Source organism: Atractosteus spatula, chromosome 17 (genome assembly GCF_055471065.1).
Source record: "Atractosteus spatula isolate fAtrSpa1 chromosome 17, fAtrSpa1.hap1, whole genome shotgun sequence".
Lineage (NCBI taxonomy): Eukaryota > Metazoa > Chordata > Actinopteri > Semionotiformes > Lepisosteidae > Atractosteus > Atractosteus spatula.
The window spans coordinates 14,076,687-14,365,044 of NC_142722.1; the positions used below are offsets into that span (position 1 = coordinate 14,076,687).

General features: G+C 41.2%; 8 protein-coding genes across 18 annotated transcripts; 6 read left to right on the forward strand and 2 right to left on the reverse strand.

The window, feature by feature from the left end:
- Positions 1–7,208: 7,208 nt before the first annotated feature.
- Positions 7,209–37,240, reverse strand: mtmr3 (myotubularin related protein 3). Of its 5 annotated transcripts, none has more exons than XM_088936178.1 (21): positions 37,057–37,240; positions 29,672–29,748; positions 29,215–29,285; positions 27,908–27,997; positions 27,358–27,474; positions 23,763–23,845; positions 22,999–23,165; positions 22,431–22,527; positions 21,745–21,858; positions 21,086–21,288; positions 20,746–20,877; positions 20,096–20,207; positions 19,554–19,749; positions 19,010–19,195; positions 18,218–18,388; positions 17,827–17,972; positions 15,087–16,509; positions 14,502–14,612; positions 13,729–13,817; positions 11,936–11,962; positions 7,209–9,253 (listed from the first exon to the last, which is right to left on the reverse strand). In XM_088936178.1, the coding sequence occupies exons 3-21, from the start codon at positions 29,215–29,217 to the stop codon at positions 9,082–9,084; spliced, it is 3,639 nt and encodes a 1,212-aa protein (XP_088792304.1). In that variant the 5' UTR covers positions 29,218–29,285; positions 29,672–29,748; positions 37,057–37,240; the 3' UTR covers positions 7,209–9,081. The 5 variants fall into 5 exon arrangements, with proteins under 5 accessions (XP_088792304.1, XP_088792303.1, XP_088792305.1 ...); XM_088936177.1 differs by lacking the exon at positions 37,057–37,240 and adding an exon at positions 36,632–36,936; XM_088936179.1 differs by lacking the exons at positions 11,936–11,962; positions 37,057–37,240 and adding an exon at positions 36,632–36,936.
- A 752-nt stretch (positions 37,241–37,992) lies between these two features.
- On the forward strand, positions 37,993–50,668 carry ascc2 (activating signal cointegrator 1 complex subunit 2). Of its 3 annotated transcripts, XR_016094342.1 has the most exons (20): positions 37,993–38,132; positions 38,684–38,782; positions 39,534–39,692; positions 40,614–40,784; positions 42,270–42,399; positions 42,882–42,949; positions 43,117–43,230; positions 43,679–43,791; positions 44,046–44,120; positions 44,513–44,620; positions 45,289–45,357; positions 45,972–46,046; positions 46,548–46,746; positions 47,049–47,245; positions 47,713–47,832; positions 48,298–48,522; positions 48,821–48,920; positions 49,196–49,290; positions 50,013–50,242; positions 50,358–50,483. XR_016094342.1 is itself a non-coding variant. In XM_088935533.1 (19 exons), exons 2-19 carry the CDS (start codon positions 38,693–38,695, stop codon positions 50,182–50,184), a joined length of 2,280 nt encoding a protein of 759 aa, XP_088791659.1. In that variant the 5' UTR covers positions 37,993–38,132; positions 38,684–38,692; the 3' UTR covers positions 50,185–50,668. The 3 variants fall into 3 exon arrangements, 2 of the variants coding, with proteins under 2 accessions (XP_088791659.1, XP_088791660.1); XM_088935533.1 differs by having other exon boundaries at positions 50,013–50,668; XM_088935534.1 differs by having other exon boundaries at positions 38,013–38,099; positions 50,013–50,668.
- On the reverse strand, positions 50,422–60,729 carry rnf215 (ring finger protein 215). Of its 4 annotated transcripts, none has more exons than XM_088935536.1 (11): positions 60,267–60,726; positions 59,186–59,323; positions 58,089–58,160; positions 57,416–57,501; positions 57,242–57,296; positions 56,506–56,610; positions 56,040–56,156; positions 54,817–54,960; positions 54,425–54,527; positions 53,936–54,026; positions 50,478–50,559 (listed from the first exon to the last, which is right to left on the reverse strand). In XM_088935536.1, exons 1-11 carry the CDS (start codon positions 60,531–60,533, stop codon positions 50,478–50,480), a joined length of 1,260 nt encoding a protein of 419 aa, XP_088791662.1. In that variant the 5' UTR covers positions 60,534–60,726. The 4 variants fall into 4 exon arrangements, with proteins under 4 accessions (XP_088791664.1, XP_088791662.1, XP_088791663.1 ...); XM_088935537.1 differs by lacking the exon at positions 50,478–50,559 and adding an exon at positions 51,323–52,853; XM_088935538.1 differs by lacking the exon at positions 53,936–54,026 and having other exon boundaries at positions 50,422–50,559.
- Positions 60,730–63,387: 2,658 nt separating this feature from the next.
- Positions 63,388–94,884, forward strand: LOC148819196 (SEC14-like protein 2). Its single transcript, XM_088935314.1, has 12 exons — positions 63,388–63,546; positions 65,911–65,986; positions 73,461–73,504; positions 77,477–77,539; positions 78,279–78,467; positions 79,279–79,374; positions 80,790–80,850; positions 81,615–81,698; positions 82,268–82,374; positions 90,036–90,175; positions 91,201–91,370; positions 91,987–94,884. The coding sequence occupies exons 1-12, from the start codon at positions 63,493–63,495 to the stop codon at positions 92,136–92,138; spliced, it is 1,236 nt and encodes a 411-aa protein (XP_088791440.1). The 5' UTR covers positions 63,388–63,492; the 3' UTR covers positions 92,139–94,884.
- Positions 94,885–98,684: 3,800 nt separating this feature from the next.
- On the forward strand, positions 98,685–106,476 carry mtfp1 (mitochondrial fission process 1). Its single transcript, XM_088935315.1, has 4 exons — positions 98,685–99,217; positions 102,119–102,246; positions 103,170–103,402; positions 104,091–106,476. The coding sequence occupies exons 1-4, from the start codon at positions 99,148–99,150 to the stop codon at positions 104,158–104,160; spliced, it is 501 nt and encodes a 166-aa protein (XP_088791441.1). The 5' UTR covers positions 98,685–99,147; the 3' UTR covers positions 104,161–106,476.
- Positions 106,477–108,157: 1,681 nt separating this feature from the next.
- On the forward strand, positions 108,158–110,390 carry LOC148819198 (zona pellucida sperm-binding protein 3-like). The gene is made up of 10 exons (XM_088935462.1): positions 108,158–108,230; positions 108,326–108,501; positions 108,599–108,702; positions 108,774–108,865; positions 108,952–109,132; positions 109,306–109,411; positions 109,625–109,713; positions 109,800–109,891; positions 110,011–110,121; positions 110,356–110,390. The coding sequence occupies exons 1-10, from the start codon at positions 108,158–108,160 to the stop codon at positions 110,388–110,390; spliced, it is 1,059 nt and encodes a 352-aa protein (XP_088791588.1).
- A 2,385-nt stretch (positions 110,391–112,775) lies between these two features.
- On the forward strand, positions 112,776–115,838 carry LOC148819199 (zona pellucida sperm-binding protein 3-like). Its single transcript, XM_088935463.1, has 10 exons — positions 112,776–112,791; positions 113,661–113,836; positions 113,913–114,019; positions 114,379–114,470; positions 114,548–114,728; positions 114,903–115,008; positions 115,094–115,185; positions 115,264–115,349; positions 115,424–115,531; positions 115,627–115,838. The coding sequence occupies exons 1-10, from the start codon at positions 112,776–112,778 to the stop codon at positions 115,836–115,838; spliced, it is 1,176 nt and encodes a 391-aa protein (XP_088791589.1).
- Positions 115,839–132,898: 17,060 nt separating this feature from the next.
- LOC148819200 (mediator of RNA polymerase II transcription subunit 13-like) lies at positions 132,899–222,370 on the forward strand. Of its 2 annotated transcripts, none has more exons than XM_088935316.1 (31): positions 132,899–134,196; positions 150,229–150,466; positions 180,541–180,625; positions 184,563–184,646; positions 192,748–192,893; positions 193,557–193,751; positions 194,525–194,689; positions 196,948–197,104; positions 197,751–197,855; positions 198,268–198,921; positions 199,289–199,514; positions 199,906–199,990; positions 200,109–200,233; positions 200,477–200,576; positions 201,627–201,847; positions 202,955–203,160; positions 204,108–205,042; positions 205,577–205,756; positions 206,318–206,541; positions 206,863–207,058; positions 207,473–207,743; positions 208,903–209,134; positions 209,771–209,959; positions 210,930–211,153; positions 211,628–211,770; positions 212,906–213,064; positions 213,860–214,024; positions 215,323–215,486; positions 216,133–216,294; positions 216,994–217,106; positions 217,846–222,370. In XM_088935316.1, exons 1-31 carry the CDS (start codon positions 134,125–134,127, stop codon positions 217,976–217,978), a joined length of 6,354 nt encoding a protein of 2,117 aa, XP_088791442.1. In that variant the 5' UTR covers positions 132,899–134,124; the 3' UTR covers positions 217,979–222,370. The 2 variants fall into 2 exon arrangements, with proteins under 2 accessions (XP_088791442.1, XP_088791443.1); XM_088935317.1 differs by having other exon boundaries at positions 201,630–201,847.
- The last annotated feature ends 65,988 nt before the right edge of the window (positions 222,371–288,358 follow it).

Here is a 288,358-nt window from a genome sequence, read left to right on the forward strand (position 1 = left end):
AGGGAGTATTAGCCAGCACAAGTAACCTTATTCCTCCTAAGTACTCGAAGTACCAGTCAGTGTCACATCGAAGAGCATGTCAGCTAACAGCAGGGTAACTGCAGAGCGCAAAAACAGTGCCCTGAAAGAGGCACAGGTCACATTTCTGCAATTGCAACTATGCATCATAAAAAAAATAAAGCATGTTCCTTGTTTTCTTTGACAGTTTGGGTCTGGTAAATTCCCTACTTTATTTTTTAGACAGTATAAATATAAGTGTACAATGATTTGTATCCCTTTTTTTCCTCATCTGGTGCGTCACACTTGCGGAAGCACAACTAGATGTGCTGGGGAGGTCACTGTCTGGTCCTGTCATTAATAAAGTCACAAGCTAAACTAAACAAGCCCTGCTTTGTATCACAGTAATGACATGGTCATTTAAGTCATATACTGTATCTAGCTAGCAAATGTGTGCTGAGATCAAACCCTGGCTGTGCTGAACTCAATCAAGTGCACCCAGTGTGTCTTTGGACTGGTGCAGGAAAACAGAGCAGCTGAAGAAGCACAGGACATGCAAACTCCACTCAGAATATTTACCATGCCGGACCCAAACCCAGGGCTCAGGAGCTGCAAGGCTGCCATGACACCATGCCCTTTGCCTTTCTTCTGAAAATACTTCTAAATTGGGATTTATCCCGGGTCTGAATAAACCAAGGTTAAATGGAACCTTAATGGTGTAATCAAATGGCTCAGCATTAAATAATTCTCAGCTGCCTTCCCACTTGCACTGTTTGATTCTTATTACTGCTGGAAAAACAAAACCCTGTATTAATGCAGCACTTTTCATTTCGGTAGAATCCCAAAGCATTTCTAAGACGCCATTACTGCTCCAAAAGAACACAGCAACAGGCTTCAACCTCTTCTGGTACAAAAATTCATATCAAGTAAACTCTTCATTAAGGACCCTCAATTTAAACTTAACAGCAAACTGAAATCTGTAATTGGTACACATCAGGATAGAACAAAGTCCTACAAATTGCAAAGACAGGTCAACACATTCACAATACAAGTGACGATTTCATAACCCACTAGACACGGACTGAGAAGATTTCTTTTATCAATGCAGCCTCTAGAGCAGGTGCTCTGGATCACCAGGAGCTCTGACAAGATTCACAAATGCAATGCTGGCGATGAGCGATACCCAGCCCTTCAGTGTTAGGTTCATTAAGGCCGATTGTGTAAAGGCTGTGGAAAGAAACTGCCCAGCACATTTGTTGAAGTCAATAGCTTGGCCTCTTTCAGGAAAACTTACCTGCAAAACAGGCTAAATGGGCCAAATGGATTATTAAGATTCTGTGCTTCAGTTTCCAGTAATTCTTCCAAATCAAAACATCTTACAGGCAACTAAGATTATGTTTCTGTTTTGCAGTCATACCGACCCTAATCTTACATGATGAGAGGAATCCATCCTAAAGACACATGTAAAACTGCTTTCAGCAACATTGATATTTGAACAGCCCATACTGGATCCATGTGATCCAAGAAATCAATAGCAATGCAACAGCACTTTTTTCAGTCACTCCAGCTTCGGCAGACATCGTATTTAAACTAATTTTTACGAGCAGATGTAAACAAGATCAGTTTTTCTACAGACATCTCGTTATTTGGATTTGTCTTTTAAGAGGTAAAGATCACACCATGAAAATGTTCCCATTAATAAAGGAATTTAACCAACAAAGTACATCCAATGTCTAGACTCGCTGTACACAGTACACACACACTGGAAGCCGTGTGGTTAGGTGATCATGGAACTGACAAGGCAGATGCAATTTTGCAGCTTTTCAAATCTTTGAGAATTTTTAAAAACGTTCCATTATTGGTTTCATTTTTAAAATCCCTCCTTATTGGACTATGATCAATTTAAGGCCTCAGATGTTTAGAGTTTTAAACTATAATTTGGTTAAACTACATGAAAAGTAAAACTGAAAGCAGTCTTAAAATGCACTGCTCTATAAGCCTGACCATGGTATTATAAATAATACTACTAATAATGAAACTGATGAGAAGTGAATTATCTCTATTCTCACTGATATACGTGAAGTTCTTACTGTACATACACTGGAAATAACCACTGTTAAAGATTATAGCCAGGACAGTGGCTTTAATGATCAAAATTAAATCCATTACATGGTACAAAAAAACAGAACACAAAAACTTAAGGAGACAATACAGAGTTAGCAAATGCAACATACAGATGCTAAACTTTATTCCAACTGTTTTGATCTCTACAACATTTTCTTTAAAATAAATTCAACAAAACAAAATATTTATACTGAGCAAGGAGCACTTCCTTGTGTTACAGGAAAACAGCTATGTACAGCTACAAGTTCCTCTTATACAAAGAAAGAGACGTGAGAACGTGAGAAAAAGGGAAAAAAAGCACAATTATGATCCCAGTCCAGTAACCCGTATCTTAACAGCCTGGCAACAGTCTCTCTTCACAGACACTTCCAGGTCACAGTCGTGATTTGATTTTTTGGAAACACACCAGGACTGCCGCTTGGGAAAACTGGAGCAGCTCTACATGTCAATCATCAAATAAAACACAGGAAGAGATGGAGCCAGACTCGAGAGCCACATGCTGCACAAAAAAAAGAAAACTCCCAAGGCTCTCTCCCAGCATGTAATTGCCCCCTGCTCACACATCTTGTGCAACCCCCACCGAAAAGCAGCTTTTCTTGTGACAAACAGCACCTCCTCAGGCAATCAGCTTTTGAAGTCCCTCCTTTTCTAACAGGCAACTACTTCTTGCCAACACCTGTTTTGCACCAATATTTGTTTCCTTCCCATTTCTCAGAATGACCTGGGTGTTTGCGCTGAATTGATAATGCCCATTCACCCAAGAACACAGCTGCTTCCATGTTTCTGCTCCTCTGTGCCTGTTCAGTTTTTACCAACATGAAGTGCTTCTTAAAAGGTAAGGGGCACAGTCTACTTTTTTAGCAGACGTCTGCTTCTTGATCGCTATGCATAGGTATGTTACACACTAACAGGTGCATCCAACCTCCTTCCCACCACCTATAACAGCACCATGAAACTCATTCAACTGATGAAACTTCAGACATCTCCAGCCCTGGTCCTAATAATCTTCAGACACTGACTGAACGCCCTGTGATCTATAGGATAGAGAAGAGGATATTGTATTGGAGCACATACAGTGCAATCCAAAATTATTCATAACCATGTTGAAAGGAATAAAAAGCATCTATAACAAAGATTTACTGAGTAATGCCCTGCTGAACAGTCATTCGGTAGTCTTAAAAGCATTGCACGGAACAGAGAGACAGTTGTCAAACATAATTTAATTTTAGTATCCAGAACGCTCACATTCGTTCACACTCTTGTAGTTAGCATTTCATAAATCCTGCTCTGGCAGGGAATGCACAGATAAGACACTACCTGTAGGGTGGCAGGAGATTCTGGTAATGCTGAAGGGAGGTTTTGATCATTCCTCTAGGGAGAGCTGTACTCCAGCCACTTTGGTCTCCTTTCGTGACCTGCCTTCTGGAATTTAATTGTACAGCCGATACAAAACAACTCCAAAGCATAACAGACCCCTGTCCTATTTCACAATGGGCACACATGGTTTCTCAACATGAGCTTCAGTTTATTTTTACGCTAAACAGGGATGAGCATTTCCAAAAAGCCAAGCTTTTCTTTCATCTGATCATAAGGCATGGTTCCAATTGGTGGTGTAGTTTGCCAAGCTACTCCCTTTTGGGTTTTGCACTCAGAAGGGGTTCTCTCCTTCTATTCAGTTCAGTCCATGGACGTTCATGCAAGCAACACAAAACGAAGTTTGACTCTTTGTAGCCTCACAATGATACTTTGAATTAGAGACCTCCACCTCTAGTCTTTGGATTTATAGTTGTTGGGGGGCATGTGTCTGATCGCACCTTCTTCCTGTAAAGGTTACTTCACTATGAGCCTGTGCAGAATGTGCAGAACAGTGGCTAAGTGGTCAAACCAGATTTTGGTGTATTTTCTAGCCATTTGCCAGCACTCTTCAGGAACCTCTCTGGTTTTTACCATTGAGATGCATGGTACTACTGAGAGCCTTTCATGTGCAACCTTCTGTAATACCACAGGAAAAACCTCACTAAGCTTTCATTGCATTTTCAAAGAGCAGAATGTTATTATAATTTTTTTTCTGATGGATTTTACTTAAAGGAATACCTAGAAGTGTGAATAAAAACGAACATTTTTATCATTTTTAAGCAAAACATTCACCCAGTCTATAACTCATTCCATGTTCTTGCTCAGGGCAGAAAAGCATGTGTGGTGCTTCCAGATGTTTGATTATGCTCAACGTCTCACTTGTGGAATTTTATTTCTGAGCAGGAATTACGGACAATTTTTGTTTAGCTGTGAAGACAGTGCAAAAATTTTAAACCACATGTGTCTTCACAGGGGTATATAGCACTGAGTAAAACCGCATACTTATGTAAGGAGAAAGGCTAGCACTGATATTATCCATCTATTTTGTTTGGCAAGTGTGGATGAAATACAGCATCAATAAAAAGCAGCTACTAAAAAAAAAAGGTGAGAGATCATCCATAGTCCATTAGCTGGATATAAACCTGCTACACTAAAACAAGACTGCAAAGGTTATTGGTCCACTCATCAAATTTTCATCCTTGCTTGGACTTGATGGAGTAGATTTCCAATTAGTGCGAAGTGCAAAAGACTTCCTTCAGGCACCAGCAGATTCTACAATAATGATCAGCACTAGCGGCAAATTCAAATACTGCCATTATGACAACTCTGCTTGCGTGAAACAGAAGAAATAAAAAGGCCCGTACAGTATTTCACAGGTTTTACATCCTCACACTCCTCCCAAACCCATTTAAAAACCTACATGAAACATGACTACACTTCTAGGTCTTAACGGCCCCTGCTGGGCAGTGATGTGAAAAATCAGAACGATTGTACTTGCACAGTTCTGAGAAGGCTGGCAGAGTGGAGAGCCTCACCTCCACAGCACAGAAACAGAAAAGAAAACAAATGTTAATTACCCCTTTTGGAAACATAAGGTCGATTCAATCAGTGGAGGTCAGGTCCCAAGCGCTCATTTTTTTTCGGGGTAGAAAATGACAAAATACACAATACCCTTTAAAAGCTTAACGCAAAGGCATGCTGTATTCTCGATATATTCCACAATTCATCTTTAACAGTATCTCTCATTCATCCCTTTTCTCAGTGCTCTGAAAAAAGTCAGACTGAGCAGGCGTTCTTCCAACACGCAAAGGATTTCAGTTTATTAGGCGTCTGGGCCAGTAGTCACTAGGTCAGTCATTACTGCTATGCACATTTAACAGGTTTTGTAGAAGGCAGTATTCAGACAGTCGATCTGCAGAGGAGTCCAATAAAAGGAGCAGTTGAAAAGGATCTCTATCAATCGGGCACCACAGAAGATGAAATAGTGAGAAGTGCCTAAATGGAATAAAAAACCTAAGCAACTTACCAACCTGTCTGAAAACACTAACCCCTGTAAATGTCAGGTATAGATAAGGCTTTTCACATGCTTTCAGTGTCCAGCTACCTATACCTATTTAAACAGCATTTAGCAATCACCGGCCCATATTCATAAGACTTTACAGCTGTGCTAAATGAACTTCCCGATTTCTAGGTTGTCACTAGAAAAAAAACCCAGAAGTGATAGCTTTTAAGGTGTTGTATTTAGGAGATGCTAAAACATGTGAATGGTTTTAAACTTTTGTTTTGTTAAACCAAGTCTATTTTTTATTTAAAAAATGGGCTGTAAAAGCAAAATACATTGTAAATGAATACATCCAACTAAGTTTTCTCTGGATCCCTATATACTTATTCTTTGTCCTCTGGGTTTTGGATGATTAATATGAACTAATGATTTTAAAAAATATGCTCATTACACTTTCCTGATGCCGAAAAGAATATTTGGTTCTTTTATTTACTACCACAGAAAAATAAACAACTACAAAAAGGCCATTCTTTGCCAAACTGGTATGCCATAGGATTCAGCAGGATGTGTATTCAGCAGGATTCTGGGATTAGTGAGCAGTGCTACCTGTAAATTCTGATAGTAAATAGCTGTGATGTAAACTGAAAAGTAGGTCACCTTGTTTCATAAAACGGATAAAGTTAGAATTTTAACTAAGAAACTGAATTGGCTTGTAAGTTTAAAAGCACGTCACGTGAATATTCACAACCAAAAACCTTGGTACACAATACCAAGATAAAAGGAAGATACAGCCAAGCATCCCACCCACTGCAGATGTCCTCTGATCATTTGAAAAAAATCCAAGCTGCTTAACTCAAGTGCCAATGTAGAAAGCAGGTCTAAACCCCTTCAGGTGAAATGGAATTAAGCCCTTAAAAACAAAAACCCACATCAATTTTTGCAAGTAATTCAAATTCCTGCCTGCAGCCCCAAGTAAACTCACAACACTGAATACTGATTGCATGCCCTGATAACTACTATATTATCTAGGCAATTGCCAAGATGTTTTCACAAGGTGGAGAGACCTTTACTTTAATAGCATTTCATCCAAAGTACCAAACAAATCTGTTGCTTTACGGTTTGAGGAATAAGCCACTCAATAGTTCAAAGGCTTATGGCTATAAAAATGGTCTTGGAGTATGACCTTGAATATTACAGGAAAAACCATTTAAGCTTTCCAAATCCTGCATTATGCTATCCATTGTCCTTAGAATTTGAGATCATGTGCATTGATTCTCTAGATCACAATGAAACTTTAAACGAGATGTTTTGTGGATTACCTAAATTTAACTTAGCATTCAAAACTCAAAGGAAAGCACACTGTTATAGATAAATGAACTGTGAGCATTTTATGATATTCCTCTTAGGTCATTGATATTCAGCGCACAGAATATTTATTCAATCAGCTTCAAAGATCACTCCTGCATCTCTCCGCAGAAGTTTCTTGACTAGTCTGCCACAATCCAACTGACAAAATCGGAAAATAAAAATAAATACAAGCTTTCAAAAGCATAAAGGAATGAAGACGTTCATACAGCACTGCCGTATTGCTACAGGATACCCTTCTTTTCAAAGCTTTTTGCCTATGACTTGACGAAACTGAACGTAGTCCCAGATCAGTAGCCCCTACCCTGCAAAACTTAGTCTCCATTGGCAGAGAAATAAAAAAAATTGTGACAAATCAAAAATCACTATTGAAAAGTACATTTATTATTCAAATTAAATATATTATCTATTTTGTACAAAACACACAAGTTCTACCAACTCTCCAAAATGGCCCTTAAGCAGGAGAAGGTACTACTAAGGTGAACTGAAATAAGGTGCTTGTTTAAGTGATCTGTCTGGGGAAGGGTGGGGATTAATGCAGATTACAAATATCCAACACTGCCTACCGCTGCAGGTTCTTCCAGTCTGTGACAACCCAGTGACTACCAGGAGAGGTAGGAGCAAGAATGCTGAAAAATCCAACATAACCTTAAAAACCTCAAACATGCAGAATCCAATGTGAATTACATCTCTTCTTTGACACATACTGTACACAATGTTAGCCCACCCTGTTCGGCTGACAGCTGTTCCTGAAATACTGTGTAATACTCCCACCAAGACCCAGTATGCCTGAATTCAAATTCTGCTGCCTTAATTAATGCAAAAGTGCCACATTGTTTCATCTGTTATTCCTGAAACAGCATATTGAAGTATCCTTCAGGGCACAATAATCTGACATTAAATGAAAATATTCAATGTACTATGCAAACTGAAATCTGTGATGTACAGAGGCCACACTAGTGTGAAAATGTGCAAGTACTACCCTTTTAGGAAATGTAGGTTAACATCAGTTTTGTCTGAAAATGGGTAGACTATAATATTTGATGCATTTATTGGCCCTACCTACTATTATTAATGTAATAAGGCTGTTTTCCCCTGCCAAGAAAATACAGGACTTTCCGTTTGTTAGAGAGTGGTCAAGACCCACTCTGAACTCGAGTACAGCAGCAAATGCAAATCTAAGGCATTACTTGATAAGGAACTGCTCTCAGATTTACTGACCTCTACTCGGATGCCCACAATCAAAACTAGCCAATTCAATCGGATCCACAATCTTCCGTAACAGTCGGATGCCTCTTGTTGCAAGGTGGAAAAGTCTGGAACATGCTGGCTTGTGTTGTTGCAGTCCGGAAGAACCCAAGCGGTAAGGTTTCTGTTCTTTTCTGTTGTTACATTCCCTGAGCTAATAGGACAGCAGATCTAACAGGCCTGGTTCAATATATATACACTTCTGAAGACAAATCTGCTGCAGCATCAATGTAGCATCATTTTCACAAAAACCAATCAAGAAGATTGCATGAGGGGCATAGGCAACTACTTTTTTTTTTATTTCTTAAGCACAACAGGTCCTTTCATACACTATTACCTTGAGTTTACTTCCCCCAATGACTTTCTTTCAATGCCCTCCAAGAGCTCAGCCAATCCAGCAGTTTTAACCCAAGTCAAACCACCCCAGACCAACAAAGCTCTTTCTGAAGCTGAAAGCAAAACGTTAATGGGAAAGCACCACGCACTCCAAGACTTTCTAAAAAAAAAATGCACTGGGAGATAAAAGGTGCTTAGAAGCTTGCCTGAAAGGATTGTAAAAAAAAAGCCTCGTTCACTCTGATTGAGCAGTCTATTACCTCATGAAAGGAGCTCCCACCTTGCCCACTTCAGCAGTGAAAAGGGTTGCCTTGTCTTGACTGCCATCACTTAAGATCAGCAAAGGAGGAACCTGCCCCTGTAACACTTCCAGCAGTTCTGTGCACGTTCACGTACACAAAATCCAAAGTGCTTAACCCCTTTCCACACACCGTCTTTTTTTACCTCACTTTACAAGAATGTGGCTATATGCATCAAATTTTCATACACAAGTATGAAAATTTTATATATATACACACACACTCCACAGATATTAAAAATCCTAGATTATCGCCGACTCCATAGTCCCATTGTAAAGTGTGTCTCAACACAGAACATTAGCCACTTCTGTCCATTCTTTCCTCCCAGCTGCGGCCGCCACCTTGTGCAAGTCTCTAGTTGGAGCTGGCAGTGATGGGCTTCTCCAGCTCCATGTCCAGGGGAGTGCTGCCGAGCTGCAGGCCGCTGTAGCAGGTCTTGCACACGCGACTGGGCTCAAACAACTGCTGACTGGGGACCGGGATCTTCTGATCACAGCAGGTGGAGCAAAACACATTGCCACAGTTCCTACACAGGCAAAAAAAAGAAAAGAAAGAAAAGCAGCCGTTTAAAGATTTGCGCTGGCTTACTTTACAATATTTTCTAGTTCAGATAATGTAATACAAGACATCCTGCTGGGCAGTCTCCGTTCAATTGAGCTGAATTTGCCACTGTTGGAGAATAAAGCTTGAACATTTACTTATGCACTTGGTTTAGACTTTAAATAGTTCCCCAGTCTATCTTGATTGATTGATTAAAAAGTATGCATGGCTGCAGAAGATAAAATCCCCAATCGTTTGGGGCATGGGCTAAATTAAAACAGTGCACGCACCCATCTACAATGAACAAGAGATTGCTCTCATCTTCAACAGTCTACAAGATGATTAGATGAACAACTCGGTTTTTGCTTATGTTGACCACATGGAGTTCAGGACACTTTCAACACAAACTATATCCCACAGCAAGGATAGCTGGAATTTTAGCCAGCTGTGGCCATATATCATGATAGAAGAGACACAAATTGTTGTGCTACAACTGTTCTAAACCCGAGTGAAGAAGAAAGGGCGCAAGACCGTCCAATGCATACAATATACATTTATCTACTTGTACTGTATTGTAGGTTAAAACTGACAGTTTGCTGTAGCAATTAATCTACAGATCAAGTGTCCAGAATCCCACAGGGTCTCAAGTAATGTTTTCTGTACCGCCTGCTCAGGGGTGATTAAATGTACTTACATCGTTAAAATTAACAATTAACTGCTTTGATTTTAAAGAAATCATTTTAATCCCATGCCTACACAGGGAAGCAGAAGAACAAAAATCAATAACTCTTTAAATGCCAAGTTCTAGAGCCAAATAAGTGCATTGAGGTGATCCTTTTTAAATTTTCCACAAATTATTTCTGCATGTTTCTTGCATAAAAGCTGTGAAGGATATGAACACAATACAACAGGTGATAAAAAATTGAGGATAGAATATTATCAAAATCATTTGTTGTCACAGCTTATCAACCATTACAGAACTATTTGCTGTGCATACGTGGAGAGCACAGGTGGATGGGTGTTGCCCCCTCTCCAGCCCAATCTTAACAAGAGGAGTGTACTTTCTCAACATTAAGAGCATCATGAGCCTGCTGTATCCAGTACTTCCCAAAAGGGCTAACCTTGTTACAGCACTGCTACTGTACGGGATAGTTTTCCTAAAGCATGCAGAACAGCAAAACATTCAAGACAAAATGGAAAGTCATGCACATGCATAAAAAGGCAAACCTTTGCTTTCACTGGAAGAGAAATCCAACCCGCAACTACTTAGAATTAATTTAATGTGATCAAAATCAACCATAAACCGGTACAATTGTGGTCAACTCTTTCAATTCCAAAAACCCTGCAATGTGCAATATACATATTTCTTCTTGCCCAGTTCTTCACGTAAAAGAGGATCAGTTATGTATGGTAACCCCCAGATCCCCCAGCACAAGGGCTAGTTAAAGGATATTATTCATGGCACAAAAACATGGAACAGAGAATGTTTTATTGAATATAGCCACAACCCAGTTATCATTTGCATGAAAACACTATCTGAATGTTAAATAATTCATATGAAAAGAAAAAATAAGCCAACTTATTGTATGCAGTTTTTAGTCTAGAAACACAAAATGGGATTTCCCCCCATGTAATAATTCACTGCTAGATTTAAAACAATTGGTCTAATTTTGGTTCTGTAGCTTGAGGTGTGCAAAGTCTGCAGTTAAGACAACATGAAGCACTGGTACGTAAAAGGTACACAGTACAGGAGCAGAACTCACACCATTGTTCAGTAATGGAAAAATGAGCGAGAATGACGAGGATAACAGTTCTGTCTAACAGAATGCAGTTAAAAGCTCGAATGCCTTCATCAAGTTGAAATACCGCAAAATAGAAAATAGGCCCAATAAAGAGGGCATTTGGGTTATCCTGTTTGACTGGGTGCCAGTGGTTTATTGATCTGATGATCTCATTTAGCTATTTCTGGGTAGCTCATTCTGGATACTTATGTGCGTTATTTCCTGGGTTACATTTACAAAAGGTGTTCCAAGTCACAATTCTGGAGGATGTCAACATACAAAATGCACCCGTCTCAATAACTAAAACCAAATCCCTCATAATAAATTTGCTGGCACACTATGAAAATGTCAGTTCTTTTCTCACCTGCATTGGTCCAGAGTAGTGAGAGTTTCATTTGGATGCTCCCTGACTGACAGCACAGGCGAAAATGGATATTTATGAAAATATTTTGTTTTCCCCCCAAAGAGTCGTCATCTGACCTCTACTCTTTTTCATTGACAGATTTTTCTAGAAGCCATCACGTCAGATGTAACTCGTTCTGCAGTAATGGTCTGAACAGCAGTGGTTTATGACATTTAAACACCCCATAAACAGACGTGCAGTCAAGGCAGCTAATTTAAACCGGCATATTTTTTTCTAAGTTTTGAACATAGAAACAATGCACACATCAGTGCAGATTTCCTTACGACTCATTCCTATAGATCCTTCCTTTAAAAAAAAGCTTGGGATAGACTAGTGTGAGTGATAAACAATTGACATGTTTCAACATAAGAGGTTAATTGAACACAGGGAGACCAAAAAAGTTAGAAAGAAAATAAAATAAAATAAATGCATGAACATAAATGATATGAAAAGAGACAGAGAGGACTGTTGAACAGTTTCTCACCAGGCTTCATCAACAGGCTCCCTGTCCCTGCAAAGTAGAGGGGAGACAGTGGAGAAAGGAACACAAGTCAGAGAGAAGGGCCTGGGCTGCGAAAACACTGGCCTTACAAGAGCACCCACTGCAGGGCAGGTGGGCAACCTGCAGTACGCTTCTTCCACCCTATCCCTATCTGGCACAGACAAGCTGGGATCCCATGTCTCCATCCTTCACAGCTCAATTAAGACCAGCAATAACTCCAATGACAAACTGAGAAATGCGGAAAAGACAGGCTATTATGAAAGTGTGCCAGTTTATTTTACTGGGATTAACTTATCTTTCATTGCTACACTGTTCAATTTCAGATGAACATTCTCTGTTTAGTCTCAAACCCATTCCCATCAAGCATGGGACAAGCACATGCCTCACAGAGATGGATAAACACCAAACAGCCATCTCCGTAGTGTACAGCTACAAGTTAATCTTAATTATCTGCAGGAAATGTCTACATTTTCACTATAAAACAGAACCGTTTACATTATACCATCTCTGATCATTAAAATGTGGACATAAGATAATTAACTAGAAGGCATTCTGCTTCAATGCTTAAACCACCTTGCTTAGTTTACCTCTTTCCCTATGAGCAACCAAACAATTTCTTACAAGGGACATGTTCATTCAGCATTTTACCCAACCCAGGCCCAGCAAAACCAAACAACCAGGCAGCAAGAGAAACAAAGGATGTGGTAAACCAGAACAGAAAACAAGTGACCATACAAAAACCTCTTGGTGCATATTTTTACTTTTAAAAGGATGGAAAACAAATTCAACAACTTGTGGCGAAAATAAAAAAAAATGAAAGTTAATGTTTATTACAATATGAAAGAGCACAGAAGAACCTTATGTATCCTCTTCAACATAACCATTAATTAGCACTGTGCATTTTTTTAATTTAGAACTGAAGGACAAAATCTCTTTATTATATTAATAAAATGACAGGTTTTGCAAGATTACAACTCTAACCTTTATTTCCCCCCCCATACTAGCGTGCCAATTTCACAGCTTTATTTAATTAAAATTCAAGTGCACAGATCTGGTGCCTCCTGCTAACAGGAAGATCAAAAGAGTTAAAAAAAAAGTTTCCCCTTGGAAATATCATAATTTCACCAATATTTTCATTTCTACTATGGACACCCTGCTGAACTATTTCCTTTTATTTTGGAAGATAACACAAGAGTTCACTTCCAAAAACACCAATTTTAAACTGGAGGTTTTTAATTTACTACAGAAAAAAGTCCAACTGGGCTCCCCCTATTCACCACCAAAAAATGTGAAGCACATCAGGAGATCTTATATAGAACAGGAAGGGAAGATTAGCATGATCTTGCAATTCTCAGATTCAGCTATAGTCTGACTTCACCAGATCCACTGAAGACTATTCTGACTTCCTCCCAGCACTTAATAAGACCCATAGTCCCATAGATATTCCACTTCCCTTAAGTACTTCAATTTATGAACTTAGGAAAGGAACAGCCAATTAATTAAACATATCTAGGCTATTACTGACAAAACAGATCAGCAACAAGACAGCCACAGGGTTTTCATCACATTGTATTCTCAGTAACCAAATAGGTTGCAGACGCTTTTCCCCAAGTTGTTAATTACCCAGAAAACCTGCTGGACTGCGATAAGAAAAGTTCAACGTGATGAGGTCATTTAGCCCATCGCCGCTCTAAGCGTCTGGTTTCAACACGCCACAGTTACGAGAAGCTGGAAACCAAGCCTGGGAGTGTAGACGAGACCGCAAGGCTTCTCACCGGCAGTGATGTTTCCTGGTAGCCAGCCAGAACCTGCTCTCACAGCCGTAGCACTGGGCAGCCAGGTGGTCAGGGTACCACCGCGTTACCTGCAAAGGCAAACATCTACTCTAACGACACTTGTCGCCCACTAATCACTATCACTGCTTTCTCATCTTGCATTGAAACCTTTTACTTTTTCCTCCTTCAAAGTGTTTCCCGAAAACAACCCCGCCCCCCACAACAAGACTGCTTAATGACTGGGTGAAGTGTAGAAGAACAGTGTAAGACAGACCTTAGATTTCTGACTCATGCTGAATTTAAGGAAATGTCTACAGTACAAGCTCATTAAAGATTAGAGGCACCTCACAGCGACTTCCTGCTGTTTGCCACCAAGGTGCTACATAGTGGCTAATGACGCAAATTTCTTAACTTTCTTTGAGCTTTTGATTTCAACTGGGGAAGTTAGAAAGATTTAACACACCTCATCGTGAACTTGTCTCGATATACATTAAAACAGATTGCCGTCTTTTGAAAGATGCTTCCTAGTGACCGTAATCAAAATTTAGGGGAGGCCAATACTTCTGTCTGCATTGGGAGTTACAGACAAATATTGTCATCTAGAACATTCTAGATGAGACAGCGTATTCTGCCTGGAATATTTTAAGCAACTCACTAGGATAAGCCATTAAATGGTTACCATAACTGTTAATGACAAACGAATGTAAAAGGGAAACAAGACGTTTGCAACTACGTATCCATGTTCTGAAGGTTTTGTGGCAAAGATTACTCACCTCTGTGTCCTGTTTGTCCACTTGCTCCCAGCTGGCCTCCGAGAACAGCTCAGTGCTGCAGCGAGACAGGCAGTTCGGATCAAGGTTACACTCCGAGTCCGGGATCGAGGTCTGGAACACAGACAGAGTTTCACAAAAAGAACTGCAAGCTGAAAATCACACATCAAGAGCTTAACATGCATAGCGCTACAACTAGATCACATTGATTTCTTTGCACTTTTCCCCCAAGCAAATTAATTTCTAAAAATCCAGCGAAAAGTTCTGATTTAGTCATTCATTCGAAAAGGCTTGGATGTTTACCTTAAACTTTCAGACTAACCATCACTGTTTCCACTTCAGCTTAATTAATAGAAAGCAAGGAAACCTGCCAAGAGCATTGAAATTCTCAATGTTGCTTTTGTTTCTGGAAACCATTTTCTCTGTGCGACAATATAGGCTGAGTAAATAAAGTAATTGGACTGGTATTTATCCACAGGAGGGGACTCTTCATATAGGTACTTTAAGAGCTGCAGAACATCAAATCTAAATCTCTTCCCCCCTATTTGAGACCAACTCTAGAATCCAAACCCACCAAGTGCATCTTACCACTTCATCCCCCATCTCCCCATTTATCCTGAGGGAGTTATTGAGGTGTTGGCTCTCTAGCCGGCTCCACAGTTCCTGGACCTGTTTCTTTAGTGTCTCCACCTCCATCTGGTGTCCAGCTTCGATCTGCCGCAGTCGCTGCTGTATGATGTCATTGTAGAGCGTCAGCCCGTCGTCGTCAAGGTGACTACGGGCCGGCTGCTCCGGGCTGGGCGGCGGGCGGCCCAAGAGTGCATGCAGACACCTGTGCTGGGAGCCTGTGCTGCAGCTGCCACGCGGGTGTAGGTTTAAGGAGCTGCAGCTTGCCGCAGACACCTGCCTGCTTAAGGGAGCCCTTTCCCCATTGTGCCTTGGCTGCTGTGGTCCGCAAGGATCCCCATCAGAGACATCGCCATTGCAGATGGCTCCTTCTCTGCTGACCTCAGGAGGAATAGGGTGCAAGGCACTGAGAGAAGGCCGCTTGCTGACATTTGAAGTCTTTGGGGTGCCTCGCTCAGCTTCAGCCTCCCACCCAGCCTCTCCTTTGGGACAAGGTACTAGGCACTCAACTTCATTAGGCAGCTTAGAAAGCGAGCAGGCAGACGACAGCCCTGAAACGTCCTGCCGTGCCACCTCTTCTGTCAGAGTCTCTGTGGAGCTCTCCATTAGTGAAGTTCTGTCATCTGGCCGATCCAGGGAGAGGGACAGAGGTGAGCTCGGCTGGGGAGAGGTGCCACGACTCTCTTTAACACCCTGGTCACCCAAGCAAGTTTGATTGTATCCATTGGCCATAGTCCTAAACACAACACTACTTACATCGGGCAGTTTGTGAACATCAGAGGCAGGAAGCTCCTGTAATTCCTGGGAGAGATGGACAGTCGTGTACTCCACCTTTTCCTCTAGTGATTCAATGCCCTCTTTGCTGTCCGAGACCGGGACAGCTGGCAGGGGTTCTACATTTGTAGGCAGTGTTGCAGAGTCCCCTGGAGCACTGCTACTCAGTTCTCTCTGGGGATCTTCTATTCCAGTTTCTTCTTTTGTTGCTTCCTGAAGGATGTTCTCCATCTGCCCCTCAGCCACCCCAACAGCCACTGAAAGCTCAGCTTCCTCTTTGTTCTCATCCACCAGTTGCTGCACCCACTTGGCTTCACGGTCTTTAAGATCCGCCCCCAACACACTCCCCCCCACTGACTCCTCCCCTTCCTCCGCCTCTCCATCAGGACTGCCTCCTTGGTGACCCAGCTCTTGCAGGTTATTAACTCTGGCCTCTTGGTCCTGGACAGTGGCACCATCAGGCCCCACCCCAATGTTGATCTCCAGGGATCGCCTGTGGTCCTGCCACTTATCATTTAAGCTGGGGTCACTTGAGCGCCGGTTGGGGGCTGGGCAGCCTCCAGCTTCACAGGCGCTTGGCAGATTGTCGAAGGATCTAGTCTTCGGAAGTCTTGCATGGAAAAAGTACACAGAAAACAAACTTGAAAATAAGCTTGAAAAAATAACTGGATTCTTCATAAGGTTGCTATGAAGTCAGATATTTAAAGCATTTAATTTTTTATTCTATCCATTCTACAGTATGTAGATTCATATTACTCAGAATTTAAATCTCTAAAGTATCACGAAATATTGGAATTAATAGTATGAGTTACTCTGCTAGTAGCTGTAAACTACTTAATTCCGTTAACCTGGGACATGAACATACATTTCCCATACCACCAGTTCTGTTTCATAGGCAATGTTTCACCACACATTCTCTAAAGCAGTGAAAAGAGATGCTGCATAGTTCATAACATAGTTCATAGTTCATAGTTCTATATTCATAAAGAGCACTTCAGAATAAAGAAAGCGCAATGCTATGAACTGGAGGCTCTTACTGGATTACATGCTTATATTTTTCATTTTTGGCAAAACACTGGGGACAGATTAATTTATATTCTTGAATTAGGATTCTGATGATATACATCAGAACAATGTCAACTACAAAAAGAACTGGGTGGAGAAGTGTACATTTACACCCTTTGGAGCCTGTGAGAGTCTTTTAAATTCAGAGATCTTTATTCACCTGTGGGATCCGGAAAATGATTAGTTTTATAGGTATGTGCATTGCATTCATTTTCAATACTAATTCCTTATTTAGGAGGGCACACACCTTCAGCAATCATAAGTAGAAGCAGAACATTAAATAACACCAACAGTAAAAGGTATGCAAGATCTTGTTTTTAAAATGTTAAGGTTGGATTTCATTTAAGCTGCATTTATACCATTTTCCGTACATAAAGACGAACATTCATACCTTGCAGAGCTGGCTGCAATGGCACAGATTATGCTATTAAAAAAAATCTAAATCTTACAGCTCCCCATTATATAATTCAAGACTTGACTAGGTTCTAGTAATTGGCATTTCCACTTGAAATAGTTACAGAAATGACAGCATACTGAATAAACAAAAAATGTTTTGATCTTACAATACTTGTCAAATGCTGCACATGTTCTGCTGCATTGCAAGTTCCAGTGTGATGAATACTAATTTTAAGCAGCACAAACACAATTCTATCAATTAGGTTTTTTCAAAGTAGAAATCTCAAAAACAAAACCAATAAATTGGACCTGAGTGAATGCACTTAACTGAACGAATAAACACTTAGGGCTTGAAAGCACAGTAACAGTTGATATGCATGCATTCAATCACAGCACTTAACCCCCCCGCTCCCACAATCTGGGTTCATCTTACTTCACAGTGGTGGAGTCAGGGCTGGAGGCTCACCTGCCCAGTGGCTGATCCTCTGGATTGCTTCCAGGGGCAGGGTAAGGTGCACAGGACTCATCAGAGGGTGTGGTGGGGGAAGAGTTTGGGAGGTAAACTGCACTCCATAGCATCAAGTTGCGAACATGACACACTGGGTGTAGCACCTAGGGGAGGGCGGCAGCAAGACATATTAGGCTCCAGTGCTATTCAGCGGTAAAACCGCCAAGAACTTTTAATCACAAAAAAAGTCACTAAACGGGTGCAATGACAGCAGGGTAGTTGTTAAGTATATTTACACTCCCATTTGATCCCGTTTGAAATGGCGTTTGGCATCGACTGCCATGATGTCGTTTACATGCCAATCCACGTTAAAACATGTATACAGGGAAAACCCAGAGAGCGGCCGCACCGTTTCGGAGTGGGACGAGTAGAGCATGTTGCGGAACGCGCGGTTGGCAGGGCGCAGCAGGGACCACACAGAGCAGGTCCTCTCATGGATGTGGCGGTCCTCCCTTTCCTTGACACTGTTACACAGAAAAGTCCCAAACAGGCACGAGTAGGTGTGCTGCACCAGCTTCACCTGCACACGAAGCAGGGCACAGTCAGTCCGAGACATACACCAACCTCAGCTCAATTCAATACTCAACAAAGCCGACTGGAATTTGTTCCAGTGCAACACAGATAACAAAAAACCAAGCAAAAACAAAAATATAATCCACTTACAGAAATATAAACAGTACATGTTATTTAATCAATGCAACATTCAAGATCTACAAACTGAGGTGCATAATGGCCTCTAGATAGGAGCTATTGTGGAACCAGACAGCATCACATTACGTTCAATGGTTTGAAACCTCCTCCTCGAAGGGAAAGGTTTAAAGAGCTGGCTGGATGGTAGGTATCTGTGGATTCTTTCTTTGCTTTCCAGATCTCTAATCATTCAGAAAAAGTTCCAGTCCATTTAAAAAAAAAAAAGTCAATTTGCCAATCAACTCCAGTTTCAATCAAATTCAACAAGGTTTTCCCCCTCATAATTCACATTTATAAACTATCGGTGTACCACCACTAGGGGGAGACAATCATTCAGTAAACACCAAATAAGACATTGTGAATTTCTCCTGGCTGCAAGTGGTAAATAAAAGCTTTAAACTTGGTCTTAATTGTCTACACGTTATATCCCCTCTGGTTAGAAGGAGCGTACCAGAAAAGCTTCATTGAACTCAAAGGAGCAAGGAAACTGCCTCTGCAGCTGATGCACACAGTCCAACCACTGGAGGAACACAGGACAGCGCTCGTTCAAGTCGTCCGAGTTCTCTCCATGGCCACAGCGGTCTGCAAACTTGTGGCCAAAATCCAGCCACTCCATCTCCACCAGAACTTGGAAACCCTACAGAAACAAAAGGAAGTTCCCCCCCAGAAAAGTTAGGCTTGTCCAAAGCCAACAAGAGCAGCACTGACCCTACATAGAAATTAGCCTCCACTTGTACATCTCATCATTATACCCATCTGCTTAAAAATTACATTTGAGAGACTTGTATGTGAAATTTACAACATTATTAACTATAACTTTCACTTCATAACCTATTCAAAATCCCTTTCACAAGATCTGACTCCTACCTCTCCACAGAAGGTAGAGCTGGTGCTTAGTCTGTAACTAAAGCAGATCCTGACATGAAGCCTTCTCTGACCATCCAGTCCTTGGCATGTTGCCACTGCATGACAATCCTGCCTTGATGAAGTCCTACCTCTATGGTCCTGTAGTAGGGGTCCAGCAGCAGCTTGGAGAGAGCCACAATCTGTGGGGTGCGGTCCCAGCCATCGGAACAGTGCACCAAGACAGGCCGGTGGTCCCTGTCCAGAGCATTCACAACAAGCAAGGCCGACTTGAGCAGCACTGACAGGTGCTGCAGCCACTTTGTGCCCTCCAGGGCAGACAGCCAGCTGCGATGAGAGAAGATGCCTTTAGACAACACCGTCCTATTGGTTTAGGACACTAATAAGGAAATAACTTATTTGAGGATAGTTAGATGAAATCTGATTTCTTCTATTTGTAAAACCTGTCATTTTAATTTTGGTAAATATTGATAATACACAAAAAATTCTAATAGCATTCAGAATTTACAGAATACGCCAGCTGTGCTAGTTTATAATTACACAGCAGACGCTCTCATTAGCGTAAACAGGGAAATTAACGGTCGGCTCATTTGGATCAAATTAAACCCACGTATAATTGTCAAAAGCTGTGCTCCCACCATCCAGGTAATGCAAGATAAGGGTCTGTACTCACTTTGCTGGATCAGGCATCTGTGTGCAGAGCAAGCGCAGCGACTGGAAACTCTTGCGGATGGAATGAATGTTTGCCATGCCCATGAACACCACTTCACAGTTTGGGTAATACTCTACAAGTTAAAGTTGATAAATGAGCCATTCCCAGACAAATATTGTTCCTAACAGTTTTGTCAAGGTTTCATCCTTGATTAGAATAACAGCTGTCAAGCAACAAACTAGGCCGGAAAATGAAGGTGCACCAATAGGTTTGGTAGTTACAAAATGTCAGTTGACTGACATTTATACTTTTTTTTCTCATCAGACACTTAGGTTTCTTATTTATTAATGGGTTCATGTTGTGTTAAATGTATAGTGTTATGTCATTTACCTCCAATCAAATTTCTCATCTGGGACATTAAAAGAAGAATTAGATTAATTAAAAAAGGAATTAAATGAAGATTCAAGATCCTATATATATATATGACTGCAGTAAAATAAACCTTCACTATATCAAGGTAACTCAAGACTCAGAACTGTATTAAGGACAACAACAAGATTGTAAATACCAACAAAAATCAAACAAAAAATAGAATCTCTCGGTCTTTATGAAGCTGTACACTCCAGCAGTGGGTGGTCCCCAAAACCTGGGAGGCTGTTTCAAACCCTCACCTGGGCACTCGCAGCCACCTCCTTTGGCTCTGTTGGCCACTGCAGCAGCATACGACCTGGCATCCAAGATCAGAAGCTTCTGGGGTTGAATGGCCAGGGACTCCACCTCTGAACTGCTGGTCATAGATGCGTCTGAAAGCAGGACATTGTTTAAAGGTGGCTTCATTTCTTAATTATGCAGAGAGAATCTAAGAGAGGATGTTTGTAACACATCGAAAAAAACATTCTTTACATCTTTTATATTTTCTTCTTCTTTCAGGTAATTTTATCTGTGACAGGTGATAAATGGCAAAAAAAAAAACAACACAAGGTTGGTTGTTTTATTATTCTAGATTCTCACCAAAATCTCCATCCGAGAGGTCTGCTCCGTTGCTGTAGTCCCGGGAACAGGAGCCATTGGCTAAATGCTTCCTGGAGTTGCAGTCGACCGCGCAGGCCTTGGCGATGGACTGGACCAGGTGCTCGTCGTCAGCGTTGCGCCACCCCCACCAGCTCACCTCTGGCTGCCCACACCTGGCAATCACCGCCCCCGTGCTCTGGTGCCTGGAAATGGCAAGGCAGCTTTCAGTGGATTCCTGCACCCCTACCTGAACAACACAAACCACTTCAGTATCGGACACAGGTATCATATAACAGGGCTTCCCGTTTATAATACTGCCGCTTCATTTCAAGGAGGACTTGGAAAAATCAAAACCCTCAGTTGGTTTAACAAACTAGAGGGCAGATTTAAATCATTCTTGGCAGTGCTAACTGACCAAAAAACTGGCAGTACCTAAATCTCAAAACAAATATTTGGTCCTCAAGTTTTACCAGCCCAAAATTGACAAACTCACATTCAGTGGGCAGACATTAAATCCGTAGAACAGTAATTCCTTTTCACCTTGGTGTTTAAGCCTAGGCATCAGGTCAGCAACACTCCAAAGTGAGTGGGGGTAATTTTTCCACAGTACATGAAACTGCAGCACACAAAGGTTTAGCATTTATCTTTCCACCACTGACCTATACACAACTACTGGGAACCTCTTCCAGGACCTGAATCCAGCCACATTTTCCAGCTCCTTGTCAGTGATCCAGGCTGGCACTAGCAATTGCTGGGGGTAGCTGGCACACAGCCTGCCAGCGCAAAAGATAGGCAGAACAGAGGAAAAGAAAGAGGCAGTTACGTAACAGCTAGAACCAAGGGCATTGTAAAGGGCAGTGCCATCTGAATAATGAAAGAAGCTGCTGTGTTCAGAAAAAAAAATGCTCTTATCAGTTTATAATGGATGCTGCTCTTTCCGTGGAAGTCCCAAGATTACTAGACCTGGACCAGACAAAACATCACGAGTCCAGTACAAACCATCTTTTATATTATGCAAATATAAAGGACATAAACATCTGGAAAGTGAGAACTACACACTACAGGCCACTCCATCTAAATCATGCACTGTTCCTGAAACATCCTATCAAATTTAAAGTGTCATGCTGTGTCTGTTAGCAACTGGAAGCAAATTTCTATGCACTATAAAAGTAACAAAATACACAATACAACATATCAGGGAAATGGCTATTCTTATTCTGGCTCAGTTCAAATCAATCTAACAGCCAGAAAGTCGACGGTTTATCAATCCTGAGTGTTGAACTACCCCTGAAGAGAAAGCACAGGTGCGGGCCATAAACAAAGCAGCTGTTATGGTAAACATTACCTATATTTGTTGTTAAGATCGGTTATTCTCCAGGCATTCTGCATATCAAAACCCATTCGCTCTGCTTCATTTTTGAATCTGGAGGTCACATGTTCGCCTGGAGGGGGGGACAGTCAAAGACCAGTGAGAGGAATAACAAAACGAGGACAGAGGGGAAAAACAAAGGTTCAACAAGGCCAGTTAATACAGGAAGTACAGCAGCTCACATGCATGACCTCTGCTTTACATCCCCTTTTCCGACACATTTACGGTCCTGATATCGGGGGCACAAGAAGTGTTTACTGACCACTGGGGTGTGTTTGGGTGCCAGGCATAGGTTAATAAAATGGGTCTTCACTGGATTATTCTAGATTCTAGATAACTGGATTCCGAAGCACGTACTTAAAACTGGAAAAAATGCTCTTGGCAGCGTTTGTTGGTAAATATAGCTAATGCTCATAATTCAGTAGATGGATACAATCTGAAAGGTAGTTCCCCCCCCTCCATTAAAAAACGGAAAATGTCTATACTTAAAATCACGTGAAAACAGCTGCAATTTCTTACTCTAAAACTCTAGAAGTTGAGCTACCTGGTCTGCAAAGCTCGCCGTGCTGTTCCTTCTCCCCAGCGTACACGTCCACACACCAGGCATGGAAGGCGAAGGAGAAGAGCTCCTCCAGGCGGGAAGGGGGCCGGATGGCCAAGGTCAGCCTCTTCAGCCACTCCTGGCACTGCTCGAAAGTGGAGAACTGACATCTGCGGGCAAAGGGGTGTTAAACGCATTACTGCTTTATCAGTGCAGAAGTACAGGCTGCTGTCATTATATCTGGCATCCACCTGCCTAAATGGTCAGGACAGAAGTGGTTTGTACCGAGTGCTAGGACACTACATGAAAGCGGGTTTAAGGAGTCATTACAGCAACCCAAAAAGGCCAATTTACCCCCATTTCACTTCATAATCGAGAGGTATGTTCCTTTCAGGATCCTTCATCTCTTTCAAATGTAAAGGCTGTGCTCGACATGACGGACGATCACATTAAAATTGCTCCTCGGGATATTCAATCACCATTTCACACGCAGCAGCGTAACACAGCGAAACAGCTGCTGCTCAGTTTAAACTCGAGGTTTCAAGGTTCTCAAGCAGCGCAACCATGAGGTGGCTAGAATGGGGATCCCCCAAGTGCCACCCAGTCCCGCACACCAGCAACCCTTGGGACTTGCAAAGGTACCTAGGAGACCCTGCTACACTAGCAAGACAGAAGTGTGTGTGTAAAATAGCAAGCAGGTTGACAGGCGGCAGCAAGTTCCCCTTGTAGTGGCCACCTGGCTTCATTACCTCATTGTGACAACTTACCGGATAACCTTACAGTCTTTGCATGTCACATGGAGCTGAAACATATCCCGACACTCCACACTCTCTATCAGCTGCAAGGGGACCTGCAAAAAGGACAGAAAAACAATTACAGCAAAGGAGGAATACCTTACAGGCACGCGCCTCAGGAATCGTGATAGGAACTCCTTTAGTAACACCAAGCCAATATATAATTCCAAACTGCAAGCACAATGCAAATGGCAAGGAACATTCTTTCAAGTTGACAGATCATGATGCAACAATCAAAAAATGCTGAGATTTTTATAGATCTGTGCTCCCCTCACCTTAGCGTCCATGGCTTACATGAAAATAGCATGCTTCAATGTCCAATACAGTGTACATTCCAACTTAGTATACACGCAATTTAAAAAAAAACAAGGCATATAGGTTCTAAACATACTTTTACCTTCACAGTTTAACCAATTCTGCAATTGCTAGATTTAGAAACACCCTTTTTCCAAGGTCTAATATCCATCCATGCATTACAATAACTTAATAAATTCCATGTCTTATTCGTTCCAGAGGTTTCTGTTTAAATTTAAACTAAAAAAAATTACCTTGTCACCTGCAAAGACTTATGAATGGTACTGTATATACACTATTTCCAGGAGGATATGAGATGACTTTTAGCAGAAGTTAATTAGTAAAGCACTATGCAGAACACAGACAGGCCTTTAAAGGAGTCAAGCAATTAAAGGCAATTACAATAAAAGATGCATTTCCTAAGAACGATCTTGGTGTACTAGCACGTTTTCAGTCACCTGGAAGTGGTTTCAGTCTCTTTGGTTTGTACTGACCACCATTAGCAAGACTAAGTTAATTCTAGGCTAACTTCTGAGGCACGGTAAAGACGATAAAAGCAGGAGGACGGCAGTTAACTTTCATAAAGCTGCAAACTTTATAAACTGCTTTTGAATTACTCAACATACAGAGGAGATCAGAGGGAAAAACATAAAACGGAACTAGCAGGCACATGAAAATCACCCCTTCTTTTGAAGTCCGCACAACAGATTAGAAGCACTAGGAACGAGGAAGATGAGGCAGATCTATTGGCTCTTGAAAAGCCAACTTGTAGTAAATACAATATTCACAAGTGAAGGAGAACATTGAAGTTACTGCAATTAACATGGCTCTCCTATTACTGGATGGGAAAGTAAACCCCAGCCACTGTGTCAGCATGAGCTACCACCATGTTTACCAGTCGACAACAGCCAAAGGAAGTGTACAATCCCCACTGCCTTTCTCAAAACGTAAACCTGTCCAGGTGTAGGAAGAGCAGTAAAAGACCCATATTATGTTCTTCCACTGCTCAAGAGGATCAGGTTTCATGCTCATTACACCAGTTTGTAATGAGTATGAAACATGAACCAATCAGCACTGGCCTTGGTTACATAAATATCAGCTTTGTGAAGCTCCAACCGTTCATCATTTGTTCAGACTGGGTCACAGAGTTGTAGATTCAGTTTTGTGGTCATTTCTGTGGCCTTCGTTTTGTTTTTACCAACTAACCTGTTAAGTGTTTGTCTATCCCGTCAGTGAGCCATCACTGATGCCATCACGGTTGTACATTGTTCCCCTTGGCACATTTTAATTTTGCCGTTTCGATAACCGACAACCCTCCAATTCATGGTCCAACTATTTTACCCCCTTCAAATTCTGTTAGATCTCTCATGTTGCTTTAGAAACTCATATTTTAAAGTACTGATTTTAAGACTTTTTATGGCAGGAACATATTGATAATTAGTATGGAAATTAATACAAAATGTGTAGAATCCTTTTGGAGATGTGGTAACTTAAGAAAAATGAATCTCTTCATGGCACTTTCATTATTTTGTCCACCCCCTGTACCTTCCCATAGATTGATAACATCTTGTTAATTAGATGAGAAGGTTATGCTTTTACATATCTGCACATCCAAATGCTCAAAAGACAACTGTAGAAGATGGATCTGTTGAGATCTTTAATTAATACAGGTCGTAGAAGCAAAAGGTTCCGTTTCCATTTATGCCTGGTTCGGCTCTGGCTGATCCATAAGGCAAGGCAGCAGTATTTGGAAGAAGCCTTTTTTTAGTGAAAAGACTGATGCAAGGTGATAGCATGGAAAGTTTGTGTAGCTTTATCTTTACAGATAATGCAAATAGCCAAACAAAAGGTATTATGCTTAGACACAAAGTGTTCAGGTGTAAACATTTAACATTGATCCAATCAGGTATAGTTCCACTTAACATGACATACTAGTATGACAAACTGCTTGGGATTGTTTTGGACTCTGTTCGCTTGCAATAGGCAAATGCATAGGCCATTAGCTTTCCAAATCGTCTTATTCAGATGTGGCATGATGTAACATGGCACAAACTCTCACTTCATTCTTGTGCAATTCAGAGAGTTACCACACTGTGTGCTTCTATAACAGGCCATGCTGTTAAGGTACTTACTGACACCTCACACGAACAACACTAATATTTAAAACAAAAACAAAAAGTTTGAACATGCTACACATCATGGACACCTCATCCTGCAGAGTCTTATTTATCCTCTAACTTTGTCCACTTAATTACATTGTCCTCGGTTTCTTCACACGTACCCTCAATCTTTATTCCCATATTTTTGAATGGATGAATCAAAGGAATCTCCCTGTCTAACAGAAGTAACAGAAGTCTAGGATGCTGGATTTAGTTTTAGATACCCAGCAAAACAGAGTACATGTCAGACTGTACAAAGAATACTGCAATATTTCTCCATCGCCTGACTGAGGTTCCCAATCCAATACCACTGACAAGCGACCTAAAAGCAGATCTGATGCAAATACCTACTGAATGGAATGTCTTGTTTCCATTTCCCAATAGATTGTGTTGATCAATCAGCTTTCCCTCTGGCGTGTAGCCTTAACTGCCCTGTGCTTTTCCATCTGTAGACTGTACTCGCAGCAACCAAAGAATTATACAGGACAAAGGGCATCCAGGGACCAACTTATTCTCATTAAAATATGCAACAGGTGCATCATGATAAAGCATTCAGAATCGTTTTACAATGCACTTTCACAATTAAATGCTCTGAATCATGACTGTTGCATTCAAATTCAAACTTGAGTATAACTGATGTAGAGAGATCTCACTTCATAGGAATGGCAGTATAAAATGGTCGCAAAGATTGCTCTCAGCTGCAGGTGGAAACAGATACTGTTATGTGTTTATATAAATATAACTGTTCAGACATAGGATACTCACAAACAAATCTAATATCCTATGCAAAGCAGGTCTTGCTGTGGTGCTGCTCTCTAACAGAAAGCAAGTGAAGAAAATTCATAGGCGAACCGGACATCATAGCATAGAAGGCTCAGCATGCATTTAGAATGAAAACTGGCTTGAGTTACTCATGGTGAGAGCTGGGCAGCTGAGAAAACTCTGCAGCTATGGCAACCAAGTGTAGGAGTGAAAGCCAGGGAACTCAACCTAAAGGCAAGTGCATCTTAAACCAGTGCAATAGTGTCTGTATACGTTTATCACTCATGTTTCTATAAAAGAAGCTACTGAATAATACACTACACACGGGGGGGGGGGGTGGAAAGCAGACTTACATTGACAACAGACTCTTTAAACTTGATGTGAAGCCTGTAGCTGGACATTGCAATGATGGCATCTTCAGCTCGCCCAACATATTCCGTGAATTCTCCATGGAGTTCAGGAAAAGGGACCTGTGACAAACAGAAAATCAACAGGTATACTCTGCAGGTATTAGGTGTGTACCTATCTGTTAGCAAATTGGTCTTTGAACTGTTCAATTTGAATAACCGTGCTTACATGAGCTTGATAAAAATAATTAGATTCCCATTCTGGTTTTTCTAGACATTGCAACTGCCTTGCCTTCTCTTCCAAAGGCACTTGGAATTTGTAAAAGGTCACAACAAAAACTATTCTTATGGCCAGATGCATTTATACTAAGCTGTAGAAACCATACTACACGGAAGCTTATTCTGCCTTTCAGAAGATCATCATCTGTAAAAATGGTGTTGGAATTGGGACCCAAGTAGCGTTCTTTAAACTTGACGAGAAACCAGATTGAAAAATCAGTCTCCCCCGAGACAAATCCAAAAGACCAGGCAAACCCAAACGACAGAAGGAGCTCACCTGCAGATTATCCTCTTCCAGAACTGGATGCTTTCTGGGGAAGATCTGGTTGGCCTGGATACACTCCAAGCTCTGCTGTCCCTCTTCATCCTGACATAAAGCAGGAAAACAAAATTAAAAAAGCCGGCAGTTTGGATATCTATTCCACACTTGACACCTCAGGTTTTTTTTAAGTTACTTGTTTAGATGACAAATTCCAGAAAGGGAGAAGTCTACAACTCTGGTTAAAGGGATGTGCCCTTCTCTATATCAAAATGCACAAAAAATGTAATGATTCAATATTTTCAACATTATAACAGTAATTCAAGTTGTTAAAACAGGAAAAGGTATTGCAATCTATTCCCTTTAGATTTCTACAGTCCAAGCCTCTGTAAAAAAAATATTTATCATTTACAAATGGTTACAGTAAAACATTATAATCCTGCAATGATCCAAAGTTTCAAAGTGAGCTCTGTACCTACTAAAAACAGCACTGAGAAAGGAAACTGTAAGTCTAATAGTAACTGTTGGCAAAGATAAACTAAATCAAATCAAACTGAATCAAATCCAGAAATTAAAATTTTGACATTAAACACAAAAAGACCAATTTAATCCTAACAGCAAAGATGAGTCAAAAAATGCCAGGCATGCATAGTTCACAGATGACCCTCAAAATCATTACAAAGAGAGATTAAGAGCTGGCAACAGCTACAGAACATTATGACAATACAGCAAATTCTGCGTGCTGCTGGATCAACAAGATCACAGTGACAAACACCGACATTCTGAATAACCATGCCTGAGAGTACATTATCTGTAGAGGGCCAGAGAGGGGTATATTAATTCTACAAAATGAACCAAATTTGGAGGAGAATTTGACATAAAATCTGTGCTTTCAAGAATACATAACCACAAAATGCAGCTCTCCCCCTTTCCTCTGAAAAAAAATAAAGGAAGCTCAAACTGAAAAGTTTTATATCACATTCCATATTGCAGTCTGGAATTGTTGCTTTGAATGGCATTTCCCTAGTATTGCCCACTGTGCAATGGAACTGTTGCAAATCTGTGGGATGCATTAACCACTTTTCATCTGAGAGACATGGACATACTCCAAATATACATAAATACATCATTTCAAATAGTTCATAGACTGTATACCGGCTACAAAAAAATAGTTCCATTTCATGTTTTGCTATTATAGAATTTTATTTTTCAGAACACAAAGCCAGAGAACCTCCAATATGTTCACAAAAAAAAGGTATTCCAACACTACAAAGATCACGAACCACCAATTCTCTCAAAAGCAGAGAAAAAGAAGATGGTCTCACCATCGCCTGAACAGCAGAGGGCTGGAAACTTCTAGGAACAACTGCCTTCTCAGAGTAATCCAAATCTCAGTCTAAGGAGAAATAGTTGTTAGCTTCATCCTATTTATGGAGACAAGATGGTTCTGGATAATGAAATATAGGTTATACCTCGTTATAGCTGGAGCTTTAATTGTCACAACCTAGTCCACACAGTCAGCTCTAAAAGATGCTGTAACTTCCAACACAAAAACAGACAAGTACAGGCTTTCAGCTTAACTGGTTTTCTGATAAGTACTGTACAGCAGATTTGTTCAAACTTATAAAGAAAATGTTCGGAAAAATACAAAATATTCATAAGCCCCTACAAATTTAAAAAAAAATGTAAAACTGCTCACTAAACTATTCTATACACCACAGACATTTAAATGTACAAAACTCTGGAATTAGGACTGTGTACACATTTATATTCCTTACTTACCAAGGAAAAATAATATGGGAGCTAGTCTTCTGAAGATTCTCTTTTAAAAGCCTTACTGGGAGCGATGACATCGAATTCTGTATTAAAAAACAAAGATATTAAAAACAAGATTCAAGTCACAGGCAAAGACATGATTCTTTCAGTCATTTGTATTAAAATGTAAGGTACTGTAATTTAGTGCCAACAGCACTGCATGTTCCAGTTGAAGATGTAGTGGCAACCCAGCTTTTAATATGCGCATACTGTAGCTGAAACAAACAGATCAAGAAGGGAAAAGCAGATATTGTTCGGAAAAAAAGTCATTTTTTTAAATAACTAGACAAGGAAAAGCTGTTTCTTAAAAAAAACTTCATTTTAAAATAGATGGAAATCAAGTTAAGTATTTAGACTTGCTGGAAACAAAGTTGCCCTAATGTATTTGTCACACAAAAGCATGATAAAACAGGCAAAAACTCTTCAAGTCTTGATTACGATTTTAATTTATTGAAAACTAAACATAAAAGGCATCCTATCCCGTTAATGCATTCAGGAGTTCAAGACCGAATGACTTTCAGAAAAGGTAAACGTGAAGGAAACATTTCACCCAACAACTTGTACAAAACTAAAAATAACCAGGACAGTTAGATACCCAAGATGATCTCAGCATCAGCTGTGATGTTTGACCAGAAGCCAGTTTGTAGAGGCTTTCAGCATTTCCCGCGACTCAGACCACACCATCACATGACTAAGAAGAGAGGATGGGGCTGCCTGTGCCATCAGTTGAGTCTGATGCAAACGACTTCCTCTGTGTCCTGTGCACAACTGTCGTTCCACTGAATTTCACGATTGCTATCTGTAGGACTATGTTGATCAATCCTTCCGCCAAAACAAAAATGGAACACTACTAGACAGTCCAGAGAAACACATCATACCACAGACTAGCGGACGTCAAATGCTAATTTTAAAGTTTTTATTCTATTTATGTAAATGCCACAGTCACTGAAGTTTCTTAAATGCAATAACCTGCATTACACTCTTATTCTTGCATTACATAAGGCCTGGAGTACTATAAATGAATATCACTTGCCTTTGTAATCACCTTACCCCAACAAATGACTAACACTGCATGTATGCTAAAGCATCTTTCCTACAAAACAAAACATAAAGCAAGCTGCAGAAAAACTCAGACAAGTCCAAGTAAAAATGGTCTACTCACTGAACCTCTACAGCATTTCAAAACAAGAATACATTCAAGTGTCAACACAGTGATCCAACCCACTGCTAGTTACTGATTAAAGATATCTTCTAAAGGCAGAAGTGCTCATCACGAGAAACCTAATGACCTGCTGTCTCAGTCTAGTTTATCGGTGCTCCAGACCTCAGAAGGACACACCCATAAGAGTCTCATGACTACCTGCATGATAACCAGAAAACCCTCCTTCTCCCTACTATTTACAATCACTACACATCCCTCTGGCAATATGCACTCGTGTTTGCCTCAAATCTTACAAGCAACGTCTTGATGAATGACAGCAAAACAGTGTTGCTTAAGCATAAAGTCCAGATCACTTGTTTCAAAATGGACCAAGCAACCTGCTAATCTTAATACGTTAGAATAATTGCGTTTTATTTCGTGAAGTGTATAAAAATGTCCAATGTACTGGACAGTATGAGATTTCTTGTGTAGAGACAATGCAGAATGCAAAAACTCAGTTGAAAATATTTTTAAAAGTTATACTTCCGTTTCGACAGTCAACATTACTCACTTTGTATTTACGCAATATTGGATCTGTAGCATATATTCAAAAAGCCACAAAGCAATGCTAGCTGAACGGACAGGGCTTCATTTTGCATAAATGCCCCATAAAGCACTATGAGAAATGCATGCAATGTACCATATTCACTCACCAATTTATGCACAGCTGAAAAATAAGATGAAAGTTAAAATTCAGATTCTTTCTAAAGACAATAATGAATAAACTAACATTTTTTACAGTAGTATACACAGGAAAGCATTCATTTATGCTTAAGACCTTGAATGAATATCATATGAATGAAATCAAACTCTGTAGCACAACCTTGCTATAATGACTGCCCGATCAGGACACAGATGAGTCCCTAAAGCTTTGCAGTAAAGGGGCGAGGGTGCAGTATGTGAAAATCTGAAAGACCATACAACTGTTAGCGACAGGTGGGGACAGTCAGCATTTGAATATACAGTCAAGACATGGCATTGTTTGGCTTGGAGACAAGGATTGGAATGGATCACTTTTCATACAGTACTATGAAGAACTTCCAAGGTCTGTAACCCCCCCATAAGCTCACCATCTCTCCTTAACCACTACAATAAAATCACCAGGACTATAATCAATAATATGTATTTATTGAATACATCAAGTATATGAATGGGTGATAAGAAAAACTGCAGACGCCACTCACACAAAGGAGTGCCCTATACTCGGGGAAAGAACAGATCTATGAATCAGTGTGAAACAGAAATGTAGTAATGTTTTCAACAAATTTAAAGTTAGCCACTGCCTACAATCCATTTGTCTATTAATGAAACATACTAATCTATCATTAAACCTGGAATGTTATCATTTTCCACACCTGAAAAATAATGGGGCCCAGCCCAAGGAATAATTTATGATTAATTTAAAACAGGCTGTAATAAATGCTGTTACAATCCATTAAGCAGCTGTAGCAAGGGGCTCAGGACGTCTAAGGTAATATGGAGATAACATTTTTTAACCTAATTTGTTTGACAATACTAAATTAATTACTTTAATGGTTTTTCCTTAATGTTGCTTTAACTCAGACACCACCTACAAACATAGCATTTTTTCCATGCACCACAACTGTACATGTGGGAAGTGTCCCTATTCACACAGAAACAAACATGTTTTTCAGTAACGTCACAACCACCGTAAGAACACATCAGAAACATTTCTTAACAGTGGCCTGTAGCGCAGAATAAGATGAGCAGCAGGGTGAATTTTGAAGAAAGTATATGCAACGTAAGATAAGGCTTACGTTTGAATTCAGATCTAGGATCTTGCTTTCCTTCGTGGAACCTGGGTGAAAGCACAGAATATAACAGAGAACTGCTGCCCTGAATTATGGTGGCAAAGGAACGCTGATGCGTTAACAAGACCTGATATTTTCAGGTTAAGCAAGACATTCAAACCTGTTTTCTAGCTGCACATGCTCTCTGATACAGGCAGAACGCAAATGAACTAATAGTGTAAACTAGGCAAGTTTTTTTATGGAAGTCAGCTAAAAAAAAAAGTCAAGTTTACGCTTTTATTTTTACTTTACGCTGTCCACTCAGATCTTTGCAATAACACAAAATCCTGAACTACCTCAGCAATGAGCATTTTACCATGTAAAGTTTTCAGTTGGGATGGCGAAAGGTCTGTAGATACTGCATTAAGTTTTACAAAAGACTAAAAAAAACCACTCGCATCATATGACTCTCACTTCTCAATACAAGAGATCTAAAATCGCTGTCAATGAGCAACAGCTGACTATTCTGCTTACACACATTAATCCACCAGACAAATCACTTAACCCATCTAAACACGAAAGAAAAGTACCCTTTCACTGTTCGGTAGCCAGATGACTTTCTGTATTGAAAGCTAATTCTGAATGCATTTTATTACATGCTCAACTATGTTCTACTCGTAATCATTACATAACTGTGCATTACAGAGTTAGTCCTTAAAGTGTCCTCCTATATTGCAATTACGACAATATAGTAATATAGTAATTAACTATAACTAATTAACTATGTATTAATATAGTAATTGTCCGACTGTCAACGTTTTCTTACGCTCAGCATTGAGCCAACATGTCCTAGCAAACTCACTGCAATGTGCAAGAGCTTCCAAGCCAGAAGATTCCTCTTTTGTCTTAAAAGTATTTTCTAGTTCAAAATTCACACTGCTGCATTATGTTAGCATTTCTCCCACTTGTAAACTTTCTCAGATGATTGCATCTAGAAAAAGTAAAAAAGCAAAACAGAAAAAGTCCAAGGAGAAGTTATATTGTAAAACAAACTAGCAGCATTTCTAAGTTTAAATAGAAGGGCCATAGTTTGATAATAGTATAGAATCTACTGATGTTTGTACCAGAAAATACAAACTTAACAGATCAAGTATATGTGAACATCAAGACTTCCAGATTTGTTTGTTTTTTCTTACAAACATCATTGCTTTTCCAAACAACTTAACTTTTTTTTTACAGTGTTTAAAAATCAAGCCCAGTTAGAACTATACCAACAGAAAATCACCCTGCTTTCAGACTGATCCACATAAAATATTTTCACATTTTTCTTATATTAACTGCTGCATATCCTGATGCATGTGTTAACTGATTCATTCTACATGTTCTGCATAGATATTTATTTGTGCATCTCACTACTGGTTAACAAACTTAAGGCCTTTTATGAAGCAGGAAGAGTTCATGAGTAGCACTATAAGAATGTACAGTCTCTCACCGCAAAGGCCCTACAGCATGGAATCTGCAGGATCAAATCTAGATGATGCAATTCACTTCGACTGGACCTTTCAGTCCACTGGGGTTGACTCTTATAAGTTCAACAACTGTGCAATAAGTCTTTGGCCACAGGTCTTAGCTGATAAAGATCAGCTCTGTAAGCACCTTGCTGTCTCTCTTGCTTTTCTTAATATGCTGCATATGAGATTAACGACTTTTATTAGCTCATGAAATATAGCAATAAAAAAACGGATCAGTAGAACAAGATTTAGCCAAAGCTAAATTGTTTAAATATGAAGGAGTCTGTAACATGGCATCATACCCACATTATCAGTCTATGTGCCCTTTGGGGATTCAATAGACTGCATGAGAAAATAATATCAGTATCACTGTTGTCTCTACTTTAAGAACGTGAAATTGAATGAATTTTATCTAAAAGTGAAACTATGGTTGCATAACGCTAACACATATAGGAGTGTCTTGAATTATGTAAACTACGAAACAGCATAATGGTAAAGTGCTTTTATAGACCTTGCCATCTGGCATTTAAAAGGAAGAAAACTGCCAATTCTAAGAGGAAAAAAGGCACAGACACCATAATAAGCAGCCAATGGTGGATAGTGACAAATTCAGAGTCCTTCCCATCACATTCAGTTATTTTTTTCTACAACAATTAGCAAACCTGATAATGGAAGCAAGACCAAACACTGTGTTTTATAAAACACAGAAGGGATATGTCAGAAATTAAAGTTTAAAATCAAAATTAAAAGGAAATGAATACATTTTATTTAAAAGGAAAGCAGAGAGTGTAGTTACTCATCTTTAAAAAGGGCTCTTTCACTTGCATGGGCAGCAAACATGGGGGAAAAAGCCCCTTTTACACAGCTGTTGGAACAACTCCACTTGTTGCTCTGTGGTTTAACTAAACATGCATCTTTAAATACTAGTCTGAACCCGATTACCCATTTCAAAACAGATAAATGAATTACGCTACTTTAAAAAACTTTTTCCCCCCAAAAAATAAATGGCAATGTACCTCTCTTTGGAAAAACATACATAAAAAAGCACTGAACTATTCGCCTTGATTCTGGCACAGTTATGAGCACTCCTGTGAGAAGTATGACGTTTAAAACAGTGCCCTTCTTTGTTCCAATCCCCTGGTCATTTCAGCAATTCATTACTTTTTTTTCCCCAAAAAAAGGTTTTTCACGCTGTCTGAAATTAACTAGACATTGAATTAAGCAGGAGCCTTGGCTTTTTACTGAATAATGCTTTAACTGGGTTCATTCACTCAACCCAAAATTAAGAAGAAACCAAAAACTGACCTTATTCCAAAAGAAACAGTAAAGAGGCAATATCACACTCATAATAAAGACACGTAAAGCCAACTGGTGTGACAAGTCTGCACATCCCCATCACATCTGAATCAGGCTTAACTTCACTGCCAACAGTACAATGTTGGAAGGCTACATCATATGGAAGGATATCTGGTGCCCAGGTAATTTCAGCACCATGCATCACCCTCTTAACCCTCCCACAGTAGTGCATTTAGATTTACTGCATATAAATAACTTATTTTGCTTGACCTTTTTCTTAGGAAATGTAGTTATAACCTGCTAAACAAGTGTTATTTCAGACTTTTAGGGAAGATAACTCAAGGAGATCAGATCCAAACAAAAGCTCTCTACCTAACCAGCAGGTAGGAAATAAAGCACAGCACCATATTGATCAGAGCATCCCCAGAGTCACAAAACAAACCACTCATCTCATTTGGAGTATGGCACACTCTCCTCGGAATGAAAACACGAAGAAACAACTCTGTCTGGGATGAAGTACTCTTCAGGCAGAGCCGTCTCAGGTTGTGCGTGGTATTTACTACACGTGCACGACCTTGTTGGCAAAAGCCACATTCACAACCCAGTGAGGTTAGAAGACCCTGCACATCTGCAGTAGGGACCCCGGTGTGCTCTGATCCACAGAAAACACACACAGTAAGGAATTCAAACTGACCAGAACTTGCCGTCACCTGCGTAATTGAGTCTTAACGGAAGAATTATAAAGAAGTAAATGCTTTCGCCTTCATTTTAAGCACCACCACCAATATCCAGTTATTGCTCCGATTAAATCAAACTCTAGCAAGCATAAAGCTGAAGACTTAGCTTGCGTGTCACGACAGCAGCATAAAGCCGGTCTGTGCATGAGCCCTCAAATATTTCCTATCCCGACAAATCGCGCGGAGACAGGGCCACACTCTGGACGGTACCGACTGGAAAGTGAGCGAACACGTTGACAGCAGCATTTCATTCGCGAATACGGGAACTGTCCAGACCAACCCGCCCGGGCTGTCCTCATTATTCACCGCACCGAGCTGGGGAACTCGCGAACTCGACGCCCGTATTGCATCTTGCTTCAACTCCCAGAGTGTAGACCCCTTCTGCCGATCTCCTCGGCAGGATCCTGTCCACACATGCCCGACCTGCCTACCTGCACAACCTCCCGACTGTGCATTATCGTACGTGCATCCCCGTTGGGTTAAAACTGCGATGGTTATTAATATTTTATCGCCTTTCGCCATGCCCCGGTGCTGTCCTCTCGCCGCGTTGTCACTGTGTTTCCAGCGGGCGAGCGGCACGCCTGTCACCGGCCGATCTCCACGCTCGCCTCGCTCTTTGTTTGATCGAGACTACGCGCAACCCCACGGGCCACTCCACACGCGTTGTTTTGATGAGAGATTCCCCTTGCGCGCTTACTGCTTTTCCTGTCCGCTCTCTCTCTCTCTCTCTTTCCCCGGCTGGCTGGCTGGCTGGTTTTGTTGTTGTTATGAGATGGAGGGCGGACCCCCAGGCTGCAGGCGGAGGCCGCGGCCAAAACATACCGAGGCACGGGGGGGGACACCCCAGCACACTCACCTGAGGGGGAGCCCGGGAACAGAGCGGGCAGGGAGGAATCCTTCGACCTTCCGTTCACTCTTATTTTTTTGCAAATAAATATTAAATAATGCAATAAATAAGCCGTCGGCTCCGGCGCAGTTTCACACCGTCCCGGAGTACAGGCCAGCCACCATCGCCTCGTATCTACCCTGGCCTCTTGTACGTGACGTGAGAGCGTCAAAGACCCTATGACGTAACTGCGTAATGATCGGGGGCGAGCACGCAACAGACTCGCGAACTACTTGTGCTTTGTTTACAATTTTTTTGGATTACACCTGGCACAGAAAAGACATCGTGAAATGATGTTTATTAATTAATTATATGTTTGTTTACTGCCATTATTCTTACCTTAAGAAGTATTGCACTGCTAACAAAACTCACACTCCAGTAAAAAGATATTTTTAGCAAGTGTCTAAATGCAATGTGCCAGCCAATTCGAGTATTTTACACAAAACGCATTTCACATTGACATTACGATTCGGAGCCATCTACCTCAGGCCATTCATTTTGTTAACGTTGCTTTTAAAAAGTGACAACAACAGTACTACCTCATTTCTTTGAAAGTGGTGATTTACCATAGCTCACAGGTAATAGACGTTTATAGTAAGTTTCAGCATCGTTCAATACCTGTAATTATATCCAAACGGATTTTGAGAGCATTGAAAACGTCTCAAGACTGTTTTGCTTTAAAGAATCTCACTGATGACCAAAAATAATACCTCTTGTGTAAGCCTTAGGAACATTTTATTGGAGCAACAAATGCATCCACAGAATCGACAGAAGGAAAAATCAACTCTTTAGATACACGATTAAAGAAGATTTCATATTTTAGTAGTCTAGTTGTGATAAGGCACATTGCCCTCCACCAATATGTCTGCCTGCGCCTCTGACCCTGTAGCGCTGAACAGCTTCCGCAAGCGACGCAGGAAGTGAAACTATTATTACACATCAGACCTGACGGCTGCACTGCTTTGCTCTCTACTACATGGAAACGGGATCGGAAGTTTCACGTCAAGTTTAAGGCAAAGGCAACAAGAATTAATTAATCTAAATATGTAAGGTTTTCCGCCTAGTACTTCACCGAAACATTTCGCGCACCTGTGTTGTAAGGCCTGTCGCTTTGAAGGCATCCTATCGGGACTAAGCCAATGGATAAAATCTCGTTTCATTGACTTTATACACTCGTTGATTCATACCAAATGTCACTCCGTGATATAAGCTGAAGACTTGGCGACATTACAATGTTGAGTAAATAAATCTTACATGTAGAGAGACACCGTTTTGCGCGAGTAACTTACCTGGGTAGCAGGTAACGTGGAATAGACTCGCCGGCGAGTGCTTTGTGCTGCCTACTGGAATAGGAGCCTTTTGAGACGGGGTAAAGGGCTACCATCTACTCAATTAAATAAACCAATTTCCTCATTTGAAAGCAAGCAGATGGAACGGAATGACTGACACGTTGCAGTGATAAATGTCTAGTTCATCCCACTGTTCAGGGATTTTAAATTCTCTCCATCGTCGTTTGTGTTGACAAGAAGCGCAAGTACGGGACTTTTTTTTTTGTTAAAAAGGTTGATCTTCTGCCGCCTGTTGTTCCTATGATTAGACCGAGGCTATGGCGACCGCACAGCGAGTGCCGCTGGACGAGCAGCAGGTGACGGAGCCCGATGGTCAGACGGGCAGGGAACGCGTTTTGCCAGCTCTGGTGAGTCTGCCCAAACCTTTCAACACTGCAAATCTTTCTACACTCATACCCGCTGAGCGTATGTCTGAGCTACTTTCGCACACACGCACATAAATCGATCCTTTTGTTATTGTAATATAATGTAATCTTTGGCATTACTAGTGCATGCACTCCTGCTAAAGAGGGTTTAGTACCGAGCTAAACACATGATCTGATTTGTTACAATAGGTCTTAGATACGGAGACCATAATTAAAGCACAACATTCAGAATTACAGAGCTTCTTACAGCACAGCAAGTCTTTAGATTTTACTTTGTAAGTCATGGTGACCAATACAGTGGGGGAAAAAGTGATATAGAAAGTTTCCACTGTATAATCTGCTTAGTACATAATGCTTAATGATTTACAAGAAGCTGAACATTTTTGGGCCTGGTCCAAAATAGAGGAATCAGCAGTGATTTAGAGAGGAAAAAGGGAGGAATCTTAGCCAAGTCCTACTGCTGCTTTACTCATATATTTACTTGGTTGGCAGTTTTGTAGCTGTTTCCATTTGCACCTGTTTATGCAGCTGGGCGTTTTACTGGAGTAGTCCAGGTGAAGCACCTTTGCTGAGCTGTACAGTCTCACCTTTGATTCGAACCCACAACTGTCCAGACCCCTCGCCCTCACACTGCCCGACGTTTCCCATGCTTGAAGAGCCTGAGGTAGGAATCTCGGAAGGGCAGGTGCACCAGGCTGTTGTCATCGAGCTAGCGTCTGGGTCTGACCCGCAGCACCCTGCCAGGATGGAGGACCGGTGTTTCGTGCTCTATCAACCCCCGCCAGTCACCGGCTCTGCAGCGGAGGTGGAGGCATTCCTGGAGCAGGCCCAGTTTATCACAGAGGACCTGGACTGGCTGCTGGCTCTGCCCCATGACAGGTTCTGGTGCCAGGTATGAGCCCCGCGCCAGCGTGAGGAGGAGGAGGAGGAGGAGGAGGAGGAGGAGGAGGAGGGGGGGGGGGGGATCGGCGCTTTCTGAATGGAGTCAAGGCTCGGTTACGCTGGCGGTTTCCAGCTGTGTTCTCACTCTCAGTGCAGTGTTTCTCGTGAATCCAGGACAGCAGTCTTTAAGGATTGTAAGGCTGCTCTTCAAATGTCCAAGTGTTGTTGTTATGTGAATGAAAAAAAAATCCAACTGAGACATTAAAATCTCAATCCCAGTGGTCACTGGCCCATTAGATGCTGAGATGTGTCTTTTTTAAATCATGTTAGACTCGGCTGTATGGTGATAGTTTTGAATGAAAGGCTCTTCGGTTAACAGGCAAACCTCATTTGATGAAGGTTTTTATATTCTTTTTGATCTTTGGAAGTATCCATCCCCCTGCCCAATCTCCCACACCAAGTCCTGGCTATGGAAATCCACAACTGGGGCAGGTGCTCAGTTAATAACATGGTCATGTCTTGTGCCACCTGGTCATTGTCTCAGTAACCTGTGGAAGTGGTTTAGGGGATGTGAGCTTTAACCAGGCATTGTCAATGGGATTTTGTTCCAGCCTCTGTTCTAAAAAACATTTTGTAACTAGGTGATTTACGACTGTTTATTAGTTGGACTAATATTTTCTTCCTTCTTCCTAAATGTGTAGAAACGTGCATCTATAAGTAATTCTCTGACATCAAACCCTTGGTGTCACAGGTAACTTTCCGAATTGGAGTTCTGTATGATAATTTAGAAGTTAGGGTCGATTGTGGTGACCGTTAGTGCACTGGGAGGCTGGAGTGCATTTGTAGTGTCCCGGACTGTGTCGCAGTATTCTGGGAAACCCAGCTGGGTGGATGGTGGTGATCACAGCACAGTCCGGCTCTGGTCCTGCAGGTTGTGTTCGATGAATCTCTGCAAAAGTGCCTGGACTCCTACCTGCGGCTGGCCCCGAGGGGCTTGGACTGCACCCTGCCGGCCTCCCCGGCTGTCATGGACATGCAGAAGCACCTCCACCGCAGTGTCTTCATGACCTTCCTCAGGATGGCCACGCACAAGGAGTCGAAGGTAAGGCACGGACCTGCCTGGCCTGAGGGTTCCTTGACTCTAGCAGCTTTTCTGTGTCTCTAAGTAATAGCCTATTTCATACCATGTAAGAAAGGGTTAAATTGTTCCACTCAAGCAATTGAGTTCAGTTGGGTGAGTAAGGACCTGCAGTACAAGGAATTCAAACCGGATGAGCCCACACCGCGTACACACCTCGTGTAGGGACCCCAGATTTTTCATTTTACTTTTTTTATGATATATCTTACAGTGTACTTCTGATGTGCTATTGAATGAAAAACGTGTGGTCTCATTCTTCACATTTTTCTTGGGAGATTAGCATCTTTGTTTGTAATCCAGGAGATCCAAGATTCCAATAAGATTAATTCTAGTCCATAAGGGAAGTATTTGCTCTGTGCTTTTCATTGACTAAAGAGCATTTGTGGAATTCTTGTAGTTCTTTATCTTAGGGTAAAGTATGTGCTGTATATCTCCAGATTGACGCCATAACACCTGCAAGGTATGTTAATCTCTTCAGATCAGGCAAAATGTGAGTCTGTGCACCAGTGTGTTACTTTTCCAACCATTCTACAGTTACATGTACATTTATTTGTACTTTAAAGTGTCACTTGCTCCATGCCTTGGCATAGCAAGTTAAAATACTTCCTTGTTCCTCTTCTATTTTACCAAGTAAGACAGCTGAGAACAAATGGTTATTTGCACAGACAATCTAGAGATGTATTTGTACAGCAGGACATATACTGGTGCGATCTGAGTTTAACATTTTGCTGTAGAGTCCAACATCCAAATCACTACCTCATTCTACACTGCTGGCCCAGCCCTGTGATAAATTATATTTTTATAACTACAGTAGCTTATCTATTGTAAATGCTGTTGTTTATTTGTATCATGTTTGAGGCTGCTTTGTTTTTCCCACACATGGCCTAAATATTCACATGCTTCTTTATGGTGTTTCCTTGTTTGTTTATGTAGCCCATATTTTAGATTGAAACGGATGAACGGGACAGTGAAAAGGGTTCTTGGAATTTGTGTTTGTGTTTTCTGTTTCGTTTCCCAGAAAGGAACACATCCAGTATACTCTAGTATTATTGGCATCCACAGAAACATTTGTGAGTGAAATGCCCTCTTTCCACTAAGGCATCCTGAACAAAATACCCTCGGTATTGTTTTCTTCAATTAACTCTTGTAGTATTGATAGTGCCTAAAGAAGGTGAGTGTTTAAGGGTGCCATTTCACCCCTAGTGAGTGCTAGGAGAAGGTGAGAAGTCTTGAAAAAGAAGACTGCATGCTCTTAGATGGGAGTCTCCCTGGTGTCTAGGAGCTCATTACGGTCACAAACACAAATAACAGTTAAAAAGCAGCATTGCTGTTTGTTTTAGGCCAGATGGAACTCGGGGCAGGCTGAGAATGGTTGACTGTGGGGGGGGGAACCTTGTGAGATTTTTCTTTTACTCTTCATTCCCTAACATTATATTTTTTTCTGCTCAGGAGAATTTCATCACACCAGCTGTGTTTGGAGAGATCATTTACAACAACTTCCTGTTCGACATCCCGAAGATCTTGGATTTGTGTGTCTTGTATGGAAAAGGCAACGGACACCTTATACAGAAAATGATTGGTGAGTGACGATGAGGGGATTGCTGGGAAGGATCGGATGAGGAGCTTGACGTGGGAATATCGCACGTCTGGAATTTCTGCTAAAGGTTTATCTAACCATTACTGTAGCAGATGCAGTTAATATTAATGGTAATTGCCATGTAATGAATCAGCACCAATTTCACAGGTGATTTTTCAGTTCCTTGACCTTTTGTTCCTGCTATTGTGTTATACTGTAAGTAGAAACTTCATTGCAGTAGTTTTTGCACTCTTAATTCTAGCATGTTTTATCCAAAGCATCCAGTTTGATGCCTTCAGAACTTTCCAGATGCTCTACTAGAACAAGCAAGAGGTTGTTTTTTAAAATGGCAATAAAACCTTAGATAAATGAGTTCTGTGAAATGTTCCATAGGTATTACAAGTATCGTTTTCAGTCCAGTTCTTTTTATTTTTAGCCCAATGCGATGCAGCTCACATTCTCAGAGTAATCATTTTGTCCTACAGAAAACATCTTCAATCAGCAGCCCAGTTACTACAGTGACCTGGATGAGACGGTGCCTACAGTACTGCAGGTACACCGCTGGCTTTTCCATTCCGCTGCTATAACTGCAGGATTGTGGAGTTGCCAGCCTTAGCCTTTAATCTATTAACCAAACGCCCAAGCGGGCTGTCGGTATGGGGAGTGTGAAGTTTGCGGTGCAAAGATGTCTCTCACCTGATCCGCTCTGTGTTGCCTTAGGTCCTGAACACCATTTTGGAGAGATGTGGACTGCGGATGGAGGAGGCTGCCTCCAGTGAGCCACTCAAGCTGGGCAGCACGACAGCTCCTACCGCCATGGAGATGAGCACGAAGGTGGCGTAACACTCGGATGGAGAAACTTGCTACTTCGTACTACAGTCTAATACTGTACTCTACAGTAGTGACTTACTGAGAACATACATACTAATACTACTGCGATAATAGCAGAGTAATACTAATATAACTGCTTACTCACAGCAGAACATAAAGTTACATACACACACCTTACAAAGTTCAAGTATCATACTTGTTTTATTCTGCACTAAGAAAAGCTGTTGAAGCCAATCTGTGTACAAGTGTTTTCCAGAATGAGCTGATGTCTTAAAAAATGCCTGCTGCCTCATTGTATTTTGTTTTGAAAAGTTCAGGTTGTTTTTTTCAGGAGAGAAGGCTGTGATCAGGTTTAGTTCTGCTCACTGCGGTTCCCTCTTCATCTGTGGTGAGAGTCCACGCAAAGCTTCTCAACATGGTGAGAGTCAGGTGTTTCTTCTGCTTTGTTCAGGACCTGGAGGACCTCGTGCTGTACCTGTGTGACACCTGCACCACTCTCTACGCCTTGTTCGACATCTTCCCACCAGCCTGCTCTGCCTTCCAGAGACACGGCTTCCTCGGCAGGTGAGGGACTCCGGGTGAGAGCAGGAGTTTTCTCCAGATCTCCAAAAGCCAACTGGCGAACTTCTAAAACAGCATTGTGGCACAGCACGGTATTTCAATTCAAACGAATACCCTGGCAACAAAACCTCCACATCAACATTGATATGAGGAATAAGAATTAAACATTCTTTTCAAATATTAAACCTGTGTATAAAATTGTATTTGTGTCTGTTTACGAGGAATAAACCTCAAAATGTCCCCTCTTTCATTTCCAGACTGGCTTCATTTTATGAGCTTGCTGTTCCTGACATAGAGAAAGCAGTAAAAAAGAGGAACTTTGACGATAAGAGGTATGTTTTCTGCCGCACACATTGCGGGACGTGGAACAAAAAAGGATGCATAGGGTGGTTAGTTTATATAGCTTCAGAATATGGTCCAGAAACGGACTAAAGAAACTGTGAGGAAACCCTTGGGTTTTTTTGCTCCATGCCCATTTCACTCATTTTTCCATCCTCACTCCTAGCACCTCGTGTGTATGTGTTCTACCTAGAGAACCAGCTGCCTGAGGCCTTGTAGAGCCAGTTAGGACTATGGGAGCAAATAGGTTTACAGATTTACAGGTATGGAAATCAAGGAGAATTTGAGCACCACAGTGTGTGACCAGGGGAGGCAGTGGGAACATCTCATGACGGCAGGATTTCGGAAAGCCTCACCTTACCTGACGCAATTACTTACTGCTCAGCTTGCAGGAGGACCTGTGGAGGAGGGTGTCGCACTCCCGCAAGAAAATAATTGAAATTGCACACCTGCTCATCCAGCACACCTGTCTGCAGCCCATCTTAGAGAACAGGTGAGAGCCAGTGCTTGTCACCTGAGATCAGTGTCAATCGCAGCCTTGCAGTGCAGACTCTGTCCACTGACTATAGAACTATTTGTTTTATACACCTTATTTTCCAAAGCAGGCAAAAGACTTATCAGAGAGTAAGGACTCTACATACTGTATGTATGTTGTGTAAATTGTGGAAACCTAATTCAGTGTTTGCAATATCAATTAGAAAATTCTCTAGACGCTATAGTAACGTGAAGGATAGGATTCTGGCCTTTCTAATTTCCAAGTCTTATACCACATTCTGAACATCAGGCAATCAGTGACAAATGGCAGGTTTGACTGAATAGGTGTTTGTGTGTGATTTGAGGTAAGCTCATGGTGAACTGATTTGATGTTCCTGTTATTGTCCTCCTCTTCCACTGGCCACTAAATACGATCTAGTGGACAAAGTGAAAACACAGAGCAAAATGTGAGAAATATAAAAGGATTTAGATATTCTAAATAAAACTGAGCAACTACAGATTTTTAACCATCAATAAAAAAACATTTTTAAATGATCTGGGATATTTTTTTAAAGTGTTGCACTGAACTGACGTGCACATTCATATCATAAACACTAATGGTTTTATGAAAGCGAGTATTATTAGGTTTCTCCAAAATGTAAAGACATTTTGTTTGTCCTTCTGCAGTTCTGAGAACATCCACCTGTTTGTAGAAGATTTCCTGCAGATTTTTACTTCCCTCCTCCAGGAAAAGAGGTAACAGTGACAGTCATTTCTGGAAACACTACAGGAAGCCCATGAACACTTAGTTCATCAGCAGCAGTACATACTTCCTCCAAAGCATACAGTGCTGTCAGGTACATTGGATAATTGTTAGGTGAAAGCTACAGCATAATGCAAGCCAAGAAATTCTGCAACATTTATCTTCTTTATCAGTGAGCATTGATAAAAATAAAAGGAATGAATATCTAAAAGACCAACAAAACCCATTTGTTTATAACAATGCTATCCTTGCCTCTTAGTTTTATTTTATTATAGGACAGGATAGGGGGAGGAAGGCCCTACAAACTTGATGAGATAAAATTCTCCTTATTTTGAAATATTTATTCAATAAATGTTGCATTGTTTCTCATTAATGTGAAATAGGTACAGTGCATAAATGGATCTATACAGTACCTCAGATTTCCCTTGTAATAAAGTTGTTGAGCTTGTTGCCACATTTAGAATTTTAGTTTCTCTTTTCCTGAAGCATGCAGTGAGGAACAGTCATGATTTTAGTGTATGTTTTCTCTTAGTGGTGCAATGGAACAGGATTAATGCAAACACATTCTTCGGCCCTCTGTTACTGAACCCCTCTTTTCTGTGGTTAGTTTCCTGGCAGATTATGACGAGCAGTTCCCTGTTGCAGACGACGTCAGCCTGTTACAGCAGGCATTCCCACTTCTGTATCCTTTGCTGTGCTGCCCAGTTTTGCTCCAGGTTTTCCCATCCTTCTTTTTGTTGTTGGGTTTCTGTGCTCCATTTCAAGGACTCACTGGAGATTAAATTGAGTTGACCAAGACCTCCCTGCTTTAAATGCTAGATTCTGGCACTGATATTGACGCAGAGCTTTTCTGGGGGGTGGGTGTGTGATGGGTCTTATGGTATTCAAGGGACTGGTCTCTTTGAAGAGTGACCATCATCGTAAAGGAAACCCTTCTTCAGGCAAAGTGTAGTGAATATCGGGGACAGGCTTCCCAGTCAGGGGGGTGAGGCCCAGACTTGGGGCTCTTTTACAGAAACCATTAGATGGACTTTTAAATCTTACTTGACTACCAGTTGAGCAAGATGGGCTGAACAGCCTCCTCTGCTTTGCCACCTTTCTCATGTTCTTAACTGGATGGAAGACAAGGTCTTGGCAGGTGGCTCTTGTCTGGTGTTCTCCTTGACAGGGACTCCTTCTCCAGAGATGAGACCAGGACCTCCTATATTCTGCAGGGAATCGAGTGTGCCTGGGAGAGTGTGGGCAGGAAGAAGCACAGGCTGCCCCCATCTCGGGCCACCCCTGAGCCGAACGAGGGAGATGGGGCTCGTGGGGAGAGGGGGCTGGCTGAGGGATTGGCTGGTGGGGCAGAGGCCCAGCTTGACAAGCCCCGAGTCGATAAGGTAGTCTGCAGTTTGTTGATTTGCATGCATATTTTATTAATTTGTTTCAGTTTTGCAGTTTCACAGTTAATCCTTTTTGCAGTCATTCCACCTACCTAACTACTGTAGGTCTAAGCACACCTGTTACCCCAGCCATTCTGCTCATGTTCCACTTGGCGTATAAAATCCCTCCACGTTTCTAACTGTGCTGATTTCTAAAGTGTATCTTTGGCAGAGGTGTAGATGAGTTAGGTTATGCTGGAAGCCACTGACTGCTTATTCCAAAGCTGTGGTGAGGCCCCACTGATGACGGTGTGTTTCAGGGTGCGGCATGCACAGTAAGCACAGGGGAGCTGGAGTCCCTGCTGACCCACGTAAAAGACCTCTTCCCTGACCTGGGCGAGGGATTCATCCTGGCTTGTCTGCAAGAGTACGGCAACAACTCGGAAATCGTCATCAATAACATCCTAGAGGATAACCTTACTCCTGCGCTGGCCAAGCTAGACCATAACTTGCCCAGGTACAGAAGCTGAAGCTTATGCACTGAGAATACCATACTGGACAGGACAAGAGCAGTACACGTCTTTGAAATATTAATAATATGAGTGCGTGTGGCTATAACTCTGTCTGTTTTAGGTAAAGGATCTGACATGTGCACTGCACACCAGGAATATGTATCCGTTTCCGAGAAGTGGTGGAGAAAATCACCACCAGCCTGTACACTGCAGATATGAAGACTGGTGTGATACTTGATACATTACAGTACATATCCATTTTAGAACTATGGGGAAAAAAATCAAGTTTCGTATTTAAGAGAACTAGGAGCATGACAGCCATTAGCAGTCAGCTGAATCTGTTTTCCAAATGTGCGCATAATGTTCTCTTTGAATCTGCTCTACTGACACCTCCTCTCACATGGTGCCTAGTGAGACCTCTGTGTTTCGGTGGTTGCGATGACGTGGTTTATTCTGCTCTCTCGTTCCTCAGGCCAGTGAAGGAGGAAAAGCCCGCTATCCTAAGCTGCAGATCTAATGTCTTTGATGACGACGAGTTTGACGTGTTCAACCGGGATCAAGTGGACACATCCCGAATCTGGAGGGGACGAAGGTGAGGGGGTCTTGAGGTTGCTGCACTAAGCCGTGGCCATGAGAAATATCTGCTCTGTTATACTTAATGGTTAGCAATATTGCCATGTTGGGGCCCTGGGTTCAATTCTAGACCTGGGGTGCTATCTCCAATTTAAGATGACAGTTAAATTTTCTAAAACCTAATTAAAGGCCCGTTGATTACTCTTCATCATGGAAGAGTTCTGTTGAGAGGATTTGCTCTTTGCTTCTTTTTAGCGAAACCCACAATCCAAAAGCAAGATAAAGGGGAAGACTCAAGAGATGGATCTCAGGAGTTTCCTTTCAAAGTCTTCCCTTCTGGTACATACAGGACTAGCAATAAAGCATATAAATTTTAGTAGATCCACAGCACGGAAGAAAACCTGATCTGCTTTTCTTCTTGTAAAAGTGTGGTCGGTAGTGCTAAGGCCAGATTGCGAGATGAACCAAATGGTCTTGCCCACAGAAAAGGGGAGAGTGCCCGTGCCCTGCTGAATGACAAGAAGCACATTGCAGATCAGAGGGCGCGTTACCAGGCCTACCAGATAGTGGTGGATGAGGTGCCCGTGGTCAAGGACGAGGGCACCACTTTCTACGGGGATGACTATGACGATGAGTATGATGACACCTACGATGACAACCAGGTGGGAGCCAACGACCGTGATGAAGACAGCGAGCTGCTGACCCGCAGGTGAGTCCCTGTGGTTGGTTAATTCATATCATCCTGCTCCCACACATCTCTGAAGGACTTTCTCTTCTGGTTGCAGTTTTGTTGGACTGTCAGAGATCTGTATTGCATATAGTAATGTATTTTTCCATGGAATATTTCACTCTTGGGTGACGCTGGGTCTGTATGTGTGGGCTAGAAGATGTGGAGCAAGCCCGTTCGTCTGTAATTCCACCTCTAACAACTGCCGATGGACCCCTTTATTTCGACACTGCTAGACACTGTGCCGGTGACCGTCATGCTGCCTCGTCTTCTTTCACAGGCCTTTCACCACCCCCATGGTCCTGCGCAGCGGAAGACGGGAGGGTGATGGGGAGAACGAGGAGGACGAGGACGAAGAGGAGGCGGAGGATGAAGAAAAGGTACGGCCGCAGTTTGAAATGGGATTCAGAGTTGTGAACGAAGAGTGCGAACAAGTCCTTTCCGAAACTCAGAGCTTCAGGGAGTGGCTGCATACTAGACAGGCAACATGTAATATTTCTGAGTGTCTTCATTGTGTTTTATTTGAATATTAGTTGTTGTTACTCAGAATTTGTCTTTACCTGCAGTTTATGACGATTTATGACATATGATGGGGTTTTTGTTTCTTTTACAACAGTACGCTTCACAAGTGTTAATCCTCTCCCCCCCATCACAGAACGATGCTGTGAAAAGGGACCAGTTCGTTCAGGATCCCGCTGTGTTGCGAGAACGAGCAGAAGCCCGGAGGGCGGCGATGTGGAGCAGGAGAGGGTGAGGAGCAAGAGCTTTAATTGCAACCCCCACCCCCCCACCCCGCAAGTCACCCTAGCCTGTGGGCTGCATCTGCACTGGATGAGTCTAGCGCACAAGACGTAGTGTATCCAGTGTACACAGTTTTCCCTAAGCTTTGACCACTAAGTGGCAAAGAGTAGTCCATGCATGTTTTATCTTCAGTTGCAATCATGCTACCAAATGCATAATTGATCTCTTTATTTAGTCATGCGTGCAGGTTCAATCTACCGCTGCAGGTCTTGCAATGGCCTGCAGGGATCATTCTTTGGGTCAAGGGAACCCTTTTAGGTCATTTAATACATAGGTCATGGAAAATAAAGTTTCCTGCTTTTCACATACAGTTACTGTAAAATGACATCAAGAGGGACATGTGATTTCAGTCTTGCAATGATAAGGATACCAGATGTCCTGAAGCCCTTTGATGTACTATCAGTATGAAGTCGTGTTCAATACAGATATATATGATGCTTTAATGTACTGTGATGCGCAATGTGAATTAATGGATTTGGAAGTGGATTTATTCAGATGTCGACAAGCCATCTCCATCAGCTGTGGATCCATATGAATTTGTCTGAAAGGCTGGGGATTGAAAATAACTCCTCAATGACATTTTATTCCCTATCCTATTTTCCAAAATAGTTATTAATGTGTGAGTAGGGGGAGAAACGGATACCAACAGTGTGGTTCTCCTCTTTATTCAGGTTTAAACCAGAGCCATCAGGAAATGTGGCTGGGGGACCCAGAGGCCAGGGCCAAAGCAAAGAAACCGTCCTGGAGAGACGCAAGAAGGAGGCCAACAAGAGCGCCCGCGCCAACCACAACCGCAGAGTCATGGCCGACCGCAAGAGGAGCAAAGCCATGATCCCGTTCTGATGCCCGCCGGCATCTCTTGATGGCGAAATGGTGAAAGACGCCAACCAGGATGATCAGCGTGAGGCACTAGCAAGGGTTCCCCCTTGTGCGCTATGGCTTTGCTCTTAATTCTATGGATTGAAAGATTTGAAACCATTTTTTTTATAGGGATATCCTTTTTGATCCCCATCCAGTTTGGAACTGCCAGTTGTATGCGGCGACTTGACCACATGGGGAAAGCTTGAGACAGACGCCCACCTGCAGAGAGTTTCGTGATCTGACAGGTTGAATGAGCCACGCATCTCTTGCTGGTGTCACTGTGGCCCTGCCGGGAGTCTCAGTTCGCCGGAATGTGGCCAGTTCATCCCATCTCGGCCCCCTGCAGCCAATCCTGTGCTGCAATAATAATAGTTTCCCATATATAATATTGCATTGATATAATACAACAGATGTCGTTTCCTCCTGAGTGGCACATAGATTAAAGACGGATTACTTCAAAACAAAAGAATTCTCTTGTTGTTACACTACCATTATGTTGAAAGTGAATGCTTTTTCTTGATTTTTAAACAATCACAAAATGAACCGCATTGCAAAGGCCACACCACATTTTACAATTTACAGTTGTTAAATTTCTGTGCCACCTGTTGCAGTTTTCATATTGACATGATACAATGCCTTTGGTTTTCAGGCCACCTAAGAGAAAGTGCCTGAATTTCACACTGAATTTTCGTGTAAGTATAGACATGTAGAGTCCTGGAAAATGGTCTCAGGTGGTATATCTGCTCAGAAACCTTTATAGATAAGAGGAAACTAAATACGATTATACAGGATGTACTGTAGGTCTCTCAGAAGCTACACAACCAGTGTGCCTATTTTGTGATATAACCTTTACACAGATTGTCCATTCCTGTAGTAGGTGGCATTTCATTTTTATACAAATCACACAAGCACAAAAATCTTCAGTATATAAGGCACATTATAACCCACCCTTTCCTTTTTCCTTATTTATTTCCAATATTATGTATGGAAAAGCGTCTTTTGCCCTGGCTGCAGACCACTCTTGTTGTTTAATCATGCTACACCTGAACCACTGACATGACATGGAACACCAAAGTGTTGGTAATGCAAAGTGAAGAAACACATTTTGCCAAATGCCAAATGATTTTAACAAATCCATTTATTAAAGAGTGGAGTGATGTAAACATTTTGTAACATGTGAAGAATGAACTCAAGTACACACTGAACAAGAGTCCTGGGAGTCCCACCTGAGAAGGTATTCCTATTGCTTTGGGAAGACAGACAGCACCCACCACAGGCTTCGCAGGTACACAGACAAGACTGACAGACAAAGGAACGCCGTAGTGCAGAAGGCTTCTCCTTTAACACACTCCTCTTTCCCATTTTTAATAGCAGCAATAGCAACGCTTTGAACTACTGTTCACTAGCATGTTTAGAAGATTGACAATAATCTAGCAAAGCATTAGCTTCTAACTATTTGAAACTTCACTTCTGTAAATGCTGTATGACTAGGCTTTTTTAGTGCTACTTGGCTTTTGCTTGCAAGGGTATTTATCTAGAGTATTACTAAAAAAGTGCAATTAATTTGGCTTTTGCTTGGGGTACATGCTGACATGCAGTAATTTTATAGAACACACAGTACCAAATACACTCACGCAGTCTGTACTGGGGAGTTCTTCTACTGGTACCGTAAGGCCCTTGATGCAGACATTGTCACTGTGGTGTGTGAGGGGCGAGCAAATTGTTTCAAGTTGCAAAGGAAATCAGACTGTTCAAAGTTTGAGTTTGGTATCTATGCTTGCCTCTAGTGAGGGGTGAACCATGTGGGGATAATTAAGTTTATAAATAAGACCAGTTAATCTAGCCAAGCAGGTTAAGGTGATCAGCTATGCTCCTGTACCAAATACCAGCCAAGATGGAATAGTCTGCTCTTTATGGCAGAATGCACAGCAACTTCTGAGGTTTCCAGCCAAGTGGAAATTGGTGCATTATCTGCCTTTAGCAATTTCAGTTATGCAAAGAGGTACTGGAAGAACTACATGCCTTAATTAACTACATGTTAATTTCTGCAAGAATTGTCAAGTTCTCCTGCATTGCAAAAAAAAAAACACTTGCACAAGATTTTGAAAAGTCTTTGTACTCTTTAGCCCAGTGTGGTCTTTCTCCAAAAAAGAACACAAATTATTTCTGCCAACTGTAGCACAACACAAGATCGAGCAAGGACTGCACTGTGGGTTTTACCCATAGGTTTGACCACACCAGGAAAAGAGGAAGTCTGTGCCAGTGTCCACCTGCTGTGTCAGGCTGGCTGCACGGCCATGATGGATTCTGAAGCTGTTAGTTTCATACACACTCTACATGTGGCCGAGACCTAAACTGTCTCAACAACTGAAGCATTTCTGATCGAATATACTACAAACTACTGCACAAAGAGTTGGCAGAAAACATCCCCAGGGCACATTTGTCTTCATAAGACAGGGCTTCTTTTACTCCTACAAGTTCAACAAAGGGACAGTTTGTCTCCATATTGAAACCTTTCCGCAGTGCGGAGGGTGAAAGGACATCTGTATTGCTGGACAGGCAGTGCAACTGGAGAGTGAAAAGCTGCTTGATCCCAATTTGATTCCCATCAAAGTCCAGGGTCTTTCACTAGTTGTCTTTGTAGACATTGCCTGCAAGCATTAACATTAAGTTGTAGCATCAATGACAATCTGACAGCCCCTACTGTTAACAAAGCATCCACTTAACATAGCAAAGCAAACGTAAAGGCAGAAATGGATTATGCTGCATATTCCTTTAATCATAATTCAAGATTAATTGGGCTAACTGGCAAAGTGTATGGTTGTATATGCAAAGCTAAACCCAAAACCTTTGTAGTATTAAAGCATTAAGTTGTTTCTTTTGGATTGTGTTGACCAGGAACAATTAAAATGATTGGTGGGTGACAGAATGTGATCATTCTAACTTCAGTGCATTAACACACCCAATTAGAAATTACATTAATTAAAAGGCTTAGCATATGATTAGGACAAATATCCTTAATGTAATCTAATTAATCAAAGTTCTTAATTGTACTTGTTCTTCTATTTCTGTATACTGATAACTTCATTAAGCATTCCCAGACCATACAATCAAAAATAATCTGAGCATCAAAAGAAGCGTATCACTCTGTTTTCACATGTATGTTTTTAGGAAAATAAAATACACAGATCTTGGCTATTGATGAAACATGTCTGGCATCATTGGGAGTAACTGGTCCTTCATGATTGGAGGAGGTACACCTGCGTGATATTTACTACTGCATAATTACTTGAAAACCTGAATCATGAGAGAGCTGATTTAAAGTGTCGAGCCTGGCAAAACTGAAGACAGAAACCAACATGCCCCTCTTATCAAGAGAACGCCTTTGTGCCATTCATATATCCAAGGCTGGATCTCAGGCGGACTCGCCAGCAGGGCAGTCAAGGCCTCTTCAGCAATGCAATTTTTGTGTGTGGATTGTCCTGATAGTGTGTGTGCCTCAGACATACAGACTGATACCCTATTTGTTGCATACAACAGATCAACTATTGGGGAGCTGCAAGTGTGTAGATACTACAACTTGACGGCAGCCTGACAGTACAGTACTTGCATAATTCAAGTCCTGGGACAACACCTGATGTCCTTCTTGTCGGTTACTCCTGACATAGCAATATTCCAGCGGGATAAAGCATGTTTTCTTGCTACATTAGAATGACATTTTTGAATGACCTACTCGCCTGACTTGAGCCCCACTGAAAATTGGTGGGATGGCACGTGGCATCTAGGGCTCTGAGTCCACTGAACAGGCACATGCTTGCCAGGTTCTAAGACAGGAAAGGTACAAAATCTCACATGGCAAACTGGTGCAAACCATCTGTCACAACTAGACTATGGGTTTCACAGCAAAACCCCTGCTGATCAACGCTGTTGGTAACATCTAGCTCGATGAATTCATCAGCCTCAGGTCTGTTCAATACATTGTCAGTGCACCTCCTACAGGAAGACTGTCATAATACTAAGTTTCATGAATAGATTTGTGAATCTTTTCCAGTTACCTTTGAAACTGCTGAAGTCTACCAGCTTCATACAATGTGTATTGGACCTCTTCAGGGAATTATAGTGCCTTTTTATGCACGGACATGCAGTGTAAAAGAGTATAACTAATGACACAGTTATTCTAAGGCAGCTGTGCAAAGGGATCGCAGAACTGCATTTAGCTCACCTAGTATACTGCGCTTGCAGAGAGGGCAGGTCTGCTGAAGGAGCAGCCAGGGGTCCACGCAGTCCCGGTGGAACTCGTGAAGACAGGGCAGCACTCTCAGGCACTGCCGACACGAGCAGAGACACCGACCTCAGCACCGAGCTCCCACAGCGCCAACAGTTGTGAGAGCTGAGTGCAAAAGTTAAATTGATGCTTCTGAGCCCGAGCCACATCTCTCCCACCTCTCAATACGTGTTTTGTTTCTCAGCCTCATGACCTACACCATCACAAGCTTTTGTGGTGCTCAGTTCAAACAAAACCGTATGTTCTCCCTTTACAAGTCCCAAAAATGCTAACGTAGGGTTCCAGGTGATTCTGAAAAGTTTTGATTGGGCTCCTAGGGAGGAGCTTACCTGGTTCTTGCAGAACTGCTCCAGACACACTGCGCAGTTGTCTGTCTCCCCTACTTGACCTTTCTCACACCGCGCCTTGGGCAGGTGATACTTTCTCGTTTTAAGGGTGGCCAGCCGCTTCATAATGTCCTGCTTGGGGAGTAGCTGGAGAAGACCACAGGAAGGAGAATATATTGAGCTGTGGAGGCTTGTGACTTGCCAACAGTGATTCCTCTTCTGATGGACATAAAGTCCAATTCATCATTCTGACAGACCTGTTTCTATGTTAGCCATCTGAATACTGATTTCTTCCTTAATGGATTATTGTGCAACAATGTAAAGAAAGAGAGCTTTTAAACAATATTTTTATTGTATGTGCCAGTGTCCACACCATTGTACCGTCACCATTTAGACATCTGGGACACAAAGGAGTTTGCCATATAGGTGTGGTTTAGGTATCAAAACCTTACTCAGAGCCTTCTTCAATACATTCTGCTTTTAGAACTGCTTTCAGCTTTTTACATCCCCTTAGTTAGGATGAGAAGAAAGCAGGCTTGTTGTTGTTAAATTCACCATTGATCAGAATCCGCTGTGAAATGGTTTTGAAGCCAGTGCAGCACATTTACCAATCAAATCTACTCATGAGAGACGCGCCTCTTCTCCCATGAACGCTGAACTTCCTGCAAGGGGCTGCGCTGCCTGTGACATGATAAGAGACGAGTGGTTCGAAGGTGGGTGGGTTGGAGAAGTCCACATACACATCCTAATTCTCTCCTGTGAGAGGTGGTGGGGTTTGAAGCTGAGCGCCAAGATGTGATAAACATATGACTGGCTGTTGAGACTCAGGCGGCAAAACAAAAGATAAACTGCAATTCTATATTTTAAAAAATATTCTGAAATGTTCCTTGTCATTGTTTCTTCTTTCTACATCCACAATGCTAAAATGGTTTGTACTACAAGTCACAGAGCTATGCTATCCAGATTAACTATTAACTTAAAACAAAGTGACTAAGAATTCAGTGAAATTCATTCAAATTACCGTAGACCTTCTGAAAAATTAGTGCAAAACCCAAGGTTCAGAGTGTCTGAAAGAGTATATATAAGCAAGGCTGAGCAAGAAAATCATTCTACTACAACCTTATTAACTGTAGACATATCACCTAGAAACCTTAGGATTGAGGGTCCCAACTGTGTGATTTTTACTGAATTCTTATTCTTAGACAAAAAGAAGAAAACCAGATTACCTCCATATCATCATCACCCTGGTTGTGCCTGTACTGCCAGCGAGCTTGAACTATGACTCCAGTGCACAGGATCAGAGCCACCAGGACCACTGTATTCCACAGTTGCTGGAGGTATTTCTATGAGGACACAGTGAATTTTAACCACTTTAAAAGTACTGCTTGTAAAGAAGTTCAGCAAACACCTTTCTCCCAACATGTAAAACAGGAGGATGTTCCACAAAAGCGTATTGTTGAACATTGCCTTCTGTTGGATGTTACCCAGATGTTACCCGTGGGTCATTTGACTTTAAATTGACTTTAAATTAGACTTGCAGTACACTAATCGGACTCAAATCAACAGGTTACGTGTGCTAAGTTCATACATTAGTATATAGAAAAAAATTACTTGAGTCTTTCGGATCTTCAGGGTTCTGACCGGTTCTTAGTCCTTGTCTGTGTCTCTGTACTGTATGTCCAGACCGCTTACCTGCACCTGCGAGTTGGTTTCTCCAGTGCAAATCACTCCCTGCCACTCCCCGTACAGCCCACCCCTGGACCGGCCACAGCTGGACCACAGAGTCAGCGTGGCCCCCTGCAACAAAGTCCAGTGGGCCTCTTAACATCTCTGGAAAGCCAGCCCACCACGAAGACAAGATCAGTGTATTGGCCACATACAATTTCTTATATTAGGAATTTGTCTTTTCGCACACCCCAGCTTGCTCTCCATGAGACACACAGACAGAGAGAGAAGCTTGGACTCAGAGCGCAGGGTCAGCCATTTATACAGCACCCCCGTGAGCAGGTTTGGTGAAGGGCCTTGCTCAGGGACCCAACACAGTAGGATTCCTACGGACCGGAAACCTTCCAGCCACAGGCGCAGATCCTTAGCCACAGAGCCACTGCACCGCCCCCAAAAACAGTTTCTGCACTTTGTGGACTTGAACCCAGACTGCATCACCGACTGCACTGGGGGTCTGGATTTGAACCCAGGCATTAAATCAGATGTAACCAATATCTTAACTTTTTCCATACTGTTTTATTAGAAAGAGGCATGTTTTTTTTAATTAATCCCCAGCAGGGCTGAAATTAAAATGAAAGCAAGTGCTCTGTTATATATTATCTGAACCATCTGCATCATGCATGCTATCTCCCAAAAACCCCACATCATTATACCAACTTCAAAATATGTAATGCAACAAAATACCTGAAAATAGAACTCTTACCAGATTGTCCTGCAAGATTGTCTTATACGTGATTTTCGCTGTTGCTCGCAGACCCCTGCAAAGGAAGATCCTATTTAACCATGAAGATTCCTTCAAATATCCTTCAAACATACAGAAATACAGCATCCCCACAGAAGAGAGACTGGCTTATTCAGTGGACAGAGATATCTTTACCTGAGAAGAGCCCCAATAAGCTTGGTGACGTTTTCTGACGTCTGAATCACAATGACTGGCTTGGAAAGCACCTGAGAAAGGTCCATCTACAGAAAATGGACACATTACACACATAAGAAAAGATCTGAGGCCATTACAGCCCGAGACTCCTTCATTCCTTTTCCAGCATGCTAAAACGCTTGGGAAAATGTAAGGTCACTCCCTGAAATTTAGCCTGCAAAAAATAATATTGCAGATATTGTTCAAAGGACTTAATATCAAGTATTAAGGCATCTCTGCGAATACCTAGGACTGCGAGCAATTGAGCGCAATCAGATCTGGGACTACTAGTTCAACCAGAACACCTAACATTACTTCTGCTTCTGTTTGCATTGGCTCAATAAGTGCCATTCCAGTCTGGTTGAGTACCAGAACCACCTCTGCAGGCCAGAGTGAAGTCTTGAGGGTGGCTGACCACACTCTTAAGACAGAGTCCTTTCTATGTTAGAGCTTCAGAGCTATGATCTAAAACAAGACGTTCTGCAAAACTGACACTGGATATGAAAAACAGAAGGCTGCAGAATGACCTATATGTTTTCAGATTTGAACTTGTTCCACGGGGTCTATCCGTTTTCACCTTCAAACGTCAGACACTCACAGACGTCCTGACAGAGCCTCAGGGATAGCCGCGTACCTCGCTGAAGGTGTTCTGATTCAGCACCAGAATGAGAAGGGCAGAAGCTCCCAACACGAGGGCTCGTTTCATCTAGAAACAGACATCACAAGCTGTGGACATCAGGACAAACTGCACGGCGTTCTCACAGAGCTGTCCGGCCTACAGCCTCTAGCCATATCATCATGAAGACTGTGCACTGTGGAGCAATGCCTTTGGGTAAACATTCCTTTGGACAAAGTGCGCACCACAGAGTATTAACATCACCACTTCTCACCAAGGGGTGCAAATCATGGTCACTCTGAGTTAAAAACACAAATGTCTGTCTGCGCAGGAGGTAAGGTTGTTGCAAAATAAGTTAAAGAAGTATAAGCGCCCTTAAATTATATTCTTTGCCAGACGGCCTGTAAGGTGCCAGCCCACCTCCAAGACGAAAAAAATGAAAAGGGTGAAGAAAACATAAGGGTGAAGGATTATTTATTTTTTATTCCTTGGCTCAGCACTTCACAAATGTCAACTGGGAAGAAAATATGAAAACTACAAAAACTGAATGAAAAGTTTCAATCCTGTGCCATTCATGTACAGACTGAAATGAAATAGCAGACCAGGGCCCAAAAGCTTCTCTGGGGGGGAAAAATGCAAGGAGGTGGAAATTGGATTCCATTTGCATATCATTTACAGCTATTGCTGGTTTTGCTTGCTTCAGGCTCCTGTATAACAGACGGGTGCTGGGAATTTTAAGCTTTCAGCTTTAATTTGATTGAACTTGCATAAACAAAATATTATCAAATAGTTCGAGTAGGGAGCTGCGTCAGCATGCGTAGGCTGCAAGGGAACAAGCAAAGGTTTATTCCATGCCGAAAAGAGCAGAAAAGAAACACATTTTCGGCTGTGGAGCCATCTTCAGGCGAACCTTTACTTGTTCCTTTTAAATCAGCACAATGTCCACAATAGCGCTCACTTGTAGCAGCAGTAAATGGGTCAGACGGCAGTTCAAAGGCTGTCACCTTGTTGTGAAGCCAATGTTGCCTTACTGTCAAACAACCTAACGTGGCCCATTTGTGAATATTCACCTATAACCACCCTCGCCCCAGTATACACCCACAACTGCGCCTCACCTTGTTGACAACTGCTGCCGCAAACGATTCCTGGTTTCTATTCTGTGCTTCCTGTTTGTCCGCCCTGACAGGCACCACTCCTATCCAGGGCTGCTCGTCCTCGGACTCCCCCTGCGGACCAGACTCCTCCTCCTGAACCTGGAACACAGACAAACGCACTCGGACGTGAACTGCTCAACGTAAAGCAGATTTACCTGTAGCTTCATGCTCGCTGGCCTTTTGTGTCGGAGCATTTCCTTTGTTGCGATGGGCCTATCTGAAGCTTGGCGGGTTGTAAACTTGGTGATGTACTGATGCGATGTGTGCATTCTGTCTGTTAAACTATCCCTGCTGCAGAACCACCCAAGCATCTTAACTTTCTAGAAACAGGAAGCACCTGTATCAGCTGTATACAAGTGATATTAGATTATGGTCGAAGTATGTAGAATACTTCCTTTTTCAAAGTGTGTAATGTTTTTGCTTTAGATGTACTATGTCGGATTCTTGTGTTCTGACCGTAACCTTAACGGAGCAGGAGGTAATCAGCATTACCGTAATTATCTACACTGTGTGGTGTTCGCAAATATCTGTTTTGACAGTGGACACCCAACCGACCACCGTGCGAAAGCAAGCAGCAGGGTCATACGTCTTCAGACTCTTTACAGTTCTGTACTGCCCCCTGTGGGCAAATGGTAAAGTGAACATAAAACCCAGTAATGCAATGAATTTTACACTCTTTTGCATTTCTCTCTCAGAAAAGAAAGACAAAATATAATCTTTTCTAAACAACGCGTTAAGACGCATTCCGCATTCCAGTCAACAACAAAATAAAGAAGAAAAAATAAAAAATGCACCTTTAATAATAAGAATAATAATTCTTCAGCCTAATCTCCAGTTACAAGAAATTCGAATATTAAAACCATTGTTTTATTAAAAAGCATTGATTTAAACACATTGTTTAGCACATTTTAACTATAATTATATCCCAGTTTCTGAAACAGACACCATAAGACTATTTTACAAGTCAATTTATTGTTGCAGATTCACACATTAAAACCAGATAGCACGCAACTCATAAAAAAAAATACACCAGACATCTTACTAGTCGTAGACTGCCTTCTGCTATTTCGTAGCTGCGTTCCTGACTCTTTTTTCCGCGATCTGCGGCATCGTCGCTGTCCTGCGCTGCTTCCAGTAGAGCTCCGTGCAGTAAGCTGGACCCGGGCCGGTCGAGGAGGAAAACCTCCACCAGGGCCACCCGCTCAGCCGACACCGCCAGGCAGGTCCACAGAGACGGGGCTAACAGCACCGAGATGACAGGCATCCAGCACCAGCAGCAGCTCTCCGCTGTCATCGCTACGCGATACATGGAGGATAAAAAGTAACCGGTTAACAATGATGAAAATCAACCGGTTTTCATCGCTACTGTCCCCCTGCCTGTCGGCTCCAACTGTAAACAAAAACGTCACCTTCCTGCTCACGCTGAGCAGCGGGGCGGACGGGCAGGAAAGAGCCAGCGAAAGCAAAACAAACCGCTGGTGGGTACCAAGCTCGCCATCTGCTGCAAGAACACAGAATTTATTTCATTTTAAAACAATCGACTCGTATTGCCCCAACGAGCAGTATGTTTAAAGACGATACAGCATTTCCCCTTTTCGAAATGTAGCATGAGAAAAAAAAAAACTACTTCCGATCAGTTTAAGAGAGCTTTTGCCCACACGTGAAATATAAATGCCATTGAACAGCAGAATAAAACTGCTGTTGTGTCCGTTCTCAGTAGATAATTGCTTATACACTGGTCATAAATACACTGGCCTTCAAGTGTTTTTGTTTTATGCCCAAACAAAACGAATGGGAAAAAAAATAGTCTCGCAAATGTAACGGCCCTTCTTGTTTTACGAATGTGTAACAGGTTTATATTTTATAGCAACTTAATTATCACACTTTCATTTTTTTTACACGGGAATGCCTTGGCTGATCATACAGAAGGTGTGGCTGTTCTGCTGGAAGTCCATCTTGCAATCAACGTCACACCATTACCCACTTGCTTCTGTCATATCAAACTTGCGCGTTATTATCTTGCCCTTTTCTACAGAAATCAAACAATCCCTCCATTTTCAGACCACTTCTTGCAGTTCGTGGCCCTGGGGCAGCGGGAATCTATCCTGGCAAGGGTATACCCAGGACCTCAAGAACCTCAAGGATTGAACCCAAGGACCCAGTTCTGTGACGTTTTGTGTGAACCAAAAATTTTTGTTATCAGCATAGAAAGATAGGGTGATGCAGAACCCACAAAGAATCTGACTAACTGGTAGCACCATTAAACCTAGAAAGAAAAGGACCAAGAATAGAACCTGTAGGACTCCAAATGTGGCCAAGAAGAAACAACCTTACCAAGAATAACCAAAGGCAAAACGCAGGTTTAGTGATACTAACAAACCTCTCGAAAATATATAGAACGATGGTGTGATCAACAGCATCAAAGGCAGCACTTAAGTCCACCAATCAGAAGTCACCAGTAAGTCATTAGGAACCCTATCAAGAGCTGTTCCTGTGCTGTGCTTCTGTCTGGACCCAGATTGAGATGGCTAAGGGATCTCACATGCAGAAAGAGCAGGAAGAAGAATCTAAATCTTGATTCCTTGGTCAAAAACGGTACATCAGCTATTGACCAATAATTCCTGAGCAAGTTCTGCTTTTTCAACAGAGGGATAGTAACTGTGAATTTAAGGCCGAAGAGAACTATTTCCAAACTTTATGATGCGGTGATGATGTACAACATGACAAAAGGACAGAGAAACGCTAAAACTGAACAGAGATGGGTAGAGTAAACAGGATCTAAGGTACTTCTGGTGGGTTTCATTTTAGTGATTGTTTCAGGCAGCTGCTGAAAGGCAGAGACTACAAAAAGCTGCACTTAAAGTCACTTAAAGTGCGAGTACATAACTATTCTCAGAAGATACATTATGATTTCTGGTTATCAATGTTAGATTAAGAAAACTTCAGAAAATTCATAGCATTGCTAAATTGCTAGAATATACACTATTCAAGATTGGTGTTCTAAAGATTTAAGAGCTGACGCATTCTTCAATTCTAGATTTACTCTTCTCTTCTTTTAGTACAGTATACAGTATATTAGGCAAGTACCTGTAATATGAAAAATATCCATTTTATCTCTTGATATTAGTTCTAGAAGATAATCTAAAGAGCTAGCTGGATAGTAATTTCCTATGTCATTTCATTTCAAAGTCTTGTGCATGGGCATAAGAAATATTGTATTGCAGTCTTCAGGAGAAGAATGTTATTTCATCTATAACAAATGGAAATAACTTGAGGATAACAACAACAGCACCAACAGCTAGCCAGCCAGCAGTCATGTCACCCTGCAGCTTTCAACTGGCTACCCACTGAAGCTGAGCAGCGTTGAGCCTTGTCAGTACCTGGATGGGAGACTTCCTGAGAAGCTATGGTTGCTGGAAGGGGTCTTTTATGGGGTTAAATCTATAGAGCCAATCTCCCAGAACAATTCTAGCGAATTCTGTGGAATTCCATTTTATCACGGTTTTTGATAAGGGTCTTTTCGCGGTCTCATCTGCGCTAAGCTTCCACACCTAAATTAGCATGCGTTATTTTGAAAGTCATTCGTGAAAGTCTTGAGCTTGTGTTTTGTTGGATGATGAAACATTGATCCCTTTGACATTATTAATCTTGAATAATTACAATATCTTATTTGTCATAAACGCCTGCCTCCACGACGATCCTAAAGTATAAAATCCAAGTGATGTCCCGACATTTTCCAGATATGCGAATATCGATCGTTTTCACTAGCTGCAGAACTTTCAAGAAATGTAAAAGAAACGAAGGCGATTTTTACTTAAATCAAGGCTCATCCTGAAAAGTTCTTACGTTAGAGAAGATTTTAAACCCTATATAATGTTTCCATATTATTTTCGGCGATGCAATACAGTGCATTTTGAATGCCCTGCCTCTTCCAGAAGGCGTTCCTTAGCTACTGTGTTATTTAAACTTCTTGCAAAGTTTGTTTCTGCAAGAAATTGTATTAAACCCCCTGTCTTCCATATTCTTACCCTCAATACAATGCACGCATCGTACTGTTTTTTAGGAATTCTTGCGCTTTAAGAAGGCGTTTCTTAGCGACGGCGTTGTTTGGCTGAAATTGGAAAGCAGCGCCCCCAAGCTCCCAGCGTTAAAAAGTCACCATCCCTCGACAGCCGCAGCATTACTGCGAGTAGGAAGAAGCGCTGGTGCTTCGGTGCGAGCAGCGGGGCAGAGAGGTTATTTATAGGTAAGGTTTGCCAATCAGCACAATGAGTGGAAGGGTCGGCGACCTCAGCTCGAAGCAAGCCGAAGCCTTAGCGCAGGTAAGACAATTCGCCGAAACGAAATGTTTTCTTTCCTCTTTGAAGGAGACCGCTATTTGGTTTGGAGAGGTTCCTCAGCAGATGTCGTGGTTCTTGCGCATGTTTTTAATGTTCAAGCACTGCGGAGGCTAGCTTGCATGTGTCTTCCCAGTTTATACCCGCAGGAACCACAAATATGTCAGGAGCAGTACCCTGGTCCCCCCATTTAAGGGACGTGTCCGAAGTGCGCTCTCGGTTGTATAACAAGTCCCGTGTGTTCGTGCAGGCGAAAAAGATGTTGCTGTTTATGTTGTAGGAACTATGGGTGATTTTGAGTACAATAAAAATATACCATGTAAAAAACGGGGTGGGAGGGTATTTTGAAAGAGACCAGCGTATATTGTAGCTCTTATGTTATAAAATGTCCTTACAGTCTTTTAATATGACGCAGTCTGTAATTAATGGAAAAAATAGCAAACGACATTTCAACGTGACAAATCATTTTCATTCCGCTCCAAAAAATAGAAGTTCAGTCGTTTTGTTGGCCCACCGCGGTGGGTATTTAGTATAGCTCCTCGATCTTGGTTACATATCTGAAACATGATATAACATAACCATCCTTATTTCTGCAAGAAATACACGTGAATGATATTTTAAGAAATATCTCAATTATAACTAAGTGCCCTGTGATGATAAGCATCTTTTGCAAAGCTAAATAAGGCTACGTACAAAAACGACTCGATGTGTGATTAAAGATTTTCCAGTGCAATGTGAGTTTGTTATGCAGGACAAGTTTCTGAGAATCACTGTTTTCCAACCAGCATGTTAAAGAAACCCTCATGAAATTCATTATGTATTACAGCAACAGATATGAGTCATGGTGAGGCTTCTGTTGAACTCGGGGATAAGGATTACTGTCCCCGAGGTCAAAATGGAAAAAAAAACCCTCTGTATACAGTATATACGATGTATGTCCCATTACGAAATAACTACGTACTTATTCAAAAGTGCTGAACGTGATTTATGATCACAACCTTACCTAGTATGGTCAGACCAATAAAAAGATGGTGTATTTTATTATTCAGCTTTTTTTTCTTTGGTGAAAATGTGCATTGCACCAGACTGTAGCAAACGGACCACCTGTTTGTAAGATCGCTACAGAATAATTCAGCTTCGACAACCGATTTATTGTTGTTGAATTGTGCAATTTACATATCGTTCCCCCTGTATCACAACATTTCCTTTTGATACAGTGGAAATGACGCCTGTATTTGTTGAGCCAACGAGAAGATATTTTCAATCGTATTTTCAGGTAGTGAATCTACAGCCGAACCTGCAATTTATGTAAAGCCCCTCGGAATAAGTTCTTGTCTGCATCCTATTATTTTTGTGCCACAGTAGTTATTAACATGCATTTAGCATTTGAATTACTGTATTCATGGGAGCACAAAGTAAAAAGGGAGTATATCAATTAACATACTATAAATTAATGCATTTTTGTGCAAAAATTAAATGTTATCTAATAGTATATCAACAAAGAATGTCATGGGTTGCCTAGCAACCCGTCAGCAAGTGTCATAGTGCCTTAAGGCCTGCTTCTAGCTGCTAGGAAACCTGTGATTCCTTATTGTTTTGTTTCCTGTCCTCAGCAAAGGTGTCCGAGCAGCTCCACACCTTTTGAGACTATTTAATGCTAATGTGCATCTTCCTGTTCTTGAGGAGATGTTAACACCTGCAGCTGCAGCCAGATTGCTGCCAAAAATCTGGATGATCATCTGTAATGCAGAAGATGCACTCTGAGGAATTTCACATGACTTTCAGATAGTCCAGGTTTTTCTCAACTACTTTGGCTGGCAAGCATATCAGTTTCAGAAACAACACTGCGTATTGCAGTTTGTCTATAGGAATATTCTTCTTTAGGACTTGTCATGTGAAATTGCCTTCCCAGGAGTTAACAGTCTTCACAATATATTTAAAATGCTGAAATAGCATCACTGTGTTTTTAGGACCAGAAGTGGTGCAGTACTTTCTGATGCATTGTCTGACCACAAATAACATTGTAGTCTTTAAATATAATACATTATTAGGTACCATTTTAATTTCAACATACTCATTTTTTAACATACTCATTTGCACAGCATCATTTGCATTATGAATTTGTTCCTGTTTCCAAAAATTAACACCTTTATTTTTTCTGTTCTCTGTAAGCTTATTATAACATGTTGCATGTGATTCTTCGAGTCATATGCTAAATAACTCTTTCATGTGCACAGTATTCTGATCTGAGAGAAAAGGCACATGTTTTTTTAATTCTGTAGTCATGGTCATATTTAAAAGTGAATTTATTTCATTTGTGTTTTTTTTTGTTTTCTCTTCCATTGTCAGTTTCGAGAGAACATTCAGGACATTCTGCCCAAACTTCCTGCTCAGCATGACCACTTCCTACTGCGCTGGCTTAGAGGTAAGCTGGTTGATTCCTTGGCCAAAAAAATCGTTTGCTTGTTTCATGTAGATCCATTGGATTTCAGTCTTTGGGCAGACTAGATCTGTTTGGGTCCGTGGTTGTAGTAGATCACTGTCTAAATTTATCAAGGATCGTCTTAGATGTCTGGAAATTACTTTCACGGCAAAAATCGCTACTGGCTTTTAACAAAGGTCAACTGTTGTAGAAATAACGTGTATTTATAACCAGTGTCTGTGTCACTGATACACATAACAGATACTGAAAGTGTATTGTTTCTGCCTTTAGGGAACCCCACACTATAAGGAACCTTTGATTGATTTGATTGCAGTGTGGATTCTTTATATATGAAGAAGCTGGTCAGTGGTGGCATGGTGGTTGAGGAGATTACCTGTGGTCTGTTTGTGGGTTGAAGTATATATCTTTCACATCCTTTGGGCAGAGCTCTTTGATGGAACACCTTGTCTGTTGGTCACCATGTACAGAAAGCAGAGGTCTTTGGGCCATCAGAACTCTAGCAGTTATAGCCAAGTGAATGGCTGTGTGCCTTTGGCAACACTAGGTGACCGTGTTTGTCAAAGCTGCTAATCATTCAGAGCTGGTGAGAAGCACTCATTGCTATGGGAACTGGAGTCCCTCATTGTCTGTGTGCATTTTGGGTCATTGTTGTTTGTGAGCTGATCACATTGCTTGCTCTGTGGTTAATGCTTATATCTAGTTACTTCACTTCCAGTCATGTGGCTGCTGTGCACCAAAACTTTAGTCAGTCGGAGGGCACTGCATAATGTGCTCACCTGCCCCCTATGCCGAGCTGAAAGCTGATGTATTCTCTCAGTTCCTCCTAATTTTTGTTGCATATAAATAGTCAGCAGCAGCCCAATGGCACAACAACATATAGAAATGTAACAGTTAAGATTCATTATGCATCTAGGTTGCCATACAAAAGAGAGGATAAATGCATGCAGAGTAATGATGGTATGTCCAAATTATAACAGATCTGAAGTACGTATTAGGGCCTCATACTTATAAATGTCTAAAATTTGTGATGCTACGGCAGGTGAATTAAACATAAACACGATTTTCAGGGCATGCCAGCAAAGGCATTTAAAAAAATACTCCTTACATCTGCTGCATTTCTTAGCTCCATAACCTTCATTTCTAGCAGTTTTATTTTGTTCAGTGTGATTTCAAAAGACTAAAATGATTAGTGCTAATAACTGAAATTGTGAACAAAAAACACGATTGAAGTGAAAATAAAACAGTTGACCTACTGTATACAGTATACCGTATACTTTATACAGATAGAAAATAGTACACTTTTCAAAAATGATGGCACTGAAGAGTGCTCTGAACTGCTCCTTTCTTCCCATGGCTATTTTTATGACTGAGTGGCCACAGTCGGTCAGCTGGCCTACAGTGATAGGCTTGGCTTCAGAGGAATGGTGCTGTGGTCAGAAAGTGGAGTTCAGTTCGCTCTTGGGTTCTGAATCAGTGCTGCAGAGGAAGTGGACAGCTGAAGTGTGTCTAGTGGAGCTCTGGGATGTCATTCGTTTGCCAAATCACTGGTGAGAGCGCCTGAGTGCCTCCAGAACAGAGACCGCCTTCACTGGTGTTGGAGGAATGGAGGAGGGACGCAGGAGAGAGATGTTTTGAAAGGAACTGACTTGTTTATAAAACTTCACATTTCCAGTGTAAGGATATGCACATGCACCGATATTGTATATCGCCGACACAGCTGGTTTTGGAAGATGATCTGCCAGAGTTTTAGCCTATGTTATATCTGGCCTATTACAATTCTGCAACAAAAAAGGATCCTATTTATCTCTTGTCTCTTTTCACCTTTGCCCTCTCTTAACTGTGGGATTTTTTAGTACTGATAACACAGAGTGCTTCATGTGGGTAAAAGTTAAAAATTAGAGTTCAGTCTCGGACCAGTATAAAGTGGGTATCTGGGTAATTTGTTTTCTGTAAGAGGTCAGGAATAACATTTCAAACTGAAGGATAGCAGTTTATTTAACCCAGTCAGTATTCTGTTGGGAGAAATGTTTCTTTTTAAATTTTGTAATCTATTGATTCAATCATGTGTTGAATTCTTTTAATTAGTAACTTCATATCTGATGCACAGAGATGTTGCAGTTTGTTTCGTGGGTTCCCCAAAAAGGAAAACCAGAGAACGATATGAGAGTAAGACCTCAGATTGTTCATTTACTGTTCCCTTCGTTTTTAAAATGTTATCCGTATCTTGGATGAAGGGAGGAGTTGTGGAGGGGCTCCAGAGCTGTGGCAGGATCATGCAAGATCAACAGATCTCCGAAGTGATTTCAGAACTGCCTCCCGAACTCTGACCTTCCAAAGTCGGTGAATCATGGCCTGGTTGCCTTCATGTTCATCTGGTTTCACCCAAAGGATCGTTCACTTGATGCTTCAGTCCTGCCTTTGCCATTTAAGAATCTTAAGGAATATACAAATGAGAGAAGGCAATGTGACCCATCACGCTCATATGGTAGCTAGCTTTTTAATAATCCAAGAATGTCAAATATCCCACAGAATTAGACGTAATCACATGGCTAGAGAGCTGGTTTGGGATTGGGGTTCCCATAATCCTGTGTATAAAGAAATGTCTCCTGTTTCCTGTTTTGATTGCTCTACACCTAATTTCAAGTGTTGTCCCTGGTATCTTGTAGTTGGTACTGTACAGTATGTGAGCTACTTCAATGTACCACATCTCATTTCAGCTGTATTTTACCTCACTGTATAACTTTGTCCTCCAAAACCCTGAGGCTGGATATGGTTCTGTAAATTGACCCCTGTCAGCACTTTACCCTCCAGAGTTTCTAAACAGCAAAGTAATTATTCATGCTTACCAGATGAAGGGCCCTCTGTCATGAGCTGAAGTTGTGTGTGTGTGTGGTGGAGGAGAGGTACTGTATGATGCAGTCTGTAATCTTATTAAATATGCACCACAACATAATTAACTGCAGACTGCAGGTTCCACTATAAAATGAAGCTTTTGATATAGGTGCAGCAGCAAAGATGTGCTTCTCCTCTGTAAAACATTGTTGTTTTGTTGGTGGTTAAGTGTCGGATTTGCTGCTTTGTATAAATGCTATTGTACCACTCTGCCACACATTTAGCTGGGGTAACTTCTTGATATAAAATCTGATGTATAGATTAACCTGTAGCCTAAACATTTAACCCAAATGACATGAATGATAGTGTTTCTCAATGTCCCAAAAAAGAGTAAGTAACAGAAGTTACTTTCTTATTCTGAAATGTTTCTCTGACATTCAGAAGGAAAGTAAACTGTGGAAACTCAAGACAACTCTCAGGGGAAGGAGTTGCTTTTACAACTTTAATGCGCAGTCATAGATCATTCCATTTAGGAACTGAAAGTTGCCACAGCCATTACTACAGCTAAACCTGGCAGCAACCATAAAATATGGATTATATATTTCTACCATTTTTTGTTTTTGTTGCCCTGCAAGCAGAAATAAGACCTACAGATAAATGATTACGTTTAAATCAGGCCAGGGGAATTATGTGGTCACAACTAATGGATTACCTTGTGTTGTGCATGGACCAGTGGCAGCATTCCCATGAAAACAGTGAATATTTGTTATTCAAATCTTTTCTTCCATGCCTATGGTATATTCCACCCTTCATGGCCATTGGGCTCTTAAGGCGTGAAAGCTGAGACACCTAAAACATTTAAACAGGCAAAACCTTGTGTAATGGAATAAAATGCAGTGGACTTTGGAAAAGGTCAGCTGATCCCTTGCTAGTATGGCCTTTGTTAGAATAGGGGCTTTGTTCTCTTGAAATGTCTTCCAAAAACAAAGAATATCCATTTAGGCAGTAACCTGTGAAGATTCTGTTTTTGTTTCAGTTGGATGAATATTTATGGGTGACACGGTGGCACGGTGTTTAGCATTGCTGCCTTGCAGTTCTGGGGCCCTGGGTTCTGTTTCAGAATGTTTTAGAGTGCTGTCTGTGTGGAGTTTGTATGTTCTTTGTGCTGCAGACTTGCTTCTGTTCCTTGCTGGGATAGGCTCCAGCTCCCCCAGGACCCTGAATTGGGGAAAAAGCGATTAGAAAATGAATCGCCGATGTGTTAAATACCTGGGGAAAACTAGAGCTTGCATTTTTGTCAGTATTCTATTTCATTGTACCTTAGATCCAAAAGCAGTTTATTGCTGTGTTTCAGAGAGCTCCTTTATAAATTCAGTAGTGCCCTGGCAGGCAGTTCTGCTAGCAGCCTTTGTAATATTACAGCGATAACTTCAGAGGTGTGTGCCTGTCTCATTTCTTGTGGAAATTCAGAATCTTCTTTAATGTGGGACCATGGAAAAATATCAAAATACCTTTGGCAGTTTGATATTCAGAGATGGCATAATTTAAGTAAAAGACATAGAGAGAAACACAGAGCACCAGGGCTTGGTACAATCAGCATGTTGGCTAATAATAACGTCCTTAAATGATCGTTTATCAGTTTTCAAATCATCTGAGGTTCCAAGAGGTCAGCAGTAGCTTTTGGGGTTTTTCCTTTTCTCTTCTGGCTGTCGGGTCTGCTGACTTGCTCTTTGTCCCTCTGGTCATGAAAACACAGGTTATTGCCCCCCCAGCCTGTGAGATAAGATTAACCAAAGTAAATCTTGGATCAAAAGGCAACTCACTTCACCATAGCCATTGGAACATCACCTTTTATCCACATTGCGTACGATCACGTCGCGTACAATCAATTCTGTAGCCTGCAGAGTTGGAAAGGTTGAAGATATTCACTAAAAAGTTATAAAGTAAATTAATTATGTTTGTTTACTGAAATGCAGGATTACAGAATTGTTTAGCAATATGGATTTCTAATGGTCATTCAGCTAGGTGCTGCCACATGCACTGGATAATATGTTTCACAGCAAGCTAAGGTTGCAGATTTTTCATAAATGCCCAATAGTGCCCCTGTAAGCTTCTCATGCTGCAGAAATCTTGGTGGGCACTTATGTTTTTTTTCTCTGGTAGATAAAAGGGAAATTGTTCTTTGTACAGCTATTGTGTGGTACTCACTGGAAGTATTATAAAAGACAGCAATAAAAAAGGAACAGCTACGAAAGTCCACAACAAGCCTGTTATCCAAGATCTGTTTAGAATTCTGTTGTGGTGTGTTGTGCTGTTTGTTGATATGGCAGGAAGCTGTGGGAGGCAACAGGAGCAGTCGTTCCTCCAAAACGTCTCCAATAGTCCCAGCAGAAAACACTTGTTTCTTGAAATGACACTAGCCACCCTAGATATAACCCACAAAATTCTACCCCAAGATATCAAACCTGTGCAAAAAGCAATAATCTGACAAGATCTTGTGGGCTGCGCCTACTCAGAGTTCAGAGTCTCTGTCAGTGGTAAGCTTAAGATTTTTCTATTTGTCAGTCACATTGTGCAGTGCATATTAGAATAACATGAAAGGTATGACTGAATAGCAGTAAAGCATCGCTTATATCCAGCGACTGCGGAGGTTAATAATCAAGCCACCCCGTCTTTGGAATGGCAACAGTCTTTTTGTAGGAAATATTTCCCGTTGGGGAATGGGGGTTGATCATACTAATGATAGATTTCTAAAATGGCACCATTAAAAGGGCCATACTTTCCATCTTGCTTTTATGATTACTGTTAGGTCTGTTTGTAAGTGTGAGCGCCATGCATCTGAAACAAATTAATTCAGTGTAACAGATGCTGTTTATTGTTAGACTATACTTCGTTGTCAAAGATGCCTCTGCTCATTCATCCTACCAAAAGTGTTATAATGGAAATATACTACTACTCATTCTAATACTTTCAGAGTGTCTGTTTTGTGTCTGTAACAAAATCATTTGAAAAACTGATTGATTTTAGATTTTAGGTGTGAACACAGACAGACTTGGTGTCTCCCAGCAAATCAGCAGTGAGCTTTGTGGGGTAGATGGTACTACCTGGAAATGCAAGAATGCACATATTCTTGCAAACGGTCAAACAAGTTCTTCGGTCAAATGAAAGAAATGGTGTCTTATTCTGTTGGCCTCCTACATTGATACTTTTGGGAAACGGGAAGACGAGCACATCTGCCCGTGCTAAGGAAATACAGAAGAATGTGTCTGCAGCAAAGTCACATCTACAACAGTCTGTCTGCCTCATGGATGGGCACCTCTGTGGTGCAGAAGCTGAATGGAATCTTCAGCTTTCTCCAGGCGTTGCACTTGCAGTCTGGTGACTACCAGTGTAAGCTAATAATCCCCTTGAGAGTATAAGGTGCTTAGTTTCAGGATGATTCTAGGTCAAGTCTGACTGTGGGGGAGTAGGGGTGGAGGTAGGCTAACCATCACCATCCTTGTTCTCTTGTTCTCTAGCTTTTACCTAAGTTTATATAGCAAGAGGACCCTGACATAAACATTGTGCTGCTGCCCCTCCGCTGGTCATTAAAACATGAAGCTTCGCTGATCAAGAGTAGAACCCTGTAAGCATTACACAGCAGCCATTCAAGGCTGGCTCTCTCACAGCATGCTGGAAAGTGTAGTCTGAGCCCATTCTTCTTCACCTGGGTTTGTTAGCAATGTTTTATTTTGCTATTTTTGTTTGCAAGGGGGTGTTTTCTACCTCCTGTGTAACTGTTTTCATCTAGCTTTGATCTTCAGATCAATACAGATTCATGGAGACTTGTTAAGGTTTAGGTGATAAGTAACAAAGCAACACAGTGCAGAATCTCCTTGTTTGCAGAGGTATTGAATTTATCAGTATGAAGCCTATAGAACTAGATAAAAACACACTTGATCCACCTACCTAAGTTTTATTATTGACAATGCACCAGATCCAAAAATGAACGCCAAATTATATGGGCTCAGCTTCTTCTGAGATGGTTATACCTTTAATTTTTTTGTTGTTGTTCAAAGCCTTCAGTTTGCTCAACAGAGGCCATCTGTTAGTTACTGTGACTTTAAAAATCCCTGTGTTGCTTTGTAGTTTTGTAGCTTTATCTGCTGTTATCTTTAAGTCAATTTGAATTTCTATTGATATCTATCAGTTTTATATATGTCGATTACTTTAAATAACCACTTATCTAATTCAGTGTCAGTGTCACGGTGGCCCAGAGCCTCCCAGGAAGCACTGGACACAGGGCAGGAGACATCCTGGGCAGGAGACATCCTGGACAGGACGCCAGTCCATCACAGGGTCCATACGGACACAAACACAGAAGCGCACCAATTTTCCCAGAGGCCAGTTAACCTACTAGTATGTCTTTGGACTTTGGGAGGAAACCAGAGCACCTGGAAAAAATGCATGCAAACTAGGGGAGAACATGCACACTCCTCACAGACAGCACCCCAGGTCTGGAATTGAACCCAGAGCACCAACACTGTGAGGCAACAATTCTAACCACTGCAGCAGAAGGCTGTGCAGTGTGTTAATTCCAATATATTTATTTTTAATGATTTCCATTTATTTCTTCTACTTACAGCCAGAAACTTCAATGTGCAGAAAGCAGAAGCAATGCTCAGAAAGGTAAGGCATGTTTTTGTTTTACATCTTTGGGTTTCTTGAAAAGCGCTCACAAACAGTAGTGTCCAGTGCAGAGCTGAGGTTTCTTCAAAGTGGAGCGCTAGGCAAGTCCACATTGGAAAAATGTAACATCTTGTGTAATGAATATGTGATATGGGATATGTGAATGCAGCCATTAAAGCCACCAGTTGATACCTACATACCTATATTATTACACACAAATGAATGGCCTTATCTATACAGAACTGTGTATGAAATGAGAATGTGATAAAAAGTAATATAGTATAATAAAAGCATAAACCTAAACATTTGTGACATTTACATACAGTACATACGTTTCAAAAACTGATCTTTCTTCTGTCTTATCTGAATGGTGATTGTGAGGAGTATCAACGTGATGCACTTGGATGCCGGGGACCATCTGACATTTTCCCACCAATGTCGTAATCTTACGAGTTTTCTTCTCTGTGCTGCCTCTCGCAGGCGCACCTTGACGCGACACCGCTTTGCGAGGATATTACCCAAAAGCACAAAAACGGTCAAACAAGGCAGTGCTGTCTCCAGGGCGTAGTGCATACATACAGCACTGCCTTGTTTGACCGTTTTTGTGCTTTTGGGTAATATCCTCGCAAAGCGGTGTCGCGTGTGGGGTGTTGGGGTATTGGAGAGATTTCTCCAAGACAGGAAGCGTGCATTAACATGGACTTTGGTAGATTACATATAGTCATATGTTTTATGTTCCTACAGATTGGTTCCCATTGATTTTTGTCATGTTTAAACTGTATAATACTATTTATATAATATTGTTGTTATTACCTATTGCTTTTATTACACAAAATATTATTTTATTGTGAAGAATTTCCAGTTCACCAGTGAAATTGTGGAAAGGCCTGTATCTCTGATTTTATCAAACCCCATTTGTAAGATGCCAAATGCAAAGGAAAAAAAATTGCAAATATGCCTTATTGGGACATCTAAAAAATAATGGACTCCTAAATCCTATAAACCCGGTTGGGTCTGCAACAGATTTCCTTCAAATCCCTTGTACCATGAGATTTCCAGATCTATAAAACTTGAAACTCTGAAGCCACACAACAGGGCTTTATTATTTTCTGGTGGGCATAAACGTGACATCAAAGAGCTTGAATCTAAATGTCAGACTAATTAAAAGTTCCAATCCCCTAGCTTTTTATGCAGAAACCTTGTGTAGTGTCAAATTAAGCTTCAGCTTTATAAGAACCAGCTTTGTAAATCTCCCTTAATCTGAATTAAATCGATTCATTTGTGATCAGCATACCTTAACAAACCTTCTCTGATGACGTTTGGCTTGATATAGGCATGTGTGCCCCTAATGTTGGGATCATTAGCAGATACAATAATTTATTAGTCGAACAGGAGTAGCTAGACTGCTAAAAAGGTACTGTTTAAATCTTAACAAGTCGTTGGATAAAAATCATATTAATATAATATTACAAAAAGCATGTTGCATTATGGAGTCGCAAATATTGTTTGAACCATTTCTTGTGATTAATGCAGAGTCATTGGTACATGCATTAGAAAACATATTTCAGTAACACTGGACATTTCTGGAAACTTTCAGAAGAAGTTTAGCTCTTGCATGGTGCACTAGTGTCGAAAACTTCTTCTTTTTATACCCTGAAGTAACCCATAATCTTCCCAGTGCTGTGTGAGCAGATAATAATTCCTGTGATTCTTAAGCCTAATGATCTCCTTTGTCCCATACATAGCTTCATAGATGCTGCAGGAGAGGCAGGATTTCTCTTCACCAGTGTAATAAAAGCAAAACCTTATCTGCTGTGCCTACAGTGTCCTGTGTCATAATGCTGAGGTTTTCATAAAGGTCGCCAGAATAACAATTTGGCTTGGTGGCTAAGCGTGACTTCCCTGAAACCAGGCTCCAGCACACCGAGAACATGATTTGGACCCTGTGGTTATGAAACAGTAATGATATCCAACAAGTTTTGAGAATTGAGCTTTACATTTACTGTACATTTAGTAATGGTGTGATCCAGGCATTTTCTATAAAAGTGACACTATACAAGTCTACTATATATACCCCAAAACATCAGAGAGTAGCACATTGCAATAGAACAATAGTTTGTTTGGTATACACTCCAAAACACAAATACACATACAAAAAATTCAACAAAAAAGCCATTCTCTGCCTGAACTCCACAGTGCCTTTAAAAAAATAATCTCTTTATAAAAAAGTCAGTCTCTATCCGAAGCTCCTCCAAACAAAAAAACTTGCTCCAAGAGTTTGTCCCTCGATCTCTTCCTTCTCCCTCTGATGCAGCACATTTCAGAGTCCCTGCTTTCCTCCTGGACAGCAGAGGTTGAAGGCCAACCTGGAAGATTTCCTTGTTTTAAATGTCACCCGGCCAATTGTTGTCCTCCAATAGGTCAGGTGACTGAGGGCAGCAGGTCCCTTCCCCATTGCTCCCTGGGAAACATGGACTGGACAGGAGCCTCATCTGGCCTCCACCTGCTATCCTCTCACAGTTGTCAGAACGGACGCCATTTTGTCCTATGGTGTCACGTTTCCACCATTTGGTGAAAGAAATTGGTCTTCATTTGGCAGCTGATCACAAAATGTGTGAATTGGAACAGACCGTCTTCTCTTTGATTTTTCACCCATCGTCTGCAGCTTTGTGCAAAGTGTCTTTTTAAAGCAGTGAGTCAGAGGCATGCATTGATTCTCTGAAATTACCATGCTGTGTGACAGCTGCTGCTGCTGCTGCTTGCATGCCTTTCAGGTATCAATCTCTGTCTAGGAGATTCGTGCAGTGCCATCACATTCCTTGAAGTCGTGGTAGATATCACTGCTTTCTGGTCTTCAAAACCTGCACAAGCTTCAAAATTGGGATAATTTCACACAGGAATCAAGCAAAATCTTAGTTCTCCAGTTTCTCCAGTTCTTTGCCATTGGCACATCTTTTTTATGAAACACCTTTTTGATCGGAACAGTGCTTCTAACGAACTCTGTTTCTGACTGAGAGCCACTTTTCCCCCATATATGTCATCATAGTCACCAGCGGAACTTGGATTTACTTTTTCTCACATGGATTTGATGTTTTTCTCATAATTGCTCTCTTTGTCAATTCTTTACCAGCCTCAACTGATTCCATATCGTGTTGTTATTTTGGAGTACACCTGGGTATCCCAAGAAAAACCTTTAGAGACTTACAGGTTCAATTTGGAGTAGAGAACAGGTGAACATAAAAAGATAGCATAACAAGAAATACAGAAAGTTCTGTTTTCCAAAAAAATTGTTGTTTGTGAAAGGTTTCCTAAAATTTCATATTGTATTTGTACAGCCATTATATCACCTACCAGGATGATCAAAAAGTAAAATTAATAGTAAATGAACCTGGTAGACATTTCTGTCATCACAAAGCACAGGGACGTTGGTGCTGTTATACTGTCTGTTATTGTCACAAAGTTGTGTGTAAACTTGTCCAATTTTTGCATTTGTGCTGATCTTAAACAGTCAACTAACTCCCAGATTAATGAACTTGATGATGTTATAAATTACAAAATAATTATGTTTATGCACAAGACATTAACCATAAATAACCATAAACAGGCATTTAGCTATTTGGTTTTGTAAATAGGATGGATGGATATAACCTGTTCAAGTACTTTTTTGTACATTATTCCCAATTTTACTTTAACCCACCTTACTTACCTGGATGTATCCCTTATTGATCTTCCACACTGGTCAAGTAAAGGGAGGTGTGATTCACATGACTGCTTTTGAAAGCTTTGCACAGATTCATAAAACCAAGACTGAGGAACTGAAATCAAGACCCACCCAGAAACGCCTTGATCTTCAAAATCCCTTTCAAAAAAGCCACTGTATAGATCTTCCATTGACACTAAATGCAATGGACGAAATGAACATCCTGTAGTGGTTAAAGTTCACTCAGTTCGACTGTTTCTCCTTTTTTTCAGCATGTAGAATTCCGGAAACACATGAAAGCAGACACTATAACTACAGATTGGCAGCCTCCAGAGGTAAACACTGTAACTAACGCTGACGGTTCTGCAGGAGCCTGAATTTATGGCCACTTGAGACAGGAAGGCCTGAGCTGCCCGTGTTGGTGGTACTTGTTTTTCAGTGTGTAAGAAGATATAAACTACTTTAGGACAGCAACTAAGCTGCAATGAAAAGAAAAAGTGAGCCCTTTTGACCGAAAGCCACTATAAAACCAGATTATGGTTTATTTACATCACAGAAGCCCTAAGGGTGAATATGCTAACAAAGAGCTTCTTTGAGGATTATGGTGTTCACTTTTCAAAAACCACATAATAAACCACATAAAGATGTTTTTTGCACATATGTATAGTAGAGGCCTATTTTCACTTTAAAGTGTGAAAATTTAGCTATACCACACTGATGAGCAGCTGTCCATGGCTGCTAGCTTTGACATATACAAGCAGAAGTGGGAGTCTATTGAGATGAGTTTGATTTACTGTATCGTGAAATTATCAGAACTAATTAATTTTCATTCTTCTCTAGTATTATGAATCAACTTCTTGTCAGCTCCTTTGAAGTTCACATGAGAATTCTCCATATTTTTAGTAATTTAATTAATTTTATAAGTTGTTTTGCTAATGTCGTGTCGTATTACTCTGTACCTTTGATGAGGAACATAATAAACTGATTGTAGCACATTTGATTTTGAGCATCCCCTAGTTTCCTTTCAGTGAAGCTGTGCCAGGTCACTACCTGCCTTGTGTTTCTGCTGTCCAGGTCATCGAGCGATATCTCTCAGGAGGGATGTGCGGTTACGACAGTGAGGGCAGCCCCATCTGGTACGATGTGATTGGCCCTGTGGACCCGAAGGGTCTCCTGCTTTCTGCCTCTAAACAGGACTTTCTCAAATCCAAGGTGCGGGATTGCGAGTTACTGCAGAAGGAGTGCCAGCTGCAGACGGAGAAGGTACTATTCTGAACACCTCTGGCGCTCTACTCCTGAATGTGCACATGTACTGTAATTAATACACGGAGATGTGTTGTCCAAGCAGAGATGTTGTTTTCATTCATTTCGTACCCACATGCTTTGCAGTTGGGTTGACAGAGGACACCAGAAATGAACAATATTGGCAGACTTTATCCGTGAGAAAAAAATAAGGAAAAAACACACTGCAAAATAGCAATAATTCTGGGTCTTCCTTAATTTTCATGTGGATGCAATGAAAAATCTGCAGTTTTAAAGACAAGTATAGTAAATTTCTGTATCACAGCCAGCCAGCCAGCTAATGACATGGCATTGTATAACTGGGTGTATTCAGTCCGTTTTGCAGTTTTCTAAGTGTAGTCTTCCAAAGTGCAAACCACAGAACCAGATTTAAACAGTAATTTCCACAGGATGTTGCAGTCTTCTGACAGGGCAGATGTGAGGTATCTTCCTTGTCTTGAATTGTTAAGATTGTTTTAACATATATTCAATTATTTATTTACTGTAAATTACCAATGAGAATGCAGCAGTTTGTGAGACATTGTGTGAGAGCATAGCAGTCTTATTATTTGTGCCCAGGGGCATGTTGCATAGGATTTAAATGTTTACTCCCAATCTTTAATATAGAAATTCTTTGTCATATATTGAACGTATTTAATTTAACTGAGCTGGGAAACTGATAACAGCTGAGCCATTTACTGAGAGAGTTATGATGCCCTGTGCCCCTTCTTAAAGGCTGCCGGCCCCCACAGTCCCACCAAATAGCAGAACCATTTGCCTCTGTGTGTTTCAGATGGGTAAGAATGTGGAGTCCATCACCATGATCTATGACTGTGAAGGACTGGGCCTGAAACACCTGTGGAAGCCAGCCATTGAGGCATATGGAGAGGTACTGACACTGCTCTGAGCGCTGCTCAGACCAGACCAGATCAGATCAGTTTATTAGCCATATACAATTTCTTGCATTAGGAATTTGTCTTTTCGCATACCCCAGCTTGCTCTCCAAGAGACACACAGACAGGGAGAGAAGCTGGGGGTCAGAGCGCAGGGTCAGCCATTGTACAGCACCCCTGGAGCAGCTGGGGTTAAGGGCCTTGCTGAGGAGCCCAACGAAGTAGGATTCCTCTGCCGGCCGCGGGATTTGAACCGGCAACCTTCCAGCCACAGGCGCAGATCCTTAGCCACAGAGCCACCACTCATCACTTACTGTACAAATCCTGACTGACAGTGTCCTGCCATGGGTGCAGAAATGTATGTGAAGTAACATAACCAGATTGGGTTGTAAGGGAGATGAGGTTCCAGAGTCTCTCTTCACATGGGGAGGCGATGAGGTGGGGTGTCCCGTCCTCAGTGGGACCAGCCAAGAGCAGAGCTCCAAACAACAGCACCACCAGAACCATTCTTTAGTAACCCTAGCAAGAGCAGGGTTCCCGTATGCATCTGTTTGAATCCTATACAGTTAATTAAGGGGGGGAAACATGTCAGTTCTGGACAATGAATTTGCCTTGGTATACAACATTTAAACACGGTATTGAGCAATGGAGAGTAAATGAAGTACCTGCTGTTGGAATCCCGTACACCTTTTTCAGTCTTGTTCCAGAGTGAGCTGGGGTTCTGAAGCTCTTGTTCAGTCGCTGTCATGGATTTTAATGATTCATTAGTGATATATGTGACAACAGAACAGAATGGTAAAAACTCAAGCACCACAGGGTAGGGAGAAAAGGTTCTGGTGGTGGCAATTAAAACAAACCGTGTTAAAGAAATATGCACAAAAACACATGGCTGAGAAGTGCTGAGAAGTGCTAGTTATGCCACCCAGAAGTCCTGTGTTTTTTGTTCTAACTTGAGAACTCAGGCAATTATTTGAATTATTTTCCTAATAAGACTTAATGTAGGCTATTCTTTAGCTGTTCATGTTTACTCAAATGACTCATTTTGTTAAAGGTGCAGTGACCTTAGAGACTGGTTAGAAGTATTAAAGTTATTCGGGTAAGTAAGGAATTAGATCAACAGTGTAACTGAGAACTTGGCCTGGCATTTTCTCATTTCTATCCTATACATTTGGGAATTGAGTTTGAGATTGAGAGTTTTTATACAGAGTATCCAGTTAAATGTGGTCTCTGCACAGTCTTTCTCTTTGAAAGAACATTATCCCTACTCGGAAACCACCCCATGAAAAATACTTCTGTTGTGAGTGAAAAGCCTCTTGTCACTCTCTCCTGAGCTGCTTGTTTCTCAGACTGGTCTCACTCGAGCTGTGCTGGCTGTGCTCCTGGCATTATTCTCTTCTCTCTGCCTTTGCAGGTCCTCACCATGTTTGAGGATAATTACCCAGAGGGGCTTAAGAGGCTGTTTGTAATTAAAGGTGGGTATTTCCTGGCAGTCAGCGACAAGGGGCCTTTTAAAATCTCCCTGTGCTGGAATATTCACTCAGAAACTTAACAGCCCCACGAAAACCATGACGATGAATGAGGTATATAACACTCCTCCAGTTCAAACTAGTGAAGCAAAATAAAAATGCTCAGGGTACAATACATATTTGACATCATTAAAAAAGTACTGGACGTTTCAAAATAATTAGATAATCAAAGTAAGTAACAGAGAGAACAGGTAATCCTATTGGTTGAAAAAAATTACATATTCATTCTCGCATCTGTTTCCATGTTCCATGACCACTTGAATATTTGTTCTAGTAAAAATTCTAGGTTGCAGTTTTCAAGTATTTAGAAATGTGTCTGAAGAGCTATAACAAAGCAGAAACATCAGCAGAGTGTACACTCTCACCTGGGATCTGGCCTGCATTGTCACTGAACTTAATTTAGCTCTTCAGATGGACACATTTACATTTCTTTGTATCTATTAATATCTTTTTTCCTGTTAGGTAGCATGTCATTTGACTATGGAGGACTGGATTTGACTGAATTGGTGTTTCTGTTGCTTGATGTGAATAAGCCTTGAATAATTGTTGTTTAGAATTGTTGTCGAGTGCGACTGGAAGAGACAGTCCTCAGAGCACCTGTCCTGCATGATGAAGCACAGTTTGCCAACTGAAAGTTAACGTGAAATAACGTTTAACCTGAAAGTTAAGCACTGTTAGAAACCCCAGTGAATGTCTTACCCTTTCTGCAGCCCCCAAACTCTTCCCTGTGGCCTACAATCTCATCAAGCACTTCCTGAGTGAGGACACTCGCCGCAAGATTGTGGTATTGGGAGGTGAGATCAGTGCTTCACTCGAAATGGGTTGACTGCTGTCTTGCTGTTGATGTTGGAATATGTGTATGATCACTTATTCATTCAGTTCATGTAGTGTTTATTGGCAATGAGAGCTATGAACAACTGCTCTTTATTGCTTTTGTCTTTGAAGTAACCACATGTATCTGTAGAGAGCACAGCTATATTGCTGTGATCAAAAACTCATCTTCTGAAGTCTTTACAGTAGCACTAACTGGAACAATGGAAGGTTAATGGATCATTTTGCCCCAGCATTGTATTATCAGAAAAGATGCTTATCTTTTCCTATCTGTGATAGAAAAATCCACAAAGTGTGGTAAAACAGGCCATTTTGTTTATTGTCAGCTGTGTGGTCTCTTGCTAGATCATAACCATTAAGAGATGTTTTCTTTAGCTCTTCAGCACAAATCGGTGAATGTCATACTGCATACATGGCTATGCAAAGGTTTAACACTTTTCCTCATTGAAGAAGACAGAAGATGAAACGTTCCGGCCCCACAAGGCCTTTTTATCCTGGGCTTCCTGCTAACTGTCCCTTTGTCTGCGGACAGCTAACTGGCAGGAGGTCCTGCGGAAACACATTGACCCAGACCAGCTGCCCGCCTGCTACGGAGGCAACCTCACAGACCCCGACGGTGACCCCCGCTGCAAAACCATGGTGAATACCTGGGGTCTCAAGGGCTGGGGAGGGGGGGCAGTCAGGTAAGCAGTGTTGCTTTTAGGGCTCAGATTTTACCATGTGCCCAGAATGTTATTCTGGGTATTTGGAGGGGAAACATGTCAGTTCTGGACAATGAATTTGCCTTGGTATACAACATTTAAACACGGTATTGAGCAATGGAGAGTAAATGAAGTACCTGCTGTTGGAATCCCGTACACCTTTTTCAGTCTTGTTCCAGAGTGAGCTGGGGTTCTGAAGCTCTTGTTCAGTCGCTGAGAAACAAGCTGTAATAGTTGGCGAGTGAGAGCATTATCTTAATTGGCACGATTTAGAGAGTAAGTACAGTAAATCTTTTCCAAAATGCCTCAGCTTACATGTTTCCACTTGAACAGATGTGAGAAAAAATTCTTTTTCTCTCAACTTTTGTTTTCGCTCTCCTTTAATGACGCCTCGCCCCGCTGACGCAAAGGCGTCTCAAGGTTGGTGGTTTCTGGGCTCATTGTGCGCAATTAGTAAGGGGTATAAGTAATGGAAGTGCATATGATAAACAAATGATAAACAAAATGCAGATTTTCTTCAGTAGTTTTCTCAATGTGCGGTCACACTCTGCATTAACTAAGGAAAACTTGTGTCTTTGAGATCACCTGTTTAGTATCAGTGCTGGTCCTGGTCTAGGGCCGACTTCAGACACCATATCTGCTCGGACTGCTGCTGGAACTGGGCTGATAACGGTGAACAGAATTCTGGCAGGACCAGGTCTGCTTTTATCAAATTACCTGGGCTGTTTCCGGGTCCTCAGGAGTGGAGTTCAGGAACTCCAGAAAGAGGATATTCATGTTGCCCTGAAATGCTGCACTGCTTTCCAAACACTGCAGCCTGAAGGCAACGCATGGGCAAAGCTTCAAAGCAGCCCCCTGTTCTTGCGTAGCTTTCAGAGAAAATGTTGCAAGTCACTGCCGTAGCGAGCTGTGAGGGGACAGGACCGTTATGATGTAACAGAACATGCAAGAGTGAAGCATACGTTTTTATGCATGTTTGAACCTTTTTGGGCTTAGGAGTATGTTTTGAAAGCAGGTGTTTTCCCAGATGCTGCTGTCCTTCCCACAAACCAGAATTTGTTTCCTTGTTTGGAAACTGAAGTTCCTAATTTGGCTGCTGTGAACCATTGCTCCTAGTATCTTCGTTGCTTTGCCAGACCATAGCGCCCCCTAGAAGCTACTGTCTGCGACAGTGGTTACCTTTCATGCCAGACTAGAGTGTCATTTTGATACCAAGGGAAATGAAGAAGAAGAATACAATAAAAAAGACCCAGATCTCTAAAATTATATTTCAAAGAAAATTTTAATTGACTTTTTTTTCTGTACCGTTTGATATCACAATGCTAGAGAAGAGCAGTCCAGAGGGAAATCTGTTCTGTTTACCTTATCATTTCATCCTTAGCTGCACATTTTATTATTCAGACGTTATAAATACCAGAATGTACTGTATTATCCCAGAGACTGGTTTGAGAGCTGAAAGCATAGTCTGAGCTTTTTTATTCAGCATTCTCAAAAGACTGCCTTTTGAGATAACAGAAATGATTTCAAGAGCATGCCTGAAGATTAGCACTAAGTCCTTCAAATGCATTTATTTTAGTGGTGTTAATAGCGTAAAGATTCTACTCTTCTTGAACTTGGGTACTGAAAATGTTACTGAAATGAAGACAGCTTTGGAAAAGATGAGCTTGCATACAGCATAAATTGATATATAACCAATAAGTCATTTCATCTACAGTATAGCAATTTGGTTCTCAGCAGTTTGCCATTGAAGAGTTGAGAATGTTTCACAGGGTGTATGACAAACTCTTAAAATGGAAAGAATTAGGATGACAATAGTCATTAGAGATGTCAGTAAACTGTCAGCCACTCATCTCCTTGAATTTTTGCTATAAATGCTCCTTATTTGCCACCTTATGCTTTTGCTATCTTTAGTACATTCCTAGTATCCCTAGAATTGTTTATCCTCCAATCTCACACGCTCTCCTTTCCTTGCGCTTGGAATGCATCGATGATGGAGCAAGTAGATCACTTGCCCAAAAACTGCAGCTGAACATGTATTAAATATAGCTTGCCCAGAGAGGCCAAACGCAACTAAAAAGGATATATACTATACATAAAAATGTTAAAATTCTTTTTTTTTTAGTTAGATGAACATAGAGCTCGACACTCGCAAAGCTGTGTACTTCACCATAAAAATAGAGATTGTTTTGTTGTGCAAGTTACATTTTACACATTTTGTTTTACAAAAAGATGTGTAATAGTCAAAGAGATACATGGAATAAAGTTGCTTGCATCTAGAAGAAGTTAGGAAATTTCAGATAATTTTTAATCATACCTTTCTCTAACAAAGAAACACTGCTGTTTTGCCTTAAACATAGGCTGACAATTCTTTATTACAAAGTGCTGCTCTTAAAATGACTTTCTTTCATAGGTCTCCACGTCAGTTGCAATCTAGATCTGTAATAGGATGTGTAATAGTGCCTGCAGCCTTATAATCGGTTAGGTTTTTATTTTCTAAAAGTTTCAAGCAGAAAGAGACAAATGACACCGTTGAGTACAAAGCTTTGTTTGCCTGTCGGACTGTGACTACCCCTGGGCCTGTTGCAAGTGACAAAAACGTGATATTTCTGCCCCGTAGATACATAGGTAAAAGTGTGCTGTGCAGAGGAGGAGTGTTCTTGGTCATCCACTGAGACAAAGGGAACCTTTCTGGACCTTTCCTTCGGGACCCTGACGGGCTGAAATTAAGTTTCCACGCTCTTGTACTTTTCACCTCTTAGAATGTGTTTTGCCTTCCGCCTGTAGAATACACGCCTGCTAGACCTTGATCCACTCATCTTTTGGGCTTCCTCCAGCTTTCTGTACTTTACTTTACTTTACTTTACTTTAGGAATGGCTATTATAAAAAATAGATGTTTAATAATGTCTTTAATGTTTGGTGATTTTCATTTGCTTGTGGTTGACTCGTATTAAGAAGGTTTCTCCAAGAGTTGTATGCCTGAGTAGGATCCACTGTTAAAAGTGTGCCCCTGAGTTCAGGCCAAGCTCCACCATCCAGGCGTGGCAGGTTCAAGCTTGGAGCATGTCACGGGCCAGCTGTGTCAAGGAGTTGTCAAAGTGCTGGTATCTGATGGCCTAGGTGCTGCCAAGGGAGGAGTTTCTTGGGGCCCTCTGCAGTTTGCTGGTAGCTTGAAAGTTCACAGTGATGTGGATGAAAGATGCACCTCTCTGCCAGCTGGGATAGCACCTTCTGCACAGGGCTGCACAGCCTGTGACATGTTAAAAGGGGAGGGGCTCAGAGGTGGGTGTGGTGTATGAAAGGGGAGTGGCCCAAGGGTGGGCGGGTCGATGATGCCTACTCTTCCTCATCCCCGCACCCCCACTTTATGTGATTACAGGGTCTGTAAGCAGTAGCAAAACATCTTTGATCCCAGATATAAAAGCATATTTTTTACTATTATTTAACACTTTAGAAGTGTGACTAACAAACAAAACAAGCTATGTGCTGCAAAGGAACAAGTAATAGGTTTATTAAAGAGAAGAAAGAAAACACAACATTTCGGCCATGGAGCCTTCTTGAGGTGTGAGCAGCTATGTGCTGACTCCTTTAGTGATCAAAGCCTTTCCAAAACATAATCGCTCTCCTGCCTGATTGAGAAGGCTTCTGAAAGTTTTTTTTTCTTTTTCTGTGATGTGCACATTGTTGGACTTAAGTGCCATCTGTATTAGGAATGGAAACCCTGGCTTAGACTATTTCCTGAAATTAAGTGGGCTCCATTAACAGGGATAAGGAAGTTGTAATATCTAAACGCTGGAAAAAAAGAATAAAGATTTCAAGGATCAAAAGGATTTGGACTTCAAAGCCTACAGTAGAACAATCCTTAACCTCCTCTTCTCTCCCTGTTGCTCAGTGTATTCTAGTGTTCTGCTGTGAGCTTGCTTGCTGGTGTAGTGCTTTGTTCTAGAAATTTCACCTGCTCAAGTGGGATGGAGAAGGCTTTGTGTTTCTTTTCCTTTGTTGAACTTAAACTTGGAATTTGGGTACCTGACCTTCTTACTTCAGTTGTGTGAGTTACAATTGTATCTTTTTGCTCCCTGAATTATTTAATACTGACAAATAATTTCAGAATTGTTTTAAACATGACGCATGTATATAATGTGTCAAGAGATGCTTAAATACTTTTCCAGCAGTGTATAAAAAATTGTACCAAGAAAGTCGGATAAAAGGGAAAGCTGAAAAATACATCTGTTGTTTCTCATGTTTTTATTTGTGGATTTGTAAAACAAACTACCCTGAGTTTCAGTGCACAGAGCTTTGTGATGAGTTGCTCATAAAATATTCTGATCTTTTATGGTGGTTTATCCCAGTATACAGTACACCAATGTGTGGACCTTCTCTCATGTCTCAGCACCTGCTGTAGGTTTCCCAGATCTCGATGAGTAGTTAATATTTTATGTTTTTATATTTTGTGCCGACATGTCCTTTGAGCCATCTTTAGTAAATTAAACTAGTAAATACAGACAACGAGGTGAAGAGTAGGTGGAATTTGGTTTGCAGTAGCACAGCTGCTCATTTTTTTCATCATTGTATTGTTTCCTGTAAGCTGGTAACTTATTCGGGGTATTTAATGGAAAGAACATATTACAATTACATAAGGTAGTTTTAAATTAAATTAATTATAAATATTGTGAATTTTTTAATGTGTTAATTTAAAATTTCATTAAAAAGTATTGCAAACTAAGTATTAATAATAATAAAACAAACCGCAAGCTTTTAATATGTCATATTATTTTCTATCTGATTCTATGTTCCATGTTCTCAAAATTCTGTCACAATGTGTCTGAGTATTAGATTAGACTTTAAATATAGTATTAGGTAAATTATGTATAAAAAAATAATTTGTGCAGAAGGCTTTTACTCTGACAGTTCCAGAAAGGTGTGTGTGCTTACGAATTTAGGCTGTCTGCACACTTCAGCTTCTCTCCTTGAGGAGACAAATGAAAGAGTACCTTGTGCCTGTCTGCATGCCCAGTATGATTTATTATTCTGGTGGGGTGCTAAATTGCCTAAGGCTTTTCAGCACAGTGTGTGGAATTTGCAAGAGCTAAGATAAGATCACTAAAATTTAAATATTAATGATGAAAAATAAACGTCATGAGGCAGTATTCCGCACTGCTACCATTTTTGTTTTCTGGGAATTTGTGAGACACTTTGCTTCAGATCTTGACAGTATTTTAAGGCTTTATGAGATAGTCTCCCCCATCCTCTCTCACATACATACTGTAAGGCTGAAAGAAGTTTCTTAGACAGCTGTCACTGCTTACCAGCCTTAACATTTTCACTAGTATAAGGGGGAAGTACCCTCTTTCTTTCCTGACTGGTCTACCTGATCTAGGTTTCTCCATAGCAAAGCACAAGCACTCCCTTATGTTCACCAAATTCCTTGTGCAAGTCTGTATTCCACACACAAAAAGCTCATTTCTTCCACACTCCCAGTTTCCAAAGTCAAATATCCTGTCTGTGGCCCCATTGTTATTGCATCCTCCTGTCGAGATCCACTACCAGACATAAAAAAATCCTCCGCTGTTGTCAATGAACTTGTCAGTTTTCTTGAATAACTCCTAGATGGGATCTGGCGTGACACTGTGTGTACAGAGCAGCTCTGGTCTCTTAATTCCTGTTCACACATTGACCAGCCCAGCTGATTCAGATCTCAAACACAGGGTGGTGATTCACGAGGTATGCTGTTCATTGATGGATGGGTGGATGAGTGCTCATTGGCACAGAAGTCAAAACAAATGGGGTAATAATATTTTTAGGATCCAACAAGGGAAACAGAGTCAGCTGTGTTTTAAGAGAGAGTCTGGAAACGCTGTTTGCCAACCCAATTTTTTAAGCCACACTAGCGGAGTTGAAACCGTTTATGTGATAAGATTTTTAAATACACGGATTGTGAGGAAAGAGCTGAATTTCTTTTCTGAATAAAGGCAGTCGGAGAGTCAAATTGCTTCAAAGCTCAGCGGGTGTTCGGGTTGCCATGGCAGAAAGGTGATATCACACAGCCTGCGCCAGACTCATTTAACCTTTAAGTGACGAGCAGAGTGTGTGGGCCATAGAGAAAACACGTTTCACTGTTTCTAAATCTATTATAATGAATTGATGAACCATATACGTGACTACAAAATTCTATATAGTTTGTTATTTTTCTGTTACTTATCAATCTGTCACATTGTTTCAGTACCAGATACAATTTTTCAATTTGTTACATTCAAAAAGAGGCAACTAACGATATATGGGAAAAGTTGAAAATTTAGCATCTATACATTTCTTTTTCTTCATGACGGTGTGTCACTGCTCTGTTCCAGATGCACAAAACCATTCTAGAATAGTTTGCATATTGTCTAAAGAAGCAGAAACTGATGCTCAAGTACTTTTCAGATAAGACTGATAAGGTTCTGATTTCTTGGTTATCAAGATCTTGGGGCACTGTTCTTAGCAATTGGGATGTTGCTCTACTGGCCTGGCTCATATTCCACTCTGGGCTTTTACAGTCAGACCTGTCTAAATTTCCCCTTAATTGGGCTGGTGATGGAGTTTCTCACTTGTAGCAGAGGCTGCTGGTGCAGAATGGCAGCTGTGAGTCGCCCAAGCGGGTGCGATATGTCAGTGAATACAATGGGTTTCCTCCTATATGTGAAGACCTTTGGGATCCTTCAGGGGGTAAAAAGCATTATATAAATGCAAGCAATGAATTTATAATGAAAAGAACAGACAGTTTTAGATTGTCCATAAGTATTACATATATTCTCTATTATAGAAAAATGCCTAGTGTCTGACTAGTTCAAAATGTGCAACACAGACTTTCAGAAGTCACATTGCCACATGGGTGCCTGAAAAAGGATTGAATCTCAACTAGGAGACCCTGGAGCTCAATCTACTTGCAGTGCCTCCCAGGGACATAATGGGAAGGACACAGAAGTACCAGTATCTCAACAAATCCAGCAATACATGGTTTGCTTTGAGGGTTAAGATCCATCCATTCAATTCTTCTTCACTCCTCTCTTAGCTCTTCTTATAGTGGCAGAGGTAAGGTAAGACTCTAGTAAAATACAGAACATGCACATCTCACCTGGCTCTGCAGCCTTGGAGGAATGGAAAGTACTGTAAGTAGATCTGCCTGTGGGCCAAGCTGAATGTGATTTTCTTTCTGTCCATTATAGTATTTGACCCCTGTGTGACACGGAGCTCCATACGATTCGAAATTAAAACGTTTTTTTTTTTTGTTCCTTGATAAATTAGAACTGGAAAAAAAGAACAGGGTGTTTTAAAGGCTATAATAAGACTTAATAGAGGTTTTATTACATTTGTTAAATGGAACAGGAATCTTTTTCATCAGTGCTCAAAACATTTGGTTTATATTGCAAGCTTCCACATGATCGGTCACTCTAAAATGACCACTAGCTAAAGCTGGAAAGACCTGCCAGGTGGAAACCAGACCCCCACAGCCCGTTGTCGAATGTAAGTCGTGCTTGATTATTCCTTGTTTTCCGTTCCTTCTTTCCTTTCCTAGCTCCGCAACGCTGTGCCCAGGGCCTTTACTGTGCGTGTGTGTGTTTCAGATCAAGTACGGTGGGGACGTGCCCAGGTCTTACTATGTCCGGGACTCGGTGAAGCAGCAGTACGACCAGACCATCTCCGTCAGCCGCGGCTCCTCGCACCAGATGGAGTGCGAAATTCTTTTCCCAGGCTGCGTGCTGCGGTGAGTGGCCTGTGGGTCGTGGTTCTTCGCGCTCATTAGTAAACTGAGATCTTTAAGTACCATGAACACATGAGAAATGAGAAATACTGTTGGCTGGATTCCATTTATCTTTGTTTCACAAATAAATGCTGAGATTCTAACCCTGGGCCTAGATCCACCCTTATCCCAACCCCAGCCTAAATGCCATGTTAACTCAAACTTTGACCCAAGTCCAAAGTGTACCTGAAAAAGCACAAATATTACATAACAGTGCCCAAAACTGAAAAACGCCAGAAACAAAGATCCCCCAGTTCATAAGCAAGAGCCTGAATTAATCTTACTTATCTAATTATACTGCCTGAAACACAATACTTGTTACAGTACTTATGCTCAAGAGTTTTTTAGTACACTGCAGTCTGCTTATAAGAATTACTGAGAAATCAGCACATATAGTGATCAAAAACGGGAGGATAAAATTATTCGTACATTTTAAGTATAGGAATTACTTTGCTTACAGTAACCAAACGATCACATTTAAGAATTTACCACTTCCTCACTATGCTATTTAAGTGCAATGATACATATCAAACCAATAAAGTTGTTTTGTATCTCTGCAAATATCTTGTGTTCTTAGGCTCACGGTGTCAGAAGTATAATCCTTGTTTAGAAAAAAGTGGTGCAGATACAGTAGTCAGTAGAAAGACTCTTTTTGTAAACGGCAAATGACGAATTTGTTCCAGAGCCTGCATTGGCCATGCTTCTCGAAGACTGGAAAATATCCAGATGAAATAAGACAGACCAGTCAAGGTCCCACCAGTTAGGGCAGTGGTTTCCCTCTCCGATCCTGCTGGAACAGAGGAGCACTGTGTGTTCTGGGTTTTGCCCAGTTCTTAATCGCAGCTTAATCGATTACACACATGCCTGAAACTTAAAACTGAAAATTTGCTTTCAGCTCTTCAAAGGTCAGATGAAATTGTTGTTCAATTGTTGAACTGTTGAAATTATCCGTGTTTCACTCATCCACCCCCCTCTTTTTCCCCGGGAAGGTGGCAGTTTTCCAGCGAAGGGGCCGACATCGGTTTTGGGGTCTTCATCAAGACGAAGGTGGGCGAGAGGCAGAAGGCGGGAGACATGCTGGAGGTACTGCCCAGCCAGCGGTACAATGCGCACCTTGTGCCTGAAGATGGCACCCTCACCTGTTCAGACCCTGGTGTTTGTAAGTATGAAGAGAGGGCAAAATGGATTTGTGAGTTTGGGGGGTCATGGGGTAACAAAGGAGAGGCTGGAAAGGAGTCATACGGGTATAGTCGTAGGGTCAATGAGTCCGAGGAATGCATTGTGATGGAATGGGAGGCATTAATGGGACACAGAGGGGTCAAAGGTTGCCAGAGTGACTTATGGAATGTAAGGGTCCCTGTGGGACATGTGAGTATCTGAGACAGCGAGTACAACTGACATTATACATTGTGGAAATTTTCTCTACACATTCCCATGCATCATCTATCTAAATCAGCAGTACATGGGGCCTGAAAAATCATTTATAACCACGCATCCTGCATGTACCCAGAAGGAGATGAATTTGAGAGCTTGCCATACTGCGATATGGCACTTTCCTTCGTGAGGGTCTCCCTGTCAAAATATAAGCATTTAGGACAGGACTGCATTAGTAGGTTCTCACTTATTTATTGTCTCTTTCTACTCCACTGGGATTGAGCTGCACTTGCCAGATAATTATGCTCAAGTAGTTTTCCTTTATTTATGAATGTGATCAACCAGAACAAAAACAGATGCAGAACAGTGGATTCTGACTGCCTGGCGTGTCTCTTGTTTAGATGTGCTGCGGTTCGACAACACCTACAGCCTGTTCCATTCCAAGAAGATCAGCTTCTCTGTGGAGGTTCTGTTACCCGACAGCCAATCGCCGACCCAGCAGAATGGGAGCAGAGCTGAAACGGGGACAGAGCTCCGCATCAATGGGCAGTAGCAGGGTGAGCACAGGCGTGACAGACCGCACCGCTCGGGCTCATGCGGAGCACCACGCCCTCGGCCCAGCTCTGCACTGTACGTGTCCCAGCAAGCATGACCCTTTCTCCGCTCAGAGATCCTTCATCGCATTAGAAACTTCACAGTGCTTACGAAAGACGTGGACAGTCATCGAGGAAGAGAGATCTCTCCATGGAGACTAATTTAAAAGCTATCATTGTTCTGCTGTATTCCGGTTTCACTTGAAAGTTTGTAGATGAACTGTTTCCAGGCAAAATCCTTCAGGTGAAGCAGAGAAAAATGAACACTCTCTGTCCCTGTTATGCACACTTCTTTTAACAAAACTTCCTATGCCAGAACTGTTTGGAAATCTTACAATTAAGCACCATTTTACCAGCCCATGTTAGTGCTTTGTGATTTTCTTTTTCAAATTTGATTTGAATGCAGTGTTTTTAATTGACACATGAACTGATCAGGCATTGTATTATCCAGTTACTCTGGTAAAGTCACTGAAATCCCATATTGCGAAGATTCATTACACTTTAAATGGGCTGTATCTCATTCGGACTTTTCAGTTCCATTTTGTGTGTTTTTTGCATTTTATGTGCATGAGAGATTAAAAACAGTACTGTGGTGAAAGGAGACAGATCTGGTCTCTAAACATTTCTTGGTTTCAGGAGCTGTGTATTCACTAAAAAGGTTAAAGGAAATGTCTATGGATCTTCCTCTGTTTTTGAATGTAACTCTGATACTTGGATCTAATCGAATGATGGAGGCGTGTGCCTTTTCTCTTGGACTGTATAGAGGACCAAAGGTTTTGTCTAAACATGAGTCACCTGGTGTGTGAGAGTCTTATCATGTGTCTTAAAATACCTACAGATCTTATAATTACAACAGTTATGAACAAAATATCAAGACAAAAGCTCCTCTCAGTTAAAGATGAAGCAATACATTAAGCAATCAAAGGATTGTAAAGAACGCTTAGAACTGAGAACTTATTTACACTCTTATTTTGTGTGCATTACCAGAGTGGTTTTCCAAGCCTTGTTCCAGTTAATTTTTCAAAATTCAAAATAGCTTTTGTTTTATGAAATATGTTTGATGTAAAAACTTTTAAATAGTTAAAATATTCACAGACTAGATTTGCACCTTTTAATTTTTTTTAATTGTTAAGCAGAAAATGGAAACAAAATTGCACTGGAGTCAGTCTTGTCAAAAAAAACGTCATCCTGTTTAAATGGAAGTCCTGTTAATACCAGTTCCGTTTTGGTGAATTTGCTTTCCAAACTACAGCTACGTTGATTTGTTTTGTTTTAAGAAGTCTAGGTCCTTCATTTAAGAAGGATTTTTAAAAAAGTTGCACTAGTAAGTTAACTGTACAAGAATAATTGAACTTGAATGAAGGGATTGGGTAAGAAACAGGACAAACAAATATCAGGCTTTGTCAGGTTTGTAAATATTTCCAGTCTTGCCTGGCGAGCTGAAATCAGGCATTAGTGTTAATGTGACAACATTCCCTTCTGAGCTTGTGCTAACAGTAAGAATAAGTTCAGTGTTTACACAACTGCAAATAATAGAATTGCATAAATGCAAATATGGAAACGCTTTTTATATTCTCCTGGGTCAGTGTTTAATGTACTTACACTGTGTGATGTACACAACTAAATCTGTATTTAAATCTTGATACATGTTGCAGTGGATAGAGTATGTAATTTGCACCATTTGTTGTGAATGAAAAATAATATAAATCAAAATTTAACTTGGTTTAGATGCACTTCAGTGCTTCAAAATCTGTTTTATCTTATATGTGTAGCATTACACACATATATATATATACTGTTGTTTTCCTTTCCTGGGAATGTGGAACAGTTTACAGTAAACTGAGTGATTATTTTTATAGTAGGATCTGAGATTGTTCTGAATGAGATTGAATCTCATTGTGCCTAAAGTTTACACATGACAGATGCTGTGTCATTACCTTAGCAGGATGGTAAAACATTTCACTATACAAATTACAATATATAGTACTTTCCATTTTTTCTTATAATATTAAGAAATGCTGTACTGTGTGACGTAGGAAAAAACACTTTTTTATAAAAAATATATACCACGAATGTGTTTATTAAATCTGATATTCATTATGTGTGCTATTACAAATTTCTTTGCTGTGCTTAAAAATGAAAATGTCATGCAAGGTTTGTGAAAATTAATTAAATCCCCATTAGCTGTAGTGCAGATCTGGATGTTATCTGCCCATATGACTTCATTTTACTTTCAGTTTAATCTGCCACACAAACAGATGTACAAACTAAATATATGTGAACCTGTGCAAGCTTTAGAAACTGTAGTACATTACATACGGTAGAAACTCTTACAGTAACAACTCTTTGAAACAGCTTTTGTGCTACTAGGACATGTGACAAGAAACATACACACTTTAAACTGTGTTTAATTGTACTATCAATGAGAAATGTGATTTTTATGTTACTTAAACTCTATATAGTCTGCTAGTCAGAGTGGCACATAATGACTCTACTGTCTGTTCTGATTCAGATTTATTATGGTAAGCGTTGCCAATATTTTGTTTTCTTTGCCTGTGCCATACCTCTGTTGATTGTTTTAGGGGTTTGTCCACAGATAATTGTTATTGTGCGCCTTTAACAAACAGAATGTGTAGTTTGTTTTTCCAATCATACAATTGAAACATTAAAATCCTAAAAAATGCCAAATAAATAATAATGAGATCATTTCTGTGTATGGGCTTTCTTCCCCTTTAGTAGACTCTGATATACACTGAAGGGACAGGAAGATATTGTGCTTATTGTGTTAAGCCATATTAATTTTGCATGACCAGTAATTAGTTTTAATGCATTTCACAAGAATGTACAGTCCTTGAGTCTGTAGCACTTGAAAGCAGACAGCAGCATTTGAAATTCTTTCACTTTTAACAGGATGTCTTTATTCCTTTTCTACCCCACAGGCTCCAGTAATGTGTATTGTTCAAACCTGATGTGATGACATGCTTCTGATAAAGGGTTTGATTTCCTCTGTCACAGGAAGAGACAGTTGATAGAAAACAACACCCAAGATACAGCACAGCTATTTCCTCAATCGCTCTCATTTGTCGCTCTCTGTGGAAGTTACTGCCACTCTGTCACGTGCTCTAATCTTTATCTTTTCATCTGGAACGGGGCCTAGTGGAAGGCTGATTCCTTTAACTTCCTGTTGAGAAGTGTAAGAATGTGCCGGAATAACTTTTAGTTCACAAGCTTTTCTCATTCAGTGCGTTAAGTGTACAGAATGAGTGTATACAAGCACTGGTATTTGAAGTAGACATTGCTGTCCTTCTTATTTAATTCCAGGCATAACTGAAATGATGAACCTAGCCTTACATAATTCAACTCAAGACCTTGTAGAATGACTCTTGGCATCATTTTTCTTAGACAATTATTATTTGATTCACATCAGCATAAATGTGCTACGTGTCATGACTTGTACTAGACAATTATGAAGAAAAATACTCTGACTCCTCTTTAGACATAATGCTTCGATGCATTACAATTTGTTTTTTTGCCCGAACTAAAAAATTAGGGAGGAGTTACTATGTTAGTTAATTGGGTTAGGTGTTTTCTTTTAATTTTTAACCATGTTCTCGAAAATGTTTTGCTTGTGAACTCCTTTCATTGGTGAAGAGGCACCCGTTTCCAAATTACCGCTGGTACAACACGAGAGCCCATATTCACATTTTTAGGTCTTCATTTCCAGATCGATATAATTTAGCACTAAAAAAAAAACAAAATTGAAAGCACGAGCATAATATCATGATCAGACTGTAATGTATAGACTTTACATTTCTATTCATTTTTGAAGTACAAAGCAGAAGGTGTTTCCCCTTCCTTAAATACTCGATTAAAATTGTTCAAATAACCATGTATTCATTACAGAAAGCAGCGGAGACAGTTATATTGCAAATAAAAATGTATTAATTTCGAAGAGTACGGGACATTGTGAATCAATTAAGACGTTAAAATAAAAAAATAAGCCGATGTAGTTATTCTGCAAATAAGTAAAGCATTTTAAAAATAGTTTCTCATTGACAGTGAACAAGCCGATCCACCTGCCGCTGCTGGCTTGAACAGCTCTCAGAGCCGTGATTGGCTAAACCCCCGAACAGCTCGGGCCGCGATTGGGTGAAGAGTGAGAATCGACACTCTGATTGGGTAAAGCGCCACAGCGGAGTTCCGTGTGAACCGTGTGTGCTGTATGAGCATGCTGGATACACAGTAACAGTAACACATCCATTGGTTTCCAATTACTGATCAATCTAAGAGAAGCCGCACTGAGGTTAAAACAGAATAGCAGACAAATGTCATGGCATCCACAGCGCGTTCACGACTCCGATAGCATGTCACGATAGGTGTGCGCGCATCATGATCACATCGCGATACCTATTGCGACTGGCACATCACTGTCATGGCGCCATTGTCGCGACATAAAGCCCGCATATCGCGATATGACGCACCCGGGCAAAAATGCCCCGCCCCATGTCGCGACATGAAGCCCGTATATCGCGATATGACGCACCACGCCAAAATGCCGCCACCCCTATGTCGCGACATGAAGCCCGTATATCGCGATATGACGCACCCCGCCAAAATGCCACCGCCCCTATGTCGCGACATGAGGCCCATATATCGCGATATGACGCACCCCGCCAAAATGCCGCCGCCCCTGTGTCGCGACATGAGGCCCGTATATCGCGATATGACGCACCCCGCCAAAATGCCACCGCCCCTATGTCGCGACATGAGGCCCGTATATCGCGATATGGCATACCCCGCCAAAATGCCCCACTCCCCATATCACGACAATGAGTCCATATGTTGCAATAGGAAATACCCTGACAGGATATGCTGACCCCATGTCACGACATTAAGTCCATATATCGCAACACTTCCTATCTGGGTATATAATGTACTGATATGAGACCTTTATTGCAACAGCGGTGCCAGGGGGCGCCAGTCGTGATATACACTGCCGCGTATACATGCGATATACATGGGGTCCCTATCATGACATGCTGCGGAGGTCTTGTCGCGATGGTATCCCACAGTTACGCGTTTGGCAACAGCGTGTCACGATAGGTAAAGAAAAGGAAAACGTGCCTTAGAAAATAAAAACCATAGAACTTACAATCACGGTGATTTTATGTACATTACAACCACAGGTTTATGTCATAGATGGTTAACTTGTTGGTGTGCGTCATGTCTAAGTATTATTCACATCTAAGAAGGCTCGTATGTTGATGGATATTGTTGTCTTTAAAATGTTAAGGGTCCGACCTAAACTGTCTATTGTCTATTGTCTATTGCTGCCTGTGTGTTGTAAAGATCACCTTAACTATTTAGAGACCGACGTTTAACAACATATCCAACATAACATATATTCAAAGCAAAAGGTTTTCTTACAATACTTATTAAGTTCTACCGTCACAAAACAGAGTATATTAAAGAAGTAAAGAGTTTAGTATAAAATTGCATCATCTGGTGTGTAACACTGTTCGAGGAAGCGTACTGAATTAAAGCTCTGTATTGTTCCCCGACCATAAAGGTGTGAAATTGCAAAGACTGTGATCAACTGATTAAAAGATCAGTTGAAAGATCTGGTGATCGTGATCTTGCTGTTTTTGTACGTCACAGGATGACATCACAGCCAGAAAAAGAAGGTGCTATATTGAAATATCTTGAAACATCCACCCCACCCGACCAGACAGACTGCACCCTTTGTTTTAATCACAATCAGGAGTTCAAGTATCGAGTGTGTTGGTACCTGCAACCTTCGTTGTAGATAGTCACGTTATAACCCGAAAAAGCAAGGCGCTATATCTCGGAAACGAAAGCAGCACAAACGCTGCTTTCAGCGTCACAGACCAATGAGGGGGGTTTCACCGTTTGTGCTGTTTTTTTACGGGGGCAGCTTCACCGGAGCTCAGTGTGTCCGGCATTCGGGGTGCTGCTCCCACAGAGCCGTGTCTGTCCCACTGTCCCGAGTGGGAGCGCGGATCCCTCTCTCTCCCATCTCTCCCCACAGGCGGAGCCCCGTTATCTCATTGATATTCCGCCCGGGTGGGGGAGAGGGACATTGTCCGGGAGAGAGAGGGAGCAAAAAAGTGTCTGTCGGATTTGTGCTGTTGTGTACTGTGTCTTATCATCACCAGTCTGGGTGTATTTAAACGACACGGTTCTTTAGTTCTGCTCTGGTACAACTTAGTCAGCCTGAGCTGTTATTACGGCAAACTGCTGTATATAATCAGTGCACTGGTAGCAAGTACAGACATGCGCGAACTCCTCATGCTACTCCACCTCAATGACCTTGTTTTAATCGCGACAGGCCAAAATCGTTATTAGTGTTATTAGTCCAGTGTAACACAGATTCAGGGTGTCTCTAGGGATATAGTCCCCATATGATATGAAGGTGGTTAAGGGTGAGTTTGCAGTAACGCATCCTTTTGTGATATTCAGTCAGGCAGCTACTGTAGCAGACCTCCTGGCACTTGGGGACCGTCGTTCACCTGATGCAGTGCGCAGTATATTTTTCACCACAAAACACACGCTTTAATTAAGCCTGGGTACGTTAAACCGGCCTGTGGAGCGGTAACAGACCTTTAGTATTTATTTTGATCGAGAAGCTGAATTGTAGATTGACGGCAATCGTTTGTTTACTAAAACTGGAAACTCAAATCATTTCTAAAAACGTTTTTTTCCCCCATGACTAAATTATGGCTAATCGCCACTGTAGTAAACAGTGAAACGTTTAATCACTTTTAAACGCGCTTTTACCAGGACGACCTCAGTAACTAAGACTTTGAAAAGTGCTATATGGGTATAGTCATCGCGTACAGTATTTGTAAATACAGTGAAGAACGTGATAGTTTGGTGACGAGCCCTTAGTCGTGGACCCCGGCGATCGGACGCGCTTGCACTGTGCCGAGCTACTTGCCTCACAGGGGCATGGATCCGTCCCGGGAGCAGCCGGCCAAGGAGGTCGATATATATCGAGACACATGGGTCCGCTATTTAGGTAAGCCTGACCACCAGTAGTCGTGCAAGTTTTCGATTTGTCGCGTTTCCTTAGCCGGGGATGTTAGCTCCCGGCTTTAAGCGGGGTTTGCGTAAAACACCCTTCAAGGGCTGGGAATCACCTTTAACTTCACCAGTAGTACAACTTTATTCTACTCTACTGTACTTCGCAAGAGACCAACAGTACAACACGTGTAGCGCCTGCTCCGTGTTGGAATATTGCCTTTCTTGTTACTCAAACAAATAAAAAACTGAAAACAAGTTGCGAATCAAGTTAGTAGGGCACCTTCTCAAACTTCAGCACTGCCAAACCACGATACCCAAAACATCGAAGTACTGTTGCACTATTACAATATAAACAGTGAGTTTACAATATAAACAGATACAGTTTGTATTATGATTAATATTGACTTTGTTGACACAGCAGCCTTTGTTATTTTTACATGCATTTGTAATTATATTTATAAATTATATTGAAATTGTTACCTTAGCTCTCATGCTCGATGTCTGTTGTACCAAAACATCCCTAAGTTGGATACAAAACACTAAAAATAGTTATAATAATAGAAATAGTTTACTAATATTTTTTTCCATCAAGTTCAGAGAACTACTGCGTCTGTAGGTCTAAGGCTGTAAGACTCATGGTGAGGCAGCCTTAAAACTAGGAACCAGCGCTGGCAGTGAGCAAACAGGAAAGGCCTTCATTTTGTACAGGAAGCAAAACTGGAGCTGCACCCTCCATACTCTGTCTTATTTACTCAATAAAATGATAGGGACTTTTTGAAGAACTACTCAGCAAATACAAGTTTGGTTGTTTTTCTGAAAAATGAACATTTGGTACCTGATGTCTGCGTTATAAACACTACTGCATACTAGTTTTAGGGGTGTGAAGAAAATGCTGATTTTGATATATTATAATGCAATTGAGGTAAGGCAAACATGGTTAGCACTGCTGTCTCACAGCACTGGAGCCCTGATTTCAGTGGCCCTGTGTGTATGGTTGTGTCTGTCTGCCCTGTGATGGACTGGCGTCCCATCCAGGGTGTATCCTGCCCTCTGCCTATTGCTTGCTGGGACAGGCTCCTGAATTGAATAAAGTGGTTAGAAAATGGATGGATGGATTTCTTCTGTGCTTCAATAAAATCATTGTCCCAAGGTGTGAGTGTGTGCATATCTGTTAAGTTAAAAATGTGGAATGTTTCTGGAACATAACTGACCTCCGAAATATTAAGCAAGATTGTACATTGAAAAAAATATTTAGAGCAAATGAGAAAATGAAACCTGTACATTTTGTTCCTACGTTAAGCTGTTTAGTAAGCGGATCCCAGATAGTTCTTTCTGAGCTAGGAGAGAGTTTGTCCCGGAAAAGGATTTCCAAAACGCTATTTTTGGAAATCCTTGATTTTCATATTCATTGACTTGATTTTCATATTCATTATTAATTAAGATGAGAACATATTGTACCCTTGATAAAGGTTACGGTCCGTAATGCAGAACAGCAGTTTGCGTTCTTGACAGGATTGGATGAGACACAAATAGAATTCTTTTCTGTCCAGTGTCCACTAGGTGCCAGTAGAGATAAGGTGTACAATGCTTGAGTTGATATCTAGTATTGTATAGTATTCAATTACTTGAGAGTGAATTCAAATCTATTGTACAATATACATTTACTTAAGAGTGAATTAATATCTAGTATTGTACAGTATTATTCTACTCGAGAGTGAATTAATATCTGGTATTGTACAGTATTCATTTACTTACTAGGTGTTTGTTTGCAAATCAGTCACTGAGATCTTTCTTTTAACACCTTTGCCATGGAATGAACAACACTGCAGTGTTGTATAAAAGTTTAAGTTAAGAGAAAGATAATTTTTCACAGCAATAAAAAGCCATTGGTCATGTAATATTTGATTTAATGTACGATATATTAACAAACAGGTTTAAAACCTCATTTTAAACAGTTGAGAGTTTTCAAGAATGATCTCTGTATATGTGACATTCCTTGCACCCCAGAATGAGGCTGGTTCAGTTTTCTCAAGCTAAGCTGCTGCTCATTCAGCAAGGTTCCCATTTCCCATTTCAGCAACTTTACAACACTTTCATTGGCCATGATTTGACCACCAGACATTTCTGTCAACATATAGTGTAGCAGTCTCTACCCTCCAGGTGACATTTTGTGCTGTAAATGTTCCTATTATTCAGGGCTGTAATTCTACTCTTGACGTGTTCTAATTTTGGGAACAGCTGAACTGACAGCACTCGCACAGTGGTTAGCATTGCTGCCACGCAGTGCCTGGGCCCCGGGTGCCGCCTGTGTTGATTATGCATGTCCTCACTGTGTTCGCGTAGGTTTCCTCTCGCTGTCCAAAGGCATGCTGGTAGGTGAATTCTGGGAGAATTGGCCCTGACGTGAGTTTGTGCCTGCAGTGGACTGGCGTTTAGTCCAGGGTGTACCCTGCCTTGTGCCCGTTGCTTTCAGAAATCGGCTCCCACTCCCATGTGACCCTGAATTCACACTTAGAAAACAGATGGATGATTTATTTTTTATTTTTTAAGGATTGATTTTTTAAGGATGGCGGTTTTATTACAAATGTTTTATCTCTGTGTTTCGATTGTGTTTTGCAGGCTGGATTAAATAAGCATTAGAAAAAAAGTTTTCTATACACCAGAGATTCTATTAGTGTGACTTTGGCAGTATTGTTAACTGGTGGAAACGTCTTGTGTTTTTTTTTTCTTTCTCGTTCTTCCCCCGTGGACTGCATTTGATTCTGCTGCAGGTGTTTGAAACTTGGAGGATGGGCTCTTGCACGACGGAAAAGATATCCCAGTTACACAGGGGCTGCAGCGCGTTCGGAAAATGATTTTTTTGCGATCTCTGTGGATTTGTCTTGGTCCCTTGCAGGCTATGCCAATGAGGTGGGAGAGGCATTCCGCGCCCTGGTGCCGGTGGGCGCGGTGTGGGCCAGCTATGCCATCGCCACAGCTTACGTGACTGCCGACGCCGCAGACAAGGGCCAGAAGGCAGCACTGGTGAGTGTCCACCCGGAGCATCCACTAACACCGGGCAGTAACCTTGCACTGAACCCTAACATGTGCTGCGCTTGTGCCGTGACATCGCCTGTGCACGCTCAGCTCGGGAATCAACTGCTGGAAACTCCCAACGCAGCGGACAGGTGGCACTGAAGAAAAACAGAAGCTCACACCCATAATTCCTGTTCAGGTTAATAATTCCTTGACTTGCACTTCCTCACATTGTGCGTGGAAGCTGTTGCACACCAACACATTTTTGAGTGATAGATTTCACCTGGGGCAGAATGGTGGCACAGCGGTTAGTATTGCTGCCTCTCCTCCCAGCGCCAGGAGTCTGTCTGTTCTCCCCATGTTCATGTGGGTTTCCTGCATGCAGTCCGTAGCCATACTGGTTGGTTAACTGGCTTCTGGGAAAATTGCTCCTGGCGTGAGTGTGTGTTTGCCCTGCAGTGGACTGGCGTCCCATCCAGGGTGTATCCCACCTTGTGGGGTAAGGCTTCAGCTCCCCCGCAACCCTGTAGTGGATAAGCAGGTAGAAAGAGGATGGATGAAGATCCCGAAGAACTGTGAATAGCTTTGAAGCTAAAATGCACACATTCCACAGAGTGGCACGCTCTGTGGCCAAGCAGACTCTGGCGAGTTAAAGGTAACATGGTGCTTCAGCCAGATTCCCCAAGTGTCCCTACACAAAAGGCAGAGTGCCTCTTGGGTAAAATGAGGAGTCCCAGGCCAAACTGTTGAGATCTCTCTGTACAGGAAAGTGCAGGGAAATTCTGTAAATTTCTCATTTAAATTCTATACATTTTAGAAGCCCTCAAAGACTAAAGACAGAAACAAGGCTACAAAATGAGCAGCCGAGTCAGGATCATTGAGAGATAACAAAGTGTGTCTGCCATGGTTCTTCCCTTCCTCCCTGTCCCCAGGAACATGGGGAGAAGCCAGGGAAAAGGCTTCGGGTGGGAGTGGCGGTGGTGGATACCTTTGTGTGGCAGGCCTTGGCCTCGGTCGCCATCCCCGGCTTTACCATCAACCGCGTCTGTGCTGCGTCGCTGTTCCTGCTGGGCCGAGCCACCCGCTGGCCCCTGCCCGTGCGGAAGTGGACCACCACTGCCATCGGGCTGTCCACCATCCCCTTCATCATCAAACCCATCGACAGGTGCGCAGGCTCTCCGCCGCACGGCGTTGGCACCAGGGGAGGACTCTCGACACCTGGGAAATGCTGTTGTCATTTTCCTGTTCTGCCACCACATCAAAACAAGATTTTTTCATTGAACTGCGCAGCCCTGACAAAAAGATAACATGCACAAATCATTATTACGGAAAGCATGACCAAAATGGATCTAAGTACATCAGAATCCAGTACCTTGGCCTTGTGCATTATGTAAGGCCTGAGGGAAAACTCTCTGATGAATATTCCAGGATACAGTGAATTGGCAGAACAAGCTACGTGATTTAACAATTGTAAAGGGACAATTGCATTTCAGAAAGAAAGTCTTTCATCCGGTGCCCTATGCAAGGCCTCTTGTAATATGTACTGCCAAAACAGAGGTGGGGTAAACACCGGTGGTGCCACCTTCTACATTATTCATTGTTTGGTGGAGGTCAGCAGTCCTGTTATTTTCTCATTTCTTGTGCAGAAAAAGCAGATTATAGCAAGATGACCAACTGGCACCCTGTAAGCAGTTGGTCAGTTTGTGGAAATGAGCTTTAGGTGCTCTGTGAAAAGGGCAAATTAGTCTGAGGTTGCTGTTCTTCAGACGTTATGTGCCTATCAACTTCAAGTTCACTTCTGCACCTTCCTGCAGACCCGGATGTTTTTAATGCTTGTATGCCTTCTGCCTCAGGTCCGTGGACTACCTCCTGGACTCCACCCTTCGCAAGCTATACAACGATGGAGGGAAGCACGAGTCCTAGCCAAGATGCTGGACACCTGCCCCAGTTTCACAGGCTGTGGGAGTTCTGCTGGGGGGAAGAGTCAGGACTGTCGCCGTTCCCTGCTGGCGGGAGGACTGTGTTGTAACGTAAAGCACAGAAACACAGGAATCAATCGTATAAGCGCTCTTCATATGTGTAGGTGTGTTAGGCAAAGTGAATTTCTAGATTTCATTACTAATAGTTCTAGCACAGGTAAAAATCCATATGTAAAATACATTGTGTCCTACATTAGATACAGCTCCTCTGGCTCACACAGACATCTTCCTTGCACTCTGGCCTCTCCCCATGTTTGGGTTTTCAGTTCAGCCATCAGTTCCTCAACACAAGGGAGTGAGGGACTTCAGGAGGATGTGGGACCTTTGCACACATATTAGTTGCCAATAAAATAGATTTTTGGAAGAGCAAATATATATTTTGTGTAAGTCAGATATTTTACTTTTATAAAATCGGGGTGAATACAGCTACTTTGTATTTTTATTTTCCTTTCCTTCAGTGACTGTGAATTGACTTGTACTTCACTGAAATTCTCATGCTGGATTTGGTTCACAATGCTTCCAGTGAGGAAGGGAGGTCTTAGCTCTTATCTCTCTAATGCTCCACTTGTAACTCTAGAGATTGCACTAGAGACTCCTGGGGCAGACGAGGGCTTCACGTCTGGACACGTACTGTGCTATGCAATCTGGAGAACTGTAGCATTGCACTGTGTAATGACTTGTTTTGTGTTAGTGATAACATGCAGACCTGCAGGAGGTGACTCCTGGTTAGTGACTGTGATCCACTCTGTTACTTTTCACCTGATAGGTTCAGTTCAAAACACATCAGCTCCAGCCTTTGGAACTAAATTGCAGGTATCATATGGACATGCTCTTTTGCTTCTGCTGCAATGAATGTCTGGGTTAAGTGCTAACAGGCTAAGTATCAAGGGTGTTTCAGATGCAGATTTTCTAACTTCAAATAATTCCTTATATATTTTCAAATACTAAGGATAAAACAAAGAAATCTCCCATAGTTTTTCTTATCCATTGCCTTTTTGCCTTTTGTTGGTGGAGCAAATTTGAATCTGGTGCAGCCTGTATATGCAAACCTTTTCTTTGGTATTTTACCAGAGAACATTTGTTGCAGAGGAGTAAGTACATATTGCATGGTTTCACTTTTGCACAGAGTTGTAAAAGAGTGCCATACATACAGTATGTTTTGTGTGTTTACAAACCTATATGTGCAAAGATTTGAAGACATTTAATAGCAACCAATTCTGGAACATGACATTACACCTATGGTATGGATCTTGTTCTTCATCTCATTAGCAGTGATGGCAAAATATCCAGTGCCTTAGTGGCTTTAAATATAGCTTCTACCAATGGTCAGCTCATCAGTTCTCCAGCTTTTCCAAAGTGTATCAGGTCTGTTGAACTGTTTATAATGCAACTTGCAGATGAGACTACCTCGGGCCTGTACCTGTACTTGTACTTGTAGTCGGTAACATTCTTGTTGGTTAAATGATATGGTCTGTTTAATTTTAGGAAGGTGCCTCTGTACCTGGGTCACATCTCCATAGTATATTACTCTTGGGACATAACTCTTATATGTTAGTTTTGTTTTTGTGAAGTGTATGGAAGCACTTTCACTTCAGATTTGCAAGTTACTGAATGCACCAAATTAATGCCTGAGTTTAAAAATGAACCCTTCCATGACAATAAAACCTCTTTAATCCCTTTCTCAGTTTCCTGGCTCTTGAAATCTGATCTGAATCTTAATCTGCTCCTTAGTCTGCAGACATGATCTCTTTGATTTGACAAATTTCTGTAGGTGGACTAACTATTTAAAGAGGTAGACACAGACAGATGAGCAGATGATGTCATGCAAAAACATTTTAGTTTACACAGCATTCAAATTCAAGTTTCAGATGCACTTCATTGTTCATATACCTGAACAAAGTCACTTTAAATCCTAACAGTATGTCTAAATTGTCTCAGAAAATATTACAGCCCATTCTGTTTACATCTGTAGGAAAAGAAATCTGACATAAGTTATTTTTTAAAACGTATTTTAAAAGCCATATTTGTTGCATGTGACCCACTGTGAAAGTGTTAAAAGCTTCTATCCTATAATCCCACAACTTGTTCTTTATCTGGATATATGGGATGAGAAAAAGTGACCCATCATTGTACTTATGTTCTAAATTGCTGTAATAATTTATCCACATTAAACATATTGGAACAAATGTGCCATGTTTGTAAAATCACAGTTGTGCATTTAACTGTACAAAGTGATTAAATAAACGGTTTCAAATTGTGTTAATGGTATTAACCCTCTTCAATTTTAACCTCAATAAGGTAGGTAGTGCTGAGAACTGACTGGGCCCAAGTAGAAGAGTACTGGAGGCCTGCAACAGATTTTTTTACAACAGTGCTAAAAGGTAGCTCTCAAGGGAAGCAGGTCATTCATTAGTACAGGAAGATCTAATGCAGTAGTTACCCAGTCTGATCATTCCAAGTTGTTACCTCCCAGTGCGGATTGATGCATTTAATTGATCAGCTTGCTACTTTAGACTTTTGTTTACCAGTTTCTGCACATGGTTCTTGGTTTCACAAATAGCACATTTAAAACATATAGTATTTCAAGTCAGTGCTGAAGCTCTGGTACAGGGCTGTGCTGCCTGTGGTGTGTTGGATAACAGGTGGGTTGGCTCTTAGCCGTGAACCAAGATGCGGAAAACCAATAGCACTGCAAGCCTGCCCAGACTGACCGATGTCAAACCCCATCTTCACCAGGCTCGAACCCCTGCCTGGATCATACAGCTCAGCCTGCACTCACGTGCTTTAACCAGCTAGGACTGCTGCTGATCCAGGAGTTTATAAAGAGTCAATTTTAGCTGGTCAGAAAAAAAAAACTTCAGAAACTGGTTTTAAAGTGATCTAGACCATTTACACTTTTGGACTGTGACTCTCCAAGTAGGACTGACCACCCCTAACTATAATATTTACAATGCACAGGAGGCCATTCAGCCCATCCTGCTTATGTGGTTTTTAGTATCTAATTTCATCCATTAGTATTGAGCAAAAAAGACTCCCACTCTTAATATCGACAGGATAAATTCTGTTCTCTTCCTGTTCTCAGTTTCAAACTGACTTTTAATAAGTTTCTCAGCATCTTTGCAGCAAACACTGGCTTTGTGTGAGCACTGCTATTGCTGTTGAATTGTTGTTGATAGTTATTATTCATGATCTTCGATTAGACCCGCAGTACACTCGATCGCAACCTAATGTTGACCCTGGATAATAACTAGACCCTACCCTCAAACTATTCACCGTAAGGGATATAACCTGGCGAGTTTTAATGCACCAAAGAAACCGCTGGTAAAGCTATTTCTCGTTTCACCGGCTCGGAGGGGCTCGTGGCAACACAACAATATTATTTCGAACACAAAACGTTTTGTAGAGAAAAAAAATCCGAAATCAGATGCTTTTATAGTAAATTGTGGATAAATGTGGGGAAAAAATCTATTATATATATATATTATTTGTTCTGTTTATCTTGCTGCTAAGTAGCATGTTACCGTCTTGCATAAGAACCATTAAAGCGTATTAATCACCCCTGATTTATTAATTCTGCTGGTCGTAGTGCGCGTTTCAGCACTTTGCTAACTATACCAACACGTTTGCCAGGTTACGTGTAACTAGTCGTTCCTCACGGTCTCCTAACATCGTATTAATCGTTTTCGCAGATGCTATTGTGCAACTAGTTAACATGATACACCGCTCCTTTATTGACAAATGACAAAAAGCTTCGATCTTTCAATTAATCAAATATAAAATGAACGTTTTTTTACGCTGACGCGTAAACGTCGTGTTTGTGCGCGCCAGGTAACAAGCTACGTGATTTAACAATTGTTCGTGAGCCCATGAAGACGATCAGCTAATTGGTTTCCGTTTTCCTATAAAAGAAGAGGATTAGCAAACAGCCAGTAGACGTCAACATGATTTCCCTGTGTTGTGTTGGGCTCTTACTGGGTTGCTTCAGCGCTTTTGTAGACTCTCAGAGTCAAAGAGGTAAAGATGTAACTACCTACGGTGTTCCTAGTTATATCCGTGCGCTGAACTTTCCTGTGCTAATGAGTTTGTTTGCTCCGTTTCGTTGTCGGTAGATGTGACGGTGGAGTGTCAGACCGATTCCGTGGTCGTTCGGGTAGGACTGACGTCAAGATCCGCTTTACCTGTCGATCCCAGCGGCTTGCTTCTCGGAAACTGTCCTCCGTTTAGTTCTGATGGAAATACGGCTGTTTTCCAGTCTAGTCTGCTCGACTGTCGCTTCATGCGTATGGTACTCGTCCTTTTCCCTTTCCCTAATAAAGCTCACCAGAACTATCTGGTTTGCTATGTCTGAGCATAGGGATAATTAACTTTATTTTGCTTTCTAGGCTACAGCTAGCATCTTGGTATACAGCAATGAACTGTCCTACAAGCCCAGTCCAGGTTTCAACTCTATTCCATTTAATGAGCTGATTGTCTGCAGCTATAACATGTAAGTACAAGTGGGCTAGCAGATTGCTTGCACTGGCCTCCTGCTTTCTCTTGATTGTGACTGTTCTCTAGGACTCCTGGCTGGACTCCCCCAGTATTTAATCCTGCTCTGGGGGATGCTTCTGGGTTTGGAACCCTGGTTTTCTTCATGGAAGTTATGAATGGTGAGACTCTGGGGAAATCCAGAATGGCTTTCTGCTTGGGGTGCCTTGCTCTAAGAAGCTATTCTAACATGCATGATCTACTACAGATGACTTCAGTGCCCCCAGGGTCTCCACCACATTCTTTCTGGGGTCCCTTATTCCCATCCGGGCTGCAGTGGACCAGCAGTTCCACATGCCTCTGATCCTCTTCCTGGAAGAGTGTGTTGCTGCCACCACTGCAGTGCTGAGTCCTTCAAGCCAGACCTACTCGCTCATCAACAACTATGGGTAGGGGTTTGTTTTGCTGCTCATTACATTTGGCAAAGGGAATTCTAACCCCCCAATTAAGATGTAGAGGCGACTGAATAAACAGTCTGAAGGTGGCCTTCTGTGTGCTGAGGTGGGTTCTGTAGATGGGGTCTTGTTTAATTGGGGTTTTCTCTTTCCCCCTTGTACTATAGATGCTTGGTGGATGGCCAGGTTGCCAACTCTAAGTTCCTACCCCGAGTTCAGAGCTCTGAAATTCAACTAGTGGTGCAGGCCTTCAAGTTCACAGAGGGCGAGGATGTAAGTCTCTTTTGGTAAACTCAACATGACCAGCCTTGGTGCTTAAACTAATTAATACAAGGTCCCTTGTATTGCGAGCCCTGGTCATCTGATCTCATACCAGATAACCTTTGCATGTTGGTTCTACTTGAGTCTTGCTTCCTATCTTGAAGTATACCACTTAAGGCTCTGTTTGATTTTCTTCCTTGATTTAACATGGCTGTTGTCTTGCAGGTCTACATTCACTGCCAGCTGGCAGCTTGGGACCCACAGCAACTTGACCCTACTAAGAAAGCCTGCAACTTCAACAAGACTACCAACAGGTGAGTGATCTTAGTGCTTTATTGCTATTGTTGATGCAAGCTGGCCCGAAATCTCCAGAGTAAATGGATCCTTCTATTACTTCTAGTTGGGAGCTGTTGGATGACCCCAACCAGAACTCCCTGTGCAGCTGCTGTTCCTCAATCTGCACACAGAGGAAGAAAAGAGAATTGGGAGCAGGTACCAACTACCTCCGCAGTCTCTTCTAATCCTCACTGAGATGACGATCCTTCACTGAGGTCTGAACTTCCATCTTTAGCTGCTTCAGTCTGAATAATTAAGCTCTTTCACCTTGTTAGGCAACCAGGGGTTGATGCACACCACTGTCCTGGGACCCCTGAAGATCCTTGCTGCAGCACAGGCTAGTGAGCATGGTGCATCTGTCAAGAAGGAACTCTCTGACCGATTAGGTTGGTGACCCTTCAGCCTGGAGTCGTTGGCTCAAGTCCTGTTTAGAGCTGCTTTAGCCTCTCTAAAGCAAAAGAGTCATCAGGCCTACTTGATGCCTGCTCCTCCAATAGTATTGCACAACTTCTTCCATGTCCAACTGGGACTTCTGTTATTGGGGGATGGGGGGGGGGGAGGGTTCCAGACATCCTGGCTTGACTAATACTTCCCCTCCCCCTTTGCTACTTTCATTTCAGAGGGAAGTAGCACCCAAGACGAGCAGTCTCCCTAGGTGGCTGGGCATCTGTGGAGTGCTGTGCCTGGGGTCCCACCTGTGTGATGGAAGGGACAGCTAGGTCATGTTCCTTGCTCGATGTAGCCCTGTTTTACCTAGTGGGGAAAAATAAAGAACTAAATGATAAATTTGACTAATTCTCCTGATTTAAGCAGGATGGTCTTGCTGCTTTATTTGCTTTTTTTTTATTCCTTTAGTCCCTAAGCTGCACACACTGTAGAACTTTGTGGGGGAAACCCCCCTCACTAGCATCTTTGTAAGGTGGCTTCCTATTCAAAGTCATCTAGAAGCAATATTTTTTTTTTTGTATATCCCATCTTTAGCAATTGTGCATATTGCTTGTAGAGGTGACTGGGTGGAGAGGGGTGAATGTAAGTGTTTAGGAGAATATAGGTACAATTCACTTGTACAGCTGCCTAGAATTTAATTCAAAGTTCCTCCCTCATGCCCAAGGGGGAGGAGTTTAAGCAGCAAGCAGTGCAACATTCCAAATTAAAACTCATTCACTAGGAATGACAACACCCAAGCTTAAAGCATGAAAGGGTTAGAGTGGAAATTTGGCTTATCCCAGTTGGCTGAGGGCTGACTTCCTGCCCATAGAACAAGGAGGCCAGAACTCCCATGCAGGGTGACCAAGGGGTAGCTGTGGAGGTGGGATGTGAAAGACCCCTGAAAGGGAAAGCTGGGGTTCACATGGGTATTTAGAGTATTCTGCTAATTATCGATGGCTGAGTCCAATTTGAACTTGGTTGTCATCCCTCTCAAACCTGTTATAAACTCCATTACACAACATGGTATCGCAATACTTAAAGGAAAGAGGGTCATAAATTGTTCATAATAGCACAATATATTGTATACTACACAATCAATTTAATAGTTAAGAATTAAATCATGTTTGCATCTGTCCCAGAAAGATCAATAACTCTTTACACTCATCGTGTGAACCTGATGGCCTCTGGGATGATGTATGCTTTCTTCTATTTGTCTTGCGCTGTGCCCAGTACATGAAGGCAAAAATGTGAAAAACTGAAGAATGAGATGGGTCTTCACTGCTGGATAGGAAGCTGTGCCAGGAGTCCCAGAGACTTGCCAAGGATTTTGGAACATCTTGGATGTGATTTTTGTCCTTTTAATGGATGTTAACAACTGGGAAAAATTTAAGATGCTTTCAATAAAAGAGCTATGAAATGATCATTTTGGGGAAACTTTTCTGAAACCACATAAGTCCTGTTAGGACTTCTTAACAATTATACAGTGTCCTCGGTGAGATCAAGTTTATCAAACAATGCCCAGGTACTGTATTGGTGACTATGAACTATACCAACAGACCCACCATGGATTATTGTGGGAATAATTTTGTTTTGTTTTTTATTCACCAATTGTTTCTTTTTTGACACACTAATCTCAAGATGAATATCACACTGATTGACAAATGCATCTAGAAGGGGTCCATGTGTTTGTCCAGGCTCTGAGAGAAGAGGGACTAATACCCTGTTATCAGCAACCTTGCTGATCACAGATGCTCTGTCATCTGTATATAAGATCAAAAGAAAGGGAGAAAGGACACAGCCTGGTGGTGAGCCTGTAGCATTACAAACAGGCTCAGATGCCAACCCATTAATAAGCAGATTTTGGATTCTGTGAGTCGGAGAACAAATGATTCACATGATACTGTACTGTATGTTGATGGGCTAATTTGAAACGTGTTCGATAAGTTTTTCAACCAAAATGTAAGGCTGCGTTGTATGAAAGGCTGATGAAAAAGCAGCAAAGAAAAGTCTAGCTGAAGATATTTTCCACTCTAAATGTTTATAAAGAACATGGAGTAGAAAATATTAGCATGGTCATCTTCTCTTCAGGGATGGTAGGCAAACAGGAGGGGGTCAGCATCTGACTCTATTTTAACTTTAATATGTAACTTGACTTTTTTAAGAGTCTGTGTCACTAATGGAGTTGGAGCTATTGGCTTAAATTCATTGAGAGCTTTAGGTCTGTTCTTCTTAGGAACAGGTACGACTGTAGACGTCTTCCAAACAGGAGGAACTGTGCCAGTGCCTAAAGAGAGCTTGAATAACCGATGAAACACTCCACTCAGTTCTTCAGCACAATACTTTATTGTCGTGCCAAAAATTCCATCAGGGCTATTTTGACCTGGATCTTTTTAATATAGTTTGCAACTGTAAAAGATATTTTCAGTGTTTTGCATGGATAAGTAACTGTTGGAGATCAATGAGTTGAGAGGAAAACTTATACTTTTCAACACGAGGGTTATGGTCTTGCCAGGAAACGGGTTAAAATGGTTTCAAATACCTTCAGCCGCTGTTATTGCGCATATTTGAGTAGTTTCCTATCACTGGCATTGCATTCGTCCATAAGGACCATATGAAAGAAAACCCGCGTAACGTTTAAATATTTTTAACCTGCGGAAAAGGATGTAAATATTTTGTGCAGTTCGCTACAAGAATCCCTGGGTGAACGGGTCACCCTACCTGGGACTGTAAACGTGTATTAAAACAAAAAACAAAATAAAGTTTTAAATGGTTCAAACCTCTGTATAGACAGCGTTAGTTACGAAGTTAATTACATTTAATTTACATTCATAAGCTTTAATTTACCTTTGCATAAAAAGGCATCGATTTTCGCAGATGATTAATAAGATTTCTGCCCATTTAACAAGTTAAAAATCCTTAGATCGTTTTTATGTGTCCTACTACGTAAGAAGAACCCAAATATTTCGTGTATAAAAATAATTAACAAAGAGCGACAGAAAGAAGTCTATTGAGGGAAATAATTGACAACAGCCGGTCCGCTCAGGGCAGAACAGCTGATTAATGTTTCGGTCGCTGGGTCTCTCCCTATAAAATCGGAAGGTGGAAGGTGGTTTGTATGGTTCAGTTGTGAAAATGTTTTTTCTTTGGAGTCTTATAGCAATGGGATTGTTTTTTGCGGTTCCTATTCTGCCGCAGCAAGGGCATGGTGCGTAAACTTTAACCTGCTTTTGGCTTATTTGTAGTTTCGTTTCGTCTGTGGGCAATTATGATTCACCGTAGTTATCTGGCAATTCAAGTCGGCCTCGGCTTTTTAGCTTCGTGACTTCGTGCTGTAAAAACTCTAAAGCAAAGTGGTATATGGTGTTTACAGGCTTTTACTAGAGTAAAAAAAAAAGTCTTTACTATATCCTGGGCATAAATTACTAGGGGTTCTTATCCTAAGAGACTAGAATGCACCACTGGGAGGGGGATGTTAAACACCTTTTGTATTCCCTAGATATTACCGTGAGCTGTGAGCAGGACTCCATTACTGTGAGTGTGAACCTTCAAGTGAGCTCTCTTTTACCTCTGGACCCTTCTGGCCTGCTACTGGGAAGCTGTCCGGTGTCTAATGTTGCAGAAGGACAAGCGGTATTCCAGAGTGAATTCCTGGACTGTCGTTTCATGCGCATGGTAAGGCTGTTACTAAACCAACTGCAGGGCCAACTGGCTGCTTCCCAACCATAATCCACTTGACTTCTGTTCCCAGGCTACTGCAGACATCCTGGTTTACAAAAACATCCTGACGTACAAGCCCACAACCTCTGCCTTCTACCCATCTCCTTTCTCTGAATTCATTGAGTGTACCTATGCAAAGTGAGTAGAAAGCAAGGGGACCCTTAGACCCAAGAGGACATGGGTTGTGTTCAAGGCCAAGTTCTTGCTTTCCTCAACTGGGGTGGTGGGAGGTGTTGAGCAGTTTGACTTAACCTGATTGTAATGTGGACTGATCCCTAAACTCCTTGGGGTTTTTCCCTTGGTGGGGACCACAGGGATGGGTGATCTTGGTTTCCCAATTATTTGCTAAGTACTCTAAAATAACTGAAGGTTCTGTAACTACTACACACTTGGGCTGACTTGCTTTTCTTAATGGATGTGGATGAGCATTGATGCGAGTTTACTTGGACATCTGTAAATCGAGCTCTATTTACTTGCTTTGTGCTCTAATCTTCCAGGTCTCCTGACTGGACTCCTCCCTTGTATAACCCTGCCCTGGGAGATGCTTCTGGGTTTGGAACCCTGAATTTTTCTATGGACATCATGGAAGGTGAGGGTTTTCAAAGCTTTAGGATACCTGTTATTTGGTGCCTTACTTCAAAGATTAACATCCATGATCTACTACAGATGACTTCAGTGCCCCCAGGGTCTCCACCACATTCTTCCTGGGGTCCCTTATTCCCATCCGGGCTGCAGTGGACCAGCAGTTCCACATGCCTCTGATCCTCTTCCTGGAAGAGTGTGTTGCTGCCACCACTGCAGTGCTGAGTCCTTCAAGCCAGACCTACTCGCTCATCAACAACTATGGGTAACATCTTGCTTCTAGTGGATTTAAAGTTTGAGGATCAATGACTATCCTTTCAACTGTATGAAATGAGCTGTGATTCTAAACATGCAGTGTAGTGTTTAGCCTTAACTGGTCTCATACCAATTGACATGGTCAACCCAATTCCTGGCTTGAGGATCTCTTGTTCTACAACAGGTGCTTTAAGGACGGCAAAACCTCTAACTCCAGGTTCCTGCCCAGAGCCCAGACTTCCAATATTCAGGCATTGGTACAGGCCTTCAAGTTCATTACACAAAATGATGTAAGTTCTTTTTAAGCCAGTATAATTCATCCAAGTGACATGGGGATGCATACACTAGGTGTTGTACAAAACTGCTTCTCTGCAGGTTTATCTTCACTGTCAGCTGGTGGCCTGGGACCCTGCACGTTTAAATGACCCCACCAAGAAAGCCTGCAACTTCAACAAGACCACCAACAGGTGACTGGATTAAGGTCCAACTTGCACTATTTGGCGTTCTGTGTATAGTACGTGTTGTGACCAGTTCTCCTTGTCCAGGTGGGAGCTACTGGATGATCCTTCACAGTATGTGCTATGTGACTGCTGTACCTCAAGCTGTGTGGGAAGGAGAAAGAGAGATGCAGGTATAAAAATGTGGTGATGTTTATAATGAAGCTTCTGTTTGACTGTTGGATACCTGACCATAAACTCTCTCCAGATGTGCAAGGACTGAGGCACACTACAGTCCTGGGACCACTGAGGATTTTGCCTGAAGAGGATCCAGGTGACTTCTTTGAAACCAAGGTCCCTGCAGTCATCATACAAGGTACAATGATACTCTCTACTTGGGAAGATCTGGAAGGTCTTCAGAATTAATCTTGAGTGCTGTTGACTACTTACTAATGTCTCCTTTTCTTCCAGAGGAGGATGCAGTTCCCATCTGGGTGATCTTCTTGGCTGGAGCGCTGCTGGTGACAGTCCTCCTTGGTGCCCTGTCTCTGTTGTACTACTTCTGTGTCTGGTCTCCCTCAGGAGTGCAGACCAAGCCACAGAGTGAGCTGCTCATCCCTGCTCAGATAGATGAGGTGCACAGGGTTGTTGGCATTCACTGCAGCTTTCCGAAGGAATCCTAATGATCTGTATGTCGTGGATCTTGGTTGAAATAAAAGAATAAAGAACTTGCATAGCGTCCTCTTCTTTTTTTTTTCTTAGTATTTTTAGGGGGTACACTTCTGGTCAGACCAAGACCAATTACAAGAATTGTTACATCTGTCTCTGGTGGAGGGTGCCTGGAGCTGTCCCTTCCACAGCTTTAGTCTGTGATAGTAAGATGGTGACAATTACCACTTCATTTGATTGGTGTGAACACAACCTTATGATGCTGAGCACTGTCAGCTGGAATTAACCTACTAGCTCTACTGAGTAGAAAGCCACACTTTGACTCATAACATTCCTGGGAAGTATATGAACTTAGGCGGGGCTCATGCAGATTTTCCTAGTCTGTTAAATGTAGATTTCACACATCTGCCCCCATTTCTTGATGCTTGTGCTGTAGCCCATAGAGGCCATTGCATGATGTAGCAGCCCTTGAATATAACTTGGCAGATACAGTTACTCCAATGGTAACTTTGGAGTTAAAATCTTTTTGGTTTCCTAATTTAAAACCATTTTCACTTTTAGAAAGTGAGTTAGACTTGCTTTAAGTGTGAGTGGGGTTACAGTACCCTTCAGTTTTCTAACCAAGCTCCCATGACCTGTGGGGCTTGTCACTGCTTGACCTACAGTGTAAATCAGACCTATCCACTGGATAGGATACCAAGAGGCAAATGTTACCTTTAGACTTGAAAGCTGGTCCTTTCTGTCTCATCCATGGACTGGTTCCATCTAATCCTCCCCTTCCCTGGTTTGGCTGCTACATTCTTATTCCAAATACCCAGTTCTCTATATCCATTAAGTGGATGACAAACTGTATATAAAAAATCTAGCAATGACTGGCTGAGTCCCAGCGGAGGATGAGGGTGAGTAGGGCTGTCTGTATGCTGGTAATCAAACTGTGCTGCAGAAGCTCTGTAGTTTTAAAACGTGGGTGAGGTTTATAGTAATTAGAATAATGTTCAAGCACAGAGGAATGGAAAGGGCTGAAACATTTGATTGTAACAAGGGAAAGAAGGCACCCACAGGAGATCAAGAATTTACTGGTTTTCTTTTTAAACCACCTTTTAGTTTCCAGACCTTGATGCTGAGCCTTTGAGGTGCTCTGAGGCATTAAAAAAAATAGTTAGCCTTCAAGCCAGAATGGTGTGAAGATTTTTTAAATGAATTCCTTTCTGTGGGGTGCTGAACCGTATTACAAGAGACTTCTATCGTAGAGATGATGCCAAACCCTCACTTGTAAAAAGCATACAAAGTTTTGGAAAAGCAAGACTCCAAAAAGTCATTTATAAATCTAGTTGTAAAATGACTTAAGTAAGCAAAATTCTTTTGGATGGGTGGGTAGGATACCTGACAGGCAAATCCTAATGCATGTAGCACATTGGCCTTCTAAAAAAACACTAATGATATAGGTGGTGCTAGGTTGCAAGGACCGGAAGTAGACTTCCTTACTATAGCTCTGCTGAAGCAGTCTGGGAATTCCTTTAGGTAGGGGTGCGAAAGTCAGTTCTGTTGTAGATGCACACACACTGTGTGGCAAGAAACATTAATCCAGTTTGCGTAATCCTCTATGTGCACGTTAACCTCACACTCAATGATGAGTCTTCAGCGACTTTCTGCAGGAAAGTGTTTGTCGGTATTCATGGGCGCTGTTCCCAAGTTGTCCACAAGATGGCTCAATGTACTGTGCCCGTGCAGCAGCAGAACTCCAAGGACAGCGTCTGCATGATAATATTGGAATGTGGAAGATTTTGCGGCCCAAGAAAATTTAGTCTAGGTTTTAGTTTATCCTTCGACAGCCTTTGAAGTACTCATAGCTGGGCTGTGATCTGCTACGACCCCTCTGGCAGCAGTGTCTGGGAAGTAAGACTGCTTTCTCTTTGTTTAAATGTTTTGGCTTTGCGGGTGCGTTTGGAAATAAGAACTACAAGTCATGTTCTTTCTGGTTTTGCAATTACCAGACTCATAGCTAATGAAATATTTGTCTAAATCTAAAGATATTGGAAATGAACAGCTGTGTGAAGAGATTCTGAATATTTTAGAGTACCAAAAAATACATGCCCTACGGTACAGACGTCCCTAATTAACTACTGTGTACTAAATCATGGCTATTTTAAGATGGTAAAAAAAAAACGATTTTCCCAAATGGACGACTTTAAATAATTTAAGCCTTTTTTAAAATAAAAATTCATGGCCCTCGAACAGTATCAGTGCACATAAGTTAACTCTAGGCAGTTGTCTGATCTGTGTGTATCTGATTAAAAAAAAGTTAAGAGTACAAAGCCATTTTGGAATTGTAGATGAACACAGCTTAGATTAGTGTTGAGCCATATGTAAGAAAGAGTGATTATATATTCATTTCTGAGATTTTTTATGTCTTAAAGAATACTGAACTACATAAACATATGTATATGTTTCTACAGTTAAATACACTAGCATCCTAACGAAAAGTCTATGCAGTAAATAAGGTTGTCCTACACATTGTATTATGACTGTGAATATATACTGTGAGTTATTTAATATACTTTGAATCTCGCCTATCATTTGCTAAGTTGATTGTACTGAAGCACAGAAGAATTCCACCAATTAGAATTCTAAGTGCTTTATCCAGTTCCCAGAGAGGTGGAGCCTATCCCAGCAAGCACTGGGCACCAGTCCATCACAGGGCAGACGGGCAGACGGGCAGACACACACACACACACACACACACACACACACACACACACACACACACACACACACACACACACCAGGGCCGATTTCCCCAGGAGCCAGTTAACCTCCTAATACTGTACGTGTGTGGACTGTGGGAGGAGCCCGAGCTCCCAGAGGAAACCCACACAAACATGGGGAGACTGTACAAACTCCACACAGAGCACCCCGGGTCTGGAATTCAACGTGTGGCCCCAGCGCTGCAAGGCAGCCACGGTAACCAGTGCACCACTGTGCTGTCCTCACAGAAGAAATATGTCACATGTTGGCCATTTAAAAAAATAAATATTGTGAACATACACAGTGCGTGTGCTTTAGTTTACTGTCATGCAATTTGCATTTGTAGTCATATTAATACAAATATGTAAAATATATTTCTGTGTTAACCAGAAGTCAGTATTTGGTTACATACTGTATGCCTTTGAGGCAATAACTACAGTACATGATGTCTGTGAGCTACTCAGCTCATCAAACTCTGTTCTGAATTACATTTTTTCTTCAGTATGTAAAATGCATGCCCAGTCTGATTTAAATCTAGAAATCTTGATCAGACTCAAGATTTTCCACCTTTTTTTCTGCTGATGGGCTCCTAGGTTTCATTAACCAAATGTTATGCATCTTTTCCAGGCTGCATGGTGAAGTTCTGCCTAGTTCAGCCATACTCTGACCCAAGTATGTACAATGGGATAGAGTTTGTTAGAAATAATATTTGCGAGAGCTGTGCCTATCAATCATAATTTTTGTTTGTGAAAAAAGATTAGAGTTTATAGTGAAAATTCCATTTTACACTTTCACCGTCATCAGCGTTGTCTTGATTTCAAAAGTAATTTTCATTTTTTCTGGGACTGTACCGTCTGTAACCAAAGTGTACCACAGCTGATCCCCAAATGGCTGTTCTGTATATGAAGCCGCTTCTGTGACTGTGTGGACACTGTCTTGTTGCTGTTTTGACTACACAAAGCCATTTGTTGATCCCAAAGCTTTTGTGGGACTGGTGGTGACAAAGAAGAAACGAATTCAGTGAAGGAAAAACATTCTGCTGCATGTGGCTGACATAAATGGCCGACAACAGCTATACTACCAAAACTGGTAAAGGGCAGATTCATTTCAGGGTTGTGAGAGGGCAAAAAGTAATATTTTTATGTGGTGTTGTAAAGCGTCAGAACTTCAGTGTGATGATGAATCGAATTCGTCTTTGGTTTTTAAGCAGTTTTCTTATTTAACAGCTTGTCAGCCTCCCGGAAGAGTAGAGACACGTTAACGCTGTAGCTTTGCTGCGACAGGCGGCTTGACTGTCTGATTCATGAGCAAGAAGGTGTTTCAGACTCGGGAGCCATCCCACTGATGCAGAGGTAATGTGGATGTACATACTGTAACTGCGTAGGGTCTCCAGGCCATGGGAGAACACAAACGAGCTCCAACAGGTTGAATAGCCCTTCTTTCTTTTGTACCATCCTTTACCCTTACGCTCTGGTACCTGCCCTTCCGGCCTCCTCCCTCCCATTTCTGGTTCGGATTTTGCTAAGAGTGGCTTTTTCCTCATTAAGATAATTGGAATTCTGCAGAAGCCGGCTGCAAGGGGGGAGAGCATCTCGACAGTGCCTGTTGAGTAACATTTTAATTCTGTTGTGAGGAGGCAGCCCGTAATCAAATCCACAAACATTCTATTAGGCAGCTCCCCCGAGCGATATCAGGCTGCATTAGGAGGGCCCGAGGAGACACGGATCTGATGAATTGAATTAATCTCCTAGCCGGTGATGAATGGGGGTGTTCAGAGCGGGCAGGCAAAATGGGGACATTGTTCATCTGTCACTCTGATCAGCACATCCCTCCTTGATCTGCGCCTCTCATTGAAGGCCACAAGTGCTCAAGCAACCCCTTCCCCCTCCTCGCCTCCCCACTCATGCTCTTGACACAGATGTTCAGATGAGCACGAACCCACTGACAGAGACTCCGGCAGAGGCACAGGCTGTGTCCAACCCCCACCAACCTAGAAGAATAAGCGTGCTTTGAAAGAGAAAATGTGTTGGTAATGAGCAAGACCCCTGTCACGAACGAAGCCCGTCTTTCTTGCCTTACGTCACATTCAGGAGCTGAGTGAAGGCGCAGCAACTGCCTTTCTAAACTGTAGCCTGAGCCGTCTTGAGGTAAAATTTTGCTACTGCTTGGAAATATAAAATCTCTCTGCCAACTATCTTGAGTCCAGTCCAGTACCAAACAAGCATCAAGCCGAAGGGCAATAAAGATTAATATTCCATTTGACTCAAAACATCAATAATAAACATAAAGTTTTAAAAACAACATAATAGGTTGGAAAAATCACCTCCTCACAATCTTGTAGCCTGATTGTGACAGATCTCTTATTTTCTTCCTTTATTGGCCCAGATGAGTAAAAGACACAACACGATACACTATAAATTAAACACACTAACAGATAAGAAACACCTTCACTATTCTGCAGAAAAGAGCACATGAAGAAATTGGATCATCAGTGTATGAGATATATTTGTAAGATACATTGATGTTGAAAAAAATTAATTAATTAAATAAACTGTACAATCTGCTGTCCAAATTAAGCCAGTTAATATCTGTGGAAATAAAGGATAATGTAGCTCTATTACACATCATCTGGACCGTCTAAGTCAATGCCCTAATGGAAGGAGCTCAGATTCACTGTCCACGGGGAGGTCATGACAGTCGGTGATTATATTGGCCCTCCGTATTATTTAATATAGATGTCTGACAGATGTAGCTGTGGTACACCACTTATTCTGCTTCGCTATCCTGCTCAATCTGTTGGTGTGTGTTCAGGTTTCCAAACCAGGCTACCTTAGTGAATGTTAAAAGAGATTCAATAAGAGTTCTATGGAATGGAGTCATCATTGCAAAATTCCCATCAAAGGAGCGGAGCAGTTAGCAAGACTGGAAGACCTGAAAAGAGCAACATGCTACATCTGCAAGTAGTGCTGATGGACCAGTAGGTGGACCAGAATTTCTAAAGCATTGTCCCATTGAGGTGACCGAAGAACGCAGTGCTGCAGGATGTGGCATACTGCAGATGAGATATTAAACTCTGCTCCTGACTGCATGATCATTTTAGTAGTACCCGCTGGAACTATTGGAATAAGTAGAAATGTTAATTCTCTTGTCCTGGCTAAATTCCACTGTTGGTTTGTAATCAGGCTTCCTCAAAGTATGCCTTTCATTCTATCGGCATAGTAATTTCTTCTCTGCCTTATCGGTCGTGTAATGTGAGTCACATACGAGGGTGCTCAGCACTTCAGTGGTGCATGAAGTGGATCCCCTCCTATAATGCCTTCTGAATGAAAATTAAAAATAAATGCAAGGAATGATCAATTATTAATTATTGTCATTAAACAATTAGAGTAATAGGTTGATGTTGTGGTGCAGTGGTAAACATTGCTGCCTTGTTGCACTGGTGTCCTGGGCTCAATTACAGACCTGGGGAACTACCTGTATCTGTGTGGAGTTCGAATGACCTTCCCCATGTGCGCGTGTGGGTTTCCTCTGGGTGCTGCAGTTTCCTCCGCAGGCCACAAAACATACTGATAGGTTAATTGGCTTTTGAGAAGACTGGCACTGGAGTGTGTCCTGGCGTCCCATCCAGGAGAGTCTCCAGCCGTGTGCACATTGCTTGTCTGGTATAGGCTCTGGCTCCCTGCGACACTGTATTGCATAAAGTGGTTTGGAAATGGGTGTGTTGCTGTCTGACAGTGGTAAGGACTGAAATGTTGTTTCAACATTGTTTTCTCCTGTTCTAAATGCATGTTTTGCTAGGCTGGAGAAATAAGAGCTGTTTATGTAGTCCAATGACTTTATCTTATGTGTTTGTAAGGAGAGGTGAGAGAGTGATTTATCTCTGCCTACTTTCAGTGTAGGAACAGTGGAGGCAGGATTCAAAACAGCAGAGAGGGCCACTTACTCTTGGAGTCAGTAGGCTAGTAATGCAGGCAAACTGCAATCATTTAAGGAAAAAAAGAAGAGGTTTCACAGTGACAGAGAGAGACAGTCATCAGTCCTACTTGTTCATGTGTGGGTCTGAGCAGCAAATATGACAGCTGAATTGGGGATTCTAAGTTGTGGAGGCAAACAGAAATAGTATTTTAGCATGAATGTGCAATGGCTTCCATACTGTATGAATTTATTACAAATATATTTAGCTGACACTTAAAACTGCTCACATTTGTCACTGTTCATACAGCCAGGTATTTTATTGGAGCAATGTGGGTGAAGTTCCTCATTCAAGGGGATGACAGTAGTTCCCACCTGGGATTTGAACCCACAGCCTTCTTGTTACAGAACCCTAAATGCTACTCCCTACTGCTGCCTGGAATTTGTAGAACAGGAACTATTGTTAGAGGTATATAGTGAAACATCCCAGGGAATATGTGAGACTGTGGTGGCGAAGTGGTTAGCACTGCTGCCTAGATGCACTGGGGGAGTTTGTATGTTCTCCCCGTGCTCACGTGGGTTTAACCTCCTCCTGGTAGGTTAATTGGCTTCTGGGAAAATTGGCTCTAGGTGTGAGTGTGTGCATGTCTGTGTCTGCCCTGTGTCCCTGGTGTCCCGTCCAGGGGGTACCCATTGCTTGTCCGGAGAGGCTCCTTCTCCCCCACGGCCCTGAACTGGAAGAAAATGGCCGAATGGGTGGCTGGATACCCTAATGTAAACAAAACCCCTGTGTTTCTTCGCCATAAAGGATGTTTACCAAATAACTACAGTGAACCCAATAAGTATTGCACTTAGGCTTAATGAGCTGAAATATACTAATCACATCTAAATTGCCTTCAGTTGTGAACTAAATAAACTGAAGTCAAATAATCTTGGCAAGAAACCTCCAAGTTCACATGAGAGTGCTCTGTGGTCTCATGCTTCAGTGTGGAGGCCCTAACCGACATGTTTCTTAGAGAACACTCAGTTTCTAGGGGGAAGCCACAGGCGATGTTTAGCATGGGTGAGGCACGGCAGAAGACGTTCCTTCTGTGTGTGCTATTGTAGCGCTAAGTAGCATGAAGGTCCAGGAGCCTTTGTGGTCAGGTAGCTCAAAGTAAGGATTCTAAGAATGCATTACCGGACAGAAGGTTTCCCAGCAGAAAAAACACTTGTGGTGCAGCTGTTAAAGAAAGCATTCTGCATCCTAAATGGCTCCACAGATGCTAAGCCCACCAAAGAGCATCTTGAAGTGGCCATAAGTCCCTCATTTGCTCTCTCTAACTGCTGAAACTTTCCAGAGAAGATGATGGATGAGCTGCTGTCGGCCTCAGTTTATTGTTATTCGGACAATCAATTTACTCTCCCTGACTGCCCTCCATCCTCCAGCGAAATCCCAGGCTCCCACAAACCAGGCCAATCTTATAGAAGCCACTTAGAAAACAGCTCAGGTCTTGTTGAGCCAGGCAAAGCCGAGAGAGCCACCCTCTCTGTTCTCACCGGGCCACAGTTTCTATTGTTCCGGTTTCAGACAGCATTCCTAAATTACAACACCAGAGTCACTCAGGGATTCTACATGTTGTTAAAAAAATAGAGAGAAATTGTGTTTTCGCCGTTTAAAAGCATGAGTGCAGAAATGCATTTTTTAGTCACTTTCAGCATTTGATTATTGCAATACTTTTGGATGTTTGAGAGTTTTTTTTAATGTGGCTTCTGGTTGCAAAAATACAGTTGTGAGAAAGGGTATTTGAACTCTTGAATTATCTGTATTCCTGTGTTAATTGCTTCTAAAATGTGATATGATCTTCATCTAAGTCATAATAATAGATCAACACAATTCGATTAAACACAGAACACAACACAATTGCACTTTTCCTTGTCTATATTGAATATATTGTTTAAACAGTCTATGGTAGAAAAAGTATGTGAACCTTTAGATTTAGTGTAAACTCCTTAGCAGCTTTATGAGCTCAACAAAACGTTTCCTGTAGCTGCTGATCAGTCCTGCATGTCGGTTTTTGGTGGTATTTTGGCCCATTCCTCTTTACAGAACAGGTTGAATTCATCAATATTTTTGGGATGTCCTGCATGAATGGCTGGCTTCAGGTCCTGCCAAAGCATTTCAATTGGGTTAAGGTCAGGACTCTGACCTGGTCATTCCAACAGATCACTGTAGGTCCATGCAGCTTTGAAATTTCTGATCATAAGATCAAGGAATGATGATTGAGCAGTTCTAACTTTTGTGTTTCATATGTTTCACCTACGATTGTACCAGATGGCTGAAGAGTTTATTGTGTTTCTTTAATTTTAATATGTAAATAGTAATTTCTTTATTGCCTTCTGACTAGAATAGTATTATACTGAGCATCAAAAGAAACCCATCAATTGTAACTGTGATGAATTAACAAAGTTATGATCAGGAAAATACCACATTATTTGTAGCAGGTGGGCTGACATTTTATTGAACAGGCATGACTTAGGAGTATTGATTGTACTGGTTAACAGTTGTCATCAATAGGTATGATCCATAGAGTGTCTACTGTGAAAGGCATGATCTAGTAGTGTCTGTGAGCACCTGTAGAGTCAATACAAGCTGTATATCTGTGACATATGATTTTCGCCAGGGTGCAGATGCTGCCCTGTGGGATTCTGTCCCATTTTTCTTGTATAGCCATGGCAAGCATGTGCCTATTCACTGGTATCTGTGCCCTAGATACCACACATCAGCCCACTTCATCAATGTTCAGTGGGGCACTAGTCTGACTAGTAGCTTATCCATAGCATAGCTGTCACATTTTCATCTTGCAGGAAAGTTGCTGTTATATGAGCAGAATGATGATGTGTGATTTCTTACTATAACGTTGTTCTGAGACAAAAGGAAGGGTAACAGGTCAGGCTTCTAGGACTTGATAAATCTAGGATTGTGCAGTAAAGTGGTCATCAATCACTACAAGTGGAGTGCAGTGACTTGATTCTCCTGCTAAGACCATCACACTTGGCCTGATCCATCCATTTTCTACTTGCTTCTTCTAGTTCAGGGTTCCTTTCAAGCAATAGCCTCGCTGGATGGTATACTAGACAGACACAAACACGGAGTTTCGTTTCTTGATTTTCATAAGGCTTGACATTCGATGGAATGCATCTTTCACCTGCGCCCAATCAACTTCTTGCTAATCAGGTAATTTATTAAGATAATTCAGTTGAGTGAGTCATGAGTGATCAATTAATTCAGATGGCATCAAAAAACATGAAACCAATATCCCAAATCTAAACAAAAACATGCCTATAGTGAAAGGTTTTTTATGGTTGGTATGTTTACAAAATCACATGATAAGCACATAAAGGTATAATAATTGTAGAAAAACAGAAAAAAATATTCAAGTAGAAATTCTTAGTGTTTTCTGGATATCCATTCTTTGTCAATTAAGTCACCTAAGCATGAATTTAATTATTGCAAAATCACTATGAAGATGTAGAGAGGAAAAACTGAAGCATGTGAGCTGAAACTTGGTTCAGAAATTGGCTCATTTGAGATGACAGAGAAAGAAGGGTATTGCAATAGTTTAGATTGGGCCTTTTCCAGAAAAGGAGCATGTTTTTCACAAAACCTGCCAGGAACATGCCTATTGAGCTGGACAGCAGCCAACGGGAGAGCCCAGCAACAGTGTAATTGTTTCTCCCTGAGCAGCATTGCTCAGAGGAGTACTGTGTTTCACTGCTCTGGATATTAACTGGGTAATCAGCTGCTTTTGGCAGGACAGGGTCTCACAATGGGTTAATTCACTCTACTCCCAAGCTTGCCTGCTCTAGAATGTTTTCTTCATGTTTTCCAGGAAATTATATGGAAGCCATGGGCTTCAACACAGACAAATACACATGCGCCGAGTTTCTGCACAGGATGTGCAGAACAAAGCATCTGTTCCACAATGTTTTGAAATATTTGTGACAATATAGGATAGCCTAGTCCCCTCCCATTTTTCTTGGAGGATCATCTGCTGTGGCTGTATAGGAATGAATTAGACCTTCCAAACCAACTCCCCACTGTGCTGCTGGTGCATATTGGCATCAGTGGTTGTTGAGGTGGGTCTCTTTCTACAGTATATGAAAATGTTTTGGGGAAAAAAATGTTGTATATAAATGTAGTTAATTATTATTAGCATCTCTTGGTACCAGGGGAACAAAGAGTTGTGGAATTGTTTATTTAAATATCACAAATATATTTAAATTATAATTCTTCCAAACCCAGCTTCAAAATATAAAAAATAAACAGAAGCCCATACATTTTATTGAGAAAAATATCTGAGAAAATTTACTGATATAATTGTTTTGACCAGGCCACATGATAGTTCCTGTACAGAATAACTGATAACATTGATATACCCATCTGTCTCTGTACATAAAAATGTTAACTGATTCTAGAAGAATGTCATGCAATTCAGTGCAATTTTCATCACAAGACTTTTTACTGAGTTGGTGCTAAATAAGTTTTAGTTTTAAACTGTAGCCATGGAAACACGATTGAAAGCTCATAGTCCTCTAGGGGGCAATCTTGAGGTGGGGGGTCAGAGGAGGCATGGATGTTCCATGTGTTTGAATCGTGGCAGGACAGAAACTGCACTCTGACCGTAGGAATAGCAGAGGTTCTGCAGATCTTTTGAATACTTTGTTGTCTTGTCTACACAGCATAAAAACTGTCATGCATGAAGAAAAGCTAAAATAATCTGAGAACTAGCCTAGGGAATAGTGCTCCACTTGTTTTACTTCAATCTGCGACCATAACTGTGGACAGGGAATTGATAAAGTTCAATCTGAAATGTTTACTTCCAACTGCAAATTTGACCCTTCTCTAGATGATTAATGAACAGATTACAATGTGACAAGCAACACAAAAGTCCCTTATGTAAAAAAAAAAGTGTAGTTGGAAATAATGCCAGTCTCTGATTTCAATAAAAAATATTTTATTTAGTCAAAAAGGAATCGGAAAGATTCAGTCAGAAAGAGGTTTTATAAATCTGTATCTGTTAATTAGACAGATTCAAAGAGTTACTGACGTGGTCAGCTGTTTGTGAAATCATGCTGTACTGGCCTACGGCATTTGTAGTTCAGCGGGTTGTAAAAGTAAACATTTTAATCATATTTAAGTGTTGTAAATGTCTTTCTAATTGTTATTGATTTAGAAATACTGCAATTCGTTGGTCATGCCAATACAGTTCTCTGAACCTGAAAAATGTATTAGTTGTATTCTAGACGTTTAATTAGAAATACTAAGTAAGGTGAGATCAGTGTTTTTGCAACAGAAGGGGGTGGGACAGACACCTTTAATCAGTTTTAAATACTGAAAGAAAAGGCGACATTTCTTTTAGGAAACTTTGATTGTGCTGAGGCCATGCTGTCTGTGTGGAGTTTGTATGGTCTCACCCTGTTCATGTGGGTTTCCTCTGGGTGCTCTGGTTTCCTACCACAGTGCAAAGACATGCTGGTATATTAATTGGCTAGTTTGAAAACGGCCTCTGGTGCGAGTGTTACTCGATAGAAAACAACTGCTATTATCTAGTGCCTGTGAGCCCTGCCACCTACAGATGATCAATATTGGCATTTGAGGTTATGTGTGTGGAGGACATCAGGAATGGGTAGTTGGGCTTTGTGGATCGGGGAGAGCCTGACGTAGACGCTCACAAAAAAGGCCGCAGCCTATACCAATTGTGTACAGTTAATCCAACATGACAGACTTGTAGAATGCTGGTGAAAACAGAGTTGTTAAGCCACATCATTACACTGGCTTCCCAGAGCTCTCACCTTTTGGTCACGGGTCATGGTTTTGTTTCCTCAGCTGAAGAAGTCATTGCCGTGTTTATAAATGTTTGAAATTATGCTGGGAATAGTTGCTTCATGATGTGAGAGACTGGGGGGGGGGGGGGGGTCTTGGATTGATGCACTGGATTAACCCAACAGTGCATGAGGCAGGGAGGTGCTCTGCAACTTCAATTGCGCAATACAAAAAAAAACCAAACAAAATTATTGTTTCAATCAAAAATGCAAGTAGAAATGTTTTAGAGCTGTTCTCTGTAATGGAAATATTGCTGATTATGAAGTCCCTCAGGCAGACAAGTGAGCAGAGGAGCAGTTGATCAGCCAGTCAGCCAGGTGGTTGTGCTGCAGCAGACTGAGAAATTGTCTTTAGCTTTGGCAGTGAGTATCTTTATCTCTCTCTTGACCACCTCACTGATTTATTTACTGGGATGCAATTAGGACTGGGCCATTACAGGCTATTATTTAAGTTTTTTTTTTTCTTTAAAACACTCTCTACAATTACAAATGGAAACCAGGCTTTTGTCTCCTCATTCGAATTTTCATCTGTCCACATTTCAAAGAATTCAGCCTGACAGGCAGACACAGTCACATCAGAGACACCTTGGCAAAGAAGCCTCCAGTGCATCTACAAAGATGAAATAACTAATTTTCCTCAAAGCACCATGAAATAAATTATATAAAAGTAATTAACGCATATAGTATATAATGTGTTTACAATAATTTAATCAACAAATCTCTGATGAATCAAAAGGCATTCCAAATGCCATATGTAATATACTGTATACTGTCTCACAAGTACAAAAACTATACTGTACAGTATGTCACTATTTAACTTTGCAAAGTTTAGTAATGCATTACTTGCAGATGCTGTTGGAAAAGCAAGATTGTGCAAGCCCAAAGAGGAATTTTGCCAGGACATCTGGGTTAGCACACCTACACTTACAAATACTTCTATGGGATTTTTATTCACAAAGTGAAGGCTTTGGTTTAATGTCTTGAACAAAAGGCAGGCTACAGCACAGTGTCTCCCTAAGGAAGTTTAGGTCCAAAAAACTGGTTTCATTGGAACTCTCCCATCTCAGTACTGAGCAGGCTCAGCTTTGCTTGTGAGAGCAAAGGTCAGAGTCGAAGGCAGTAACGCTAATCGCTCTGCTGTACAACTGCACAACAGCCAGTGGGCTTCCTACTGACAGTAGATGGCTCCATCTTATTCACACCTGCTACAACACCTGTTAGCGTAAAAATGAAGTGCTGTCCCAAATAAGAGAGAGTCTCTGTGTGCATGAGTAACCTAGGTCATACCTCTGAATATAGTCATGTGTGCAATGTTTTTCCTTCTTGTTTTATCATTAACACACCATTGGTGCCTTTACAGGCCCCCTTCTTTTCCTCTGTGTGTATTTGCAGTTGCATGGTGCAGTGGTTAGCATTGCTGCCTTACAGTGGAGGAGCCCTGGGTTCAATTCCTGGGGGTGCTGTCTGCATGTAGTCTGGGTTTTCTCTGGGTGCTCCGGTTTCCTCCCACACTCTAAAGACATATTCGGAGGTTAATTGGTTTCTGGGAAAACTGGCCCTGGTGTTTGTGTCTGTCTGTCCTACAGTGGATGGGTGTCCTGTACAGGGTGTACTTGCTGGGATAGGGTCAGGCTCCTCTACGACCCTGTATTGGATAAAGTAGTTAGATAATAAGTGGATGGCTTCTTCAAATACAGGTTTGAAATACACTCTGACATTCGGGCAATCCTTTTTCTTGCACCTGTAGAAAAATCGGGCAATTCTGCTTACGACTAAGTTTGGTCTAATTCTTTCACCTTTAGTTCCTTGTAGTGAATGTAGCATGCTTTGAAATTAATATTTACATATTCAGGATTAATCTCATCCCTAGGTTTTTAGAGACTCTAGGAACAAATGACATTTTCTTCATGAATTATTTCCACAACAAACAAGCAGGTAAGCTTTGCTTAGGATGTCAAGTGTAATTCAAAGACTTTCATTAAAAATGAAGGAGCAGTTCTTGTTATTTTAAATAGGCTTATTATTAACAATCAAATAAATGCCTGAAACCCAAATTATCCTTTTCTCTGAGAACAGATTTAGAAGCAAGGCTTTGCATAACCTCACTTTTTTTATATACACAGGTTTCATCATTCTCATTGTGTAACCCTTTCATAGTAGTGTACTGTACTGTATTGTATATGTGCCCAGTGGAAAATGGTAAGAAACTAGTAGTGAAGAGAAGGAAGCCTTTATTTTCATTTTCTGTGACAAGGGAATGTTGTTGTTGTTGTTGTTGTTGTTGTTTTGATTAGTCATGGGAGAGCCACCCTCAGTCTTCAATTTTAAATATTCAAGTAACTAGACAAGGATTACAAAGCAGTAGGGTGTCGTGACTATTTTTACACCCGTGCCAGTGACTCATATCACTGTAAATTCCCGGTCTAATGGCAGCAGGCAGTGCAATACACCACAATAGCTGCCTTCAGAAACAGATACTGTAGGTCTGAAGTAGGCGAGACGTGTGTCAGCATGTCCCACCGCAGTCACCCAGACTAACCTGGTCAGCTCCCCCTCGGATCCGCTGTTCCTAGCGCTGAGTAACAGAGCTCCGGACAGAAAGAGAACTCACACTTTTGGGTCCTATAACAAATCTTTAATTTTTTCCTAGACCTCAAATAAAACGGGGGCAAGGAACACAAATATGGGGATCTATCCGGCGCGGTACCTGCAGACACAGTGGTAAACCCCAGAAGCGGCTTAATTACACGTTGCAGGGCGAGAGCAGGCTGGCGGATCCGCAGTTAATCCCCCGCCTTCGGGTTCAGTCGTGTTCCTGTGAGTGGGAAGAGCCTGCAAGCGTTAAAACAAAGACGAGTTCTTAGTAAGCACGCAGGGCTCTTATTTTTCTAAATGCGTCTTAAAAACAGATACTGTATCTCTGCAGTTAAGCGGAGTATTTGATCAATTGTATACATATAAATCAGTCCGGTGCTTAACAGGGTTTTTTTTTAATGTATTAATGATTCTGTATAAGTAATCTTATGTTTCAAAAATGAAAATGAATCGTAACTAAAACGGTCTTAAAATTACGTATTGATACATTGAAAACTTTAAGCAGTGTTTTCTCACAAAGTGTTTAGTGTTGGTGTTCAGCTTTGAAAGGAAGTTTTAAGAAAAATACAGGACGGCCACAACTGCAGTATGAGTCCACTGCTTGTATAAATTCACATGGAGAGATGTTTAGGGCTATTCTTAGTGGTACAACAGTGTAGTATCGTGTAGTTAAGGTGTGTACTATAATCAATTAAAATCACAGACTGCTCAGTCCGTTCCAGGAAACCCTTCACGCCAAGTCTGTTGGGGTGCAAAATGAAGTTTGACTTAAAATAGGTGCATTGACTTGCTGCTCTCTTTTAAAGCCTTTTAAACATCATTAGAATTCTACATAGTGATGCATAAAGATCTAAGTTTGGTTAAAACTTGTGGCTCCTTATTGAAAATGATTTTTTTTGTAAAAAAAAAGGGGGTGGGGGGAGGCGGTCACTTCAGTTTGAAGCGCTTGACAGCCGCACCAGAATAAAATCAAATTAAAAAAAAAAAGACACGGAAAACTTGCGGAACAGCGCCTCTAGCGGCGCGCCACGGAGCCGAGAGTGTGTGTGTGTGTGCGCGCGCGCGAGCGTGTGTGAGAGCGAGCCTCGGCCGCGGTCACGTGAAACTCCCCCCCCCCCCCCCCCCTTGTTGAATGGGAAGGCGAGTCCGTTGCTGGCCGCCGCCATTACATCGCTATGCGCGGTGGGCCGGCGGAGTGTGAGAGAGGCTGCGAGCGCAGGCAGTACTACACTCAGCTCCGCTCGGCAATGTAACAGTAAAGACACCGAGACATAATAAACAGTGCCTGGGAAGGGAGACATAGCGACAGGAGCCCGTTGATTAAATTAGCAACTCTCCGTTTGTTTGTTTGTTTTTTTTTTTACCCCGAAACATTTTAACCACCCTTCATGATTTTAAAAATATTTTTTTAAAAATCCCCCGTTCTTTTTGTTGAGGTTGGTTTTTCGAGGATTAAGGCATCGCGACACCGCCGTTTTCAGTGGTTTTTCTTCCCTTAGTGCCAACAGTGCTAACCGGGGGTGTTGAATACAGCGCCAAAAGCGAAATTACAGTATCGGCATCATTGCTGGAGTGTCATCGTTCCCTCCGAGGCGCTGATCACCATTATCATCATTATTCGTGTAGAGAATACTCGTTTCTTTTTTTTTTCCTCTAAATCAAATCCCTGTTTCAGCTGCTGGGGGAGGACGTTTCGTCATTATTAAACAGAAAAAGGAAAAAAAAAGGGGGGGGGGAGGATTTTTTTTAAACTCTCGTTTCGTCTCGTTTTCTGCATTTCACCCACCAACCCCAACCCCAACCCCCCTCCCCAACACCGATGATGGACGGGAAGTATACTTTTTCTTGGATGTGGCGTGAAACATGTATACAGACATAAGTCGAAACCGAAAATTAAACCGTTCGGCACCGAGACCCGTCGCTGTTTTTCCTCTTCTATAAACAAAACGGAAGAGACAACCTTCGCTAGGTCTGTGTGTGTGTGTGTTAGTATGCAGCTGTAGCCTGTTATAGCAAAGTGGAAACAGAAGAAAACAGCCCCTCTTTTGCCCGTAGTGTGTACTACACTCGCAGGGCATGTTGGTGGTAAGAAATACTATAAATAACTATTACAATTCGCAAAAACTATCACAACGGGTGCATTATGTTGCGAGCCATGCGATCTCCATTCCTGCGTGTGTGTTTTTAAAATCTCTCGTTACTGTTCCGTTTCCTGCGCTCGTCAGATTTTCCCGTTCAACAAGGATCTTCGGGACCTGACTGAAGCCTTTTCTTTTTCTTTTTCCAACAGAAACAAAAAAATATATATATATACAGAGAGAGAGAGAGATATTTCGGTCGCTTCCAGCTGGATGTTTATTTCGCTCCTATCACCTCTCACAAATCCGGGATATCATCGCGCACCTTTTGTATGTGACTCCGAGCGTTTTTGTCAGTGCCCTTCCTTCTGCTGTTTGTGGTTGAAACAAAATAATAAACGCTGATCAAAGGACGGAGTGGTTTGTGTGTGAAGTTATGGAAACAGTGTTTCGCTTTTGTTATTGATCAGTTTTTTTTTCTATTTTCTCCGGCAATTTTTGCCACCCCCCCCCCCCTTCCCACCCCCTAATAAAGACAAGGAGGTTGAGCGTGTATGGATTACACTGTTATTTAATCAATACGGTAACAACAACGAAGGCTTGTTTGGATGTACAGTGAGACGCTTCTCCCCCCTCCCCTGCTTGGATTAACGAAACGAGGATTTGTCTTTTTTTTTTTGTGTGTGGGGTTGCGTTCGGAATCGGTTCGGACCCGCTGACCTGGAATCCTTCATATCGGCACCGATCGGCCAGCACGTTTTTGGATTTACAAAATACGATCCGCTTGGAGTGACGCCTGGAAACAGTGGGGAAAGACAGCATTTAACTGGGTTTTAACCTCAACCCGGTTTGGATTCACTACGACAGGGTGTGGGGGGGGGGGGGGGAGGATATTATTTAATCGATATATTTTCATTGGGGGGGTGGGGTGGTGGGGGGCATAATTTCAAATCTCGCCCCTGCTCTGGTTGTGAACCCAGCGTGTGTTGGAGGCGGCGTGGATAGTTCTGTTCGTCTGGTGGAAAGGGAACCGAACAGGCTCGGTCTCGGTACCGACCCAGGATTCCGACATGCCCAGCACTGACGACCCGGTCCGTGGACGATTATGACTGCAGCAGCGAACTGGGTGGCTAACGGGGCGAGCCTTGAAGACTGTCACTCCAACCTCTTCTCTCTGGTACAGTAACACTACATTAACCGTTTAACGAAAACGCCGTGCAAATTACAGTACACCCAGGGAGTCTGCTCTTGTCACCATCCGGATGGGGGCACACTTTGGGAGAGATCTGTACTTTTGGTACAAAGGTGAACCCGTCGCTGGTGCTGTGATTAGAGAATCATTAGCTAACACAGGGCAGTGAACCGAGGATATCGGCGCTCTAGATTGGTCTCAATAGGCCATACTCACAAAGCATTTTACACGCTGTCATTTAATTCATGTCGTCAAGGCAAGGGAGTGCTGTAACATGAAAGTGTTTTAGGAACTCCTTGCTGTTCCCAAATTGATTTTCATCTGATTGATCCTTTAAAAAGATATCGCACAAATGGGTGGATATATCACTTAACGTATCCATTCAACATTTGTGCACATATACACTTTTCTATTTCGCTGCATTCGCTTCGATATAAATACACATTTTTCAGGGAAAACATCCATCCCCACAACAATAGGAAAATAGAAATGATGTAGTGTTAGGGTCTGTAAAGTAACTTGAAAAAGTTAATATTATTGTGTTAGTAAAAGCTCCGACTTCAAAAGCTCTTTCAACTGTTGGTCTTGAGTGAACATTTTACAGTTTTCACCTCAGGAGGAATACCAAAAGCTAGTGGTATTCTATGTCAGTTGGTGATGACCTTGACACTAAATTGCAGTTTTACTGTAGTAAAGTGATGAGTTTAGAAATTGTGCATCATTGTATGGGTCCTTCTAGGATACTAGGATAACATTTGGTGATGTTTACTTAAGATTGATATATAAAGATCACATATGAATTCTTACAATTTTTATTTAAAACATTTCAGGCACCTTTCCTTTGGCACATCAGTAGCTGACTTCTGTGCATTAAATGTTTTGGTTTGTAGCCTGTGGCCGACTACCTTACCAAGTTGAAACGCTATTACTGGAAATATTGTTCTCTGTCACTTTAGGAGACACCCAACAGGGACCTTGACACAGAGTGAACTTAGTCACAGTAATGGAGAAGAGCCTTCATTGTGACACTGGCTTAGGAATAATGTGAAAATAATTGAGGAGACAATGGCAGCAAGTTTCTTAAGCTTTGTAACCTTGAGGAAAGGAAGAGTGCATGCCATTAGTTAAAAATCATTTTTGTTGTTATATTATCAGACATTTATTTTAGTTTTATTTATTTTCCGTTTAGCTTCGAACACCGTAGCTCGGCAGGCTTTTACAACGATAATGAAACACATAGTCCAAGGAACACATGTAAAGATCGACATAAAAATGGGTGAAATTAATCACTAGGAATGCAAGGGGAGTAATAATGTTCTACTTTTGCAACTTTCTGCCTGAATCTAGGTATTAATCGAGTCTAAGAGGGACGGTTTGTTTTGGAAATTGCTTTCATTTCACCAAGCATGCTTCATGCATATACGAAATATGTCGTGTCTTGGCTTTTAGCTTTTCTGAAAGACAATATTAGCCTTGTTGTGTTGTCAAGAGGAGCAAGGATGTCATTACTCGACAAGCTGGATCAAATCTGCTCTTCAGGTAGTACAATTGTGCAATACGCAGGTTTCTAGTGGAGCACACACGAAAGTAATGATTAGAAGGGATCAGTGTACTGAACAGCGGATTGTAGTGTTAAATTCTCCAATTAAAACTGAATACCTCGAAAAGATCAAAGGCTGCATAGTGATGCAGCTTTGCGTAAAGAGATCAGTATGCTTCAAAAAAGAAAACTCTTTGTTTCAGAGAGTTTCAGATGCTGAAGTTAATGCAGCATCTAATACAGCTAGCGCAATTGTGGATAGACTCTTCCGCGTTAACATTCATGATGTCCTACATCCTAGAATGTAAGTAAATATGGTTGAACAAACTCAAAGATAAAAAAACTGTTACACAGAGTGTAAGTTTCCATTTAAATGTCTGGTGCATTAGACATGTGCAGTATTGCACATGCTTCCAATAAGGACTTCTGGGGGGGGATTTTGAAAGACTTTTCAGTGTTGGCAGCAAAAACCGTTAATGAGCAAGAATAATGCTACTCATGATAATGATTATAATGATAATAGTAACAAATTAGCATCTACCGTAATGACTAACAACAGCCATGACAATGATAGTATGATAATAAGAACAGTTTCTACAGCAGCTATAGTACAATACCCGAAGTATATCATACTGTACCAATGGGCTGGCTTTCTTTCACTTAGGGCTCGTATGTGGTTTGGTCACCCAGAGCTTAGGATTCCCAATCAGATTGATGGCAATCTTTCAGTGAGCTGTCTGAGGGACACTCACTGACAGACTGATTCTGTACTCCATACAGCACCTAGGGGGGGGATTCTGGCTGGAAAACGTGACTGAGTTCCAGCAGTGCCCAGTTTTTTGAGGGGTTCCCTGTTCTGGATTTCCAAGCCATGCTCACTAGGATGTGTGGCTGAGTTTTCTGACCTCAGTAGCAAGGCTAGATAAGACCTGCCCTTTCCCCACTGATTCCCATGGCAAGGAAAGGGTGAGAAATCTGTGTGCGAAGCTGCTAGTTTGAGCCCAAATGAGAGATCAGGGCTTCGAAGCCACAGGCAGGTGGCATTGATACTGCCGTCACCATAGACTTAGTAGGCAGAAGTGACAAGGAGCCGTTAACATCACATTAGTAAAGTAGTGACAATTTTCAGCAGTGCTTAAGCATTGAAATTGCATGATTGAGTGAGAACTTGATTAGATTTTGTTCACTTTTCTCTTGTTATAATTGTTATAGCAAACAAACGCTGGGATGTCTAGCATTGTCACACATCTTCTCACAACTCAGAATTTACAAACCAGTAGTAACGGGTATTGTTACAAGCAGGAAGAAAATGTATACAGTAAACCCAAGGCAAAGTGGCCTAGGCTCTGTAATAGCATTCAGCCTAGGTTCAAGGCTCATAAGAATGCTTACTGCATGAAATCAATACATTCACTAAATAAGGTGTTTCTGGTTTATGTCTATGTGTTCCTTAAACCCTCGTTGTGACTAGGTATCTTCAGTAGGGAGAAATATTTACTACTAAAAGTTAATGTGTGAATATGTGGTTGGATTAAGGTAAATATTAATTGGGAGGAGCAGCGCGTCCCGCACCGACAACACTACAAGCCTGCGTGTTCCAACAAGTCACAGACTTTCACTGAAGTCGGAGAAGGCCCTGGCCAATGCAGCCTCTCCTTGCTCCAGCTGAGGATATAACAGTGTCAGAAATGTTACAAACGACAGGAGGCCATCGGGCCCTTTTAGCCTGTTTAATAGTTAGAAGTTAATTGATCCAATGATCTCCTCCAGCTGTTTCTTGAAGGAAACCAGTGTATCGGCTTCAACAACATGGCTGGGTAGTTTGTTCCATACTCCCACAACTCATTGTGTATTGAAAGATTCAAAGAATGTTCAAAAGCGTCCCAGAATTGAATAGTTGGCCAGGAGCAGACTTTAAGGAACAGATTTTTTATTTTTTTCTGCTACATATGCCTTTTATCTAGTTGTAGCACTGCGTTTTTGTAAACGGGATTAAGAGGGTAAAGAAATGCTTCCAGTTCTCAGTTTTAAAAGCACTTGTGGCCTCTGGGTTTGTGTTTCACTGTTTGCTTGGAAGAAGTCCGCTGAGTTAGTGCCCTTAAAGATTCAGAATACTCGTTTGAATACTCTCCTTAGTCTTCTGTGTTTAAGACTTAAAATGTTCAGTTCCTGCAGCCTGTTAGATTAGGCCCTGTGAAAGGGCACCGAATGAGATGGGGAATTATATCGGTGCTGCACAGGCTTCAGCATGCTGCGTCAAGCTGAATTTTTTTCCTCCTCACTTTTTGAAATTACCATTTGAGAGTGCTTTCGCAGGACTGAAACGTGATCAAAGCAAGAAAAGCAACAGGGGACATTTTTTTAGAAGTTCTCTTTAAGCTTTTAGCAAAGTCGAGATGTAGGACATCCTATCTCCATTATCTTATCGGTGGGGTACCACCTAGTGGGTTTCAGAGTTGCCCTGAGGCCCCCGTCTCATACACCTATATGGTACAATGTGAAGCAAGTGGGTTTCACAGTGGAGTGCAGCAGTGGGAAGTTCACAGACTGCAGTAACCCATGACAAGAACAGAGAAAGCAATAAAGTGTTTAGGTTTTTTTTTTTAAATCATAATGTACCTATTTTAAAAATAGGCTTCAAAAGTGGTAACAGCATAGCTTAAAAAAAACTGAGCCTAAATATTTTGTAACCCTTCAATATACTTCGCTTTGTTTTCCAAAAAGGCATTTTCCTTCACGAGCATGAGACCACTTCAGCTGGAAGAAAGTTCCCCACTGCCTGCTTTCACTTAACTTTGTGGATTGTGCAAAAAAGGCTGGCTTTTGCTTTGAATATTTGTTAGCCGAAATCGAAATGTTGGAAAAAGCCCAAACAGTTTTATGTGCTGTCTGTGAACCAAAAACTGTACCACAAAGACTGCAGATGACAGCAGTGTGGAGTAGTGGTTAAAGCTCTGGAGTTATAGCTAGGAGGCTGTGGGCTCGGTTCTCAAGTAGGGCACTGCTGTTGTGCTGTTGAGTCAGGACCCTCACCTCAGATTGGTCTCGTGAAATGTTCAGGAGTAGAAATAGGTAGAAGTGCGGGTTTCTTTGGGTAACAGCATCAGCCAAGTAAGCTGATTGCCAATGAAAGCAGATGAGTAAAACGAGTTGTCACAGTCAAAATATTTCATAGTATAAAACAGTGCCCTGAAAATAAACAAGGGAAATCTGAAAAAAACCCAATTAAATAACATCGTATTGCTTTGTGTGTCATACCCAGAGAACTGAATAAAACTGAGTGCTTGCAGATTGGTTAGCCTGACATCTACGGGCATTTGAATCTCAGGCCTTGAACCCATTGTAATTTGTTGTATTTAAAATACATATTAAAGTGTCACCTATGTCAAATGAGTGCAAGCAGTTATCTGTCCACTTGTCTGTTTTCATCTCTGTTTTTGTGAAATGTAAGCTGTACAGATGCACGTAGAGAAATCTATATGCTGATATATTTGAGTACGTACAGTATATTGTCTGAGATATACATGTACTATGCACTAATATGGGATGTTGCATTTCATACTGTAAAAAAAGTGCTTTACATAAATTCTGAGAACATTTTGAAATGAAAATAACAAGTACAGCATTTATCTTTCTCACATGTGCATTGTAAGTAGTGAATGCTCTCATTGTGTCAGCTTTTACTTGGCCTGTTTTAATTTGATTTAAATAATTCATTGTAAATGTTGCAAATTGTTGACAATTTCAGTTTTTTAGTTGAGTAAAGAAGGACATTTTCTGATTTTTTTTTTTTGCTGTTTGAAATCAACATATTTTCTCCTGAATTGTCTTTGAATAGTATTAGATTTCGGTGTCACCTTTTCTAGAAGTGCAGAGCAACATTCTTGGTCGATTTAACGATGGGATCTGTGGGAAATGCTCTATGTTGAAGGGATAGAGAGAAAAAGTATGTTTTGAATTTAGAGAAGTATTCCGTCTAGTGTGTGTTTTCTGAACGAGAATGTCTGACTGAGTGGGGAGAGAAGTGACTTGAAGGAGCGACAGAAGGTTTTCTGCAGTGACTCACGCTTTAGTCACAAGTGAAAAATGTAGTGCAGGGAAAACACAGCTCATAAGGTTTGCTCCAAGGGTGCTGGCCAGCTTGAAAAAGAGGATGTAGATACAGAGTTGACTTGCCTTAATTAGGGGGTTCTCCTCTGGCCTGCAGACAGACCCATTCCTGTGTCGAACCCTAGTAATTAAGTGTCTTCTAGTGGAAGTATAGCATGATAAGCCAAGAGGCTCACATTCGAAGGCTGAATTTCAAAAGGAGAGATCAAATTGCAGTGGTGACAGAGCAGAGGAAGACCAAGGAGAAAAAAACTTGATTGAACCCCTGCAGCTAATGTGGGTCAGTAGCTCATATGAAAAGGTTAAAGCAGATGCTGTTTACTGTACTGGTATCTTCCATTGCTGTTTTTTTACACTGCTCCTTAATTACTGAGGGCTCTCTCATTAGGGAGCCTTTGCAATGGTTATGTTGCCACCTCTGTGTATAAAGTCTCCCTAGGCCTCTTTTCTGAATCTTTCTTACATAATTATAAAAAATCTAAGTGCTGCAATTATTGCTATTTTATATAGTGCCTTTAAAAGCAGCTTCTCAAAGAGATTCACAGTGAGAAAAATGACAGGAGAAAAGAGGATGGGTACAATTAAAAACGGGTTTAGAAGGCAGTAGAAGATGCAAAGGGGCAAACACTGACATCAGTTAAGTGAAATCCTTTCTGAAGAAGGTTTTGATTCTGTATTTGAAAGCGCTCAGGAAAGTGACTCTCTGATATGGCAAACAGGAGCAGACCGTGTCATCCGTAGTATTGTAGATGAGATTGGAGGACAGATGAATGAAGGTTGCAGAGTTGGGTGTAGAAAGATAATAAGACAGACAGGTGCTGTGGTGCCAAGCCATGGAGAGCCTTATAGGTGAGCAGGAGTGTTGACACGAAACCTGATAGGAAGCCAGTGCAAGGGCTCTAGGACAGGAGTAACGTGATCACTTCCATGTGACTTGCTCACAAAACAGGACATAAAAATGGGAGGAGAAAGGCTCTGCTATAATCTTTGGCACTCTTGTAGCACATCTTTTCAAGTCTAATGCTCTTTATTCCTGTACCGACAGTAGCGTAGTTACTGAAATAGTATAGTGAAAATAAGTTGTTTAATTTTCTTTTTTTGTATGCATGTTTTCAGTTTGTTGTCTTGAACAAATAAAAAAGACACTTAAAAATGGAGTGCATTGCTGACTCACAGCATGTGGAAGGGTCTTTCAGAAACTATTTGGGCCCTGGCTGTTTAAGGGAGCAGTATTTAATCAATGACATGCCAGCTGTGTGCTAGGAGCACAGCTTTTCTTACTCAAAGGAAACAATGACAACAACGATGAATTAAATCTTTTTATTTTTATGACTAACAAAGCATCCTTAAAATGGTTTGCTACATGTTAAATAACTTAGTTGCTGAATTAACAGAATTATTAAAGTCAATGAGAACCAACCTGCCCAACTCTCTCACATCTGAGACTTTGTACGTAGTAATGACAATTGCATCTATCAGAACACTTATGAAAATTCCTTTTTGCTAGACCCCCATGATTTGCGTGTACATATTTCTGGCATTTATTTCACGAGTTAATAATTAATCAGCACTATTTAGTGTTTTGTGAATGGCTAGCTCCCTGTGCTTGTGGTCATGTGATATTGGCATTTGGGACAGTTATGTGAGTGCAGTTATTCAACAACTGGAGCTTTGAAAGAAAGGCAGATATATTGCATACACTCTATGGTCATTGAGTGCAGAAGCTGGCAAGGATCTTTTACTTGAAGGAACAATCTTCCTGACTTGTCCATTCCAGTGGGTAGTGCTGTGTCATTACGACCCCAGTCTCAAAACCCAATAACTATCCATGAAGAGTTCTTGTAATGGTGTAGTCGGTAGTCAGTGGCTGGTTGAAACACGTACAGCTTTAAGTTTGGCGCTGCTGTGCAGCTGTACAGCCTTGGCTGCTAAACTCCAAACACCACTACAGTACATTCACTTCGCACGTGTGATGGTCTAGCTTCTGCAAGAGCTCTTCATTACATACACCGTTTAGGCTGTGAAATGTAAATCATTGGTTTAACAGAAAAATCTATCTAAATGGCATCTTGCAGTTTCAGTAGTTGTGTCTGTCAGAAGCCGACTGTATAGGCCATGCCCATGTGCTAATATAGGATATGGAAGGTTTTATAATGAAAATGGCAGTGCAATTTGGTTTATTGCAGACATGCAGTGCAGGTAGTTGTCAGTTTTATTAAGTTTACTGAGATGAGCCAGTGATACAGAAGAAGCTGGAGATAATGTATTTAGAAGTATTCTGTAGTGATAAAAGGCATCAAAATCTGTTTTCTAATACTATTTCTCAGTCAGTGCCGGTGCTTCCATCCTACAAAGCGAATCTATAAAAGCCCTGAATTGGGAACTCGGGTCTGCTTGCTGTCAGTAATTGCCACTGGAAAGGGAGGCTCGCCTTCTGGTAATTTGCAGTCTGCAGAAAAGACCTGAAACCGTTTGAAATGTTATCTTCCTGCCGTAACCCTGGAGACAGAATCTCAAAATTAAATAATTTCCAAAAGTCTTACAGATGTTTAATGTTGCCTAGCAACCTCTTTTTTTTCACAGAGATATCTGAAAAAAAATAATAAATTCAGCCTGCCAGAGTTAATTACATTGCACTATCCATTAAGTCAGGAGAGAACTATTTATTTGTTTTATTTACATATTGATTAAGTATGAATGTGATATGTTTGCTCAGGCTGATTTGTGTTTCCTCCCAGATGTGGTCAAATACAATGTCTATCCTCTCCTCACCCACACAAAGTCACCAGTGACCACTGTGCACCTGCTGGTTGCAGGAGGACAGAGCTCTATGCTGACAGTCCTGTCTCGCAGTTTTAATCATACTTTGTCAGTTTTAGCTCAGATATCCACTGTTGGACTCTGTTGTGTTTAGAGAGAGTCCAAAGTTGGAGTGAGGTACTTTAAAACACCAATAAGTATGGCTAAGGATTGGCACCTAGGACAGACCTTCCAGTGTAATAGCTGCTTTGAGTCCTGGGGAATGAGGCTGTCGTGTGCTCGCTCACATGACTGCTTCTCTTTCAGGAACCATGGAAGACAGCACAGCACCATTTATTTTCTGTTAATTTAGACTTGTGGTGCTTTGGGTCTCATTAGGTCTCTTCCATCATTAGTTTCGTAACTGGCAGTTGGTCTGTCGCCGTATTGCCATGTTTTTGCTTGTGAGTATTTAAAAACAATTTCCATTGCATTGGCAGCCTGTATAAAACACAGCATGGATGTTTCTTTTAGAAAAAGGAGTAAGTGGCTGAGCTTGAGGAAAACCCTTCTCTGTGACCCGTGACTCAAAAGCTCAGCTCTCACTTGGTGCCTGAAAAAAAAGCACTCATTGTCCCGTTGCTTTAGACAAGAGATCTTCTTTTAGTGAATACTCTCCAGGAGTTTAACATTACAGCACTCTTCTGTCATACATGACAAGCAGCCTGAGAGATCTGGGATTCCTCAGATGGGACTGAGAATCTTTTTGATGTGCTAATTATGCCGAGCTGCAGTGAAGACAGATTCAGATGAACAGAGTGAAAAACAGCTTGTGCATGACACCGTTACTGCTCAGTTCGTTTACCTGTGTTCATGGACAGATGTTTTCATGTTCTGTGCAAACAATTAAATGACAACAACAACAGGGGAATGCCACTGCCAGGGCAAACAGTACCCTAATCCACCCACAGAGACTCTGGCAATGAAATCTCACCCCAGAAAGGTGAAGTTCTCCTAACAAACAAAAACAGTAATAAAATGGACAAACACTTGAGAAGCCACAGAAACAGAATTGGGTAATTTTGTGATTCAAGCTGAATGTCAAAAGGAGAGATGTAAGACAGAAATATCAAAGGGTTGCTTGTGTTGAACAGCTATCACATAGGCCTAAGCTAATTTGCAGCGTTTGATAAAGACAAATGCTTTGCACAACCAAATTCTTTACTTAGGGTGTGAGTACCAGTGTCCTTGACTGTAATTTCTGAGTGTGGAAAATACCTCGTTTGGTCCATCGTGCCATGGGATGGAATCTCCTGGAATGTCGTATCTTCCTCTTTGACATCCCTACCCCAGTCACTCCCCTTTTAAAACAATGACCCCTGTGACTTATCCGGGAGAAGTTTGTTTATCTAGCAGTATCAGAGCCAATCCATGACCTGCACTTCAGTTTTCTCACTGCCAGAAGCAGTGCCTCCTGATAGTGCTTCCTCCTATACAGGGTCTGGCAAACTGGATATCTTTGTGCTGGAAATGATGTGTCCTGCTTCGAAGAACTGAAACCCCCACCCTCCCTGGTTTATGACTCGGAAATGTTCCGTGGATGGAAAGAAAAGCTCGGGCTCTGCTGGCCCGATGAGCCGTCCAGAGAACAACATTACAGAGCGCGGCGCGCGAGCAGGCAGACTGGAGCCTTCCCAAAGTACGACTTGTTCGAGTTCTAATCTGGGCTTGACGTCACCTACATGGCCGAGCGCAGTCCCGTGCCAAACATGACTAAAACAGCTGATTTTTTCCAATAAGTATAAAAAAACATCAAACATTGATCCAAGGCAAACAGCTTGCTCCATTTCCATGCCAGTAAATAAAACAGTTTAGTGCTGTTTGAAATGCAGAAAAGTTGCCGACGCTATCCTCAGATTACGGAGACACAAAAAGCTGTGGCTCCTTCTTCCTGAATTACCGCTATTTGCTTTAAAGGAGCAGTACACATGTTCTGTGTGTTTCTAGCATTTCAGGCCCTTTTTTATTCCCTGATATTGCCTGAAGTTTGCCTGTTCTGTGCCAGTATGTGTTTTCAGGCCAGTTTTACTGCTGCTGTATCTGTTAAGAGTCATTTTCTGTGTGACCTGACATTATAGGACAATGCATTTAGTTCCAGCAAACCTGATCTCTAGGAAATATCTTGGTATACTCCAGGATTACTCTCTGAAAGTACCCTAGCTTAACACAAAACCCTTAGTGAAACTTCTTTGCAGGTGTGAAACTCACCTGTATGGTACTTGCTTCCCAGGTCATATGCCAATAGGTTTGTGTGAGGTGGACTGAATGTACATTTTTAGCTTCAATGTGTGAACACATGCAGACATAACTCTGTTCCTACTCTAAAGTAGATTTATATCACTATTTTGGCTCGAGGGTATTTAAGATTGTAAATTGCAAGTGGAGCAAAAGCTGCACTAGAAACAACAACCCAGCTTTCTGCACAAGACACACAAGGAGCACATTATAAGAACACAGGGAAACGTGGAAGACAAGGACTCCTCCTTGATGTAGTACAGATGTAATTCATTGCTTTCCCAGATGTGCTTTCTTCTGGGCTCAGAATAGTTTAGTCAGATCTCAAAATAGGTAATGGTCATATGGCGTGATGGCAGTTCACAGCAAGTAACCATTGCAGAAAAAGGTCGACAGTGCTAGAAATTCAACACTTTTTATCCCATCAGGGACAAACAGAATGCCAGTGTGACTGAGACTAGGTCAAGATGTAGTACTGTATATGGGACAAGAACAGAAACAAGACACCCTGCATCATTTTGTTTTGCTTTAGGGCACAGTCTTATTAAACCATTGTGACCTAAACTGTTGCCAGCAGCTTTCACTGATAATGACATATTTAAGGTCATAATAGCATTTTGTAGACCAATGCTAGATGTTAAGCACACTAGATGCAGACCCTATTAAGATGTCATTAATAGCTAATTAGCAGCATAGTGACATGTGAATAGCTAAACACGGTAAGACCTGTTTTACCCTGTCTTACGTTTTGAATGAAGAAAATCCACATGCAACAAAAATGAATGAGTAATGAATAAAAAAGCTTTGACACTATTAAGACTGCCTTCTAGATGCATCGTGATTTGGTTCCCAGTTAGTCCCTTTGTTTGGAAACCCCGCAGTTTTTAGTGTTGTGAAATATGACTTTGAAAAGTTTTTACATTTTATAGAGGCTTCTAGGGTTTCCCAAGCAAGCACTTAGAAACGTGCACAGGATCTGCTGTTGGAAGAGTGCGAGCAAAAATGAATGAAACGACAAGCATGCAGCTTGTGTCCCAAGGCATGCTTCAGGAGGAGTCTGGGAAGAGTCATCTGCACGTTCATTCAAAACCACCCTTCACAGCATGCGAAACTGCAGCAGCAAATGGAATCTGATAAGAAACGTGGGAATTGAGATGCCAGCAATGGTAGAAATTTTCTTTTAGGTGGTCAGCAGACCTTTCACTGCATTCCATCTCCCACAGGCCTCTGCATTTGTTTGCTGGCTTCCCTGGCAGTGATAATTCCTGTGTTACGCAATACAGTGCTGCTCAGATTTCTCCTAAGTGGTTTGGTTTACTTCTGTGTCTGCAGGCAGAAACACAGCGAAAGGAAATGGCAGGCACAGAACGAGAGGAAGAATTATTTCTCGGAACTCAGGAAAGGAAGCCTTCCGAGAGTGCACTGAAGGGTTACTGAGTGACTGCTTAGAAATTGGGGAGAGAGTTGTAAATCTGCAGAAAGAGAGAGCAGTGAGGCTCTTCATGTTGTTGCATGTGTAAACAATCGAGTAAACAACCCTTTGCCTCCATTCAGATTATTACTTACAGTGGCCTTTCTCCACTCCAAAATACAGTGCATGCCAGTAGGCTCTTTTTTAGAAATTGGCAGTAGTTCTCAACATCTAATGTTGGCAAATTTAATTCTCAGCAGGCTGTCCATATATATAGTACAAAATTCTGCACAAAAAGAGCTTGCTTACTCTGATCACAATGATGTTGAAGGTTACAAATGAGAAGTGGCCATTCTGCCCATCTAGTCTATGTGGTAGCTAGTACTTAATTAATCCAAGCACCTTGGTCAGTTTTGTTCAGGAATGAATGTGTTTTCTTTTCTCTGGATGGGTTCCAGAGCAGCAATATTTTTTTAGAGTGTGGTGACCCCAATTGTACATATTATTCTTAATGAGGCCTTACTTATGTAAAGGAACAAGAAATAGGTTTATTCCATGCTGAAAAAAAGAGAAAGAAAACACAATGTTTCGGCCGTGGAGCCTTCTTCAGGGGATCCAAAAAGTCACAATGTAGTTCAGCAAAGGCCTGAAATGAGAAAATTTGTTTTTTTAAAAAAAGGCCTTTTCACCCAGGAAGACACATTTCCAGTTTTTCAGGAAGTTATACAGTCTGAGTACAGCTGTCGTCACTCTCTGTTATTACTATGACTGGGTGTCGAGAAGAGATCATTGCATATTCATTACAACTAGACAGTATACAACATTACAATGGCTATTTCTCATAGGGATATCCTTGTATTTTCAGTTATCCTCGAAATGCCACATACTCAGACAGGCCAGGTCAAGAATTAACCCAGGTCCTACTGTACATGCATTATACATTTTTTACATAAAATCTAGTGATTTAAATTCTAACTTTTAGCTATATGATCTTGAAGATGGATGACTTGTCTACATCAATACCCAAGTTATTTTTCATACGAAGCTTCTTCTGTCTCTATTGTATTTCTAGTTTAGGTTTTGCACTACCTACTTGCACTTGCCTGTACATGTCTACATTAAACATCAACCAGGTGTTTTCTCAGTTGTGAATTGTATCTAAATCTTATTACATTTTAGCTGCTGCTTCTACAGTGTTTGCTTATCCTCCTAATATAGTATCATCTGCAGTTGTGACTAGTTTACTAAATGTTACAGAATCTAGATCTTGATGTATATTAAGAATAGCAGTGGTCCTAGTACAGATCCATGCTCTATTAATTACATTAAAAGCATTACATTAACTTCTTTCAAAGATGTACGATGTAGATGCAGTACATTTCTAAGTCACAATGTCTGTGGTCTACTTTTGAAATTTGTTGCACTTTCATTTTCTAAATGTAAAAAACATGCTTAATTGCTTGAAAGTAATTAATTTTTATGACTGTCTCTTGATGTCATAAGAGCTTCTTTAAACAGCGTGTCGCTGTCTTGACCTTAACATCCTCAATCTTTTAGCACTGTGCCACATTCAAAGGAAAGACTAGCGATTTCTTTGTGGTGCTCATAGGCTAAGATGGGAAAATCCAGCGTTTGTAGTGGTTTGTGCTAGAAGATTGTGGATCAGCTCTGGGCTTTCTGCTGTTACAGGAAAGACTTTGATCTTCGTTGTAAAGCGGTATTTGAAGAAGGACTCAGAGCCTGGGCATTCACTAAAGTATTTGGAGTGGTCAAAGTCCTGGCTTGTGGTAAATGTGTTTGGATCAGTTCTTGGAGATCAGTTATCATTTTTCTCCCAACATAAGTCGGCATTGCTCAGGCAGTTTATTTTTAGCAGACAAATCTATAATGAGAAAAAAAAATGTTCTTTTAATTTAATTTATGTGATAACTATACAAGAACACCCCCATAGAAAGATGTCTTGAACCTACATTATGCTGGAAAGAGTGATGAATAAATCATGGTAAATCATAACATTTTAATTTTGGTGCTTATTGGAGGTGGCCCCACACACCATTTACTGATGGATTCAGCAGTTATTGGCAGAGCAAAAGAAACCTATAGAAAATCACGCACAAAAAAAAACGTATTTGGGCTTCTCTGATCATAAAGGTGATGGAGCAGAAAAGCACACTGTTCTGTCTTCTCCTGTTTTTAGTCCAGATTATCGATGTGCCAATGTTTCTCTCTCAGATTCCGCTAGCCGTGATCAAACTACCACGGTGGCCGGGCTGTGCCTTAAATTACTAGCCACATTTCAACAAGGACCTGCAAAAGTGGCATCGCTCCTGCAACATGGAGTAACAGATCATGTCATTAACGCTGAGCATCCCCTGACATCCCTTCTGTCAGCCTCTCACCCCCTTTTCCCTCAGATCTGTTTTTCCAGCAATGTGTTCTCTTTCCTCATCGCCTAAATATAACTCATCCATTTGCAAAGACAATAAAGGACTGTAATGTTGACAAATTTAGTTCTCAGCAGACGGGCCATGTGTCCTGAGTGCCAATTCAGAGGGTGCCAGGCAGCAGTTCATGCCAAGGGAGGAACCATGCTTCCCCACTGCTTCATCATTGTCCTTAAAGAGGAATGCACAGAAAATGGGAGAACATCTGAAAGATCAGATTGCAACTGCAGGCCTGTCTCCCAGGGTTTGTTAGACAACTGTTACACAATCAGTTGTCTTGTATATTGTGGTACATGGTATTTTTAATTTGTTTTCAGGGTTTTGTTTTTCTATGAACATGCATGATTTTTCTGTAGTAAAGCACTTCATTAAACTTCAATAAAATGTAACCAGAAATGAGCTAGAGAGCTGGCGTGAGAGATGAATATATTTAAATAATGAATGTGGTGTCCATTTCAACAGAAAAACAGATAAAGAAAAATTCAGAAATAACCATAAATACCAGAGTTTGTGATGTGAGCTCTTTTGTAAAGCTTCCAGGGCAGGGCTAGATAGGAAGTCTGCGTATCAGTGATTCCATAACAGTGATTCCATGTGTCCAGTTGATCGTGGGTTTTTATCTGATGGTTTTGACTTTGAGATTGGCAGGCAAGATGCTTTTTTTCATTCAGGCTGGAGAAAATCCTCTATAGTTTGCATTACTCTAGCTTGCTGCACCTCTAGCTTGAACACACAACTGATTTGCTGTTTGACTTCACATCCATTCATTAATTAGTACAGGTTATTACTAAAGAGCGTCGAAAGCCAATGAAGGAAAATATGGCTTTCTTGTTAAAAACAAAAGCATGCACATTCATTATTCATACAAAGGATATAAAACCTTGTTTTACTCTGTACTCAGAATGAACAAAGAAATCACCGACCTTACCATTCATTTGTATTTGAAGGGGTTGTATTTATATCTGAAGTTTAATTAAAAGAGACAGTAAATTCAAACCCTTCGGAAAATAAACTAGTCACAAGTGTTCAATGGAAACATATTCATATAAAGTGGAAACATATACAGTAGGCTAAGGCATTTTGAAACGGTTCTTGCACTTATTATTGCATATTATTATAGTGTCAAACTGATTCAGCTGCAGTTTCCAATACCAAGTCTGCCTCTGTCTCGATCTGGAGTGGGACTCAATAAAGCATGCAGAATTCTGTACAAAGCAATAATGGAAGCCTGTTAAATATTTTACTCTGTTCATCATTGTGATCTGGCTTTTTTAACTCATCAACCTGTTAGCCAGAACCCCCCCCACCTTGCCTTCTGTATTTTGTGTCCTGAACTGACTTTATTCCAGCGTTGGTCTGTGTTTAAGAAGAAGCGCTCGGGCTGGGCCTGCTGGTTGGCTGGGCGTGTTATGAAACGGGTGCCGTGTGTGGCACAGCTCTAACGTCCGCCTCGCTCTGTCGCCCCCCCCCCCCCACAGGCGGAGCTGACCGGCATTAAATGGCGGCGCTACAGTTTTCGTGGCAACGGGGACTGCGGCCCGGTGATCTCGGCCCCCGCCCAGGACGACCCCATCCTGCGCAGCTTCACGCGCTGCGTCCAGGCCAACCTGCTGTGCGTGTGGCGCCGCGACGTCAAGCCCGAGGCCAAGGAGCTGTGGATCTTCTGGTGGGGGGAGGAGCCCAACCTGGCTGACATCATCCACCACGAGCTTGAAGGTCAGTGCTGTGGGCCTGCACACACGGGCTCCACATTCTCATCTTTAATGCTGGCTGGGTCTGTGTCTGCCTTTCCTTTGACTATACCACGAGGTCATTAGCTTCATTTCAAGCCCAGAACGAGGCCTCGACTGTCTATACTTACAAAGTTCTTACCCAGTTCTTACCCAAGGTGGCATTGTTCCAAGAGGAATTTGCCTCTGGAAGTCTGAGACACATGGGAGTAACATACCTGCTTTAGTGGCTACACAGCCGTGCTACGTACTAAAGAAGCGATCCATATCTTGTGCTGGCGATGTAGATGTCGCATTTTCATTCGCAGTTTTGAGCTGGAGCCTCTGTTTTGTCAGTGATCAGCAATGCCTAGGATCCCCTATGTGGTCGTGCATAATTGGCCGATTGCCACTGAGGGCAGGGCTGGGCTCGGTAGTTCATCAGAGCTCTCTCAGTTCTCGGAGAAACCAGCTTCTCCAGTGGCATCCCAGGCGATGTCGTTGGGGAACACACTGCGCCTGCAGTCAGTGTCACCTCTCCTGTAGGCCGCTGTGGAGCTTGCAGTGTATCAAATGATGACTAGCTTAGTGGGGTGGGCAGGTTGGAGGAGGCCGTCTGCATGTCCTCATTCTCCGAGCCACGAAAGGTTGCTTTTCCATATTGGGTGGGCCTACCCAATCTTACATAACGATGGGCATCACGCTCTATATGATGTGTAGGTCCAAGTTAAAAGATTGCATGTGGTGTTTGTGTCTGCTCTGTGTTTTAGTTGGTATTCTGTCTCACATAAATCTTCTCTAAATTGAAGTGCCTCTCTTGCAGAGACAGGACTTCATACACGTCTGACTATTATTCCGGATATATGTGTTGACTCCTTTTGTTTTTGATAATGGAACTAATTTTATTATTCTGGTGGGAATCTATTTCATTTTACTGTAAGTTGCCCAGGGGTGTTTTACCTTAAAGACTGCTATATTCAGCACAGATAGAACTATATATAGAAACAACCATTTCCATTATTCTATCAAATACACGAGGGTGTGGATTGTCAACCGTGTGGAAAAACGCGATTAGGTTTCACAGTGCCATTGATTGGAGCTCCTATGAAAATGTCTGTTTCTCATGCTTTTTCACACCTTTTCAAGTCCTTCTTTCAAAATTTTAGAAGAGTACCAAGGGAAAAAGACATTTTTGCAAAATAACTTTGCTGTCAATGGCTGTGACTGGCAAGGTTTTATACTGGGTGACGTAGGCCACTGACTGTCTTGCTGTGTGAGCCCTTGTGAATGTCTGGCAATATGGGAAAAGGAGCTGTCATGTTAGAAAGTGTCCTGATCTATTGATGAAGAAGCAGGAGGAGAGAAGCAGATCTCTATCTTGAGTTTGACATCCTGAGCACAGCAGGTGTTGTGGGGTTTCTTATCACAGCAGTGAAGTTTAGGGCACTGTGCTGTGAAGTATCCGTCAAAGTGTTAGAACATCTATTTGATTGGAACTTATAGTAATTTCTACCAACTAATTTCTTAAATATCTATTCTTGCATTTTGTATTTCCCGTTGTCTATACGTTGTTTTTGTTTTTTTGTCCTGCTTAGATATCTCTGCTTGGTACACCTGCTGGCTTTTTTGGACAAAAATGCTTGCTGGAATTTTGACGAATCCCCCACCTTCTTTAATCTCACAAACAAAAGAGCTGTATCATCACTTTGGGGTTAATAGTCACCTCAAGGTGGGTTCTAAACCGAAATGAAAAACAATTTTTTCCTTGAGACTTTTAGGAGCTCCCACCCCTTAAAATCAGGGGAGATCTGCTCTCTTTCGTGACGGACTCGTGTTACTTGATGGTGGAAGTCAGTGGAGGAAAGGCTGATGGAGTTGATAGGCTTATGAATTTATGACACCCCTCCTCCCACCCCTTCCTAACCAACTTCACTGCACCCTTTACTGTGTTTGGGAAAGTTGGGTGGGATTTGCATATGAATGAGCAGTGGACAGGACAGAGCCCCCTGCTGAAAGTCTTCCCTGATTCCCAGCCTTATCAACCTGCCAGCACATTGCTACAGGAACAGGAGGCCGCACACAGATAGTGAGGGAGACATGGGAGGGAGGGGTGCTTGTGTGTATTTGTATTTGTAGGGGATGTGGGGCTGGTGGTGTATCCTGTCATTCCTGGGCTTGTTATTTGACCAAGTATTTTTTTTAGCAGATTTGTGGCGAGTCTGCATGTGTTGGGGACTTTGAAACAGTAAATGATTGGAACATGTTAGCTGGAGCATTTAAGGTTGCAGCGTGGGTTGTAGAAATCTCTGCTGCAGCTTAATCCCCTTCCTCCCCCAATTTCTGGTCTGCGACTTTTAGAAAGAGAGAGTTGTGTGCGAGAAGATTTCTACACGCTGACAATACCTTCTTATGGAGACGGTGTCACCCAGGAAAGCTTCTGGCTTTTAAGATTACATAGAAGTATCTCTCTGATGCGACAGTAAATGTGTTTGAATAGGAGAAGGTTAATTCACTAAGCTTTTGAGCCTGTCTGTTCTGGTGATGGTGGTTTATTTCTACCCAACGAGAGAAGTTAAAAGTGTCTGAACAAGTTGCATTCAGACACAAGAATCTTACATAGGCCAGAAATTGGAGCAGTAAAATTAGATATTTTTTTTATAACTTTCCTATAGATCATAACCTAAACTTTGAAGAATTGCCATGTGTATACCCGTTATTCATTGTGCTAGTACTTTAAACAACATTGCTAGCCAGGCTTACCTATTTGCAACATTGCTACTTAAGTTTGTAATGATTATGAGCTCAGGGTGAAAATCTGGAACTGTATAAAAGGCTTTCTTATCACAAGAAATATCCACCTGCTCAAGTAACAGAAATTGCCCCACTGTGATTGAGTAATGGGTCAGCTGTCACGGAGAGACCTTGAATTCGTTTTTCCTCCACACCTCCTGGTAGCAGGATCTGAGACGACGGATTCAGAATGATTGAAGCAGCAGAAAATACACACAAAATAATAGGACCAGCACACAAGAAATCAGACGCTAAACTAATCACCAGGCTTGTTTTATTTGACTCTACTGTAAGGTCTCTCAAGCACTTGTCTCTGCCTGTCATTCTACAAGGCGCTTTTCTGTGAACATGCATTGTGAAAAGGAACTGACACCAGTACAGTATTGCTTCATGTCCGTGTGGGAAATGAAGAGTGGGTGAATATCTTCACATATTGTAACTTTCATAATTGATGCCTTGTGTGGAGCAAGGCCGAAGGAAAGTACTGAGGTATAAGATGTTTGACAGACGGTACTTCCTCTCTTTATGCTTTATGGTCGTACAAGTGGCCCGCTAGATGTCTTGCACTCTCAGACTAGCCATATCCCTGCAGCCCTTCATTTCAGGATGAATGAATAGAGGGTCGCCCTTTTGCTGGATTAAGTATTACCCTGGCTGGTGCTGGGACGGGGTGCCTGACCCTTCACAGAGCTGTAGGCTGACAGGGGTCTTTATTTTGCTTGCGGGGGGGGGGGATGTCTGTATTCTCAGACAGAGTCTCCCGAAACCACCCCAACCAGGGGAAGGGAGGGCTCCCGGACACCAAGACCACCACCCAAACCCCCATTTCTGCACCCCTTTCTCAGCTTCACTCAGTTTTCTCAGAGAATTCTTAAAGGGACCTCCGTGGAACCCACATAGCTGAGAAAGGGAAGCAAAGGTCAGGAGTTTCAATAGAAAGCAGAACAAAGACTCTCTTATATTGTTGGGAATAGTGGCCTATAGTACTGCTTATGCAGTTGTCCTTGCGGGCAGTGGTAGCAAGAAAATAAGGTTGGGTGTCTTTGTAAATCAATGTCCTCAGCTAGGTTTTTTTTTCTTAATAATGCATTAAAAAAATAAGAAAAATAAGAGTCTTGTCACCAAGACATGAAGTGCATTGCATTTTCAATATGGCTAATAAAAACGTCTCCATCAATAGTGCCCAGTGAGGTAAAAGCCTTATTGTAATCTGGGGCCAGAAGACAGTCCAATTCATGTTCTTATTTTTTAACCATGACAGGAATATGTTCAACAAGCTTGCTAATGCAATCTTTGATGGAAAGACACTGTTGTTTTCAGATTTGGACTCTGATTGATATGTATCCAAGGATCATGAACTGGAACCTAATTGACCATGATGGGGAATGCACTGTGCACATTGCCTTTGAAGCAGAGAGAAACACAGCAATCCTGTGTTTAATTAACTATACGCTACTCCAATTACTTTGCAGTGGCTGGGACTTACAACATTATGTACTGCAGTGTCCCCAGATTAGTTTCATCCATGATCAGTAATCTTCTAATGATTAATACTACAAAGTGGAGCTTGCATACATCCCCTTAAGGTTCCGTTCTTTTCTAGAAAGGTTGGCAATTGTAATCAAAATGAATTGGCCGTGTGGGTAACCATGACCACAACTGACTCTATACACATTCATTGTGAGTTTTCAGATCTAACATTATATCCTGGATCCCCTTTCAGCTGTTAACAGATTTCCGTAAGGATTCCCTTACAAAACCATGCAGGGATTTGTAGGGAATGAGGAAAAGTCTTTAATGGAAGTTCTCTAGGATGGTTTGTGTCTCTTTTCTTTAATTCTCTGTCTTTCAGTGCAAGAGTTCACTTCTGAAGTGCTGTTTGAGGCCAAGCCATTGTTTCAGTGATCTCACTGCCATGCATCAGGGGCTAAATTTAAACCTTGAGATAATCAATGACTGAAAGCACAGCATAGAAAAGCACACACACCTCACTCTCTTTTCTGTTTTCTTGCCTCCTTCTTGTTTGTGCTTTTTTTCTTCGGCTGATGATAAATTAATTTCTGCTCGAACGTGTGCCCACTACGTCATCCAGGAGAGAAAGGGTATTATCAGTCGATCAATTCTTATTTATTTATAGAGGGCCTTGTTGTGGTGAGCATCATCTTGGAACATTACAGTGAGTCAAATGGTAACAGGGTGCAGTAAGATGTCTGAAAAAGGATTCATAATAGAAATAAAAAGCTCTATTATGCAGTCACCAGCTGTCAAAAAATATCAACCACATAAGCTAAAAAAATCAGAGATGCAGAACTCAAAACATTTTAAGTCTGGCTTCCTTACACACTCAAACATTCAGGGTTCTCCCTTTTCTGTTTATTCTGTTGCTGGTCAAATTGTTTTTACAGAAGTAATCAGTAGCGATCAAATCATTTACATTCTTCTTCAAAAACAAGGAGGTATATTTATAGAGAGAGGAGTTGGTGTATGTTTACTATTTAATTCAAACCAGGTTTGTTTCTCTCTTTTTGTTGTAGCTCATGGATAAGAAAACAACTGCTGTACGTACAGGTCTCCATTTCTTGTATAGATAAGCCAAAAATCAGTACAAATAAGGGCTCTGATACAATTTAAATTATCACACAGATTGCTAATTTCAAAACAGGCACTGTGACAATACACTGGAAATGCTTTACATTGGACTACCAGCAGTTCAGTGCTAATTCAAGCTAAAGACTGAAATTACTTGTGCTCATATACAATTAATAGATTTCTCTTACAGCATGTTTTATTCAGTAAATGCACTGGCTCAAAATCAGTTAAGAAACTTAAAGAAAAGATTAAATACAGTATATATACTTCAGTATATAAAATATATGTTTTGAACCTTAAACATGTAAAGGAACTGAGATTTTCTGATATCGCTATCCAAAAAGACAGCTTGCCAGTGGAGAAATAGGTCTCAAATAGAAAGAGGAAGTTGTAAGAGCATTTTGCAATCCCAGGAAACAAGAGTCCCATTGCACAGCAGGTCGATCCATCTCAGGTCTGACAAGATGCAGTCCTGAGCACAGATTTTAATAAGGAAGCACAATTTGATTTATATTTCATCTTTGCCATAATGAAACTTTATGCCAAAAAGTGTTGTACCAGTTATTGTAACATTAGCTATCTATTTATACAGAATAACTTAAAATGATGATTATGCTTGAAATATCCAGCATACCCAGAGTGCAGTGAAAGTTATATTTAGTTGTGGAAATCTGGTTAACTGGTGTTAAATGTTTTGCAATAGCTTAACTTTTATATTAACTGAAAAAAAATGCTCCTACACGAGCAGAAATGTTGTTTTCAAGTTTGCCTTAGAGCTGAGATGACCTTCATCGGTTCCCTGATGAAGGTTTTAAGAAAGTGGTCAGGGATGTGTTACTGGAAGGAAATTGATCACTGGCTGTCGCTGCGGCCACAGGGCAGGGAATAACATTCCTACCAGCTGAAGGCAGCCTGTCCAACCAAGTTGGAACGATAAGCCGTCTGTGATCTCCTTGATAGCAGTCAACTGTTTTGGTTTGCTTTGGTCTCAGTTCTTATTTTGGTCCATGCTGTTTTAGAATGCAGTTACCCTCTTAATGTTTATGTGACTCAGCCTTCTTAAAAAATCCTGTCTATTGATTTAAGTTCATTTTCACATTGATTCAGCGGCTTGCCTGAAACTGTTAAGATGTTTGCATGCTCAAAGCGCTCTCTTGACTACAGGTACTTTAATTACTATGCCGTACGAAGAGGCCGACACGGGTTCTTTGGGTGTAATGTATGCAGGAAGTTTCCTTGCCCCATTCTCACCTATTCGAACTATTTTCAGTTACAACTCATGGAACAGAATGAGTAATTATTCTGACTTTTTTAGCAGCTGTGCAGCGGAAAAAAAAAATGCTGATTACTTTCGTTAAAAATTTTATGACAGCTGTGCTTCCGTTTTGCTTTCTGAAAATGCAGTACGTGTAGGCTTCTCCTAGCATCACTGCTGTGTTCCAGTTATGTAGGAGTTGGTGTGTTTCTGTTTGAGGCTAAGAATCGTATGGATGACTGTCAGCCTCATGATACTGTGTGAAACCTCCTATGAGACTGACCTTTGTGTTGGTCATGATAATATTCTGAGGGCCCAGCCCAACACCAACCAGCATGGTGAAGTTTCACAGCTAAACATTTGTGGAAGTGTTTTATTGGCTAGTTAAGACTAAAACAAATATCAACAACTCATCCAGACCGTTTTGACCACTATAACAGAAGCCAAACAGCTTATGCACCAACTCAGTATGTGAGTCTAGTTACTTCTGTCCATATGTGATGTCAGGTTTTCCAACACAGTGTTGCTAAATAAATATAGCTTGACTTAAATTGCACTGTAAATTCCTTCTTTTCCATGGTTTCATACTCATAATTTCTTTTGATTTTGATTATATTTAAGATGAAACTGCAACACCAAAAAAGTATACTACAGAAGACAGGATATGTACGAAAAATTAAAGGAAATAAAAGGAAGTAGCATGTGATCTAATTCGAGGTGGGTTCTCAGAACTGCAAGAGGAAGCTGGCATAGTCCTTGACTGCCAACGATTGGATACTCCTTTCCTGGACGCTAACTTCACGAGAATTTATGAGCTGATTAAATTTTGGGACAGCCTATTAGAAATTGGGTGTCATTCACCAAAAGCAGGCTGAAGTGTGTAGTAATCGAACAGCTTTGCAGCTGGTATAACATGTTTGTATTGTCTTGAAGCTGGTTTACTGGCCAGCGTCTGAAAGAAGTAACAGCTCATGGGCCAGTTGTGGCCCAGAGCTCTTGATTAGTGGTAACCAATAACATCACATTTATATTAAGCCTCTTAGGAAAAGTGATTAATAAATCTGCAAAACGATGAGAAACTACTGACGTAGTGTTTGTTCTTTGCTGTGGGAGTATATCCAGATATAAACCTCCCTTTCTAGTGGTTCATAACTGCCTATCTCACCATTCCGTCCTCGTACCATCTCACCTGTTAAGATTTTTTTTACCGTAAACAGGCGGCAGTTTTATTTATACCTTTAAATGATGTGTGAAATCTTGACCTTTTTGTGTCATCTTTTGATGGTAGAATAACTTATAAGGCATATTTAATTTTTTCTTTAACCTTATTTGCTTATGCTTATGTTCTGTTTGACTCTTACCTTACCCCTAGGTCATTATGTTGTGAGCAAGTCACCATGAAGTGCTTTGAAGTGGAAAAGATATATTTTTTTTAATATCTGGATATTTTAAGGGAATAAGAATACTCCTAACCTAACTCCATTTATGTTATGCAGAGTATCTGCAGAGAACAATAGTTATGAGTGGGGAAGAAAAGACAACACAAAATCAAAACTAGTTTTGATGCTCATGTTTCGTTTTTGAAGAAAGTTAATAAGTGTTTTGGGCTCTAGGAGTGTGGAATGATATAACTCTGACCTTTTCTGAAGGGAGTGTGTGCTCTGTGTGAAGAGGCAGAAGACTGGAGGAGAGATTTTTTCCAGCTGTGCTGAAGGGAGTGTGTGGGCTTGTGAACTTCCTTTCTGCTAGGTTTCTGTTTTTTTTTTTAAAAAGGCCACACATTAAAAGAATGGGGGCTTGTGTTTGTGAGTGTGTGTGCGTGTGAGCGACAGAGAGACCATGTGAGCATACGTCTTCACAGACATTCTCCTCGTAAACTTGCCAGTCAGTTGTAGTGTGTGTGTGTCTGGTCTGCACATACTTACAATACTGGATGTTCATCTTCAGTGTGTTTATTGAGTTACTGCTAATTATGCAGAAACTCGTTTATGGTATACTCCGTGAAGAGCAAAGATCGATGTTCAAAGACAAAGTAGTCCAGACAAAATGTGGAAGTGAAAATGTGTTTTCAGGCATACTCGGTGCTTCTTAAAAATGAAAGAAAGTTTTTTAATGTGGGGAACCTGATCAACATTTAGTTTGCCACACTTTAATCTCTTATCTTAGTTAGCCGTTTGTAAAAAATGAACACTGTCGCACTTTTCAAACTGAAAAATTCGAAAGAAAGTACTTCGTAGGCAATGTGATTTTTTTCTAAGACTAACACAGTTTTGTCTCTGGAGCTAGGTTAGTTCAAGCACAATTTTAAATACAGTTCATGCTTGTTCACATAAATGCATTAAAAAATCATCATCATGCATCATAAGCAATTAATTTGAAGTGACCTTAAAAACAGCTCAATCACAAAGGGAATCAACAATCAACCAGAATTACAGTACCAAAGCTGAACAAACCTGTTTCACAAACCTCAAGTGGCCCTCATGTTCGTTATCTTTGAAAATGCATTAGCTCATGTCGAACTGCAGAGTGCTAAATCACCATATCTGGCTGATGTTTTCTTACGTTGAGGTCCTGGGGCCTGCTCATGTAGACTTACCTCATGTGATAGTCAAGAATCGTTTTCCATCAGGTTTGCAGGTTGATTAAGGCCGAAGGCTCACAGATTTATTATAGTCTGTTAAATACGGCACCAGCGGTAGATTGTCTATGCATGTCTATAAAATCTATGAATATGAAACAAAATACAATCCTGTGTCGAATATTTAGATCCCAGCCATTTTCTTGAAATCTTGTCCCTGTAAATATATAAACAGATCAATAGCAACTTATCACTTTTAACTGCAACAAATTCCCAATCAGCAAAGCTTGCTTCAAGAAAATTGCTGTTTTTTTTCTAGCAGGTGCATGGACATTTTCTTTTTGATTTAGTATTATCAAATATTTTTGTTATAAAAATGTGGTCTGTGTGGGCCCTAATGCCCCAGTATGGTGATAGGGGCACTCTACTGTAAAAAAGGCGCTGTCCTTTGGATGAGACATAAAACAGAGGTCCTGACTCTCCATGGTCATTAAACATCTCAAGATTTGTCTTGTCAAGAGTGTTTCTTGGCAAGAATAGGCCAGAATTCCCATTGCCCTTTACCAATCATGCCCTCCTAATAATCCCCATCTCTGCACTGGCTTCATCACTCTGTTCTCCTCTCCACTGAGAGCTGGTGTGTGGTGAGCGTACTGGTGCACCGTGGGTGCCGTCAGATCACCCAGGTCGGGCTACATTGGTGATGATGGAGGAGAGACCCCATTACCTGTAAAGCACTATACTTTTTTATTATTATTATCTACTGTAAAATCACAAGCTAGTAGCAAAGCAACTACACGTGCCCTGCCCCATGGTGCTGATACTGTCTTGTGGGATTCTGACCTATTCCTCTCAAAGTGTCTGCTCAGTGCGCTCTAGGCCAAAGACGGTACATCTGTCTAATACCCCAACTCAACATTGATGGGACTCAATTCTTGTGATCTTGGGCATCCGGGACGTAGCTGTTCACATTCTTGTCTTGCAAGAAAGCTCTTGCTGCACCAGCAACATTGTTGTTTTCGGCTGTAACACCCTGCAGGATCACAAATATCTGGCTATGTACACCACCAATGGGAAGCCTCAGTGCCATTAGTCCAACCAACATTCCAGTAGCACAAAGGTGCTGTTCTCTTGATAAGCACAGGAGCATATTGATTTCTTTCCAAGTTCTTCTTTCATCGGGTTTGACATTCAGTAGGTTAAATCACTACTGTCCAGTCAAAAACATCAACTAATGAGATTATTCAGTGCTTATGCAGCAGAGGCACTCGAGTGTATCAAAATCAGTTATTAATGCTGAAACATTTATTTCACATACTGTACAATATCTAACTCTAAATGTCTAAACACACATGCAAAACAGTTGTTTTCCTTTGAGGTTCTGTAGATATACTTTTGCTAATACTGACACATCTTTCAGCACTGCATGGAAACCTGTCCCCCATATCAAAGGTAAGAATCAGGAGAAAAGGGCTAGATGATGGATGAGCTGAAAGTTTTGAGAATAAAATCAGCACTTGCTTCTATTTATTGCAGATCTAATGACTCAGTGGTTTAAACAACTGTGAACAGAATCCCTGATACTCACATGTTACACTGACAGCACTCAGTTCTTAATCTTGACGCTGCAGTCAGTTAAGGCAGATAATGCAGCTATATCTGTAGTATGTACAGTTAAAGTAGTCCAGTGTGGCCTGCTGTTGTATGGCATCTAATAAAGTTATCAGGTGCTAGACCAGAGCAAAGTGAAAGTCCAGGGGAACTCAGACTCTCTTGAGTGCTAGCTTAGTCCCATGACTTAGTGCATTTAACTAAGTCAGAACAAAGACCATTTCTTTTCCTGTCTCAGGCCTGACTACACACTGGTGGTATACTAAGCAGGCTGGTCCTGTGGGAGCAGGTATAGTAATACAGACGTTTCTTTTCGAGCATTGCAGCTCTCAGTAAGTGTGTGTAGTAGCTGGTGTCAGCCACAGCCCTCTCCTGCTTTTTCATTCCCCTGTAGCTTCAGTGGACCTGTAACTACCTGTCATGTGTCAGTGTGAAAAAGTGTTTTTTGGCAGGCTTTAAATCACACACCGTTTTCTCCATATGTATGAGGTGGAGTAAGCTCTCTTACTGTGGCCACTGCAGGCTGCATATATCAAATACACCTTCATCAGAAGTACAAAAGCAATTTTCATTGGTATATTGTCTCCATTTCAAGTGACTCCAGTAAGCATACAGTATGTGATGCACAAATGCTCTCACATCCGCGCACTTAGGTGGAAAAGAAAGACAATTTAAAATAAACGTGCTGTAGGTATTTCCATCTTTTATTCTAAACAACCCCTAAAGAAACCAGATGTTCTTTAATGCACAGTTCAAACAAAAAGCTAGGTCTGCAACAATGCTTCTGTTGTAGTTTCATTCTGCATTTAAGGAAGTCATACCAAAGGTTGTTAACAAATGGTGGTTAAAAAGAAAAAAGAGCTGAGCAGACAGAAGCAAGAAGCTTGGTTTTTTGGTATTGGCCCCAGGAAGGAGGCTGATACCTTACAGCGATTATAGACAGACAACAACACTCACTGTCTCTCAGCCCAGTACAGTGGCTTTCACTTTCACTCTTTGTTATGCAATGCTGGTGTGTGTGTTATTGGGGGGTGTGATAGCAATGCTTTTTCAGGAATCATTTTCCACCATTTTCAGCTGCTTCTAATTTAATGCATCCATTTCTACTGCAATCACCGTTTTTATGCTTGCAGATCACTGGTATTCCCCGACGCTAGATGCTGGGAGATGAATACTCAGATTATACTGTCATACTGACATACTCTGAGTTGAATGGAAGGGTTTCAAAAACAACAGCAATAAAAAAGCCCTTTGCTGTTGTTCTGAAAGTTCAGGCATAGCATGGTATCAGCGTAATATGAGAACTGGGTGGGTCACGCCTCCTACCATTAAAATCCGTCCCCACACAGCGCTGTTTATTATTTCAGGTGACTAATGCTTTCCACTGGTGCAAGTTGCTGCAATGTGGTGTGAAAGGCAACTACTGGGGCTCTGTAGAGCCCTGGACTTGCAGGAGAATCGAACTGGTTTGGTTTTTCCATGCTTTCTGCTGGGGCAGTGGAGAAGGCTTGGCACATGACACTGGTTTTTTCTCTCTCGCCTGCTCTCTCCACATCATGTTCCTCTCTTGCTGGCACAGACTCCAAGCTCAAATCCCTGAGCTGTTTCTCGACTCCACCTCCCGGAGAGGCACAGTGGCCCTGTTTGCCTCTTTAACCCCTCCTCGGATTTCCTTACGTTAAGAGGTTCACACGTTTTCATGGACGTGGATGGGGTGCAGGCATGGGGTAGTCCCATGGGACTTCTAGAGCTTTTAAAAAGGGGGTGCCCCCTGTCAGCAGCCTCTGTTTTGAAATGGTTGCAGAAGCATGAAACAGCAGCTTTTGATTGGGACTGTTGGCTTTGAAATCACAAAGTGCAAGATATGCTATTCAGCTATGCGGTTGAAAATAAAACCTGAATATCATGTTATGGGCGTGTTTGCTCTCATTTTGGGGTGTAGGGGTGAAGTTGTCCTCTGACTCACTCATTACAGACAGAGCAGGTGTATAGTGTTTTCTCTGAAAGCAGTCTGCGCAGTTAAACCTAAATTCTGATGCAACCTGTGCAGATTTCCTGGCTGTTGGGCTGTATTTTCTTACTCATTGAATGATATTACCTTTCCCTTGCCTCAGGTGTGAAGCTGTGTCAGTATGCTTCATTTCTTTCACTTGGAAAAATGAGGAGCTGCCAATAAAATGCCCTTGCATGGAAAGGTGAGCACTGTCCCCCACTCCCCGCCTTAGCCAGGGCTCTGTAGACTCCCAGCTGCACTTGGCAAAGAGACAGCCTGGGTGATCTCCAGGCAGTAGGACTCACTTCAGAATCCAATGGAAATGAAAGGATAGTTGTAGCACATATACAGTAAGTGTTACTTAACGCTGTACATTAGAAAAGGTGTTAAACGGCAAGATATCATGAGGATCTATAAAATTACCCACCTTCCTTCAACATGGTAAAGACAGAGCCGCTTCCTGTACCTCTGTGTTTCAATTCTATATTTCATAGCAAAGGTGCTCAGAATGCTAAATAAATAAGCATGTGATGAAATCAGTTCTCACAATCGACTAAAACTGACTCATTTTCCGTCCTGCTCAAATTATGCCTTAACTAGTAATTTCTCAAGAGAAGCAAAGAAGCGCCTTGCTTAGAAAGATGGGGCTTATGCAGGAATGCAGAATGGAAAATCTGCTGTGAACTGCAATCTTACTGTGTTAAGTGCAGAAAAGTAAACCGATGTATTTGAACTCTGGTCGATATCTTAAGGCTGACCTTTAAGATTGCACAATAGTGAAACAATACATGTTGAACATTAATTCTGCTCTTGCACACTAGACAGCTCGAAAAAAATTGCCTCAGCAGTATGAAACACTGAATCGTGCCTAAATGTTGTTCCAAAATTGGATTGCTGAAAAAAAATAAAAATCTGATAATCCAGTGTCAAACACATAATAAATATAGTGATTAATTATTGGTTCTGTCCAACAACAAGAACCTTTTTTAATGTGCTTAATGCCATAATTGCCACTAATTAAAAGAAGATAGCGTTAATGTGAGGACATGATCTGCCAGGATTTATGCATTTGCCAAAAACTCATGGTCTGATTTTTGTTCCAGAGTAAAATTTACTCCAGATTTTCTGAGAGTAATTGTAAAAAATGTGAAATTTGGAAGGCAACCTTGGGGTGTTTAGCTGGATTGTATTTGAGGACAAGAAAGGGGAAGTGTATGTTTTATACTAGAATATGAATACATATTAAAGGTCATATTTTTTATTTGAAGCCGTTTTATTGACTTTTGTTGAAATTGAACTGATGTCTGCTGTAGTACACAGAATTGTCATAACTACAGGATACAAAATAAATAGAATTAGAAACACATCCCAGTTATGTATTAAGTACAAATATACAATCAGAAAATAAGAAAAAAAAAAGGTAGAAATATACTGTAGCATAAACAATTGAAATTCCATTCCTTGAAGCCTGCATCTGGCCAACTATTCAATTCTGCTATGCCTTTGAATGTTCTTTTATTATATAATGGATTGTTGGAGTGTGGAACATGTGCCCCAGTCATGTTGCTGAAACTTTAAACCTGGATTCTTTCAAGAAAAAGCTGGATGAGATCCTTGGATCAATTAACTACTAACTGCCAAAAGGACTAGAATCCAAATGGCCTTATATTATTATTATTATTATTATTATTATTATTATGGCCATTCATATTATTAGAAGAGCATATCTAAACCTTCCCAAGATATAAAAGATTTTTTGTTTAGGAATTAGCCCTCTGGACACAGAAGTGTTAATATCCCAAACGGTTAGGTTCGGTAGTCTGGAGAATCCAGTAGCAGGAGGCTGATAAGAGCTCCATACAAGGGGAAGTGTTTGTTTAGTTTGGTGAAAGCGTCTATAAAGATTAGTCAAGTGAAAACTCATGTGGGCTCTTTCAGCTGAAGTGGAGCTAAGAAGAGGATAAGTCTCACAGTATTGCAAGTGGAAACAAGTTTCTTTTGACATTTTTGCACGTAGCTGAAAGTCTTCATGGTGCATGATTTTGATTACTAAGAACAATTTATTTTGTTTTCAATTGTATCCAAATCAACTTAAATTTCTACCCATTTGTGAAGGTGGGAATTTTATTGGGTGGGTATTTACAGGAAGACAGAAGATGATGTGTTGTTTCAGTAAGGTGAGACAGTAGTTGATGAGCAGTTTCATCCTGTCTAGAGACATTTTGCTTTAACTTTGATCTTCCTTTATCACTCTAAACTAGCCCTTTGTGAGTTGTTTCCAGTGTGACTTTAGCACATAAAGTGTCATTTGAATAAACAGAGAAACTCAAATGATCAGAAACAGGTACTAAGCTAAAATTTGAAAGTCATGCACATATCCAGTTCTTTTCACTTCTTAGCACAAATTTAATTTAGAAGATAATGCGAAATGTGAAAAACATCTGATTGAGGTAGTGACACAGTACTTAATTTCTCCGTCTTGGAAGAAGACTATGCAATTGCTCATGTTTTTTTTGCTTTTTGCAGACAGGTGCTACATGAAAATCTTTTAAGCTAATTGAAGAAATATCACTTTTACAGTTAATAGGTATTACGTCATTAGGAACAGATTGTAGATTGCTTAATGACACTTGATTACAGCAGTAAATTAAGTACACAGATAAACACTAAAAGTGAAGAGCTTTACACATAATAGATGTACCAAGATCAGAGAAAAATTCAGATGGTACAAACACTTCTTCAAACCCTTCAAAACTGGTGGTGTTCCTTCTAATTTCTAATCCCTCCTTTGTGTTTTCACAAAGAATTCCACTGCAAGGGCTCAGCTTCGTAATCAAATCAGGGAAATGTGGTTTTGAGTCAAGCTGACACGATTTCTCAGCTGTAACACGACCCGTTTAGTTGTCTCTGTTCTGATTGAAGTTGTGCAGTTAAAACCACATGTGCAGAGGCCTGACAAGGCTGTGTTTTTGTCTTCCCTTGCCTTTCAGTACACATTCACATTTGCATTCGATCTCTCCTCCCTGTTCTTTTTTTTTCTTTAGTCTTCATAGCTGTTGCGCACAAAAGAGGAATAGATTTAGCATTTTCAGCAGCGTGTCATGAAACTTTTCTCTTTTTACAGTGAAAGACTCTCTGTGGTACCTTTTAATTAAGAGGCTGAACTCTCTCTCTCTAAAGCCTGTGATAGTCAGCAAGGAGAGGAAAAGGAGTGATTAATGATGTGAAAGTAAATCTAAAACCACTCCTCATGAACTGTGGCTCCATACAGCCATATAAGTATGCAACAGATTTACACAGGTACTTCACTGTCTCTGGATGTGTGCTTCATTGATTTCCTGCTGTTTCTATAGGACCTGTCTGCTGTGCTCTAAACAACTACTGGGACTGCTTCTATAAAACTTTGGATTTACTGGTAGTTGAATTTTTATTGGCTTGCTTGTGATGAATTGATTATTCACAACATCATGTTAGATTCAGTCTAAGAGTGACTTCTATTGTTGCATAAACACTAAATAACATCACTAGTGAACAAGTTGATTGAGTGATGAGGTGGTTTAACCTGTCAAATGTCAAACCTGGTGACACACATGATTGAAAACAAAGGAACAAATATCGTCCACTTGTCAAGAGCTCTTTGTGCTATCACCAGGCTGTACGCTGGATTAAGTTAGTGCACTGTGTTTCTCACTATCTGGAGTGCTCATTGTCAAGCAACTTCTAACCTGGCAGGACAGTCTGTCCATGAAACAGTGCAAAACTGACAGGTGCTGCAACCCACCGATTGACTTAGTGCTCACCTGGCAATCTCCATAGATTGAAGATTTTCCAAAGCTCAAATTCCGAAGACCATCTCATCTCAGAAGATCCTTCTGCTTGCTTCCTTGGGACTAACATTCCCGTCTTTCTGCTGTGTCTCCCACCAATCACATTGTTTTTCATGTAAAACATTTTTTATTTAAAGAAGTGGCTCTACTAAGACTATCCATATCATCCCTCTTTTCGTGTGAAACAGAATATAAGGAAGGTATATGTGCATAAGCCACAGTATGTCGCCACAAAAAACTTTTGAATGTTTTTTTAAAGCATACTGTAGTACTCTTACACAATTGCTTATGAACGTGTAATAAACACAAGTGAGGAACTCACTGGAGGTTTCTGATCTAAGCTGCTGTTTTTTACCTGTGACTGCAGTGATTTGCTGGCACAGTTTTTGAAGTCCTTTCCAATAACTTCACAGACACTAACAGTCTGGATGGACAGAAAGGGCAGTGTAGCTGCTGACCTATGGGGTGAGCAGCTGGAACCAACTTCTATGAACAGCATGTACCTTCAGAAGACAGATGGGCGGTCAAAGCTACTGCAGGACAAGGGAGAGTCGGCTCAGAGGATGATTGTTGTGCTTGTCAATTCATCTACAGTAAATAGCCGAAATCACTGCTTCTCAGAGCACACAGAGATCAAAGTGTTGGCGAGCGCACCACAGTGTTTCAGGTGAAAAGCGATCAAGGGGAAGAGATTTCTGGCAGGCTGAGGCTTTCTGTGTCATTCCCACAGTGCGACGGTGTGAGCGAGCGTGTTTGCACTGGGCTCAGCTGGGATGGAGGAGATAAACGGAACTGTCACGTTATGTAACAGTGCTGATAATACCTCTTCCTGCCCCAGACTTAGACTCTGAGCGGTGAGGGGCTGGCGAGCTCCCAAGTCCTCTCTCTTTCCCTCCCTCTCTTGTCCCCTTCTGCTCCCCGACAGAGATCATCCAAGAGGAAGGCAGGTTCATGAAACAAACCCTGTGAACAGCAGCAGAACCCCTTTTATTAAATGATGTATTATCCAATCAAATAATTTTAAAAGACGTTGAAATCCAGGAAGGGTTTGTAGTAGAGCAGTGGATGTTTTGGATCTGAAGTGGTATTATGTTCACCACAAAGGGAGGGGATATTTTCAAAAGAGGATTGTTCTTTGGGTGGAAACAGGAATTTCACTGCCTTTTAACAAGACGCTCTGCTTTATCCTCTCTCCAGTGACATTTCCTGTACAGTTTCCAGTGTTAGGACCGGAGCGGCTTGGCTAAAGCACATTTCTGTTGTGTGTGTGTGTATATATATATATGATGATATTACGTAATGCTACTTTAGCCACAATGTCAATTTCACATTTGAACAATTCACAGGCCATTTTTGTACCTTTTGCTCAGTGAAGTCTGAACAGCAGGTGTCCAAGAGCAACAGTTTGAAAAAAGTTAAATAGATCCAAGACAATTCATGCTTTTCAGTAAGTATTTAATGCAGTCTATTTTGACTTAATTTTACCGTGTCTTCATAAAGCATTGTGTCCAGATGTTTTTGTGACAAATGCTAAATGATTGTGTGAATCGTTCACCAAAGCAAAGAAAAAAAGACAACCAAAAAAACCCAGATTGTATTATTTTTAATTTAACTTGGATTCACAATACAGATCAGTGGAATTCGTCCAGGATCTGTCCGTAAGTATTACTAGTTTAGGTGATGATAAGAGCTCTCGGTATGACAGGGGCATTGCTCTGCTCTGCATAGCATTGCAAACAGTATAAATACAGTAGTGTAAATCAAGCAGTCAATTCTACACATTTATTAAGCAGTTTTCCAAAAAAGATTGCAAATAGCAACTAAGTCTTCCATCCTTATCTGGAAGAGTAGACGTGATCATGTCCCCAGTTTCTTTCTTCTTGCTCACGTTCCTCCAGGGGCTCCCGCCCTTGACTTGGGGCCGCCACGACTGCTGAGTTTTGTTCTGCCCGAGCACTCAATTAAATAATTAATATATTAATAAACCTAATGACAGGTTTCATTTGACTTCTTTAATTGCATTCAGTTCCTGAACACACAGGGAGGTTGCCTTTTAACTATCATGTTTCTTAAGTGACTTAAGCTCTCCAACCTTGCAGTTGAAAAGGAAAACTTGCAGAGCTTGCAGCCAAACAGCCTGCTGGTTCAATTAAGGTATAGAGTAAAGAGCTCAGCCGAGATACATACTGGCGGGAGTGGGGTTCCCCGGGACCAGGAGTGGGGAACCCTGCGCCGCTCTTAGGTGAGGTTTGAAAACCAGATGGTTAGAGAAGAGGAAAAAGAGCACTCTGTGTCTGTCTCTTCTGCCTTTCCTCTCCCCTCATCATCATCATCCTTGCAGCAGGACTTGTGTTGTTCCTTCTTCCTTATGGGGGCAAGGAGGGTGTCTCAGATAGCCTTGTGTCCATGACCAGGCTATGGTTCTTGGCACCAAAACTGGTAACGCCAGAAACCTACAGTACAGTACTTGTCCAAACTAGAAATCACAAATAACTTTGGATTAAGGCGAAATCTGAAATGTACCAGAGCTCTGGGCTTTGTAATGCTTGTTTGCATGCTCAGTGCGCAATATGAAATTAGCTGCAGGCTTTACATGATCAGCCCAACTGTTGGAGTTCATTGTAGTGTATCAAAACCTATATGGCAGTATCCATTTTAATATAAACAAATCAACATTAGACCTCATAACAACATTTGAGTCTTGCGTCTGGTGGATAGTGTAGCCTACAGGCATTTCTAGAGAAGCCTGGTTTAAAAACATGCAATAATGCTGATAACTAGACGGATAAAAACATGTCTTTGAGGTATTATACAGTATAGGCAATCACACACAGTATATACTGTATAATGGAGTGTTTTAACCCTTGAAGAAGTATGATACTCTTCTTTTTCTGCTCAGAGTTTTTGTATTTGTTAATGTGAATCTGTTGTTGGGTAGTTTTTTTTCTGTCCTGGCCACAGAAAGAGCTTCTGTATTTTTTTCTTCAGCCAAGGAAGAGGAAGCAAGTGAGCCTTGCGCCACACTATCGGTGTCTCCTGGTAAACACCGAAGACACAATCCCCTGTGACTCTGCGTTTTTGTTTTCTGGAATAAGCATGTCACATAACACCTAATTACAGTAGAAGCAAGAACTGAACACATACCATACATTATGGCTAAAGAAATATAGCATAGTGAATACCAAGAATCCAAGAAAAGCCTTTCTCTCAGTAGCACTATAGCTGGGCTGACTAGGGGGTGAATTTTGACCTGCAAATGCTTTTTTCCATTTTTTCCAATTCCTGTTTTAATCTGGGATGCATATCAGTCCACCATCAATAAACTAATGGTTGTGCTGATACGTAGTAAAAGACACTTTGTTAGAGATTCATTCTCTGGAATTCAATGCACTTCACTACACTTGGAAGCAGTATAGGTGTACTACAATTCAACTCTTTTGGCAGTGGTGATCCCAGTACTGTTTCATTCTCCTGGAAATGGGGTGCATCTGTTCTTTCTGTCCAGTTCTCTCTTCACTCAGCCATGTGGCAGAAGATGTTTAGTGGTTCAACTACTTGGGCTGTGAAGTCAGTCTGTTGCGTAATCTACCCATGAATCTGTCTGGCTTTGCAGTGAATCTATTAGATCAAGTCTGGCAGCAGAATTGTTTTAGGTTAATCAATCATTTGCATATCAATCCAGCTGAGCCAGTTGATGTGTTGTGCTACAATAAGGCAATTGAATCAAGGTGATTGTTTAAAAGAAATTGGTTCCTCGCCTGCAAAATACAGAAATAAGTGAAACATGATTCACCAGCCAACTTCAGTTTGCCAGGACTGGGAAGTTTTATGCAACCTTGACTCACCAAGTAAACTATGCAGAGTTCATTGTTTAATTGATTCCAGATCTGTGTTTTCTTGGGGTCTTTGCACAAACTGCAGATCTGAGCATTGTAGCAGACTTGTCCGGAATTCCACTGCACAGACTTTGTCAACCCTCTTCAGGAGTGTAATGCTAAAGCGCTGGATTGCTGTGGTTTAGCCCACTGTTTTTTTTTCCTGCAAAGGTGTGATCACACAGATTGGCAGAGACTGGCAGAGTTTACGAGCCTTGGGAGTCTTTCATAGTCTCAAGTCTCATACTCTGCCATTCAGTGTTATTGATTAGCTTTCTATAGCGAGTACCCACTCCTTTACAGCCAGTCCTGTTTCTAAGAGGAACAGTGCAATCTCAAAAGCAGCATAGAGAATCCAGCCAAGTGATCTTTACTGTTTTTCATATATGACACTTATCATTGTATTAGCATTGCTTTTATTAAAAGATGGAATCAAGGGTTACAAAGGATATTGAGTACAGCATGTTTTTGTGGCATTGACTACACCATACTTGTAAGCACTTCAAAAGTTCAAAAGGTAAGATAACACCACAAAAATGAGGCTAACTTATAGAATTTGTTGGAGAAAAAATGAAGGAGACAAGTAAAGGGAAATGCAGGGGCAGCAGATGCATATTGGATGTTATCTACAGTAGCTCGTTTTTTTAATGAAAACGAAGGTCTAGGTCTGCTTCCCTAGGTGGTATAGTTCCCATCAGCAAAACCCACCAACATGCCCTCAGGCAGAGCAGGGGCCAGGCCAGGTATTAATGAGCTTTTGCCCTCGAGCAGTTTCTCCCCGCCTTGATCAGTTTTAAAGAATTGTTGATTGCTGGGGCATTGTGGGTGGTAACTGGCAGACGCTGGACAGTGCACATTCCTGAAAGTACTGGCACCCTGGCTCTAAAATGAGCGAGTGCACCGAATCTTCCCCCTGCCAAGTCTTCAGACAAGTGTGAGCACTAAATTTCAAAGCGATATCCTTGACAAGCAAGCACAGTTCAACACGCAAGATTTATTAACCCTAATAAATCAGCGAGCAGCATTGCTTTAAATACGGGATGCTGATTCCTTTGTCTGCTGCTGCAGATGGAGGATTTCTGCTTCCAGCTTTAGTCATCCAGAAAGACCTCATTAATTGGTTCATTTAAAAATCTTTGGCATGCTGTGACTTACATGTAAAGGTGTGAGTGTTATGCATACTATTACTTATATAATTGGTTATACAGTATATATGTTTTTTTTAGCAATATAATAAGGCATATCTCTAGAGCCTGGAGCTGGGATCTGAATGAGAAGAGCTAGCAGCTACTCGAGACTCTCTCGCTGCTGACACAGTGTGCTGAGCCATCAAAAGGTGTCTGGAAAGCCGAAATGAAATCCCTTGTTAATTCCAGCTGGAAATTAAAAGCGAACTGGCGGATTTCAAGGCTTGACGGATGCTGCTGTTGCCGCCGCCACCGCTGCTGTTGTTGCTGGACGAGTGCCAAGAGCCATTTTTCTGGGGAATTAAGCTGTTTGTTCTGTAGTGAATTGCAGGTTTGCATCTCATCAGTGCCGCGCTCTATACTTAACAGCCAGACAAAACAGTATCAGATGCAGTTCATTTACAATTTGTCTCCCCCTCCTCTCCCCCCCCCCACTCCACATTGCTTGAATTACTGTGCAGAGGCAGGACCAGAGTGGCACAGCTATGGCAAAGGTGAGGGGCTGGTTGCCAGTCGTCTCATGGCAAGGGAAAAGGCCAGGAATAGGAATGGTGCCTTTCTTCAATGCTAGATTATGAATATGGGCCACACAGAAATGGCACTTTGATCTGTTGGCACTATCCCTTTGTAGGAGGTGATGGTTTGTGGCAGCATGATTGATGCACTATGCTCTACACAAGTTTGGATTCATTTACATTGCATGCTATTGATAATCCCGATGCTGCTCATAACAAGCAAAGAGGCTGACAAATGACAATTACTTTTTTTTTTTTCCTAAAGCCAAAATGAAACACCAAGATAGGCAGAGACTGTGCTCCAAATTCACAAAGCTTCTGTATCGTTGGATGCACACCTACTGCATGATGACAGGCCTCCTGTGTTATATGTGCTGGCATGTGACTGTAGAGAATCATTTTCCGTAGCTTGAAGGGACAGCAGCTACTCACTCTGGGCAAGCTGTTGACTTGCATTACTAACCAGGAGATCATTATTAGCAACAGGAATTAATTGAACATGTCGTTGGTACCAATCAGGCAACGTGTGTATACATTTCCTTCGTTCTCACAGTGGTACACAGACCAGAGCCTGATATACAACAATATATCAGAATGTATCTATAATATTTGATATTTTATCAATAATTCTGATTATTATTTTGAATGAATATAAACATTATATTTATGCCCTCTACACAACTTCAAACTATTTATATTCTTTATTATTCTATTACTGGTATGTTTAACCTCCCTTTATCACTTTGTACTGAATGCCCCTGAGATCACTCTGGGGCTTGTCATGCTTTGGGGATGCAGTCTAAGGCCTCTGTGTGGTAAAAGCTTGCATTGTAGGCATCACGTCAGAATATTTAATCATCGGGTGGTGTTTCCCCATTTCTAGTCAGGCTGGTGACTGTGGCTTTTTGAAAATATTTGTTGTAGTGCTGTATTTGCAACATTTTTCACTGTAAGAACTCAAATATTATATTTATTTTGGGAATAATTTGGGGAGTGATATTCAGCCTATTCTGCTTAACTGATAGCACTGAACAAAGAATCTCATTCAACTGTTTCTTGAGCTATCCCAGTCAATCAATTTCTAGCAAACTAGGTAACAAGGCTAGTAAGATTTTTCCATTTGTGGACTTTACCTGTATGTGTATAAAGAGCACCTCTCTTTGTGAATACCACATAGCCACAATTCTTTGCTGACCTCCCTTTCGAGTTGCAAGATGTTTTTGTGTTTAGTATGTTCATCTGAAACAGAATATATTGTTCTCAAGGGGGTGACACATTGACTGGAGAATTGGGGGATTTCTGCTTATCGTATTGAAGAATGTGGGAAGGCACAAGTCCTGTTGTGCACCCACAGACAGGGTGAGGCTCTTTTTTCCATTCATTTCTCCTCATGGTTTGGGTCTGAATGTTTCTGATAGCATCTGTTAACGCTCCTACTTTTCATTCTTTTGGGAGAGATTTGGTTAAGAGGAGGGCAGGGCTGTGTGGATGTTATCTTGATGTTTACCTTTAAAGAAACATAGCACACAACCCCCTCCACCTCCTTGTCCCTCACTCTTTTTGAAAGCCCTAAAAAAATGATTAGTCGTTTCTGCCAACTGCAGTGGATCTTCTTTTTCCAATTCCAGTCAGTGTGAGCTCCTCCTACTGGTCAGTGGACCTCACTGCAACCTGTCTGCGAGAGCTGGATGACAATAAGAGGAGACTGGAGAGGCAGTGCTTTACTCCAAGGGCCATGACCCAGTTCTGTCACAGCTCATTTGCATTTGGGCTGCAATGCCAGCTTGTGAATGGCAGCTGAAAAGCACTTTAAAGCTACAGGCAGGCTGTATGTTCAAGAAATCAGGGGGCCAAAGAGCCATAATCTCACACACAGAGTCTCTTGCCTCTCTGCTGCATCTCTCGCACATATGCACACAGCCACTGGGTTTGCAAAGTTTTAATTGTTTTGCACCCTTTTTCTTCTGTTTGCGACACTCCAGTAGAGGTCAATATTAAAAGCTTGTCTTTTCTGAAGTCTTTCTTATAAATTTTGCCCTTTCCCCTTTGTGATGTTATTTTATTTTCTGGTTCATGTGGATTTGTGGAAAACTGTCATTGAACTAAAACAAGAACATTCCACCTCACAAACCATTGTTTTAGGACCCAGATTTCTTTTTAAGTTGCTTATCAGTTTGTGCTGCATAAGTGAGAAATCCTGGAATTTAAAGAAACAAATAACATGTTTTGCATTCCCGAAATAACCACTCACCAGCTTAAATATAATACAGAGGCTGGGCTGTTTTGATGAATAAGAATATCACTTTTTACCTTTCACCTATAAAAGATGGGTTCTTATATTAGTTTTCTAGGCAGCTTACTGGTTAGGTGTGTTAAACCAAATTTTCAGCTAAGATTTAAAACTCTAGGGGCATCTTGATTGTGATTATAAAAGTAGGATCATTTTTATGTTACAGATCATCTTTGATGGCTGCCTCCACTGTACTGAGCAGATATAAAAATGATTCTATTTTTCCTTTAGGCAGTGAGGTGGGAGTGAAAGTGTCCATGTTGTTTTTTTTATATGACAATTATAATCTTTGTATGTAGAGTATAGCAGTAGACCATTAAACCCTTTTAATGTACAGTAAGTTGGACGTTAGGAGCTCCAGTCTTTCCACGATGTTGCACAAGGCATTGGAAATTGTATCTTTAACACTTCGACAGCTTCTGAATATTAAAGGTGGCCTCATAGGGTGTGAATAAAAAAAATGTCCATCATGAAAAATTATGATCCGGTTCAAGTTCTGTTTTGACTGTGCAAAGTAACGTCAATGGATAGTTTGAGGTTGAGGTTCTGATGCCTCTCTCTGGAAGAACGTTTTGACACTGCCACTCAGAAATGTGGATGGGTTTACATTAGGTCATCCGTATCTCCTGACCTGAATCATGAGATTCTTACTTGTTGGCCTGTCAGAACAGATTAACAATAATCTCATATTCACATTTGAGATTTTAAAGCAATCTTATATTTATTTCACCTGAAGAATTTAGTTCCTTTATCTTATGAATTGAATTACTGTATAAAAATCCCTTGACAAGGATGCTATTTTAGAGCACGAATTTACACCAAAACTTCCCTGAGTTGTGCTGTGACTTCTCCCTACACACCTGACACTTCAGAGTCCACAGAATAATTCATATTGAATGTGTACTGTGACAAGTTTCCAGTGCTTAGGCCTAATTTACATACTAATTTGGTATGTTGTACACGAGTTATCAAAAATTATAACCACACGGTCAGATGAATTCAGTCTCTCCTGCTTATTTTTTTTGTGTTAGATATTGATATTTTATGCTACGCTGGGCTTATCCCTAGGGGCAACAGTGCTAGTTAGGTGTGTGAATTCTGAGAATAAGAATGAAGCTTGATTTGGGAAGAGCAGAGAACAGGTTTCTGAAATACCTCTAAGGGAATTATTCTTGTATTGACCTAACTCTGGTGTGGAGTGAGCTCGCCAGCAAATTTGCTATTGCTTGTATAATCATTTTCCATAAAGCCCTTTGAGGGGTGAGGCAGGGGCCTGTATTAAAAATTGCTTTATCCCAGTAGATGTGCTTTGTAAAGGTTTGGTAGGGTGATAGCTCTATGAACTAATTTAATGTAGCCCGGTACCTGTGTAGTCCAGGCTTAGAAACCAGTTGACCCAAATTGCAAAGTAAATAGCTGGAGAGGTGTTAGAAGATATGAAAAACAGAGAAGCAGCCTGGTGGTGTAAAATGAATAAGCAGTAGCCTCAGACCTACACCTGTAGAACTGCTACATTATGAATTGTAGCCTGAGGGTCAGGCAGGCAGCTGAATCCTTTCAGCTACACCTTTTAATGCTGCTAAAAGCAAGCACATGTTTTAGCAAATACAGCAGAATTCATACATCATAGCAGACAGTAATTGGAAATGCAGTAGAAAATAATACCCAAACTACCTCACATTTAAAAAATGCAACACTGTTCCAAGGTCTAAGTCACCCCTAGTCCTATTAGTAGTAACTATTGTCAATGCCATTGTTTATGTTGAAGAAGTAAGTTAAACGTAAAAGGACATTAAGGAAGGCTTGGTGGGGTCCAGATAGAAGTGTGAAGGGGTGTTTTTCCTAATTCGCTGTAGCTGGTTTTTAAAAGGGAATGGATGCAACCAGGAGCTGCCCAGCTCTCCCTCAGTACAGTTCATGCCTCTGTGCCATAAATTGTCCTTCCCAAGGCGCGTGTATTGACTCATCAAGGAGTTTTCCTGAACAAATCCTAAAGACTCCGACTCTGGCTTGTCTTGACCTGCTTTGCCACCAGCTGGGCCATCAAGCCTGTCTCAAGCAGAGGAATACAGCCATTGGGAACGTCTCACCTGCTCAGTGATCAACCATCACGAACCGTTGTGTTACAAGTTGCAGGAGCTGCTCTAAACAGAAGCATGACAATGTGGCCGCATGTGCTTTTGCTGGTTTTAGTTTTCTTGTGCAGCGTCCTACCGTTTGGAAGGGGTTGTGGTCGTTGCAACGATTGCCCTTCGTGTGGTGGTGTCTGTGAGAGAGGATCAGTGAGGTCTCTAGAATGATCAAGTTCTGGAACTTCACAGAGGCTCAGAAGAGGTGCCACTGTGCCATTCTGTGCTTTCTTGCTTTCTCAAAAACAGGAGAGCAAGCTTCCACACTGAACTATGCTGGGTGTAGGAGTGTCTTCATGTACACATGGCTATTGAGGATTTGCTACTTTGCCGAAGGAAAAACCTGTCCTCTAGTGTGGCTTGCACACAACTCTGCAGCAACACACTCATACTTGTCCACCCCAAGGCACACATGTTTAACCAGATTCTTGTCACTTTCTACCAGACTCCCAGCTTGTAAGTGGATAATTTACCTGGTCTATCTCTTGACACACCAGTCTGCTCGAATGGGTCAGTCACGGTTGCAGCCAGTGCCATCGAGTATTTCCTGCCACTTGTTTTTCCAAAGCCTTTCAAAGTTTGTATATATCCTGGTTAGATTTTCTTTCACCCAAATATAATTGGGTCAGGAAGAACTGAAGTGCCCAGCTTTTGCAAGCGCTCTGTAAAACAAAGAACTGAAATGACTTCACATATAAGAAAGTAAAAAGCAAATTGCACCGAATAGAAAAGGCATGCGCTTAAGAACAAGTCACATTTTGCACATTAGTGAAGTGCCCTGGAAAACAGTCAAGATTTGTGTCTAAGATAAGCATCAATTTGGTTTGCCTCTGTACTTCTTAGCTTGGAGCAAATACAGTATAATCGCATACCAATGGAATTACATAATATTCAGTTGACTGTTATGTTAACATTATAATCTGCAATCTGTATGCATCTTAGAAGACAAAGCCTTTATAAAGTTCCAACTCTTAAATGATTAAACCATTATTTCTGTCTAAAACAGTTTTAAAAAACACAGTAGACAGCATGATCTTCAGATTCTGAGTAGCAATTATATCAGCCAAGAGATACATTTATTTGCTCAGCTGAGCCTAACTCACAAGTCAAATAATTTTTTTTTCATGCTAACTGTTTTGAGTTAAAGGTTCTTCAAAGCTGAAGGGCTAAGTGCTGTAACAGGGGAAGGTAATTAGTTTTGTAAAAGACTGTCCATTTGAGAGGATTTAAATCTTTGTCACATATCAGTAGTTCACTTCATTGAGTGTATTATAAAAGCAATTTTAAATGGAATGGATTTCACTAGTTACTGTAGAAAATAATAATCTAAGTGCTAACATCAATAGCTAGTATGACTAATAAAATGACATTTAAAAGTTCCTCATTGACTGAACCATGGGATACATGAGACACTTCCTCAAAGTGTGGGCAAACACACATCTAAGCAAGAGTTTTCTGGAGAAAGGAAAATAATTTTCTAGAAATGGAATGAGTAAAATGTGAGAAGAAGATGAAAATAGTAGGAAGAAAGAAGTGCTACAATATCGATACATCAGTTTCAGGGCCTCATCTGAATTTCAGCTGTAAACACAGCCTTCTCAGATGAGCTAGGAAAGGGAGAACTCATTTTCCCAGAGGTCCGGGGGGCTGGACTTTACGATGCAGAGATCTGGACAACAAAGCCAGAGTTTTGTGAGTCATCTCTGCCAAGTGGGAAACCTTCACAAGGTACAAGTGAGGTCACAGTTTGTGGAGGTGGTCTCTTAAGTGCTGGTGAAGAGGAGGGCCAGCCCAGCCTTGCTGCGGAAAAGCCAGCATGGAGATGGGATTAAAAAATATGAAGGACAGACTAATGAGACGGATTTTCTTGGCATTCTGCTCATGGATACGTCTTCCCAGTACAATATCTGGCTGGACTAGACTTTCCTGTCTGAGCCCTGAAGCTGGAAGAGAAGGGGGGGGGGGGGGATGGGGGAGGTGGGGGGATGTGTTCTTGCAGAGAACGTTGCCATGGTTACTAGGGAATTCTGGCAAGTAAATATGGAGCTTTTCATTCACTACAGTATGGAGGAGAAATTGTGACTGGGAAAAGGGAACTCTTGCTGTTGTGCTGTACGTACTTACCTGAAATGCTATGAGTTTCCATGGACTATCTGCTCATGAATAAATACCCCTCCTGTCCACCCAGTTTTAGTGGGACTTGCCCGGCTCCCGGAATATTAAAGGATACGGAGAAAAAGAGTTTATTGTTTTGATCTGCCGTTGCACAGTGCTTTGAAATGACAGCCTCGTCTGCAGCCGAGAGGTGCTGTTTTTGACACAACAAAACTGAGGAATTAATTTGATTGTTGGGGAGGCGGTAATCAGAGGAGCACTGTAGGTTCCCACTGTCAATCTCTCGTCATCGGGGCAGTAGGATCCTTGCAGTTTTCTTCTGTTTGAATAGCTGAATTGATGTAATTATATGCTTAAGTGAACATACTTAACCTATTATTCCCAGGTACTGTTGATGATTTAAAAGATGCCTTTATTGAAGGTGCAGTGCACATAAACTCCAGGCTGAAGCCTGGAAGAATCCTTGAACTCTTCAGCTCAGTTCATTAAATTATATAAAGAAACCATGATCTTGGACGAAACAGAAAACACGATTAGCCATTGACACCTCTACCAGCAGGTCTGTGTTAGGAGTGACTATGAAACGACGTTGCTTTCTTTCATATGAATTGAACATATTATTCAGTGGGATTTTTCAAAGCACATAGAGGGAATTTATCAATCGAGCTTCAGGGCTTCAGCCAGGGGGTGACCAAAGTCCTAAAAGGTATTGGACTAAATTAATCCAGTGGGTTACTTCAGAAAAGTGAAATTCAAGATCCATGAAATGAGGAACCCGGGGACACACAGAAAGTAAGAGGCGGTAGATTAAGAGTGAGATTAGGAAGCACTTCTTGAAACAAATGGTGGATATCTGGTGCAAGTGTCCCAGACTGGCTCAATCAAGTCTTTCAGACAAAATCCCTGGATCAAATAGCTGTAGTACCTGAGTGAGTATGTTCAGACAGCGCTTGACATTGCAGGCTCAATGTGGTCATCCAGCAGCAGTGTGTAATAACTGCTGTTTTTTTTTTCTATATTTTCATCTAGGCTTTTTCAAATTTAGAATAATTAGTTATTTTCTCCCTTTTCCCTTATCTTCATCTGACCTGCCTGAAAGGGGAAGGTGTGCTGCCAGCCCCACAAAACCAGTATCTCCCCTTGGAAAGCAGGGCAGGTGACCGGAAGTGGCCTGCCTTGCTTACAGACTTGCAACGTGCCTTGTACTGTCTGGAGAGCAGTCCTGAGTGTGATCTAAGAGGGGTGGAAGTCCCTGCACGTCTGTGGAGTGCTGCTGTGGTTGCGATGAGCTCTGCTGATGAAAGCTGTGCTGCTCTGTGTGTTTCAGTGGCGGAGGAAGGCCTATGGGAGAGCGGGCTGTCGTATGAGTGCAGGACACTACTCTTCAAGGCGATCCACAACCTGCTTGAGAGGTAAGCCGGCTTACAAGGCTCCCTGATAGCCGCGCGAGGGCCATAGGAAACATTCTACCAAAATAATGAGCCACTTAGCAGGGATAGGGGGATTAAAGATTCGTTTCAAGGGTGTTATTTCATTAGCTCTTTCCTCTTTACTGTCACAGATTTTCTGAGCGATGTCTTGGTTATTTAGAAAGCTAATTAAAAATCAAGGCCCAAACAAAAGAGAACGTCGATTCCCAGAGAATGCGCACAAGTTAAAAAGAGACTGACGGGGTACAAAAGGACAAACTCGTCCCAGTGTGTGTTTTTTAAGTGCTTATGCTCATAATACTTATTATGATCCATATGTTGTTTAAAGAATTGTATTATATGATCATTCGTAGAGTTCCATAAAATAAATTAAAATTTGATGGGAAAGATTAATACATCAACTTAGAAAATGCCTTTGGTTCCCATTTTAATTTCTTTAATACCTTCTCAGTATATCATCATAATATGTGCCTTTAGGCTTGCCAGGATAGGCTCTGGGTCCCCTGTGACCTCCTGTTGGGTAAAGAATTGGATGGATGTATCTTTAGAAAAACGTATCTTTAGAAAAACAATTTTGTGGACTATGAAGCTGATTGTCAACCCATTTGTCCCTCATTGAATGAATGACACATGCACTGTAGAACCTATACTGATGCATGATGACCACACAAAGGTCTAGGTTTTACATCAGTAGCTCATTATGCACATACAGAATGTTTTATTTGAAGAGTAAGCAGATATGTTTATTGATTGAGTAGTACTACTGTTTCTTGGAATAACAACATACTGTGTGATTTCACAAATACTCCAGACGCACAGTGTTTGTTTTTGAGTTAAGAATCTGTACACATTCTATTCAGAAAGACTACATTTTAATTAATGTTAGAACAGTGAAAGATGGGACCAGATCCTGCCTGGGAAAAGATATCTTGGTTGCTGTCAGCATGTTTGTAGGCGGCCTATCTGTGAGAGAAGTGGTCTCAAGAACAAGGTGTTCTGCTTCTGCTGTCGGCAGAAAAGAGAAAGTAGGAAATGTTCCTGGATGCAGGAAAATTAGTTCTGGACACTAATTTTCTAACTTAGACACTAAGTTCTGGAAGGAAGAGGGTTGTTACACTGTCCCAGGACTGTCACATTCATCTGATCCATCTGTAATTGTTTTCAGTCGGCTGTAGCTACAGCACAAGAAATTCCAGGAAGAAATAACATGCACTTCAGTGGAATGACTGGAGCTTGCCATCTTGAAATTGATCTGCATACTGGGAGGTCCACAGAACAACTGAGTCAATTGACCTTGACAGATTGAACTGAAGACAGTGTGTGTAGTAGTGAGCGATATGTTGACCTGTTGATGTTCAAGCTAGCTGGCAGACGTGTGAAGAGGAATCTCATCGGTGCCGATTGAGGGCAGTCTTACTGCTCAGTGAAACATCGTGATGTCCTAGGGCCAACGGTTTTTCCATTCCTGTGAGTCAATCTGGAAGTGTCAGCTTTCCTATTTGAGTTGTTCCTCACTTTCCCTCAAGGCATCCTATACTTGTGCTATGGGGGTTCCCTCTAAGCTCTTCACATCATATTAGCTCACAAAGCTGTGAGTCTGAGCTGGTAGAGAAGTCAGGACTAGCAGCAGTGAGTATTAGCATGCAGCCAATGAGGAAAAAGAAGGTCACCATCTGGGAGAGATCTGCCCTGGTATATTAATGGCTGTCAGGATCACCTGACTATTAAAAAGCAGTTTGTTTTTGTGATGTAGTTGTAGGTCCTGTCAGCCACTCAACTGGACTAGAGACATGATTCTCTAGTTGTTGAGATGCATCATGGTAAATGAAGATGCTGACCCTTTATTACTGTTTAAGTAGGCTTTGTCCTTGTAGATAATGCACAGATACTAGAATTTCCTGTAATAAAATAATGCATCTTCTTGTCAGTTTTCTTTTTTTAACCTGTCTTGCAAAACACAATATTAGGTATATGAAATGTTAATCACCTTTTAAAACAAATGCAGTCTTATAACATTCAGATTTGGAATCGACCTGCACTTTACAAACCCACTGAGAGCAGAGCACTGCACTAAAAAAGCCCTACTCTGGACATGCATTGGGAATCAGAACCAGTCCACAGCAAACCACCAGCAATTGTCTGTGAATGTGGAATAAAATAATGTAATTAAAGATTAGATTTATTGTTTATTAAAAATAGCTTTGTTGAAAGAAGTTTTTTATTAGATGAAACTACAGAACTAGTAAAACCTCATTTAGACTACTGTGTACAATTTGGGTCACATGTTCCAAAAAAAGATTTTGCAGCTTTGTAATCAGTCCAACAAATGACCAAATACATTCCTGGCCTCAAAGAAATGTTCTGCCCTGCTAGGATAAAATAATTTAACTGTTTTTTAGTTGTAAAAAACAGGCAACTGCAAGAGAGCCTTCATAAACTTTAAAATGGACTTCTTCGAAATCATCAGTGAAACATGACCCTGAGGTCACAAATACTGTCTAATCTACATGAAAATACAAATATAAACTGAGAGGAAGAATCTCTTTTCCCACGAAGGGTTGCGAGACTGGACCATGCTACCCAGGCATGTTGCTGAAGGGACTAACCAGCTGAAATTGTTGGCTCAGTTACCTAACGCCAAGCTTTATTCACAGAATGGCCTCCTCTTGTTTGTCACAATAATTATGTTTTTACCACAAACAAAATAAACTGTGTTCAAAGTCAGGGGATGTAAAGACAAAAGATTAAATGCTCCTATCCCACTAGTGCTAAAATAAGACATGCCTCTCAGATCTGAGCACTTCATTGCTGTCCTTTTGACAATAAGCTTAACTGTTGCTTCAGTGTTAACAATTTAAATACTTTTATCGAAGAAGTATTTACAATCAACAATATCACCAGACTCTTAAATAACGCAAAAAGCGTACCTCTTTTTTCCTAATTGCTGTTATTGTTAATATTGCTGTCGTAATGTTAGCAGTGGTTTTGAGTTGAAGGGGGTGAGAGAGATTCACACTGTAGTTTCTTCCCTGGTCTTGCAGGACAATGCAAGATTGCACATTACTGGGATTACAATGACACAATTTTAGTGTCAGTGTCGTAATGTGTACTGCCTTTTCTCCTGTTCTATTCAATTAGAACATCTTTGGAAAAACTCACTACTACCATCAACATGAAAGAACTAGATTACCTAGAAACAAACTGGTTGCAACTGCACAGGAAGAGAAACATATCCTGCAGTTATCTGTCTTGAGGCAGATCAAGTCTGTCTGTCAACAGTGCAAGGATTATGTTAAAGTGTTGTTAAGACAATGTGTAACATTATAAATTGTGAACCATGGTTCATACTGAAAAATGTATTCATCCATCCATTTTCTAATCGCTTTTCCAATACTGGATTTCGGGGGAACAGAAGCCTATCCTGGCAAACAATGGATACACGCTGGATTGGACACTAGTCCATCGCAGGGCACACAAGACACAGACATGCACACACTCACATTAGAGCCAGTTTTCCCAGATGCCAAATAACCTACCAATACATACTGAAAACTGAAGCACCTGGCAGAAATGCCACCTTTGCCGCCCTCTAAACCTATGGGTGGGTGTTTAAAATATGTGTTTTTTAAATATTTGAATTTCATTAATTTAAATACATAAGATTTGAGTATTTTTTTGTGTGTCAGTATAGTAGTTCTGAAACGCAAGTATGCTTCATCAACAGGGAAACGAAATTGGCATGAGCGTCATATTGGATTAAAAAGCTTTGGAAGCCATCCTACATGAGAAGTGTCCTACAGCTTTGGTGTAGGAAGACTCCTGATGATGAGTTGTGTTCTCATCCTCCTAACAGGCATTGCGATGTGAAGGAATCTGCTTCCTAATTAACTAATGTTGCCAAACGGGCTTCTTTTCACAGGTGCTTGATGGACAAGGACTTTGTGCGCATTGGGAAATGGTTTGTCAAGCCATATGAGCCCGAGGAAAAGAACCTCAACAACAGGTAGGAAGTCGACAGATACAACCATTAATGTCATTGTGCTTTGACTAGTAATTACAGTGATAACTGAAAATTCTGGGGCCTGAAATTGTTGGAATGATGAGTGGACAGCTCATTTTTTAAATGGAGAGTTTTCCACATTTTGGGTGGGCTTGATTAAGTTTACAGTTTCATTGACTGTAATGACAGAGGCAGTCTCACTGACCAAGATTTAATGGGTGAGATGTTGGTAACTCCCAGTCAGATTGAATTTCACTTTATAAACCTATTTTTGCTTAAATGAAGGATGCTTTTTTTCTGCCTGTTGTTTTTGGTTACTAACAGAATTCCTGTACAATGAAGATGCATCTTTCATAGTCAAATGGAATACTTCATCTTCATATCATGAACTTCCACAGCACAGGTCCTTCATACAGTACATCTGTGTTGTTAGAATTTTTACACATTTTATCTTGTGTATTTCTCTTGGTAACTACTATACTAGGGTAAGTACAGTAGTTACCAAGAACAGGATAAAAACAAGGAAGACCAGGTGATTTTCTAAACCGCCAGTATGAATCACAAGGCCGAATGGTGAATTTTGTTTTCTGTTTGCAAATTCTCACCTTATGAACCATTTTTGAGGAACAAATTATGTTTGTAGATCGAGAGATGAGTGCACACGGTACATGTACTGTATGTGCTGTGGAAGTTGTACTTTTTGCTTGTAGAAGCAAAGCACATTATTTGATTGGAGTTCCTAATATTTTGTCCAGTGAGTGTATTTTATCTTTGTCTGGGGTCTGGTGTGAGAGGAAGGAAAAGTTGAGTAAGGAGACAAAGCAGTGATTTTTTTAGATCTCAGACTATGAAAGTGGGACCCTTACAAAATAGCGTACTGTATAGAGTAGTGTAATCTAGCTAGTGTTATCACTAGTGTCTCGAGAGCCTGAGATGGAGAGAATAGGGAAATGAAGCTGCCTTGAATTCCAAAAGAGGCATTCCTGGAGAGAGGGAGAGGGAATGGTAATCTTGTGTTATGCCAGAGCCGCTGAGGGTGAGAAACCCTTTGTCTGTGCTTCAGCAGAGAGTGAGGGATGGGGAAAAATCTCTCAGCTTTCTCTTATGCACCGAGGAGATGGAAATGGATCACAGTGTTGCAGTACAGCCAAGAGCCTGAGAGAGGAGGGAATATGATGGTGGAAGCTAGCCTTTACGCTTTTATAACAGATTGCTGGAGATGGAGAGTCAGGGACTGATGGGAAAGCATAAATTACACCAGAGAGGCAAAGCGGACCGTAGCAGCCTTTTATCATATGAGAGCCTGAGAGCATGGGAATAAAAGTAGATCATAGCCTTTTACTGTAGAGCCTGAGAGATGGTTGGTGGAGCGGTGGGGGGGAGTGGTTGTTGTGTTAACAGCGTTCTGAGCTGCGCATTATACCTGAAGGTGAGAGAGACTGGGTGTACAGCACTGCCTATGACACCAGCCAGCCAGGCAGGGTGTAGGAGTGTGTTACAAGTAGGAGTGTGAGAGCAGACAGCCTGTGACAGTGGGAGGGAGAGTCAATGGCAGTGCTCTAGCCCTCAGCTACAGAAAGAGGAGGGGATCGCTGTCCCCATGTACAATGGAGTTACAGCATCGCCTGGGTGGGTAGTGTAAATTGCAGCCTTCCTCAGAACAATGGGAGGGGAGTTTACCTTACTAATGATCGCGCTGGGGCACACAGGGATTTCCCAGCGAGCTGTGATTTAGCGAGCTGCGAGCTGCGAGGAGACTCTGGAGGGGGTGAGGGTGGGGGAGGGCGGCAGGGGGCTCTTACTGCAGGTTTTGCCACTCCGACTGAGTGTGGAGGCAGAGACGAGTGAGCCCACTCGATTCTCCGCGGTTTGACAGCTTTGTCTGCGCGCGCTGTCAGTCCAGGCCCCTCCCTACTGTGAGAGTGTGAGAGCGAGTCAGTGAATTATTGAGAAGGCAGCTCTGGGGAGAGAAGCAGGGAAGAGTACAAGCAGCCTTTTACATTCTGCTTTTTCTTTACCATGTCAGGATCCTCATACACAAAAGGCAAATATGTACATACACACAACTAATAACCTTTGCAGAACTACACCGATCAGGAAACCCCATTTTTTGCTTGTTGAACTATATCGGCGTCAAAGCATGTTCAAAATGTTTATGCATTAAAACATCATCAACTCTGTGAGCGATGCAGAGTGTCCAACATTAGCATATCTGCTAATTACATAAACCTATCACGTTTCTTCACTACTTCCAGGCATTTTTCTGACTAGATTTGTAATCAGGCCACCAATTTCTAAATTGGTTTCAACTTCATAGGAGACTCGCGGCATGCTGTGGGGTTATAAATGGTAGTGCGATGTGTTTGTTCTCTTTGAACAAAAGTCCATGGGCTGGCTGTGAATTGTAAAACAGTGCTTGTCAGGGGCTCCTCTGTAGCTCAAGAGTAGCTCTGCAGCTGTAGAGTCCTGCTGTCCAGGTGGTGGTAGTCTGAGTTTGAGCTGTGTTATTGATTTCCAGTGTGGTAAGAGCACAGCCAGGTGAGTACAACTGGGGCTTGGGCAGGACTGGGTCCCCCAGGGTATCTTCAAACCCCCCTTTCCCAGTGCCATGGCAGTAAGGTCCAGTATAATCCACTATGGACTTTACCACATGGTGAAGGTCCATAGTGGATTATACTGGAAAGGTATAATGGAAAATGACTTTTAAATACTGATAAAAAAATTTTAGCCCTCCCATTCCACTCAAACAGAAGATTCTGTCCCAACGTAGCCATCAATCAACCTACCCAGGTCCTGGATACAATGGCAAACCAGCTCATGGTTCTCTGGGATGAGGGTGTGCATATTTTCCTATAGACGTTTTAATGGAGAGGGTCTGTTTCCCACATGTTGATTTTCTGCCCTTCCAAACCTCTGAGCCAAATTACCATTACATACCTTACATCAGCAGAAGTTTTGGAGATGTTTGATTTCACTCATCGGTGCTTGAACGCGAGAAGATAATGAGGACCTGCACCCCAAGTCTGCAGGGATGAAATTAATATTTCAATCATCCAGGGCCCCTAACCTTGAACCGTAGCAGTTCATTTTTAGTTTTGCTGCTGAAAGCAATTTGTATTTGTTGGTTGCTGGTTGCATCAGTCTTACTTAGAGGTGGCTTGTCTGCTGAGAGAGAGAGGGTGCAGGAGAGAGAGTAAGAAGGGAGAGGGGGTTGTTTCTATAAATTAAGCATTAAAAAGACAGTTGAAGGATGGGAGCATGCAGCTATTTTTATAACGCCACAGCACAGCAGTCTTGTGTGTGTGTGTGTGTGTGTGTGTGTGTGTGCGCGCGGGGTGTGTATGCCTATGCGTTTTGTTTCCCTTCATCTCTGGCCAGGAGTGAAGCCAATGACATTGAGACATTAGCCGTCTCCCTGGCAACGGACTCTGGGTGTCAGGCTACATTGCAAGGTCATCATGTTGCTACCTCAGTGAAGTGGAGAAAATTGGGGGGGTGGTGGAGATGGGCAGACCACTTCTCGGAGTTTCGCACTAATTGTGCCACATTGTGTGTTCAACGTGTGCACTTTAAGTTAACGCACCCAGAAACACTTCCAAGACATTTCACTCAGCCTTTTGCTGACTCCCAGATGAGCTGCATTTGTATTGTGCTGCTGTAACTGAAGTGCAATATAGCGTCCAGCGCTGCTAGGTATGGTCGACAGTGGACATGGCAATTTTGTGCTATTCAAGCTGTTTACACAATACCTCGTCTACCTTCTGTTGCTGATATGAGTTTGTAACACTTACTGGGGCATGTAAGTCGGCTGCTGCTGGAGATTAAGTTAATGAAATAACTCTAAACAGCACAAGTTGTAAATAGTGGTTTTAACTTTGTGAACTGTTCTGCAAAATCAGTGCAGTGTGGTGCAATGATTCAGATGAAATAGCCTTTCCTTTTCCCATTTGTTGTAAAATAATTGCATGGTGCAATTAATGATTTATAATGTGTGTATATATATATATGTTATTGATTCATGTTGCTGAAGCCTATATGCTGGCTTCTTTCAAGAAACGTCTGAATGAGATCATTTATAACCTTTTCTTATGTTTAAATTTCCACTTCAAACATTTGCCCTTTAAATCTGGTTTGGAATATTTTTTTTCTGCACTGATTTTGATTCCTGGATTATTTGATTAGGTAAGAAGTCAGGAGGGTGTTGTCATATATTTGCTTTCCATTCAGTTTTGCCTGGTAGCAGCTGTTGTAACGGTACTTGCTTGATTTGGGAGAGTGTGTTCAAATTAGGGTGATATTCTCTAGTAGTGAGACAATACCAGAATTAAAAGTACATGAAACTCCAAAAATAATGGAAAGGGGATATTGTTTTTTTTTCACTGTCATAAGGCCACTTATCCAGTAGTTTATAGTATAAATTTTTCAAAGGTCACTGGTTCAGTTTACTGTTTGAGGGGGAACCCTAAGAGCCTGTCCCACATTAGAGATTCCTGAGATACCTCCACGGGGATGTGCAGTTTTGTTTTTAAAGGACATACTGACCTGAAAGTTCTGTCTGTTCAATGTGGCTTAATTGTGGCTCGTGTGTTTTGTCCAGAACACTGCTAAAAGAAACCAGCCTCTCCTCTCTTTCCTCTCCTCATGAAAGTGAGGCTCAAGGGGGTTGGGGTTTTGGCAGTTGCCTTTGGACAAAAGCAAAGCAGGGTGAATCCTGGGTCTACAGTGCAGTTGCAAAGAAGTTCAGGGGTTTTCTACCACATGTCTCTCCATGCGTAGCCTCCAAACTGCACAGCAGGTTCTCAGATGGAGCTTTCACGTCTCCTCTGACGGCCATAACAAAGCAGACACGCCTTCTGTGTTTTGTTCCGAAGTCTCTGATGCAGACTTTTACTAACCGTCAATGTACAGTGTGTGACCCCATCAGCATGTCCTAACTACTGTATCGATAATTCCTGATAGGCCAGAGTGGGGGACTCATATTGGACAGAAAGGGAACTCTGTGCAAATGTGTTTAATTTCTAACCAAAAAGCACAGAAACTCTGATCAGAAATAGTTGCTTCACCCCTGTGATTCTGGGGATTGTACGCTGCGGCTCTCATGACAGCTGTAAATATCTCTGCACCTTTAACAGCAGGCTGTGCTTGCCCCCAGGGGAGCGCAAATGGAATGACGGTGTAAGGACCAAGCTGCTGCTCTCTGTCTCTTGATTGATTTCAACATAAAAGCATTAATTGCACAGAGCACCAGCCCATTAAGCTGTGCTGTGATCTCAGCTAAGTGTGGAGAAATCAGAAATGTGCCACAATGAATAATTCACCACGATTCTCCTACCTAGAATTCCTTCAGCTCTAGACAAGTGCCCCACCTGCTTTTTCATTTAAAGTCTTTTATTTAGTGTTTTTAGATATTAGGCCATGTACGGAACACTGTATATATTTGTATACCGAATGGTAAATAGGTCACAGTCTGTTTGGAGCTCAGAGAATGGTAATTTCAGTTTTCCTCCTTTGTTATTATGTTATTTGGAATTTTAAGGTTAAAAATAGATGAAATATGTTTTCTTTCTTGAAATGTTAGTGCTCCTCCAGATTGTGGTATCTTCCATAATAAAAGTATCCACCCGGCTCCCTCTCTTCTATTTTCCAACAGGGATGCAGTCGTGCTTTATCAATGGATGTTATCAGCATGGCTTGACAGTGCCCGCTATTGACTTTAAAACTGGATTATCATTGAAGTTCTGCTTATTAACAGCTGACTAAAGTCATGCAGATCAGCAAAAGAGAAATGGAAGCTAGTGGCCGATTGTGCGATTTGGCCCTTTTTTATCATTGTTTCTATGACCCTGGAATTCGTAGGATGATGAATCTAGAGATACAGTCAAGTTAATATTTTATATACCGGAGAATGAGTGCCAGTTCAAGTAATTGTCAGATAAATCCCAGGAAAGTGAGGCTGTTTTTAGAGAACAAAATATGAATTGTGAAAACCATGTCCTTTAGTGAGTCATTACAGCAGCAACAGGCAACGTGCTGGTCATGGCCTTTGGGACGATCATGAAGTGGTCACCGTGGGGTCACACAGAGGTCAGGCAAGACGAAAGAAGATTTTAAAGATTGTTTTGTCATGCAAGTGAAAACTGTTTTTCACTATTGTCTGCCTTACTACATTTCTGGAAAGGGTATGCTGTTTTTGAAACAGGGAAGATAAATTGTGCTACTTTTTATCTGAAAAGTCCCTTGTCATGAAAAAAGTTTTTTTGTTTTTTTCAGATCACTTCTGTTCACCTACTGATTTTGTCATTTTGTTTCACAGTATATACTAGCACTCCTATGTAAGTGGTTTGATTTAACTAGGTATGGCTATTGGCTATGCATTTTAATTTGTAATAATCTCAGTAGAACAGAACAGTAAAAAAGTAAATGAAATTTGGAAATGAAATTTTGGAATTTCCCACAGCAGTTCTCATGATCAGTATTAGCCTAAATATTGGAAACTTGTATTTTTAATTAATCCACTAGAATACCTTAACTACTGCTTACTACGATTAAGTTAACAAATAAGTACACTTACAGAAATGAGCGTTAAAAAACTTAATAAAATGCTGAAAAGTATTTTTTCTCCTCGGTTTAAAGGCGCTAATACGTACGCTGACATTTGCATGTGAATGTCGCGATTATCTACACTCAGCAATATTTAAAACATGTGCATGAACCAAAAGACAAAAAACAATCAAAGTAAAGGCAAATGTAAGCTCGACTTCCCGCTGGCAGCAAACATTTATTGGAGCTATATAAGTGGCAAACGACCCATTCAACGCGGTGCAAAAGTTTAATCTGTTAGGCATTAATTCACTGCCCAATAGACAACAAAGCATTCCTTTCAAACTAAGCCCTTAACAACAGGGCTGGAAACTCACACTCATCTTGTTTATTACCAAAGCTGTATGATGGGAGGAAGATGCACTCGCAGCCTCAATCTGCTGTAGTGGGCTGGCCCTCAGCTCTGCATGAAAATGATTCCCTTGAGGCTGGAGCTTTACTATTAATAGATGCTCATACTGTGTTTTTTTGCAGCTTTTGGAGGGGGTTGGTGAGGGGGGGGGTGAGAGCGGCATTGGAAAACATATTTGCTCCTGGGCATTTCAATAATTCCAGTACAGGTTGCGGGAAACTCCTGTGAGGGTCCAGATCTATACCGCGACAAGGCGCCGAGCGAGGCGGCGTGCGTCTGTGGATCGCGTGCTGGGGTTTTAGCCGTGCGCCGCTGAGCGCCAGGAATGTTCATGTAACAGTAACACAGAGCTCTTTGTGTTGGGCGTACAGCTCCCTCTGCAGGGATGGGTGGCCTCCGAATGTCATGTTTTCCCTTTCGATCGTTTTCGAAAATCTGTGCAACAAAAGTGCAAAAAAAAAAAAGAGAATCATGTACAGTACTAGTGTTTGAGCCACCTTTGCGAGCGCTGTTTTGCAGAACTACGTGTTTTAAAATGTTAAGTATGGGAGGTAGTTACTGGATAGTGCTGCAGTGACCCAGACAGAAATTTGAGTTAGCTCTTCAGTGGTGGTTCAGTAATTGAGACAGGTCATAGAACGGGGGGGGGGGGGTTAGGTGGTGTGCACTGCGGAATGGGTATCGCATGGACTCATTTATTTTTGTTTTTTCTTTTTCTGAATCTTTCATGCTCCTCCATGTGCATTTTCTATCATTCTGAATAGTTTTGTTTTCCCTCTGCTTAGGCTGTTTTCAGACTAGTGTTTCAGATCAAATAGCTTCTGAGGGCTCTTTGAAGTGTGGTGGCCAGGAGCAGTAGAAGGGAAACGAGCGACTGCAGCGCTAAGCCCCATTATTGCAGTGCCAAGCGGTCTGGATGGGGCTGCACTGATCCAGTCCCCCTGCTCAATATTCTCATCGGCTTTTTCGAGCCTTTTTAAAAGCAGTTTCTTTCTCAAACTTCATTCACGTGCCCGCAAAAATAAAAGAACAGCCACACATGGAGAGAATAAAAAAAGCTGTACAGCTGTGAAGGAAATTTTGAATAACGCAGGCGAAGTCACATTTCCTTTCCATTTACCTTGTCGGCCTCTTTCTTTCTTCTTCCCCAAGCGAACACCTCTCCTGCGCTTTCACGTTCTTCCTCCATGGGGAGAGTAACGTGTGCACCAGCGTGGAAATCGCTAGGCACCAGCCAGCCTACCGCATCAATGAGGACCACATCGCCCTCGCCCAGACCTCCTCCTCCCCCTTCCAAGGTGAGAGCACCCAGCCTGCTCGGAGGGCCCCGGCCTGGGTGCACTGTGGCCAGAGGCGTGCTGAAAAGCAGTGTCACAGAAACACAAGGAAATGTGGTTGCGCCACAGCTGCAAGGAGTGCATTTACAGTTGCAGCTGTTTGTACCAATTACCACATATTCTGATAAGATAAGATCACTTTATTAGCCATATACAATTTCTTGCATTAGGAATAACTAATGGCAGTACACTCTCAATATCGTCAGCAGGGAAAAGCGCTCTGCTTTCTCATGTGTGCATGAATAGTTTCAGTCCATGCATAATGCCCTAATGTTTTCAGGGAAAACATAAATAATATTAAGAAGAAAACATCCTGTGCTTCACTGGATAGCAAGATGTCACTGTGGTCAGTTTAAGCAAGATTACGCGTATTATGCTCCTCATAATTACTGTTGGGGTAATCTGCAGCAGGAGCTTCTATTAGAAGCTATATCAGTCAGCAGCTATTTCACCCTTGTGAAAATTGTGATTTTACCAGAAAGGTTCACATGTTCTGATGTTGGCTCAGAGTTTAAAAATTGGGAAAGAAGCCATGATAAAGAGCAGCATGTTTTGAGCCAAGCCTTGTGCCATTATTATGAAAACAGGACTTTTCCTGACTCCGTGTGTCTGCTCCATCCGCAGTGATCCTGAGCCCATATGGGCTGAACGGGACTCTCACAGGCCAGGCCTACAAGATGTCCGATCCCGCGGTCCGCAAGCTGATGGAGGAGTGGTGTTACTTCTACCCCATGGTGCTGAGGAAGAGGGAGAGCGAGCGAGAGGACGGAGAGCCGGGCTATGACAACGACAGCCATGTAGCCGTGGAAGTCATTGTTGGTCAGTAACTTGCTCCCTTCACCCCCTCTGTGGCCACCGGATAAACCAGGGAGAACAACAGCCTGTGATCAGATGTGTCCATTAAGCAAAACAAAAAACATAGCAAAATCCTAGGACCCACGGCCTTTAAATTGCATTCTTCCTGGATGTGTGGCAAAATCAATGTCTGAGAGACCTCTTGTCACTGGATATAATCGCCAAATGAAATCACGCTTGAGGATTGTGAGCAATGTGACCAGGGAAGTTTCCTGCAGCTAGGAGGCAAGATTTAGAGCAGATTTCAATCGCCTCATTGACTTTCTGACCTTGATTTATTGACTTTTGTAATTTATGTTGTGCCTTTGCCTAAACTACTAACTTATTAAGATAGTATCACTAAATCCACAAGGAGTAGTATGAATACCTACTAGTAGTATTATTTATTTTTACATAATTATTTAATAACCAAATTTAATCATTATAGTCTTGTGTTCCTTTGACCGAATCAAGTTTGCCAGCCTATATTATTTATTTGTCTGGATTTTACGTAACAAAGAAAGCATTAGGCTGGCTAGGAAAAAAAAACTGTAAAGTTTTTTGAACAATACAAACTACAAGATAATTTTTATTATGACAAGTACGGATTCCCGAGCACCTCTTTAAGCAAAATAAGGTAAGGGAAGACCGGATATCACAACTAAATTGGTCTGTTTTTGAGCAGGGAATATTGCAGAAGCTCGCACCATTCTTTTCCACAATGTCACATCTTGTCCTTTTTTATTTCATCCATGCAGGAGGTGTCCGGATGGTGTATCCAGCAGCCTTTGTGCTTGTTGCCCAGGGGGACTTACCCATGTTCCAGGCTCCCACAGTATCTGGGTCACAAGGGGCGACTAGAGACCCCTCAAATGCCAGCGTCCCCCTGACACCCCCCACATCACCAGAGCAACCCTGCACAGGTACCTCCAGACAAGAGTGATTCAGTGTTAAATAAAATAGAAATGTCTTAGGATCACAGCACATTTGGAGTTTGTGTTCTCCCTGTGTTTGTGTGGGTTACCTCTGGGTGCCCCAGTTTCTTCCCACAATCCAAAGACATGCAGGTGGGTTAAGTTGCTTCAGGACAAAATGACCCTGGTGAGAGTGTGTGTCTGTGTGTGTGTTCCTGTGATAGACTGGTGTCCCATCCAGGGCGTACCCTGCCTTGCTGCACCCCTTGCTTGCTGGGATAGGGATAGATCCCCAGCAACCCTGAGTTAGAAGAAAATGAATTGTTAATATAGGTTAGATTTGAAAGGAGTCATTTCTAGATCTAAAGATCTACAGTGTCATTATAGTACCCTGCACTGAGATGACCCCTGTCCTGAAATTAATAATATGTTGTATTGAAAACTTTGCCAAAAGATAAAGTAGAATACTTTTAAGCTCAGTGGTAGACCTTCACATGAAGTATATTCACACAAGTGAAAAGAAAACATAAAATCCATACAAGAGCCACAGCTACTTCTTTCAGTAGAAAGTGGACTAAAGAGCTTGTGAATGGGATGCCAATCAATTGCAGGAATCACCCCCCAGCAATTCTGGTCCCTACTCATACAGCTGGGAGGACTGGAGCAACTGGGGTAAAGTACCTCACTCAAGGTGCACCAGCAGTGACTGCAGCAGGGACTCAAACCCACAACCTGTTGGTATCCAGAGGTTGCTCCACTATGCTGCTATGCTATACTGCTGCTTCCTAAGTGAACACAGGCTGTTTTCCAGCTTAAGTACCATATGTAAGCAGCTGCCACGCCTTGTTGATTTAAAGGATTTTGCTTTGTTTTGGAACAAAGTATCAGCTGTGTAGCAGAGGTAGCGTGGACATTTGAGCTTTTTGTAAGATGTCACCTTGAAATTGACCAAACGAATACATAAACAAGCTGATGCTTGGAATAATCTCAGTTTTTATGGAACTTGCCGTTACGTGGAGCAGCAATTAGTAATTGATGGCATTATTTTATATTTCTGTTTGCAGTCGGAAAAAAAATCACTCACTATGGTATGGTAATTAGGTCAGGGACAGATGATGCAATCTAGTAAAAAAAACAGAACAAGCCTGACAGCACAGACATCAACAGGCTCAGGCAAGCATGGCTTGACAGTTGAACAGCTTCAAAAATATAAAAAAAATAACAGGAGGATGTTATACTGTATACCCAGGGCGGCTTGGTGGTATAGTGGTTAGTATCTCTGCCTAGCAGCACTGGGGTCCTGGGTTCAATTCCAGACCAGGGGGTTCTATCTGCATGGAGTTTGCATGTTCCCCCTGTGTTCACATGTGTCTTCTCTGGATGCTCCAGTTTTCTCCCACAGTCCAAAGAGATACTGGCAGTGTAATGGGCTTTTGGCAGAATTGGCCCTGGTCTAAATGTGTCCATGTCTGTGTGTGCCCTGCAATGGCCTGGCATCCTGTCCAGGGTGTACCCTGCCATGCACTTGTTGCTTGCTGGGACAAGCTGCAGTTCTCCTGTGATCCTAATAGGATGAAGCAGTTAGAAAATAGATGGATGTCATATAGCCAGATCTGGAACACAGGTGGTGACTATCTGCAGGCAATTACCTGTCTTTCAGGAAATAGTCTTTCAATGCCTTTGAAGGTTTTTAATCCATTCAATTTGCTGTTGTAACCAGTTAATTCGATTAAGTCTTTTTTACTTTATTGTAAAGAACTATGCTGGAAGGGAAAAGGTGGGCCTTTAGGAACAGAATGTTTGCTCTGTAATTCAGGTGTGTGTTTTTATTGCCAACCTCTTATGCAGAGGGAGAATGTAGAGACCCACTCTGAAGTCTGGGGATTTCAGTACAGCACTCTGTTGTGCAGTGGTGTCTTGCTTGATACAGATACTGAACTCCACTTTGCATCGCTGTTCAGTTTTCTACACCTGGCAAGACTGACAAATACAATATTGATGAATGGGTGCACAGCGTCTAAAGTGATTTGCGTTCTTTATGAAAGTTCAAATGTATTATCAGAGTCTCTTCTTTTTCTACTGTATTCAGCCTTCCAAAATACCTGTACTTTTTTAAGTTGCTGTATGTGGTTGTTTTTCTGGACCTGAATACATTACAGATCTCCAAAGACACTGCTCTAAGGACAATTGGTGCTTTAGTTTTTTAAAGATCAAAGTTCTTGGCTCCTGAGAAGTGGATGATAATATTTCTTGACTTGTTGCTGTAGATGACACCGGATTTCAGACGACGGTTTCCAGTTCTCCTGGACAGGAAGGAGGCATCTGCACCACAACTCCCAGCCCTAAGCATTCTGGGAGGAAACTGAGCAATCAGGCTTTGCATCAGGCATGGAAGGAATGCTACTTAAACAAAACGCATCACAAGTAAGTGTAGCTGGTTGAAAACGTCTCAGTTTTGTCCTCAAATTTGTCCTCAATTTCTATTTCTACAGCATTATTTTTCCTGACACTGATCCTGGTGACCCCCCAGTTCAGTGGATTTTTATAGGTAACCATTAAATCGTTAATGTTGAAAAGCATGGATCAATTTAAGCGTGATTAATTGGGCAGATGATTGGTTCAATTAAATAATTTGAAACAAACACTGTTGAGCTGTCAAGGTTCAGAGGTATCTTAATTGATCAATAACTTACAAGCTAATTTATGGTTATTATAAGCACATTATAAACTTGAGGCTAACTGTGAAGAACATTGCACAGAAGATACACTATGATGCAAAGTCATTGCACAGGAAATAAAATTTGGGAAATTGCAACACATTCGATGGGGGATTGCTATAAATTACGATTGCGACATGACAGGGAGCACATTACAGGATGACAAGTCCAGCAAATGTGCTTGTGATCTGATCTTTTGTAGTGGATGGTGGCTATCTTCAGGTGTAGCCTGAGCAGATGATTTTTGAGAAGGCATGATGAGAGTGTCACAAATGGTGACAGTCAAAAAATCAAAAATCAGTCACATGCTATGAAGTCGGTTGATTACAGAGCTAGTCTCTTTCACCCTATAGGAGGACTCTCTCTGGCAGCATGACCCCAGAAGAGGAAGTGCCAAGTAGCGTGCCCACGTGGGACTTCATTGATCAAGCCCAGAGAGCGCCCTGTTGCTGCTCCAGGTATGGGCAAGGACAACTTTTTGTTGATATCCATTATACACAAAAACTTGATATCCATATCGCACGTTGCACATCATTGTTATTGTAAATGAGTTGTCCTTCTCTCTCTGTGTTCAGATGTAAATTTAAAACCCCAGTCTCTCTTCTCTTTTCCCATAGACTTCCTCTTGCCTTTTTCTTTTAATAGTAACCATTGTACTGCTTACCATACCCATCTACTTGTGATCTATACAGATTTCTCTGCTTCTGCAAACCTTTTGTTTGATTTTGATTGCTATCCTCTTGTGATCCTTGTATAGTTTACGATGATTTGGATTGAATCAGCTCCTTGTTTTGTCTTATATGTTTTGCTGTGCTGTTGGACTCCTATTATGCATTTTGTCATCTGCGTCACACCTCTTTGTTTTACCAGGCAAAAGTCTCAGAAGCAACGTCAGATGAGCACTCTGGGCCGCCCCCCCGCTAACTCTCAGCCTGGTGCCAACCCCACCCCTCCGGCTGCCCCCTCCCTGCCACCTCCCGCCCCCTCCAAGCACAAGGTGGCTGACAAACCGGAGAAAACAGAGAAGCAGCCGAAGAGACTAGCCATGACCCCGTTCCACCACAGACTCTCCCTGAGCCAAGAGGCCTGCCTGGAGCAGGACCCTGCGAGTGGCCAGAAACTGGGACTAGTGGCACTGGAACCTCCCCTCGATGTCCTGCCCAGCTGCAAGTTCCCTAAGCCCCTCCCTGCCACCGGGAAGACCCCCGACTCCCCCGTTCACTCCCCTGTCTCTCCCCTCCCTCCAACCCTCAGCCCTCACCCTCGGATGCAGGACCCCGAAGTGCTCGAGCCCCCTGTAGGCCTGCCTCCGTGCCCAGAGGTCCCCCTGGGGCCCCGGCTGCCCGAGCCCAGTGAGACGACCCTCTACGTGGCCCCGCTCAGCTTCAGCGAGGCAGGGGGAGGCTGGTGGAAGGGCTACAAGCTCCCCAGCAGTGACACCCCCGAGTTCCGGCCCTCCGACGTGCACTGTGAACGGGCTGAGCTCAAACCTGACGCCGCAACTGAAGGAGCGGCGCTGAAGAGGTAAGGCCAGAGTGCAGTCACGGATTCAAGCCCTTCGAGAGCTGCTGCTGCAAATGTTAAAAATTGCACGGCCGCATTTCCTCCAGGTTCATTCAGAGTCTTTACGGCTGGTTTGTGGTGTGAAAAGGAAGAAACTTTCACATTAAGAAACATGGTAATTAAAAACAAAGTCATTACTCGGGACAGGTTCCCAGCTCCACAACTGTAGATACTCGTTCTTTAGTCTGGGAAATTGGAATGTGCCCTGATCAAAACGGATAATGGTTCTGTTTCAAAATCGCCTAGTACTGTACTCTTTTAGTTGGACACAGTGAATCAGTGCCCCGAGAGTGCTGTGAGTTCTGAAAGCGATTTTCCTGCTCCCCAGACTTTTCACTCAGTCACACAAGCGCTTCAAGATCTCGGAGGAGCGAGTCAGAAAGCAGGTCCGCACTCTCGGCCTGCTGGAGCAGCCTGGGATCGAGGGCCTGGGAGGCCCTGGCGAATCTTCGGATCCTTACGCCTTTGTGGACACGGAGATTGAATACATCTTCACCAGCTCCAAGAGGGTCAAGGGCGTAGGCCAAGAGAGAGATCCCTGTAGGAAGGTCAAGGTAAAGTAAACGCATACAGTATAAAGACTGTAGTGCTGTGAAACTGTGAAATCATGAAACAGAGAATATATTGTATATTAATGCTTAATTGAGTGTGATTCCACAAGGTACTACTCCATAGGACTCATGTGGGTATTTGGTAGTCTTAGTTTGGGCTTTTACTTTTTTATACATGGGACTGTCTTAAAATCTAGTAAATGGTTAATACTGCCTTGTGTTGGAAACACGGTATTAGACTTTAAGTGGTTACAGTATATATCTGAATGTTTGGCCCAGAGGGACGTGTCAAATTAACTAACAAAAGAGGCCCCTTTGACAATTTTGATTGACTGAGTATATCTCAAAAGACCACGGATTGCCCCTGGTTACAATCTTTTTCTTTTTATTACAGGGAGAAGAAATGACATCAGGCAACTCTAACCCAGTGCCTGATGGGAAGGATGCCATGTCCATTTTCAGCACTGCACCCAAATCAGGTAGAATATGGCGAAACAGCAACAGTCCCTGCTTGATAACAGGGATAAGTGAAGGCCCATTTCTTCAGTGTTTCTTTTCTTTTAATCAGTTCTTTTAACTTGTTTCTCACTTTTACAGATGATTCTCGCCAGGATAGTGCTGCAGCCAAAGCAAACCCCAGCTTGACCAGAGAGACTGACTTGGTTGTTCTCATCTCAGACCTGGAAAACATATTTGACAACTCCGACGAGGATGAGCTTGGAGTGAGTGTGATACGTGTCCTGTGCTTGAGGTTGGAGTGTAGATAGAAGAAAATCTAGATGTTAGCTGTTTGCTGTTTACCTATCTGTAATTTGTTTCTGTTCCTCTTTGTGGGTGCCAGGGCAAATGGGTTCATAGCTGGATTGCAGAATGGAAATTAGCGGGTGCCGTAACAAGCCAGGAGGAAGTCTTTTCATTTTTTTAGGATCTTTAATTGTTGTTATTTCTGTCTGGCTCATTTTCAGACAACATCTCCAACTCGGCAGTCCACCAGGGCCCCTGCTGCAGGAGCTGAAGATCGCCCTCTAGGGAAAGACGGGAGAACTACAGTGCCGTATCCTCCGAGTAAGTCCTTTAAAGCTTTGTGCTCAGGAGCTGCAGCAGAGGACTTAGTCTGTAGCCTCTCTTTACAGAAGAAGCATCCTGGGGAAGTGTTTATCCATACGGGCAAAAACATTTAAACAGGATGCTGTGATTCAGAACCTTCTGTCTTAGCTTTCTTTGTCCAGCAGCTAAATTACCCTGCAACTCACAACTGACAACCCACCAGAGCTCAGCAGGTGTGAGCCTGGTCAGTAGCTGGATGGGAGACCTCCTGGGAAAGCTAAGGTTGCTGCTGGAAGAGGTATTAGTGGGGCCAGCAGGGGGCGCTCACCCTGCAGTCTGTGTGGGTCCTAATGCCCCACTGTTGTGACTAGGGCACAGTACCGGAAAAAAAGTGCCATCCTTTGGAAGAGACGTAAAACTGAGGTCCTGCCTCTCCATGGTCGTTAAAAATCCCAAGGTGTTTTTGAAGAACTTTCCCGCCGGCCTTTACCAATCATGGCCTGATAACAATCCCCATCAATCAATTGGCTGCAGTCATTAGTGGGTCTGGTGCTGCACATCATCCAGGTGGTGGTGGTGGGGAGTTACCATTACCTGTAAAGCGCTTTGAGTGGAGTGTCCAGAAAAGCGCTATACAGGTGACTATATAAGTGTAAATAATAATAATAATAATTATTATTATTATTATTGGCTTCAGCAGTGCTCCTCAGTCACCCCTGTTCATCTTCAACAGAGATGCTGTTTGGTATAACATGTGACAGTTACAGGCAGGACCAGATGTGACGTACAGGTTTGCAAGAAGTCACAACAAAGTTTAGTGAAAGTATGAGTTTTAATTTGGAATCATAAAGACCATTTCCATCCTGTGGAATTCCAAGAAAGTGCATTTTCCTGTAACGGTCAGCACCCATAGAATTACAAGCAGTTTTAATACCTTGGACCATTTCTCTCGTGTTACCATGAATGCTGTGCCTGGGAGAAAGACCCTTGCTTATGGATTAGATATTATATCTGTATTACACCCACGGCTGCCCGTGACAGTCATGCTTTCTGCCTCCCCCTCCTCAGCAGTTGCCGATCTCCAGCGCATGTTCCCAACGCCACCCTCCCTGGAACAGCACCCGGCCTTCTCTCCCGTCATGACGTATCGGGATGCCCTCAGCGCGGAGCCGCCGCCTGGCACGGCTGGGGCGGAGAACCACCTGGGCACCTTGTCCACTGCCCAGCTCTCCGAGTTCAAGATGGAGGTGGAAGAGGGCCTCGCCAGTCCCAAGCCAGAAGATATTAAGGTGAGGAGTTGGGGAGTTTTCCTCAGTATGTAATGCAGAGATCCATCTATTTTCTAACCACTTTATCCAGTACAGGCTTGTGGAGAGCTGAAGCCTATCCCAGCAAGCAACAGGCGCAAGCCTTGTCGGACCTTGAAGGGAACGCCAGTCCAACGCAGGGCACACACAGACACAAGCACACTCACACCAGGGCCAAATTTCCCAGAAGCCAATTAACCTACCAGTATGTCTCTGGAAACAAACCCCTCACAGACAGCACCCCAGGAACTGAGCCCAGGGCTCCAGTGCTGACAGGCGGAAACGCTAACCACAGCCCCAGCGTGCTGCCTGTAATTCAGACATTTTGTTCCAAGCAAAAAGTTGCATAATGGTAGGACATGTGTAAAATATTTGGTTAGATTATTCTGCTGTTGCCTGGTTAATGCGCTGTGTGCAGACCCATTTCCAAGAACTTGGAAAATCAAAATCCCAGAAATAAATCAAATACAATGAGTAGTGGCATTTGGGTGATCTTCTCATGTGAGCTGCCACAGCTCTATTGAACAACAGAATGCAACAGAAAAATGTACTTCATGGGACTGCGGTGAAGAGCTTAAATAAGCTTTGGAAGTCTGTGCTTCCTGTTTATTTTAAAATTGATGTTTGGACTTTTCAGGGGACTGGACTGATGTTTGGACTGTTTTTCAATAAATATGAGTAACAGAACCTGCTTTCTGTTGACCAGCAGAAACATAAGGCAAAGATGACTTTTCTTCTTTTTTTGAAAGCGCAGCAGTCATATAAACATTTTCACTGTAGAACAAATACACACAACAGGTCTTTCAGCCCAGAACTGCTTGGTTATTAGCAGTTAATAGATCCGAGGATGTCACCCAGGTGTTTCTTGAAAGAAACCAGGGTAGTGACTTCAACCACATGGCTGGGTAGCTTGTTCCATACTCCTACAACCCTATGTGTAGAGACGTGCCTCCTGTTCTTGGTTTTAAATGCACTTCCCAGGAATTTCCACTTGTGCTCTCTGGTTCGTGTTTTACTGTTCCGCCTTTGTGGATTTTGAGTGACTTTTCTGCTTTTTGAAATGACATCTCCCTGTCTCTTTATCCGCAGGACTTCTCGTATGTGTTCTGTGTCCCTCCAGTCCAGCTGCAGCTGGGCTGCTCCATGTTTGCTCCCCTCAGAACGCTGCCCAGCCAGTGTTTACCTCCCCTGAAGGTCCCGGAGACCTGTTACTACCGGCCTTCCTGGGCTCTACCCCCGAAAATGGAACAGCTTCCTCTTCCGCCACAAGTCCCTTTCACCCGCGACGGATATGTGTAAGCTAGCACGCTCAAAAACTGCCCAGAATTCTTTAAAGAACTAGCTAACGTCACCCGGCTTTGTCCGTTTTTCCAAAATGGACTGGCTCATGTGCTCTTTTGTGTGTATAAATAATTCTTTGTCAGTGCTGCTTAAACTTGTGAGTGGAAGGAGTTTATTTAGGTGCCAGGGGAAATAATGCAGATAAGTGTGAAAGGTGCAGTATGACAGAGCGTCCAGCAGGTGGAGACATAGAATCAGATCTGACTTGTTTGGCGGGACAGAGCTGGGTGGTTGCAGTGAATCTCCATATGCTGGAGAGTTTGAGATTACAGCTCAGATAAGTAGAAATCTGTGTCAACAGAAATCTTCCTCTTCAGGGAAATCTGTGTAACTCTTTACAATCCAAAGCTACTAATAGTCTAGGCCGTTTTACTTTATCTAGACAAACCCACCTAAGCCCCAGCACAGAATAAGAATAAGATAATCACACCAAGGTTTGTGCAAAATGTCAAAGGGCAGCTCCTTAAATTTGCATTTTCATTTCCTGTGTAGTGATTCAACAGGGAAGGGCAATAGGAGGGTAGAGCTGGTGTTTTGAAAGATGAGATTCTTTTGTGCCTGCTATGGCTTCAGTGAGGCTGGGTTTAATGCATTCTTCAGTTTGGAGACTGTTGCATGTTGCAGACTATGATGAAAGATTGAAACTCCCAGCAGGATGTGCTAGATATAAGCGTGTTATGCATTTAGTTTAAAAAAAAAGCATAAAAAAGCATGGAGGTTATTTATATTTTCAGCGCAATGCAGTTAAAGAACTAATTGTGAAGTCTGTTTTTCATCACTAATTAGTGATGTTATTGAATTTGCTGCTCTGCTCACTATCGTGGTGCTTCGTATAGAGGCCTTGGAAGGACTTTCAGCAGGACCCGTGACCCTGCCTGAGCTGTGTCTGTCTCTGCTCTAGGAATGTGCCCAGTGTTGGCAGCCTGATGGACCAGGACTATATAAGCACTCCTCAGATGGGCACACCGGTGGCCGCCAACAGTGCAGCTTCCACTGGAAACACGGGGGGAGTGCTGCCCTCCCCAGCTACCCCACGCTTCTCTGTGCCCACCCCGCGTACCCCCCGAACTCCCAGGGGCATGGGCACTGCCAGCGGGCAGGGCTCGGTGAAACACGAGGGCACGGAGCTGGGCTCGCCGGGCTCCACGCCCTCCACCAGCCGGCCGCTGAGCTCGGTGGAGCCCCTGCCGCTGCCCGCGCTCCCCGAGGCCCACAGCCTGTACACGGTGCTGCTGCTGTCCGACTCGGTGCTCAACATCTTCAAGGACCGCAACTTCGACAGCTGCTGCATCTGCGCCTGCAACATGAACGTGAAGGGCGCCGACGTGGGGCTGTACATCCCCGACTCCACCCGCGAGGACCAGTACCGCTGCATGTGCGGCTTCAGCGCCATCATCAACCGCCGGCTGGCCCACGGCACCGGGCTCTTCCTGGAGGACGAGCTGGACATCTTCGGCCGGGGCTCGGAGGTGGCCCGGGCGGCGGAGCGCCAGCTCGCTCTGTGCCGGAGGACCTCCCCCATCGGAGACCCCACGGCTAAGCGCCCCCAGGACCCCCCCAGTTCCGTGCTGGTCCTCCTCCAGGAGCAGTGCTCCCGGCCCATCTCCTCCCTCTCTTCCTTGCACCACCCTCCCACCTGTTCCTGTCACGGCCGCCAGGGGGCGCTCCTGCAGAGCTGGGCAGCTGACAAGCTTTGGGCCGACGGCAGTGATTCGTGTGCCGAGTGCTACAATGCGCTGGTCCACGGGCAGCAGTATGTGGACAACCCGGCTGGGGGCAAAGTCGACCAAGCCACTGTCAGGAGCAGCGCTCTGCACAGCTGGCCTCACACTAACGGTAAGGCACTCTCGGCGCAGTAGCGTTCAGCAGAGCTAGTGTGCACTTGGCCTAGCCCAGAAAAAGTGCAGATACCGTGCACACCCTCTGCTATAGCCCATGCAAATCTCATGCAAATATTTCTCCCTGCACATTATTCCATTTTAAATACACAAGAGAAGAGTCTTTTAAGGTTATAGTAGTGTTTCTGTGAATAATACATGTTCATGGCAAGGACATTTTCATTTTGAAGACAGTGAAATGAAGTATAAAGTGTAATTACATCTGTGCATGCTGATGTTGTTGAGGGGAAAAGTACTGTAAGGGATGTTCTTAATTACACCATCTATTGCCTTATCTGGTCAGTTTACTGTGTAGTTCATTTTGTGCTGAGGACTCTTGCGAAGCGCGAAGTGCTTTGTGTTTCTGGTCTGGCCAGACACGTACTGTACGATTCGGACTTGTCCAAAAGCCGGAGGACTGACAGCCTCACCCAGCCCTCTTCTCCCTTGTGTTGTGTGTGTTGTGTGTGTGTCCGGGTCTCTCGCGGGGCAGTGCTGGACATCAGCATGCTGTCCTCGCAGGACGTGGTGCGCATGCTGCTGTCGCTGCAGCCCTTCCTCCAGGACGCCATCCAGAAGAAGAGGACCGGCCGGACCTGGGAGAACATCCAGCACGTGCAGGGACCCCTGACCTGGCAGCAGTTCCACAAGATGGCGGGGAGGGGTTCCTATGGTGAGAGGGCTTTCCTCCTGCTTTCACGGCTCCTGCTCGCGAGACCTGTTAGCGAGAGCAGATCTGTAGTGTGGCACGAGCACAGGATCCCTCTCACTGCCTTCAGCTTCTGATTAACATGCACTTCACTTATGAGGCGTTTGGATTAAAAAGGCGTTGACGTGCTTAGCTACAGTATGTGAGTACACAGGGAATTTAAACCTGCTGATGTTTAAATAAAATGCACAAGAATCCTCTGTTTATGCTAAAGCTTTATCTTCTCTTACACCTGTTATAATTATCATGCTAAATTTAAAGAAGTCTTATTTTTCTTTAGAGCTACTTTAATCTTATGAGTGCTGACCCCGACCTTGTAAATACCTCTTCTTTTAATAGGATCTTAAAATTACATTTTTCTGAGTGCCTGCAAGATGGAACAGCTCTGGTCAGAGCCGCAGATTAGGTGGGGTCTCGATATGCGCAGCAGGATTGCACACAAAGCCTAAGGCACTGGATGAGTTTGAGAGCAGAAAGGACCTGCTGTGTTTTTAGCTCAACAGAGTAATCTATGTGACCTTTCAGGCTCAGAGGAATCCCCAGAGCCCCTGCCCATTCCCACCCTCCTGTTGGGCTACGATCGTGACTTCCTGGCCCTCTCCCCGCTGGCCCTGCCCTTCTGGGAGAAGCTGCTGCTGGAGCCCTATGGAGGGCAGCGGGACGTCGCCTTCCTGGTGGTGTGCCCGGACAGCGAGGCCCTGACGACCGGGGCTAGGGGATTCTTCCGGGAGCTCAGCGCTGTTTACGAGGTGAGTTCTGCCCCAGAAAAATATTGGGAGCTTATAACTACAGATCCCTGCCTAATGCTGCTGTAAACGGTAATCATCCGCCCATCTCCTAATGCAACTGGCCCAAGGAAGGATACAGCCTGGTTGGGATGTTAGTCTATAGCAGGGCGCACGCAGACACAGTCTCACACCAGGGCCAGTTAACCTCCCAGGGTGTCTATGGAGGGAGTGCCCAGGGGAGACCCACGCAAACTGGTCACATGAGCTGCTGGCCATTGTGTGGGAATGAGTGACCCTCTGCTCTTAGCCCCTCTCCTTGCTCTCTTCCTCTTATCCGATTAGACCTGTCGGCTGGGGAAGCACCGCCCCCTCGCCAAGGTGTCCCGGGACGGTCTCGTGCGGGTCGGCACCTTGGACCCTCAGAAGCTGGCGGAGGAGCTCGTGGACGAGTGGTTCAGTGAGCCGTGGGCGAGCGATCACGACGACGACAACCTCGCCAAACTGAAGCTCTACGCGCACACCTGCCGCCAGCAGCTGGGTGAGGCCTCCCTCTCTCCCCCTAGTGCCAATGGAGAGCAGCTCCAGGCCAACGCCGTCCGACTTTGGGCATGAGCTTTGAAGTCAAACTCCCTTTTTCCAAATCGAGTACATCTGGCGAATTGATTTTAGCGGGACTTTCTGCTTCAGAATGTTCTTTCAGCTGTCAAGAGTTATAATACAACACCATTTTTTGTTTAGGTGTGTAAATAACCAGAATACATTATCACAGAATAATAGCTTGGTGTTGGTTAGAGCAGAAAAGTGAGCAAGCATTCAGCAAATGTCAGCCCTGTTGGTGCAGTAGTTTCTATTTTAGTGGTTTGCTGCCAGTGTTGGTGCACCGACCTTTAATAAGAGCAAAGATTCCTCTACTGTAACAACTTGTCAGAATCGCGGTGTGTTTTTTTTTTAGCTCCACAGCTAGCTGCCCTGTCTCTGGACAGCAGTCTTCTCCTGCCCCCCAAGCCTCAGCCGCCCCCTCCCCCTCCAGCTGTTCCGCCCAACCCGGGCAGCCAGTCATCTGCTCCGCCAGGAGGGACGACGGGGCCCAGCGCCACCTCAACCCCCTCCGGCACCACGCCAGGGCAGGGCGGGGCAGAAACACCGCAGGGGGGGGCCGTGGAGCCTGAGAACGGGCAGAGCACAGCCCCCACACCGGCACCACCTGCTGAGAGTCAGGAGAGGTGAGTGAGCTGGGCGTCTGCCTGTCACAATGTGAGCAGCCCGGTGTACATGAGTGCATCTCGACCACAGCACATGTGCCTCTTAAAAGAGAGCCCATTGTTTAATGTACTGCATTGTTAAGAAGAAACTGACTAGCAGTGGGGTGCTGTGAATGATATCCAGATATCTAGTCCTTTAATGACTACAATACAGTGTGTAGCTCAAACGATTAGATAGCTCTAAAAGATGCCACTGTGCTTGGGTACCTCAAGTCTCCAAGCTGTTGCAATATCCCTCAATCCTGATTCCAGCCGACCAAAGCTTCATTTTTTTTCCACAGGGTAAACTGTTATGTTAATTTTAAACAGTTGAAAAGCAATGTTTCCCATTCCCTTTCATGTGCTTTTATGTCACTGTCAAACTAAGCAGATTACATATTATTTCACAATGTGTACTGACAATGAATACCGGGTGAGTAGGGCTGAGAAGTATATAATGAGAGATTTTGTACTCTACGTGAGATAGTTGTTAACTCTGCATGTGGCACTCAACTGACTATAGTCTCATTCATTGCAAAATCCTTGCTTTGACTGTGCTGTGTCAAGTTGGTCTTTTTTTTATTTTCACCACCAGGAGCTACAGATACAGTGCATCACAGTAATACTACAGGAGTATAATGCTGGAATAACAGGAACTAAATCAGCTCAAGGGCACATATTCAGGCAGTGTTTTTGTACATTGAAATAACTGACATATTTCTTTCTCACTTCTGCGACAAAATAATGTCTGCGACAGGAGTTTATTGAGAATATAGTGCTAGTAACTGTATCAATGGGTTTGACTATAATGATACAACAATTATTAACAAAATAGTTCAGGTGGGCAGCTGCGTCAGCATGCGTAGGCTGCAAAGGAACAAGTAATAGGTTTATTCCATGCTGAAAAGAGAAGAAAGAAAACACAACATTTCAGCTGTGGAGTGTTCTTTCTTCTCTTTTCAGCATGAAATAAACCTATTACTTGTTCAGTTATTAACAAATAGGTTTATCTTTTCCAATAAAGTACTGGTATCAAAAATACATTTTGATGACCTACTTTACCCATGGAGGTGTCGAGGTCGAGGCTCAGTGTTGTTCAGTGAACCGCGGTCACACCACCTCCTTGTCTCTTGCCCCTCAGCTGCGCCGAGAGGGAGCGGATAGGCATCCCCACGGAGGCGGAGTCAGCGGACAGCCACGCCCACCCGCCGGCCATCGTCCTGTACGTGGTGGACCCCTTCCTGTGCCGCGCGGGGGGCGAGGAGGATGAGGAGGCCGAGCCAGGCAGCACGTGGGTGCTGGGCCTCCTGCGCTGCTACACCGACATCCTGCAGAGCCTTCCGGAATCCCTGCAGCCAGCCCTCGCCCTGCAGGTACCCGCTGACTTACAACTGACCCCCCCCCCCCCCCCCAGTACCACCTTCATGTGAATTTAATGGAGGTGCGGTCTGTAAGATTCCACCGGTATCTTTCACCCCAGGACAAACTGTGAAATTGTCCGTCCCCCGGTTCTACGGCTGTTCAAATGAACCGCGTCCAAGCAGAAAGTCTTAATTCCGACAACACTTGCTGTCTTAAAATTCACACCCGTAGCCACCGGAATCTCCACAGGCAGGCGGATTATGGAGGGGATACGCACGAAGGGAAACTTTATCCTTCGTGTTTCCCTTTTACATTCAGCCAGTTTCATCCCACACAGAGGTGCCCTCAAGGAAAACCTGTTCCTCTCCACTGAGAGGATTGCTTCTTCAAAGCTAAGGAGAGACAGCTCACACACCCACCCCAGTAAGGACTGAAGTGCTGATTGGTGGAAGAATTTGCCTAGGAGTTATAACAAGCCTGAGACAGTCAGGTGGCATGTTTTCCCAAGGTGAGGCCAGTGTGTATAACAGAGTAAAACTGGCCCTGCTGTTCAACTTTTCATCACCTCAGAGGACGGAGGGAGAGTCAGCCCTCCCCCCTGTTGGCCCGTGAGACGGCACGACTCCCTGCTCTCTCTGTCTCCCCAGGTGGTGCCCTGCCAATACCTGCTGCAGCCTGTGAGTGGGGAGAGCTCTCACTACATCCAGCACCTGCGCTCCCTGGCCTTCTCCACCTACTCCCAGTGTCGCCGCCTGCTGCCCACACAGACACACATCAAGTCCCTCACGGGCTTCGGGCCAGCCTCCATAGTCCACGCCGTGCTCAAAAACCCCGAGGTAGAACCTCACACTGAAACTGCCGACCAGTAACGTTGGTTCTGTAAATTAAAATTCTAACTTTATTTTTTTAGCTCCAGTGCCAACATGTACTCTGTAATTAATGGAATCAGTTCAACCGTTTGAAGTTGCCGCACCAAAACAGGAGATTAAAGAGAGAAGGAGCTGGCTGCTGTGGTTAGGGCACGCCACAGTTTTTTAATCCTCAGAAGAGAACAATTCTCAATTTACCCTGAAACCATATAGAAACAGCAGGAAGCTCATAGCTGATTCTAATGAAAGGGGTGCCCATTAAAAGTGGATCCTATTCGTCCATTTTTATTTTCATGAAAAAATGTAAGAAGCCCTTACATTCTCTGTGTGTTCTCTGTTGTGCGTTCTCTGTTGGCACAGCAGACCTCCCAACCAGTGTCCTTATTCCAGTCTGGTTGAAAAACATTTATGCTAAGTGGTAAACACTTGGGCTTAAGCACATATTTGTTTTGTTTTATTTAAAGAAATAACTGAGGTCATGAGTTTTCCCAACTGAAATACCAAGAGGCACTGGAGACTATAGCATTTGTTACCTTTTTTTAATGGCTCTCGATATACATCAACTGTTAATTTACACACAAGGGAAAAAAAGGGGGCAGTGGTTAGCATTGCTGCCTCGCAGTTTGGGGACCCTGGGTTCAATTCTGGACCTGGGGTGCTGTCTGTGTGGAGTTTGTATGCTCTTCCTGTGTTTGTGTTGGTTTCCTCCCACAGTCCAAAGACGTAATGGTGGGTTAATTGGCTTCTGGGAAAACTGGTCCTGGTGTGAGTGTGTGTGGCCTAAAATGCCTGGTGTCCCTTCCAGAGTGTACCCCACTTTGTGCCCATTGCTTGCCAGGATTGGCTGCCCCTTCCCCGTGACCCTAGTTTGGAAGAAGTGGTTAGAAACTGGATGGATGGGAAGTGCCTGACTTGGCTCTCTTTCTCTGTCTGACAGCGGCCCAGCCCCCTGCAGCTGTACTCCCCTCCCTTTGTGCTGGGGCCCACCCGCAGCAAGCAGCTGGAGGTGGGGGAAGCATGGGGCGAGGGGGTGCCCCGCTACAGCGTGCTCTTTGTGGGCTACTGCCTGTCCCACGACCAGCGCTGGATTCTGGTGTCTTGCACAGACCAGCAGGGGGAGCTGCTGGACACCTGCATCATCAACATTGATGTGCCCAACCGGTAAAGACACCCATCTGACACAGCCACACAATTTGCGAGGTCCAGCTGATTCACTCCAACTATATCCAACTATATCCAAGGAGATGCACAGAATCAGAGCTCAGCCACGTGAAGGTTTGAAAAGAGGTTTATTCTGTAGTTATAACACTGGCTGTTCAAGCATTACTTCTCTGACAGCTTGTAGGAGCTGAATTTCAGACAGGCTCATTAGCTCAGAAAACCCAAAGAGCAGATCAGCACCTGTCTCAATGTGCATCCTCCACAGTCTTTCACTCACAGAGCTGACGATCCCAAGCACAGCTAGGGGCTCCGGATTTTTCTGTCCCCCCCCCACCTCCCCAATCAAGAATACATTTGGATTTGTTAGATGCTTTGGATCTACAGTAACCTGGGAGAGGTTTGTTCCATTTCTAACAGCCCTGTTGTGGGTATGCTTTCCTCTGATCCCGGCCACACTCTGACTGTCTCTGGCAGGGCACGGAGGACCAAGGTGTCAGCTCGCAAGATGGGCCTGCAGAAGGTGTGGGAGTGGTGCATTGGCATCATCCAGATGACATCTTTGCCGTGGAGGGTTGTGATCGGGCGCCTGGGCCGCCTGGGTCACGGAGAGCTGAAAGGTACGGTCTTGCTAAAGCTGTAGCTTCTGCCACCGAGAGAAGTTTTCTCATTTCTGTTCACCTGGGTGCTAAAGCTCAGTTGTACAATGTCAATCCACTTGACTGGAGAGGGGCTGAAACTGAACAGGCTCAGTTTGCCACATGGTTTTGACTGGCAGTAAGAACATGCCTCTCCCAGTTATCGGATGCTGTCCAATCATTTAAAAATAATAAGAAAATAAAACTGATCGTCAGTCCCTCCCTCATTATCTATGCTATCCTTTCCTAGGATGTCCGATTTAGTGTACCACATAATAACATGCTGTTCTATTTCTACATTGTACAGCTATTTCTAAACAGTTAATTGACTTCTCAATTCTGTCTGTGTAACAAACAAACAGTTACATTACATTATAATTTACATTATAACAGTTACATTATTATAACAAACAGTTACATTAGTGTTAAACAGTTACATTGGTGAGAGAGGAAGACTGGCTGACCATTGTTTGGGACATGCCAGAGCAGTGAGGATCAAAGATCTCTCTAAGCTAAGAGCTTCACATTTCACCTCTCCCCACCACAGTTTTTTTACCGACCTTTCTGTCTGCATCCTTGTCCAGCAGTTTAAGGATTTATATTTAAGAACATCATCTGAAGCCAAGATTATCCTTAAACTTAGAGCATGTTACCTTTTCTCTCGATGACAGATTAAGTTCTTTTTGAATCCTCTCCATTCATTTACAGATTTCAGCTTTCCACACACGCCCCCAATCTCTAAAACCTGAGGACACTCTCCCTCACTTGTGTGGCCATTCTCACCTGCACTGTCCTTTGTTCTCCTGAGCATTATATTCTTGCTGCCTTACCTCTCACACCTGAAGAAGGCTCAACATCCAAAATGTTGTTTTTGCTTTTTATTTTTCAGTGTGGGATTAACCTTTACTTGTTCATTTGCAGTAAAAGCACACTGACACAGATCCCCACCCTAACGCAGTTTCTTGTATCTTCAATAAATCCCTTCACTAGGTCAAAATAACCGTTTGTTTCTGTTGGTTGTAGATGGAATGCTCAGAAATAGGTCAGACAAACTCTGTGGATCGGTTTGGATCTTACTGCTGTACAGGAACCCCTGACCCTCTGTCCCTCTTCCCAGACTGGAGCATGCTCCTGGGGGAATGCGCCCTGCACTCCATCAGCCGGCATCTCCGGGACACTTGCCGGATGTGTGGGATCTCTGCCAGTGACTCGCCCTCCATCCTGAGTGCCTGCCTGGTGGCCATGGAGCCACAGGGCTCCTTCGTGGTCATGCCAGGTAAGTCCCAGCTCCCTCGCCTCCAGCTGTCGTGGCCACGCCGATGGAAACTCACTTCCCTGTGGGCTGGCCGATTAGAACTGACTTGCTGTTTGTCAGCTTGTGCAGGTGGCCAGAATCATTTAAAGGGTTCAGAAAAAAAACAAGAAAATTGCAGACTAAACTTATTTTTAATGCAATAAGATTCCTAAATTAATCTGATGATATTTTACATCAATACAATTAAGACTGAGATGGAATGATTCATATAAAAGTACAATATTGCAAATGAAACATATCTTGTTAACATGTACAGTATAATATACTGTAAATAAATTAGATGAATTCTTCTGTATATACTGAGCATTGGAAGAAATTTGCTCTCTAGTTATGCATCTATTTTAGAAAATGTAGACTTTTGATTAAAGACGTTGATTACGTATTTTTGGTGTACTTTTGATTTGAAATTACAATTTAATTTTGATGTCAACATTGGTGAAAACCAAGAGACAAGAACACAGAAAATAAGCAAGATATCCCACTTATATCATGTTAATTCAAACAAGCTGAAGTCAAAGCACCTGCTCCACATGGACAAAAGTCAATTTCTGAAATGTTCGATTTTGTTATAAGTGGTTTATTTTGATGTTCAATAAAAACAAAACAGGGAGAGATAGGTATTGAATGTTGGTATAAATTGGTTAAATGATCAATTGCATTGGAAAAGCAATTTCTGGCCTGTCAGTAGAAGTGGTTTGGGGGTTTCCTGTCTGTGAGGGCCATGAGGTGACACACGGTGTGTGTGTGTGCCCACAGATGCAGTAACGATGGGTTCGGTGTTCGGCCGCAGCACAGCCCTCAATCTGCAGACCTCCCAGCTCAACACGCCGCAGGACGCCTCCTGCACCCACATCCTGGTCTTCCCCACCTCCGCCACTACACAGGTGGCACCAGGCACTTACCCCACCGAAGATAATCCCGGTAACCCTGCCGACGAGTGAAAGTGTTCATTTCAAGGGTTACTGAGTTTCCGTTTAGAGAAACAGATTTTGTCAAGTTGACTTAGTTTGCGTGCTGTTTAGAAACACTAATAAAAAAGTGTGTGAAGCTCTCAGGCATAACTCTAATGCTCTTGTGTAAGAGTAAGATATCTGTGCCTGAAGTAAAGTGTAAAAGAAATAATCTTTTTACATTAAGAATGTGTAAATTGACAAAAATAAGCTTCACTATAAAATCCTTTTGAGCATTCTGAAATCAAGAGAATGGAATGACTACTGTACTTCTTTGTGCAAAGGATTGCGGAGCATGAAGCAACCTACCCATCCATGTTGTTGAACCAAAATCCCTGGCTTCTTTCAAGAAACACTTGAATGAGATCTTATGATCAAGAACTACTAAGCTGGCCAAGTGACCTGCTTCTGTTTGTACCTCTAACAGTTTTTAAAAACCTCTTACAGATCAGCTCTGTAATCAGTGACAGAAATATAAATATATACTCAAAGCAAGGTACAATATTCTGTAATATTACTATGGTACTGTACATTTAACATACAGGATGGGGAAGTGTATTAACAGCAGTAATCCCTAAAACCTGCAGAGGGTGCAGTTGCAAAAGTATCTGCTTTTAATATGTCATGTTTCAGAATGGCAAGCAAAATGAACTTCCCAATTAAATAGAACATTATAATATAAGGTTAGTTATAACAATGTGGTCAATGCTGTGAAAGCAGTATGGTTTCAATTGGAATTTCAATTATAAAATAGGTTTAATTATTGTCCTATCTAAACACAGTTGTTGTGTTAGGCAGCTAGTCATTAAGTCCTTGTTGAACACACTTAAAGAGATTTTTCCCATTTAAAATGAACTGTTGATAATTGTAACATGATGCATAGTTACATAGGAATGGCAAGGCTCCAGTTCTCTTCTTATTTGACCTACAGGCCTGTAAGAGGAGTAATGAGTTTATCCTGAAACTTTCTTAATGGTTTAATATCTCGTTGACCTATTACATTATCTGGTGCTAAATAAGCATCCCATAGCACACTACAAAAGTTTATTTGGTGGAAACCTGGAGTGTGTGAACCCTGCAGATGTCACACAGTCTTATCTATGCTGACTGGATTCACACAGGTGGAGTCCAGGTGGAGTTCATCATGGCTAATTAGGATGTAGTTGATGAGAATGCATAGAATGTGAATTAGTACAACAAAACCTTAAATGGTTTAAATGATTTAGAAGCTTGCTGGCCTAGTGAGCCCATGTTATCTTCCTTTCCCAGATGATATGTTTGACCTGCCCTTCCCGGATGAGCTGGAGAATGACATCGGGAACGACATGATGCTGATCACTGGGAACCTGCACCCCTCCCCAAACTCCTCGCCTGTCCCTTCGCCCGGGTCTCCTTCTGGGATGGGCGGCGGGTCCCACTTTCAGCACACCAGGGTGAGCCTGGACATAATCCAAAAGGACAAACAGGTGTCCTTTTTGAGTTGTGGGCCATATTCTCAAGTGCAAATACACAGACAGCACAGCCTGCAAGAGCAGCACTGTCACTTCCTCAGAGGGCAAACGACATTCTTTTTTCCCCTACCAAAAATGCAAGACTTTATGCAATCTTTAGTGGAATCAGCCTTTTTCCTCTTATATCTCATGCTGTTATTTCAGGTTATGTCACTATCTTTTACACTTGTTCATTCCTTCTAGCATGAAGTGAAGCTGCAATCAAGAAAATGTAACAAACTGGTATAACATAATTGTGATGTGATTAAGCACTGAGATCTTGTGTGCTACAGTGACATAGAAGACCTCTTGACCTATTTTTTTGTAAAAGCACGTATTCCTGGGACTGTCCCATAGACAGCAAATAATAATCTCAACAGCCTTACAGAATAGTTGCATTAGGGGCACACAATGCACGATAAAACAGCAGGATAAATTTGATGACGTAAACTACCTGTTTTAACTACCATGTCGCTGTTCCTTGACTTTAAAAGTTTTAATGAAAATCCCGTTTTTGAAATTTGTCTGCTTGGTTGCTGAAATTGCTGTTTACTCAGGATTTTATGTTTGCTGCCTCTCCCTCCTTTAGAGCCAGGGAGAGCGGCTTCTCTCTCGGGATGCCCCAGAGGAGCTGAAGCAACAGCCCCTGGCATTGGGGTACTACGTCTCCACTGCCAAGGCCGAAGACCTGCCTCAGTGGTTCTGGGCATCCTGCCCACAGGCGCAGAACCAGTGCCCACTCTTCCTGAAGGTACACTGCCCAGTGTTTAATTCTAGCCTGTTTTCTGCAGCCTTCTGTCTTACACACTGCATTGTGCATTGTCAGCTGTTTTCGTCATTGATGGCCCTTCACATTTCCCAGTCAAATCCAGTAACAATTTGTTCATTATAAAAAGATGAGCTACTTTCCACTGAGCATCTCTTTACGCGATTTTCTGATCAATCAGTTTACGGGTGATGCTTATTGCTAATCCATTTAACTTGAGTTTCAGTTAAGTTTACCATGATGAGAGGGTTGCACCTTTTTTTTTTACACAATGGACAAGGTATCCTGACAATATTTTTTCAATAGGACAGAGATGGGTGTAGTTTGCTGTATTCATGCTATTCATATATGGCTTACATTGCTAAAAATGTTTCTAACAAAAAGGCATAATTGCGTTTTATGAGACGTATGTTGTGAAACAAACTTCAAAAATAAGTAACAATGTACTTGTACACCAACTGCTTCAGTACTGTGTTCATCTTCTTGATTTCTTGGTTTTATTCATGCTGATATTCTTTCCATTGCATTTCCAAATCTGCCCAGTCTGTTTGTTGTTCTTGGAGACACTGCAGTGCAGTGTAAGCCGCTAGCATGATCTTTGTGCTATTCTTTACTGCAATTCTGTAAAAAAAGAGCACAGTTGCTAAGCAGCTAAAATTCCCTGCTCTTTTCCTCTCCCAACAGGCCTCGCTCCACCACCACATCTCCATTGCCCAGACGGACGAGCTCGTCTCCAACAAGACCTCACAGAGGACACCTCATCCCCTCGACTCCAAGACCACCTCAGATGTGTTAAGGTGAGGGAACCAGCATAGTATTTGCACTACAAGGGCTCACAGCCGAAAAGGGAAATGAATTAACCATCTACTCTCCAGGGCAGTAGGATCCTAGCCTTTCCAGCTGTGCTGTCCTAAAGCACATTTGTCTGCAGAATTGCATAACTGCATTAACTCACAATTAGCTTCGTTGGTGGTCTAGTGGTAAGCATTGGGTGTTCTCATAGGCACAGCCTGGGTTCAATCCCTAGCCAGGGAATATTGTGCTCCTTTTCAGCTGTGGGAGCGTAGACCAAGCTACCCAGCCATGTTGTTGAAGTCTATAGCCTGACTTCTTCCAAGAAATGCCTGGATGCAATCCTTGGATTTCAAGTTCTAGCTACCAAAAGGGGAGACAGATGGGCCTGAGGGCCTCCCCTCATATGTAACCTTTATGTTCTCATGATTAATGAAAACAACTAGCAAGCTGGCTGTGCAAAAATCACTATTTTCAAAGGGTTTGAAATTGTAGAAATATGACTACGTGTCCGAAGCCCTCCAGCATCTTTGAGCTCATGTATTTATAAGTGTGAACGCGTGAAATTGGTGCAGTTGATGTTCATAGCCGAGATACCATTGGGTTGACTTTGACAGTCCCTTATGAATAAAAGGATGAGGTCCCAGTTTTTGCTACTCAAGACTCAAGCTATTCTGTCCCTGGGCCCTGGGCGGCATCTGATTTACTGTGCTTCTCACCCCATTCCCTGTCGCTGTTCGCCAGGTTTGTTCTGGAGCAGTACAACGCCCTCTCCTGGCTAACCTGCAGCCCAGCAACACAAGACCGCCGGTCCTGCCTGCCCATTCACTTTGCAGTTCTAACGCAGATGTACAATGCCATTCTTAACATGCTCTAAGAAGGGGTCTACTGCAACACCATGTACAGTACCTCTCCCTCTACATCCCAGGGAGGAACTCTTGCCTGTTACACCAAATTTGATAAACTGCCAACTTTTCTGTTTCAAAACAGTTGTCTTCATTTTAACTTGCAAAATAGACAACCACCTTTTGTTTAGTGACTGCATGTAGCAAAAAATGATCAAAAGTATACTCCTTTTTATATTCTAGTACCTCAGGGCACAGGTGTCATCAAGGGTAACATTTGAAGGATTACTGCACGGGATCTTTTTTTTTCCTGTTTAGTATTTCACACTTTCTCCTGTAAAATCAGTCAGTTCAAAGGGTCATAAAGTGCAAGAAATATCAATTAAATGTTTTATTCTGAATATAATTCGTCCGCCTTTATAGAAATGGAAGTCCACAGTTTGTGTCAGAGGAATCACAGTGATAAAACAGATTGATTTCCATCAAATTGCAGTGTTACAATGTTTTTGGCAGCTTCTGTTAAAGGGAATATACTGTATATATTTATTTTTGGTTTTAATTACTATGATATATCAATTATGGAAATGTAATAGACAATGTAACAGAAGCATCATAAAGGCATAAGAAGGATGACGTTTTAAAATGAACATCCTCTGAAACCTTTTAATAGTATAGATTTGTTTGATATCACTTTTTTACTAAGCATGTTTTCTGCAGCAAGGAATGTTACACCTTCCTGCTGTGAAAACCAATGGAAATCATATCGTTGAAGTGTGAAGAGAAAGTGTTACAGATATTTTGTAAGTAAGAGAAACAATTACATACTTCAAAATGGCAATATTGCTTCAAAAGTTATTTTACTACAAAGAGATTGTTCAATTGGAAGGTAATCAAAAGGAGTACATTTTTCAAACAGCCACAGGCCTACTGAGCAGAATCCTAGGCAGCTTTGTCTACTTTGCAAAGAAGAAATGAATGACTGCTCATTATAGAGCTAACGTCATTTACCCAGGGAATTTTCTGAGAAAAATGGGGACCAGTTTTCACAAGTTGAAAAAGCTTCAGCCATCTTAGTTCAGTACTGGTAGCATAGTTTGGACGTCAAAATAAGGTTTTCTTAATACAATGTTGTTAGATTGCATAAAACTGTTAGAAAGGCCCATTTGTAAAATCTGATGTGAAAATGTATAAATACCTGACATTGCAATTCTGAGTTGTCCCTGCAAACCACGTGCACTGAGAGCAGAGGCCATTTAGTGATCTGGGGAAAAACAAGATGCTATGGTGAGAAAACGTCACATCAGAGGGGTAAAAAAACAAATTCTCAGCTGTTTTAATCTCTCTCTCAGCCTGTTTCTTGGTGTTTGTCAAAGATCATGCTGAATTAAATGGTATTGTGTTTAAGAATATCGTGATCCTATGGATCTCTTTCTAGAATGGAATAAAGCCTTTGCTTTCACATTCTCTTCCCATGGATTTGAAGAAAGGGTTGGCCAGTTCTTCTGAATTTTAGCCATAGGTGATTTGGCTCCTGATGGTGACATTTCCTCTCAGAGCAGCATGTAAATGCATGTTCTTGTGATTTGTGCTCTGCACTTTCGTGTCATTTGTCCTTTGTCTCACATCCTGTAAATTGATCATATTTATTTGCGATCACTTTTTTTTGTCAGCTGTAAACCCCGAAGCTTTCAGCAAATGTGCCAGCATTAGCCCCTTCTTTAGAACAGTACATGATTAGCAGCTGTGAACTGGCTGCTCCAAGTCCTCTATTCAAATTATCATCATGCTTAGATGGCCAACATGATTCTCCACAAGAGTTCCTGAATGGAACTATGAACCACAGTGCCTAGATTTGAGAGCACCCAAGCATTTGTACAAGATGATACAAACTGCCTACCAGGAGAAGGTGCAAACTGTCCCTTTAACTGAAGAGTAATTTTTTCATTGTCAAGATATGAGAAACAGTAAATCATATTATTGGCATTGGATAAGCCAGAGGTTTAACCTGGGACATTATATAATACATACTCACCTGAAAATTCACATTTACTCCTCGTGACAAAAGTACTGCAGTTCAATTTTCACAATTCATCAGCCTACCATTTGGCTTTGCGTTAGTTGATATGGGCTTAGTTTCAGGACACAAATAGACCACTATAAAAGAAATTGGGTCACAAGCTTAAAACAAAATGAAGGTGCAACCAACATGACATTCCCTTAAAAGGATGCCTAGAAGTCCAGAATTTAGATCAATTTCCCTAGTTGTGTTTATATCTTGTACAACAAATGAAAACAATCTATAATTTTCGTGTTGGATCTGTTCAGAAATCATCAGGGTGTTAATTCCCTGATATCTTGTGTGATGTTTTTCATTAGGTTTAAAAAGAAACAAGAGTTACAAGAGCACCTGTTATTCCACCTACATCGTGAATATCATGATGACTAAGTTTTCTAGTCATCGAAGACATGTTCCTCTTAAGAAGTTTTATCTTTCCGAAAAAAAATGTTTTCAGTGGCACACAGAGCATCCAGACCAAAGTATATTAAATATACATATTTTATTCACAATATCATGTATTTCATAGCAAGCATTGTTGATACGAAACAAAAATGTTTCAATATTTCATACTTGGGATCACTCAGTTCCTTACCATTTGCTTTTTGCTCCCAGATTTGGCCTTGGATAACTGCAAAGGGTCATGTGCACAGCAATGACAGCAGTGTTTTAGTAAATCCAGTGGCATACAGACTTACCTCAAGGGGGAACATGTCTTTCGCCTCTTGTCATGTCAAGACTGGGCAGGACAGGGGCCAGGGCTCTGATCTTGATCTGATCTTAGGGTGCACAGGGAGAATGACCTTTTCCATCTTAATGGGTCAGAAAGAACAGAGTGATGGGGAATTATCCTCTGGGTCACGGGAGATAATACTGTAGGTGCATCTGCTGATTAAGTTTTGTGGTTGGGGACACTCAGTGATTACTAGTGGGATTCAAGGGATAAAAGGGGAATTTGTGTGGGGAATTCTCAATTTAAGAAAAAAAACTAAACTGGAAGTAAAAAGTAACTGAATCTTGAATTGAGACTCGGTCAACAATGAGAATGGGAACAGCAATTCTTCAGTATTTGTACATGCTAGTTTTATGAGGGGTAAATGCACAATATTATGTTCTTCCAGACACAAAATGGCTCAAATTCCATTAACATACTGCTTATTTATTGTTTTATATTTCATCGAATAAATTGGTTGTGAAATTTCTTATGAAGTAAAAAACTAATTAGAGGCAACAAACTTGATTTGTTTGGGGGTGGAGGTACATTCAAGGCACTTTTATGATTTTCATTTTTTTAAAGTGACATTCTATTCTGTTGTAGATGTGATCCTGATAGAGGAAAACTATCAGAAACAAAAACGCAAATGGCCATTGTGTATAGTGTGAAACTGACATTTACAATCAAATTTGACTATTTTTTATTAATTAAGAAAAAATAAGAATGACAAAATTTCTGAGTGTTTTCCAGATTTAAAAAGAGATTGCCTTGGAATTAGGCGAGGAATTTTGCAAAAAAATCAATTAAAAAATTGTGAAGATGCCATATTTAAATAAATATATATACATATATTTTTAGGTTTTGAATTAAAAAAAATCCTACCTCCCTGAATCTGTCAGACAAGGGGGGAAGAATTTAACTTTTACATTTCTCTTTAAAAAAAGACAAAAAAACAGGACAGAAAAGCTACGGATAGCAGATTAGAAATATTTTTAGTTTGTCCTATACTTTTTTATTGTTATAAAAAATTTTAGCCTCTGTTTTATTTAAGATTTAAGTTAAGGAAACAGAATGATACAGACAAAATATATTTATAAAAATGTTTTCTTTTGCTGCAAAATAAACTTGAAATAGATGGCAATAGACTAAAAAGTATGTATTTGAGCATTAAAAATGGTATTGTATATTAAATGAATACCCATTATTTTAGTGGTGGTTTGAAAGAGAAGAAACAGACCATCGCTCTTTGTTTAGCCAGCTCTTCTCCTCATCAGCACCCTGTTTGTACAATTCCCTAGCATGCTATGTATATATACATATAATTCAGCTGACTTTTTGAAATTCTGAAAGCTGTACATTTCATGCTGGTTCGATCTTTCTTTTACGCAATTCCTATGAAGCATTTTTTGCTGTGGGCTTTTTTTATATAAATATCCTTCAGACAAAGTGGGAGGGCTGGTGGGTGGCGGGGTAAGTGACTTTCATGAGATTGTTGTATTGCTGAAACAAGTACACTAAGGAAAAAAAGATGAAACAGCAAATTTGATACACCTTCTACCATTTTAAATATCAGCCAGATCTATCTTGGGGAAGAAAAATCTGTATCTTTTACACTCTTTTTTTAGTAAATTATTAAATTATGGAAAATGGAAATGCCTGGTGTCTTGTCTGTCTGTTGGGAAATAAATACTTCTTTGCATATCTATAGACATTTTCATCCAGTAGAAAACCAGAGATGAACAGGTAAGAGGGGACTCCTTCACCCACCTAATGTAAGCAATGTGCTATTGCCATTCTAGTAAGCTACTTCACCTGTTAAAGAGGAACTGCAGCCCCAATGTCTCAGATCAGTTATTAAATCTCAGTAACAAATTGATTGACGGTGTAGAAAAATTGTACATATTTTGAATTAAGCAAAAAATCTTTTGACAATTCGTGTGAGAGCTAGAGTTCCCACTAACTGTGACATGATGCGACCCTTCCTGCTCACTAGTCACTGTAATAACTAATCTAACGGGATGTACGAGTGAATAAGTACAAATGCAGCAGATATTTCACCACAGAAAAGTTGCTAACATGAGCTGCATGCAAAGTTAACAAGTAAGTTCCATTTATCAGCAAAATTAATATTTAAGGCAAGAGCAATACTTCTACTGGATTTAACATAAATGTATTGACAAGCATACAGTACTTGTTTACAGTGTAACAGGGCTACTTCACATCACCAGAAGTTTTGTTTTGTGTGGCGCTGCACATACCTGGAAATTTACTCTATTTTGTGTTGCAAATTGGAAATTATACTAGTTACCGTATACTCTACATTTGACTTTTATTGTGGTTTGAAATTCACTCATCAATGGTGATTCTTTCTAAGTCCTAAGTAAATAGCATTGCAGTTCCCGTTTAAGATGAGGGAGAAATTTACGCAGGCTAGATTGAGAACTCCTGAAGCAGTATTAGCCTGGATACCAGGACTAGCACCCCGACTTGTACAAATGTTACCATTAGATCTTCAACAACTACGATTAGTCAGAATAGCAACTCCAGAAACCCAGTACCCCCTGTCAACATACTGGTTCATGGTATCAGTTTGAAATTTCTGATTTAGAGAATAATGGTAGAATTTTATTTATAAACGCCTTTTAATTAAAACTAAAATCATTATTCAATAGCACACAGACAGTACACTTTACAGAATGAAAAAGGATTAGCTACCTGACCTGACCTCATCATGATAAAATAAAGGCATATATCATATAAAGATTTTGGCTAAACTATGCTGCTGGAAAAAGATACCCTTGTGATGTTCCCAACATTTTTGATTGACAACATAGGGTCAAAAATGACGAAATGTTTGGATTCCATCAAGAATTTGAACACTTAAGAATAACATTGATGTAATCACCTCTGAGAAACTAGTGCTAGGAGTCTATGTGAATAACCTTACCTTAGTCTTGTCAGTTTCTCTTAAGAAGGGACTGTTGCTTCTATGTCCTGTGAAGCGCGCTACCCAAAGCCTGGATGTCGGATTTGGTCTGTAAGTAAGACACAACATGGAAACACTAAATAGTAAACACTAAAAAAAGTAATGGTCTCAACACAGAACCCTGCTGAACACCTACTGTAAGTAATTGGCACAAGATTAAACAAGCACAGATTTTACAACTGAGACCTGTTAAGTCTAATAGGAGCCAAACTCTGGGAAATACCAGAGATCCTGTGGAGGCCTAGATGAGTTTCAATGCACTTTAGAAGGATGAAGAAGCAAGAAGTAGGACAAGTCTAAAGAAAGACTTAAACAGCTCATTAGATGCAAGATGGGATTGAGCTGCCACTGTAATTTTGTGAGAAAAAGACAAATTGGAAATAGAATGGTACAGTAGTTAAAGTACGCAGCAGTCCAGGTCAGGGTTTTTTTTTAACAGGTGTGATACATGTGTGCATACATACAGGTGTGATACACCAGATATTACTCCTGTAAGTGCAAAAGCAGTGCAAAAGAACTCATTGACAAGGGTTTGTATCACATGACAGAAAGACCAGAGAAACCCAGTTTGACAGGGACATACAGTAGGAACAGGATTCAGAACAGAGATATCAGGTCCTACTTCTGGTACAAACTCACTAAGTAGCATCAACAAATGGGAGAAATGCAAACCTGCAGGAGTGCCTACCTGTGCCATGAATGCAGAATGATGATGTCAGCAAACGGTTATGATTGGCAAAGCAGACTTCTTAATGCTTGGGTCAAGCATTCTACTGATGACTGAATAGAGGACTGGAGGATTACTGTAGGTGACGATTCTACTGATGTTTCTCGTTAGGCCTAAAAATTAAAGACATTTGAGTAGGGAGCTGCTCATTTATGCTCATTTATCATTTATGATGAAGCTGCTAAGGTGGATTTTCCCATCGTAAAAACACAGCACAAAGGTGTCTGACAACAAAATTGCACCCTTTTTATTGTCTACATATGAGAGCACCAAAACTTGAACTACTTCATCATAATAAGGCTACCTCTTTTATTTTATCAGAATACACCAGCAGAGGGAGCCCTTTCACCATGTATTACTACCAGGAATGCAGTAAAAACTCTCTTGCCCTGGCTATAATCTCCCGCTCATCAAAAAGTAACCCTTTTGTATACAGAACCCTCTTTTGTCAGGGAAGCCTGGATTTGGGAAGTAGCGGAGACTGCTGTCAGGCCCGTGCTCATTAGGAGTGATGGATGTCCCTGTTCTTCCTGTGTTTTTCTCTGTCGTACTTGAGGAACAATGGTACAGCATCTCATTTACGTCTGTGTTCCAGGGCTGGGGAAGGGTGGGTGGCTTAAGTTTGCTCTGTTCGCACTTGTCCTTCATCCCACAGGCTGGATAATGCAGCTGACATACTGCAGGACTGATTCCTATACTGTACATCTGCCTGCCATATTTACAAGTCTATTCCAATGATATTCTGACTTATTCAGCACATGCAAGGCAGACAGAGCTGGGGTATTGTTAATGAACCTTGCATAGTGTGAGAGATTTCACTTATTTATCCACGTTCGACGGCATGTGTTGATCATCTTACCCTTTACCTTGGAGCCTTTATTTAGAATGGCATAACATGTTCCCCAAGTGTCTCCTGCATCTGAGGCTTTTTCCTACGCTACAATAACCCATTACAGATTACCGATTTTGAAAGATCTGATCTTCAGATCTGAAGACCTGGTTTACCAGTGCTGTTCGAATGGGTGGAGAGCACGCTGTGAGCCCATCGTGATGGGTTATAGAGGATTTGCAGGCCAATCCTCCTATAGAGCCTACAATCTTGCGGGTGTAACAGGGCTGGGCATGAGGAAGGCCATCCAAAACCACTACAGAGCCTGCAGAAACAGCCTCAAGATGGCTGTGGATCAAGAGGAGTGATCTGTGGGTAACAATGCCTTCTGGGTACAAGCTGGGGCTTGATCAACCTTGGCCGAGTCACCTGAACGAGGGCGTCTGATGTTGAAACACCTGAAACACCCAGTGACCCCAGGTTACATCACTGGCGATGTGTCCAGGTGTATCAGAGGATGTATTTTTCAAACTGAAAATGATAACCCTTATAGACTGGCACAAAGGGAAACAGATCAGTGTGTGGACTGAACTTCTCTTAGAGTCAAGGAAGCTAATTGACTGATGTGTTAATTCTGAAATATTAGTGGTCATGTTTTAATATTTCCAATCATGACTTTTTTATCATCTATTTCAGAAAAGCAAATACTCAATAAATGTGTTGATCTTAAGCCAAAAAATACATTAATCCAGAACATGAAAGGATTCTTTAAGGAGATTAATACTATTTTGTGCCAGTGTGGTTTTTAACTCTTGAACTTGCAAGAGAATTTCTTAAGGACTTTTAAAACGCCCAAGGCAAAATTCAATCATGAAATACTGTTATTGTGTAGGAACTTGTAAAAGTAAAGCTCACTACAGGCTAACCGTCAGTGAGTTTGTGTCAATCACATCCAGAAGCTATAACACACAAAGGAATGCTCAGAGTAACAGTCATTACTGCAGTGGGGTGTGTCGTTTTGCAAATTACCAACGTTTACTGCAAACAACAAGAAAGCTTGTCTTACGTTAAGATTTATGCTTAGTCCATTTCCAATATAAGATGCAAAATAAACTAAATCACACCTTGTTTGTGTTGTGTGTTCCTGTTTAAGGAGCAGAGGAAAAAAGTAATTTATCTGCTGTGCAAAATCACAAAATGCAATTGTTTCTCAGAAAAAGTATTTCCTTTACTATTGATGGGAGAATTATAAATCCATTTTTTTATTCTTAGAATATAAACCTACATAATCACTGAGTAAACACTACAACAGCAGAGTACTACTGTGTGATGTGAACAATTCACCAGGTTTTAAAAGCAGGCACTTTATTTTATTTCTTTCTTTCAGAGAGAGCTGCTATCTGAAATATGTTGATGTTCCACTTGGCAAGTGTTTCTGTAATTCCAGTTTACTTTAGTTGTGGTTTAGTTCCAGCTTTTAGTTGTACTCAGATAGCAGGTACTACAACCTCCTGCCAAATCAAGTAAACTTAAAAAGGTCATGTTTCTGTTTCCTTCATTTTTTTATATCATCATAGTTTTCTAACAGAAATTAACAATTGTTTTATATTGATTCAATGAAGCACAGTGTCTCAGGAAATCCCTTCTACAGAGGATTCATAGTTGATATTAAAACATACCCCCATAATACCCCCATCTAAGAAACAAAAAATAAACCTACAGTATGTAATTCTTCCAAAAATACATTTAAGAATCCAAAAATAACAATAAAAGCTAATTTATAAATAGAGTAGTTACAGTAATAGTATGAAAAGCAGTTTGGTAATATTTTATTTCAAATCCAGACCACTTACTAAATTATTTATGACACTTCTATCACCATTGTTTCAGAAAAGCTTTTGTGCTTCCTCATAAATCAATTGATTACTTAAAAATTCAACAATGAAAATTGAAAATGAAAATATAATTACAGGCAGAATTGACTACTATGGATTATTTAGAAAATAATGTTATTCGTGCACTTGAAGTAATACATAAGAAACTGCAATGTTTTTTTTTAACAGGCTAATAGGAACATCATTACTTTAATCATCTTCATAATTGTATCTTTCTGTTAATTTTTCCCCACAAGTTCTATTATACTCAAAACACTTTGTTACTAAGTTGCATGATAGTTTTTTCAAATTTCTGTAAAGAGATCATCACTGAAACCAGCTGTTTTTCCAGATGTGGAAATAAATCATATTATATTTGACCTGCATGTATAGATTTTTTGTTGCTACGTATGCAACTTTTCAATAGTTGCATTCAGCATTCTTCCATTTATATACTGTACATGTAACATTCCAAATAAAAGTAGAAAGGGTTATGATATATCATGCAACATACGTGATAACCCATTTGCTGTAATATTTCTGTGATGTTCGATACGACAGTATAAGCTCATATTAAACTGTAGCCATATTCAATTTGGCTTGATAGTTCCTAAACAAGACAATTGTACAGGTGCGTTGTTGATATTGTCCCTTGAATTAAAATGCTAAAGCTATACGTTCATACAAACTGTGGTTCTGAATAGATATTTTATTTTCCCAGTAGGGGAAAAAATAAGCAGAAGAAGCCAACTGCAGTTGCCAGAATAGAACACAGACAGTGATGTGCACAACCTTGGCCTAAGTATATTTTAAATGACACTTACCAAACCAAACAGAGGCACAGGAGAGAGTCCATTTGCAGATCAGGGTCAAATGAAACAAAAGGGGAAGAATAAAACAGAAAGGGAAAAATATGGCGTTGAAATGAATTCTGGAGTTTTTAAGTGTTGATCCCTAAAACGTGGGGCTGCTAATGTTTCTTTTGTAGTGGCCTTTGTGATGAGAAGGTCTCGACTCTAATTGAGTTCTTTTGCAGACACAGGCAGGCTATTAGGGTGCTGGCATTCACCTTTTATGAGGTGGACTGGACAATGGTTCACAGTCTGCTGTGATAGTAAGGTTACTGCATTGCTGACAATTACATTGGTATATGCTGCATTTTTCCCCTGTGAAATATTCCCTTTTTAGGTAATGGAGATTAGATAGAAAGACCCAGAATTTTGTGTGCTAATGACAGAAAATGTCTTTTTGCATGGCCTGCATCTGACAACATGAAAATACATCACGGCTCTTGTTTTTTTAGAGAGCTACAGTACCCCCCTTCAGTGGCAACACTTTCTTTCACAGATGCAGGCTCCTGCTGGGTTTCTGCCTTTTGCTTCTGACCATGCACTCTGACATGTGAGTTTGTATTAAATTACACCATCACCTCAAACTCAACCCAGAATTTAATCAGTTAATTACATAGACATACACAGTTTTGTCTCTGCTATTTGTTCTAGTATTGAAAAGTAAGTTATTGAACTGAGCATGCCTAAAACATACTGGCTGAACATGCATGCCAAATATTTCTAAATACAGTATAATACATTCAACAAAACGTTATGGCCCAGGGCTTCCTGACACAGATCACATTTTCTAAAAATTGTGGCTCTTTTGAAGCTGCATGTTTTAATGTTTCATGTGGTCCATTTGTTTTAACAGACAGTCAGTTACTCCACATCACTAGAAATGAATGCAAGCAGCAAATAAAAATTTGTGTGAGATATTGTGCTCTATTTCACACCTGTTAAACTGACTGATGCAAGATGTCCATTCCCGAATGCATAAATGTAACAATTGCTCAGGAAGGCAATGTCCTATAATCTAGGGGCTTGCTGGTTCACTTCCAGGCTGTGGTACCTGTCAACATTATTGTAAAGACCTGGGCACTGCCAGTTTTGGGCTGGGTGGAGTCAGCTGTTAGCTGGCCTATCGTGCACCAGCTGGAGAAGTGCCTGAGGAGATGGCTGTTGCTCTCCACCCAACAGAACTGCTGTGTTGTGGCATCACACTGTAAATAGAAGTGCCCTTGGCAATGAGCATGATCAGACATACAGAGAGAACATGTATGTTCTGTATTGCCTAAGGCCATTACAAGGTTCCACTGGTAGACCTGAATGAGTAACAAGCCGATATTCCAAATGGGTTGTTTAAAAAGGGGAAAAACATATGGTACAATATATAAAATACTGAATGCTCCAGTAATTACAAACCCATAAAGTAAAGCTGAGTAAAATGATGAACTGACCCAGAACAAGTCTATATATAAAGTGAATTTTATCTTCTATTTAACAAAATATTTACATAATGCTATTACTGATGATGAACAAGAGTGCAGCACTAACTTGAAAAATCATAGCAATAACCAATGCTAATCAATAAAATATTAATTAATAATTGTATTAATAATAAAAAGTTGACCAGACAGATACTGTATACGCATGTTATCTCAAGCCACATACTGTCCATGTTGTTTTCCTTTGCCAAACAAATGATGAACAAAATGAACTGCACAACACATATACTGTAGTATTAAAAAAAGTCATCTTTTAATGTGGGCAGCATGGTGATGTGGTGTTTAGTGTTTCTGCCTCACAGTGCTGGGGCCGTGGGCTGATTTTCAGGCATGGGGTGCTATCTGGGTGGAGTTTACATGTTCTCCCAGTGTTACCATAGGTTTCCTGCAGGTGCTCAGGTTTCAGGAGAGTTAATTGGCTTCTGGGAAAATTGGCCCCGGTGTGAGTGTGTGTCCGTGTCTGTGTGTGCCTGTCATGCAGTGGACTGGCGTCCTGTCCAGGGTGTCCCCTGCCTTGCACCCCTTGCTTGCCAGGACAGGCTCCAGCTCCCCTGTGACTTTGAACTGAATAAAGCAGTTAGGAAAAGCATGAATGGATGTTTGAATGCAGACAGGTGTCTGTTAGCATGGATGAATATGGAAGTAAGTAATGTGGAGGCGTGGTAGCTCAGACGGCAAGGGCGTCTAGCTCCTGACTGGAAGGTCCCGGGTTCAATCCCAGGTAAGGGACAGAGATGGAGCTTGCTCTAATTCCTTCCAGACAGCACCCAGGTGCACCCAGCCTGCTTTCTGAATGAGTACCGGGGGTTAATCCTTCTGGGGGTAACAGGCTGGCCGGAGCGTGATGCTGACCACATCACCTCCACCTCCACTGTCGGATGGATGAGAAAAAAAGGTGGCTCTTGCCCCCCATTCCCCCACAGGCCTTTATGGTCTGAAAAGGGGACCTGACCTACCTAGTAAGTAATGGACCTGGTCATTATCTGCAACACATTTTATCCCCCCTAAACCCACCAGCCTTTAAGGTTATCTGAGAAATAATGTGACGGTTGACTGGATGTTGAGACTGTGTGTGGCAGGAGAGGCAGTTGCCACGGCTACCAGGAGGGGGGTACTGGGGGTGGCTGTTTGCCTTTCCTTAGCTCTTGGGGCGATTAGTTTGAGAACGAGGAGCTGGATCCTATTACAACGGACGTGACTAATAGTGGCGCTCAACAGCAAATCATCTGCACTGGGTTAAGACCTCTTAAAGCAGTTTAATCCAATTTGACGATGATAAGTATTAGGAGGCCTTATCCAGTAGCCGCATAACATGGAATCAATGGGTGTCCACACAGATCCCCTTTCCAATCTAATCAGCAGATGAAAGTGGAGCACCTTCACTACTTTTATTTTGTTTTCTGGACAGAATGTGTGTTGTGTTTCCCTTTGAAAAACAGCCAAGCAAACAGGCCCCATTTTCTGTGCTTTTCCTAGTCTTTTGCGATAGCGGAGCACTGTAATTAATATTATTAATAAGAAGAATCTTTATTTTATGCCATGCTTTTTCCAAGACATCATTTTAACATGGTGTACAAGAAGCAATAAAACATAAGAGGCATATAAGTAGTGTATAGTATTATTTATAATCTTCATATAGAGAAGATCTTTATTTTTGTACTCTAGCTTTTAGTTCACAAAGTGATATGTTAGACTGGGTTAGGCATTGCTGATTAATATCTGATATAGGCTGAGAGATCACTTCATAGTCTTGGAGCAGCAGAACAGAAAGCACAGTCTCCCAAGGTCTGGAGTCCCAGTTTGGCTGCATATGATAGAGAGCCCCAACACTGGCTCCAGGAATCACGGAACAGGTATTACAGCGGCACAGTGTGTTCCCACTTTCTCAATTTCTAACCGTCATGCCTTCGTCTGTCAGAAGCACATTTTTAAAAAGTTTATTCAGATTTCTTCTGAAATATCTGAAAAAGAAGCTCTGCTTCAATTAATCTCAAGTGCATTTCTTGCAATGTGTTGCCTGAGTGTAGTGCTATTAGTAAGTGCTTTATTCAATTCATTCCATGTCTGCTACCAAGGTAACAATAGAACAATATCATGTAAAAATCATATCAAGGAGAGTAAAGAAAAAATATTCTGATTAAGCAGAAACTGAGATAACTTCATTAAAACCACAGGGCTTTGAATCTTTGGTGAAGTGGCAATTTAAGCTTCTACAGTAATGGTTAAAATCGTTTTGAAATTAGATTGCGATTTTGACACGTTTTTGATCTGAAAAGTCAAAAGGCTGGGACCAGTCTGGGGCTGGTCGCTGTGGTGTTTCCATCCAGGTCTTCGGTTACAGAGGCAAGCAACGACAGGAGGCCAGAAGTGGCCACACCCTGGATAAAACAGAGGGGCAAGGCTACTTGAACTGAACGCGGCGTGAACCTGGCCATAACTCTGCGTCCCAGTGCCGTGTGCTGCTCAGGCCCTGGTAGTCCCTCTGCAGCACTTCAGCTCTTTGATGCCGCTGCAATGTGGTGGGTCTCATAAAAACGGCAGACACCCTGAGGGTCAATGCTGGGTCAGGGCCTGGGAGAGTAAGGTGGGGTGGGAACTGGGCTACTCCACAGACAGTCAGAGAACTAAACTGGCATTGAACCCCAATGAGATTACAATGAGACAGGTTTTATGAGGTGACAGGCAGAGCCCCAGATTCATCTATGCCTTCTGACCAACGCAAAGCCTGCACCTTGAATGTAAGATACCATCAGCAGGGAAGTAAAACGGCTCTCATTTCCAGTGTTCTCTCATCTCCCTGAGGTGTGCTCTGGGTTCATTTGAAGAGACACCTCAAGTCTCTCACTCAGGTCAAGAGCTTAGCCCATTACTTAGCACTTAGCAGGTTAACAGAAATAGTGAAACAGTGAAATTAGACAAAATATCTGTCTAATAACACCCTTGCACTGCCAGTGGGTAGGACTTCTAGAGGTGATGTTGAGCACATCAGCCAATTTCCACATGTATTTCTTCAGAGGTGCATATTCACGAGAACACAGAATTCTGCTAAAGGAAGAAAAGTTTCAAGTATGAAATAAATTAGAGTGATAAACAGTAATATTTTTTACATACCTCAGTTTCCTTTCTGTACAATTATTTGTGGCTTACAGACATTTGACATGTGCTGCACTTTGTTTCTGTTCGTTTTACAAGTTTACTTAATGTAGCTTATGATTTTCCTAATTATCGGTGCTAATTACTAATTATCTTCATCCAAACTGACAAAAGTGCTTCAGCGTTTAAACATGATGTCACAGCACAATTAGGACTGTCATTTAATTATAGTCTTTTGAGGCCTATCATGATGGTCTCTATGTGGTGAAAGTGGACTCTTTTTAATCAGTCACAGTGAGGATTACAAAACAAGGACCGCAAGGACCAACAGCCTTTCTAATTGCTTGGGAAGACTTTTCCTGCTCCGAAACATTTTTCCCGACACATAGTCTGTACCTGAAGGATACAGCAGTAAATTCATGACTTAGTCTGTAGTGAACTGAAGGATAGTAATGTCACCACTTTAGGCTCATTAAACCTGAACCGCCCTGTTGTGCTTACTGGTGATAAAAATGCACACTCTGTACGTTCATTTGATTTTCTAAATGATTGCCTTCGGGTGCGATCTGGTCTGGATGAAAGGCACAAGAGGTGAGCTGAAACTAAGGTATTTCAAATGTGCTGGTTTTGTGCCCTGCCATTAGTCAGCACTGCTGTAGAGTGCAATGCCCAAGGGCTTTCCTGAGGGGATGAGGGGCGGGGAGTTGTGAGAGGCTTTCTGTCTGCCTCTTCTATTATTAATGGGGATGTTGTGCCACATCAGCCTGCTCCTGCCCACATTTACAATGTAAACCTTGTGTCTGAGATTACAATCTTTGTGGTACAACATCAGAGGAGGCGGAACCCAGCTATTCACTCTGGACACGACACAATCAAACTCCAGGTAGTCTCACCAGAAACTCCAGCCCTTGACATTCCAGGCTGACAGGCGCAGACATGGGCTCAGCTAAGTACAGCAACCTTCAATCTTCACAAGCATTCTTATACAGTATAAGGCCACACTGCCCTGAAGCCGGGTTTGGCTATTTTCTGCTCTTTTAAATACAATATGGGCACTTTCAGTGAGTCATAAGGCAGAGTTTAGACACAAACCTGACAAACTGCCTTTTGTCAGTTTTTTGATGATTTGTGCTTTTTTCACATTCATGATAATAAAGATCATACTTCTGCATTTTACAACACAAGTTGTGACAGAGGGCTACTTTGAATATTAAAGGAGTTATGTATAACTGACAGGCACTGAGGTATTCCACCTGCAGGCTGTCATTCACAGAAAAAGGTGTTCTGTAAAAATATGTCTTGTCAGTTTCATACAGTAGCTGACCTAAAACAACACAATTGACTAGCAAATCAAGCACAGACCTTCAGCTCTGAGTACTACCCAACGGCCATAAATGTTGTATTCTAGACATTATATCTACAGATTGTTTGGGGTAGCAGAGGACAAAAGCTGTAGTCAGAGGCACTAAAAAGCACCTGTGACAAAAGCGCTCTTTTCGACAGTTCCAGTTCAAAGCCTTGTTGCAATTTCAAAGTTACAATGGCTGCATGCCAGTCAATTTGTTGGCTATTTAAAATCTTTGTTTTCTGTGGGAGTGTTTCTGTCTCTCATCTGCACAAGTGTTTCTCTCCATTCCACCTTCTCATCATTTAAACCACAAGCTGTTGAGGCAAGTTTGCTTTTTAGGCTGAATTGAAAACACAAATAACCACATCAGGTGAAAACTGTGGTGCCCGCTCTATTGTGAAATCCTCCAAAAACTCATGCCATTTTAGAAACTATATTCATAAAATAGAGATTGTTACTTACTGCAAAACATTAACACGGTATACAAAAAAGTAATCTTTTTCGGAATTAGTATGATCGAATGCTTACTGTACACACAAGTGAGTCTTATATTTATATGCAGGAGGGAACAAACAATCAAATCAAAAGTCTTTTTGAGAAAGGAGGGTATTATACAGGAAACGAACAATGACATGACATTACCACAGGATGTTCTCGAGATTGCTGTACAGAAAGGATTGCACGGTCAGAGAAAATAAAGACTACATTACACGACTAGATTCGAATGTGATAACGCAAAATTACAAAGGCCATTAAGGCTCTAGACTGGGGGAGGTACTGTATGCCACAGCTTAAACCACCCAGTTATTCAGCTGCAGCTGTCGACAGAAATACTCAGACAGCAAGAATCTGTGATGAGAAAATTGTGCAGTTCTGCATTGAATGCAAGTTTTTAATAGAATAATTTATTAGCTGTCTCTGGATCTCTCTCTGCATGAGGCTACCAAGAGCCAGCACTCACAGTAACCACTTTCATTCCATTCTCCTTCAGAGCAAAAGAGATCCTGCAGGGTTACTAATGAAGGAGCCAAATCCGTACATGAGAATCCCTATCATGGACTGGGAGTAGTGCTACTGCAGATGGATCAGAGGCACAGCAGAGCACAGTAGGGGACGAAACACCATATAATGACTGATGTCTGTAGTCAGCACTACACTCATAAAGACACTGTGTGCTGATTCTACAGATGGCTGTGTTGCTGCATATGATACAGGCTCAAAATTTGCTTCTCCCTGCAGTCACCATCACACCTCACGAAATGCAATCGTTTTCTGCCAAAGCAGTTTCTCACAGCCAATATACTAGCAAAATTACAGCTATTAGAAAATAACACAGCAGAACGCATGCCTGCAAAGCATTCCAATAGCCATTCACTATAAAGCACATCTAGATAAAATATTTTTTTTTGACTCCTCATTTGGCCTACTTTGGATTAGTGCTCAGCGTTTATTATTTGAATTTCCAAAAGCTGTGTGCTCACTTCAGCAGTGAAGGAAGCAGGCGTCATTAAAACAAAGAGACTGCTCCTTAAACTTTATTAAAGCACAAGGCAGGGGGATGCTGGAGGGCAAATTGTTTGCCAGTGTTGACAGCCCAGAGATCTGGCTGGTCCAGTCTTGCTCAGCATACTCTTCACTCAGTGACTGTTATTCCAGTTCCATTACTGCGTAGGAGTGCCAGACCTGACATCTTACAGAACAATGGCAGGTTAGAGCTATCTTTTTCCAGTGTGTGCACAGCAACAAGGCTAAAAACCATTCTAATAATATCAAATCTTCTGTGGCTCACATGAAAAAGAAATAAAAAACATATACTAACATTATTAAGAATGTACATTCCAGCTGGCTGCTCATTGCATTGGAGTCAAATTGTTTTGCTCTGTAAATTTCTAATCTTTCAGCAGCAAGAATTTGAGCAACTTTTAAGAAATTAAGAAACAAAGGACTGGAAAGTAGGAAGGAAATACCATTCTGAGGATTTGTGTTTTCTACTTGGAACATTCCAAAAACAAGGAAACATGAGACAAACTGAAATAAATCCACAACACAAATAATTTAGAATAAAATTAATCCACCACTTAGATGTTGTAAGATTAGACTATTTAAAAAAAAAACATGGAAATATGGTTCCTGTTACCCAGATGTATGTAAATGACATTGCCAGTTTGAAAAATCATGCCCAGGGCTTCATTTAGTTTGTGGTTTCATATGCAAAATTATTTCGTTGCAAGACCAAATCAGCTATGTCTAACTGGAACAGTAAACAGGATTGCTAGGGCTGACATGCATCACGGGGAAGTGACCATCACTAAAATTGGTCTTAATCAATCTAGCAAAGTATATTTTATCTACTGCCCTCACCTTTAATTAAAGAGAACAAACAAACACAAAGATGGTTCAATGTACAGAATTGGCATATGTCTGAAACTAACTGTAAGGCTCTCAGTGTTCCAGTAGGCGGTGCTGTTGCCCAAGGTAACCGGACTGACAGCCACATCACAGTACAGTGCTGTACAAGACTGCAGCCATAGGCTCATTCTTTTGTATTGCAATGGAGAAATTCAGCAGCAACACTACAGTATAAGAATTTTGTAACAAGTGTATTGTAGTCCTCAGAGCTGCCTTCATATCCCAGTGGAAATGACCAGACAGATCAGAAACATTTTTACAGTATATACTTTGTGAACTTTTTGCCTGGTTTGTCAAGAGCCATTAAGTCTATGGTTACAACGTCGTCCTTTACCATGGTATATAGGTTTTGGAGAGACATTTTCTAAAGCCTAAATCACACAAATGCTGATGCACAGAGAGGAACATCCGTGAGCTACAACACTTCACTAAGCTCCAGCTGCTTGCTTTTATCTCATCTATATAAAGCGTGTTTCAAGTCAATTTCATCTGACATTTAGCAATAAATCAAATGTTGGGTGCCCCACAAATCCATTAAAAGTATAGGTATGGATGGGTTTGCACCTAATGTCCCACTAAATAATTTCATCATGAAATCTGTGATCTCTGTTATTCATATTTTTGGAGGTTGTGATCTGCTTGTTTCCCACTATACAGTATCCAGCTAATTCAAGTCATACCCTGAAGTTCATTCTGTGCGATTCCCTCCAGGTGAATTTAAAAATGCTTTGAAGCAAAACATAAAAAAACGTTTACAAGCCACCTCTTGGGTTTTTTTAACCAAGTGAGAATGCTGGATTTGTTGCAAAAACACTAATCTTATATACTAATCTTTTTAAACACAACATTACGACCCATTAGAGAACAAACGCCAATTATGAGAAGCAGACGTTACCTGCCAACAGCAGGTGAGTTCATCACTGTTTTATTTTGATGCCTTCATCATAACTGACCAACAACAAAAATGTAAAATGTAGATTAAAACCTTGTCTGCATTATTCACTACTAGACAGAATTAGAATTAAGAAGCATAATATACAATATTTGGAAGTTAACACCATCTTCCTTCTATAGCTAAACAACTTTGCCCTGCAAATGTGTGCGCCTTTTCTGTTATTAAAATAAAATAAAAACTGGTAAAGGTCATGATATGTGGGCAGCAACAGAAACATGAAAGCCCAGGACCCTGTCTTGTACAAAGCATAACTAAATAATGTATGACACTAACCGAGTGGCTTCTGAAACCAGGAAATACTGGTTATGGTATATTCAATAAGAATCAAAATGTTGTTGAACCTCTTACCTTCACTTTATATTAATTTTAAAAGCAGTCTCCTGTATTTATGTCATCAGTCACTATTTTTATGCAACAGATGTTTCCCTCTGTCAGCAGGCCCACTAACAATGGAAGATGGAGGACTCCGTTTTTTAAACAGATGCACACGCAAAGTCTCATTTCCTTTCCCTAAGTTTTTTTATAGGTGAATAATTTCAGAAATGATCCTTGAGATTTTTTTTTAAATCATCTAACTCCACACCTATTTTAAGATATAAAAAGTATAAACTTTTTTCCCATTTTAAGCATTTTATCATATGAGACTATGGGGCCTGATAATGTCTGAAAACATTAATAAGATGAAAACTATTTCTTCCAGAAACTCCATTGAGTGGAACTATTTTTTATAATGGCAGGTTAATAGCTCTTAATTGAAAATGCAAATCTTTCATTCTTTCAAACACATATGATTAGTACTCCGTTCTCAGTAGAGCGTTCACTATTAACATTTTATCAGCTGTAAGCAGGATTTAGTGTTTATAAAGACTGGAATGCACTTAAATCTACAAATGGAAGGCTAATTTTTAAGATGTAGTTTCAAAGTGTATTAGTAAGCAACTTTGTGAACTCTTCTAATTTGTATCAGGTCTACATTTTATGCAACTTTTTATATTGCCATTAAGCAGGTTCTGCTTTGTGCAGCAAGACCTTCAATGTTTTTAATTTATTTTTTCCCTGACCTTTTACAGGAAATAAAATAAAACAAACCAGCTAGCCATTGCTGTGAAGACGTTTTTTTTAATCCTTCTAAAACCCATTGTTCCCCAATGAACAAAAACCTCATGTTCTGCCAAAATATCTGGAGTAGCATTTAGCAAATTCTCTGTTGTGAGGGGAGTTTTCCATGAGGATTAGAAAGACATCAGCTAGAGAATTGGTTTTAAAAGTTGTTATTCTATTCTGTTGCACATCATGGAGTGCTCTTTAGAAAAGTAATTTACTGTTCTTTTTCACCAGCGATTACTCTCAGTTCCCTAAGACAGTGCTTTACAGAACACATTTCTATTCTAGTAGGAAAACCCTGGTCAGCCTGGCTATTGATTTACTCACTCAAAATGTACCAGCAGAGCAAACGTGGAAATTAAGTGCACGAAGGTAAGAAAATTTAAATCCTCTTCTCAACTGACCAATTGTATTGTGCAACTGCGTCTTCGAGTAAGGGCAAGATACTCGCATCCCTTGGAGAACAAGAACCAATTTCACATTGCTGCTGCTGTTGTCTTGTCTCCAGAACTAATTCTGTTAAATTAAAGACAAATTTCACTCACAAATCACAGCATCTGTTCCCAATATGATTAAATTTTAATCATTTACGCCACAGTTTTCCATACAAACGCTGACGGATTACACGCACTGTTTTCTAATAATAACCAATTTTAAGAGTCTACTGTACGTAGCACAATCGTCTATTTGCTTTCGCTGTTGTTATCAGTACATATTTTGTGTGGCGTAGACCGACTTATTTATTTTGGGATAAGATGAAACTCGGAAAAATATTTAATGCATTAGAACCTAGCAATCATTAATTTAATATACTGTACATACAGTATAGTAACGTGCTTATCAGAACATAAGACTATTACAAAACATTTCTATTATATTTGATGAGATCACATATGATTAAAACATTTTTGCAAGGAAAAATATTGTACACTTTAAAATAATCTGTCCTTGCGTTTATTTTTGTGTTTAAAGTTTTTTTTATGGATTGAACTTTAAATTCCGACAGACTATGTTTGTTAAAAATATATAAATGTAATTCACTCTAGTATATTGATAATCGGGAATTACTGATACACTATTACGTTAATATAAAAAATAATATTGAAATACGAACGCATCGCAGCAACTCTGACAACGCCACGAAAAAGAAGAATACGGATTAAAGCTGTTGTTAAACTAAAACATTTTAGTTCGCAACAGATAAAAGGATAAAGGAAACAAAGCTTAGGAGGGATTGCCTAAATCTTCCTTTTATAAATACGACTCAAGAGGAAATGTTAAACCTGTCCCTTTGCCTAGACTTCTACCATCTTTAATTGGAAAAGACAGTTTTTCAAACAAACTTCCAAAGTGAAGCCTCTGAACTTACTGAAACCATTTGAGAATCAAACTTTCTCTTCACAAATGGTCCCGTTTAACATTTCCTCCTTTTCCCAGCAAATTGCTCGTGCCGTGGGCCGGGGCGATTGAAAACGGCCAGGGTCAGACTCCGGGAGTTGCGGGTCTGTCAGTTTGCTTTGCAATGGGCGAGGTGAAAGGAAGTTATTCTAGCAATTTTCCTTCCCAGACTGCAAATTTCTTCAAGGTTTTTGGCTTGGAATTGTTTCAACGTCGAATTCCTCTTTAAGGGGGGGTCAATTACTTTTACTTTTAAATCAATAATTATCTAAAGTTGTTGTTGTTATTATTATTATTATTAAATATCTGAATTTATTCATGTAGACTACATACCGGTGCTTACAAGAGTTAAAACTTTAAAGCATTTTTTGCCCTAACCAAAAATAAATAAACTGTAAAAATGAATGGTTTAATACTTGGTATGTGTTGCCAATATAAAAAAAACAATAACAATTGTTTAACACAGCTCCAATGCAAGACGTGTTCATATCAAAATTATTTTCTTAAAGGCTCAGTCAAGATAAAATACCTGATCTCATACTTGCGTTATTCTTGTTGCAAAATGCGTGTAATTCCGCCAAATATCTTCTAGTTTTTAATTTGGACATTTATATCTATAGTAACAGAACACGTTTCTGGATTTCTATACATGACTCTTTTTGCCCAAATCAAACTGATGTTTAAAAATAATGATTGATTTTTTTCCTGAGCTGCAAGACTTAAAATAACCCTTCCACAGAGAGGCGCTTAAGCACTGCAAACCCGTCGCAACAATACATGATATCTTCATTTTCAGAGAGAGAACCATCTCAGCTCATGCTGTACATACTGTACTTGTCACAGTGCGGGATATTATTATTATTATTATTATTATTATTATTATTATTACAAACATTGTGAATGTTGTACAGGCTCTCATTGCAGTTACAAAGCTTGATATGTCTTCACGAATCTCACTAATGTGGATTCCTTTTACAGAACAATAGAGAAGTATTACATCAAAACGTTGCTTAAGCACTATCATTTTTAATACTGTGCATTCGCGCTTATAAGGCAATGGAAATGTTCGGGAAAAAAGTATAGAAAACAGTTGTCAAAATTGCAGTCTTTCACGTTTAGCTCCGGCTGTTTAAATCTTAATGTTATTTAGCCAAATACTGTATATCGTGAAGACCACCACTTTGCTCATCATGCTTAGAATGGTTGCAATTATTATGATCTATCGATAGAAATTGTGTTCTAGTGATAGACATCACTAGAACATGCAAGGCAAAATATGAACATCAAATGTATAAAATACCGTCAGGTATATCTGTCATGCACTGAAGAACTGTCTGACGCAAATCCCCCTGTTTATTTGTATTACATTTCTCACCCGTCGATTTCTTAACACAAGGATATTCTCCAATAATCCTTATACTACAGAAACTTTACAATTCTCGATTTCCGTTTTCGTCTAAAGGGAGTACCTCATAGCTTGCCATGTAAATACAGGACAGTGATCATGACGAGATGCAAAAATTGTATCCCCTTCCAAAAGATGAAATAGTGAGGACAACTGCTCTGCACTCTTAGTAAATGAAACTTCGTTTGAAACAAAAAGTCAGTATGTACTGCAAGTGAAATGTAAATGGTGACTTACAACAAAGATAATCGAGCAAACGGTATCGCGATTTTGTAATAGAATTTTAGGAGGGATCGTAACATTAATTTGATTTAAGATCATTTGAAAATCAACATCCGCAGTTCTTCGGTCGGCTGTGAAAAGCAGTGCGCTCGGAGATTGTGTGTTTAAAGTCTGTTGACAGGGCTATAGGAAATTGACATGAACGCTGTGGAAATCCATACATACACAGAAATCCCGTTTATTGCACGTTTAGTAAGATTTTAAATGCGTTAAAGCTATTTCTCGATTGTTAAATTAGATAATTTATAATATGATTCTTTGAGAGAAACGTGATATAAAACGTGACATTTTTTTTCTCCTTTACAGGGCTTTCTCTTGAAGGCTGACAATACGCTTGCAATTTTAAGCAGACAAAAGACATGGCGAGATAGAAATTATTGGGTACACCTCCACCATGTATCAATCTCAAAACCTTAATAATTAATTAAAAAAATATACAAATTTATAAAATGTGTTTAGGTTAGACTTTTGTTAAACTTCTTAATATCATTCACCAAGAAATAGATTTCTTCCTTACAAAGCATTTTAATACATAGATTTAGAATATGTCATGCGCATCTGTAAAGTTATTTTTTATTGGTTTACGTAAGTGTTGAATATTAAAAACCACATAAGAAACCACATTTTTATCAACCGGCATGAAAGTTTACCGATTTTTAGTATTTATTTCAATACTACTACCACCATCATCACCAATAAAATTTAATAATAATAAAAATAAAAATAATAATAATAATAAGGTACTGTAATTAGAAGGTCTGCTAGTGTAATTGTAAGTTACTGTACTTTGGATAAAAGATTCAGCTACATAAACAGCTATACTCTGCTGTCTTTGCATTTCAATACTTCGGCACAGCATCGACAATTTTCGACATAGCACTGCATCAACAGTGCTCTGGCTAGAGAAGCAAAGGCCTGGAACAGCTCTTCAGACTGCAGCTATTAGGCCCTTTTAAAGGTACAATGCTGTCTGTCTATTCTCCCATCTACCCATCCACACTCAGTCAATGCACACTCCAGGAGCGGCTATGCTGTAATGAAGCTAGTTAATCCCATTCAATTGTTTTCTGTCTTATCGGCGCAGAGACATAGACAGCTCATCTTGGCCAGGAATGAAATGGGCAGCATGGCTTCCCATGTTGTTGTCCACACACCTGAGACTTGTCCCCTGCGCTTTTAAAATAAGACAGGGTTCGCGTAATTCAGCTGTGCTCAGGGGGGCACAGAGCTGCTTAAGGGCAGTAAGAGCTAACAAATGCAGCTCCAACATACACAGTACAAAATAAAGCCACTTCAATGCTAAAACGCACTGTAATTTGTCTGTTGGGATGCTTTTCTGCTTTTATGTACGAGTCGAACAACAGGAGCATAAACATTATACAGATACCATTCAGTACTGGGGAAATGAATCTGCTGAATTCACTGCAGTGCGCGGGCTTGTATTTATTTTTTAATAAGGGGTAACAGAGATTTAATTGATTGTTGCCATGGTCAATTATAGAATTAAAGAGCTCATTGCGGCAGATCCCTTCGATGGAGATTGATATTTAAAAGGAAAGTCAATGGGGGGGGGGCTGAATAAAAGTGTAATCTCCACTAACCCCCCCCCCCAACCTCAGAATATTGACACAACACAGAACACATCAATTTCAGTGTGCGATTTTTATATTTCTGTAAGGGACGCCTCCCTGCCCATCCCCCCCGCACGATCCCCTCGCACACACAATCTTCCTAATGCAGTCTTAAACGCCCAACACTGTTGTGATTGAGGAGGTGAAATTAATAGTGTGTAAAGTCATCTTTCCAAAGGGTTTATTAATGATAAACATCACTGGTGTTGCTCAGGTTACAGCAGTCTGGAGCCCAGAGTCTGAGAGGGGATGAAGATTTGCTCTCTCTCTAAGCTAGTAGGGATGGATCAATTGAGTCTCCCTTTACAACGCACTCCACAAATGCACTCCCGCGCTTGTATGGGAGTACAGCTTAAAGCTGCCTGGCTACAGAGCGGTTGTCCATAACAACAACAATGACAGAAGGAAACAAGAGAAACCAGAACGTTAGGCCCTTGCTCAGTTATTTTACTTTCCAGTGTTTAGGAAAATCTTTTCCAATTATTACTGCAGCTGCTTTTTTCTTCTTTCCTCAAGTAATCAGTTCTTTTCCTCAGGTATCCTTTCCCCTCCTCTTTTTTTCTGTTTCTTTGAAGATCTGCATTCTTGGCAAAGAAGCAAGAACCGCCATGACAGTGACTCTTCACACCCAGCCCCAGCCAGCAGGCCTCAGCCTAGGGGTGGAAGGACCCCTCGTTCTCTCCCTTCACAGACCTGACTATTAGCAAGCACATAGAACTGGGTTTGTTATGGGAGAGTGGGCGGTTTTCAGCCAGCCATTATACTTTTACATTTACATTGTATACTATACATTTTATTTGGGTCTTAACCAAGATCACCAACAGTGAAAGTGCTGAGGTCATTAATTAGCACACTACCAGGCCTTCCTATGTCCACCTGTATTCACTTGTTCACTTTTACTCTCGACAGAGATCCACGATGAAGGGCCATAGTTTGGAAAATGGCTGTCAGGAATTTTGTTATGAAATATATTTGCTTATTTTGCTGGTGAAAACTTTTATTCCTTGAGGACTAAATAACTAAGGGAGGTCTATAGGGGTTTTATTGGAACTCCACTAGACAATTTCCTTGATTCTACACTATAAGGCACAGAAAGAGCTGCCTATGGGCACTCTGAACAATACTGTAAAATTCATGAGGCGTCTAAATTTCATTCATGCAGTATTTTTGTCAGGGAATGGAAATGTCCATACTTAGAATAAGTTTACATTATACCCAGAACGTTTGCAACTGCAGTCAAAGACAAACATCTTTACACCCTCCTATGTAAAATGCAAAATGCTTTCTCTTTGATATTGCCTCTTTTAAAATTTAGAGTTGATCTTGATGTATATGCGTTTGTACACTATATCTGAAAAAGCTTTCACCAGCTACAACTTTCTAATAATGCTCAGGGCAACTTGAGAAAATAATTGAAATGTGCAATTGTGCAATCAAAAGCTAAAGTCACGAATAAGAAACTTATTTTCTTCCTCTCAACAACTTCAGAAAACAGCTTTCAGTACATTTCCTTTTATTACTAATTTAGTGTTTTATAAACCATTTAAAAGCCTTATTTAAACGAGATAGTAAAATGTATTTTTATGTTTTAGAAATTTTACACAACCACATCATATACTGTTGACATAATTGTATTTTCCTGTGTGTTTTTTGGGTTTCATTACCCAGCATAAAAACCTCTGTGTATAATGCATGCATCTACTATTCTAACAAATTCTAACAATTTCATTCAGGGTCGTGGGTGAGCCAGAGCCTATCCTGGCAAGCAACGGGTACAAAGCAGGGTACTCCCTGGACAATATGCCTGTCCACTGCAGGGAACACACAGACACACACTCACACCAGGGGACTGAGTATTCTCAACAGAATTGTTTGGACTGTGGGAGGAAACTGGAGAATCCTACGACAACCCAAGTGAATTCAGTGAGAACATACAGTAAGCAGGTGTGGAACTGAACCCAGAGCCCCAGTGCCGCAAGGCAAGAATGCTCACCACTGCGGTTAGCTGCCTTTGCATTATTTTTTTCTAACAAAAGTTTTAACAGTCTAGAACCATTCCAACCCCAAATAAAATACCTAATGGAAATGTGATTTCTATATCTTGAAATTCTTCTTCTTGGTTGCAAAATCAAGCACTTCAAAGGGTTTATGATAAAAATCTCAGGTTCTGACAAGAATTGCTGAAGTATGAACATGTCCGATCTGCCTGAGAGGTAACGATATCAGATCAAAATAAAGCATTTTGTGTGGAAAGACAGTATATTCTGCAAACCGTATGAGCATTCACATCAAAGTTAAAGGCTTCATTCCTCCAGGAAGAGAAGAACATGTGATCTGCGTTCGCCATCGATTCACAGAGACAGTAACAGAAGGCTGTTTCTTCCTAGGAGGGGTGCCACCAAGCGAAAACCGTTTCTAAAGCAATTTAGATTATTGATCTTCTGTCTGGGTTGATAGTGGAGCTGACACCTGGTACTGATGCAATGAAATGCTGTCATTCACAGGAAAGGGAAAAGAAGGCCAGGTTCCATCCAAAAATGCTCTCCTTCGGGCTGCAGTGCGTTTGTGTCCTGAGAGGAAACGCAACAGTCTTACAAGATCAATTTCTACAGCCTTGACTGGAACACTGTCAACTAGGCTGCACTCAAATTCAGTTTAGTGCAACCGTCCATCTAAGAGACTTGAACAGCAGTCCATTGCAGACACCCTCCCTCTGTTCTGAGCTGATCCTTTTCACAAATTGCAGCTGACAAGACTGAGGTAGGATGCAAATGTTGCATTCCACTGCTTTTCTTGGAAAAGCCAGTCGGTGCAGAAAATACTTCCAAGATTCAAAAGTTGCAGGAGAACTGACTCTAGTGTTTACAAGAGAATACAAATTATTGATCATAGTCAATACTATGACAGGACAGGATGGATTTCTGCACAGGCGCCTGAACACTCTGAAGTACGAAACTGGAATAAATTAATGTCTGAAACAAGGGTCGATTAGATTAATAAGATCAACAGAACAAATTTCAAAGCTTTTTGCTTAAAAAAATACAGTACAATGCATTTTGATCTTTAAATAAAATCAATGCAAGTAATGGGCACAGTGCGAGGTACATCAGTGATCTACTATCATGCCAGTCCATGACAGAAGATCACTGACGACTTTTCAAAAATTATTTTCACCAAACTTCGTGTTAGTTTTAAAAAGTTACCCTCACATATGGTAAGTACCTGGTAAGTACCATACAACAGATAACTTTTAAAAGAAACTTTTTAATAAGTGATTTTGTAAAAAGCTGCTGGAGCCTTGAAACGAGGCACGTTATGGATGATCTACTCTTACAACTGCAACCATTAGTGAAATATAACCAACTTTATTAGGTTGGTTACTGAGAAATACCAACTGCTATTTTTTATCACTGAAGACTTTACCATGAACTGAAAGTTAAAGACTTCCTACAAAAAAATAATTATTTGTCTGCTTCATCAAGTTGAAAGATTTTGCTAAAGGCATATTGACATTTCTCCTCTGATTTATAACCTCTGTACAGCTCACAACTGGCACCGATATTACAAATAGCTGTTTGTTTCATTACAACATGATCTTTATTATGCAAAGTACATCATAGTTTTTCAATTCCATATTTTGTTAAGACCACAAATCAATCTTCTTTAAAGGGTTTCCTTCATTTATCAGGGACTCTGATTTATGACATGAATATGGTCAACACTTTGCCAGGCCAAACATGCGAGTACCAGGAAAGCAAGTTTGGCTCTTCATACTTTTGAGTATAACCACCCTTGGACATTGTGGTCCAGTTTGAGCAATGGCAGTAGGTGTAGCTACAACCACTCACATATCTTTTTTGAAATTCTTAAAATAATTTAATAATTTTAATATTTCACCTTCCTGAGGTGGATGGGTTAGTAAAAAGTCTTTAATGTATGCCTCTACGTCACAGTAATAGTTCAAATTCTTCTCTTAAAATTATTTAGGTAAATTGCCTTCGGTAAAGTTCGTCAGGAAAAACAATTTCAGTAAACTGCCTGAGTCACTTAAACAGGAAGAGTGAATTAGTGACCTACAATCCTATTTGCATTGCCCTAATTAAATTTACAGAACATTGTAACAATACATTCAATTATGAAATTTTAAAACACCACTTTGATAGAAAAAATGTATCCGTGACCAAGTGACAATTTTAAAATCATTCTTTATTCCAAAACAATGTTATTTTTTGGTTTTATTTTATAACTTTCTTGTTAAGGGTGTTAAGTTGGTATGTTTCTTGTTAAACATACCAACTACACAAACAACAAAGGATGATGAACATTGTCTTTCTATATTTCTTTAGTTACTGGTCTTGGAGTAAATTTGCAAAAAGTAATTATGAGCAAATTGTTACAAACATCGTGTTGGGTGACACCAAATTAAGAACCCTCACATAATATATTACTCATTACTTTTGAAAGCTGACAACAATTGAAGTGTAAGGATGAGTAACCTTTGTATTATCTTCACACACCATTATACTAAAACACTTTATGGTGTAAATTAAAGTTTTATCAGATCTGTCTTAAGATTGTATTTTTGTTCCAAAAATAATAAAACTAGCTAAAAGTATGAATGTGTCCTTCAGAATTAATTTTCATGGGAAAGAATTAAAATACATGTTAACAGTAGATGGTCTTTGTCAAAATCAGAATAAACATTATCATAGATCAGCCTATATACAGTACCACACAATTTCAGCCAATGCAATCCATCAAAAACATATAAGTTGGTAGAATATCACTTTTTAATATACATATTGTATTTCACATTCTTTATATTCTGACTAATCCATGTCAAATAGCATGTATTAAAAACCTGCCTCTAGCAGCAAATAAATAATTCCTTTATGGGCAAAACTTAACAAATAACAAAATAAAAGAGGCTGCTCACTACAATTCTAATGCCAATGATTCTCCCAGAAAGAGATTTCTTTTAGTGATGATTATGAAACCTTATGATAAATTATTGTTGGCAAGGCTATAAACACTTTAATGCAAATTCGTTAAATTTCATGCAACTAATATCACGTCTTAGGAAATGCGAATATTGTACAACATGCACTGCAAATGAGAAATACGTTCAGCGCCCGTTTTTAGCTGCATGAATTTTCAGTGACCTATGAATGGTACCGAAAAGATCATTTCAAGACCTACAAAATTGTTATTTTTCCTGCAGAACTACAGTACATGTTTCAGAAATATAAAATAATGATTTATATAAAACAACTGCAAGGCAGCTAGAAGGAATTTTTTCGTAACTTCAAACCCAGATATTTCACTCAACGGTCAAGAGAAAGCAAGAGGCACCCGAGAAGAGTTCTCATATTTAGTAAATATATTTCCTCATTTCCTGAGCTACATTTTTATCAGTGTGAATTAAAGCACTTGGCACCGAAGAGACAGGAGAGTGTTTAAACTTTTGACCACAACAGCGCGGTATGCTTGTCTCTACTTGGCTGAAAGAAAGGGAAGCCTTGTACAGCAACTCAGCAGATCTGTAATTCTTCCTTAATAAGGTCACCTCTCAGCAAGAGATATCCGCAAGCACCCCCACCCGCTTTCCAGCCGCCCCCCCACCCTTCAAAGAAATAACCTTTTATGTATCATAATTTATATCTCCCACTCCGTCCTTTAAGAAATCAAACACTCCTCCACCCCCTTTCACTTCAGCAGTCCTGGAGATCAAAGATAAACGAGAGATCCAGGGAAATTTATAACAAACACTGTGACACCACTAAACCCTTGTTTCTGTACCACTGGCTTTTATTTTCAGTGGGTAAGACCTACTACTCCAAGGAAGCTGGCTCCACACTTCTGTATGTTTACAATGAAAGAGAGGAAAGCTCGTTCTTGTCTTTTCTTTTAACAGGCGGTAACAAGGAGCTCGCGGTTAGGGGTAGGCCGAATCACAGGGTAACAGAATCTGGCGAAGGATAAAGCCATTAATTAATCAATTCTGCTGCGTTTCTATGGCGCCTTATCTCCTGTTTGTCAAAAGCGCAGAAAAGGATACCTAGTTTAAATTAACGTCAATAATATTATCGGTGTTAAAAATAGAAATCACATTTTCTTTCTTCACATGAGCATAAAATAAGTTAAACAAGTAAATAATCCCAGAAAAGTTAGTCATAGTCTCATAGCAGGGCATATCAGAAATGGGAATCTGGCAAGCACAAACTTCTAAATTTCTGTTTTTCTCTGAAAAAATGAATTTTCCCCAATTTTTCCCCAAGTATTCACCCCTTATCTATATCCTCTGTTTTATATTCATTAACAAATTCTCAATCCAAAAACTCATATTTCACTGAGTGCCCACTGCTTGCAATGTTTTGTGGAGAACTTTATCAAAAGCCTTCTGAAAATCTAAATACAACTTACAGTATCATGTGCTCAACATGTACCCATTACTTGTGTTGCTTGTTTAGAGAATGTGGTCGGGCAAGATCTACCTTTTCTAAATCCACATCGACTATTTCCTGCGATGTTATATCCCATATACAGTAGCTGATCCTCTAGTTTAGTTCTTATAACCAATTCCGTTATGTGATTCCATTAGGTGATAGACGACAGACCTATTGGTCTATAATTACTTGGTTCAGTGTTCTCATCCTTACTATGAGTAATACATAGTATTACTCACAGAAATTACAAAGTGAAGGCTGTCCTGGAAGAGGGACTTGGAGCTGAAAGGTCAAGTAGCTGCCTGACACAAATAGAACTCATGTGACTGTCTCTTGTCTACAAATATCCAGTAACTGTAATAGAAGGTTTATTTATAGAATTGGTTAATTGAGCCTCTCTATATGACTATATATTACACAGAATTATTTTAGGGTCATGTACAATTTTTAAGTTCTTTTAACCATCATAATCAATTAACTTCATATATACATCAAGGACCTTCCTTAAATAAGCCTTATTTTATGTTCAGTTGCACAGTCATAAACATGTACTGTATATATACACACACTATTAATATATATATATACAGTACAATCACATGCCTCTTACTTTTCCCTTTGGAATACAAAATGCTTTGCAAAAGTATTCAGACCCTGATAGCTTTGCTTTCAAGGCTTTTTAAAATCTTGATATTTTATTCAAAACATGAATGCTTAGAGTGAAGACGTCAAGGGGTAAAATACGTTACAGTAAATGCAAGCAACAACTAAAGACGGGACAGCAGTCCATCGCAGGGCAGACATACAGATGTGCACACACTCACACTAGCGCCAATTAACCTAACAGCGTGTTTTTGGATTGTGGGAGGAATTCCTTGCAAACACAAACTCCACACAGACAGCAATCCCTGGTCTGGAACTGAACCCGGGGCTCCAGCACTGTGAGGCAGCAATGCCGACCACTACACTACTGTGCCTCCGAAGGGATATTCAATATTTTGGAATTTTCTATACCTTTCTCCTGATCTGTGCTTTTCTACGACTTTATCTCTGAGTGGATTTGAAAGTTCCTTTGTCTTCACGTTGTAATTCATGCATAATATTCACTACCTGACTGAGGGACCTTAATAATAACAACAATTACTTAATTATAACAGATGCTAATTGTGTGACTCCTTAAGCTACTTTTGTCCACCTAAATGAATTAAACAGGTAACGGATTTATTCCATACTGAAAAGAAAAGAAAGGAAACACAACGTTTCGGCTTTGACACACCTGAAGAAGGCTCCACAGCCGAAACGTTGTGTTTCCTGCTTCTCTTTTCAGCAGGGAATAAACCCGTTACCTGTTCCTTTGCAGCCTACGCATGCTGACGCAGCTCCCTACTTGAACTAAATGAATTAAAGTTTGCCACAAGCCAAGGATCTGAATATCTATCCAATTATGAGCTTTCCATTTTTCTCTCATATGTTTCATATTATTTTTTAATGTATTTTTTTTGCTTTCAATGTGTTGTGTAGGTTGTGAATATGACAAAAAATAAATTCTGCTTCAAAGTGTCATAACCGCAAGTCTTAAAGCAACAAAATATGAAAACTGTGCAAAGGTCTGAATACCTTTCCATAGTATTCTATATCAGTACAGGATATATCCCTTGGGATTTTTTTAAGCTGTACTGTACATTAACTCTGTCCATAACATTATTCACCGGGTAGCATTCTGAGGGCATGGTATTTATTTTTACAGTATACAGTATGTCAGGTCTATCACACCATGGTACCTTTATTAATCTTTCACGAGTTGTTCATTCACACAGTAACCAAACTGTGGTTGCCATCATTCTACAAATAACATGAACTTGGCAACCGTTAAAATGTAAATGTAATCTGTTTTCTTGCCAGATAGGCTGTTGCTAAGGTAAACACAGTGTTTTCAGGAAAAGTGCCTGTTTCATAAACTGCACAGAAAGTGTTGTTGGCCATCAGTTCGGCATCTCTTAAAATGTTACAGAAGGCTATTGTGTTGTCTGAAAAATGCATGCAATTAAATTTCCATTTGCCTTGTAACCTTTTCATATATGAATAGGCAACTATGCTTGCCATCTGAAATAGCTACTATACTTATTCTAAATTGATTCTTCCTGCTTTTCTAAGGGTTTATATATAAAAAAACTACTCCTTCCCTACTGTGCTCTGAACTGGCTGAATTTTCATCTTGAATGGCAGGCTTATATCCATTTGAAATATTTTAGGGGATCAGGCTTTTTCAAGAGCCATAGAATTTAATTCAGCACAATTGGGCAATCCACATTTATGAATTGATTCCACCATAATCATTAACAAAAACATCTTACGTAGTAATAAATGAAAACAACAGCAGCACAACTATTACAAAGCTACGGAATTTGCATTCGATGTCCGCAGTGTGCAAATTTCCATGTAAAATGTGGGAGTACTGCACAGTAAGGAAATCTTCACATCTACACAATTTTGTAAGAAACTGCCAATTAAGCAGTCCATAAGTACAAATAACATGATTCAGGTGTATATAATTACATTCCTTCCATTCCTATTAACAAGATAAAAACATGTTAGGAATGTTGAACTAATTATGGGATTTCGGTAAACCATGGTGCAACACTGTGTTATGTAATTCTATAATTACCATAGTTGCATACTATTGTAATATGTGTTGCCTAGATATACTCTATAAGAAATAACAGAATCTCATAGTGCACTGGGCTAGCAAAACTATTTTGTGTTACAGTAATTAGCTAAAACGAAGGAATAAAAATACACTTTGGTCATATTCTCACCATCATGAATTTTAAAGGATACAGAATATTTCCCATGATTACAGTATACCACACCATACTCATTGCCCAAATCACTTGAATGTATGTCTTAATGGTAAAGGAGCCCAAGACAACGGGAACTGCAGCACCTCTTTGAGACGCGGATTTTACAAACAACCATTTAGGTCACTGGAGGTGGTGAATATGTGGAGATGAACGCAAGAAAGGGGAACGGGCAAATTAATTTAATAAAAAAAAGAGAACAAAATGAAAGGTTTCTTGGGGAAAAACCAGAGACCAGAGGGAAGGAGGCAGAGCGGCAAAGGAGGTGAATTGCTTTTTTGCTCGCTAGGCCCTCCTTGAGCTAATGAGGCCTGCGCTTTGGGGGAAAGATAAACATTATTTTTGGAGCATTGTGCTCGTGAGCAGCTTATTTATGGCCTGGCTTTTGTGTGTGGGGACCTAATAATGCTTCTCAACCGGTAATGCTCGAACCCTCCCACCCCCCTCCCCTCCCAGAGTTAAACCCACTCCAGAGCCAGATCAAACGCTCCCAGCCTGTGAGGCCAGCGAATGCAACATTAATTGTGCACCTATTGTTCCCATGTACTGCAGAAAGAAACAGAAAATGCAGGGAAAAAAGCCTGAGCTTTCATAATGAGCTTCCTGCAGCTGAACAAATACAATCTCCCAAACAATATTAACTGTTTTGGTGCCTCCCTCTGGGTTAGTTCTCAGTATCCTCATGACACAGATTTTACAAACATGTAATGTTCATGTACGCAAAGGAACAAGTAAAGGTTGATTCCCTGCTGAAAAGAGAAGAAGAGAAATGCAATGTTTCGTCTCTGAAGCCTTCTTCGGGTGTCATGTTTATGTATGTATACGCCTATGCGAGGCTAATGAAGCAGACAGGCCAAGCCTGTCATATTTTAGCCCAACATTTTAGTTTCGTTTACCCACCAAACACAAAGATATTCTTCAAAAGGCACAACGTCATGACAGCAGTGCGAACTGGTAGATACAGTAAATACAGAAGAAAACATGTCTTTTCTACAGAAGCAAAGATCTCATTGCTTTCTTTTTTAAAAGGGCAATACAGCCTATCTACAGACGATCAAAATGGAAAGAAATCTCATACTGTATGGTGACATTCAACTCCCTGTGTCATACTGATGCACATGGATCTACAGCAGATCAGTCTGCAGCTGGTTATCTGTACTCATGTACTCTCTGTTCATGAGTTGGACAAGCCCAAATGCATATCTGCCATTTCTGACTATGAAAAATTCTAAAAATTATGTGCCTCTGTCGGAATTCTGCATGTGTCTGCAAGGAACATACTGTATTCATGTAATTCACGACACTCTCCTCTCAATTCTAAATGTTCTTTTGCACATCACCATTAGTCATTAACATTACAGGTCAAGTGCCTTTGTATTTCTGAAATTCCTTCAGCACATCACCTATTGGTACTAATCATTGTCTCTAGTCGTGGCTGTGAAGATACTGTTAGTGCCAAATATATCCCAGGCCTATTTGTTATCCCAAGACAAGAGCAACAAAGAAAATGTTTTAATGGACAAGTTGGAAAGAAGGGTCAGTTTCCACTTGATGCAGTGATCTGTATTTTGCACAAGGAGAAAACTCCACAAGTGAATTTGACAGGGCAGTTTGTCAGTAGTGGAACATTTCACCTGAAAAGTGTCATGTGAAACATTTTCCTGACTGTTGTGGTGAAATATATAAAAAACAAGGCTAATGGGAACACAGAAGGGCATCAGCATTTCTCCTGATAAATGTGTTGTACAAAGTGCTTTGCAAGTGCCAAGATGCCAAGAGTCCATTAAGATTCTGAAATGAAAACTGTCATTATAAAACATTGTATAACCAACATCACATCACTCGCAAGAAATCCAATCCGTATGACCCTCTATTTAAAAAGCAAATATAGGCAAACACCTGGCAATGCTTTTACACATTTTAGTCTTCCCAGTGTTTCCTGTCCAACATCTTTCTTTTTTATGTTTTCTGCTACACATTTGTATTATCCTCATGCAAACATTTGTAAATGTGATCAAACAAAAGGAAAACTCACTTGAGGGCTTGAGGGCTCTATTCTGCACTACTGCCCATAATTTCATATTTCATTTTATTTTCTGCTTCTTTTTGTTGATGTAAGCCTGTCTGTTGCCTTGGCAGTTGTTTCAAAAAGCTATCCTATGCTTAACTCACTTTTTGTCTTCACTGTTTCAGGCAGTGCAGTTTCCACCAGCCTGCGTCATGCAGCACCTACTGTACATAAGAACATCTCTGATGCATAATCCCGCTTTTACCGTGATTCAGCCAATGCACTTTCCTTTTACCACGGTAAGCCAAACTGAGACTTGATAAGGAGTGTTGCTTTTAAGTGTAAGCAAACGTAATTGGGAAAAGCTGATTCTCATCAGTTGCTTATCACCACTTGTTGCTGTTCCATCTCCATCCCTTGGGGTCTTCCTTGTTCCTGCCAGGTAAATATTTATCTGCTGCCCGGACCTCAGAAATGGGATCAGCTGTGCCTCATATCCGCTCATCCTCCTCCCTGCTCACCACACGCACAGCCCTCTAGCCCCCCACATGCAGCAGCAGTCTACAAGCTCCTCCGAACGCGTCTCCTCCTTGGGCCCCCAAATGAAATTTCCTATCACCATGACAGATAGCTCTGTCTGGGTGGCCTAATATGCTTTTTAGTGTAATTTCTGTAATCTATATGTAAACCTCTTATGCGAGCAGAGCTGGGTGGATGGGATGCAGCTGGGGAGTGGATAATTGCTAAAGTGCTCCTTCCGCACAGCGTTAGACTGTCCGCCGGCGTGATGGCAGCCCCTGATAATATCATTTTTGAAATTTCATTCGCGCTTCTTTCTCTTCTCTCCCTTTTCAGATCCTTGTTTTGGGATTAATAACGGCTCCATCGTTCCCCACTCCTCCCTGTTTGTTTATGAGCACCTTTCCCTACATCGTGAATGGGCAGCGATGAAACTGGAAGGCTCAAAGGGATAAGATCTGATGCGACAGCGGTCCTATAGTCCTATGCGACAGTGGTTTTCATAACAAGCTCAATTATGAAAACAGTTTTCATCTGTTGTCTAACAATCCACAGTTGCATGCAGTACATTATAACATAAACATAAAGAATACAGTTTTTGGCAAATCAAGAGATGTTGTTAGCTGCCATTACAATGCTTTCTGCATCATGAAAATATAAAGACAGATTATTTCCACTTCTCCATATTTCTGATCGTCTCCTTTCAATGTTGCCTCTCAGTGCCTCCAGTGTGCTCAGTAACAACACATACAGCAGATGCTTAGATGAAAGCAATGACCTCTAGGCAAAATGTTTGGGGGAATATTTTACCTTTGGTAAAATGGGACAAAATTGTGCACTTTTTGGTTTTCTTTTGAATTTTGCATTTTATTGCAAAAAAAGCACGTAGCCAGATGGGCCTCTCTTTCATACCTGATCCTATATTCTTGTTAGTGTTTCACCAGACATTTGCAGTAGTAAAATGCCACAGGGGGATTTTTTCCCCCATTGTTCGAAAGTAATAGGGATCAGTGTGCTGAGTAGCTTACAGAAATGATGTCACTCTGAAACTTAGTGTGAACCTCTGGCGCAGAATAGGATCTGTTTTTTCTTGGCATGGTGAAGCTGTCTGCTGTCTAGAGAGAGGCGCTGTGCATGCTCACAGCCCGGCAGAGGCAGGGAAAGGTGCACTCATTACATAAGGAGTGTGCAGCTTTTATTTTCGAGAGTAAGTAAGTCACAGCACCAAGCAATGAAAATGAGAACTCAGTAACTCTGTCAGGGATCTGCAGAGTCTTTCTTGGGTTCACTTCTCATTCAGAAAGCTTTGTTTTCCAGTTGTAGGCCTTTTGGTGAGCCTATAGTATAAAAAACAGACCCAAAACCTGGCCGTTCCAAACTTAGCCCCCAGTGAGAAATATTTATGGAGTGTTATTTTTATGAAGTACAGGGTAACAACAGGTTTAAGAGGGACATCCTGACCTTGCTCAGTCTGGACTGACCTGGATTTGGAGTATTTAAATGTCCGTGGGCCATAATTAGCATCAGAGCAGGGCTGAGTCACTTCACATCAGGCCTTCATGGGTCTCACACACTGCGGAGGCTGCAAAAAGAAGAGAAAAACACGCAAGGAGATTTAAAAAAAAATGTACTATCTTAAAGTTTTATTTTTCCTTTCTTGGTTTCTCATTGTAGGCTATAAGAAATTGTAAAGTCCACTAGGGTTGTAGACAGCATTTAAAGCACAGCTGAAACCTTTTACTATGGAGCACTGTGACATGATGGTACAGTTTGTGAATTTTCCCTGTGCTTTTCTACAGCTGATGACATTCAATGAGAATGCGGTGTACTGGGCATAATCCCTGTTTCAGTCTTTCTCAACAACTGTGCAAACCAAAAGGATTAAGACTGCACAACTTGATATTGAGCAATCAGTATAAATCTAACAGGCATGAGCAAAAACTATCTGGAGTTCTTATTTCTCCTGTCTATCAGTTATGATGATAAGAAGTCACCACAACTACAAACAAACTAAGACACAGAATAGAATCAGAGGATTAGACACAATCAACAATTAACGAGGTGGTCCATAAGACACTCAAGAATTTTTTAAAAGCTAACCCCTTCTTTCACTTTTTACTTAAAACTTCAGTTTGTTTGTGTACTATAATTAATCTAAGTGCACTCGAAAGTATTACCCTCTCTTTTTGAACTGAAAAGTGTTGGGAGGTGAGACACAGTATGCTTTTGTGGTTAACCACTCTCTATGGAGCATTTTCTACCGGCTTTCATGACTCCAGGTTGACCTAGGTCAGTGTCTTCATGAGTGCTCGCACCAGTCCAACTATTATTACCAAGAGCCTTGTGCTTTGAGAAATCACTTACAGCAGGTCCTCCCTGTTTATCCAGTGAAGCTACTGTAAGTCCCCAGCTCCTTTTTACACACACTGAAGCCAAACATGCCACTGGAATTGGAGAGAAAAAAGATAATTAACTCCATTCTACAGGTTTCCCTCGAACACATTAAAAGAGAAAACCACAGAGATAGTGTGTGATGCCAAAAGATTGCTTTTTATGAGAGAGACCTGTTCTGCGGGAAATGTCAGCAGCTCCAGAAGAAAGACCCTTCTGCCTTTTTTTTGTTAGGCAGCATAGAGAAGTGAAAAGATAATTAAAAGAAAATATTTAAAAAGGGGAGCCCCGCCTGGCGTGACACACTGAACACAGATGTTACTCTACATGCATCACGGGATGGACGAAGTCACGTGTAACATTTCCGGAGCACAACTTTTTTCTTAGCCCCGGATGGAGGGATGGGGTCACCCCTGGACCCTGGCTGGAGGTGCCTGTTGGTTTCACCGCGGCCCCACCCTGACCCCCACCATCTCCGCGCATGCTGTGTAATACCCCCACGAGCTGACAGCTGCTGAGATACACTTGGACAGAGTAAATATGCAGCAGGAGCTCACTGGCTCCGGCCACACAGACTGTCACCTTCGCTCACCGTCATCCTGCAAACTAGCAATTAACTCCACAGCCCCTGCTCCCAGGGCAGCCCTCTGTGGCCCTGCTGACTGCCTGGGCTCTAGGGCAGGATGACTCTAAGTCAGCTCTCTGCTAACCTCCCCCCCCAGCCCATGTCATCCTTCTGAACTTTATAAAATAAAGAGATAAAATCCTGTTTTCTCCCATAAATCCACACGCACACTTGTGTTGCACCCATTGTTTAACAAGGACAGACACAAACTGGCTTAGGGGACTGAAACTGAATTTCGGTAGTACAGCCCGTCAGATAGGCTTCTTCCAACTCTGTTGTCAGTGTCCCCCTACTTAACTAATGTTATTCTGTCACAATTAAACATCATTCTGATCTGATGGCTTTTCTATGCTTTAGCTCACAAAGGACAGATTTGCAAAAAAAATGTTTTGGATTCTGACTGTTTCTGAAGCTGCATAAAGACATTAATAAATCGAGCTTCCTCGAGGACTAATGAGCGCTACTGGCAGAGACTAGGAAGAGAAGCATCTGCTGAAACATCTCCCTTACAACAATTAGAGTCGATTAATTTATTCCAGTTGCACCAACTAGACATATTTTCACATAACTGTATTAAATGGTGAATGGAAAAAGAATCTATGAAGAAATGCAATACATGCGTGAGAGAAATCTTTTCCGAAAAGAAGGCATGCCAGACAGAGTGAATTCTTTGAAAAAAAACACAAAAGGCGATTCTCACACAGTATTGCCTGTGTCACTTTTCATTACTCAAGAAAACCGTGCTATACTGTAGAAGTTCAGGACTTCTGGTAGGGACATTTCCTTTAGTTTTAAATAAATGAATTTGGCCTCTTTTGGCTCAAATGAAACAATTAATAACTAGAGAACGATCCAGATGAACCTTTTTTAAATTTAACACGACTGTATCACACTGGTCTGCATAATAGGACAAAAGTACAGTAAGCAATTAAGTCATTTAAGAATGTGGTTCACTAAAAGGAGGAGGAATCAATAACAATGAAGTCTATGCTGAAGCTCAATAATAACGATGATGAAAATAATAATGCAGTATATACACGGAAAGCCAATTTTTGTTTCTAGTCCAGCTGGTATGTTCATCAGGGAAGGATTCAGATCTTTTCCTGGTAATGATGATACACTTCCCTTGTTTGCTTCCTCTCTCTCACTCTTGCCAAAATTTTGTAAAGACAGAGCAACATGGTAAGTATAGGCTCCCTGTCATCTCTCCGAAATAACAGGAGTGCCCAAAAATCTGTAGCACCAGCAATCAGTAGCAGCTATAGTCTACACCAGTTCTTGGTACACGTTTGACTTAGCAGTAAGGACATCAGTTCGGATTTAGATTAGTGCTAGAGTTAGGATTAGACGTCCTGTTGAGGACATGTGAAATACAAGATGAGATAACAGCTCAATTGTATTGTTGTGAAATTAAGCCAGACAACTACAGGTCACACGTCAGGATGGGCTACCTCGAGGAAGAAAAACAGCAGGAAAGTGCAAACTATAAAAAAATGACAAATGAGTCTAACAAGGAGCACAGAGATAGCTTCAGACAGATGGGAATAACTGTCTTATTTACTATACCTGCCACTATAAATATAGATCAAAACATTTTTAATTTAACTTAAATATCATATGTCTTGTATTTCACACCATGTTATCCACTAACTCAAGTTTGTAAAAGATCCATAAATTCCCAAACAGTTTCCACAGTTATTGCAGATAAAGCAACTAATAGGCATCCTGTCAGAAATGGCCCACTGAAGATCTTGATACAACCTTCCAAAATGTTTGTTTAGCACTCTGTTATTCTTATATGTAAAGCCATTCTCCTCAGAGACTACAAATGTTATCAGCCACTCATTTAGTCAAACCAGCCAACATCTGGACCTTTTTCATAGCTGGCCACCTCAACAGATAAAGCTTCTCTCTATGAGCAGACGCACAGCAGAAGTCTCAGAAGTCATCTGCTACTTTACTGTACAGGACAAGACAATGGAGATAAATTTGGGAAGCTGTTCATCACTTTTTAAGTGGTCTATCCAGGCCTTCTCCAAGAGAAGAAACAATGAGAGGACATTTGCCTCAGATGCCTCTTAGACCTGAAGCCCTTTTTACCAACACATGGTCCTTTCCAAGCCATGATGCCCATGTTGGTTGGTCTAGGACACTGGAAGGCCAGCCGGAGTCATTACACATCGGCTTCAGACTCGTCCTCAAGTCAAATGACATATGGCTATTAGGGCACTAATGCACTTACCAAGTGCTGTCCGCAGCCTTAATTAGAAGTTGGGAAGAAGGACCCTGCTCACTCTCGTTGTGCCCTCGTTATTAAATCAGAGCCTGCAGATATGCTTCTCTTCCGTTTTTATTTCCGACCGAATCCATTACTCATGGGGTTTTTTTTAATTCCCGTTTCATTTACCTCCAAGCCAGATAGGCTTTTTTTTCTGCCTGGTAAAACAACCGTTGCAGTGCTGTCGTGACATCGCTCATTCCCAGCTTTATGTTCCCATATTTGTAAGCTGTGGTCAGAGTTACAAAAGCTTAAATGAGAGAGAAAGCAACCACTTGAAAGGGCTGCTCTAAACAGATCATCATGTTTGTCCGGCTATTAAGCTTCCTTGCTTGTTAGACCAATAAATTTAAAGCATAAGAGCCTAATTTACCCTTATTAAACTTTAGAAAGCTGAAGGTTTGAGAAGTAGTATGTGCACTATCTTCCACAGGAACAACAAAACAAAAATAAAAAATAAACCCTTAAATGGAAATCGGTAGCATGTTCCCTGTAGTCCTTTCAATAATACACATTATACAGCCGATTACAGCTCCAATTCTATTGTCGCTTCACTTACAAGACAGCCAGACCAAGGTCTTTTACATCTGAAATTGTGAGCCCATAGGCACCTAATTTGGTTAAGCTTAATATACAAGTGACTATGACTACAAGTCTGACAGACTGTTTCACCTTCATTTCTGCTTCTGCTATAGGGACTGTGAGATCTTGCTTCGCGTGGTTATGACACAACCGCTCAGATTTCCTAACCATGCTGTGACCAGGGGTCACGGCCCTCTTCACCACTGTCCCCCTTCTTTTTGTTTTGCCCATTTCAGACCAGAGGTATCCTGCAGGGGTGAAGCCAATGCCACCCCAGAATAAAGTGAAAAAGAATGGACATCTTTTGGACACTGTTGGACACGCATCCTAAATGTCTTCCGACAGTGAGAATCCTCTTCTGTCCCATTTAAGCATTTTCCATGTCCTTAACCCTCACTATTTGGCCTCTGCGTTACAAACATCGGGCACAGAACACAGTTTGACATAGTTATGGCTTGCTGTGTATCAGGAAGTGGAGGTCAGATGGCTGGAGCAATCGGACACCCCAGGGTGTAGCTTCAAACAGCTCAACTTGTCAGCTTCCCGGCTGACTCCACAGATAAAGCAAGCTCTTCAAAGCACCAGACAGGCCAGCCGCCACAGCCAGTGAGAGCTGGGCTTGCAAACAAGAGCACAAATATGGTGGCATCATGGCTGCGAGCTTTGTCACTCTCGGTGGAAACTCACCAGTTCAGAGTCTGAGGACCAGCCCGAGCTAATGGATTTGACCAGATGTCTCCACTAGGCTACTCCCTGTAGCAAACAATATTTTCTTACTCAAAAGATTTACATTCTCCAATTATAGCAGATATAAGAGCTGCCAAGAAATATGAGTGGTCAAATTTCATATGTCATATATGTTTAAACAGGAACCATGCATAATTTACAATACCACAGGAATAGAAACACTTTAATAGTACCAGTTACTAGTCTGAATCCATATTCATATTTATTACAGTGTGTATATATTATATACAACATTACTTGTAAATTCTTCATACATGTCTCCTGTGTGTGTGACATTAAGCTAATTTGTTGTTCGAATACAAAACCAGCATAAAAAACCACCACTAGAAAAACATGCATGACAATAGAACTGATAGTTGCAGACTGACTTAAATACACCTTTTATCATTTATAAATCATTTATGGTCTCATACACCATTTGAATAGTGCAAAGCTTGATTAGATCTCAAAATGTTATCTTTCGTCTTGCTGAAGTATGTAATGAAGAAAGGAAAAATAATAAGCACCACTTTAAAAAGATTTCCACGTACTGAACAATCTCTACTGAAAATGCCTTATATTCATTTTGTCACTTTTAAAAATAGTAAAAGTAATTTAACATGCTTACCTAAACAGTACTTTTATTATCTGTGTAGACACCCTCTGTCAAACACATAAAACAAAAACTGAAAAAATATTTTAAATAAGACCCCACACTGACTCCAAATATTTGTGGACACATTGTAAGGTTTTTCATTAAAGAAGAAATTCAAGTTAATTTAAGCCTCTACTTCTCCATGGATTTCACTAACCTTTCCAGATTTGTTCTAAAAAATCTGTTCATATCTATGGTCATGCAGCTTGTAAATTGCCAATGGGAAACGTTTATGGTGAAAAAGGTTTGCTCTACAGTTTTTACCTAACTTACAGTGAGTTTTGGAAAAACTTGAATAGTTTAACTAATCTTGAGTGTAACAAACTAATAACTAATCTTGAGCGTAAGAAAGGGTGAATACTGGACACCCCTTGTTTACAATCGCTATATATAACAGCAACAAAGCATAAAGCATTAATAAATTATTTACATGTGGTGTTCTTTTCAAATTTGAGGTGAAGTAATATTAGCCACTATGTCAGAGGTCAGCAGAGAATGAGAATGCTTGATGGAAACACAGGCAGCCATCTTTAATGACACTGCAGGAACAAGGTGTGCCTTGGCTTCTGTTTATCAAGAAGCAATTAGTAGAAAGATGACATTAAAGCAGTAAGAGACACATTGTATAAAATTCAAAACTGACATATCGATGGTAATAAGATCCAGACTGGACACAAATTGACCAGATATTTATTGAGATATTTATGGATCCTGGTCCATAGGCCATGAAAGCCTAGAAATATGACAGCACCCACAAACTGCCTGCACTATGGGTTGAGTTGAAAGGTTAATTTCTCACGGTCTCTTGTGCTGTTGTCTAGTCAGCAGGGGGCGAAATTCGCTGAGCAGAGGGGAGCAACACTAAAAACAAGGAACAAGCGAAAATCTTTAAAAGCTAAAAAGGGAAACAGGAAGTGAGTTACAATAGAGAGGACCTTTGATCCTGGGCTCAAGGGAAGACTTCCTTTAGTGAGATGTATTTAATGTGAAAGTGACTCTGCCCAACGCACATTTGTTACTTCAAATAATGGGACTAAAATTAGCAGACAATGGCGGGCAGGCAGGAGGCTTTAACACCGAGCCATGCGCAGGAAGGGAGAGGAAGCGAATTGTATGAAAATGAGTGATTTGCTGTAGGAGCTGCTTTGAGACTTCTCAGCAGCGACGGCTATGTTTTTCATTGCACATCACTTTGTTTCAAAGAGGGGCGGTCAAGACGGATTTCTAGGTTAGTGTTATCCCAAGGACATCGTTTGTTTTTGGTGCTTAATAAGGGCGTGCTTGTTTGCTCTAGTGGTGCCTACCGCCCACGGGGGTCTGGGCAGATTTATAAAGGAGCTCTGTGTCTGGCACTGCCAGTCCTGTCAGTGGTATAATAACTGTACAGTATGTATCCATACCTATCTGTCAAGCTCTCTATCTAATTGTTTATACAGTGAAGTTACTGTAAGTGTAACAATTTCGGAAATTTATAACAGAATGCTAGTTGTTTCTCTACCTGTGTACGTAATCTGAATTGCATTTGGTAAAATAAACACATTAAAAGGTTTCTTTTAATATAATTTTTTACAATTTTGGCAATCTTTTTCATGCATTTTTTACTACAGTATATTGTATACTGTACATCTAGAGGGAAGTTTCAAAGCCTTTTACTCTAAAGAAGAAATCACCCAGAACATGCTGAAAGCACTTATAAAATTGCTTGTGAAAAGGCCAGTTAAACTAAAGACAACATAGGGTGGGCCCCCAGAGGTATGGTGGTTAACTCTTTTGTTTCATAGCCTTTAGATCCTGTGTTCGATTCTTAACTGGTATGACTTTGTGTGTGTCGAGCTTGCAAGTTCTCTAGAGTATTCTTTGTAATTCTCTTTTCATATTCTTTCTGCCTAGAAATAAATATACTGTACATTTTAAAAACAAAATCAGTGGAATGCGTCATTGTCCTAGAGTACTGTATGTCCAGGCCCATGATGCAAATATGTACCTATTACATGACCATTAGGGCCTACTGAACAGACAGGGCCATGATTCGGGGATCTGGTTGTGTTTCTGTCTGTTCCATTTTCATGCTTGGTCCATTTTCCTGTACTTCAGAAATACCTTGGGTACAGTGAAGAGACACCCACCCAAAAACAAACACTCCAGGCAAAGCGCAGGTGTAGAAGCTGAAGACTGGCAGGACCACCACCAAATGTTGACCAGTTAGGCAGACTCTCTGAATCTCCAGTCGCTTTGGATTGAGTGTCAGTTTCTGTTTCAGTGTCTCTGCGCAAAACTACATCATTGGTCTGTCAGCACATCCCTTAAAAAGCACATACGACACTGTGTCGATCGTATTATTAGAAAGGGACAGGGAGGTGCAGTACTACCTACACTTTTACACTGTACTACCCTGTGAAAAGCAATGAAAGTATGCTAATAATTCACAGTATATAGAGCACATAAATATTCCACAGTTCATCAATATTACTCTATACATTCATAAAAGCAGTTGGAGTGGAATTCTGGCCTCTTGAAAACCATGTTCTGCCAGTCTTTATGGCAATACTGAAACGTTTTGCTTTTTTAAAGACTACTGACATTTATACAGCCCTGATGGCCCTTGAAAAAAATATGTGCTGTGATATGGTTTTATAAGGCCAAAAAGAAATAAAGGGTTTCTGTTGTGCATTAGCTTCCTGGATTGTGGAGAATCTTTCCCAGGTGGTGAAGTATCACAGGCACTCAGGTGGGGAGGAAAGTGAATAGGAATTTGCTGCTCTACCAGCTGAGGAAAGTAGCTTCAGTGAATTGTGAACAAGCATATTACAAAATTCTTTCTGATGCTTCAATAGCGAAAGGTATTATTCGAATCCTATTTTTCAGTACCTTCCAGACAGCAGGAATAGCGGGGGATTAAGGGATGTGAATTCCACAGTGAACTCTTTCTGAAAGTGCTTTGTCACAGCAAAGCAAAAAAAAGCTTGCAACTAGCATGCATATGCCGGTCAGCTGAGGGCTGTTAAATATTTAAGACCTGGTAACTGAAGCCAAGGGCTGGCTGTGAGGATCATGCGAGTTCCAGGCTTCCATGGCGGAGAAAGGCCCCGGGGTAGACAGGCCCCCACTGAGAAAACTTTGCATGACCTCCTGTAATAGAAACTGCAAAGTATTTTGTTGGGGGGAAAAAAAAACACACAACAGGGCTGCTGAAGATCGTAAAATATGTATACCAGGCAGGGAAAGAAGAAAAAGGTGGAAGTTCCTTCCAATGCTTTTTCCTTCACAGGACCCATTTCCAAGACTGTACAGTGTTGAAGTCAGAATCTCATTTTTCTTTCAAAGCTGTAGCAGAACTTAGGAGCGCAAGAGAGATCTCTAACAAGAGAAGACCATTTGCCTGACCTTGCTCACTGGGTGTAGATTACGCTATACTGTAGCATAAACAGCTTGTGCCAAAGCAATGTACACTTCATAGAATGAAAAGACAATGATGAAAAAGAGAACAAAAACAACAAAGTTGACGAAGACACTGTTGAAGAAGGCAAGCAGTTTGCATTGTCTAGGAGTTTCAAAGCAAGAACTGAATTTGGTGTGTCTCAGCAGAATTATACTACTTTTGCCTGATTTCTAAAAAAAGACAACTGGCTTCAGGCCCTATAACTGTTTCTGTGATGAATTAGCTGGGATTACAGTGTACTGCTTTGCCTGTTAATGCTCTGTTAAATCTAAGAGAACAGTCAACTTTTTTTTCTTTCTCACAAAAGCCATTCCAAACTATAGGGTTCAAAAAGGCTTATTGGGTGCCAGAATCCTTACATTCCTTACAAAGCAACTACAACAGGCTTCCATTCCTTTTAACTCTCAATAGCACTATGATGGAATTATTGTAAATACATTGTGAATTGTATACAGTACATTGAATATTATATATAGTATTTAAATATACATTATTTAGTGCTCAAAGGTGTACTTTGTAGTTTTAATATAAATAACTACTCAACAGCAAGCAGTTAGGAACTGATCAAGATTGTGTTTCTGCACCTTTTAAGATCAACTGCATTGTATTTGACACACAGGAATTGGGTGATTTCTAAATATGCTGCTCCATGCTAAAACCTATTTAACTTGTACAGTTGCATCCTGCATAAATCCTGCACTTGAGGGGGAAAAAAGCTTCACAAGTCACCTGCTAGTATTCTCCTCTAGAATGTGGACATCTCCTCAGAGGGATGTTCAAGCAGGGGTGTGATCCAATCCCACAGTCATGCTCTTGTATGGGTTCAGAAATGAAAGAAGGATTATGCTGTCTGTGATTATGGACCACCAGGAAGAACTGTGGAACTGCTGAAGACGACATGCCCATGTTTTGCAAATGCATTATAGTATACCCACTGATTATCATAACTCCATTGGTTCACCTATCACTGTCAGCAATAAATCTCTGAGCTGGGCTTTTATTTCTTAAGATCAGTCTGTAGTTTGTTAGTGTTATTTCTTAAGATCAGTCTGCATTTTGTTAGTGTTATGGCTAAATCTGATTTAATCACAGCCAGATCACGTACTTGGGGCGTACATAGGTTTACGACCAGGAATGAAGTTTCAGTGAATTTACTGCACATAGAGAACCTGTTTTTTGTTTTTTAATTAGTGTGAGGCCACCTCTGATTTTGACATATAATTAACGGCACTTCTTCCACAGCGGGTAGGTATTTAAAACACTCCACACTCGCAAATCCCACCTTTAAATCCTGAAGGAGACATCGGGCCTGGAAATCAGACAGCAAATCAATATCAGATTTAGGCAGGCAAGAAGGAAAAATCAGGGGCCTTTTGAGAGAGAGGGAACCTCGAATTCAACAAATGAAATGACAGAGAATCAGTCGTGGGATTTTTAATGCTAAAAAATGAGAACGTGGGCTGGGCTAGGAAATTTGATTCAGAAAATAGGTCATTAAGGAGTTAAATTAGCCCTTAATGGAAATAGAAATATTATGATTAATGTTGTCCGACTGAAAGCCACAGATGGTTCTGGGTATTTAATAAACATGTTGACACTCTAGTTTCCCTCATTAGGTGATCACAAAAGCCCACACTGTCCATAAATCAAGGACCAGGTTATCAAGGCCTCTGATCTTAACTGTACAGGGGCGCCCAGCTGTCTACTGGATAGGGGCTGTGAACAGCAGGCTATAAAGAATTAAATTCCTTGTGAGTATTTTTTTCAACGTCTTTCCCAAATGCACGCACACGCATACAGACACACACAAACACACCCATACAAAGTAACAAATGTTAGTGCACCTCTTAAACAAAAGCTTTCAGTTCCACCTCCCTAAAAAAAAAACAGAAGGGAACAATGACATTTTGTTTCACCATTATGGCACGGCTGAGAGTTTTTGCTTAGAAGGACTGTTAAGGTCAGGTCAGAAAGATTCAGGATTTTTTTAAAATTCCAGAATACCATATGTACTGTAGACACAGCATCTACACAGAGCAGAGCATACATTAGAACACGTAAACTGAATTTTTGGACACACAAAACATATATTATAGGCATTCACTTTAGCAAACTTGTTTTGGGTTACATTCATTCAGATATAAAAAACACAGTCTAGTGCTCATCGAGTCTTTTGATGTATGATCTTTTCAGATGGAAAGACTTGGTGCTGATTTAGGATCCTATCTCAAGATGGTGACAGGGCCCCAGACCAAAGGTCTTGCATTTGCAGCTATGTGTTTCCTTTCTGCAGTTAATTCATTCAAGCCGAGGTTCAATCAAGTCATCAACAAAACTAGACACATCAATACAATTAATATAACAAATGCGTGCTGTACTACAGTAGAAATTGGGTGCTAAAATAAGTAGGAAAAAATGTAAAATGAGTGGACTGGAAACAATGGGCTTAGTGGCTTCCAACGACAACAACAAAAAAAAAAAGATTGTGTGTGAATTACTATGTAATTAAATTAAAATTATAACTTCTAGTTTTTATATGTGTTTTATACAAATATACATATATAATACAGATAGACTTAAAACTACAAAACATGCAAAAGGAATGTTTTACTGCAAGAATTATGTAGCACAGGATTTATTGACATTAACAAGCACTAGAAGGAGGGACAAACTTGCAGAACCTTGTACACTTGTATAATAAATAAGACAGTCCTTCTGAAGGGCTAATGTCAGAAGCTATAATGGAGAGGGGTGTTTTTCAAACATACGTTTGAATGCATTGTGCAGTCATTGAAATCAATAAGGGGGTTTTCAATTCAAGACAAGGAAAACAGGTGTTGTATATGCAATGTATAAAGTATGTACAGGAAGGAGCTACTGTACATAAGTGTATGAGCTGCAAAGGAACTAGCAAAGGTTAATTTCATGCTTCTCAGAGTGGAATTAACCTCTGCTTCTTAGCGGCTGAATTTGTGTGTATGTCTGAGGGAGGTCTTATCCATAACCCCAAAGCAGTGTGTCGAGTAATAAATGCCAATTAATTGCATTTAGTTCCTGGTGCCAGTACTGTAGCTTGCTTTCTGATGAACCACATGTGTCATTTTAAAGAAACGGGTCACCATACAATGTAACTTTGAGTTATTTTTGTTCCACATTACACATCACAGCCTTCATGATCATTGCAAATCATACTATACGATAACAGGAAGAAAAAAGTTTAATGCATCTGAGTGTGGTATTGAAACATCCTTCCAGCACCTTCCCACAGCACTAAAGTGTGAGAGAAAACATTATACTGTATCTATGTAAAACAAAGGGGACATTGTAAAACTGAGGAGTTAATAAATCCCATCTTATACTTCTTTCCTGTATGACCAGCAATAAACTACAGTTTTACCAGTATTGAACGTCTCACTTAACTGCGTTTCCATACTTTACTTTCGCATGCAGCCTGGTTTTAGGATTACATATACACAGAGGGATTACATTTACACATTCTGTATAAAGGTCTCTTGAAACATCCCTGTCATAAAACCTGTAAAAGATTGTTTCATGGAAAACACATGTGTTTTAGTTGAATATCAGATTGTCAAATAAGTCCTGTTTTATGGACACGATGCCTCTGAGCTCCTCGGACACAACATATACAATAGGGGTGTAAATCCAACTCACGCTGAGAGACGCGACAAAGGATGAAGAAGCACAAGCTGAAGGGTTTACATTATGCAAGTCTGTCTGGGAGAGGGAACCTTCCAAGCCAAAGGACTCACTAGTGAAAAGGCAGACAAAGGCAACTTCTGTTGATTTTCTTCCTCCAAGTGTTCTTCAGGTTCCATAAAAGGCATTTTATTACAGTGAGAGGCAGAAATGGGGAACTATTCATTTTTATGACATCAGGAAGTCAGAAAAGCACCATGTGCATCTCAGAGGCACTCCATGTACTCCAGGTTATAGTTCTGACTTTCCTTTCAATGAAAACACAAAGCAAATCATAGATGCAGGCTCTATTGACAGCGTGCATGTGATTTTAATCTCGGACTCTTCCATTGCTTAGTGAAAGCATTTGGGAAACATTTCTTAAATTGGGAGAATGACTCAATTGTGAACAGGTGCTTGCCGGAGTACAATGTAATACCGAACTTTACAACATCTCAGAATTCTTGAAAAAAAAATCTTGGGAAAAAAAACCAAGGAGAGGAAAGAGGTGACACCCGTCTTCCCTAAAAGATGTGATGCTCCTTCCTGTCTCTCCAGGGGAAAAGATGCCAAGAACCCACCGAGAGCAAAACAGATGAGAGCCGTCATACCAAAGAAAATGAAAACACTGAAGAAAATGTAAAAACAGATCATGATAAACAGTCTAAATAAATAGTTTAATTGTGGAATGACTTGTTTTTCCAACAAATCACCACAAAAAAGATCCATGAATACTGCTAGCAAATCAATAATACAATAGTTTGTTAATGTATTCACTTAAAATAGTTAAGAAACAGTAAACCCAATCGACTCTTTGTAGATAAAAGACGACACCATACGTAAACAACAAAAGATGCACAATGACTCAACTTCACAGTGCAGCAATTTACACAAAAACACCCAAAGAGAGAGAGAGAGAATAAATACTTAAAGGGGGCTATTTTTGAAACACATTACTAGCGGAATCAGATAAGTAATGTGTGCTTAAATGTAAATATATATAGAAGTCATCTGACGAATAGCTATTTATGAATAAACAAAAAAGCCTACTTAGATATTAATGAACAGTTCTGTGCTTTGAAACTTATTTTTTTATTTTGGGTGACTCCATCAGTTTTATAAAGAGGATGTGCGTGTTTTTGAGGGGGTAAGGCTGGCCATGATTTACTGGGGTTCATCCTCGCCATGTGGCAGAAGGGGGAGAATGAGACATGGCACAGAAAACACCCAATCTCCAGTCGGCGCTCAGTGAGGTTCAGCGTGAAGCTGAATGAAATTGACAAGAGGAGAGGCCCTCCTCTCAACTTTCCAAAGCACAGCTTGGCTTTAATCACGTAAAAGAAACAGGTTGCAATTACAGCTACGTTTAACTATTATGGTACTTCATGATAAACCCAGCCAACGAGTAACTGTCTACATTTACCTTCACTACCTATGGTTTAAAAAAGCACATCTGATGGGTCAGTTCCTATAGTACGGGGGGAAGGCGTTAAATTGGTCATGTTAAGCCAGTAATTAGATCAGTTAGACCCTCTAGGACTGGAATCTAAAACTCTGGTCTAAATACACAGATTCACCAAAACTCTGAATTTCCAAAGAATGTAGACATAATCATAAACACAACTTCATTAATTTCCCTTATCTCCCTCATGTAAGCTTTTTGAAAACTACATGATCAAACAATGCAAAGCGGATTTAATAATATATTAAAAAAAAACATCCTGTCAGCATTTATACTGCTGCACTGTAAATATGTCAACACACATACTGTACCTCGTATTTTTTTAAATGACTAACATAAATGAACAAAACAGAACTTGAGAGAGCAGGGCAAAAAAAAACCCAGTTCAAGTCAAAATGAAGGAAAAAAGTCTTTCAGAAGTCCTTCTGCACTCAGAAAACAGCCAAGGAAGCTTATTAAAAAAATCTCCACTTTTGGGATGAGGAAATGAACAAACTCAATAAACTCGGGGGTTGAGACTAGGGTTAATAGGAAAGGAAGGCCAGAATCTGCCTAATTTTGGAGCTCAAGAAGCAAGGAATCACAGAACAACCTGGCAACATCTTTAACTTGTTCAGCCAGGATGATGTCATGATTAAAAGAGGAAATTGGGATCCCTCCAAGATCTAAACATTCTCCGGCAGCCGCGCTCTGGAGTAGCAGTCAGACGGCAGGGGAAAACTGTATTTCTAAGAGGCTCGAAGCATGACCTGGGGCGGGGATCAAAGGAAAGCAGCACTCAGGCTTGCCTGACATGAGGGCCACACTTCAGGGGGAAATATCAACACTAGGCCTGCGCTCAAAGGTTCCTGTGCTTGCTCACTTCTTCACAATCTTCTCATGTCAAATGGATGCACTTGAAGACATACATTATATTGCTGGCAGATTGACTAGGATCCAAATGTTCTTTTTTTCTTCTTCCTTGCATCCCTGATTCTCTTCATCTAAACTTACTCTGATATACAGACTCACGCTATAAACGTGCAGCTGGAAAGATGCGACGCTGGGATACAGAACTTCAGAGCAGCATGGCTGTGAGATCATACCTACTAGTCATTCAGAAACTACATAACTCCCCTACAACAAAACCTAGATGAACTAGGTTAAAGATGACACGTAGAGACTGCATAAGACCCTAGCACTATTAACAGGTTCACTGTAGCTCTGGGATGAGGTTAAAGTATTGGCACTGGCTGCATAAAAGAAAGAAAGCTTTTTTATTAAAGAAAGCTTCTTTGTCAGAGAATTCCTTAGGGTTTTGAGAATGCCTTAAGGGTTTAAATGAATTGCGTATGCATTTGCTGCTAATTTGTAGTCTGTCAATAATGTGTTTCCTAACACAGACAAACAGAACGAGATCTAGATTAATAATCTTTCACACTTCTTCTTCAGTCTCCAAATTAATATTTGATGATAACATGGCTTGCTCATAACTAGTTGATTACCTATTTAAAAATAGTACAAGCTCATAAATGTACTGTAACATCTGAGTTATACAGCAAAACTATTGGCACTACAGTATGTGTATCACCTCAAGTCTAACACATATACTGTAAACATATGAAAAGTACAGTAACACATGGGAATTATATCTTCATCATTCCACACACCCACAACTTGTTGTGTAAAGATGCTCTGCCTACTATCAGCACTGAATCTGTTCGAACTTTGATTTCCATTTATACTGGCAGAGTGATTAAGAATAAATGTCATAGAGGACAGGGAGTCAATCATGACTAGTATGGAGTTAGCTATTTGGCCCTACCCTTGACTTAAAAGGCTCACAGATGCCAGTACAAAGAGACCTAGTATGCCCACTGTGCATTGTCACTTCTCGCTGAGATTTGTAGTATCTGTAGACCTGAGGTATATGCCTAAAATGTTTGCTTGTTATAGATTGGTGTGTTTATTCTGATACAGCATATTGAGCTGCAATGGAATGTCTTGTCTAGCAATAGTTATGTTCAGTCTGTTCTTAATAATAACAGGATTGACATACTCAAAAGAAAACTCGAGGAAAGTACTGTGCTGATTCTATAACTATTATGGGTAAAAGCATAAAGGAACACAAAATGGAAAAGAGCTAAATCATTAGGCTTATCAGGCTGATAGTACCTTCTTGCTAATATAAAGGAACAGACAATAAAGTTATCTTTTCTGCATAGAACAGACTCCCCTCTGTTTTCTTCAAAATCTCTTAATCTCATTTATTTACATATCACAGTGTTTTTTCTTTACACCACTTAGTAATCCACAGACAATTCTATCTCTGACCGTGTGTTGAAACCTACAGAACCAAGCCTGGTCAGAATTTAATCTCAGACAGCAACCTAAGCAGTAAAGTTACTTTCAGGTTTGTGATAAAATGAAACCATATTGATAACGCTTCTTTTTCTCAAGAGTCACACTGTACAGTGAACTCAAGAGCACAGTCAGCTCTTGCCAGTGAGCCAGGAGAATGTCCAGAGATGGGATTTGGGCTGTTGCCCCTAAGGGAAACTACAAGAACCCCTCTGCAAGCCACCAAGGGGTTCAGCAGATCACATGAGCTTGCAATCACATGGATGAGGAAAGGAGCAGTGGTCTGAAAGTCACCTGAGGCCCAGCAGACAACACCATGTGTGCCCTTTGACTGGGTTTAATGGGTTTGGCCAAATTGTGTGCAACATCTGCAAAACAAAGTGTGTGTTTGTGTGCATAGTGGGGGGGAGGGGAGAGCAGGCATTTGTGCAAACAAATATACACAGCTCCAGCAGAAGAATGTATAGCATCATTTATAGGATGTCACAGCTGGTTATACACAGGGGGTGGCAAGATGGTTAAGGCATTTTCCCAAAAAAATGCAAGAATTGGGGTCTGATCTGAACAGCGCTGTTAGTAATTGAGACTGGCAAGTTTAGATGCTACCATTAAAATAAGCTGCAGAGCACAGTCGAGGTGCTGCCCCATCCTCTGTAATCCTGGAAGTTCAGTATGTTTTACTTTTACAGCATTTTTACTCAAACTGTCCCGTGACTCAACATTGCTATGCATCCTAAATGAAAACCTCACATTTAACCCGAATAGTTGACTTTTAATCGTATCACATGAATCGTTAGAATGCAGTTATTTTAAGTTATGCTATCTTTATGGATAACACTATCCAGACAGTTAAAAGGACTATAATAATGCTACCAGCATTCCCGGCTCAGTAGATTATACAGTATAGTCTAGTCTAAGATACATTTGAGCTGCATAACAGAACCAACAACTCCTTTAATGTGGTACTTTATAGATAAGCTAAATAAAAGCAAATGTTTCTTTTTATTATACCCAGAGAGTGAAAGCAGAACAAAGATGCACAAATGGACAGATGTTCAGGATTCAAGAGGGAGGTTGGAAGGTTACATGTCAGCTGTTTGAGTATGAAAGAGGCACAAGTCTCCAAATGTCGCCCTACCATACTGACTAACATACCATAGTTCTCAGAGACTGAAGCTCATGTTTATTTTTCATTTCTGCCACCTAACTGATGCAATGAATTCTGAAACTGTGAATACATCTAAAATATATATTTTAGATATATTCATATGTCTTGTTTCTATCCTGAATACAACACCATACCGACAGCTAACTTCAATTCATCTCCAGCATCTAAGTCAAAGTGGCCTTTATACATCTCACAGGCCAATACTGCTTCTTGGATATTACTGTACATGCCTGGATGATACCTACAGCTAAATTTATAGCTGATCTCAAAGCAGCGCTCATCAACAGTTTCATTCAGACATTTTGGGCAAACCGGTTCCAGTAAGTGTCGGTTCCAGTTACATTTTCATTCAACAGCTTGAATGGAAACTAGAAAATAATGTTTAAGTGTAGTTTTTAAATTGACTTTGAGTCTTGAGCCTTGACGCCTATAGCAAATGCTTTAGTTAGTTGATCATTTCACGAGTAATGAGCTTTCTTCACTGATGGCAAGAGAAGTCTCTTGTTCAGGGCTCCCTAATGATAGCACTAAAGTAACAGAACCCACAGATGGTGTTTTCCACTAGATGAACTGAACTAGGTAACTGGGACATCCAACAGTGGGTGATCTCTCTGTCTGTGTGTCCTCCTGCTGGTACCTAAAACTGCAGTGCAAAAAACATTAGCATACAGTAGATCATAGTGGGTATCTGTACTTACAACTTAACCTAATCTGTTTAAGAGCACAGAAATAAACTGGTTCTGTGTCACTATTTTAAACTGTAGAAATGGGACACTAAGCACAGATGAATATACAGTACGTATACATTTACATGATTTATTTCTTCATTATTGTCATGATCAGCTTTCACCAATCCACTATTGAATAAGGTCATACAAAAAAACCCAAACATGAAAAATAAACCAAATTGTAAACTAGGGAAAGAAGAATAAAGAAAGATTAGAAAGTAATGCCATGAGAACTTTTCAGCAATACAGTACTTAAAATGGGGACTTTCTCTTCTCAAAAACCCGGTGTAAAATTACAGACCCTCCCTCAGACAGTAACTGCTGAATGCATTACAATACCCAGATGTGATGTATTCACTTTGTACCAACCTACAAAACAACTTTATGGGAAAGCAAGGCAAACAGATGACAGACAGAATTAAAGTTTTAGTTTGTTTTATTAGTCTCTACATTTAATATCCCCCAGATTAGAAAATGCCATTGAACACAGTGATCAAAATGTTAGCTGGATTGCGGTTTCGATCAGATTAAAGTCAATAGTGGATGACAAGATGCTGACCTTGATTCAGTTTCATCAGCAGTGTTTAGATCATATGCACAGGCTGTCTCCCCTCTGTCTATCACAGGAAGTGCTGCCAGACACAGCGACAAGAGGGAGTGGAAGTTGAAAGGAAGCAGCAATAACATAAAAAGGGGTTTCTGCATAGAGAAACTATATAAAAGAATCAAATAGTTTTTAATTCAAACTTATTTGTGACTAAAATATAACACAGATATGGGTTTTGTACTATATGTACTGTCTCACTGTTAGTGCTGCATTATGCCCACATGTTTTCAGGGACTACATTCAATTTTTACAACTTCAGAATTATACCTTGTATGAGTGGCGTCGGTGATGAGCAACTTCACAGGAAAGCTTAAAATTTCAAAATAAAAAATAATTGAAAATTGCAAGCAATACCAAGCCTGTTTATCACGAAAATTAAAAAAAAAACAAACCCACACACACCATTTGGGAACACAGCACCACTTGGACTATTTGCCATTTCTGATTGTTGGAAAGGAGCATTTAAAGGTTGTCCAGATCGCATTGGTACCGTGAAAAAACAAAGCCACAGAACTGCTTTAGATTTCCTCAAGCGAGACGTTTGTCTGGAATCACTTCCCTTAGATTTCCTATCGAAGCACTATTCATTCCATTTAAATACTTAATCAAGAGTAATTGATCTTGAGCTGCCACGTGCTTGGATGGCCGATCAGGGATGTCTCTGTAGGCGCACTTGTGTCAGGAGCCTGTGTTTCTTTAGGAGGAGCTTAACGTTCCTTTCTTGAAGCGAGGAAAGTGAAAGGCAGTGCCCCGAAGTCAGCAATTTGGTCTGACCTCTGGATGTTCTCAAGATGTGATGGATGCATCTAACAGCGTTCTGGAAGCAATTTCCCTCTCCATTGATTGGGATCCCAGCTTCTTAGCTGGTTTGATGTCATTTCTGCGACTCTAAATCTAGCTGGAATTAGCATTTGCTACCCAGGAAGTGTCATGAATGATTACAGAGCCTCCGAGGCCTCTTACAAAGTCTCTCTGCAAAACCTGGGTCAGGAACGTCATGAGAGTATAAACCACAAAATGGAAACCTGCAATCTCAGGAGAAATAAGCTCTCAGGAACAACTTGGACACAAGACTCCTGTTCTAAGACTTTAATAACCACAGTACTGGCAGTAGAAACATTCTTTTTGGGGGGACGATTGTACCTGAAAACAACTTTAAAATGTATAATGTACTTTTTGGTAAAATGTATTTAATGTTGTAATATCTTTGAAGCTACATTAGGTGTTCCAACATCATGTACAGTATAATCCTTTATGATAATTCTTTTAAAAGACATAATAGAAATTTAAGTTTTCATACAAGTCTAAACTCTACTCCTAACTTTGCTCCTAAGATATACTATAATTTGTACCTTGACATACCTGTATAGCACAAATATTTGAATATCTATTTGGACTTTTCGTTATCTAGTATGACTACAGACATAAAAGATAGCAGCACACAGTGTGTAGCTTCTATGAAGGAGCAATGTCGGATGTCACATGTCACATTCTGACTATATTACCACATTATTTTACATGTATGTGGTGCATGTGGCCACACCTTCAATTGCTCAGAAGAAGTTTTGTACAATAAGATATTCGTTTTTAAAATTGTGAAGTTTACTGAACATTAAATAAGAGCCTAGACACCAGCTAAGCTATAAACATTTAAGTACAATGTTTTGGAAATGATTCTATTTTGCTTTTAATGTGATTACAAAAACTGCACATAAACTCTTTTTAAAGCTTTACACAAGCAGAAGCACAAGCACAAGTGTGAATTTTTCTACCAAAATGTTTTGCCTTGTTTTCTGAACTCTCTATTTCAGTGGATTGGCACTCTGATGTAACATGATTTACAACTATGCAGCAGTAGAGAGCAGTAAAAAAGCTGACAGAGAGAGTAAAACAGAGTAACAGAGAGTCTCAAACAAAAAAACAATGCTTTTATGTCTACTCTGAGTAAATCTGTAGTGGATAGGCACTGCTGGAACTAACCTCCCATCTCAACGTGATGTAAGCAAAGCATACAAGATCTGAGAGACGCTGGCTCAATTCCATACTTTACCAAAGTAAAGTACTACTGTATCAAAGATGGATTCTCAGTTAGCCCATGTCTCAGTGCCTCTGGTGTCTGTAACATATCAACATAAAGAGGACACCGCCTGCTTTACACTGGAATTTTGTGCTACAGTACCTGCAATAAGACAGCTACTGTATCTCCATTCAGACACTCCTTCAATTAAAGGTGTGACAAGCAGTGTCTGCCAAGTAAAAACCAAACAAAAGAAAAGGATAAAATAGAACATTTTAACACGTGTACATTCTCTCCCAGATGCTGACACCGGAAAGGAGAAACACTGGAAAGGAGATTGTGGAGAAAAGGACCTGATTGCTAAATGTTTCACACTTCAACACAGGTGCCACCGAGTGGGTGATTGACTCCTCCAAATAAATATTAGACAGCTGCTTTTTTTTCCAGTTTAAAAAAATGGCTTCTGGAAAAGCAAAATGAAACCATTCCCAGACTGTATTGTTAGGCCTGCAGTCGTACAGAATATTAGATTAGCTCAGCTATTTAGCCTGCTGGCCTTTCCCAGGTGAAAGGTCGCTATGGATACAAATGTAGCACTCATCGCTCTTGAGGAAGTGCTATCTGCGTGGGTGGAATGGACTTCCTGCTCTGGCCAGATGTCCCTCCCTTCTAGGCATGTCTATTAGGTCCTGACTGGAGGATCAGAGTCTGGGCAAGCAAAAGTCTTCAGAAGACTTCCTGTCATGGGACAGATAATGCAAAGTTGCAGCTGTCAGCAGAGTGTTGCTTCACAGCCAAAAGGGCAAAGATGGATCTCGGCCCTGTCACTTGCTCTGGGAGCCAGAGAGCACAGTTCTCATAAAGCACTGTGGTGTTATTAAAAGCCTTCAACTCTTTGTATTGTAGTTCTCACATTCGTATCTTCTTTGCTCTGCCTATTTCCTTAAAGTCTTCTTTCTGTTTCATTCTTCATGTTCTGTATGTCTACCAATATGAAGAACAACATGTTGCTGAAGTTGTAATGTTACATTATAATGTTCATATTTGTATAAAGCAAATTCTACACCCAATGTTCTCCATGTGCCTTCTTCCCCTTTGCTCTCATTTGGGCTGGATTAGCAACAAAGACATGGTTAGATGAGATTAAATATATTTAAAATTAAAAATTAGCAATGTTTTGATTCTACTGGCTTAGATTGGATTCTTATTTCATTGCATTAAATGGCAACAACAGAAGTACAGTAAAACAGGCTGGATCAGTTTGATATTACATGTACTCAACTCTTGGCCTAGTTGGTAAATACCACAAATCTGATTATTCTGATTATTAAACCCATGATAAGAGATATAATGACATGAGATAGATACATATAATCACAGAAGAACATAATTATTCAAACATTAATATTGAATAGATCCCTTCCTTCCTTTGTTTACACTGAAAATCCTTCCTAAGAAAATTCAATTTAATACAAGAATGTCAATTTCCAAATGTCTCTTATTAATTTTACAATACACTGAGCTGACCCTCTGATTTTGTTTTCCAAAGCGTTCAGATTTTTGTATTGGTTTCCAGTTGAAATCAAACATAAAACAGCTATTTGGATCTAAGCTTTCAGATCCAAATGGAAGAAATGTCAATTTAGTTTAAAAAAATCTAACAACTCAATGCAATACCTGTCAGTTACCACCACCTTTATTTTCCTAGCAGTAGTTTCACTTTGGTTGAAAGTACAGTAGCAGTTCTGGATATTTTGTTAATAAAAACAGTAAGGAGGACAGTTAGATGTTAATATGGGTTTTTTTTATATTGTACCTCTCCTCTGGACTCCTGATTACAGTGAAAGTTTTCAGCCACTGTAAAAGAATACAGACCGCCACCTCTTTCCTGAGGCTGGCATCCCTTAACTGACAGTTTAGAAAGCCCATCAGGGGGGACGCGATCTGACTGTCTCAGTGCTTTTCCTTCTGGTTGTAAACTGGGCGCCATACCTCTCCGGAGACCCTCAGGATCTGTCAGTCAGCCCATGAAATATTCAACAGCCCTTTATCTGCTAATCCAGGGGCCTTGCTGAAGCAATGGCGCCAAGCTGGTTTTGCTGCTTCTCTTCGGGGTTGATGGGACGTCACATTACCCGCATCACCTTGTGAGGGGAACCCAACTGTCAGTACAAAGGCAGACAGCTACCGCTCGGCTCAGAGCTCAGCCTCAGTCCGGGCAGAGGGGGCAACGGAGACAAGATGTCGCTGCTCAGCAGATACTGTCACAGATCATCAGCAGGAACAAAGCAAAACGTCCAGGGTCATCAGATAAAGAAAATGCGCTCCTGTTAACCCATTCCACCCTCCGGCGAGGAATGAGCACTACATTTTCGAGTCACCTCTTCCTTTGAAATTTGCATCTTAATACTTTTAAAATGACAGGTATTCCTAACAGGGCTTAAACACTTGACAGATTATGGGGTTGCCTCATTCTGTGCAAAAAAAAAAAGGTGTGCAGTTCATATCTCATAATGACAGAGATTGCTAAGGCAAAGGCAGGAATGATCTGTCTGTTCTGTATAATGTAGGCTCCAGGTAAACTGGCTCACTTATGTTTATAATAAAGCATTTCCGAAGGAAGGGATCAAACACTTTTACATACTTTTTTCACAGTTCTGCACATCAGTCACATCGCTATTTTTATTTTTAATGGCACAATGCCAATTGTGTTTAGAATCAATCACAATTCACAAGCATCAAATCATAATTACATATATATTGCTCAAAATTACATCTGTAGAACTGCCAGTGAGTTACAGTACATGAATGAATAAAACTATAATAGTTAACTGTCTCGGTGAAGAAACCACATGAATGAGTAACCAAATACATGCTTTGTGCAAACCGCGTGTATTTAAGTCAGAAGTCTGCAGGTTAATTCCACTTTGAAAAGTAGAAAGAAAAGGAAAGAATGCAGGATTTGGGCTGTGGAGCCTCTGCAGGTTTGAAGGGAGATAAAGGAAGGGAGCAAACTAAGAATTAAAATGAGGACAGAACAAAGAAAAGGTGTGATCAGGTATGGAAGGATCAATACTGATCCTCAATGATCAACCTCCAATTGGTCCTCTCTGTTTTGTTAATGAATCATCCTTAAGCCCTACACATAAACACAAAAAAAGTGAAAGCTTCTGAAGCACTGGCTTTTTTTGTAAGGACTGAGAACAGAAAGATCTAATATTATTAATTAGGCAAGTCAGTCTGACACTATACTGCATTTTGCATTAGAATTAATTATAATGGAAATGTGAAATTTTTTACTTAAGGGGAAATAAAAATAAATTGCAGTATCGTACCGAGAGCTTGATTTCAAAACTTTGTTCCTAAACAGAAATCGACAAAGACAATAGTTACTGTATTTAGTTTTCTTTTAAACATGCTGTAACTCGATTTTGAGCTTCCACCCTGGTTTAATTTGAATGGTTCCTATTAAGGCAAATCTTTTTGTTCTTGTTTCCACTTGTAAACTGTAAAAAAATTAATGCATTCAATCACAGTCATTAAACCAATTCACTACAACTGTAGGACACGATGTGTACAAAGTTTCCATGATACTCTCAAAGCAAGAAAAACAAGCCGCATCGATTTGAAGAAAAACATTTGAAACATTCTTAAATTCCCATACACTTCTATGACATCACAGATGAACAAGAAAGAATTATTAGAGCTCTTTCCCAAGTGGAGTGATAAATACTTCTGGAATCACATGCGAAAGTGAACTATGCAAGGCTACACAAGTCCCTCACAATCACACAGCACCTGAAGCGATGTTTCTTACAGCATGAGGCTTTATTTAATGTGTTCCTTGAAACAGAACTGCCCTCGGGGTGATTGTTCGTCTGAATAGGTGAGCATTAGAGTGAGAGAGTGTGTGTTGATCCGTGAGAAGAGGCTTTTGTAAATGTGCTCCGCGTACCAGTTGTTACTGTGCGTGCGGCAAAAGATGAGGACAGCTACAGGAAAAGAGCTGTAAAACCAGACCGTGCGTTCAGGCCGGGAGCGCATGGCCCCCTCCACTGAGAGGCCGGTCAATTGATGGTGTTGCCATTAGCACTCAAGTTGCTCCCTCCACAGTCCTCACAGGCTCCACACAACACTTAAGCTGGAGAAACGAACCAGCTCACTGACACCCACACTGCTACGGAGACAACAGATCAATGGGGGCAATTGGGCAGCTCATCCTTTTATTGATGAAGCCACTTTGCACTCCCCGAGTGTTCATTAATTCCAGCAGTTTACTGCCGCAGGCCCCAGCGCGATCTCCGCCAGCCTCCCCCCTACAACGTGGCGTCAATTCCATTACCCAGGGTGTTAGCGCTGCGATTGAGTTCCCCTGATCCCGAGAACCGCTGTAACCGTAGACAGTGGCAGCCAGCCCTGGCCCTTTCAGACTGGAGTCTGACCAGAGTGTGGAATTGATTCTAATGGGCTTTTTAGGTTGTAATGATGGGAATCTGTTCGCGCCTGAGCTGTCACGCTTAATTAAGCAGAAGAAACAATGAGTCCATTCACACTGGTTCGGGTTTCCTCTCCCCTTTTTTATTGCTCTCCCCACAGCTCTCCTTAATGAGCTGAGATCTGCAGTGGCTACATTCCCTTACAGTATCTCAGTGTTGCATCACCACAGCTTTATAGCTTGTTTAATCTTTTCTTACGACCTTTGTTACTCTTTAAAGGTAAATTTCTGCCATGGGTGACTGGTGTCCAGACACACTGTAGCTCTCCTTCTTTAGAACAACTTAAACCAGTCCTAGCCCTCCTGTGTTGGCTGCAGTCCGATCACACCTTTGTGAATTCCATCCATTTTCTACCTGCTTTTTCCAATACAGGGTCACAAGGGAGCCAGAGCCTATCCTGACAAGCAACAGGACAAGCTGGGATACACCCTTGACAGGATCCCAGTGCTGGGGCCCCGAGTTCAATTCCAGACCTGGTGTACTATCTGTGTGGAGTTCATATGTTCCGTCTCCTTCATGCGGGTTTCTTTCCGGGTAATCTGGTTCCCTCCCACAGTCCCAAAACATTCTGGTAGGTCAATTGGCTTCTTGGAAAATTGGCCCTGGCATGTCTGTGTATCTGCCAAGCAATGGACTGCTGTCCCATCCAGGGTGTACCCCACCTTGTGCCCGTTGCTTGTTGGAATAGATCCGGCCCCTCACGCACTTGAATTGGATGAAGATGTAAGAAAATGGACGGATGCAACATACCATATTTAACTGGCATTAATCTGGATGTAGGAACATTCTACAGAGCCTGGAAACTACGGTTAATAACAAAAAAAAGACAAATCAGTGGGTCTATCTATATAATTGTGAAGTTGTTTTGACTACGCTTGTTTGCACAATTTTAAAGGACTTGATTTGATGATGTACCAGTAGATGATAGAATATCTAAAAACAGGATATGTGAACTTCTGATCTTTCCTAATTAGATTTGATTATAATATTGCATTACTTGTAACAGCTGATACCATTAAACTGTTCTTCTTTATTGCATTTGCTTAAAGATCTGCACTTCAAAGGCACTGAATAAGCAGTTTGCAGTGTGCCTAAGTACTGAAGAAATTAGAGAAGTTTGCACTTCTACTCCCCAGAAAGCAAATGTTTAAAATTTGGTTTGCTCTCGATGAAAGGCAATACACATATTGTTACCTGGACATTTATGTAATTTATTATTACATAATATTATTATTACAGTGGGGTAATTCTTGCATTTATTAAGATATAAATTCTCTTGCACAGGAAAAAAAATACTTAGAGGCAGCAATGCTTCACTGTATCACCACACTGCCAAATCACTAAGCAGAAATGTATAAACAATTTTAAAAATACAATTTTAGCATATTTAAAAATATTAGAATTTTGCTTGACAATATACAGTATATCTGAGTTCAGTTGTGCTAAAGCCATTTTAGTAAACATTACAAATTTGTCCAAATACCTTTGAGTGATCAGAAAAAGAAAAGCCTTTTTTCCCATTTGTAATGTTCATTTTCATATCAAGATGAAAACTAGACAAGAGCATGCTATTTATTTTCTGAATCATCCAAAGGAAATGTTCTTATTTTACTGCTAAATTAGGAAGGGAACGTTAAAATTGTCACGCAAGCCAAATTTTAGTTTAGTGAGGCATTTCACTTCATGGGTAAGATCTATAAAGAGGTTGTTACTGTGGGAGTGAAAGCTTTGGTTCCTGCAACCCAGATGAACAGATAATGTCAACCTTTACCTTTGTCTGAGTGTTATTTGTGAGTGGGTGCGTGTGTGTGGTTTGTCTTTATTTGTGTAGGAGGACGCTCATAAAATTGTCTGCCTGTGATCTGTGTTACCTGCTGGAAAAACAAAGTTTATTTGCTGTCAAAAGAGCAAGTGTGGACATTTATTCTTCATCGCTTTGTTACAATTGTTCTTCATTGCACTCACTCAACCCAACCCCTGTCATTCTGTTTGCTCACATTGTCACTGGACCCAGCTAAATCAAAGGGGAACGCCTTCCTCAGTCTTTTTAATGCAAGGCATTACTAAATTAATGGCACTGTTTCAATTTAACAAAAAAAAAAGAAATAAAACTTCAAAAAGGAACAAAGGGCTACCCTTTGGCTGGTAAAGATGCAATTTTGGGAAAGTACCTGTAAAAATTCAATTTACATATGTAGATGCTTCAGTTAAGCTTACCTTTTGTAAAGAGGTCTTTGAAATATAGTTTATTTACTGCTATGCAAGTCAAGACTGTCTCATTTGAACTCTTCTGAGGGATTTCGGAAAACACTGAAGAAAGTGGCAGCAAAGGCATCCTACATCAAGCAGCAGCCTGCATATTCACTGACTGTAGATCATGGTGACCTGATTTCAAATACTCTCATAGAGAAGAGGTTAGAAAGGTGGTGCTTCTGGATTCTGAATCTGGCTTTGATCACAAATGCAATCTGTTCTGGAGGTCTGGAGTCTGTATCTCTCCAGACACCTGTCATATCACACAGTCTGGCAGTCTGGCCTGGGGCAAATCATACCTCCATACCTCTTAGTACTAAGACAGGTACTGTACCTCTGCACTACGCTGGAGGGGGCTGTTATTTCACTCACCCTAGCTGGTCCTGTCTACACATTAACAACCAATGTTGATGTTTATATGGTGTAAGGCACTGCAATTGTGAGAATAGTTCACACAGTATTAATGCCCGAATATTCAGCTACTGTCATATTCCAAAAAGGAGAAAAGAAAGAGACAAAAGCCAAAAAAATCAGTTTATGAGATGTAGATGAGATATGCTACTGCAGGTCAGCATATCAATAAGTTGACAAGTCAACCACTGCACAGCAATTCTTTTAGCTGAGTGTACAAAGATGCTTCTCTCAAGTATAAAAAACACAGCTATTAATGAAGAGTTGTGCAGATGCCTGTGTGTGATGGCAAGGAGGAAGTTGTGTGGTTAAACCCCAGGACCTGAGCCCAGGTAACTCCTAGAGCAGTAATAAGCTCCAGTGCCAACAGAGGACTCTGACAGAGCGATGCATCTGAAGGGCTACATAATGATGGTTCTGTTCAGGGCCTGACCGCAACTTCAACCCTCTCACAAGAGTGGAGCTGCAGAAGCCGCCCAGCTTCCAAGGAATGTCTCCAAATGACAGATACGAATGCAATCAGCCCTCTGGCTATCATTAAACTTTTCAGTCACCAACAAAGACCTCAATTAAAACAGGGATGATGACTAAGATAAATAGTTACATGCGGGTGGGTATTTGGTGAGGGGCTGGGAGAGTCAGCCTTGCTGAAATTGGATGGTCTCCAGCAGTTGTCCCAGTACTGTTCTTTGTGTACTCTCTTGGTTGGATTGCATAACGTAGGAAGCACGAAGACTATATCCATCAGATGACCTTTCTGCACCCGGTAAGTGTGAAGCATCTTTGGCTCTTAACCATATTATGTGCAGTGCAGGAAGAAAGGCAGGCACAGAAAAAATACTCCTTGTGTAAAAAGCTTTAAAATGGTTAAACGTATCCCCTGATATACAGCTCAATTAAAGGTGATTACAATTATCAATGCTTTCACAGCAAAACCCATTGTGTAAATCACTATTACAGAAATGGGCTAATTTAAAAACGAGATTTAATTTGAAGATAAACAAGTACAGGGGAAAGACACTAACTTATCATTAACCAAGTCTACCAAGCATACAAAGAAGAGAAAATCATGTCCATTCTCAAGGTAAGCTTGCCAACATCTATTAGTGCTATTATACAGGTCAAATATGTCATGATCCAAAAATGCATGTTACAGCAGCAAGGCTTTTCAGCTCCTAGAAGGCAATCGTTCATGGCTTCAAATGTGTTTCAAGAAAAAGAAAACTGGATTTGCTGTAACTTTATGAAATTAAAGAATCAGATTGCAGTATGAATTGAGTTACAGTATCATTTATAGTGTCACTTTTAGGTCTTTAAAAAGCAGGATTTGCTTACCATTGAAGTGACCATCTAGAGATTGCTATATTGATGCTGTAATAGAATGCCTGGAGATGTTAACAATGGGATAACCTTATTTTCTGCTAGATGTCTTGCTGCCCAGTTCATCAGGAATCCCACACACACAGCTTCTCTGCAGTGTATTTTCCTGTCTTTCTATTCCTCGAACCATCAAACCATGTCCCCAAATCCCCTTATCTGCCTAAATGTCAAGCCAACATCTTAACTCTGTGCAACTATCACCACTGTAAATCCTGACTCATAGTATAATCACAGAGCACCACAGGAGCCCACACACCAAGAAACAAGAGTGTGCTGGTACCCCTGCTGTTTAAGTGCTAAGCAGAAGGAGTCTGTCCTGGGCAGGGCCAATTTTAGAGGAATTGCCCCAAACACAGCAGTCATGACCCTTAAGAGAAGAATATCTCCCTAGCTCAGCACATTACCCATCAATTTACACTTAAAACAAACAATAACAAGAGAATACAAGTGAGGCCATCACAAGTGAAAATCAAATCCAGTCTGAATTATGATAGCTTTGGGTAAGCCAGTTTGCTCCGGGCACCTCAACAAAAGGCTTGAATGCTTTCCTTTGAAAGTAAAGACACAGAACAAGGACTCGTTTCGCAATCCTCCCTGCTCCTCCTGCCGTTCTCATGAGAACGTCTTATAAGAAACACATTTGCACTGAGCAGAATAAGCGCATGGGTTTTTAATAAATGCGACTGTCCTGTAACAAATGAAACGCTGTTCTCTCCAGCATCGAAAAACAACCTTGTAATTTGTGTGAACAATTTTAAACCACCACTCTATTTATTAGCCATCTCTTAATACTGGAGGCCTAACACTTGACTCCAAAAGGGGGGCAGGGAGAATGAGACATTGTAGGACAGAGTTCCTTGCTGACAGGCATAAAAACTTTAATACTGTCCCTATCCATATTGTAACATGTTCCTACAGCATGTTATATTAAGAGAAGGATTGTTAACTGGGTGCAACAGTGGTTTGCAGGGCTCTTGGTTCACTTCTGGACCTGGGGTGCTGTCTACATGGAGTATATATTCTCCCATGTGTTTGTGTGTGTTTCCTCCAGGTGCTCCATTTTCCTCCCACAGTCCAAAAACATGCTGTTCGGATAACTGGACTCTGGGGAGACTGGCCCTGATGTAGTGTGTGTGTGTCTGTGTGCTCTGTGATGGACTGCTGTCAGACTCGGGGTGTATCCTGTCTCGTGCCTGTTGTTTGCCTGGATAGTCTCCAGCTCCCCTGTGACCCTGAATTGGAAGAAATGGTTAGAAGATGGATGGGTGGATTGTTAGCCCTTTTGTTCTTGCTACATGTTACTTTGGACTCACAAAATCTGACCCCCCTAAAGGTTTCCTCATTCGCCTTAATTCAACTGATGAAGCTGTCACACACGAGTTTACCTTTTGTGAAGTTAAGCAGCTGGTACTTTATGGCTGCTAAATCTTACCAAGGGTAAGGCTGCTTGAGAGGACTTACCACCAAAATTGTATTTTGTTTTGTCTATCTTGTCACATTTGACATTTCTCATTTTATGTTGTCATTTATGCCTAGACTGTGACTGCCAGTCAACTAGTTGACAGCTCTAACTATGAAGCAGGTTGATTGTGAGCTAACAGCAAAGAAATGGGCTGTAGTTTGTAAATAAGAGACTTTCTCATGATCTATTGTTGGTACAGTATGTATGTATACAGCTTCTAAAGGTGCAACAAGAGGGAACAAAGGGTCAGCAATATATTATTGAACCACTGTGATCACCAAAAATAGTAAACCACCATTGATGGTTAATGCATTTGCAAAGTAACCAAGTCACAAGATATTCTGAAACAAATTTTTGGCATTTCATTAATATGTTATTTGTTGGAATCTATCCTCTTTTGTTTGTCATTAGAACAGTAAAAATGAGAACATATCACTTCCATTCAGACTTCCGATTTTAAGTAAAAAAAAATCTAAATTTTGCTGCCTCTATCAAAACTCCAAAGGGATTGACTGGATCAAAGAACCACCCAAACAAAATCCAAACTTCCTGAGTCTCCAAAACAACAAAGTCATTTTGAACACACCTGTTCTTCATAAGAACCCTCCTGTTACTTTTTAAATAAAAGAAAGCTTTTGATATGCAATGTATGCGGTTTTTATTTATTACAAACATGGTGGTGGGGGGTCACAGAATATTTCTCATGTATCAGATG

Excerpts from the sequence above, each read along its gene's own strand:
- mtmr3 (XM_088936178.1), bottom strand. Across the intron at positions 17,973-18,217 it reads ACTCGTCCCACTCCGAAACG|GTGCTACACCCAGTGTGTCA; the intron begins GTGCGGCCGCTC and ends GCCCTCCCCTAG. Across the intron at positions 11,963-13,728 it reads ACCAGGAAACATCACTGCCG|GGACAGGGAGCCTGTTGATG; the intron begins GTGAGAAGCCTT and ends TCTACTTTGCAG.
- ascc2 (XM_088935533.1), top strand. The coding sequence starts at position 38,693 with ATGGCGACCGCACAGCGAGTGCCGCTGGACGAGCAGCAGGTGACGGAG. Across the intron at positions 38,783-39,533 it reads AACGCGTTTTGCCAGCTCTG|CACCCTGCCAGGATGGAGGA; the intron begins GTGAGTCTGCCC and ends TCTGACCCGCAG. Across the intron at positions 47,246-47,712 it reads CTAGACCATAACTTGCCCAG|GCCAGTGAAGGAGGAAAAGC; the intron begins GTACAGAAGCTG and ends CTCGTTCCTCAG.
- rnf215 (XM_088935536.1), bottom strand. The coding sequence starts at position 60,533 with ATGTATCGCGTAGCGATGACAGCGGAGAGCTGCTGCTGGTGCTGGATG. Across the intron at positions 56,157-56,505 it reads AAACCAACTCGCAGGTGCAG|AAATACCTCCAGCAACTGTG; the intron begins GTAAGCGGTCTG and ends GTGTCCTCATAG. Across the intron at positions 54,961-56,039 it reads AGGGTGATGATGATATGGAG|CTACTCCCCAAGCAGGACAT; the intron begins GTAATCTGGTTT and ends GGTCTTCTCCAG.
- LOC148819196 (XM_088935314.1), top strand. The coding sequence starts at position 63,493 with ATGAGTGGAAGGGTCGGCGACCTCAGCTCGAAGCAAGCCGAAGCCTTA. Across the intron at positions 73,505-77,476 it reads CAGAAGCAATGCTCAGAAAG|CATGTAGAATTCCGGAAACA; the intron begins GTAAGGCATGTT and ends CCTTTTTTTCAG. Across the intron at positions 82,375-90,035 it reads ACCCCCGCTGCAAAACCATG|ATCAAGTACGGTGGGGACGT; the intron begins GTGAATACCTGG and ends TGTGTGTTTCAG.
- mtfp1 (XM_088935315.1), top strand. The coding sequence starts at position 99,148 with ATGGATCCGTCCCGGGAGCAGCCGGCCAAGGAGGTCGATATATATCGA. Across the intron at positions 102,247-103,169 it reads AGGGCCAGAAGGCAGCACTG|GAACATGGGGAGAAGCCAGG; the intron begins GTGAGTGTCCAC and ends CCCTGTCCCCAG. Across the intron at positions 103,403-104,090 it reads ATCATCAAACCCATCGACAG|GTCCGTGGACTACCTCCTGG; the intron begins GTGCGCAGGCTC and ends CTTCTGCCTCAG.
- LOC148819198 (XM_088935462.1), top strand. The coding sequence starts at position 108,158 with ATGATTTCCCTGTGTTGTGTTGGGCTCTTACTGGGTTGCTTCAGCGCT. Across the intron at positions 109,412-109,624 it reads AGTTCACAGAGGGCGAGGAT|GTCTACATTCACTGCCAGCT; the intron begins GTAAGTCTCTTT and ends GTTGTCTTGCAG. Across the intron at positions 109,892-110,010 it reads GAAAAGAGAATTGGGAGCAG|GCAACCAGGGGTTGATGCAC; the intron begins GTACCAACTACC and ends TCACCTTGTTAG.
- LOC148819199 (XM_088935463.1), top strand. Across the intron at positions 114,020-114,378 it reads ATTGAGTGTACCTATGCAAA|GTCTCCTGACTGGACTCCTC; the intron begins GTGAGTAGAAAG and ends CTAATCTTCCAG. Across the intron at positions 115,532-115,626 it reads CCCTGCAGTCATCATACAAG|AGGAGGATGCAGTTCCCATC; the intron begins GTACAATGATAC and ends CTTTTCTTCCAG.
- LOC148819200 (XM_088935316.1), top strand. The coding sequence starts at position 134,125 with ATGACTGCAGCAGCGAACTGGGTGGCTAACGGGGCGAGCCTTGAAGAC. Across the intron at positions 150,467-180,540 it reads CATCCACCACGAGCTTGAAG|TGGCGGAGGAAGGCCTATGG; the intron begins GTCAGTGCTGTG and ends TGTGTGTTTCAG. Across the intron at positions 184,647-192,747 it reads GAAAAGAACCTCAACAACAG|CGAACACCTCTCCTGCGCTT; the intron begins GTAGGAAGTCGA and ends TTCTTCCCCAAG.